At 43.4% G+C, this 257,890-nt stretch overlaps 1 protein-coding gene across 2 annotated transcripts; it reads right to left on the minus strand.

The window, feature by feature from the left end:
• Window positions 1-8,943: 8,943 nt before the first annotated feature.
• CRACD (capping protein inhibiting regulator of actin dynamics) lies at window positions 8,944-239,965 on the minus strand. 2 transcript variants are annotated; one of them, XM_077279724.1, is made up of 11 exons: window positions 239,825-239,946; window positions 157,008-157,137; window positions 76,150-76,327; window positions 49,973-50,108; window positions 48,449-48,598; window positions 42,720-42,788; window positions 35,422-35,595; window positions 28,421-31,361; window positions 19,773-19,963; window positions 17,590-17,743; window positions 8,944-11,025 (listed from the first exon to the last, which is right to left on the minus strand). In XM_077279724.1, the coding sequence occupies exons 4-11, from the start codon at window positions 50,090-50,092 to the stop codon at window positions 10,868-10,870; spliced, it is 3,957 nt and encodes a 1,318-aa protein (XP_077135839.1). In that variant the 5' UTR covers window positions 50,093-50,108; window positions 76,150-76,327; window positions 157,008-157,137; window positions 239,825-239,946; the 3' UTR covers window positions 8,944-10,867. The 2 variants fall into 2 exon arrangements, with proteins under 2 accessions (XP_077135839.1, XP_077135840.1); XM_077279725.1 differs by lacking the exon at window positions 157,008-157,137 and having other exon boundaries at window positions 239,825-239,965.
• Window positions 239,966-257,890: the final 17,925 nt, after the last annotated feature.

The following is a 257,890-nucleotide window of genomic DNA, read 5'->3' on the forward strand; positions in this document are numbered from 1 at the left end:
CCGTTGCTCACCGAGTCAAGTCTGAAAGTTACTACCGTACATCCTTGGTGGGAGGAGCCCCCATATAGCACTGCATTGAATGTGTCCAGCCAAACTTTATTCAATATGCACTGTATGACGTTAGCTGTGTAGTATCTAGCAGAGCGTACATTATTACAATTGTTACATTGTATAATTGAATTTACGAAAATGACCTCTACATAAAAAATACGAAGAAATATGAAAAGTTCATACTTTTTATTGACATTTTTTGTGGGTTTTTTATGGACCTCTTCATAACAGTCAGACAAAACTGAAATAGAAATTACACATATAAGAATTATATATATATATCTCTCTCTTTCTTGTACTTTTTCCAAAATTCCTTTTGCACAAAGTTCAGTTAAACGTAAAATTCAAAACAAATTCAAAAGTATTCATAAGGAGATATCACAGACTCTGTATATTTTTTTTTTTTTTATGTTTGCTAATAATTTAGTCCAAACTAATAATTTATAATAAGAAACAATGGTGCTTAAAAAATAAAAAACAGTAAACAAAAACTGCACAACGGTACATGGTAATAGATTTATAGGCTACTGTAATATTAACCCAAAAGGAGAATCGTCCACAGCAAATGAGGGCATTGTCCTTCTATATTACATGTGGAGTCTCAGCCATGTTTTCTCCAGTCTGTGCTATATGTGTGCAAGCTTGAGGGGGTACTTTGCAGAATTTGGATGTAGTATGCAAATACATTCTATTTTCAAAGCAGAATAAATATCCTTTAGCAATTTCTACAGAAATTTGGAAATTGTAAAAATCAATGAGGCAGATTTGCCCTTCCTGACTTTAGAAACGCTGAGTGTTCATGACTTTAGGAGAAACATTGATAATCTTATAAAACAAACCCCACCATATTGAATAATAAAAGACTTAACAGAAAAGAACAACAATGGTTTTTATATTTACTGGTGTTTTTGTTTTTTTATTTTTCTTTTAAGGAAAAATGAACTCCACCTTTTTTAAGCTAGACATTGAAGACTCGCTTAAATGTAAACGTTTAGAAGTGCACCAATCTTTACATAATCCAAGTTCATCTAAGGCTACTTTCACACTAGCGTGCCGTGCCGACGCAACGATGCTAGCGTTGAAAGCGCTGCCCCATTGTAAGGTCCGGGGAGGAGGGGGCAGAGTTCCGGCCGTGCATGCGCGGTTGGAAATGGCGGACACGTTGCACAAAAAAACGTTACATGTAGCGTTTTTTTGTGCCGACGGTCCGCCAAAACACGACGCATCCGTCGGATGTCGGATGCGACGTGTGGCAATGCGTCGCTAATGCAAGTCAATGGAGAAAAAACACATCCTGCAAGCACTTTTGCAGGATGCGTTTTTTCTCCAAAACGACGCATTGCGACGGAGGCCAAATGACGCTAGTGTGAAAGTAGCCTAAAACGGCAGAAGTATAACTGGACCTCCCACAGCACAGCGCTCCTTCAGATTAGGAGTGGCATTACAGTCTAGATTTTTTTTTGCATATTTAGTTGATAGAAATATGGCTACTCAATTAGGACACCAGCAATTATAATTACCATATGACCATAATATATGGAAACCAACACAAGATTCCACTTAGGAACTTTGTGTATTGCCTGATGGATGTTGTGCATAGTAAACAAATGGCTTCAAGTCAATATATTATCTGTTCCTAATAGGCTGCTATAATGCTCTTTATACAGGATCATTTGTAATTGCCTAATTAAATATAATAAAGTATAATACTGTGTTTTCCCCCAATAATACCAATTTTCAATTTCTGCCAAGCGCTTGTTTTCTTAGTAGCACCAAACATTTGCCACATGCTGTACTGTAGATTCACTTTTTGATTAGGTCATTTCTAATCCCATGGAAGTTTAGATCCTAAAGAAATTGATACACGTGTACAGGTTATAGATGTGACCAGACGATCATGTAAATAATTTAGAGCAATGATCTGTATATTGCCGATCACTCCTAGGAATTATTGTGCATTGCAGAGCTACAAACCTGTCAGCATTAGGAAGGTGTCTGCCCATTATATCGAAAGTGCGGCACCCGGGAAATAATGGACTTTGTTTCTCTTGGGAGCCATTGGCTTTCAGTCATCCAGTCAAACTGATGCACTTCAATGCCGGCTGTGAGAGACAGTGGTGGGGCATGATTACTTCTGCCTCTCGCAGTGCTGTGATCGGTGACTGTAGCTGCGCCAGCACACCTACATGCCTAAGAGGCGGCTGGGGCGAAACCCGCGTAGGGGCGCGTGTTGACATTCATGGAGAAAGAAAAGGGTAAGATGACAGCATGGGATTGGTTCCCTTATATTTATACTACATTGGGGTCACTGGACCATAGGGTGTATCCCTTTTACTCTGTGTAAGATTGATCCTTATGGTTGCTTAGGGACGTAGTAAGCACTGGCACTTTACTTTATCTTATAAGTATCCACTGGATCGTGTTGCCACAACTTATGCCCTTTTTCTGTATCCATGGTGCAACACTGGTTTTGGTGCACCCATTGTTCAATATTCAAATGACTCCGTATTGTACAATTCTTTGATTACAATTTGGATTTATGTTTTGTAATTTATAGTTTTTGCTATTGTGTATTAATAAACATATTTTTTAATATATTTATGAGTTGTTATACTTCATGTTCTTTGGTTCTTATATTGGGATAGGAGCTTGGAGATGGAAATACTCCTTTTAGCCTCCCTGGCCATTTTCTTAGATATTTTTCTGCTTTCGTGATAAGTTCATACAGTAAGAAAGTAATACATCTTCATGGATTACACTGACACTAGGATGCACATGCTGCTTAAGTTTCAAGAGCGTAAAAAAAGTCCTATCTATCTGGATTGAGGGTTTGGTTATGCAGAACAAGACTAATATTCTTATTGTTTTATTGCTCTTAAAGAAAATAATTCTGATTTAAGATGTCCAGTGTACTGATGTCCACTATTATCCTGCAGGACTTGTGCTCGGAAGATGTGTGGTGCGCCCGGTTCCCACAGTAGTAGTCACAATATATTCAGCCCCAACGATCCATATACTTTATGTCTGTCTGGTTGTGTTATAAATCATGCATCAAAATGAAGACATAAAGGGTGAGGCTTAAACTTTGGGATCGTTGGTGCGGGATATATCTTGGCTACGAACGATTGCCACTATTACATCTGAGATTCAGGCTCCGTGAAACCTTTTTGTATTAAAATGAGTTATGCTTAAAGGGGTTTTACTGGTCTTTTATATTGATGGCATTTCCTAAGGGCAGGCCTCCAATATTTGATCAGTAGGGGTAATGACTTGGTGTACATCCAGAAATCTGATAATTATAGAGACCCCAACACTTCATGAGGTCTGGACATTGTGTAGTGGATTCCCAACAATTGGATATTTATTACCTATTCTGTGGAGAGGTGACAAATGCCTTTCATGAGAGAGCCCCTTAGGCCGATCATACACATTAGGTGATGTCAGTAGGACCAGCCAACCACCTAAGATCAATGGGGAGGGGGACTCCCAAATTTGTAGGTGGTGGAAATGGCTTGTGCTGTTGGATTTCGACATGCCTGATTCTTTTGTTTCTGATGAACTTTTATTGCGTTTTTTTTTTTTCAGTTGTGGTTTTTGTCTCCTTTTGGTATGTCCAGTTTGAAATAAAACTACTTCGTTTTGGAAACTTTCTCTTACTTTGCTTTCAAAAAAATATTGATAAAGTCATGTGCAGATTACATGTACATTACATTGTGTTTCCACTGCGGATAAACACTAAAATGTAGCATCCAAGTCTATGTAGAACATCCGCAAATAAAATGCATATTTACCGCAAGAGAAATTGACATGTTGCGGAATTTTAAAAAATGCACCACAAGTCAATTTACACAGCGTAAAAGAAATAAAAACACCATGGGCATTAGATTTCCATAAATCCCATAAATAAACTGTGCGGGAGTTTTAGTAAGCTGTGTTTGTTTTAGCACAGCGTAAAATATACAATTGGTAAAACACACAAAATACTCATCGTTGGAAATGTATCCCTTCTCCTATATGCTCACTATGTGAGTCCTGAAACATGAGTCAACTGTCAGAGGCAGGAGAACTGCAAGTGCAGTGTGACCTGTCAGTCAGAGGGAGGCAGCAGGCAGGTAATATGGAAAGAGGCAGGAGAACTGCAAGTGCAGTGTGACCCTGTCAGTCAGAGGGAGGCAGCAGGCAGGTAATATGGATAGAGGCAGGAGAACTGCAAGTGCAGTGTGACCCTGTCAGTCAGAGGGAGGCAGCAGGCAGGTAATATGGAAAGAGGCAGGAGAACTGCAAGTGCAGTGTGACCCTGTCAGTCAGAGGGAGGCAGCAGGCAGCTAATATGGAAAGAGGCAGGAGAACTGCAAGTGCAGTGTGACCCTGTCAGTCAGAGGGAGGCAGCAGGCCGTTAATATGGAAAGAGGCAGGAGAAGTGCAAGTGCAGTGTGACCTGTCAGAGGGAGGAGTCAGGCAGTGGGTGGGGAATACGGAGAGCGGTAAGGTCAGGCCCCGCCCATGGCACCTACAACTTATTAGCATATAATAAAAACTATGGATTTCTCTAAAACAGCTTTCTACAAGCAAGGTAAGGATTTACTCCACATTAAATCACCTTTTTATACATGCTATTAAAGGTACTGTATAAACTCCTAATGACCGGTTCTCTTTAAGAAGGATGCAAAGCTGTGCCTGATTATTATTGTCAGCATGGGGATGAATAAAATAAATATTTTTATATTAAAACCAGGGTGTTGTGTTAGTTTTATTCTCCAGAACCATCTGTGCCCTTGCCCATGGGCTATGCCTGGTATTCAAGTGAATGTGTCCTAGCTGTAATATCATATATTGCCTAAGGAAAACCGTTTAATGAACATTTCTGAACTAAATGGAGCAAACTCTTTTTCACCGGGGTCCTAAAGGGGCCACTTCTACCTCCACAGCAGGAGGCATTGTGCATTATGATAAGGTATTGGACTGTAAATGGCCCATATATTGTTCTTGCACAGGGGCCTCTTCCGCCAGTGTCCGCCACATCTTATTCCCCAACGTACTGTTGCACAGATCTTAGCACTAAATGATGCAGAAAGAAGGGGAGCGAAAATGGAGGATTCCTGGGACACAATATTATTATCCTCTGGATATTTAACTGGAGACAAGATGATCAAGCAGGAAAAGCTTGGGATGGTGTTATGGTCATACTGGGTTATTTTATCTTGCCAGTGATATATATATATATATATATATATATATATATATATATATATATATATATAGCATGTATTTAGTGACTGGTCTCTGCTGTAGAACCACTTGTGATTTCTGCAGTGATTATTGTCATTAATCATAGAGACAACCCCCATTTATTATCCGTAAATATTTGGTTCCATAGAAAATGTGAATTAATGGCTGAGAGCAGTAAAGGACAATCTGAATGAAATTTCAATTCCTTTTTTTCAATCCTAGATTTGTAGGATAATACACTAAACACAATCTACGGTACAAGTAAGAATAGTGTTTAACTCCTGTGTAATATAAGTGCGGTGACCTCTTTAGGATCAAGTGTATGTGATTTTGATGATTCTTGTAGCAGAAAATGAGGTTTAAACCAGAAAACCCCTTTAAGTGTCTCTTTGCTTAACTCTGATGTTTTCAATTGGGGTGTATGTCATGCAAAATAAAATGCCACCAGCAGGCACAAAGGACTTATTAATGACAGAGACTGGGGGAGAACAATCAGACTGGTTCAAGTTGACAGTATCTTGGATATCCATGCACCTCTACATCCCTGAACATGGAATATCAAACGGCCTTGTGTCTACAGGCCAAGCTGGTGGTGGGGAAATGGTGTGTGGTGGTGCACATTAATCCCCTTAGGCTAGGACTAATACGTGACTTATGGGCACAGGATGACAAATGTTGAGCAGTCAGGTAATATACTTACTCAACTACCGCCAACTTCTCCTGTGTCCAGCGTCGCTCTGCTCCTCTTCTCAGTGACGTCACTGCTCTTCAGACTCTCTGTGTCACTGCGCTCTGCATGACCCAGACGTGGCTTTTACAGTGTAAGTGTATGAAGTGTAAGAATGAGGCTCTTACATTGTAAAAGAGACTTCCGGCTCGCACATAGTGAGCCAGGTAGGCTGAAATGCAGTGACGTCACTGAGAAGAGGAGCAGAATGGTGCTGGAGCCCAGAGTAGGTGATGGTAGGGAAGTATATGAATACGCTCACACTTCAATATATACATACATATATATATATCTTCATGAGAGGACTTCTTTAACTTTCAACTTTTCACCAGAAAACCCCCTTATAACTTGATTTATGTGTGCCCCATCACTGGGGCCTGAAACCAACTTTTCATCCCCTTTACAATGAAGCAGCAGTCCGCATGCTCGACCGGTGGGCCATTCATTCCCTGTAGGGCTATCGGGCACTACACTTGGCTTTTTCTATCAGCCCCATAGACAATGACTGGAGCTGTGGTTGGGGCTCCTGACCAGCCACACCAGTTAGTACCCAGGCTAAAAATGCCCCATCGAGGTTAAAAAAATTAAAAAAAAAAATCTCCAATCTGCCAATAGGTGATAACGTTTTTTCATTGGACAACCCATTTAAAAGATTTTTAAAAGACCAAGAACGAGATTTATCAAATAAATTTCACCAGAATTCTAGCATAAAAAGTCACCACGTTACATAGTTGCACTAAAAATGTTGGCATTTTCACGCCAGTTTCACCCAGCTGAGCCTGACTGGAGTAAGATTTGTGGTGCAGCGCACACCACTCGTTCCCAATTCATTAAAAGGCATGGGCCTCGTAATGAATTGGGAGCGTCTGACTCCAGCACGTCCCCTCATCAAGATTGGAGTGAAAATTGACGGTATTGATGAATCGGGCCCCAAGTGAAAAATCCACCCGGAGGTGACTGAACTACATACACCAAGCAGCACTATGCATGAAGAAGAAGGTGAGTATCCAGTGGTATCATCTTTAAATTCCTTGGTATGTGATAAGGTAGAGATATGATATTATTACAGTAGATGGTTAGGACAAGTTTATGGGACCTGAAACTAACCAAAAATGAGGATTGAAAAAAAATCTTATATCAAATATTGGGACACATCTTTGTATAAATTTAGGCATCTAGGAAAATGGAAATCTTATGATACATGTGAGTCTTAGCATATTCCTTATGGAGATCTGTTTTATTGATATCATGAAAGGAGTATTACTGTCTCTAAGATCCTATCCCAATATGCAGTAGGTATAATAATATTAGCAAATAATCCCAATGAGAAATACAGTATAGTTCTTCTGATTCGCTGTGTTGCTTACCCCTTGTGCACGGCATTGCAGTAGCTTAGGTATCCATGGTTACAACCACCAACAACTGTCACTATATGCGTGGTAAGCGATCCAGCGAATCCGAGGAACTATACCATATTTCTAATTTAAGGTATTAGCTAACATTATTACTACATATTGGGATAGGATCCTTTAGATGGAAATATCCCTTTAAGTTACAGGTATACATGTTATTTCTTCAAAAGGCTAATAAAGATCAAAACTAAAGCAGGTCAACACCTGGTTATTCTTTTCTTGCCTTTGTGAATCCCAGCACCATGCTCCTTAATATTTCCTATGACAAGTTCTCTCCATTTTTGTTCACTGTACAAAAAATCTATATATATAATTGTCTAAGGGTTTTTCCGTCTGTCTGTCTGTCTTTCTGTCTTTCTGTCTGTCTGTCTGTCTGTCTGTCTGTCTTTCTGTCTGTCTGTCTGTCTGTCCTGGAAATCCCGCGTCTCTGATTGGTCGAGGCCGCCAGGCCTCGACCAATCAGCGACGGGCACAGCATGGCGACGATGATGTCATAATGGAAATCCCGCCTCTCTGGTCGAGGCCTCCAGGCCTCGACCAACCAGCGACGGGCACAGTATCGACGTAGATGTCATAATGGTTGCCATGGCGACGATGATGTCCTAAAGGTTGCCTCGACCAATCAGCGACGGGCACAGTCTGCCACGAATTCTGGAATCATCATTGTCCATATACTACGGGGACATGCATATTCTAGAATACCCGATGCTTTAGAATCGGGCCACAGTCTAGTACTTTATAAATAAATAACTTTTTCCACCTAATACCTAAAGAAAAAAGGAGTAGGGCTCGCTAGTAACTGTCATTGGATCCGTCCAGTCATTCACTAAAAGGCCTGAGCGCTGACCCGTAGGCCCGCTACATGTCCGCCCCAAACAATACTATTTTCACCCTAAAGGCAGACCTTTCATACACATACAAAAAAATCATTTTATTATGGACACGATAACTTTTTGCTCTTTTATAATGGTAGTCACGCACTAAATCCAAACAGACCACATGTTCACATTTTATACTACGTTGTGCATAGGAATAGTATGATCAGCTCTCGCATATCTATTTGTTACATAGTTTTACTCCAATTTAATATATCTAGGGAAAACCCTCTAGATTATTGGAGTTACATTAGATCTTGGGCACCAAGGCCCCAATACACAATTTTTTTGGTCTTTTTGGCATTTTAAGCTGTTTTTGATTTACATCAAATTCTACTTTTAGTTTCTGCCATTTTTAATTATATTTTATATGATGCCTATTTATTATTATTATTATTATTATTATTATTATTATTATTTATATTATTATTATTTTTCTGTTTGCCATTGTAAGCATGTTTTTTGTTTTCCATGTTTTTGTTTTCCATGTTTTATGTGACTGCCTATTTTTTAAATTATTTTTCTGTTTGCCATTGTGGGCAATGTTCTTAGTTTTTTAGATGTTTGTAGATGATTCATCAATTGCGACTTTTTAAAAGGTCACAACATTTTTGCTCCTGCAGTTTTGTGTTTTGTTTTGGGTTTTTTTGTATGGCTGACATTTTTGCGCATATGGTAGAGTTGTGTGCGACATTTTAAAAGAACATGTCATTTTTTTTGCTATAAAAAGATGCCAAAAAATGTAAAGATTAAAATAAAGAGCGCTTTTTCATTTTGCGCAAAATTCATATATAATATATGCCTTTTTGAAGAATTTGACGAAAGAATGAATACCACGAGACCAAAAGAAAATGAAAAGTGACTTAAAACATGCTGCAAATGATGAATCAGACGCTAAAGCAAAGTCCCAACTATGAGTATTTGGTGCGTTATGGATGATGCAGATTTTCAGCACCATTTCTGTACCTATTGAGTAAATTATGTTCATTGTTTTTTTTTTTCATTGCATCTTTGGGTGCATTTTTTTAATGCATTTTTATCGAGGTTTTTGACTGTTTTGTTTTTTTGCCTCTTGTTGGTGTGTCATGTTTTAAATATAACTGCTTTGTTTTTGATATTTTCTAGTATTTGGATTTGAAAAAACTAGATTGACAATCATGTGCGGATTAAATCCGGTTTTAGTGCAGCAGAAACGCACTAAAAACACATATGCGTACTTTACTTGCAGATTTTCTACATCAAATGTAAGTCTAAGGCAGGGGCAACACTTGCAAGTGCAAGGCGCACGCTCCGGTCCCGAGTGCCGCTGGCAGTGCCGGGTGTTGAGGCGAGAGACTTGTGCGAGTTACTCGCATTGCACTCGCAAGTGTGACCCCGGCCTCAGGGAAAAATCTGCACAGAAAACTCAGCGTACCTGCAAGAGACATTGTCACGTTGGGGATTTCAAACACGCACCGTGGGTCAGTTTACACTGAGTAAAAAAAAACACTGTGGGCCTGAGATTTCGATAATCTCGTCCATTTTGCTGGGACTGTAAGTTTTTTGTACAGAGAAACTACGCAGTGTAAAAAAACTCATCAAAAACTCATCATGGGAACATAACCCTAAAGTTTGCTGAGTTACATCCTCCCTCCCCAAGTAACCACACATATTATGTAAAGAACATCCTCCGAATTTGCTAGTCAGCTTCCAAATCCAATGTCTGTAACAACATTCTTAGTCCGCAGCCTCTTCTCTCAGTATGTAAGTATTTACCAGGAAGAAAATTAGCATTTGTACTCCACCGAGAAACCATGTCTGCCACCTGCTGCGACAAAGTGACCATGACTGACCCTAAATCAGGCAATATATTCTAGGCCACCTGCTGCGACAAAGTGACCATGACGGACCCTACATCTGGCAATATATTCTAGGCCACCTGCCACGACAAAGTAACCTTGACGGACCCTAAATCTGGCAATATATTCTAGGCCGATTCTCATAAATCCTGTTGGGCTCCAACATTACCTGAGCCCATGTGTTTAATCCGATTTAACAGCACTGCAGTAGAGGCACATAATACTATAGTGTGCAAAATATGAGTGCATCAAAAAGAAAAAGTGCAAACTGGTATTGGCCATATTGGTCCAGAGAAGACATCATCTTGTGCAGGTTGTGACAGCCATCATTCAGCTAAGATAAAAATGTATGCTCATAGTCTATTCTTATGAAATATCAATACAGCCATATACACAAGCCATCTGACTACCTGAATACAATATTTATAGAGATCTGTGATGCCATCGGCACTGCCAGATTTGTAGCTGGGTTCCTTATCTCCTAGCCCTGTTAAAGTCGTCTTCTCCATGATCTGCCACAGACCTTCCATTACTCCAGTCTCTCGAAATGTACAAATAAAGGTCATTTGTATGATCACATCTGACCAAAATAACAATTATAGTAATGTTTCCGGAGTAAGCCCCCCAGATGCGTAAAAGTTATCACTGTAGAAGTCTATTGCAACAACCATATAGCGGTACACAGAGAGGAGGTAAGGACATCTAAGGGGAATCGAACTACTCAGGACGAGGGATCTACTTGATGATTTGTGGACAGTCGCTCCAAGCTTTTGATTTTCTCTTGGCTAATGCCAGCCATGCTGGTTCTGAGGAGGCAGGAGTGGCATCTGGAGTGGAGAACCTCTTTGGAAGATCCTTCGCATGTGGTACGGGTACAGTCTCTGTGATTTCCACTGTGGGAGAAACAAAGATACCTAATGTTATTTACAATAAATCACATGTAGCATGTATCCACTTAGCTTATTGTGATACAGTGTATTTTTATTGTTTTTATGGAGTGTTGTATATAGGAATATTAAGGCAAAACTAAGCTGTCCACCCAATAGTTCTCCTATAATTCATCCAAAAGTCCTTGTGCCATGGTTAGTGTGTCTTACTGATCATAAATCATTCTTACAGTCACCATATAACATGATAATATAATTTTTGCAAGTGTGTGTGCTCTTCAGGCTTCCTAATTAGTGATGAGTGAACATGCTGAGATTAGGTTTTATCTGAGCATGCTCTGGTGCTAACAGTGTCTTCGGTGTGCTCGAATAATATGTTACAGTCCCCGCGCCTGCATGTTTCATGGCTGTTCGACAGCCGCAACTCATGTAACTCATGTTACCTAACAAATAGGTAATCCTTGCATGTGTTGTGGCTGTCTAACAGCCACGAGACATTCAGCCACGGGGACTTGAGCATGATTGTGTAACACCTAATCCAAGCACATTCGCTAATCACTATGGCTAACTTACATTTACATTATTTTTGGACGTCTTAAACAGAAATCATGGATGAAAACGAAGAAACATCCAGCTCCCATGATCCAAGTAAAATAATAGATGGCTTTATTGAATAATCCACAAAACATATGAACAAGACACGGAGTGTAGATATGCAACACGTTTCAGATGAATTATGATCCTTTTTCATGGTTGATCTGAATGCGTTGCATATCTACTACACTCCGTGTCGTCTCCATATATATTGTGGATTATTCAATAAAGCCATCCATTATTTTACTTGGATGGTGGGTGAGAAGAAACTGGATTATATCTTAATTACCCAGACGTCTATTTTTAGGAAGCCAAGAAGAATATGCTGGTATCTATACTTTTGCTTGTGTAAGCCTGTAATAGTGACTTGTAAGCTGATATTTCATATAACATAGTGTGCACTTATCTTTGATGACTAGTGATGTTTGCTGATATGCTAATTATGCATTGTATTATGGAGCAGTTTATTGATTTCAAAAGCAGAGAGGGAAAAACTATGCAAATAGATTAAATAATCAAGTAATGCTACTTGATCTCATCACCATTGTTCCCTTTATCTTGATGCTGGACTGAAGGACACTGGTAAATCTAAAAATAGGTTATATGCCTCTGTATAAAGAGACTCAGAGATGGAGATACGGGGGAAAGAGACAGCCAGAGATCCTGCCAAGACCTATACATCCAAAGGACCAGAGACAGGACAGCAGCCATTTTACATCATGGCTCCATCATGAGGGACACGGATCTATCATTCTACAGGAAACAACCTAGGGGTTTTCGGTTCCGGTTGGAATAATACAGACCTGCTCCACTGACCATTGCTGAGCCATGGATACGTTTGGAGAAAGAGAGGATTTGGACCTGTTGATCACCTGGCTCCATGGAGATGCTCGGATAAGCCAGGTTGCGACTCTCCTGTCAACTGGCCTTGTACCTCGTATGGACTCAATGGACTGTCATCTTCCTATGCTTGTTACCTCCTCTCTGTGTACCACAGGTGGGGTAGTCGACCCTGGGAGCTCTGACGTAACATCTGCCATTATCCCGGCCGGTCAGTGGAAGGGTGAGACTCTGTAATGTGCACCATCTTGGGTATTTGCTGGGACTGTTCTGTATGCTATTGTGTGTTGGTGGTTCAATAAATTATTGTCACACTGTTTTACCCTCACCCTGTGTTATCTGAGCAGTGTTCTGCCCACGTTAAAAGGAGTGCGGGCATTCGGCGGGACGATCCCTGGTCCATGCGGTTCCAGCTAGCGGACCTGTCTCCACAGTGGAAGGTTTTTTTATTTTCCTCTCATCACACACAGGCTGTGATCCGCACACCTGGTGGTGAGTTAGCTGGAGTTTTCTTTTTCAAAAATCAAAATCACCAATGGCTCCAAATTTTTACGGAAATAAACTATTCACCTTTAACCTCTTTACTCCTGAGGGTGGTTTGCACGTTAATGACCAGGCCAATTTTTACAATTCTTACCAATGCAATATATGAGGTTATAACTTTGGATCGCTTCAACAGATCGCTGTTATTAAAATACTCACCCGCCTCCGTCGCAGCCGGGTGAGTATTTTAATAACAGCGGGCGGGCGCACAGGGGGTGGGAGGGGGGTGGGGACAGGGATCTTTATGTTAAACACCAGAAACAAAAAAAAAAAGGATTATTCATATCTTCTCTACAGCAAACGCTGCTGCAGAGAAGATATGAATGGCGGCTTCAGCACCACGTGGGGGGGACAGCGCTTATCTCTAGCGCTGTCTCCTGCATGGTGCGTGTGGTACCCAGTTGGCACACGGGCGGCACACGTGCCGCACGTGTGCCACACTGATGTGCCACAGAAACGCACGGGCACACGGACACGGATAATTCCGGTACCAATTTTTCCGGTACCGGAATTATCTGGACGTGTGAGACTGGCCTAAAGGTGCAGTGATCATATTGACACCACGGGTGTGTCACAGAATTTTATACCTTTGGGCAGTGAAGAAGAAATAACTACATTTTTACCATCAAAATTTCGTTTTATCCCCAGATTTTACATTTTCACACAAGTGGGTAAAAATGGCACCAAAATTTGTCCCACAATTTCTACTGAATGTGGCAATACCCTATTTGTGGCTGTAACAGTACTACTTAGCCACACAGAGAAATTCGGAAGGAGCGGAACACAATTTGCCTCCTGGAGAGCAGATTTTCCTAGAACAGTTTGCGGACTCAATATACAGAAGAGCAGAATCCCCCCTCTCGAGTGACCCCATTTTGGAAATTATACCCTTTGGGGAATTTATCTACAGGTGTAGTAACGATTTTGACTCCATGGGCATTTTCCAGAAATAAGCAGCAATGAATGTTGCTGAGTGAAAACTGCTAACTGCCGTTGTAGTGACCAGTACGCTGCAGTCACCAGTACATTGTGCCCAGCTCGTGCTTCTGGAAGCATGCACCGGTAAGTTAGGCGGGCTCTCATCGCTTCAGAAATGCCAAACATGTGGACACTATATGTGGTTTAGGTAGACTATGGGGCCCAGAAGGGAGGGGGCATTTGGATTTGAGAGCGCAGAATTTGCTGAATTTCTTTTGGCGGGTGAGGAGCCATTTCGCTTTTCCAGAGCCTTTGTATTACCAGTAACTTGGAAGCCCCTATATTTTTGTTAACAGATGACAGACCTGAGTAGGGACTTGCTTTTATTTGTGGATTGAGTTGAAGATTTTATTGGAAACATTTTCCATAACGTTTTGGATCACAGTTATCCACTCTACGCTGACCACTTACTTTGGGGTTTCCATCTAAATCTCCGAGTGATGTGACAGATGAAACCCGCGATGGATCCATTCACTATAATGAGGCAGCAGAGTTACTCTGGATTCCATCTGGCCTCTGTTCAACGGCGTCCTTTTTTCAGAAGTGCACAAAACTGTGGCCGACAGCACTTTTATCCTAAAAAAGACGGACACCACCAGATCACAGGTCAGACGGCATCCACAGTGCCTCCATCTGCCTGATTCTAGGGAATCTTCCGCCAGTTCAGTCTGAATCACATATTTCAGAGATTTACATGGAAACCGCGATGCAAGCGCTCAGTGCAGAGCACAGAATAAATGTGGGCTGAGCCTTACTGCGAACTTTGGGATACAGAATGAAAAAATCAACAGCAGGTGAAGAATTGGTTTTATTTATTTTTTACGCCATTCCTTGTCCGGTATAAGTGATTAGGTGACTTTATTCTTCTGTTCGGTGCGATTACAGCGTTACCATATTCATATTAGGTTTTTATGTTTGGCTGCTGTAACACGCTAAGGCCGGTTTCACACATCAGTGGCTCCGGTACATGTGGAGCCTTGGAAAAGTTCCCACGCTCGAGTTCATATGAGGACATCCAGCAGAGGGCGCATCACCGCAACTCAAGGTAAGTACAGATCATCCTGCTTTCCTTTCAGCACCCGGGGTTTACAGGCACGAGCGAGTGCTTTAGCACAGCTCCTGCCTGTAAAATGATTTAACCCCTTCTGATGGATTTACTTCGTGGGACGTGACAGTTCATGAGAAGGTATGTATATTGTTGGTTTATTATTTTGCAGAGCGAGGGTTTTCAGGTGGATTGAGAGAGCAATAAAATATTTCAACAACCTGTGTTTTTATTTCATTAAAATACTTTTTAATAATGTGTGTGTGTGTTTTATTAACCATTTCATACTATTGGATTAATAATGGATAGGTGACATAATTGACGCCTCTCCATTATTAATCTGGCTTAATGTCACCTTACAATAGCAAGGTGGCATTAACCCTTTATTACCCCATATCCCACCGCTACACGGGAGTGGGAAGAGAGTGGCCAAGTACCAGAATAGGCGCATCTTCCAGATGTGCCTTTTCTGGGGTGGCTGGGGGCAGATGTTTGTAGCCAGGGGGGGCCAATAACCATGGACCCTCTCCTGGCTATTAATATCTGCCCTCAGTCACTGGCTTTACCACTCTGGCGGAGAAAATTGCGCGGGAGTCCACGCCAATTTTTTCCGCCATTTAACCCTTTATTTTAGCAGCTACAGCGCCCAAATTTTGCACATACACACTACTAACATTAGTAGTGTGGAATATGCAAAAAAAAAGGGGATATGAGATGGTTTACTGTATGTAAACCATGTCTCATATCCTGTCGGCTTTGGGAAGGAGAAATGAAAAGCCGGCAATTGTATTACTGGCTTTTCACATATATCACGCTGAATTAAATATAAATATAGAATATATATATATGTGTCTCAATGACATATATATATATACTGTATATATGTTTTAACGAACATTTGAGCACATAAATCCATTAGATGTCGGTTTTGCAAGCCTGCGAGAAAATATCGCAGTACGGATGCCATACGGATTACATACGGAGGATGCCATGCGCAAAATACACTGACACACCCTGCCTACGGATGACATACGGACCACTATTTTGGGGACTTTTCTGCGTATTACGGCCGTAAAAAACGGACCGTATTTACATACGCTGAGTGTGACGCCGGCCTAAGACATACTGTTACTGCAGCTCTGTATGTGACTGGAGTATAAGTAATTATGTAACCGCAGAATAGTGATGGCAGCTCTGGATGTGACTGGAGTATAAGTGATGATGTACACACGTGGTCAAAATTGTTGGTACTCCTCGTTTAATGAAAGAAAAAACCCACAATGGTCAGAGAAATAACTTGAATCTGGCAAAAGTAATACATTAAAAATCAATGAAAATGAAGAATTGAAAGTCAGACATTGCTTTTCAACCATGCTTCCACAGAATTTAAAAAAAAAAAAAAAACTCATGAAATAGGCCTGGACAGAAATGATGGTACACCTGAAAATAATGTGACAAAACGGACATGTTAAATCAAGGTGTGTCCACTAACCAGCATCACAGGTGTCTACAATCTTGGAATCAGTGAGTGGCCTGTATATAGGGCCATAGGGGTGGAGCCGCATATTCATCCCTGTAATGAGCGGTACCATGTGACCGCTCACACTGGACAAGCTGCCGGCTGAGAGGAGGCATCGCCGGATATTTTTTCACGGACATACGGGACACGGCGCTACGATGTATTTTTGCGGGCTGTTTTTGCGGCCCCATAGAAATCGGGGCTGCAAAAACACGGCAAGTGTAAAATCAGCCTAAAGATGCCAATGTTGGATGTATGTTTCATCATGACCACAGGTAATGATTAAAATCAAAGCCGTTTATTATTCCATGTTAAATTTAAAGATTTAAAACATTCTTGAAAAATAGTGCAAAAAATATTAACTTTAACATTGACTTCAGTGGCCCCCTGGATTGTACTATGAATAAGAATCCCCCAATATTTTTCTCACTATTTAATTTATCTTTAATTTTCACATGGGATAATAAAGCACTTTGATTGTAATCTTTACCTGTGGACGTGATGCTGGATACAGCCGACATTTGCTCTTTTGCGCACTGAGTTTCCAGATGGCTAGTAACCTTGTGAGCTTTATGACCGCGGCCATGAATGGAAGCTGCTGGACAGAAATCTTTCCTTGCGCTGGTAAAGACCCCCAGACTGATGCTCTGGGACCAGATTGCCCTGCACTGACCTTGTAACAAATATAGAGCCCCTTTTCAAGAAAAGATAAAAGAAATGTTCCTAAAAGTTTCACCAAGCAGATGTAGGGCAGGTTCACACATCGCAGTTTTACTTGCAGTCAGATCTATACACAAACGATCACAGGTCTGCACTTTTTACCGTGATTTTAGTGTCTAGAACGGGACAGTTTTGGACTGAAAAACTAATGATGCTGGAAATTATGGCAGTATTTTTTATAAGCCCTAAATCACTTGTGGGAATCATTGCAACCTCATCATCTTGAAGACATGCATTGATTCCTTCCCTGTAACGTTGCCTTCAGTGGCCCACTGGATGACTAAATGAATGCAGCTGATGGCCCGGCCTATGGCTCTGTTCACACTTGTACCTGTGACAGATGTTGGAAGAGTGTTGGATTTCTGCAGCTGCTCCCTACGTTGGAGTCTCGTCACCACAGTCTCACATTTCTTCTCTTCCTGGGGCACAAGCTTCTGCAGGGATCCAGATCTGCTTCTGTATTCTCCTGCTTGGACACTGGATGTCTATAAAACAATATTTGGGAACATATTATAGATTTATGAATTTATCAGCAAATTACAATCTTCTTTTTTTACAATGATTTCATTATTTTTCAACAATATCTGTTACTTTCTGGATTTAAATTTATGTCTGTCCTCTAGTTCAGGTACAAATCATCTTCGTGCTGGCTATTATAAACTATGGAAACATCAAGGAACCTACATGGGTGTGTATACAGAGAACTACACCTGTCCATGTCAGGTATTGGAGCTTCAGTAAATGGGGCCGAGTATGGACGTGAGAGGTACTTCGTCTGTTAAAAAGATATGCAAATAACCTCATTAGAGCAGAAGAGGACTTGATCACTAGCGCCACCTATGGTATCTAACAGTTCTAAAAGTCAATATTGACCCTGTATCGAGCCTTGTCACGTGACTTAGGATAAAAGTCAAACCAGAAATTCCATTTAAAGAAACTTGTTTCGTGATGTTTGCCCCTCCTTAGTGCAAAACAAGAAAAATGATTTGCCTGTATGAGAGCATCTGATGGGGGAACATTTCACCTGTAGAGTGGCTACATCCAATAGGTGGCGCTAGAGATCAAGTCCTCCTCCTCTCTGAAGAGGCCATTTGCATTTTTAAATTCCCAGAGGAGCATTGCATGGCTTGTTAAAAAGTTGACATTTTAATCTCTTAAAGATCTCCTGGGCATAGAATTGACCCTTAGTGAGTATAAGGAGTTCTTTCTCAACCACTCAGTACCGTTTTTAATGTTCCCTGTGTTATACCTAAACGCTAAATGGGAGTGTTTAAAAACAATGTGAAAACTTTTCAGCTCTCCCTTGCAGGAGACTAGTCAGGGAGCAGTGCCGCATAATCGCTTCAGTGTACTGGGATCATGCCCACACCAGCGGGACTGACCACCCTAGTGTGTGCAGGGAGGAGAGATCCATTCAGAAACACTTCTATTACAAACAGAACAAAACCAGATGCAAAACGGAAGAAAAATGGCCATTTTTAAATTAATCTGTTTATATTTTATTTCTTTAAAGATTCACTTAAAAAGTTTGGTTTCCATTTGTGCTCAATTTGTAAGGGATCCATTTTAAAAAAAAAAAATTCTGGGTCCGTCACAAACGGATGACAACAGGACACATGAACAGATCCCGATCCTATTATTGCACACATGAGTGTCTTAATATATTAGTTGTTTGAAAATAAAATGTAAAATCATATTTAAAAGATGTCCAGAAAAATAAAAGGCGCAGTCTTGTAAAAAAAAATAACATTCCATACTCTACATATAAACAGAAAATACACTGACTAGCTACCTACATAGCTAATAACTTGCTAAAATCTCTTGTTTATTCACAACGCAAAAAAAATGTAAGCAATATGAACCTTTAAAAAAAAAAAAAACAATGCTATTTCTCACAAATAAAACAATTCCTAATAAGTTCTGTTAGTAAAAAAAATAGCAACGTCACTTGCGGAGGCAGTGCTAGTTCTGCATGCTGGGTATTCTTCTTACAATGCGTACTGACAGTGCACTCTCTTGCTGGTTTCTTACTTTTGATCAGAGTTGGTGAGTGAGCGCACTGTCATTGTACATATTGATAAGAATCTACTGAGCATAAGCCGGAATTGACAACCGACCCAGAGGCTAGCCCAGCCCCTGAAACGGAGGTCTTTGGTGATGCTTTATTTAAGGGAGGGGCAGAGGATGGGACAGGGACCGCAGCCACTGTTCTCTAATGACGCTTCATTTGAGTATCCCAGCATGCACTCAAGTGAAGCATCCATCTCAAGTGAAGTGTTCTCAAAAAGGAAGTGGAAAAAAAAGCAGTTAGCGTAGTGAGAATGCCGGAAACTTTTAAAGTATATTAGAACATAGATTAGATTATGACATTACATAGATAGAGATTTAGGATGAAAATTAAGTTGTGTTTCGGACCACACCTTGAAGGTGTTAATACATTAATTATTTAAATATATTACTATATATGTATTATTTGTTTAGATATTTAATTTGAGCGATAATAAATCAAATTACAATTTCTTTCCCTAGTTTGTCAGCTTGCTTGGCCTCTCTAGCTTGTCTCCTCTCCTCCCTGGATGCTTGCTGCTCTCGGAATCCTTTTTGCTTCTGTAGAGCAAGTGTGATCCAGAGGGGCTGAGCAGATTCCACCTTCTCCATCAGTCTTGTGCCATCTAATGAATGCCGGCTCTGAAGGACTGGTCTCTCTGTAAGAACAAATCACACAGCACGTCAGTCATATCATGATAGAAAGACGAGTGATCTTACCTTCCTCAACCTCCTAGACAAAAACTAGAAGAAGAGCCGTAGACCTTGACATCAACCGCAGCTTAGAACTGAAAATAGGTAAAAATACAACCAACATGGGTATAGTGGAAAAATGTACACTTAGCATTTAGGTAATTCTGGTGAGGCTACGTATCATCTTGACCGATTGGAGAATTAAGTACCAAAAAGGTGTTAGCTTTTACTGTCTATCAAGAAAACCATCATTCCAACATACTTTATTTTTCTCATAAATTATTTCTTTGTTTTGTCAATTTTATGGCATCAATTACAACATTTTCCAAATATTGAACCAATATTAAAATGTTGTCCAGCAACCCAAAAATTAAACAAATAACCTTTAAACGTTATATAACTTAGCAGGATATTTCAACTACGCTAGGTGCTGTGATCTTCTGGTGGCCCCTACAATCCTGGGTGGATCGGAGCAGTTTCCAGAGAAGGGAGTTGGCTTAAATGTTGAAATAAGCCAGTGAGCCGGTCCCCATCACACACTGTTATGGCTATGTGCCGACAAAGGAAATACCGTCATGTGTTGATCCTAGGACCGGAAACTAACCTGCCGGGACTGGAGCAGCTACAAAAGGTTCAGGGCATCGGACATAATTAAACTATTTTAGTAAGTTATAAAACTATTTTTAACTTTATCTAGTTTTTTTGTGTTTGACTACTAGACAACCCCTTTCATTTATTTCATGCCACTTAAATTCACTTTCCTTTATATTTCCTTCAAACTTAGAGTTGAACATTTGAGTTACAAAGTTATACTTTTCTCTCATCTGTCCATAGAGTTTTTACAAGAAACATTATGTAACATTGAGTTTGGGCAAATTTAAGATGGACCACAATATGTTTTTGGACAACATTGTTTTATTGTTATGTCCTTCCACTACTACCATTCGTGTTGAGTGTTTTTAGAAGACACATAACCAGAGGTGTTTGCAGTTTGCAATGTCTTCAGTAGGTCCTCTGCTGCTACCCTTGGGTACTTTGTAATCTCTAACACGAACAATATGCCCATTTCTAGGGAAAGCTTCAAAAGTTCTGAAATTTCTCCATTGGTATTTGCCTAATTGTGGATTACTGTACGCCCAATTCTTTAGGATTGGCTTTTGTAGCCTTATCTAGCTTTATGTACTTATGGAACTAGTCTTCTGATAGTTTTTGGCCTTGTGTACCTAAGCCTGATTCACAAATCCACGTTTTAATTTCCCAGTATGGATCGTGATGCACAGACAGTCTCCTAACCTGTTGAGTTTGGCCAATTTGTCCATCCCAGACCTTACTCGGACCATGAAACATAGATATGTAAATCTATCCTTAATGTAATGAACAAATCACCTGTGAAAACAACACTTCCAATTTCATCTCCTTAACTCAAACTCATTTTGACAATCAGCTCTTGGAGAAGACATTAACACAGAGCTTCTATTACTCTATCTCCTGCACTGTGGATATTTACTGAATGTGGTGAATAAAACATTTGACCTTTTCATCTGTAATGTAATTACTTTAGTTAGATTGTATACAGTAAATCTAGAATTGTGACTCATAACAATTAGACCTTAGGCATTTTCTTAGTATTTGAAGCAGAAATACAGACTGTGTATGTGAAAGATCTTGGTTGATTTTCTTATAGACTTTTTTCCAACATGTTTTCGAACAGATATAAAGGTATTTTTTCCTACAAGATAAGGAGGTCTACTTTAGTTATCAAGAGAAAAGAAAAAGATCCACAATCCAGCTAGGAAATCTGTACAGGGTGGGCCATGTATATGGATACACCTAAATAAAATGGGAATGGTTGGTGATATCAACTTCCTGTTTGTGGCACATTAGTATATGGGAGGGGGAAAACTTTTCAAGATTGGTGGTGACCATGGCGGCCATTTTGAGGTTGGCCATTTTAGATCCAACTTTATTTTTTCCAATACGGAAGAGGGTCATGTGACACACCAAACGTATTGAGAATTTCACAAGAAAAACAATTGTGTGCTTGGTTTTAATGTAACTTTATTCTTTCATGAGTTATTAACAAGTTTCTCTTTGTGTACAGCCATTGACATGTCGCAGAGGTTAACACGTGAGGAGCGGATAGAAATTGTGTTGATGTCTGGTGAACACAGTATCTGCAAATTCAGCATGCCGATCTGGCATCAGTCAAACATCCCTTCGGCAGATATTAGCTACTCACAAATGGCACCCTTACAAAATCCAGCTGCTGCAGCATCTCAAGGAGGATGGCCCAGATCGGCGCGCTGAATTTGCAGAATGGGCAAAACAAAAATTGGAACAGGACCCTCAGTTTACACAGAACATTATGTTCAGTGATGAGGCAAACTTTTTTGGGTGGGCCATTTATATGGATACACCTAAATAACGTGGGAATGGTGACAGTTTTCTTCCGAAGGGTGTCTTGCATTGAATCTGCTGTAATGACCCGGGTACTGTGGTCACCAGACATAAACACAATTTCTATCCGCTCCTCACGAGTTAACCTCTGCGGCATGTCAATGGCTGTAAACAAAGAGAAACTTGTAAATAACTCATGAAAGAATAAAGTTACGTTAAAACTAAGCACACCATTGTTTTTCTTGTGAAATTCTCAATAAGTTTGATGTGTCACATGACCCTCTTCCTATTGGAAAAAATAAAGTTGGATCCAAAAAAGCCAACTTCCAAATGGCCGCCATGTTCACCACTCATCTTGAAAAGTTTTCCCCCTCCCATATACTAATGTGCCGCAAACAGGAAGTTGATATCACCAGCTATTTCCATTTTATTTAGGTGCATCCATATACATGGCCCACTCTGTAGAATAAAAATGCTAATCTATATTTTATGAATTAAAATCCTATGTAATTCCAAGATGGACCTCACATGAAAAGAAGCAAAACAAATTACCATACCAACACCTTTCGGCAGTATGCCTTATTTGTATGAAACGCGCAGGTATGCTAGATTTTTTTTGGATGTACATTGGATTTTAATGTATGGAATAATGATTTGCATTTTTATTCTATGAACTCCCGAACTGGATCTTAGATCATTTTTCCTTTGTCTTGATGATTGTCTCAGTTGTCTCAATGCGGGAGATGTATATGCAACAGAGAACACTAATTGGCAGTAAGCTGACTCTCTTTCTTCCCATCAACTTTAGTTAGTTACGATGTTCCTAAACATAAAGTTATGAATATAACGTTATCTCAGTCCGCAAGACTCCTACTGCATTACTGATTTATTTTATTTTATGCCAACAGCTTTCATCCTATCATAATTGACACAGATCCCCAACGAGCTCTGTGTAGTTACATAACTGATTACATGGAGTTACTACTGTCAGAGGTGAACATCAATGCCAGCAACTCCAAGCGTGATAAAGAACGAAGTGACGGCCAAATGCACTAGGCAGGTGAAAGGTTAGAGGAAATGCGTCTGAAAAATAATCAGAAGAAAATAATAGTGAACTTAATTGTACCAACAATTAGGATTGTAGCAGCAATATAAATTGCTGATAAGGCATTTCTTTATATTTACTGTTCTATGGTACAGGCACAAACAAGGAAATGAAAAGCATAATTATATTGTAAGCCGTGGTGTAATTAGAGTTCTATGGACCCCAGAGTTAAAACTAAGTCCTGGGTCCTCGCAAGTATGTTGATCAGATGTATGGGCCCCTGTAATAATGTCCTCCATACTGGTCCCTATAATGTAATAATATCCCCCATCCTGTAATAATGTCCCTCATAATGCCCTCCGTAGTGGCCTCCATCCTGTAATAATATCTCCTGTCCAGTAATAATGTTCATCACCTTGGCCTCTTTCTGTTAAAATGTCTCGTTTCCTGTAATAATGCCTCTTGTCCAATAACAATGTCTCCCTCCTTGGCCTCCATCCAGTAATTCTGTCCAGCTTCTATAATAATAGCCCCATCATCTTCTCTTAAACATGAAAAAAAAAAAAGATTCCTCTCACTTGGCCTTGTTCCCATGTCACACAGCGTCTTCTTCATACTCCATAGCCGTGCATGGGAGCAGGCAACGCATGGCAGTCATGAGCCGCCATCAAGCACATGAGCATCATCTGACATCAGCTGCCGACCTCTGATTGGTTGGCGGCGTGTATAGCTATAGTGTTGCATGCAGCCGGTGGTTCTCTGCACACTAATATATCTCAGAGCTGGTATTGGCAGCCATCCTGACTCCATGGGCCTGGTCGTGTCGCACCCTCAGTGACCATGATTTCTATTTTAAGATGTGAGCTATGTACCTGATGATGGTAGAGTAAAGGCCCCAATACACATCAGACCAAAGTCAGCCACAGCTGCCAATATCAACGGGTTCAGCCCACATTCCAATGTTGAAGGACAGGGCACTGGCCGACTCATGTTCTGGTCATATGTCAATCATGCATGTCTGATGTCAGACTGCAGATTGCATTGTTCTCCATGAGAAAAGCCACTGGCTGAGATGTGGGCCGACCGCTTTCTCATGAGCGCTTCTGTGTATGGAAGTGACGGCTGAGATGGCTCTCGGTCAAAGCATAATTTGGCCAATAGCCATTTAATGTATATGGCTGGCCTAAGGATTTCCATATGGTCATAAAACAACTGCAATATTGGAACCTTCATGGTTGTCCTGAACCGAATTACCAAGTTGATGAGTACAGTTCAGCAGAGTCTTGGACGTCCAGGGTCAGACTTGCCATGTGAACAACACAGCAGACTTTTCCAATAACATAATAGGTAGCATCTTGGAGAAAACAGTGGTGAATTGTAGCTTTAAAAGAGCTCTTTCACCAGGTTAAAAGTGGCCAGTTCTTGCTCTTATTTTATTCCAGTTACTCCCCTAAGTATTCAGTTTTAGGTTTTTATACTATACAACACAATATACTGCTCCAAATACATGGGCCTTTCTATTTTGTGAAAATTTTTATGGCTTTTTCCAAGGAGACAATGCTTACAGGATCCTCTAGGGCGGGTCTTAGGCACCTCTGTATAATTACTCTGTGAGTCACCCCCCCTTGTAAAGACCATAAACATTGGTGCTAAATGAAAAGGCCTATATCTCTGGAATCGTGCATCAGATTCAGAAAAAAAAACAAAAAGTGAGGGAAGTAGTGGAAATAAAATAAGATTAAAACTGACCACTTTTGACCTGGTGACAGTTTCTCTTTAAAGGCTATGTTCCCCGTCAATGCCACATTGAGGAAACAGTGTATTTTAGCTTTATTCTTTCAAAATTGCAGTAAAACCAGAGCAGTTCTGCTGATAACTTTATGTGAACACAGCCTAAGATTGGAATAAATATCATATTTTGGATTTTCTCAACAAAGTATGTTGTTCTCGTAGAATAAAAATGTGTTGCCACCAAATAACTGATGCACATGCCTTTCACTAACATTTGAATATTGGGATTTGAACACTGATAGCGTGGAATGATGTGTTTGTTACATTTATAAGTGATATATTTATTTATATATATATTTATATGTGATAGAACTACATCTATACCCTTGGCCTGGGACAACTCATAAAGTCCCTTGGCTTCCAGTACCATCTATATGCTGATGACACTCAGATCTACCTCTCTGGCCCAGATGTCACCTCTCTGCTCTCCAGAATCCCGGACAAATCTGAACTAATTATCTTTCTTCTATCTCGCATATCTTCCCTACCTGATCTATCTATCAAAATAAATGAAATCATACTTTCCCCTGTCCCGGAAATCCACTGCCTCGGAGTAACCCTCGACTCTGCCCTGTCCTTCAAACCGCACATCCAAGCTCTCGCCACCTCCTGTCACCTCAAGCTCAAAAATATTTTCAGAATCCGTCCTTTCCTCAACCCTCACTCTACCAAAATGCTTGTGCATGCCCTAATCGTCTCCCGCCTCGACTACTGCAACATCCTCCTCTGTGGCCTACCTTCTAACACTCTTGCACCCCTCCAGTCCGTCCTTAACTCTGCTGTCCGACTAATTAATCTCTCTCCTCCCTACACTCCTGCTTCCCCTCTTTGCAAATCCCTTCACTGGCTCCCATTTTCCCAGCATATCTAGTTTAAACTATTAACACTGACCTACAAAGCCATCCATAACCTTTATCCTCCATATATTTCTGAACTAATCTCTCAATATCTTCCCTCACGTAATCTCCGGTCCTCCCAAGACCTCCTCCTCTCCTCCACACTTATTCGCTCCTCACTCAATCGCCTCCAAGGCTTCTCTTGAATATCCCCCATCCTCTGGAAATCAGTGCCCCAGCACGTCCGGTTATCCACCACATTTGGATCCTTCAAACGGAACCTGAAAACCCACCTCGTCAAAGAAGCTTACAACCTGTAATGACCACACGGCCACCTCAACAGCATCGGAGCTACTGCAACCCCCGACCTATTGTCTCCTTCCCCATAATCCTGTAGAATGTAAGCCCGCAAGGGCAGGGTCCTCTTTCCCCTCCGTACCAGTCTGTCATTGTTAGTTTTGCTTACTGTAAGTGATATTTGTATTTTGATGTAACCCCTTCTCATGTACAGCACCATGGAATCAATGGTGCTATATAAATAAATAATAATAATAATTTACCGTAATCCACGGCTTATTACACAGATGTATGTCGCCTCATGACTGCTGCACATAGACCACAGTGTTGGACACCATAAAATATTGTCATTGGGACTATGTTCACGCTTATCAATGTGGCTTTATCATATTATGTAGCAGAGAAACGATAAATATCACTAATGTCCGACAGGCTCCATTGGCTTCTTATGATGAGCTGCACAGCACCTTCCTGTGTTCCTACATGGGGATCATAATTATAAATGTCTGTAGATGGAATTAGTTACACGGTTGTGAATAACTGCACCATTTTATGGGACACTTGGCTACTGGCAAATAATATGATAATGTTGGCTTATTTTAATCAATTTACAGGTATTGTTTGGGCACATGGTATTAATGACCATGAGATAGGTCACCATTTACAAATAGGCGGCGGTCCAACACCCGGTGCCCCCACAGATCTGATGTTATTTGCCCTGGCGGTGACCAGATGTAAAGCAGCACAGCTCCATACACTGTATAGTGGCTGATGCTGGTACTGCAGGTCAGCTCTTATTTAGGAGAATATCTGCTGATCTGCAGTACCCAGCAGTAGTACACTGCACACTAAACATAGCTGTGCTGTTCAACTCTGTGTAATAACAGATCAGTGGGTGCACCGGGTGTTAGACCCCTACCGATCTGGTAATGATGACGTGTGCTAGGGTGGGTCATCATTGTCATATGCTTGAGAAACCCTTTTAAAGGGAAACGGTCTCCTTGGAAAAATGCTATTTACCTGCAGATAAATGGTTAGTCTGCAGGTAAATAACATTACAATGCTGTGTGACCACATTACTGAAAGCTGCTGGTTTTCAGTCATGGGGACGGCTACAGTCACTGCCCACAGCACCACACACGATAGATGAAGTAAGCATGCATCAGCACGGTAATTAACAGCTTGCAGTGCAGCGCATGTGTGCGGATGTCAATCACAGTGCCGGGGCGGAGTTACAGCCGCCACCCACAATACCATGTGTAGTGCTGTGAGCGAAGACTGAACCCTCTCTATGCATGCCCCATGGATGAAAGCCTGCGGCTCCTCAGAAAAAGGAGTTAATTTTCTCCCAGTAGTTGCATTTTCAGTAAGGCAGCCGAGCAGCATTGTAACATTATTTACCTGCAGAATTAAACCTATATCTGCAGGTAAATAGCATTTTACAAGGTGACTTATTCCCTTTAAAGAGAACCTGTCTGCACGATTTTGTAATGTAAAGTAAAGATATTGCCATAATGGCGCTGTATTACTGATTACATTGATACCTTTTGGTGAAAAAAATCTGTTTTGTGGTTTTTCTTTAATCACCATTTGAAGTTTTCTGCTAATTAGATTTCGGTGCACAGGGGCCGGACTGTGCACTGGGTCTTCTCCTCCTTGTCTGTGATCCACTTCCACCTGTCTCCTGTCTTTGAATGACCTGCGTCCTCTCTTTGAAATCTCAGTAGTGACCTGTCATTCCACGACTAGAGATGGGCGGAGGGGCTGGGGACTCACAGACAGGGAGGAGAAGACCCGGTGCACAGTCCGGCCCCTGTGCACTGAAATCTAATTAGCAGAAAACTTCAAACAGTGATTAAAGAAGAACCACAAAGCGGATTTCTTTACCAAAGGTATCAATGTAATCAGAATTACAGCACCATTACAGCAACATCTTTATCTCACATATCGTGCTGACAAGTTCTCTATAAGTAACATCATTGGGCAGTTTTAAATCCTTGACCTGAAAATTGCAGTACGTAAATAAAAGATACATAATTGAGATCTAATTACACTACCTCTTCCAGTTTTCTCTGATCTTTTATCCCCTTTATCTCGCCATGGGATTGATGGCAAATTTGCATTTTCTGTTTTTTCATGCTCAAGACTTTCACTGTGTTTTGAAGATGACAAAGCAGAACTCGATTTAACTTCTTCCATTACGCTTCTTTGTCTGGTTTTGTCCAACTTTTCCCCATGAGGATCATTCACTTCTATTTTACTAAGTTTTGAAAGTGGGGAAGATGGTGGGGTTGGACTAGATGGTTTAGGTGCAAGTGATGGCTTCTGGATGATAGGCGACTTAGGAGCTATCCTGTCTTTGTTAGGTGATGACAGATGGTGGCTTGTACCTGGGATCAGTGGAGAAATTGGGCTGCCATGCATGCTTTCAGGTGGGTTGTTTGAGGTATCTGTCAAGACTTTAACAGCACTGTCATTCCTTAACATTGTAAGGGACTCTGAAATTTCTTTGTCTGGTAAAGTCCTTATTTCAGTTTCATCTCCTGCAGAAAATGGAGTAGGAACACCTTCAAAGCTGTCTCCTGCACTATATCGTTTCTTCCTCTTCTGTTCATTCTGAGCATCTGAATGAAATCTCAAGGAATAATGTGTCCTTCTTAGTTTGATTCCAAATGGAGCCACCTTTTCTTCTGAAATTTGTAATAATTTATCTGTTCTCATACTGTGGGGCATTTGCACATTGGGTGAAGAAGATTGTCCTTCTAAATGACGACGAGGAGACTGAGGTGGGTTAGGAACCAAAAAGGATGGAAGATCTTTAGAAAATATACAACCTTCTGCACCACCTTCAAGCATACCTTGCTTTTTCAGATTATATTCTACCACTTCTTGAACACTCAATGCTCTTTCTGCAGGCCTTCCCTGAGCCGCATTTTCAGGTAACACTGACCCTATATGTTCCTTACTTCTAACCTCAACGTCTTTTCCAGTTTCTGGAAATTTTTGCCATGCTGGTGTTATAGAAAATTTTGCACTGGCTGACATTGTCTTTCGTAAGAGATTATGGGATTCCACTTTACCCTTTCCTGTCCAGTCATCACTAGATACGCGAGGATCACTTTTATTGTTTTCAGTCATGGCAGTATTTTCAGATTTATTGAATATTTTTGACCTAGCGGAAGCCAATTCTGCACTGATAGACTGATTTTCCAATGTCTCTGAAGTGTATTTTGTTTTACTGCTGATATACTTAGTATTGCCATTATTTCTTTCATTTTTGGTTTCAGCAATATCTAAGTTCCTCTCTTCTTTTAGTCCAAGCAATGCCTTACAAGCTGGGTCCTTAATCTGATTAAGGTTCACTGCTGTACTGCACAATTGTGCTCCTGTAACCAAAATTGCAGTATGGGGAATGCTCTGGGAGGATGGAAGAACTTGTGAACTAATATTAGTTTTAGTCTCGTTAGAGCCTGATGTATCAGGGCATGTTGTTTGTTGCGTTCTTAATGTAACTGGAGATAAATTAACTTTCTCAAATATCATCTGCTTTTCGCCTGATGTGACCTTAAATGTAAATGGTCTTTGCCTTTGGTCAAGTTCCTGCCATCGCAGTTCTTCATTAGTTAGTCTCTGTTTTAAATCCTCATCATTTCCTTTACTTCCATCCTCTGTTTTCGGCCTTTCGGTTAGCCGTTTCTCTATAATACTGCTTTTATGATCCATGGAGGAAAGCTGTGGTTCGACTACAGTCTTCTTTACATCCTCAATAATAGGATCTGATTTTTGTAATTGTTCCTTGTGTATGAATTTCTTGTCCTTCTGCCCTTCCACTTCGAGCCCTTTGTTCTCCTCAGTTGCCTTATGGGCCCTGTGTTTCTCCAATTCACACCTCTTCCCCTCCTCTGATTTTTGAAGTTCCTCTTCATGTTTCTTCTGTTCTTCAGATTTCTGGGAAGTCATCTGGAGCTCCAGTTCACTCATTTTCTGTTCTTCTACCTGTAGTTCTTTTTGTTGCTCCATTTCATGCACTCTCAGCCCTGGTGCAATTTCAAGCTCTTTCTTGTTTTCCTCTGCGATCTTAAGCACATTCTGCTGCTCCAGTTCATGGTTCCTCTTCTCTTCTGCTATTTGAATTGCTTTCCGCTGCTCCACTTCACAGCTTTTCTTTTCTTCTATGATCTGAAGAGCTTTTTGTTGCTCAGGTGTACACATTTCCACTCTTTCTTCCAATGTAAGGATTTTATGTTCTCCAAGTTTGTATTTGTTTTGCTCCCCAGCTTCCTGCAGAGCTCTTGCTTCCCCAGTTTCACATATTTTCTGGACCTCTGCTACCAATAGAGCCTTTTGCATCTCCGCTTGATGAGTTTTATGTTCCTCAGCTTCCCGCATACTTTTCTGTTGCTCTATTTTCTGCTCTCTTTCTTTCTTCTGGTCCTCAGCTTGCTGTACTGCTCTCTGTTGAGACTGCTCACAAGTTTTTTGTTCTTCTAGTTCGAGACATCTACGCTCCTCCTGTTCACGTTGTCTTTGCTCATCTTGTCTTCTTTGTTCTGCTTCTTTCAAAATTTGTTCAGCTCGCAGTTTCTTCTCTTCCTCACATCTACGCTGTTCCTTCATTTCATTTTCTTTCTGTTCTCTTATCTTATACTGTAGCCTTTCTAGCTCAATTTTCTTAATTATTTCTTGTCTTCTTTGTTCTTCTTCTGTTTTAATTTTATCAGCTTCTATCGTCTTTACTTTATCCACTTGTCTACTTTCTTCAGATTTAAAAGTGACTGGCTCCTCTTGTTTTATTTCCCAGTCTTTTTTCACTTCATGTTGTCCTCTGGCCACTGGCATATTCTCAGGAACTTGTAATCCAACGGCTTTTGGTTCAGAAATATGAGACACAATTATATCTTGGTGGGAAATATCCATTGAGTGATACATGGCTTTGTTGAGAGATAGATGAACATTCAGTCCAGGTTCATGTTCATTGTCTTCTATGTTGTAACAATCCTGAAGAGAAGGTTAAAAATGTTTTAAAAGGAGACTTGTAATAAATCATAAATTATAAGTTCATTGTCAGAAACCCTAACATAAAACTTAAGGGATAAGCTCCAAAAATCAAGTTATCCCTATCATGTTGATCACTGGGGCTTTGACCACTGGGACCCCCAATGAACTCATGAACCTCAAGAATGAGGCTCTGCAGCACATCCTTATTGGAGAGGACGTGCGCATGCTTGACTTCTTGACTTCTTCTTCTCCTCGTCTCTGGGACTGCTGAGCGCTGCATTTGGACATTTCCATCAGTCACAAAATTAGAGATTTAGTGATTTTATTAGCATTATTCAAATATAATTTGGCAGCTTAGATGGTCACTGGAATTGTATGTAAAAACCAAAGGCAAACAAATATCTGCCAAGACTGAAATAATATCAATTATTAGTTAAATATAGAACGGTGACCTTCAGCACTCAATAAGTCACAGAATGATTAAGTTTCAAATTATTTCCAATTTAATATGCAGCTGACGTAGTAGGATATGCAGACATCAATCCATTCAACGTTTCGGCATCATTGCCTTTATCAAGGGTGTCTTCCGGTGTTTAGATGCGGTGAGGTAAACCCCGGAAGCAAGCCGTCTACTGCAGCGGATGGGCTGTTCCTGCATATTGCAACTCGGCACGGTCTTCACCTTATTGCACTTAAGCTTTGGATATACACCGACATATATCCCGTACAGACACCCTTGATGAAGGCAATGATGCCGAAAAGTTGGATGGATTGAGGTCTCTATACCCTACTATGTTGGCTGCATATTAAATTGGAAATCATTTGAAACTTAATCTCTCTGTTACTTATTGAGTGCCGAAGATCACCATTCTATGTTATACAGTACTTCTTTTCCTTCGTGCACCATCCTCTTTTAAATAGAGTGCACCACCTTTGACCGTCTTGATTTAATTATGTTAAAAACATAGGATTTACTAGGCATTAAATTTTAAAATGACATATATATAGATTCTCAACAAAACAGACAAAAGGACAAATTTTTGGGTGAGCCAGTAAAGGAACCCCAATAGTAAAAAGGCACCAATCACATAATAAATATAATCAGCTTAAGACGTACATTTGTAGAGGTATATAATTATAATAAATAGAAAGTAGTACATATATATACAGTGGGGGAAATACGTATCTGATTCCTTGCTGATTTTGGCAGTTTAGCCACTGACAAAGACATGAACAAAGACATGAACAGTCTATAATTTTAAGGGTAGGTTAATTTTAACATTGCGAGATAAAAAAATATCAAACATAAAATCCAGAAAATCATATTGTATAAATTATAAGGGTAGGTTAATTTTAACATTCCGAGATAAAAAAATATCAAACATAAAATCCAGAAAATCATATTGTATAAATTATATTCATTTATTTGCATTTTGCAGTGAGAAATAAGTATTTGATCCCCTACTAACCATTAAGAGTTCTGGCTCCTACAGACCAGTTAGACGCTCCTAATCAACTCGTTACCTGCATTAAAGACAGCTGTCTTACATAGTCACCTTTATAAAAGACTCCTGTCCACAGATTCAATTAATCAGTCCGACTCTAACCTCTACAACATGGGCAAGACCAAAGAGCTTTATAAGGATGTCAGGGACAAGATCATAGACCTGCACAAAGCTGGAATGGGCTACAAAACCATAAGTAAGACGCCGGGTGAGGAGGAGACAACTGTTGGTGCAATAGTAAGAAAATGGAAGAAATACAAAATGACAATTGACATCGATCTGGGGCACCATGCAAAATCTCACCGCATGGGGTATCCTTGATCATGAGGAAGGTGAGAACTACACGGGGGGAACTTGTTAATGATCTCAAGGCAGCTGGGACCACAGTCACCAAGAAAATTATTGGTAACACATTACGCCATTTTTTAAGGTTTAAAATCCTGCAGTGCCCACAAGGTCCCCCTGCTAAAGAAGCCACACTTGCAGGCCCGTCTGAAGTTTGCCAATGAACAACTGAATGATTCTGTGAGTGATAGGGAGAAGCTGCTGTGGTCAGATGAGACAAAAATTGAGGTCTTTGGCATTAGCTCAACTCGTTGTGTTTGGAGGAAGAGAAATGCTGCCTATGACCCAAAGAACACCATCCCCACTGTCAAGCATCTAGGTGGAAACATTATGTTTTGGGGGTGTTTCTTTGCTAAGGGCACAGGTCTACTTCACTGCATCAACGGGAGAATGGATGGATGTTATGACCCCAATGGCAGAGGGTCTCAGAAATAAATACCAAGTCTGCAAACACAAAAAAACAGCTCATAGGGCAGTGGTAACTGGGCTGACCGTATATCTAATCCTCGCACCACAAATAGCAGCAGCCGGGGAACGTGCCTACGTTGGTTCTAGACGTCTCGCGCCAGCCGGAGAACTAACTAACCCTAGAAGGGAAAAGATAGACCTTTCTTGCCTCCAGAGAAAAGACCCCAAAAGTTGGATACAAGCCCCCAACAAATAATAACGGTGAGGTAAGAAGAAAAGACAAACGTAAGAATGAACTAGGTATTTAGCAAAGAGAGGCCCACTGACTAATAGCAGAATATAGTAAGATGACTTATACGGTCAGCAAAAACCCTATCAAAATTTCCACGCTGGATATTCAAGAACCCCCGAACCGTCTAACGGCCCGGGGGGAGAATACCAGCCCCCTAGAGCTTCCAGCAAAATCAGGAATCACATTTAGTACAAGCTGGACAAAAAATAAGAGCAATGCAAATAACCAAAAGACAAGGAAGCAGGACTTAGCTTAATTTTGCAAGAACCCGGACCAGCAGACAGGAGCAAACAGAAAGGACTGATTACAACGTTGCCAGGCACCAGACTGAGAATTCAGGAAGTTCATATAGCAACACCCCTGGACTAACAACCCAGGTGGGTGCCAAACTGAGGAAAGACAATCCCAGAGTCATATCACTAGTGACCACAAGAGGGAGCCAAAAAAGTCTAATTCACAACAGATGGAGCCATCAACCGTAAAATCCTGAGTGACAACCTCCTTCCCTCCGCCAGGACATTAAAAATGGGTCTTGGCTGGGTCTTCCGGCAAAACAATGACCCAAAACATACAGCCAAGGCAACAAAGGAGTGGCTCAAAAAGAAACACATTAAGGTCATGGAGTGGCCTAGCCAGTCTCCAGACCTTATTCCCATAGAAAACTTATGGAGGGAGTTGAAGCTCCGAGTTGCCAAGCGACAGCCTCAAAATCTTAATGATTTATATATGATCTGCATAGAGGAGTGGACCAAAATTCCTCCTGACATGTGCGCAAACCTCATCATCAACTACAAAAAAAGTCTGACTGTTGTGCTTACCAACAAGAGGTTTGCCACTAAGTATTAAGTCTTGTTTGCCAGAGGGATCAAATACTTATTTCTCACTGCAAAATGCAAATAAATTTATATAATGTGATTTTCTGGATTTTATTTTTGATATGCTATCAGCAAGGGATCAAATACTTATTTCCCCCACTGTATATAATATACTATATATATATATATATATATATATATATATATATATATATATATATATATATATATATATATATATATATATATATATTCAATTATTCAGATTGGAGTGCCACACAGGGTAATTCCCCAAGATGTGGAAAAAGTACACATAAGAGGCTCTCCCACCTATCACCTGGCGTGCATTTCACTAATGCTTCATCAGGGGTGAGGCTCTTACTACTATGTGTACTTTTTCCATATATCTTATTTTCTAAAACTAATATATTATTTCAGTCCTGGCATATATTTGTTTGCTTTGGTTCTTTCATTACTGTAGTGATTTTTGGACCCCTACCCTTTCCAGGGTTTCAGTTTTCTGTATCTTAGAATTTTATGTACTTTACACGAAAGAATGGTAATTTTGTATTCTAGACTGATTGCAAAACCACATTATTCCTTTCTATAGATGCATTGGAAGAGTAATGTCAGACATCTAGACTACCTTCATCTGTCTATATGCCAGCAGTATATAGCATATCTTCATACATTACCTGGGACATCCCCCTGAGTTTCTTTGACACTCTCTGATTTTTTGGCTTGACAGCAAGTTTGTGTTTAGCGGCACTATTATCTAAACAAGCAGCAGATCGAGGAACAGCATCTAAATTTATAGATTCGATTGTGCCAGATGGTCTCTTTGTTCTAGATGATTTCACTGGAGTGACCTGTAACATGGAGAGTAGTTATGGGAAAATCTTCTTTGACACATTCTCCACATTGACCATTCTCCACATTGACCATTCTCCACATTGACCATTCTCCACATTAACACATTCTCCACATTGACCATTCAACACATTGACACATTCTCCACATTGACCATTCTACATATTGACCATTCTCCACAATGACACATTCTCCACATTGACCATTCTACGCATTGACACATTCTACACATTGACACATTCTCCACATTGACACATTCTCCACATTGACACATTCTCCACATTGACACATTCTCCACATTGACACATTATACGCATTGACACATTCTACACATTGACACATTCTCCACATTGACCATTCTACACATTGACACATTCTCCACATTGACCATTCTACACATTGACACATTCTCCATATTGACACATTCTCCACATTGACACATTCTCCACATTGACCATTCTACACATTGACACATTCTCCACATTGACCATTCTACACATTGACACATTCTCCACATTGACCATTCTACACATTGACACATTCTCCACATTGACACATTCTCCACATTGACACATTCTCCACATTGACACATTCTCCACATTTACACATTCTTCACATTGACACATTCTCCACATTGACCATTCTACACATTGACGCATTCTCCACATTGACACATTCTACACATTGACCATTCTCCACATTGACCATTCTCCACATTGACCAATCTACATACTAACACAAATAGGGAAGAAAGTAGCAGCACCACACAAATCTTCCGATAAAAAAACCTTTGTCCTTTATTTCAACAACGTGCTGTGGACATGGTTTCAGAGGGCAGGATAGATGCAGAGCAAGCTGGTTAGGTTAATGGACTACGGCCGTTTCGCGTGTTACACGCTTTAACGGGTCCAGAACCTCCCTATTTGGATTTTTACATATGTTTCTTCAAGCAAGCACGCCATATTCCGTGGATTACCGACTGTTGGGGTTGTTGACTCAGCTATACCTACTGTTGTGAATTAGACTTTTTGTCTCCCTCTTGTGGTTACTAGTGATATGACTCTGGGATTGTCTTTCCTCAGTTTGGCACCCACCTGGGTCGTTAGTCCAGGGGAGTTGCTATATAAGCTTCCTGGATCCTTAGTCCAGTGCCTGGCATCGTTGTAATCAGATCCTTTCTGTTTGCTCCTGTCTGCTGGTCCGGGTTCGTGCAAAATTAAGCTAAGTCCTGCTTCTTTGTTTTTTTGGTTATTTGCTTGCTTTCATTTTTGTCCAGCTTGTACTAAATGTGATTCCTGACCTTGCTGGAAGCTCTAGGGGGCTGGTGTTCTCCCCCCGGGCCGTTAGACGGTTCCGGGGTTCTTGAATATCCAGCGTGGATATTTTGATAGGGTTTTTGCTGACCATATAAGTCATCTTACTATATTCTGCTATTAGTCAGTGGGCCTCTCTTTGCTAAATACCTAGCTCATTCTTACGTTTGTCTTTTCCTCTTACCTCACCGTTATTATTTGTTGGGGGCTTGTATCCAACTTTTGGGGTCTTTTCTCTGGAGGCAAGAAAGGTCTTTCTTTTCCCTTCTAGGGTTAGTTAGTTCTCCGGCTGGCGCGAGACGTCTAGAACCAACGTAGGCACGTTCCCCGGCTACTGCTATTTGTGGTGTTAGGATTAGATATATGGTCAGCTCAGTTACCACTGCCCTATGAGCTGGTTTTTTGTGTTTGCAGACTTAGTAATTATTTCTGAGACCCTCTGCCATTGGGGTCATAACAGTATGCCAGGCCAACATTGAATGTTTAATGCATTGCTGAAGTGGGATTATAAGAAAGGAAATTCAGAGTTTTTTTTTTTTTTTTTTCTCCTCTCTTCCTCCCCTTTACCTGAGTGGCTTGTGCTTGCTGCAGACATGAATGTCCAGACCTTGATTACAAGTGTAGACCAGCTTGCTGCTCGTGTGCAGGGCATACAAGATTTTGTTACCAGTAGTCCAATGTCTGAACCTAAAATACCTATTCCTGAACTGTTCTCTGGAGACCGATTTAAGTTTAGGAATTTCAGGAATAATTGTAAATTGTTTCTATCTCTGAGACCCCGTTCATCTGGAGATTCAGCTCAGCAAGTTAAAATTGTTATCTCTTTTTTACGGGGCGACCCTCAGGATTGGGCTTTCTCGCTAGCGCCAGGAGATCCGGCATTGGCAAATATTGATGCGTTTTTTCTGGCGCTCGGATTGCTTTACGAGGAACCCAATCTTGAAGTTCAGGCAGAAAAAGCCTTGCTGGCTATTTCTCAGGGCCAGGATGAAGCTGAAGTGTATTGCCAAAAATTTCGGAAATGGTCCGTGCTTACTCAGTGGAATGAGTGTGCTCTGGCCGCAAATTTCAGAAATGGCCTTTCTGAAGCCATTAAGAATGTGATGGTGGGTTTCCCCATTCCTACAAGTCTGAATGATTCCATGGCGCTGGCTATTCAAATTGACCGGCGTTTGCGGGAGCACAAAACCGCTAATCCTCTGGTGGTGTTGTCTGAACAAACACCTGATTTAATGCAATGTGATAGAATTCAGACTAGAAATGAGCGGAAAAATCATAGACGTCAGAATGGGTTGTGTTTTTACTGTGGTGATTCTACACATGTTATATCAGCATGCTCTAAACGCCTAACAAGGGTTGTTAGTCCTGTCGCCATTGGTAATTTGCAACCTAAATTTATTTTGTCTGTGACTTTAATTTGCTCATTGTCTTCTTACCCTGTTATGGCGTTTGTGGATTCAGGTGCTGCCCTGAGTCTTATGGATCTGTCATTTGCCAAGCGCTGTGGTTTTGTTCTTGAACCGTTGGTAAATCCTATTCCTCTTAGAGGTATTGATGCTACGCCATTGGCGGAAAATAAACCGCAGTTTTGGACGCAGGTAACCATGTGCATGACTCCTGAACATCGGGAGGTGATTCGTTTTCTTGTTCTGCATAAAATGCATGATTTGGTCGTTTTGGGTCTGCCATGGTTACAGACCCACAATCCAGTCTTGGATTGGAAGGCTATGTCTGTGTCAAGTTGGGGCTGTCAGGGAATTCATGCTGATTCCCCGCCGGTGTCTATTGCTTCCTCTACTCCTTCGGAAGTTCCTGAGTATTTGTCTGATTATCAGGATGTATTCAGCGAGTCCAGGTCCAGTGCTCTGCCTCCTCATAGGGACTGTGACTGCGCCATAAATTTGATTCCAGGTAGTAAATTTCCTAAGGGAAGACTATTTAATCTGTCTGTACCTGAGCATGCCGCAATGCGTTCATATATCAAGGAGTCTCTGGAGAAGGGGCATATCCGTCCATCCTCTTCCCCTCTTGGTGCGGGATTCTTTTTTGTGGCCAAGAAGGATGGATCTTTGAGACCTTGTATTGACTATCGGCTTCTGAATAAAATCACTGTTAAATTTCAGTATCCTTTGCCTCTGTTGTCGGACTTGTTTGCCCGGATTAAAGGTGCCAAGTGGTTCACCAAGATAGATCTTCGTGGTGCGTACAACCTTGTGCGCATTAAGCAAGGAGATGAATGGAAGACAGCATTTAATACGCCCGAAGGTCATTTTGAGTACTTGGTGATGCCTTTTGGGCTCTCTAATGCTCCCTCAGTGTTTCAGTCCTTTATGCATGATATTTTCCGGAAGTATCTGGATAAATTTATGATTGTTTATCTGGATGATATTCTGGTTTTCTCTGAAGATTGGGACTCACATGTGGAGCAGGTCAGGATGGTGTTTCAGGTTTTGCGTGAGAATGCTTTGTTTGTTAAGGGCTCAAAGTGTCTCTTTGGAGTACAGAAGGTTCCCTTTTTGGGGTTTATTTTTTCCCCTTCTGCTGTGGAGATGGACCCAGTCAAGGTCCGAGCTATTCATGATTGGACTCAACCCACGTCAGTTAAGAGTCTTCAGAAGTTCTTGGGTTTTGCTAACTTCTACCGTCATTTTATCGCTAATTTTTCTAGCGTTGTTAAACCTTTGACGGATATGACCAAGAAAGGTTCGGATGTTGCTAACTGGGCTCCTGCAGCCGTGGAGGCGTTCCAAGAGTTGAAGCGCCGGTTTACTTCGGCGCCTGTTTTGTGCCAGCCTGATGTCTCACTTCCCTTTCAGGTCGAAGTGGATGCTTCTGAGATTGGGGCAGGGGCCGTTTTGTCGCAGAGAGGCCCTGGTTGCTCGGTAATGAGACCATGTGCTTTCTTCTCTAGGAAGTTTTCGCCTGCTGAGCGGAATTATGATGTTGGCAATCGGGAGTTGCTGGCCATGAAGTGGGCATTTGAGGAGTGGCGTCATTGGCTCGAGGGTGCTAAGCATCGTGTGGTGGTCTTGACTGATCACAAAAATTTGATGTATCTCGAGTCTGCTAAACGCCTGAATCCTAGACAGGCCCGCTGGTCATTGTTTTTCTCCCGTTTTGACTTTGTGGTCTCGTATTTACCAGGTTCAAAGAATGTGAAGGCTGATGCTCTTTCAAGGAGCTTTGTGCCTGACTCTCCTGGAGTCGCAGAACCAGTTGGTATTCTTAAAGAGGGAGTTATCTTGTCGGCCATTTCTCCTGATTTGCGACGTGTGTTGCAGAGATTTCAGGCTGGTAGACCTGACTCTTGTCCACCTGACAGACTGTTTGTTCCTGATAAGTGGACCAGCAGAGTCATTTCCGAGGTTCATTCCTCGGTGTTGGCAGGGCATCCGGGAATTTTTGGCACCAGAGATCTGGTGGCTAGGTCCTTTTGGTGGCCTTCCTTGTCACGGGATGTGCGGTCATTTGTGCAGTCCTGTGGGACTTGTGCTCGAGCTAAGCCTTGCTGTTCTCGTGCCAGCGGGTTGCTCTTGCCCTTGCCTGTCCCGAAGAGGCCTTGGACACACATTTCCATGGATTTCATTTCAGATCTCCCGGTGTCTCAGGGCATGTCTGTCATCTGGGTGGTGTGTGATCGCTTTTCTAAAATGGTCCATTTGGTGCCTTTGCCTAAGCTGCCTTCCTCTTCCGATCTGGTTCCTGTGTTCTTTCAGAATGTGGTTCGTTTACATGGCATTCCTGAGAATATTGTGTCTGACAGAGGATCCCAGTTTGTTTCCAGGTTCTGGCGATCCTTTTGTGCTAGGATGGGCATTGATTTGTCGTTTTCGTCTGCCTTTCATCCTCAGACTAATGGACAAACGGAGCGAACTAATCAGACTCTGGAGGCTTATTTGAGGTGTTTTGTTTCGGCAGATCAGGATGATTGGGTGACCTTCTTGCCGTTGGCTGAGTTTGCCCTTAATAATCGGGCTAGTTCCGCTACCTTGGTTTCGCCATTTTTCTGCAACTCTGGTTTCCACCCTCGTTTTTCCTCGGGACATGTGGAGCCTTCTGACTGTCCTGGGGTAGATTCTGTGGTGGATAGGTTGCAGCAGATCTGGAATCATGTGGTGGACAACTTAAAGTTGTCACAGGAGAAGGCTCAGCGTTTTGCCAACCGCCGCCGCGGTGTGGGTCCCCGACTTCGTGTTGGGGATTTGGTATGGCTGTCTTCTCAATTTGTTCCGATGAAGGTCTCCTCTCCTAAATTTAAGCCTCGCTTCATCGGTCCTTACAAGATATTGGAAATCCTTAATCCTGTGTCCTTTCGCTTGGATCTTCCGGTGTCGTTTGCCATTCACAACGTGTTCCATAGGTCTTTGTTGCGGCGGTACGTTGTACCTGTGGTTCCTTCTGTTGAGCCTCCTGCTCCGGTGTTGGTTGAGGGCGAGTTGGAGTACGTGGTGGAGAAGATCTTGGATTCTCGTCTCTCCAGACGGAGGCTTCAGTATCTGGTCAAGTGGAAGGGCTATGGTCAGGAGGATAATTCCTGGGTGGTTGCCTCTGATGTGCATGCGGCCGATTTAGTTCGTGCCTTTCACGCTGCTCATCCTGATCGCCCTGGTGGTCTTGGTGAGGGTTCGGTGACCCCTCCTTAAGGGGGGGGTACTGTTGTGAATTAGACTTTTTGTCTCCCTCTTGTGGTTACTAGTGATATGACTCTGGGATTGTCTTTCCTCAGTTTGGCACCCACCTGGGTCGTTAGTCCAGGGGAGTTGCTATATAAGCTTCCTGGATCCTTAGTCCAGTGCCTGGCATCGTTGTAATCAGATCCTTTCTGTTTGCTCCTGTCTGCTGGTCCGGGTTCGTGCAAAATTAAGCTAAGTCCTGCTTCTTTGTTTTTTTGGTTATTTGCTTGCTTTCATTTTTGTCCAGCTTGTACTAAATGTGATTCCTGACCTTGCTGGAAGCTCTAGGGGGCTGGTGTTCTCCCCCCGGGCCGTTAGACGGTTCGGGGGTTCTTGAATATCCAGCGTGGATATTTTGATAGGGTTTTTGCTGACCATATAAGTCATCTTACTATATTCTGCTATTAGTCAGTGGGCCTCTCTTTGCTAAATACCTAGCTCATTCTTACGTTTGTCTTTTCCTCTTACCTCACCGTTATTATTTGTTGGGGGCTTGTATCCAACTTTTGGGGTCTTTTCTCTGGAGGCAAGAAAGGTCTTTCTTTTCCCTTCTAGGGTTAGTTAGTTCTCCGGCTGGCGCGAGACGTCTAGAACCAACGTAGGCACGTTCCCCGGCTACTGCTATTTGTGGTGTTAGGATTAGATATATGGTCAGCTCAGTTACCACTGCCCTATGAGCTGGTTTTTTGTGTTTGCAGACTTAGTAATTATTTCTGAGACCCTCTGCCATTGGGGTCATAACAACCTACTGGACTCTGCTAAACCCGCTCAAACAGTGACTACTCACCTGTTTCTTAGTGCCTTTCAGCTTTTTTCTTGATTTTTATGGACTACATATTAACACATTCTCCACATTGACACTCTCTCCACACTGACACATTCTACACATTGACCATTCTACACATTGACCATTTTACACATTGACACTGATACATTCTACACATTGACACATTGTACACTGACACATTCTACACATTGACAATTCTTCACATTTACACATTCTACACACTGACACATTCTCCACATTGACACCTCAAACTCTAAAATCCCAATGCACATGGGCCATTTGCAGTATCTGCAGCAATGATGGTAGCAAAATAGTATAATAATAACAATAATAATAATAAAGAGAATGACCTTCTCCTCACTCTTGTGCTCTGGCTGAGGAACATTCCTAACGCCATGAGAACTTGGAGGTGCGATAATCTGAATGAAGACAAAAATACAATGGATAATAGTTTATATATAAGCATAGCAAATAAGAGCCATATACCGTCCTGTAGGCAGGACCATGATTGGAACCAGGCACACCTGATTAGATGGGCAGCACGGTGGCTCGGTGATTAGCACTGCAGCCTTGCAGTACTGGGGTCCTGGGTTCAAATCTCACCAAGGACAACATCTGCAAGGAGTTTGTATGTTCTCCCTGTGTTTCATGGGTTTCCTCCCACACTCCAAACACATACTGATAGGGAATCTGGATTGTGAGCCCCAGTGGGGACAGTGATAATGATACAGTGGGGAAGAAAGTATTTAGTCAGCCACTAATTGTGCAAGTTCTCCCACTTAAAAAGATGAGAGAGGCCTGTAATTTACATCATAGGTAGACCACAACTATGAGAGTCAAAATGAGAAAACAAATCCAGAAAATCGCCTTGTCTGATTTGGCAAGATTTATTTTGCAAATTATTGTGGAAAATAAGTATTTGGTCACTAACATAAGTTCATCTCAATATTTTGTTATATATCATTTGTTGGCAATGGCAGAGGTCAAACATTTCTGTAAGTCTTCACAAGGTTGGCACACACTGTTAATGGTGTGTTGGCCCATTCCTCCATGCAGATCTCCTCTAGAGCCGTGATGTTTAGGGCTTGTCGCTGGGCAACACAAACTTTCAACTCCCTCTAAAGGTTTTCTATGGGGTTGAGATCTAGAGACTGGCTAGGCCACTCCAGGACCTACATATGCTTCTTACAAAGCCACTCCTTTGTTGTCCTGGTGGTGTGCTTGGGATCATTATCATGCTGGAAGACCCATCCACATTTCATCTTTAATGCCCTTGCTGATGGAAAGAGGTTTGCACTCAAAATCTCACGATACATGGCCCCATTCATTCTTTCATGTACACGGATCAGTCATCCTGGTCCCTTTGCTGAGAAACAGGCCCAAAGCATGATGTTGCCACCCCCATGTTTTACAGTAGGTATGGTGTTCTTTGGATGCAACTCAGCATTCTGTCTCCTCCAAACACGACGAGTTTTGTTTCTACCAAACAGTTCTACTTTAGTTTCATCAGACCATATAACATTCTCCCAATACTCTTCTGGATAATCCAAATGCTCTCTAGCAAACTTCAGACGGGCCGGACATGTACTGGCTTAAGCAGGGGGACATGTCTGGCACTGCAGGATCTGAGTCCCTGGAGGCGTAGTGTATTACTGATGGTAGCCTTTGTTACGGTGGTCCCAGCTCTATGCAGGACATTCACTAGTTTCCCCCGTGTGGTTCTGGGATTTTTGCTCATTGTTCTTGTGATCATTTTGACCCCACAGGGTGAGATCTTGCGTGGAGCCCCAGATCGAGGGAGATTATCAGTGGTCTTGTATGTCTTCCATTTTCTTATTATTGCTCCCACAGTTGATTTCATCACACCAAGCTGCTTGCCTATTGCAGATTCAGTCTTCCCATCCTGGTGCAGGGCTACAATTTTGTTTCTGGTGTCCTTCAACAGCTCTTTGTTTTTCACCATAGTGGAGTTTGGAGTGTGACTGTTTGAGGCTGCGGACTGGTGTCTTTTACACTGATAACAAGATCAAACAGGTGCCATTGAGTCGCCCACCTGGGCAGTGGGGTACTCGGTACCGGGTCCGGTCGCACTTAAAGGGGATGTCAAGGTGGCTACGACCCGGTCTGTGGCCCTGGGCACTCACTTAAAGGGGAAAGGTCTTTAAAGGGAATTTGGTAATAAAGTCTATTCGTGACGCCACCTGTGGTTCGCTGCTTAAAGGGGTCCTCTGGGGTGATGTTATTGCAGCAAGATGGTGACGCTTCCCACAGGTGAAGCGGGATCCCCAGGGCTCCCAAGGTGTATGGCACAGATGGTGTGTGGATGGTATAGTAAAGAACCAGGACACAGGTTTGCAGTCTTTACCTGGTTTACTGGTGGTAGCAGTTAGCCTCAGTCCAGGGTACCGGGTACAGGTGTCGCGGTGGTCCGGCTGGCCTGGAGGCAATAGATGAATCCCTTTTCCAGTTGAGATCCGTGAGCCTTTCCTGCTAACACTGGTGTGCGAGGTCCCTGCTGCCTGAAGCTTGCTGGCAAGGTACCCCTCTTTTCCCCTGTCCTGGGACAGGTACCTGAATAGCGGGCAGCTTGAGCCATTTTACAGGGTCTCTATCATGACCCGGGCCCTTCAGGTGCTGCTGCATCTTCAGGTGAGCGTCCTGGAGAGCGACATGACCTCGGGCTCCCGGTGCCCTGTTTCTGTGTTCTGGCTCTGAGGGTGCCCCGTCACAGTTGCCCTCTGAGCCCTTTATCTCTCCTCTCCTCCTTCTCTCAATAGCTCCACCACATTCAACCCCTCGGGTTCTCCTTCCTTCCTGGGGCTGCAGCTCTAATCCTGGCTGCACAGCTCCTCTGTCTGCGCTCAGATCCAGGCTTCCTCCTCTGTCCACTGTCTCTCACCAACTGCCTAACTCCTCCTCCAGACTAGAACACATCAAGCTGGGGAAGCTCCCCTGAATCCAGGTCCTGAGCTCCCTCTTCTGGATTTGGAATGTGTTGTGTATGGGTGCCTTACCTGGTAAAGGGATCCCCCTTGCCTCCAAGCATAATATTACCCTCCCCGAAAGGAAGGTAACATCACTGTAACAACCGGCCACCTGGGGTGTTACACCATTACTACAGGTAATGAGTGGAGGACAGAGGAGCCTCTTAAAGAAGAAGTTACAGGTCTGTGAGAGCCAGAAATCTTGTATGTTTTTAGGTGACCAAATGCTTATTTTCCACCATATTTTGCAAAATAAATCTTGCCAAATCAGACAAGGTGATTTTCTGGAATTGTTTTCTCATTTTGACTCTCATAGTTGTGGTCTAACTATGATGTGAATTACAGGCCTCTCTCATCTTTTTAAGGGTAGATTCACATTTACGATTGTGTCCGCAGCGTTTCTGAAGCAAACATCCGCATGCGTCTTGATTTCCTATCTTTAACATTGTAGACACAGGTGTTCGCCCGCCTTTGCTTACGCATGCGTTTTTCACGGTGTGCGGTGGGGCGCGGCTAACGCAACATGTTGGAATTTTTGAGGCTGCAAATTTCTGTCAAATATGCGCAGGCATGCGCATGTGGATGAGTGCGTTACAAAACCGGATTACTGTCTATGGGAACACATGTGTTCGATGCGCTTGCGTACTTTGGACTGTGCATGTCCAGGAACTGATTTAGACACACCCATTGAGACAGGCCCTCCTGGAAATATCAAACGCATGCGCATAAAAAGTGCAAACGCATGTAAAACCGCATACAAACGTTGCGGGTTTTTTGCCGTCATGCGTAAGCTGATGCGGATAAAAAATGCTGCGTTATCATGCGTTTGCGGTTGCGGATGATACGCTGCGGACTCAAACGCAAATGTGAAACCAGCCTAAGTGGGAGAACTTGCACAATTTTTCCCCACTGTATCTGTGTAGCGCTGTGGAATATGATGACACTACGTACCATAAGTGAATAAAATAAATAAATCATAGATAACATGACTTACTAAACATAAAGAGTATCCGCGGTTTTAATAATTTTTGTAAATCAATAGTACATGGGGAAATAAGAAAATATCCAGTGAATACAGATTTCTCCATTATTGAGACAGGAGATGGCAGATGGTGCTCATAAAGTTCTATGGAGAATTGTACCTGCCGTTTAAAAAGAACTTGCAGCGGAATGTATGTATCTGCCTCTCGCTCCGCTCCATAACATATGTATTCACTGAATACATATTTTACCCGTGAATTGAGAGGGACAGATTAATCCAGGAGGTGAAAGAAGCACATTTCTCTGATAAACTAGATTTATAAGGTAGATCCCCTTTTTTTCCTTTTTATAGGGAAAGTTTACCACCCAGCATTAGATTGCAGGCAGAATCAGAGGAACCCGACAATAAAACTCTAAGACTACGTTCACATTTGCGGTGTGCGCCGCAGCGTCGGGCGCCGCAGCGTCGCCGCATGCGTCATGCGCCCCTATATTTAACATGGGGGCGCATGGACATGCGTCGCACTTGCGTTTTGCGCCGCATGCGTCCCTGCGGCGCCCGCGTCTGGGCGCAGAGGACGCAGCAAGTTGCATTTTTGCTGCGTCAAAAATCAATGAAACGCAAATCAAATCAATGAAAATCAAAGGACGCATGCGGCGCAAAACGCAGCGTTGTGCATGCGTTTTGCTGCGTTTTTGTTTGCGTTGTGCGTTGCGGCGCCGGCGCTGCGGCGCACAACGCAAATGTGAACATAGCCTTAGGCTATGTTCACACGTGGCGTATTTGCAGTTTTTTTTATGCAAACTAAAAGCTGTTTTTTATAGCGCCAGCAAAGGCTATGAGATTTCAGAACTAGTTTTTATTCCTGAATGAATTTGAGAACTGTGGCATTTTCAAGTTCTGCAGCATGTCAATTTTTTCCACCCACAGAGAGCAATGAGAAAGTGACAAAAGACTGGAAAAAAGTTTGGAGCCTTTCTGATGAGTAAAACTAATTTTATTAAGCATCTATTGTAGATAAAGCACACAAGTAATCCACACCCAAAATGGCTGCAAAAAAACACAGACAAAAATGCTGAGAAAAATGACGTGAAAATGCTGAAAAAAGACATTTTGTATACAACATTTTTACTGTGAAAACACCAGGTTTTGACTGCAGAAAAAAATTCAGAAAAAAACTGCATGTGAACATAGTCTATTAGTGTGCAATGGTAACCTTAAAGCACCACTCCACTTATTTTACCGCTGGAGTGGTGCTTCTAATCTACCGTCCCTTACTCTGCTCTCATTCTCACACAGTCTGGAAAAGACTATGTGTGAACATACTCTAATATTTTCTGGCACTTGTGTATGCATAGCTTTAGCTTCCAGGTCCTAGAAGTCAAACCTTTTACTCCTGTCACACTGTAGTACACTGGTTTTCACAATCTTTAAAGTATGTTTAACATTTTAAGGCCACATTCACATGCTGAGTATTTTATATCAGGAGGATCTGTAAGCCAAAACCAGGAGTGGAACAATCAGAGGAAAAGTATAATAGAAACATATGCACCACTTCTGCATTTATCACCCACTCATGGCTTTGGCTCACAAATACTGATGCAGGGGCGGACACTGACAGCTTGGGCACTGTGCAAGACACCTGGACACCTGGAGCCCCGGGCTCTGAGAAATAAGGCAGATCGCCCTTAGGCTGCCATCACACTAGCAGTATTTGGTCAGTATTTTACATCAGTATAAGCCAAAACCAGGAGTGGAACAATTAGAGGAAAAGTATAATAGAAACATATGCACCACTTCTGCATTTATCACCCACTCCTGGTTTTGGCTTATACTGATGTAAAATACTGACCAAATACTGACCGTGTGACGGCAGCCTTAGTATCACCGCCTTGCAATCAGGGCCGTCCACAGCAATCACAGGATCCCATTGCAAAAGTTCTATTTGGGCCTCCACCCTCTAAAAATATATTTATTTATATTTTGTTCACTGAGATGGAGATATATATATATACTGTTGTAGTTGTGCCGGTGGTATGTCCGCCCCTGTACTGATGTAAGATACAGACTGAATGTGTGGATATGGCCTTACAGTCACAAGTGTTAATCTTACCTTACTGCCACTTGTTTCTCCTAAGCTATCCATGGTACTGTGCTGTGTTTCCTCAGTTTCTTCTTTGGTGGCTCCCAAATTTTGCATTCTCCTTAACGGACTACCGGCTGGCGGTGGTTGTCCAAACCGAATATTCTTTCCCAGTTGTTGCTAGAATTTAACATTGACTGTATGATAAATATTTGTTGAGACTAAACTTAGGACACAACAGAATAACCTGTTTTCCGCTCCTTACTGTGTGTTTGTGCTGTAGTGACTCTTATTTCATCAGATTAGGTTATCTTACATGAGATTTATAAGTAATTCGAGTTTTTATGGTATAACATAAGTAGTATCTATCAATTCCCAAAATCCAAGCCATTGTGGAGGGTTGTACCAAGTTAGCATGAAATGTGAAGTGGTGCACGGAATATATTATTATTATTATTATTATTATTATTATTATTATTATTTATTGTTATAGCGCCATTTATTCCATGGCGCTTTACATGTGAGGAGGGGTATATATATATATACAATATATCTTGATAAATATAAGGGATGTCTACATCATACACCATATTGTGTGGACTATTAGATGCACTTCTTAGCAAGAAAGATCCTGATAAAAGTGTGTGTGTCTAAGACCCCATGCACGCATTGAGCATTTGGTCAGTATTTTACCTCAGTATCTGTAAGTCAAAACCAGGAGTGGAACAGTTAGAGGAAACGTATAATAGAATCACGTCACCACTTCTGCATTTATCACCCACTCCTGGTTTGGGCAAATACGGAGGTGAAAAACTCATGAAATACTCATTGTCTGCACATGTCCAAAGGATCCGTCTGTGATTGAGTAGAACGCTGACACAGTGTCCTTCCTGATCACTGAGAAAGCTTCTCTCTCCTCCTGCCCCACACTGATCAGTCTGATCAGGGCAGGGCAGGAGAGAACGATTCCAGGACCTGGACGGATGCTGCACCTCCAGAGTAGCTGAAGGACCTTTCATGTCATGCGATAAGTCACATGCCTGTAAGGAACTTTAAACTGTGATAATGCATACTGTGTGTGCTGTAGCTGAAATGTGTGTGTCTGAGTCTTTTAGTTGAGATGTGTGTGATTTGATGATGTAGCTGAGCTGAGTGTGCTGTAGGTGAGCTGTGTGTATATGTGTAGCAGAGCTGTGTGGGTGTAGTAGAGCTGTGTGTATTTGTAGCACAGTTGTGTATGCGTCAGAGGTGTATGTGTGTGTACTTGTAGCAGAGCTGTGTGTTTGTGCTTATATAGCATAGCAGTTTGTGTGCTCAGCAGCAGGGCTGAGTGTGTCTGTACTGTACATGCAGCAGTGTGTATGTGTGCGCTGCAGAAAGTGTATATAATGTGCATCCTGTATAGCTATATGTGTATAATACACAGGCTGCAGAGAAACACTAACAATAGCTCTAATATCTCTCTATTCTGCTCCAGTGCATTAAATTCGTGGTAATCACCCCTCCACTTCTTAATAAAATATTTTATTAGTAGAAATGATTGTCTGCTCTTACCTGGAGTGACTTCACTTTCCCCACGCTCTGGTCCTGCGATGTCGCCTGAGTTTCTTGCTCTTCTGCATCTTGCCCTTCTGGTATGAAAATACTGTCATGAGAAAAGGCTCTCGTTCCCATGCTACTGACGAGGAATCTGGAAAAGATAAATGAGATATTACCATACAATACAAAAAGAACTTTCGGCATATATGAATGCATTTCGCCATACATTGTATTTTTACAGATTGAACCGTCCCTCTGTCTTCTTTGTACAAGTGGATACTTTATTTCCAAACATGATGATTAAAGATGCCATTGCTGCTTGTAAAACTGCTGATGTGTTTTGAGTAAGGACATATAAGTAAAAAGCAGTTTTACATGCCGAGATGGTGTTTTTAAAGGGAACCTGTCACCCCCAAAATCGAGGGTGAGCTAAGCCCACCGGCATCAGGGGCTTATTTACAGCATTCTGGAATGCTGTAGATAAGCCCCTGATGTATCCTAAAAGATAAGAAAAAGAGGTTAGATTATACTCACCCAGGGGCGGTCCCGGTCCGGTCCGATGGGTGTCGAGGTCCGGTCCGGCGCCTCCCATCTTCATCAGATGACATCCTCTTCTAGTCTACACGCTGCAGCTGCAGCGCAGGCGTACTTTGTCTGCCCTGTTGAGGGCAGAGCAAAGTACTGCAGTGCGCAGGTGCTGGGCCCCTCTGACCTTTCCGGCGCCTGCGCACTTCAGTACTTTGCTCTGCCCTCAGCAGGGCAGATAAAGTACGCCTGCGCCGGAGCGTGAAGACAAGAAGAGGACGTCATCCTATGAAGATGGGAGGCCCCGGACCACGACGCCCACCGGATCGGACCGCCCGCCCAGGTGAGTATAATCTAACCTCTTTTTCTCATCTTTTAGGATACATCGGGGGCTTATCTACAGCATTACAGAATGCTGTAGATAAGCCCCTGATGCCAGTGTGGGCTTAGCTCACCCTCGATTTTGGGGGTGACAGGTTCCCTTTAAAGCACCTATTTGTATAGAGAAGTCAGAGTGTGGGTTCATCTGTATGATTTTAAGCTTTTGGCTTGACAGGGAACCTGCCATGTCCTAAAATGCTATTAACCTGCAGATATGAGGTTAATCTGCAGGTTAATACAGTTATAAAGCTGTGAGGCCGCCGTTATTGCAGCCTGGCTGCTGGGAGGACATTAACTTTATTCCTCCCTGCAGCCTCAGGTTTCAGTCATAGAGGTGCGGCCAGTGTGGCTTCAGTCCCCGATCAGTGCATAGTGAGTGGCGGCTGTAACCACACCCCCCGTGTAACTATGCTGGCCACGCCTCTATAACTGAAAGCCAGAGGCTGCAGGGAGGAATAAAGTTCATCTCCTCCCAGCAGCCGGGCTCTCAGTGCTGCCGCTGCACCTCTTTAGAACGGTATTAACCTGCAGATTAACCTTATATATCCAGGTTAATAGCCCTTTATTAAATGCGAGGTTCCTTACAACTAATGCTGCCGAGCCCCAAGGAACGAAGATATCTGCAAGGGTGGTGAGCCGTCTGTAACTTTTTTTGTCTACAGGTACTTCTCAAAAATACTGTTTACAGGCTTCTGTTAATAGCAGTACTAATTTTAAAGGACTCCGTATGCCGAATGTTAATTGTTATATTCTTATAAAAGATGCTAAATATCTAAGCAGCAGCATACTCTGCTGAACAGCAATCTCATGTACTGACAAGGAAGGAGACCGCCTGCATAAGACCTTACCGTATCTGTGTACACATACATATACAGTACATACAGTACTGTGCAAAAGTATGCTGTGCATGCTTGGGAAACCCCGAGTAACGAGCATGCTCGCTCATCACTATAATCACTACAAGAAAGCAAAAATTATGCTGGGGTATGTAATCTTTTGAGCACAACTGTAGCTTTTAAGTACTCTCTCTTTATATCTTTCTTTTTATATATACCGGTACTCGTTACTTTTCGGTTAGTAGTAAGTGGGTTTAAGAAATTAATATGACAAGCAGTAGCGTAGCTACCGGGGGGGGGGGGCAGAGGGGCCCACCCGGAGCTACGCTACTGGAACTGTTACCTTCTGTGGCAAAGCAGGGAGAATCGATCTCCCTGCTCTGCTGCCGGCCGCTATGGGGGGGCCCCCGCCGTCATCGGAAGATCAGTTGTACCGGCATTTAGCCGATACAGCTGATCGCATTGATGGGAGAAGGAGCGCTACGCTCCTTCTCCCATCATCCCCGTCAGTGTCAGTGTCTGACGTTGCCGACACTGACAGCGGGTGCGATGACGTCACAAGCCAGCGCCCGCTGTCAGGAGATCAGCGGGAGCAGCGCAGGAACCAGGAAGAAGAGAGGTGAGTATTTATTTATTTTTTTTTTATGGGTGCTGCTGCCTTATTACAGGGTCTGCCTATGGGGATCTGCCGACCTAATTACAGGGTCTGCCTATGGGGGAACTGCCTTATTACAGGGTCTGATTATGGGGTCTGCCTTATTTCGGGGTCTGACTATGAGGCTGCCTTATTACAGGGTCTGACTATGGGGGCTGCCTTATTACAGGGTCTGACTATGGGGGTGCTGCCTTATTACAGGGTCTGACTATGGGGGTGCTGCCTTATTACAGGGTATGATTATGGGAGCTGCCTTATTACAGGGTCTGCCTATAGGGGTGCTGCCTTATTACAGGGTCTGCTTATGGGGGTGCTGCCTTATTACAGGGTCTGCCTATGGGGGTGCTGCCTTACTGTATACTACAGAGTCTGCCTATGGGGGTGCTGCCTTATTACAGAGTCTGCCTATGGGGGTGCTGCCTTATTACAGGGTCTGACTATGGGGGCTGCCTTATTACAGGGTCTGAATATGGGGGCTGCATTATTACAGGGTCTGACTATGGGGGATGCTTTGTGCTATAGAGTCTGCCTATGGGGAGTGCATTATACTATATTGTGGACTATTTGGTGCATTATGCTACTGTATATGGATGCTATCTAGGGGGCCATCATCCAGTATGGAGATTACAGTGTGGGGGTCATTATACATTGTTGGAGCCATCAAACAGTTTGGGGGCTACTAAGGAGTCAGTATAGTGTGTGGGTGCATTATACTGTGTATAAGAGAGCATCATGCTGTGTAAAGGGGAGCTGTACAGGGGGAGACTCGGGACATTATTAAATGTAAAGTGGGCACTTATTGTTATAGGGGAACTGTGTTACTGTGGCTATGGGGGGCACACAGGGCAATATTACGTTCTATGGGGCAAAATATGGGCACTGTTTTCTAGGGCACTTGCACCCGGTATTACTATATTATAGAGGGGGGCTTTAGAATTTAGAGGGCACCGAGAACCACACAGCAGGTGCAGTAATATTGACAAATACGGCAGCAGCGGCTCAGTATTGGGGTATGAGGTGCAGTAATAGGGACACATACGGCAGCAGCGGCTCAGTATTGGGGTATCAGGAGCAGTAATAGGGACACATACGGCAGCAACGGCTCAGTATTGGGGTATCAGGTGCAGTAATAGGGACACATACGGCAGCAGCGGCTCAGTATTGGGGTATCAGGTGCAGTAATAGGGACACATACAGCAGCAGCGGCTCAGTATTGGGGTATCAGGGGCAGTAATAGGGACACATATGACAGCAGTGGCTCACTATTGGGGTATCAGCAGGATGATGAGTTTGTGCAGGTTGGGAATAGATGGTGATGGGGCTGGAATGTGAGAAGTGAAGCGTGTCTTTGTTGTATTCTCTGCAGACGAGTTGTAGCTGGAAGAAGTTGTCATGTCGGTCTGGGCCAGATGGAAAAGACAGGAAAAATGAACGATTCCATCAGAAAGAACGTCAGCGATAAGACATTATCTATAACTGTGCTGTGATCTCTTATATGTTCTGTAGGGCTGGTATCTACCACTGACCATATGGCGGTAATATCTATGTTGGTCTTTATATAGAGATTATCTTCAGTAACAGCGCTGTCATCTGCTGAGGTTCTCCTCCACTATTCGGGTGTGTCACCGAGTTGTAATCAAGGTTACCTGGTTAGGGGCCCACTCAGAAGTTTCGCCCCCCCTGAACCAAATCCCTAGCTACGCCTCTGATGACAAGGTGTTGTTTATAAAAATAAATAGAATAAATAGATTTTTGGCCAGTGTGCTTAGTTACTGGACATAAAAGTGGTTTTCTAAAACCAAAAACTGTGAATTGATGAATTATTAGGGCTGGTTACAATACACGCAGTAGAAAGGTTTTTGAGATATGACTAATGTTCATATACAGGTATTCACACTGTGGTTTACCCCTTATTATGGTTTACTTTCCACATTCCCCCTTACATGATGTTTCGCGACTGTTATTTTGCTGTCGTTACCCTACTATCAGTCACTATTTGGTAGGGTTGCATTGTGTAAATTCATCTGTCGTTGGTCTGGAATTTTGTTCCTTGCATGCACAGTCTTTCCATAGCATGTAGGATGTGATGATGAATTTACAAGACATGGTTGATGGAGGCGAGTCCATATTAGGTGTCAAATGGCCTCTTTGTTGGCGGTTTAGGAGTCAGGTGGAAGTTGCAGACAAGTTAAGGTGGACTCATTGTAACTAATAGAGGATGTGATTGTTTTAATCCTGTGATTTAAATAAAGCCATTTTGACAGCCAAAATAATGTGTTTTGTGTATTTATTCCAGTGTTTAGGTTTACTCTAGTTATGGTTGTTTTATGGTGGAGTGGGGTCCGTCCTATATCCAAAAGTCATGTATCTAGAAGATGCAACAAAACCCAGCACTCAATTTGCGGTGAGAAACTATAGAATTTATTGATCCCAATGCGTGATTAAGACGTTTCGGTCCCTACACGGGGCCTTCATCAGTAACTGAAAGATTGCATACAGATATATACAATGTCACAACCAACATAAATAAAAAAGCATAGGGAAAAACAGGAAAAAACAAAACAAAAGTATGTACAAGCGAATACCACAAAACATTATTAGTAGTGGCTGAATTGTAGACAATGATACATTTACTATAGAAAGCTGTCACACTACAGTTTGGGAACCTACCCATGCACCTTTTAGTTGCTGTGCACACGCTTTTCTGTTACATGTATCTAGAAGATGTCACTCTCGTGATTATCTGTCACCCTACTGATTTTCTTTCTCTTTCTCCTTCTAAATACCTGACTATTGTTTCCTGTTATTCCCTCCAGTGTTCTTTTATTTATTATGAACCTTTGTTTCTCATATTTCTATAATGCGGAGACTTAGATGGGCTAAATCTGCAGGCAATTACCGGCAGCAACTATGGCAATGAGCCTTTCTGAGCCAAGGGAACACAATGTCTAAAAGTACTTGTGGAGTACAATGCACCATTCTACCTGTGCAGTAAGGAGTAATCAGCATTGGCAGGTATGTATTATTCCTTCTTATAGGACCTACTGAATGCAGCCTTTCTTGTAAGAATAAATGAATGCAGCGCAGATACAGAATAGGGAAAGGAACAGTAGCAAACAATCTGTCATTAGATTAGGAAATGGGGAATTATCGCTGGGAAACTGGCATGAATTTACAAAACTGCATCATGTTAAATGACTTTGTTTATTGGTGGAAACGTAAATCATAAATCAATCATACATAAATAGCTCCAGTCGAGAGTCGGGAGCAGGAATAGGACTGGTGACTAGCTGCTTCCTTCTGTTATTGTTGGAACTAGAGATGTCAATGCACTTTGTAAATCAGCAATTTTAATTTAAAGTCCATGTAATCTGAAATATATAGATTCCAAATATATAATAAGGGATTTTACATAACGTTTTTGTGCTAAATGGTTTTTTTTTTTGGCAAAGTTTAGGGCAAACAGGGTGACTTTAGATCTGCCCCACTCCAGCCTTCCCTAGTGTCGGGCTCCCTTTGTAGTCTTTCCTACACTGTGCGTGACAAAATTGTGTCGGGTACGTGTTTTTTGTGAACCGCAAATGAGATCTCAAACTTTTTCAGTTCTTGTAAAACCATAAATTTCAGGAAATTCGACTCGATCCTCCGCGAATCAATCTATTCATCTCTAGTGTTTAAAAATTACAAATAAGGTGTTAAAGTTTTATAAAAAGAGGCCACTGAGGACCCAGTGCTATACAGGGGGAGGAGGAGATCACACATCATAGATTCTCCTCCTGTCCTTGCAGCCTGTCTGCTTCTAGCTGCGCCTCTCGCCCCATAACTGGCTGTATCTCATGCTATAAACAGCTAGGGTTGCAATCATCTTATTTTAAAGACAAGAGTCTATGATTTCAGTCAAGAACAGACAGGAATGCCTCTCTAGATAACTTCCAAGCTGAGATAACACCTTCAGAAGACCATCAGGAATGAGAGGGCTGGATTCCAGCTAGAGATCTTTCCTGACTCCAGCCAGCTATTTCTTTGCAAGTGGTCACTGCCTTAGTCCTCTCTCTCCGGGACAACACAATCTTCTGACTGCACAGAACATGGTTGTCACGCTTACGCCCTGACTGGTGGGCATGAGCCAGGGGGGTTTGTGGCCCCACTGTGCCACGAACCAGACTACCCTGGAAGGGGCGTGACTGACAGCTGCCTTGGTTTTCACTGGAGCCTCTGATGGTGAGGTCAGGCTTGTGCGGCAGGCAGCTGCCAGGTGCTACTCCAGGGTGGTGTCTGGCTGTGGCTGCTGATCCCACTTGGAGAACAGGAACACTAGGACAGGTGCGGGCATCAGGCAGGACTAGCAGATGAGCACGGGTAAAACTCAGACGAGCGGGCTGGCAGGAACGGCAGAGACACAGGGCTGGCAGGAACGGCAGAGACACAGGGCTGGCAGGAACGGCAGAGACACAGGGCAGGTTGGTGTGGTGTATGAAGGAACAGGTAGGGACCTGTTCACACATGAGGTGCAGGTATGGATGTGAAGTATGAAGGAACAAGTTGAGACCTGTTCACACAGGAAGAGAACCGCAAGGCTGCGGATAGGAGCAGTAGAGCATCAAGAGATAGCGTAGCAACAAAACCTAAGCAGAGCGAAACCGCAAGGAATACGAAGAGGAGCTGCAGCAAGAGATTACTGCAGCAGCAGAAGCAAAGCAGAGCGGAACCACAAGGAATGCAGAGAGTAGCTGCAGCAAGAGATTTCTGCAGTAGCAGAAGCTAAGCAGAGCTGAATGCAAGGAATGTGAAGAGGAGCTGCAGCAAGAGATTCCTGCAACAGGAGCGGAGCAGAGTAGAACGGAGCAGAACCGCAGGAGTGCGGAGCAGAGGTAAAGCTGCAAGAGAACAGAGCACAGGCAAAGTCACAAAGGTACAGAGTGGGCAGAGCTGCAAGGGTGCGGAGCATAAGCAAACAGAGAGGACACAAGGAAAGACACAGCATTGAAAGAAGCCACAGACAAGGAGACAGAGGTAGGACAAAGTTCAGACAAGGTAATGGAACAAGACAAGGTACAAGCACAAAGACACAGGGACCAGGATATACTGCCTCCTGGAGGGTGGACAACAAGATCAAGGCAAGGCTAGAACAGAAACACTGAGACCAGGATATACAGCCTCCTGGAGGGCAGACAGATAAGATCAAGGCAAAGCTAGGAGTAGAACCTCCAGAGAAGGAGAAACACAGAGCAAGGCCTGGCAACTCAGAAGCTAGACTCTGAGTTTAGACATTGCACAGGCCCAGTCCACAGGGTGGAGCTGCCCTAAATACTGGAGGCCTCTGGGTAATTGGTCAGGAACAGATTAGACAGGTGCACCTGATTCCTATAAGAACCAGAGAGTTCTGGCACCGCCCCCCTATGCACACAGCCAGAAAGTATGCAGAGAGCAGAGGCACAGAATATGGAGCTGGCAACAGACAGAACACAACATGACATGGAGCAGTGAGTAAGATGGTGTGTGAAGGATGGGAGGCCGTGTAGTGATGCCAGCAGAGTTGTTACAATGGTGATGCTGCTGGCTAGCTCAGATCAGTAGCAAGAGGATTCTGTAGCTCCCTAAGAGATACATCAGGCTGCCAACTAGGGTGAGATGATCATCTCAACTCTTGGCAGATCGTGTTCTGCCGCTCCCCATTTTGCATGTTAATGCAGTTTTGAAACAGCAACTACCTATAGATCCTAAAAAAGAAGAAGAGCATAAATCATTCCTGTCGGGCATTCCTACTTCTGGAATCGAAAGTTGTAGGATATACTGATGATGGTGCACTGCTTAAATCTGTGCTTTATGACCTCTAAGGTATTGCTTCAGACTTGGAAAACAGAATTTCTATGTTTGGTGCATCTGTAGTGCGCACCCCACTTTGTTGAGGAAAATGGTGCAGTCTTGACACCATGACAGGTCTTTTCCTAATCTGAAACGTGGCAAAGAAAATAGTTTTTGCAATGTTTTCTAACACATGCACACTCATTGTGTATCTAGCAGTGCGATGGACCTCATACATTGCAATAGACAATAAGAGAAAGTATTAATGGTACTAGTTTTTGCATTTTACAAATTGCAAATTTAAGGAAATGAACGGCAAGATATGTGCACAGGGTTAACAGGAGAGGTATGATGAGAGATTTGTCAATTCTAATCACAAAAATGGCACAAAATGTGAAACAAAGCTACTCATGCGCTTCTTCATTTCGTTGGGGCAATTTCCTACGCATACTTTTCATTTACGTCTGATATATGAACGCCCAGTATTAATAAAGTTTCTTTATAACAAACATTGAGCATTTTTATTATGCAAACATTAGTTGGATACTTACTAATCACTGGATTCTAGACACTTAAAGGGGTTGCCCAGGTCTAACATACTAATGGCCGATCTTTAGAAGTGGTCATCAATATCAGAATAGTGGGCCTCTGACACCCCGCAGCCCCCCAGTGATTTGCGGTTGTGTGCTCTGACTGGATACAACAATGGGCCGCACTGGAACAGTATGACTCCTACATTGCTTAGTGGCTGATGCCAGGTACTGCACCTTATCTCGCATTCGGTTGAGTAGGGGAAGGGGTAGTACACAGCGGCCACTCAACTATGTATGCTCCTCCAGCTCCATCCACTGTTTACATCCAACCACCCTGGGCAGACAACAACTGATCAGTGGGGGGCCTGGGTATCAAACACCCACCTATCTGACACTGATAGTCCATTCTACAAATACTTATTCAATGTTAGGCTTTTCCTACACATTAAATGACTGTCTGCCGAAGGATGCTTCAACCTTATTATTCAGCTGTCAGCTATCTCAGCCGACATTCCTAGAAACATGGGTGCTTGATCAGCTGAGCGCTCCTTTATTCTCTATATCTCAGGAAGAGCAATGCAATTGGCAGTCTGAAATCAAACATGCGTGATCGACATCTCCCCCGACCATCAATCCGCCGGCGCCCCCATACACATTAGACCATGAATATCAGGGGGATCAGCTGACTTTATTCTAAAATACATGAGGGCCCTATGTCTCAGAGCTGTGGTATGATCAGACCATGTTCCTGTACGGTCAGACACAGCCATTCCACAGTACACAGCAGGGAAACATTTATAACATTATCTCAGCACAGGAAGATTATTTTTAAACACATCCAATTGTGAAAGTTATTATTATTCCAAAAAATTAATTTCTGTTCATGGAAAAAACCCTTTAATTCCTCCTGATAGCCTCTATGAAATCTATGCTATCTAGAACATGCCAAACATCTGAAAATCCTCAGAATGCCCTAACACCAATGAACAATTTTTCATGTATGAGAATTTTGGTAAATACCGTAGATATTTTGCATCCAAAAGCAAAACAAATATTTTGTATTATCCGAACCTACAAAACAGTAATGAAAATATATCTCCTTCAACACCATTATACTTGGAAAAGAGGCAATCTGTGAATACAGTAGTTTGTATCATTTCTGTCCATTTGTTATTGATTTTTGTTCAGATATATCACCTTGACCTGTATATTCTGTGTAGGTAGAGATAAAATATTGGTAGCTGCACATATGCTAAAAGTAAAAAAAAAACACCTTGTTGTCAGTATATTTTCATTTTTCCTACCTGCTCTTGTCTCCTAATTCCAGCAGTTGCTTTATGGCAATATAATGTATATTGATTTATTATTGCTAATGTGACAGAGTGTCCTTATCTATCACACCAGGGTGGAGAACATCCTCTTCTATCTCCAGACCTAGATAAACAATGTGCTCACAGATGTGGACAGAGGGTGTGACGCTATTACAGGGCCCCAGTGCTCGCGGGCTATGGGCAGGCACAGCTCACATACGACAGGAATGCTGCACTGATTCATGAGCTTGGATTTTATTAGTCGGTAATATTTGGATGCACTAGATTTATTTCTACTTTATTCTTTTATAAAAATTCACTGCTAATAATAAACAACACCATTGGCCAAGTACTGTAAGTGAACGCTGGGACCAAATGGATATCCTTCTAAAATCTGGAATATTATTTGATCATTTCTACTTGGTTTATATATGGCTAATATAAAGCATTCAAATAGAAATTCTCACTCTCAAATCCACTTCACCCCACGATTTTTTTTCTACCGTTGACTAAGACAGTCTGGTTCCTCCGCTGTTCTGTCTTTTGTGAATTGATGGCAGCTGATTAAAACTGCCCGAACCACGGGAAGCATGTTTTCTTACATAGCGCCATCATATTCCACAGCACTTTACAGATATATTGTCATCTCCGTCCCCATTGAGGCTCACAGTCTAACTTCCCTATTAGTACCTCTTTGGATCATGAATCAGAGATCAACTCTTGTATTCTAATCATTTACAGAACCAGTCCACATTTTATACACTTCTGTTCATATAATGGTTTTCTTATTCTTATTGGAATGTGAAAATGACGATACACGTATAGAAACCAGGAATAAAGAAACAATCTAGAATATGTGATAAGCCTTAAGTTCCTCAAAGCACCCCTCCTTTACTTTGATGACCGTTTTACACCTCTTGGCATTTTCTCAAGCATCTTCATCAGGAAAAATCTGGAAAGGCTTCCAAAAACAGGTATGTCTTGTCATGAGTTAATTTGTGGGATCACCAGTCAGTGTTTGCCACCATAAGATGTGTGCTACAGAGGCAGGGTTGGTTTACCGTTCTGTACAGTATTGTGCCATATTCCACAACTGTTCTAAGCCAAAATATTGCAAAAACAATTCAACTAAGTGACTATGGATCTATGTACGAACACTGACATGACACAAGATCAGTCCGATTTACGTGGACAGAGACAATGGAGAAGATGGAGAAATCAAGTTCTCCATCTTCCCCACACCCGTGCTGCTATTTTCTCATCTGAGAGAATCGGATCACAGTCAACTGACAACATTTGAGCTGAGTGTCATTAGCATAATCGGCCCAATTCTCTCCAACATGAGAATCATCACTTGTGTGACCCCAGCCTTTGACTGGACAGATGATCAGTGTTAGGCCACTTTCCGATGCCAACATTTTGGGTGAAAAATGCATACATGGTGACTAGTGATGAGCGAGTGTACTCGTTGCTCGGGTTTTCCCGAGCACGCTCGGGTGGTCTCCGAGTATTTTTTAGTGCTCGGAGATTTAGTTTTCATCGCCCTACCTGAATGATTTACAGCTACTAGCCAGGCTGAGTACATGTGGGGGTTGCCTGGTTGCTAGGGAATCCCCACATGTCTTCAAGCTGGCTAATAGCTGTAAATCATTCAGCTGGGGCTATGAAAACTAAATCTCTGAGCAGTCATAAATACTCAGAGACCACCCGAGCGTGCTCGGGAAAACCTGAGCAACGAGTACACTCGCTCATCACTAGTGGTGACATGTTTGTATTATACCTTTCCTCCGATTGTCCCTCTCCTGGTTTTTGCTTATAAATACTGATGTGAAATTCTGACAAAATACTGAATGTGTGAACAAGACTGATTCCTTTGTATGTTATCAGCTATTGAGCCTGCTGTCTACCTGTGATGTGGTTATGTTGGCATTTGTGTTTGCAAACTACGTGGTAACCTCTTCCTTTATTTGCTCACCTGAAAATAGCAGGATACCCACCCGGTTATCCTGCTATGCTAGTACAGGGGTTAGGTGTTGTTGCTTCCAGAACCCTACGTTGTCCAATGAATACAGCAAATGCCGAAACACTGCACACCCCGCTACTGGTCACACAGTATTAGGCTGCCGTCACACTAGCAGTATTTGGTCAGTATTTTACATCAGTATTTGTAAGCCAAAACCAGGAGTGGGTGATAAATGCAGAAGTGGTGCATATGTTTCTATTATACTTTTTCTCTAATTGTTTCACTCCCGGTTTTGGCTTACACATACTGATGTAAAATACTAACCAAATACTGATAGTGTGACGGCAGCCTTATGTGCACACTAATCAGCTTGTCAGGGAAACATCAAACTCTGCCAGTTGTGGACACATGCCAAGGTTGCTGACCCTCGCCATATGGATGGAGTGGCAGTGTACCGGCTTGACTTCAGCTCCTTTCAAAGACTTCCTCTCTGTGGTCATACAGGTGGTTTGTAAATGATACTGGGTTGCCCCATTCTAGAGATCAGTATAGATGACAGAAGTCCATCACCAACTGATTTAAAATTTACAATCCATTTTAAGATCAGCAATAGATGACAGATGGCACTACTAAAAAACTGAGCTTCTTCTGTCGTAGTTAGAAATTCATGAAGTCTTTGAGCATTAGCATCTATGAATAAATATTAGTGGTGCAAGATAGAAAGCAGCTGATATACTTTAGGTGTATTAAATGCAAAGACACTGGAATAAAGAAAACAATTGAGAAATATTTACATGGAACGAGCACTGACCAACGTTATAATAAGTCAATCGGCACTTTCTTAAATACAAATGAACGGGCAAACAATTATTGCCACATTTAAAAGGGTCCTTAAGGGATTATTAAAAAAGAAAACAAGTTATCCCATCCATAGGCTAGCTGGCACCCCCAGCGATTCTGACGTTGCCCTGGCCCAGTCTTAAATGTACTGGAGTTGCACATGCTCGACCTCCATTCATTCATTGAAAATGGAACTGCCGGAGAAAGCAGAGTACAGCAAGTGAAGGTCAAGCAAGCGCAACTCCTCTATTCAAGGCCGGGCTGTGGATCCCCCTTACCAAGGTTCCAGAGCTCAATCTCAGGATCTTTGGGGGTCCCAATTGTAGGACCTCTTGAGTTCAGCAAAGTATCATCTTTTCTACAGATAAGGAACAGCTTGTTTTTTTAGGGAATAACCCTTAAGATAGTGGAAGGCAATGGACTTTCCATATAAAATCTATGGGACTGGCTGATCCACTCAAAGGAAACAAGGCATGGATAAGATGACAAATTCATATTCTTGTGTTTTCCCTGGAAAAAGACAGAGGTGAATGGTAGACACTTTTAGTAAGGCAGTGTAGATATTGTGGCTGATATAGTTGTTATTAATCTATACATCCATATTAAAGACCCATGCATACTGCATATATTATGGATTTACATACAGTAGCTCCAGTTTTATCTAGAGGTGAGGTGTAGCGTAAACCATCCCATCTTTACCGGTTTAATTCTGGACCCACTTGTGCAGGTTGAGATATAAAACTGTGCTACAGTAGGGTCAATGGGACAAAAAACATATCTGGGCTTGTACATGAACAAATATTTGCGCTGCCCTGGTGTCCAGTTTAGTCTTCCATGAATGTCGGATCCAGGCGGCTTTTACTCCTGCCTGACATTCTGAGTTACTCTGACACTTACTAGGCTCCACATTGTAGTGACATTGTATGAGACTTAGTCATTAGGCGGCATGTGACAGGTTAAACCCTTGAGACACGTTAAGGGAATAATGTTTGGATTACTAGTGCTCTGTTATTTTTTCAATTTCTACAGTTTATCATTCGGATATCATGACTTACGCTGTGGAGCTTGGTAAGCGCCATAGGCACCCAGGATACCGGGCCAAGGAATCATGCCACAGAATGAAAACTTCCCTGATCCAGCCCCCAATGGAAGACTGAACATGTGTAATATGTGCCATATTTGTAAAAGGTAGTCATGAGCAAATATACTCGTTACTCGAGATTTCCCGAGCATGCTCAGGTGTCCTCCGAGTATTTTTTAGTGCTCGGAGATTTAATTTTTCTTGCCGCAGCTGAATGTTTTACATCTGTTAGCCAGCATAAGTACATGTGGGGGTTGCCTGGTTGCTAGGGAATCCCCACATGTAATCAAGCTGGCTAAGAGATGTAAATCATTCAGCTGAGGTGAGGAAAACTAAATCTCCGAGCACTAAAAAATACTCGGAGGACACCCGAGCGTGCTCGGGAAATCTTGAGTAATGAGTATATTCGCTCATCACTAGTAAAAGGTCCAAAATCCAAGGCTCCAGACGTTCTCCTCCGATGAGTCACTGTATTGATTACAACATACACAGAGCAAATAACATTCAATGTTTCAGCCACATAGGGCTTTTATCAAGCCATAAATGAATAGAGGTGTACCAAGATTGCACAGACTGTGGAGTGCTGCATGGGAGTATAGACCATTTTCAAATGTGCCGTATACAGTATGTGAAATTATGTTCTCTTCATCACACTGACCAAAAATGCTAATTGATCCTGCAGGCTAACACTATGTCTGTAGGTAAATAGTGTTTTTGGTGATGTCAAGTTTCCTTTAATATAAAAATGGGACTACAGTCTGCACCAGATTTTAGGATTCGTGAAATAAATGCCCCTCAGAATGACTATGAGAAGTGCCCACACGGCGTCTGTAGATGCCAGGTGCTGCCTTACTTTACAAAAGGTTGAAATGTAATTAAATTGTAGACCGCATTGCTCAGGAAAAGAGCGACATGATGAATTATCTACTGTCATTCTTGGTTGCCTGCCAGCAATGTCTGTAAAAAAAATCTAAACTAATACAGGGTAATTACTCAAGTAATGATAAAAGATTGATTTGTTCTAAAAATCAGGAATACGTAATTATGCTTATGCTGCAGCCTTGTTTCTATGACGATACACAAGATCGTTCTAATTAGCAATATGCCCTAATAGCGGTATCTAATGAGGAACCTGAATTTAGTATTGATGACAGATCTTGAGGCCATTAAGAACAACCAACCTGGAAGGTACTGCAAAAACAAGGTCGTGCTACGTGGGGCTTCTTGTAGAAAGGAAGTCCAATTCATGTTACTTACTGTAGATAAAATATAAGGTACCAACGTAAATATCACCTGTCCTCCATAGTATATAGTGGTCCATGCAATGGTTGTAAGGGCTCATGCATATGTTAGATCCATATTGCACCACCTATAAGAATCAGTGGGCCCATACTGTCATTTTATGGCGGGTTGTTTTCTCATATTCACATATTGATATTGCAGAGGAGAATATAATACAGTATTGAGGCATTCACCTCATTAATGAGGGCTTCCTGGTCTCCTGTACAAGACTATCATATGTGATCATTCCCACAACATAAACCAATATTTTTATTATTATTATTATTATTATTATTATTATTATTATTATTATTATTATTATTTATATAGCACCATTAATTCCATGGTGCTGTACATGAGAAAGGGGTTACATACAGAGTTATAGATATCGTTTACAGTAAACAAATTTACAATGACAGACTGGTACAGAGGGGAGAGGACCCTGTCCTTGCGGACTTATAATAATAATAATTTTATTTATATAGCACCAACATATTCTGCAGCGCTTTACAAATTATAGAGGGGATTTGTACAGACAATAGACATTACAGCATAATAGAAATCACAGTTCAAAATAGATACCAAGAGGAATGAGAGCCCTGCTCGCAAGCTTGACTTACATTCTAAGGGATAATGGGGAAGAGACAGAAGGTCGGGGGTGCGGCAGCTCTGGTGGTGGTGAGGCTGCAGCTCTGGTGGTGGTGAGGCCGCAGCTCGGGTGGTGGTGAGGCCGCAGCTCGGGTGGTGGTGAGGTGGCAGCTCAGGTGGTGGTGAGGAGGCAGCTCGGGTGGTGGTGAGGCGGCATGGTTATTGCAGGCTGTAGGCTTTCCTGAAGAGATGGGTTTTCAGGTTCCGTCTGAAGGATCTGAGGGTGGTGGATAATCGGAGGTGTTGAGATGTGGAATTCCAGAGGATGGGGGATATTCGGGAGAAATCTTGGAGGCGGTTGTGTGAGGAACGAATAAGTGTGGAGGAGGGTAAGTGGTCTTGGGAGGATCGAAGATTGCGTGAGGATTGATGAAGGAGAGGTGAAGATTACGTGATCCATTACTTAACCAAATACAGATCGCAATGTCCGGGCCAGTATCAGGTCACCTGACCGAATCTGAAAACATTATATACGTCTGGCTGGCATGTTTATGTAAGAGACTAGAAGAATGAACAGCACCCCATGAAGATCATATAGTACTTGTATTGTGTTGATGCATTTTACAACTGTTGCATTGATTTATAAGTTTACTGTAGAAACTATTGCTAGCTGCAGGAGTTTTGGGTAACAGTGGGTTAGAAATTAGTTGGAAGTTCAGGGAAGAGCTTCAGTGACATAAAGGGCTGTTGAGGCCGAGTTCATCAGAGTGCCTGTAGTTACAACACAAGTGAACATCAACCAGAGAGAAAGCAGATGCCATCAACCAGGAATCCTATAAGAAAGCGGCAGAAGCATTATCCTAGAAGTGAGTACAGCTGTAATAATTATAGGGGATAACTCAGGAGACTCTTTGAGTGGAACAAGACAACTACAGGACACAGTTTTATAGGTGGTAAAGTGTATATTATGACACGGTGATTCAAACAGGTGCAGAGCGAAGCTCAAGTCCACAACACTTGGTGTAAATATTAAACGCAGCTTAACAGTCTATAGGAAACTTCAGAGGAAAATGCAATCACGCAGAAAGTCTATGAAGCACAGTTATTCTTGAGGATACTTGACACAAATAAGTCCTTGTCTTAGTCCAGACACAGATAGATAAGCTTATAAGGCAGTTCAAATCATATCTTAGCTCAACCAGGGAGGCCTGTTTAATAGTCTCAGGTTTTTGCAGAGCAGCAACAGCTTACATGTCCAGCAAATGCAGATGGAAGTAAACACAAGCAGCAGATGAAGGAGGATTACTGGAAACTGGTGTATGCATCAGGAACTCAGAGCAGTGTTGCAGGATAATCACACAGGTTCACAGGAGCAGGTATATAGCCAGGGAGTCACCAGAGTCAGGAGCAGGATGCAAGGCAGAATACTCTAGCACAGACTGAAGGCTGGGGTGGAGTTTTATAGCAGGAAGACACAGTGCACATGAGACCAAAGACGCCATCTTGGAAAAGGGCAGTAATGCACAAAAGGTAATAAAAATGTTCAGAGTCCTGACAACAGTAAAGTGAGAAGCTGGGAGAGGCCCGGATGGGAACATAATGGAGAACCATGGTGATTCAGAGCTATTAGTAATCCTGAGACTATTGTGGGCTACACAGGGTTGCCCTGATACAGTGGTGGACCAACCTTGTGTGAAAGATTTAGAGAAGGAATTCTATTTCTTTCCTCATGGAAACATCTGGAAAAGTAGGTTCTGCAGTCAGTGTGCAGAGAGTAGTAAAGATGAATTATGCTAAAATGGATTCATTTGACTTTGAGATTGTATTTGAGAAGAAATGTAAACTACTGGTAGCCCTCCCCCGCAAGAAATAAAAACAATAGAGGGGGGTCACATGGTAACACAGACCCGAAATAATTACATTTTTTTTCATGGTTTTTTGTTATTAAAGTCTATTTGTAATGGCTGTCAGGCCAGGGTCAAATAAAGGTCAACATGTTATCTGTGGTGTGGTCCATGAGCGGTTTGAGCTGGTTTTGACTGGTTTCTTGGCGCCTTTTTTACTTAAATATGATTGGTGCAGTTGGAAAATTAACTCGCAATTTGTTCTATATAAAGCCCAAATTCAAGCTTGTTTCTCCATTCTGCGCCTTTGCTGAAGAAAAGTAGATCCCACCCTCCCTTCCCTTTGATTAAGTATTTATTTTTTTGTCGTGATGTATTACTTGTGGGAAAATCGCCCAGTTCTATGGGTGGATTGGTTGTTGGTGGTTTTTTGATGGCTATCCTGTGAATTAATTAATTTATTATATTAATTATTTAAGTTACCCTGAATAAACATCACGGCCATTTTCTTCCAATTATTGTTTTTGTGTTTTTCTTATGAGTATGGATGGGTTTTGTGTTACCATGCCATATATAATGATCTGTAAAAAAAACTCAGGTGTGAATACCATTGAATCTGATGTCCGTTATCTGTTATGCTCTTTCAAGTTCATCTACCTCAGTAAAAGATATTCTGTTGTTAACTATAATGGCCTCTCCTGCTTCCTTGTCCATCGCCTCTATTACACTACATCACAGGCCGAAGTCACCGACCCCTAAGGGAGCAGTTCCGATAGCGTGAGGGAAGAACGTTGTCACTGTATCACGTGTTTCACTGGTGTTAAGGGTTTCCAAATCACACTCGGGCAAACAAACCTTACATTTACATAAGCAATGATCAAGAATGAGTGCTCCTATGAGCGTTAATTTTACCAATAATCATGCCCTGTAAGAGGGTCACTTGTAATGTGCTGGAGGGGAGTTATGTCTCACTGAGGTTATTCACTTTATTGTTATGAACCTGGAAGTTTGCTCCAGCATGTTATGTGCTGAGAGGGGTTAACAGCCATGACAGGGTCAGGTTTTTTTGTTTAAGAGCTAAAGAGTTGGGCTGGTTGGCTGTTCATCATATCGCCACCCAAGGGTGTGGTCCAGGAGGTAAAGATGAAGCCTCTGGACATGATGGTTGTTCTGTGTGCTGTGAAGGTGAAGCTGACCTACAGAGCTATGCTCTTACTAAAGAGAGCTTCTGAGCAGGCGGATCCCTACAGTTATACGGACTGTATGGGTGCTGTTTGTCTATGCCAACAAGTCTGAATACGGCTATTCTTCTGTTGACCTGGTTTATGGGGCACGTTTTTGTAAACCAGATGAAGATTTTAGCCAAAAGCATTCCTGTGACTACCTCATTAAGCAGCTGAGTGAGCTGATCTACTACAGGGCCTTAATACCACAATGTGGATGTCTGGCCGGTGGCAGCTTCCCCAGTGATAGCCACTGACTGCCAGGTGTAAGAGAAGCCAACTCCTAAAAACGGTTATGGTAATGTTATATGAAATGAAGATAGACATATTAATACTTTAATATATAATTTAGTATTTTTATAGGTTGAAGAATTAGATTATATAATCCTCACTGCATCCAATGTTTCCAATTAAAGAGAAGATTTATTCTGAGTTTCCGCCTTCAGTATTTCTGCAGGGCCTGAGAAGAGACCGTAGGAACAGCTGGAATCTCGTCTACTTAGAAGGCATATTTAATAGGTGAATATATCTGCATAATAATACACATAATTATATAACAAACTGGATCTGGATTATCCTAGAGGCTTTCTAACTTAGACGTATTCTTTGAAATGTGATTTGTCACATTTTTATGTTAATAGAAGAAAGTATTTAGATTCCACAAGGAAGCAAAACAGCACACATGGCAAATGTGACCGCTGAGTACATGGCATGATTATGCTGGAAATAACAAGTGACATCACTTCTTCATCGTTCCATGGTATGCAGGGTGGAAGTCACAACATAGCCTGACAAACTGCTGCATATCTTAACAAGCAATAGACATTAATGGGTCATAAGCAGATGTCATATGAATTGTCTAGATTCCTAAATGCTAAGGAAGATCTGTCATTTAGTAAAAACAAAATTGAGTTAAATACCTTAGAATCATAGAATGTAAAAAGCTCCCTTGATTCTGCTGCTGTTTTCCATTTTGCACTGTGTTGCTCCATTGCAGAGAAATTCACATTTGTTTCTTGTTGAAATCTTTGCTTGTGGTGCAACTGGGTGTTTCTTCAGAGTCTTCTTTGGGTGCTGTGTGCTTTCACCTCTAACCTCTCAGACCCTTCAGTGTCTGAGACTGATAGTTACCAAGCTCCGATTGGCAGCTTCTGGGAGGGAGGAGTTACAGAAAACACCTCCAAAAAGGACTATGAGGAAATGGCCAGTTGTACTGCAAGCGGAGATTTCACATAGCGAGCCCCAGAAAACACAAATGTGAATATCTCTGCAAGGGAGTGATGCACCTCAGAACAGGAAAGAGTGTCAGAATCAGGGGAGCTCCTGGATATTTATTTATAAGGTATTTAACTCAAATTTTTGGAGCAAACGAAAGATACACCTTAAAGGGATAGTCCATGAGTTTACATTTAGACCTTAAATATTGGGAGAACAAGGGTTCTATGAAAAGCACATCCCAGTACTGCCACAGACTAATATTCAGGAGCCAGGAAATGCTGATAGTGACTGACCATTACTGTAACAAGTATTTGTGACCATATTAATTGGCAGCCATTTTTCCGAGAAACATTTATAACTTAAAATGTTTACTCTGGGATTCACATTTGCTACAATTTTTTTTATTTTTTTTGGTTTTCAAAATAGCTTGGAACGAATTTTGTTGCAGGATTTTAGACATAATATATGGTAAGTGAATGTTACATGCATGAATCAAGAATACCAATAGAATAACAATGTTACTGCAGCTTGTACCCTCAGTGAGTAACTCTAATTAACGGCTATACCCAAGCGTGAAGAGATTTGGGTTTACCATTAATCAAATGTTTTAAGTTTAGAAATAAAGCACAAGATGTACTGTAGTTTAGAGAGATAACGTTGGTTACAGTACAGTTTTAAATCACAGTACGAAAACACAGAAGAATATTTTCAGAATATATAGGGGAGTACTTAGATGTAAGGGGGTCTCTGTCTAGTTAACACTAGCAAGCCCACTAAACCTCAGGGTATGATGGTGCTTGTTTCCCAATCTGAGAGAGACCCCCTGATCTGTGTAGAGGCCCCCTGACAGCTGCATTGACTGTCCGTCCCTACGGACTTGTGCCCTCGGACTATACCCAAAACATAATGTATTATATAGGATAAAGCAAACACTGAACAGGAGATTATAAAGCGGCAGCACGGTGGTCCTGGACTGATTTTCACAATAGCATGCACATGTATCTTGTCTTTCAGTGTTTGTACATAAACATAATAGCGAATAACGGATTTTATGTAAAAGTGCGTTTATTAGAAATTAGCAAAAAAGAAGCAATGAGTTTTTATATAAAATAACTATGACGATAAAGACAGTGAATCAGATACATAGTAACATAGTTAGTAAGGCCGAAAAAAGACATTTGTCCATCCAGTTCAGCCTATATTCCATCATAATAAATCCCCAGATCTACGTCCTTCTACAGAACCTAATAATTGTATGATACAATATTGTTCTGCTCCAGGAAGACATCCAGGCCTCTCTTGAACCCCTCGACTGAGTTCTCCATCACCACCTCCTCAGGCAAGCAATTCCAGATTCTCACTGCCCTAACAGTAAAGAATCCTCTTCTATGTTGGTAATATAAAGTAATATCCAAGGTTAAAAGAAGTTATAATTTCTTCATCAGAACCGTATAAAATAATACATCGTTGGGCTTTTATGAGTATTTTAGGTATACAAAGCTTGGTATAATTTAAAAAATTTGCGTCACGTTGATAAATGTTGTCTTTTGCCTTTTCAGGTCATATAGATTTCAAGTAGGGAAGCCCCCCAATTTTTTTTTACTAGACATGGCTTCCCCATAACAAAATCAGCTGTTTGTTTGGAGCATTTGGAAAAAAAATCTACGAGTAGTTGGCGGGTCTTCATGTGCAGTGTGCGTAGACCCAGTGTAGGTGCCCTGCACCCATCGGTGATAATAGCCTATTACCTATTAATACTATTATCTATTGCACCTTGTGCAGTTTGCCAGACATATAGTATAAGTATAGACCTTAGCACTCTGTAAATTTGCACAATTATCTCCATCCACATCAGCAACGGATAGGTTGCCACCTGGCCGGTAAATCACAGGTACTACCAGGATTAACATTTGCAGGTTGTTAAAAGAAAAATATTTGTACCAACAATGGTCAGTGCAGGTTTCCCTACATAATAAAATAGTGGTGCTCCTGTGACAGGCCGGCCATTCCTGTGAACGTCAGGGCTAGGTCAGGTTGGGGATTAATCCCAGTAATGGATTATTACAGATAAGACATCAGAAAGCCAGAGACAGCCCACTGACTGCGCAGCCCTTTGTATGGAAAGCAGCATACTCATTTAGGGTGGTCTCACACAGCGTTCTGCCATGTCCGTTTGCTGTATAAACTCTTTTGGCCTGTATCAGTAATATTAATGTACTGTATATTGCTATAAATTTTTACTGTTGTATGGAATAGCACACCCTGCAGTGCTATTCCACCTGTAGAGTGTAAGCTCCTATGGTCAGTGGGGTCCACTGCCTCTCCTGTAGAGTGTAAGCTCTTAGGGTCAGCAGGATCCTCTCTCTCCTGTAGAGTGTAAGCTCTTATGGTCAGCGGGGTCCTCTCTCTCTCCTGTAGAGTGTAAACTCTCATAGTCAGCAGGGTCCTCTTTTTCCTGTAGAGTGTAAGCTCTCATGGTCAGCAGGGTCCTCTCTCCTGGAGAGTGTAAACTCTCATGGTCAACAGGGTCTTCTCTCTCTCTCCTGTGGAGTGTAAGCTCTCATGGTCAGCAGGGTCCCCTATCTCTCTCCTGTAGAGTGTAAGCTATCATGGTCAGCAGGGTCCTCTCTATCTCCTGTAGAGTGTAAACTCTCATGGTCAACAGGGTCATCTCTCTCTCCTGTAGAGTGTAAGCTATCATGGTCAGCAGGGTCCTCTCTCTCTCCTGTAGAGTGTAAGCTATCATGGTCAGCAGGGTCCTCTCTCTCTCCTGTAGAGTGTAAGCTATCATGGTCAGCAGGTTCCTCTCTCTCTCCTTTAGAGTGTAAGCTATCATGGTCAGCAGGGTCCTCTCTCTCTCTCCTTTAGAGTGTAAGCTCTTATGGTCAGCAGGGTCCTCTCTCTCTCTCCTTTAGAGTGTAAGCTCTTATGGTCAGCAGGGTCCTCTTTATCTCTCCTGTGGAATGTAAGATCTTATGGTCAGCAGGGTCCTCTCTCTCCTGTAGAGTGTAAGCTCTTATAGTCTGCAGGGTCTTCTCCTTCTCTCTCCCGTAGAGTGTAATATCTTATGGTCAGCAGGGTCCTCTCTCTCTCTCTCTCTCTCCTGTAGAGTGTAAGCTCTTATGGTCAGCAAGGTCCTCTCTCTTTTTTTTTGCTATAGAGTGTAAACTGTTACAGTTAGGCCGGTGTCACACTACTGTAGAATACGGATGAATGGTATGCGAGAAAACATCGCATAGCACTATGACCAGTGTTAATCTATGGGGCAGCTCACATCACCTTATTTTTTCTCAGGCGTATTGGACATGCGGCATGCTGCGATTGTAAGTGTATATCGTCCGAGACTCGAAAATGCAAGCCTATGGGTGCGAGAAAAACTTGGACGTCACACGAACCATCCGTCTAGCTTGCGACAAATACGTGCACATTTTCCTAATTTCAGCCCATTGAGCAATTTAATTCAATGGGGAAAATCAGTGAGAAATGTAAAGCCATACGGATGCCATACAGATACATTGGTGGGAGAAAATAGCGTAATCGCATTGCAAACGCATTACACACGGATGACCACATGGAGAACACTCGTGTAACTCTCGGCAGGAAGACTCGGATCGATTTTCAATACGTTTAGTGTGATGCCGGCCTTAGGATTCTCTCTCTCTTGCCTGAAAAGTGTTAACTCATACTCAGCAGAGTCTTAATCTCTCCTATAGTGTGTAAGCTCTTGTGGTCAGAAATGATTCTCTCTCATTCTCTTTTGCCTGTAGAGTGTTAACTCTTATGGTCAGCAGGGTCCTCGCTCTCTCCTGTAAAGTGTAAGCTCTTGTGGTCAGGAGCGTTACCGCTCTCTCTTGACTGTAGAGTGTAAACTCTTATGGTCAGCCGGTTCCTCTCTCTCTTGTATAGTGTAAGTTCTTATGGTCAGCGGAGTCCTTTCTCTCTCATCTATAGAATAGATTGTAAGTCCTTATGGTCAATGGGGTTCTTCCTCTCTCCTCTTCACCACATGTATTTTCCGAGCAATTACAAGCTATCTAGTATTCAGATTTATGAAAATCTATGACAGTTATATAAGTTGGCGAATTTGAATGTTAAAAGATCCGCTCATCTTTAGTGTCCCGTATAAAATCCTATAAACCACATTGGTGCATGGTGGGTTTATGATGGGTTTTTTTGTACAATTTGCGCAAAATCATAACAATAAAAGCACAGAAAACCAGCATGGGTATATCACACTGAATATGGGCAGTACTTTTGGGTGGAATAGGTGTCAACACAATATGTAAAGGGACTAAATTATCCTGGCAATAATGAATTCCCAGATTTAAAATCACACTTCATGCGAGGCCTACAAAACTACACCCCATTATTACACTGGACAATATTTTTAGAGTGAAAAAACCCAGCATGATCTCGTCAACTTATAGCGGGGTCCATCAGATTCTGCTTAGCACTCATCATTTTGAATTGGGGAATTGCACTCCGCAACACTATTCTTCCTATCAGATGGCATTTGCAATGGATGCTCTAACTCAGGTGTGAACACGCATAAGACAAAAGGCACTACAAAGACAAGTAAATCAATATTATAAATAAATATAAAAATATATATTATGTTCTACATTATTACACATAACTTAATTTACGGACATTTATAGTTTGATTTCTTTGCCTGTGTGGATTGGATGAGTTGTTACCGACATCTGTTGAGAATTTCATGTCACTAGCACCTTTAGAAATATATTTACTTTAAAAATTGGTGACATGTCCAATACTTATGCTGGCAAAAATCTCACTATTCATGACCCCATCCATCCTCCCTTCAATACAGTGCAGTTGTCCTGTCCCCCTTGCAGAATAGCACCCCCAGAGTATGATGTCTCAACCACCGTGCTTCATGGTTGGACGTTGTTTTTGGGGTTGTACTCATCCTTCTTCCACCAAACCAAAAAAGTGGAGATGATAAGTAAGGGGAGAATCATACTTACCTCACGAGGCGAGATCTTGCATGGAGCACCAAACTGAGGAAGATTGACAGTCATCTTGTGTTTCTTCCATGTTCTAATAATTGTGCCAGCCGTTGTTGCCTTCTGACCTAGCTGTTTGCCTATTGTCCTGTAGCCCATCCCAGCCTTGTGCAGGTCTACAATTTTGTCCCTGGTATCCTTAGACAGCTCTTTGGTCTTGGCCATGGTGGAGAGGTTGGAGTCTGATTAATTGAGTGTGTGGAGAGGAGTCTTTTATACAGGTAACGCATTCAAACAGGTGCAATTAATATATGTAATGTTAATATAAGTAATGAGTACAGAGTAGGAGGGCTTCTTAAAGAAAAACTAACAGGTCTGTGAGAGCCAGACTTGCTGGTTGGTAGGTGATCAAATACTTATTTCATGCAATAAAATGCAATTTAATTATAATTATGTAAAAATCATACAATGTGATTTTTCTGGTTCTTATTTTTAGATTCTGTCTCTCACAGTTGAAGTGTATCTGCGATAAAAATTACAGACCTCTCCATTCTTTGTAGGTGGGGAAACTTGCTAAATCGGCAGCGTTTCAAATACTTATTTTCCCCGCTGTATATATATAAAATAATATTTTATATAGTAAATATATAAAATAGTAATTGGATTGACTCAAGTGTATTGAATTTAGTAATAAAAATTATGGGGACACCACCCCCAAGATAAAATTAAAATCTGTTAGGGAGACTAGTTCTGGACTGTCGGGTATTTTGGGATGATCACATGCTGGATGACAGGAGATTCCAATATTATAAAAGAAGAAGGTATTACCTCCCCATCCTGTAGTCTTCTACATCATAATGACAGACCCACTGACTTTTAACAGCTTTGATCTTTCTAATGGGGTCTCCATCATCGGCCTGGTGTGCGAGTCAGTCAGTATGACCTTATAAAATGTTCTATCTAATCATCAGACACTTCAGTACGAGTGCTGCTGCTTCTACCTGGCACACGGACCTGTCGTACTGGTCTGACGTGAGTCATGGATTATGGATCTTTTCTCGGTATCACCTGCAGTTCATGTCACATATTTCATCAATCCAAAATGAGGAGCCCAATGTATAAAGGAATAAGCTGTTGCTAACCTCAGATCATCACATGCTTCTTCATCAGAGGGCAGGGTTGAGTCCGGGTTAATGCACACGCTCCCAATAGACCGGCTGGGCTTAAGTTTGCCTTCTTGAAAGTGAAGCGATGAAGATTTCTTTTTCTTTTTACCAAACAGCTTTCGTAGAGGTTGAAACTTTCCTGTCCTCTTCTTCTCTGTAGAGACGAAACAAGCGGTGTTATCAGAATTGCCAGCACTAAGGCATGGCCGCCGTCACTAATAATAAGATAGGACAAAGTCAAAGTGCAATAAGCAGGAATATGAGCAAACACGCGCTCGGAATGAATGTCTTGCATTACCACTGAAGCAGAACAGAGATTAGAAAGTCATGCGTTAATAAACAGATTTCCAAATCACAACACTGTCCCTCTCTGGCGGCTCAGTGAATATATCTGATCGCACTCCACTGAATATCGGCGTCAGGATCATAACCACAGACATGTCATTTCATAGAGAAAGGGAAGAAGCCGTGCATAGACAGTGGTTATAAAGTTTTATCAGGATCTGTGAAGAATCTAATATCAGAAGATTGTGAAAAAGACTATTGTCGAGTTTTCTAAGAAAAATTCTGAACACCATCCTTCTGGCACTCAGGGCGGCCAACCGTCCACAAATTCCAGGACAGTTTGTAAAAATAAGGCACTTTTTTTTGCTCTGTCGGTAAGAAAAAATCAAGGTGTCTGTGATTTTTTTGAAGCTGAAGAAACTGTTTTATGTCACAGTTTACAGTGAATGCCAATGTCTCCCATCAGAATTATTAGTTGTAGACAAGCATCACTTATAATTATAATGATTTCTTTATAGATTTATTATCCCTACAAAATATTGTCTCTGTGTGATTTTGGCTGGCAACTCTGATGTCACTTCCTGAATAGCTTAAAACTTAGCAAAACTAGAGCAAACGTTTCTTAAAGTGGTTGTCTGGAATTTTTAAACAACTGGCAATGAGATGAAAATGTGTTAAAGGGGTTTTCCAGGCTCTGAAAAATTTCTGCAATCCCTTCATGTGCCAAATTGCAAAAGTGTCAATGTCCACACTGTAAGGGTTCCTCTTTTTTCCCCCAGATTTGCATACATGCGGTCACTTTCTTACTAGACACAAGAGAATTCCACTTTAGATCTTACACATATTTACATGGAGCAAAACTAAAACGATCAGTACTCGGTATCCTGAAATTGGCCGGTTTATTAAATCCATTATCAAATAGCTTATTAAGCCTTTTTTTTAGGGGGATCCCTAAATTTAGAGCAGTTATAATGAGCATCTATCTCTCTGTGGAGGATGCAACACGTTTGTGCATTACATTGATGGACCTTATAAATGAGCAAAGTGAACAATCAGGCAAATGTTAATTCTTTGCTAATTCATCGAAAAATGGAAGACTATCTTGTAAATGCATCAACGATCGACCATCAAATACTTTACGTATGAATATATAGTACGTATTACAACCCTAGTAATACTGCCAAATTGGAGATCTATCATTGGTTCAAGAAATGAATTGTTATTTCTAAGGATGATTATCTAATGTGACTTACCTTGATAAAAGCCATGTATAAGGCTGACCTTCTGAGCTTGTGCTATCCATCTCCGAGCTTTCTGCAATTAACTACGTGGGATCAGCGAGGAGCTGGAAGTTTTTTACCCTTTTTCGTTAAAGCAATCTTTCATTATTTTATTTTAGCTAAACTATTTCCACTTATTTTATTCCCAATGGCTGTATCTAACTGCTCTGTATTTACTGCACACATACATTACATCTCTATTTTGCCTTCATAAAGGACAATTATATGAGAACATAATGCAACATCTAACACAATCTAAAAAAATGATAAAAAAAAATCTACAGGATATCAACCAAGTACAGCTACAGCGACAATTGTGCGGATGATGGTTTATTGGATTTTAAATGGAAGATAATACAAATTTTAACTGCAAAAACAAATGTAAATGAATCAGCTGGCAAATGCCTCTTCTTCCCAAAAGTCTGGGTATTGATCATGAAAGGAAGTTTATTTCCGTCCCGTTTACTGTATTATGTATTATGGTATGAAAACAGCAATCCTCTTCCGTTAACAGACGATCGCAGCTATCCTCATAGAACCTCGTGTCTGGGGGACGTAGCAGTTTATCATGGCAGATGGTCCAAGGACTTTTTGTAAATCTTGTCTTTCCTATTTTATCTGCATAAACAAATGTGAGTCTTAAGTGGCAGGCTATTCCTTTCTGTACTCTTGGCCTGAACCCTAAACTAGAGACTGAAATATATATCATATGTTCAGATATTTGCTGATAAATTCATAATATCTTAGGCTAGGTTCACATTAGCGTTTATGTGTGCAGCGTTTCATCAGCATGCGCAAACGTATGCCAAAACGCATACAAATGTATGTTTATGTTGCGCTTTTTATCCGCAAGATCTTTCGCATGACGGCAAAAAAACGCTAAGTGTGCATGCGTTTGTATGTGTTTTTGCATGCATTTGCGCTGTTTATGCGCATGCGTATGGTATTTCCCAATGGGCGTGGCTTATTGGATTTCTATATATAGACCCTGCACAGATAAAATCCTCTTCTTTTGATGCTGTATCCTGCTGCAAGATGGATCTTAGCGTGGAGAGCTTCAATCTGAATCTGGATTTATCATTGAAATTGGCTTTAGCTTTTGCTGTGGTTTGTGAGGAAGAAAGGAGAAGAGAAAGATGGAGAAGATGTCATCGTCGCTATTGCCAACACCCCATTGTTAAAGTCCGAGAGAGCCGTGGAGCCTACCACTCATTGTTCACCGAGCTTCGTCAAAACCCGCAAAAGTTTTTTGAATACATGAGGATGTCTGTACACAGCTTCGATGAATTGCTGCATCATGTGCGAGGATCCATCACCAGGCAGGACACTCAACTACGTAGAGCAATTCCTGCTGAGGAGCATCTGTTGGTGACCCTAAGGTATGTAATTTTAAAAAAGAAGCACGTGTAATTAATATTCTTGTTATAAGAGCCATGTACTGATTTTATTCCCCATTTTCTTTTCCACAGATTCCTGGCTACCGGAGAGACCTTAAGATCTCTATATTTTCAATTTCAGATTGGACTGCCAACCCTTTCTGAGATTGTTGGAGACACCTGCCGTGCATTGTGTGACGTTCTGCATGCAGAATTCCTCCCCCAACCCACAACTGAACTCTGGCTAAAAAATGAAGAAAAATTCAAGGAAATTTGTAATTTTTCCAACTGTGTCTGGGCTGCTGCACTCGGCTGTGTGGTTGAAGGGAAAGGCTGGGATGCTGCAATCGGCTGCATGGTGTAGCTGGGTAGTGTTGGAACAGTCGTAATGTCCAGCGGTGGTTGTGGTGGTGGTGGATAGTGCCACTGATGCTGACCTGGAGCTTGTTGCCCTGTAGGGAAAGAACTTGGTGCCTGCTGCTGATATCGGGACTACTGCATGGCCTCGGTGTAAGCATCCTGACAGGCCTTCATCACATAGAGCTTGAGATCAGGACTAAGGTTTTCCATCACGCCCCATTCTATAGCGGAAAAACAATGTTGTGCCGGTCTATTAAGGTTGTCTTCCAGGCGGTCAAGACATTTGTGGACGTCCTGAAAAGTGTGTTCAAGTGATAGAACCCACTATCCATTCTTTCTACAACCGCCTTCATCCCAGCCTGGAAGACCGAGCTTAAGTGAATAAACTCGGGCATGACTGACCTCTCACAGGCCCTCTGCCGCTGGCGAGCAGACCCAATTAAAATAGTGGCAGAGGGCTGGGAGAGGGGAAAACCTGATGGACCAGCTTCCTGTTCCCCAGCCTGTGAAGCCTGCATGGTTGCTCCATCGCTGGTGGATGATTAGGCCTGTTCGTTGGCTGGTCGATGAGGGGCCACTCCAACAGAGGAAGATCCAGGTTCTGTGGTGCTGCACCAGGTTCTGTGTGGAAAATAAATGAAAATCATTAGTAAACAAATAAAAAGTTTAAATAATAGTGAGACAACACAAAAGATACTCATGATCGCTGAGCAAGCGCAGGTCTCAGAAAAACAAAGCCGCTGATGGTACTTCTATTTTCGGACTTTTCGAGCAGCACCACTTCGAACCCGAATCTCCTCTCTTATGAATTCTTATGAACTCTTATGAACTTACGAACTTTTACTCTCTTCACTGTGAAGGGGAAAAAAAAAATTATTGTAAGAAGACACCAACATTTACAGCATAACCGATGCGTAAAAGACCACATTGCAATACTTACGAAAATCCTTTCTGACTTTTGGCTCTGCATAGTCCCAATCATCCTACAGCGATTTGGCCACTTTTTCCCAGATTCGTCGGATCAAGGCTGAGTTGGAATGATTCCGATCACGGGTGTCCCACACTCGCTCGCTCTTGCACAGCTTAAATAAGGACTTCATTATCAATATCCGGTTGTCCTTCCTCACGTTGTGAAACCTATAGGTGAAATACAAAAAAAATTAGCAAGTTAAACTGAAAACAAATTCAATTACAACTCTGATAAAGGCTACTTACACCCCGTCTTCGCTCCTCAGCAACTTGAGGCCGACGACCCTAGGAAGAATCATTTCCACTAGACTGCTCCTGCTCTTCTGCACTGTCAGGTACCTGTAAAGAAAATACATGATTTAACACATGTCTAGTATTGACAGTCAATACATACCAGTCAGTAAATCAAATGTGATTACATAATCTGTGTCATGTACACTTTCGGAACCTTCAGTGGGGGACATGTTGGAAGAGCAGGCAGCAGTCAAGTGAAACACTAGACAAAAAAACAAAAAGACAAATGTAAAAACTTGGTAGAAGCCAAACACAATGTGGCACAAAAAAAAATGGACACCAATACTTACATTACAGGCAGTAGTCCAACAACACAGCAGTCAGGCAGCACCAGGAAGGCAGCAGCACCCACCAGGATGGCAGCAACAGAAAGACGGCAGCAACAGGAAGGTGGCAGCACCAAGAAGACGGCAGCAGCTCCAAGACTGGAGCAGCAATCAGTCTACAAGGGACCTGAAAAAAAATAGTACAGAGTACAGATTACAAAGAGAAACAGACATTTTCAAAGAATCTATACTTACATACAGCAGCACCAGGATGGCAGCAACAGAAAGACGGCACCAACAGGAAGGTGGCAGCACCAGGAAGACAGCAGCAGCACCAGGACCGGAGCAGCAAACAGTCTACAAGGAAAAGAAAAAAATTAGTACAGAGTACACAGGACAGGCGGAACAGGACCGGAGCAGCAAAAACTACAAGGGACTTGAAAAAAAATAGTACAGAGTACAGGCTGCAAAGAGAAACAGACATTTTCAAAGCTTCTATAATTACATCCAGAGTCTTGTCCAGAGCCTTGTTCTTCCGTCCAGAGCCTTGTGCTTCCGTCCAGAGCCTTGTGCTTCCGTCCAGAGCCTTGTGCTTCTGTCCAGAGTCTTGTGCTTCCGTCGAGAGTCTTCTGCTTCCATCGAGAGACTTCTGCTTCCATCCAGAGTCTTGAGAGCAATGGACTACCTGTCCCAGACCCCCTTTTATACATCAGTGATTTTGCAGGTGGTAACATAGTTTCCTGGACATGATTAGTGTGAAGTACGCATGCGTCTTGAACACATGCGTACACATGTCCTTGCATACCAATGCGTTCCCATAGACAGTAATGCGTTTTTTTACACAATCATGCGCAATCGTCCACATGCGGATGATTGCGCAATATTTGACGCCTCAAAAAATGCGACATATTGCGTTCGCCAGACACTGCGAAATGAGACATGCATATGCATCCGCATGCAAAAACATGTCCCTGCGTACACAATGTTAAAGATATGTACGCATGACGCATGCGGATATATGGGGATCATACGCTGTGCACAGAAACGCTAATGTGAACCCAGCCTAGCGATTGAGCCATATCTTGACATTATAATGATTTATCTTTTATTTTACTCACATTATAGTGCCACCATATTCCACAGCGCTTTACAGACATCATCATCGCTGTATAAATTCCCTATCAGTATGTCTTTGGCGTGTGGGATGTAACCGGAGAACTTGGAGGAAACCCGGGGAGAACATACAAACTCCTTGCAGATGGTGTCCTTAGTGGGATTGCAACACAGGACCCCACTGCTGAGAAGCAACTGTGATAACCACTGAGCCACCGTGCTGACCTAGGCAATCTGTCATGAGGCTGAAAGTACATTGGGGGGTGTTAATGCTTAGCAAGGGCATCAATCTTCATCATTGCTTGGTACATGTGTAAGGAGGTGACGGAGACCCTCATCTGCCTCCCCTCTCTCCTTTCCGGTATGTGGTCATTTATGTGTGTTTTATTGTAATGTTTGCTATGTGTATTAATGTATGTGCTGTGTTTGCCTTGTTTTAATGTGTTACCATTGTACCATGTAATATATACACTCACTGGCCACTTTATTAGGTACACCTGTCCAACTTCTTGTTAACACTTAATTTCTAATCAGCCAATCACATGGCGGCAACTCAGTGCATTTAGGCATGTAGACATGGTCAAGACAATCTCCTGCAGTTCAAACCGAGCATCAGTATGGGGAAGAAAGGTGATTTGAGTGCCTTTGAACGTGGCATGGTTGTTGGTGCCAGAAGGGCTGGTCTGAGTATTTCAGAAACTGCTGATCTACTGGGATTTTCACGCACAACCATCTCTAGGGTTTACAGAGAATGGTCCGAAAAAGAAAAAAAATCCAGTGAGCGGCAGTTCTGTGGGCGGAAATGCCTTGTTGATGCCAGAGGTCAGAGGAGAATGGGCAGACTGGTTCGAGCTGATAGAAAGGCAACAGTGACTCAAATCGCCACCTGTTACAACCAAGGTAGGCCTAAGAGCATCTCTGAACGCACAGTGCGTCGAACTTTGAGGCAGATGGGCTACAGCAGCAGAAGACCACACCGGGTACCACTCCTTTCAGCTAAGAACAGGAAACTGAGGCTACAATTTGCACAAGCTCATCGAAATTGGACAGTAGAAGATTGGAAAAACGTTGCTTGGTCTGATGAGTCTCGATTTCTGCTGCGACATTCGGATGGTAGGGTCAGAATTTGGCGTAAACAACATGAAAGCATGGATCCATCCTGCCTTGTATGGAGCATCTTTGGGATGTGCAGCCGACAAATCTGCGGCAACTGTGTGATGCCATCATGTCAATATGGACCAAAATCTCTGAGGAATGCTTCCAGCACCTTGTTGAATCTATGCCACGAAGAATTGAGGCAGTTCTGAAGGCAAAAGGGGTCCAACCCGTTACTAGCATGGTGTACCTAATAAAGTGGCCGGTGAGTGTATGTATGTTAGCTTAGGGACTGGATGTGTGCCCCACAAGAGACTTTTGGCTCCGGAGAGCCTACTGGCTGGTATTTACTGCCTGGTCTGCTGCAGCCGTTGCTGGACATAGGGACAGCTCAGGAATTGTACCTCTTTCTCTTCATCACCTTTATTAAATATAGGTTGCCACTGTTGGGTCCTACAATGTGTGATGTGTGGTGCATCCGTTCCAGCATGGAGAGGAGCCAGATGTCTGAGGTAACCCACTGTGACCTGGGACTAGAACTGTCATATCATGTGCAAGGGGCCGGGGTGAGGACTGAATGTGCCTTAGAGGACTCGCCCATGACTACCACCCCGTGCCACCTCGTTACACCTGGTGCCAAGTTTATGGGAACCTGTCATGAAAAATAATGCTATTAACCTGCAGATATGGGGTTAATTCTTAGTGGGGTACCGGCACTAATAGCCGAGCTGCTGGGAGAAAATTAACTTTATTCCCCAAGGCAGCGTTTGGCTTCCAGTAATGGGGGTGGCGCTGGCACGTTTTCAGTCACCGCTCAGTGTACAGAGAGTGGCGTCTGTAATACCTGCACTGATTGACAACAGGGTCTAATGCTGAGCTGCTGCCAGTCACTGCCAGGGGTGCGGTTACAGCGGTGTCTGAAACTGTATCGGCTCCACCCCTATGACTGGAAGCCAAATGCTGCCGAGGAAATAAAGTTAATTTCCTCTCCGCAGCGGGGTTCTCAGTGCCAGTGCCACACAATGTCAGAACGCTATTAACATGCAGATTAACTCCATATCTGCAGGTTAAGAGCGTTATTTTACATGACAGGTTCCCAAATGTTGTTGTCAGTCCATAAATGCTCCGCTCTGAAGTGGTTTTCATTTCAATGCCTGAATCAGAGCATAAGGCCACATTCACATGTTCAGTATTTCGTCAGTATTTTACATTCGATTTGTAAGCAAAAACCAGGAGTAGAACAATCAGAGGAAAAGTATAATAGAAACATATGCTCCACTTCTGTATTTATCACCCACTCCTGGTTTTGGCTTACAAATAGTGATGTAAAATACTCAACAAGTGAATGTGGCCTAAGACATAGTTACTGTAAGCTTTCTCTGGACTGTAAGGCCATGTTCACACTTCGCGGTTTTTACCGCGGATCCGCGGCGATTTTGATGCTGCGGGTCCGCAGCAGTTTCCATAGCGTTTACATTAACATGTAAACCCTATGGAAACCGCAAACTGCAGTGCACATGCTGCGGGAAAAAACGCGCAGAAACGCAGCGGTTTACAACCCGCAGCATGTTACTTCTTTGTGCAGAATCGCTGCGATTCTGCACCCATAGGAATGCATTGAACCGCTAACTTCCCGCATGGGGCAGTGCCCACGATGCGGGAAGTAAGCGGATAATGTGCAGTTGCTACCCGGGGTGGAGGAGAGGAGACTCTCCTCCAGGCCCTGGGAAGCATAAATAGTGTACAAAAAAAATAATTAAAATAAAAAATGATGCTATACTCACCTCTCAGCGCTGCACGCGGCCGTCCGGTCTGGTTGCTGTGCGAGCAGGACCTGCGGTGACGTCGCGGTCACATGACCGTGACGACGACGCGGTCACATGACCGTGACGTCACGAAGGTCCTTCTCGGCACAGCATCTTTGGAACCGGAGCGCCGCGTGCAGCGCCGAGGAGATCCGGACATCAGAGGGTGAGTATAACCAGTTTTTATTATTTTTACCATTACTATTGATGCTGCATATTGCTGCATATGCAGCATCAATAGTATAGGAGTAAACCCGCAGCGGAAATCTCAAAACAAACCGCGATAAATCTGCAGGGATAACCGCAGCGGTTTTGCCCTGCAGATTTATCAATTCCGCTGCGGGAGAACCCACAGAGCACGCCGCAGAGGGTGCACATAGCCTAAATGTTACTTTGTGTTATGAAACGTATATAACTTAATATAACTATGCCAAAACCCTAGTTCTAACTTAACCCTAGCCCTGACCGTGGTTAGTAAAAACTGTAATAACACATGTAGTATATTATATTTAACTTTTTTCTTCTAACAAGGAACATTGTTACACTTGACAGATTTCGCAACAAGACCCCGTTTCTCCACATTTAAAAGTGAGAGGAAATTTAGGGCTCTGTGTGAGAGCACAGCCCACCTTCTTCCTATTAGCCTAAAATAAGCCTGTGAGATAAGCCTATAACAGTAGGGCATGGTGACTTTAGTGCTTGTTTATGTGCAATCTTATTCTACAGCTTTGTAAAAACACATGTCGCCTTCTTCTTCTTTGCATTTCAGTCTTCTTTAATTGCGCTATATTGTCCTTGTCCCTGTCAAGGAAAGTTGTGCCTAGCCGGGAGCAGTCAAGACTGGTGCATCCATACTAATCCAATGTTTTCTCATCCTTATTAGCATAAACTTACAGACCAGGATGGGGGGAGGGGGGGGATTAGGCTAACAGATTCCTTTTAAGTTGTAAATGTTGCCTTCTTCCATCTTTTGATCCAAAGATTTTTAGTTCTACCTGCGTGCTGCCAGGATCTCCCAGTCCCTCAATGCACATGTCCATGGCAGGCTGGACCCTTTGTCCAGGAAGCAATGCAATCAGGCTTGGACTGGCCCAAAGGGTAACAGCGGAATCCCCCGGAGAGCCCCTGTGCAGATGTGGGCCCCCAACCATACTGTATGGGCAGTACTTGTCATAATTCACTTAATTCACTCTATACAGAAAAAAGCAGCATCTCATCATTCATTAACAAAACTACCCAGTTTAGGCTACGTTCACACGTTCAGTTTTTTCATCAGTTTTTTTTCCTGTCCTGTTTTGAAAAACCGCAGCTAAAATTCAGCGCTGATTTTAGCTGCGGATTTTGATCCTTTTTCTTCTGCGGATTCCACTGCGGGTTTCCAAATGCAGTTTCCTATTGGTGCTGCTGGAAACCCGCAGCGGAATCCGGAGAAAGAATTGACATGGTACTTCTTTTTTCCGCAGGCAAATCCGCGCGGATTTTCCTGGGGAAAAAAGGATCGTCGGCACAGCGGATTTTGTTTTCCATTGGGTTACATTGTACTGTAACCTACATGGAAAACGGATGCGGATCCGCAGCTGAAATTCCGCTCCGGATCCGCACCAAAAAACGCACCGTGTGAACATAGCCTTATTTTATAGAGATATGGGTAAATTTGTGAACCGGGGTCGTGTATTATTTGTATGCAGGTGAATAGCGGGCCCTCAAAGTCAAGGTTACAGGTGGGCCCTTGGCTCCCCAGTCCGACACTGAATGCAATGATAAGTATAGTATAAATGCATAACCTAAAAGAGCTTCCATTTCCTATTGACACTTTTCTTGAAAAACAAACCACACGGTAAAGGCGTAATTCTAAGGGTATAAATATATAAAAAGGTTGTGATTTCCTTAGGAAAGAAAAAAAACTTCCTTATTAAAGTGACAATAAGACTAAAACTAATTGTAATCGTTGCAGTCCCCTTGTCTTCTGTGATAAGCTTGGCGATTGATGTTCGCCATTATATTAGTTTAATATAAGAATCTGAGATGTAAAAGCAATCGGTAGGATGAAATAATTATTGAGCACCTTCACATAATTATATGAAGAAAGCAGGAACAAAAGTCTAGGGAAATCATCCCTTGAGATGACATTCCCTATTAATGCCTAATAATGGAACAAGTCACATACGAAACTTACTGTATGAGGTTGGTTCCATATCCAGAATTATGTGTTCACAACCCAGTCTTCTCATGTCATCTTATCCCAACTCATCATCCCAAGCATAGTCCTACCCAGGTCTTTGATACGGAGGGAACCTTGTCTTATCTGTCCATGCTGTTTTCCTGAGTACCCAAATCTGATGACACAAATAACCTTACTGAATGATTCTAGATAGTACTGCTCACAGCAAAGGGCTTCATGGTGTCCACACAGTGTCAATACCTGTACCTACCCCTTGTTCATCGGCATAAAGAACTGTTGGCCAAATAGTCGAGCCTTGGAGAGAAAATTTTCCTTAAGATACTACCAGTACTCCCAATACCAATCCTTAACCTTTAACTATATCCAGGGCACCATAGAGATCCTTAAAAAAGTCCAATCTTTATTCCAAAATATTTAAATCATCACAGCAGTGAGGAGACAAAAATAGAGCAACGTTTCAGCCAAACGGCCCTTCTCAAGTCTAAAATACAGTCACAATGATTGTGTTTTAGGCTTGAGAAAGGCCATTTGGCAAAACGTGGCTCTGTTTTTATCGCCTCACTGCTGTGATGTTTTAAATATTTTGGAATAAAGATTTATATTTTTATTTGGATCTCGATGGTGCCTCAGATATCTTTGGATTTCCTGCTGTTTGTGGACCTGGTAGAAGGCCCTGCTGTGTAGCACATACTCATCAATGGAGCATGGAAATTCTGTTCCGGACTTAACTTTTAATTAGTCATGTGGGGTCCTTTTGACCCCAAGCGAGATTGTTTTTATCATATTTCCACAAGTATGGAAGATAGGTAACTGTCCGTTTCCGTAGCTTCCTAATTCGGGCACCCCTTCCTACTCATTACATCATGAGATGCGGAGTATTTTGCCGCAACTAAACAAAGGTTAAACTTACCATAACTTTCAATATGAACCGAGTGCTCAGTAAATACATCAATATCCAACCAACAAATGAATTTAGAGGTGAATGGTCAAAAAATTAAAAATACATACATTTAATTAAATCTTACTAAATCATACATGGAGGATAAACAACAAAGTAACCTCTAGAAAGATGCTAGTAAGCACATGCACTAATAGCACCAAGTAAAAGTAGCTTTTATTAGAATTAGCCACTAGTAAAAGAAATCTATACATGTTAGAAAAACCTTTACCAGTTTGAGCATGTTAAACTGGCTATATCATGGACAGGTGTCTGCAGAGCTGAGTAAACCTTAGTTTTTATTAATTTCTCCTCTCAATTGCAGAAATATTAGCTTGTAAAGTTTAGGTCATAATTTATGTTATAGTTCAACTGGGTGTTACCAGAGATTTGTCTCTGGGAGTGTGTACTTCTTCCCTCGCATTAGGTTAGCCTATCATAGGCAGGTAGCATCATGCAGGAGAGAAAAGAACATGCCCCCCTCCCCTCACTGATTTCTGCAGCTACTGTGTATTGATGGAGCAGAGCTGAGTTATGTATCATTACTAGGGATGAGGGAGTATACTCGTTGCTCGGGTTTTCCCGAGCATGCTCGGGTGATCTCCGAGTATTTGTTAGTGTTCGGAGATTTAGTTTTCGTTGCCTCAACTACATGATTTATGGGTGCTAGACAGCTTGAATACATGTGGGAATTCCCAAGCAACCAGGCAACCCCCACATGTACTCAGGCTGGCTAGCAGCCGTAAATCATGCAGTTGTGTCAACAAAAACTAAATCTCCAAGCAGTTACAAATACTCGGAGACCACCTGAGCGTGCTCGGGAAAACAACACTCGCTCATCACTAATCATTACAAACACTTCTAGATGTCATTACAAGGCAGTCAGTGTGGAAGAAGGGTGAGAGATGACAGCACCATGAGATATACGTAAGTGTTTTTTTTTTAAATTATTATTATTATTATTATTATTATTCATTTTTATGGCGCCATTTATTCCATGGTGCTTTACATGTGAAAAAAGGGGCATACATAGACAAGTACAATAAACATGAGCAATACAAGGCACACACAAGTACAGAAAGAGAGAGGACCCTGCCCACGAGGGCTCAGAGTCTACAGGGGATGGGTGAGGATACATTAGGAGAGGGTAGAGCTGGTCGTGCGGCGGTTCAGTAGACTGAGGATCATTGCAGGTTGTAGGCTTGTCGGAAGAGGTCGGTCTTCAGGTTCTTTTTGAAAGTTTCCATGGTAGGGAAAAGTCTGATGTATTGGGGTAGAGAGTTCCATAGTATGGGGGAAGCACGGGACAAGTCTTGTATGCGGTTGTGGGAAGAAGAGATAAGAGGGGAGTAGCGAAGGAGATCTTTAAGGTTGCGTGTAGGTAACTACCGGGAGACCATGTCACAGATGTATGGAGTAGAAAGGTTGTGGATGGCTTTGTATGTCATAGGGTTTTGAACTGGAGCCTCTGGACAATAGGAAGCCAGTGGAGGGCTTGGCAGAGAGGAGAGGCTGGGGAATAATGGAGAAACAGGTACATTAGTCGGGCAGCAGAGTCTAGGATGGAATAATTGGCAGTAGAAAAAACGCCACAGCACTCACCAGGCTTGCAGTTCAAGGGTTCTTTATTAGGTCGCACACAAAGGCATCTTCACGGCACGGGGGAGTAACAGAGTGCAGGAGTGCAACAGACGAGACGACGACGGCCGTTTCGCGCTAAGAAAGAGCGCTTCCTCGGGTCTATGCCTGAAGGGAAGTGACGCCGCAATAAGAAGGTAAGTTACTACGAAACTCCTCCTGCGTCAACTTCCAATCAGACACAAAAGTGCATGGTGCTACTAAAAACAGTTTAAAAACAACTATCAAAGTACATAACTCGAAGATACAGCCAAAGAGAAGGTACATTTCCAAAAAAGATGATAATCCTACAACGGAAAAGTCACAGCAAAGGTATCAGTAACAGCAAATGGCAATTATTACCTATCATATGATTGCGGTCAACATGGTTTATCACAGAGCTTGCAAAAACAGAACAATTAAAAGAACATATGCATCTATATACACGCACAGGTAACCTAATCGATACAACTAACGAAACGTAAGAGCAATACCCGAGACAAAAACATTATGACCTAAGTCTAAAGGAAAACAGACATGTCTACTCTATCATTCATACCGGCCGGACCGGTAGCTCGTGTACGCATAATCCATTTAGCCTCCTGTCGTAGTAGCATTTTATGGAGGTCACCTCCCTGTGCAGGAAGGGATATTCTCTCGATCCCTGCAAAGGTCAACACATCGGGATTCCCTCCATGGTTCTCTCTGATATGGTTGATCAGTCTTGGAACACCCTTCCCTGAAAGAATCGATTTAAAGTGCTCTCTGAACCGTATGTACAACTTACGGATAGTTTTGCCGATGTAGAATCTCTTACACGGACAGAACACCACATAGACTACATACTCCGTCTTACAGGAAATAAATTGTCGGACAATATGTGTCACAGGGCCAATATTCGACAAGAAAAGAAGAGACACTGCATATATCAAAAAAATGAATAACAACTTTATTATAAGACAAGAAAACATACAGAATGTAAAAACATTAAAAACATATCCCATAAGGATCAAACAACAGACACACCATTCTGCTGGATGTATGACAAGAGAGCCACAGCCTACAATCCTATGCGTGAATGCCTGGATGAATATGAATACAATCATATAAATATATAAAGGCCGAACGTTTATAACTTGTGCAACTGCAACACCACAGATCCCGATAACAAATGGGCGTCCCCAGAGTTATCACACCATAAGCCAAATCCCAAACATGTGAAGTAATCACTATATAAATGAAACCCTGTGACTAAGATGGACCATGCATCACAGGGGAAAATGAGGGAAAACGAAGTATATAGGCTGCATCAGCAATGGGGTACATAAAAGCAGGCCACTATGGATGTGTATAAAAAATCGCAGCTATAACAATAAAGATGCTACGAGTATGGCTAGGAAGTGAAGCAGCCAGAGACACAACCAAAGGCAGCAGACCGGCTCACAACAGAGAAGGAGGAGCCGAAATAGTAAACTGTCTTACGGCTACCATGGAGAAGACCCCAGTGCTGGCGGATCTGCGGGCAGTAAAGGAGAAGGTGTGGGAGAATCCCACGCGTATCGCCGCGCTAAGCAGCTTCGTCAGGGAGAGTGTTTTAATGTTTTTACATTCTGTATGTTTTCTTGTCTTATAATAAAGTTGTTATTCATTTTTTTGATATATAGGTTTGCACACATTTATGCAGTGTCTCTTCTTTTCTTGTCCAGTATTGCATTTTCCATGCATTGTGTAGCACCCTAGTTGATATATTCTCATATTTGTTGTGCTCCCGACATACTTTTTTATTTTGTTACAGGGCCAATATTCAACATCTGCCCTGACACATGAAAGCGGCAGTAGTGGCAATGGCCACATCGATAATTACCTTTAAGGGTAGTCCGTTCTAACCACGTGGTTCTATCTTGAGTCACCCGGTTATGTACCAACATATCTCTAATACGGGTCCCTCGTCTATTAGATATCAATGGGCCACCTGCAGTCTTTCCCACTAATTCCCTGTCTCTCTCCAGTATATGCCAGTGCTTACGAATAATTGATCTGATCTCTCGATCTAATGGACCATATTGGAAGCAAAAAGTGAATTGCTGGTCAGAAGTATCATGCATCCTTTCTCTCGGGCCCTGCGAGGTAGCCCCCACTCGGCTTACTGCGGATTCTAATAGTTCATCAGGGTAGCCTCTATCACGGAGTCTAGACAGAAGCTCCTCAGATTGCCGCTCGAAACCCTCTCGTGTACTATTAGTACGTCGGGTCCTCAATAATTTGCTATATGGCAGCAACCTTTTTGTGTGATTAGGGTGAAAACTGTTATAATGTAAAATCGAATTCACCGCAGTAGGTTTTCGAAAAACTGACGTACATAGCCTATCTTCTATCACCTCCACACAAACATCTAAGAATTCCAAACTCATACCCCCAAATTTGTGGGTGAAAGACATACCCATAGAGTTTTCACAATTAAGGTAGTCGACAAATGAGTCAAACTCTGCTTCAGTACCGTCCCACACCATAAATAAATCATCGACATACCTAACAAATAGTTTTATATGTCTCAAAAACCTGTTATTACGTGAATAGATGTAGTCTTCTTCGAAGACGGCCATGTACAGATTTGCGAACGTACATGCAGCCGGGGTTCCCATGGCAGTCCCGGTGGTCTGCCTGTACCAAATGTTGAGGAAAGTGAAGGCATTGTGCGTTAGTATAAAATCTAAGCCTCCACAAACAAAATCAATGTACCCCTGACTTTTATTGGTAGTATTCAATATACGTCTAATGGTATCCACACCCAATCTCTGGGGGATATTGGTGTACAGACTGACCACATCGATGGATGCCAGGGAGAACCCCGGCTGCCATTCAAAGCCCTGCACCTGATTCAAAAATGAATTGTGTCCTTAATATAGGACGGAACGTCAGACAGGAGGGGGCGTAGGAGCCAATCAATGTACTGGGATAAAGGCTCTGTAAGAGAGCCAATCCCAGACATGATTGGTCTTCCAGGGGGAGCAGTCATAGATTTGTGGATTTTTGGGAGATAGTACCAATGGGGTTTAGTAGGAAAGTTAGGAAGTAACCGTTCTGCCTTCCTTTGTGGAATAACCCCATTTTCTACTGCTCTTCTAAGAAAAGTGCATAACTCACCTTTAAATTTAAAGGTCGGATCACCCTGCAATCTAACATAGGTTGACGTATCTAATAACTGCCGCCTAGCTTCGGCCAAATATACTTCCTTGGGCAAAAGGACGGTTTTTCCCCCTTTGTCAGCAGGGCGGATAATAACATCAGTCCAGCTGGCTATTTCTTTTAAAGCCTTAGTCTCATCATTTGTCAAATTTGGAGCAGCTTTTTTTATATACTAAGGCTTCCATGTCTTTTAAGACCAAGGTTTCGAATAAATCGACCATATTGCCCGGGGAAGTAGGAGGCATGTACGAGGAAGGAACTCCACCCAAGAAGGGGGTACTGTCACTGGACACAGAGATATTACTGTCCAATACTGGATAGTTAAGACTAAGCAAACCTCTAGCGTCCTCGTATAAATCCGCAAGCGCTTCTTGTGTATTAGCCATGAAGCGCAGAGGTCCCACCTTACAAGGGCGTTCTCCTTCCAAGCTGGTAGGCTCTGCGGTACTGGAACGAAAAAACTTATACAGATGCATTTTTCTTGTAGCCTTAAACATATCTATTTGGAAAGAGACAAAATCAAAACTGTCAGGTACACAATAATTCAAGCCCTTAGAAAGTAAAGAAAGTTGGGCTGGGTTCAACACCCGGTGAGTTAGATTAGCCACGTAGTCATCAGGAGAATTCTTTAATACCGTTCCTGCCTCCACGAGACAAATTTCCTCTTGCGCCCATTTGGGGCTGGTGTTTCCGTTTGCCCCTCCGTGTTTTCCTCCTAAAGGGGTCGGTGCTGCGACTTGGGTCTCGAGAGAGGTCTCTCCTGGAGAGACTCTCCTAGAGTCTAGGATGGATTGGTAGGATGTTGTAATAGTCAAGGCGGGAGATGATGAGGACGTGCATGAGTGTTTTTGCAGTTTCTTGGTCAAGAAGTGTTTGTAATGATACATAACACAGCTCAACTGCCCAGTTGAACTATAACTTATAAATTATAACCTAAACTTTGCAAACTAATATCTCCGTAAAGGAGAGGAAAAATGTACAAAAAAATATATTTTACTCAGCTCTGTAGCCACTATTTCATGATGTGGACAGTTTAATATGCTCAAACTGGTGAAAGATCCTCTTTAAAGGGAGTCTGTTAGAACAAAATGACTGATCAAACACAGCAGAGTGGCTCAATACATCCTTAACATGGCCAAACAGTTCAATGCACCTTTCTACCTACTTGTTTTCCATCTATCTCTGACTCCTGTATCTCTCAATGAAGGTAGATTAGGGTAGCACTAGATGGAAACAAGAAGATAGGAAGGTGGACTGCACTTTTTGGCTAAACCAAGAGTACACAGAGCCTCTGGGCGGCTGGATAAGAGCTCAGTGAACTGCCTCCTACCAGACTGCACCTCTGGCTCTTCTTTTGAATAGCTAGCCTGGCGCAAAGTTACCGTTGTAGCAAGACACTCACAAAACATCGCACCAGGCTGACTATTCAAAGCAGGAGCCTAGGATGCCGGCAGGTAGGAGGCAATTCGTAGGGCTCCCGTTCAGTGGTCACAGAGTACTGATGTGGCTGTTGGATCAGGTCTTGTGAATTTAATAGTTTATCTCTAGGTATTTAATCTTTAAAGAGCATTGTAGGTTAATTTTCATAATCAGCAGAGGGAATAATCAGCGGGAGTGATTACCTCCTGTCAGTGTATCGCTGGCAGATGGGTAGAGCAGTCACATCTCCCGAAGTGACTGTTCTACACGTGAGATCGCCGTGGGACACTCGAGATTATGTGGACTACGGCGGACAGGTGAGTATGTGGTGGTTTATTATTTTTTTTTCTAGTAGACATGGGCATCAGGGATTTGGCATTAAGATGAGTACTGGTATATGTTGTTTTTTATTTTTATTTGAGTATGCATGTGCAGCGCCCCAGAGTCCTGGTCGTGCAGTATTGTCGCTCTGCCGCTAAGGGGAGTGATGGTACGTCTGATTGTACTAAAGGAGTTCACCTGACCAGGTATCACAGTCACACATTACACTTCACACTCCGGCCACCAGGGGGAGCAAAGGGTTCTATGTATTAGGCCACTCCTCACACTCTGGTAAAACTGGGGGTTGGATAGGAAGTTAGGGAGAAAGCTGACTGGGTTTTGCCCAGGCAACATCCAGTGAGAGAGGGTGCTGCGGGGAAAGATTCAGGGGGGTCCCTGTCAGGGATCCTGACAGAGGCCTAGCAAGAGACAGATCGTTACGGAGCCACGCCTGCACTTCATTGCGGTGGTATCTTAAGAAAGGACAAGAAGCGAAGTATATTGTGGAGAAGTGAGAAACGAGATCACAGCAACAAAGGAGATAATACCGGGAGGAGTCGTGCCCTAAGATCGTGGCAACATCCTTCTGAGGCGCGTAGCCGGTGGCCGGAACACCGAGGGAGTACTGGCTCTACGCTTTACTTCAATCGCGGCAGGGCAGTTGACTTTAGGTTGGCTGTCTCACCTTTTCACCTAAGCAGACAACGGAGGCAAATTGTGGGAGAGGGGTGGCTCTAGGGTCCCTATAAAATAGCTCCAGGCCTACCCCCGTCATACAGCTGCGTCCTATCCAAACTGGGGGACGGAGAGAGAGAACATCAGAAACAGATACAAGAGTTGTCAGGACTATCCCGTGGTGCTCAGCAGGGAGGTACTACAACACCCAGGTGCAAGTAGGAAGGCTACTGATTTCCACCTGCAAAGGGAACTCTGGATGTGCCTTCGGACCGGCCGGTCTCAGCAAACCCTGTTAGCAGTGCTCTGGATTGTGGATGCCGAAGTCTACAGTAAAAGGTAAAGAGACTGCAACCTTGTGTCCTCGTTATTTACCGCGACCTAAACCACCACCACCTACACCTTTAATTGGACGCCCCTTAGCAGGGCCACGGACCAGGTCGGGCCACCGTGACATCCCCAGAACCGAGACAGAGGGACCCGGTACTGAGTACCCCATTGCCCTGCGTCTGGGGGCGCTCCACATGTATGTACAGGTGCTTCTCACAAAATTACCATATATACTCATGTATAAGCCGAGATTTTAAGCACTTTTTTTGTGCTGAAAACACCCCCCTCGGCTTATACACGAGTCATTGTCCAGAAAGTCGGCGGGGGAGGGGGGAGTGGCGGAGCAGCGGCAGGATCCGGCGGCTGTGGCACAGTGACAGCTGCAGGCTTCCAGAAGACATCATACTCACCCTCACACTGTCGCTGCATCTCTGTCCCTGTATCTCTATCCCGGTGCTGGCAGCTCTTCCTGTGCTGAGCGGTCACGTGGTACAGCTCAATAAGGTAATGAATATGCACACGTCTCCTTACCCATAGGTGTGGAGTGTATATTCATTACTTTAATGAGCGGTATCACGTGACCGTTCAGCACAGGGGAGCTGCCGTGTCGGTACAAAGGAGATGCAGCGAAGGCGTGCAGAGGGTGAGTAGGACAGGGGAGAGTGAGCCATGCATACAACAATGGGGCGGGGGGGAACCATGCATACGACGGGAACGGGGGAGCCATGCATGCCATGCATACAACAGGGGGAGCCACACATATCAGGACAGGACGGGTCGAGCCACACATAGCAGGACAGGACGGGGGGAGCAACATACTAGGACAGGACGGGGGAGCCACATATAGCAGGACAAGGATGAGGGGACAATGCATACCCGGCTTATACTCGAGTCAATAAGCTTACCCAGCTTTCTGTGGCAAAATTTGGTGCCTCGGCTTATACTCGGGTCAGCTTATACTCGAGTATGTACGAGTAGAATATCATCAAAAAGTACATTTATTTCAGTTCTTCAATACAAAAAGTGAAATTTATATATTATATAGAGTCTTTACAAACAAAGTGATCTATTTCAAGTATTTATTTCTGTTAATGTTGATGATTCTGGCTTACACCCAATGAAAACCCAAAAGTCATTATCTCAGTAAATTAGAATACTTTATAATACCAGCTTGAAAAATTATTTAAAAATTCAAAATGTTGGCCTACTGAAATGTATGTTCAGTAAATGAACTCAATACTTGGTCAGGGCTCCTTCTGCATCAATTACTACATCAATGCGGAGTGGCATGGAGGCGATCAGCCTGTGGCACTGCTGAGTTATTATGGAAGCCCAGGTTGCTTTGATAGCAGCATTCAGCTCATCTGCATTGTTGGGTCTGGTATCTCTCATCTTCCTCTTGACACTACCGCATAGATTCTCTATGGGGTTAAGGTCAGGAGAGTTTGCTGGTCAATCAAGCACAGTGATACTGTTGTTTGTAAACCAGGTATTTGTACTTTTGGCAGTGTGGACAGGTGCCAAGTCCTGCTGGAGAATGAAACTTCCATCTCCAAAAAGATTGTCGGCAGAGGGAAGCATGAAGTGCTTTAAAATTTCCTGGTTGGCGGCTGTGCTGACTTTGGTCTTGATAAAACACAATGGACCTACACCAGCAGATAACATGGCTCCCCAAACCATCACTGATTGTGGAAACTTCACACTAGACCTTTAAGACTGTAAGACCTTGATTTCCAGATGAAAGGCAAAATTAACTTTCATCTGAAAACAACACCTTAGACCACTGAGCAACAGTCCAGTTCTTTTTCTCCTTGGCCCATGTAAGACGCTTCTGGCGTTGTCTATTGGTCATGAGTGGCTTTACACAAGGAATGCGACACTTGTAGGCCATGTCCTGGATACGTCTGTGTGTGGTGGCTCTTGAAGCAATGTTTACAGCAGCAGTGCACTCCTTGTGAATCTCCCCCAAATTTTTGAATGGCCTTTTCTTAACAGTCCTTTCAAGGTTGCTTGTGCACCTTTTTCTACCACACTTTTTCCTTCCACTCAACTTTCCATTAATATGCTTGGATACATCACTCTGTGAACAGACAGCTTCTTTAGCAATGACCTTTTGTGGCTTACCCTCCTTGTTGAGTGTGTCAATGACTGCCTTCTGGACATCTGTCAGCAGTCTTCCCCATGATTGTGGAGCCTACTGAAACAGACTAAGGGACATTTTAAAATGCTTAGAAAACCTTTGCAGGTGTTTTTTGTTAATTACTCTAATTTACTGAGATAATGACTTTTGGGTTTTCATTGCCTGTAGGCCATAATCATCAACATTAACAGAAATAAACACTTGAAATAGATCACTCTGTTTGTAATGACTCTATATAATATATGAGTTTCACTTTTTGAAAGAACAACTGAAATAAATAAATTTTTTGATAATATTCGACTTTTGTGAGAAGCACCTGTAAGTATGTAAGTGTGAGCACAGGTGCCAGCTGAAGAGAGATTATGTCTCCCATCAGTGGCTCCTGCCATCACTGTTATCAGTGACAGCAGACGTAAGCTGATGGGAGGAGTAGTCTCATCAGCTCACGCCTGCTGACCTGAGATAAGCTTTTCACCACAGGTCACAGCTACGGGGTCATGCTGACATATGACAGCATGGCCCTGCAATGCTCTGACGTTACCGCTGATAAGAGCCACAACGCCGGTGTTTCCCACGCTGTTACACAGATGACAACATGGGAAACACCATAGGAATCCAGTAAAATTGCAAAAAAAAAATCAGCAAATCCGCAAACATTTTTATACCTGCATTTTTGCTGCGGATTTGACTGACTCAATTTAAGTCAATGTGTGGAACACGCTACAAATCCGCACAAAGAATTGACATGCTTCAGAAAAAAAAGTACTGCAAATTTACTGATCATGTGCACAGCACTTCAGGGTCTTCATTGAATTAGCGTGTATAAGGCTTCCGTAGCATTTTTGGCCCATTTCCCATTTTGACCTAAAGTTACAGAGCAGAGTGGCTAAGTGCTAAAATCACCAACGCTCTACTGACACCAAACCTCCTCTGGCACAAAACTGTGCACTTCGGGAGATTCCTTAGATGGGTTACCATGGCCGAACAGCTTCATGCAAGCTTTACATCACCAAGCACAATGCTAAGCATCAGTTGGAGTGATGTAAAGCCGTGACCACTGTCCTCTCGTGCAATAGAAAGATGCTCTATGGAGTGATGAATCACACTTCTCTGTTTGGCAATCTGATGGACGAGTCTGGGTATGGCCAGGAGAAAAATACCTGACTGACTGAATGGTAAAGTTTGGAATGGGGAAGGGGGTGATAAAGCTATGGGCTGTTTTTCAGGGGTTTACCTAGACTTCATAATTCCAGTGAAAGGAAATCTTAATGCATCAAGACATTTTGGACAACAGCATGCTTCCAACTTTGTAGGAACAGTTTGGGAAAAAACTTTTCTATTCCCCATGATTCTGCACAAAGCAACTTCCATTAAGGCATGGTTGGATGAGTTTGATGTGGAAGAACATGACTGGTCAGCTGAGAGCCCTGACCACAATCCAACTGTCCACCTTTGGGATGAACTAGAATTGAGATTGTGTGCCCGGCCCTCTCATGCAATGGTGGCTGACCTCACTAATGCTCTCCTGGATGAATGGGTGAAAATTCTCCCAACTACCCTACAAAATCATGTATAAAACCCTCTCAGAAGAGTGGAAGATGTTATATCTGCCAGGGGGGGACCAACTCCATATTACTGCTTATGGATTTAGAAAGAGATGTTTCAAAAACTCCTGTATATGTAATGTGTAGGTGTTCCAATACTTCTGTCCATATAGTGTATCTTGCCTCTCTGGCAGTTCACTGCTATGAAAACCATCATGTGACATACACCCTAACACGCAGGAGCAGTAGTCATTGCCTGCGTCTCATACACCGTCTCAGCTGCTGACTAGGCGATATTGATCTTGTGATTCACCACATGCCTTCTTACAACTGGAGATGAGCGAACCCGTGGATGTCTGTATTCAGCTGGTTCGGGCAGATTTTTTTTTAATGTCCGGTTCGTCGCAAACTTGACCCCAAACCCCATATAATTCAATGGGGACCCGAACTTCAGAGCTGTAAAATGGCTATAAAATGGCCATAGTAAGGGCTAGGGGGCTGCAAAAGAAAGCAGAATGGGGGTAAGAGCAGGACAATTGACCTGCAAACAAATGTGTATAGGAAAATTTCTTAAAGGGGTTCTGTCACTATAGCAATCATGGTAAAATAGGAAGAAAATAAATAACAAGAATTTTAACGGTGCTCTTGCAGAGACTGAGTTTTACTACTGTCAGTCAAGTTAAAAAATTCACCCACAGAGCATTGGGGACAGTATCCCTACAGAAAAAGGTTGCAAACTTCCCCCCAGACTATGGGGCACAGTACTCCCACAGAAGCTGAGTCAAATGTCACTCACAGAGCTTGGGAAACAATACTGTAACACCCCAGGGTCCTGGATGTTACAGTGGCATTGCTTTCATCACAGGAGATTGATGTCACGCTTGGAAGCAAGGGAAGATCTCTTCTACCAGGTAAACACAAACATGCAACATGTTCACACTCCAGGCCAGAAGGGGGAGCTCTAAACCCGGTTTAAGGGAAACCTCCCTATTTAGATATTCTGGGTGGAGGGAAAGCAGTTAGTCTGTCAGGAGGACAAGGAAGAGGGCAGTCAGACATTGAGTGTCGGAAGGACTGAAGGGGCGTGCAGCCAGAGGTGCTGCAGCTCCTGGGGAAAGAATACAGAAGGAAAGAACAGATTGTAGAGAGCATGCAGGAGAGCGAAGCACAGGAGACTGACACCAGGGGAGGACCGCAGATTCCGGTAGCCGGAAGACCGAGGTTGTGTCGGACTCTAAGAGGCACAGCAGAAACTGGAAGGACAGCTGGACTACATGTAACCTGTCCGCCCTAACACCCAGTAGGCATAGTGGCACATAGAGCCTTAGTCGTGATAGAGATCCTGTAAAAAGGCTTGAGCCACCTGTCATACGGGTTAGTGTCCCACCTTTATGGAGGACAGAGAGAACTGTGAGGACCTTGATAGAAGCCACAGGCAGCAAGGGACTACACCACAGCGCTAGTAGGAAGGCTTTCATCTCCACCTGGTAAAGGGGACTCTGAACTTGCTTCCAAGCCGGCCGGACCCTGCCTGTACCTGTGATCTGGTGCCCTGGACTGTGGTTGCCTGAAGCCTTCAGTAAACTAGGTAAAGAGACTGCAAACCTGTGTCCTCCGTTTCTTACCGCACCACCAACCATTTTTACCTTCACACTGGGAGCCCTGGGGACCCAACTTCACCTGTGGGAAGTTATACCATCCAGCTGCCATAACATCACCCCAGAGGACCCCTTTAAGCAGCGTTGGTCCCCATTGACCGAATACCACAGGTGGCGTCACAAACACAAACTTTATTAAACCCTTTAAAGACCTTTCCCCTTTTACTTGAGTGCCCAGGGCCACGGACCGGGTCGCAGCCACCGTGACATCCCCTTTAAGTATCGGGCCCAGTACCGAGCACCCCACGGCCCTGGCGGGTGACTCAATACCCCAACAGAAGATTTTAACACATTTCAGGCTCAGAGCATGGGGAACAATACCCCCACAGACGCTGATTCAAATATTACCTCAAGAGGCAATGGGTGCCTGAAATTGTGTGCTGTAAAATGGTGGTAGTAAGGGGTAGAGTGCTGCAAAAGGAAGCAAAATAGTGGTAAGCGCAAGTCAATTACCCTGCAAACAAATGTGGGTAGGGAAATTACTTAAAGGGCTTTTGTTGTGAGGGGGGTAGATGAAGGTTCTTGCACCCCTCTAGAAATGGGTATAGGGCACTGACTTAAAGTAAAAGAAAAAGAAACCTTGAACCAGGAGGCTCAGGTCCAAGTGGAGGTGGAAGTGGATGCGGTGATGAAACTATTAAACTGTAAAGCGCTGCGGAATATGTTGGCGCTATATAAATAAAGATTATTATTATTATTATTATGTACGTGTAAGAGGCAAAGTAGGAGGTAGTTTTTTTTTTTAACTTCTAAGGGGAACTAATGGAAATAACATAGGATAAAATACAACACCAAACAATTATCTTGAACCAGCATGCCGAGGTCCAAGTGAAGGATGAAGAAGATGTTAACAGTCGTAGGAGTAAGTAGTAAGTAGGAGTTATCCAACACTGTTTTATGGGGTTATTTGTAATTTTTGGGGAATTTTTTAATTTTTAAGGAGAACTAATGAAAATAACAGAAATTAAATACAAAAAGAAAGTATTATCTTGAACCAGGAGACTAAAGTCCAAGTGGAGGATGAGAAAGAAGTGGAGGTGGGCATGACAGAGGCAGAGGAGGAAGTAGTCAGCATCTTTTTTAATTTTTTTTTGATGGGGGAGCCCCCAAAATTAAACGAATGGCAAATAGAGTCTAACCATGGCTGTGTGCGGCTGGTATGGTTGTCTAGTCAGCCAAATGTATGGACAAGTCCTTTGTGATCCATGCTTGGTTCATTTGAATGAATGTGAGCTTGTCCATGTTGGCTGGGGACAGGTGGATGCGCCTGTTTGTGATGAAGGAACTGGAGGCACTCTCAGCCATAGAATCTAACATGGCCTCCCCATGTTCCGGCCTCACCATTCGATCCGCGGTACTGGGGCCTGCTTAATAACGCCAAACGTCCTGTCACCTGCATTCACCTAAAGAAGGTGTTGCAGTTGGACCACATCCTCTTCATTTAGCAGCAAAAGCCTCTAGTTCCTGTAAATTTCTGAGCTGTCTAGCATGAACTATGTGCTTGAGATCTCCCCAGAGTGGCTCAATGATATTGAGGTCAGGAGACTGAAATGGCCACTCCAGAACCTTCACTTTGTTCTGCTGTAGCCAATGACAGGTCGACTTGGCCTTGTGTTTTGGATCGTTGTCATGTTGGAACGTCCAAGTATGTCCTATGCGCAGCTTCCGGGCTGATGATTGCAAATTTGCCTCCAGTATTTGCTGATAACGTGTTGCCTTAATTTTTCCTTCAACTTTGACCAAGTTTTCTGTGCCTTTGTAGTTCACACATCCCCAAAACATCAGTGATCCACTTCCATGCTTTACAGTAGGAATGGTGTTCCTTTCATCACAGGTCTTGTTGACCTATCCCCAAATGTAACGTTTATGGTTGTGGCCAAAAAGTTCAATCACTCCAAATTACCTTGTTCCCGAAGTTTTAAGGCTTGTCTCTGTGCTGTTTTGCGTATTGTAGCCAAGATACTTTGTAGCATTTGCACAGTAATGACTTTCTTCCGGTGACTCGAACATGCAGCCCATTTTTCTTCAAGTGCCTCCTTATTGTGCATCTTGAAACAGCCACACCTCTAGTTTTCAGAGAGTCCTGCATTTCAGCTAATGTTTTTTGTTGGTTTTTCTTTGCATCCTGAACAGTTTTCCTGGCAGTTGTGGACAAAATTTTTGTTGGTCTACCTGACCATGATTTTGTTTTTGCAGAGCCCCTGATTTTCCATTTGTTAATCGCAGTTTGAACGCTGCTGACTGGTATTATCAATTCCTTTGATATCTTTTTGTATCCTTTTCCTGTTTTATATAGTTCAACTACTGTTGACAATTCCTTTACTTTCCCCATGACACACAATTCAGAAATGTCAGTGGCTGGATGAAAGATGCAAGAGTCTGTCTAGATCCCAGAAACTCACTCAGATTTATGCACACACATTGATTACAATCAAACAGGTCAATGCGCATTTCGCTGATGCCTCTAGGAAGAAGTATCAGCAAAACGCACGCTGGAATAAGGAGGCTGGAATAAGGAGAGGCATAGTGCAGCCATCTTCCACGTGTCAGCTGTGATTTCCACAGGTAATAAGAACACTTTCAAGTTTGCAAAGTACCGTGAATATTTGCAGATTTACATATTGCAGAGAATACATGTCCCTACAGACTATGCCACTCTGTGACACTACTCCAATGGATAGCTATACACAGGGGAGAATTTTTCTATAGCACCTGCCCACATAGCTGTATACTGTATGTACCCTATGTTATGTTGGCAGCCTTTGTGCATGAACAGCTTACTATCTCCAAGCGCTAATGATTTCAGTGGTGATCAGAGACACACTGATGTCCAGTCTCACAATAAGAACAAAAAAGAGTCTGCACAACTTAAACACCTGCGGTGCTGCCGTCCATACCTCTATGTGAGCCGCAGCCGGCAAACCACCTGAAGCCTTCGGGTGCTCATCCAGAGCCACAACAGTCCTGCAATATCAAATATAGACAGACGAATGGCACTCACCAGGCTAATTTTTCAGACATGGTGTGAGCCGTTGAAACACACTTGCGCGAAACGATCGTCATCATTTCTGCACCCCTGTTCCCATTCTCCCGCAGAAGAAGCTTCAATAATGTCTGAAAAATTAGCCTGGTGAGTGCCATTTGTCTGTCTATATTTGATATTGGAACACTGATGTCCAGACATTGAAGCCAACTGACTTTAAACTTTGAGGGCTTTAAAGGGAACCTGTCACCCCCCTCAGGCGTTTGTAACTAAAAGAGCCACCTCGTGCAGCACAAATGCTGCATTCTGACAAGGTGGCTCTTTTAGTTATGATGCCTGCACACGCTGAAATAATCACTTATAAAAAGTGCCCCCTCTTACCCTGAAATCGCCAGGGAGGCGGGTCTTTCCTTTCTAATCAGACGCAGCACAGCCGTCGCTCCGGGCCTGTGCGGGTGCCGCCTCCTCTAGCTGCATTATCTTCCCCGGCGCCTGCGCATTAAGTTTTTTTTTTCGGGCGTGCGCAGTTGCGCTGTCCATTATTGCATTTTAATGCAATGTCGCGGCAACCAAAAAAACGTAATTCTGGCGTTTCAAATTTTTTTCTCGCTACGCCGTTTAGCGATCAGGTTAATCCTTTTTTGTTGATAGATCGGGCGATTCTGAATGTGGCGATACCAAATATGTGTATGTTTGATTTTTTTATTGTTTTATTTTGAATGGGGTGAAAGGGGGTTATTTAAACTTTTATATTTTTTTCATATTTTTTAAAACATTTTTTTTTTTAACTTTTGCCATGCTTCAATAGCCTCCATGGGAGGCTAGAAGCTGGCACAACTCAATCGCCTCTGCTACACAGGAGCGATGCATAGATCGTCCCTATGTAGAAGAATTACTGCATTGCTATGAGCGCCGACCACAGCGTGGCGCTCATTGCAATCCGGCATCAACAACCATAGAGGTCTTAAGGAGACCTCTGGTTGTTATGCGGATGCATCGTTGACCCCCGATCATGTGACGGGGTCAGCGATGCGCTCATTTCCAGCCCGATGGCGGGAAGCGGTAGTTAAATGCCGCTGTCAGCATTTGACAGCGGCATTTAACTAGTTAATAGCGGCGGGTGAATCGCGATTCCACCTGCTGCTATTGCGGGCACATGTCAGCTGTTCAAAACGGCTGACATGTCCCGGCTTTGATGCGGGCTCACCGCCGGAGCCCGCATCAAAGCAGGGGATCTGACCTCTGACGTACTATCTCGTCTGAGGTCAGAAAGAGGTTAATGATGATTTATGAGTTGGCATACTTATGACAAATATAACTATTTGCTGCAGCTGCCCTTCTTGTGTTTTGGCTTGAGGCACCTTTTTATCCCTTTAATGTTCTATCCTTCATGCATGATTTTAAACTGATATATAAATAAAGAATTGGATTTTATATTTCTTTGACACAAACACTTCTTGATCCCTATGCCGCTTACATGCCTCATGATAAGTATGGTTTCTTATTTTAATTTTTATTATTTTCTAAATCCACCTTTGGCTTTCAACACTGCCTGAATGCTTTTGGGCATGCTCTCGATCAGATTCAAGCACGTCTCAACCTAAATCTAATCACAGGTATCGTCTACATGTTACCAAAGTTGATGCATACTGGTCGACTCAACCCAAAAGTGTTCAATTGAGTTGAGGTTTGCACACTGTAGGGGCCAATCGAGCACCTCTACTTTATTGTCATTGAACTAATTCTTCGCCAATCTCGATGTTGTCCCGCTGGAACACTATGTTGTCCTTTTCATACCTATATTACTCGAGTATACAAAGTAACTCATCTTGTAGGATACTCACATATAGCTCAGCATTGAGACCAACATCGATCCTGGTCTAGTATTCAAAGTCTTTGGATGCGAATGAATCCCATATCATCAGGCTTCCTCCACCATACTTCACAGTTCCTTCAGTTTTTCGATCCATTAGCTCCCTTTTCCCTTGTTTCTTCCAGACCTATTTGCATCCATCAGAGCCTAGTCTATTGGCTTTAGTACTTTTTTAAAAGAAGTTGAGGCTTCTTCACCTTTTTTCATCCCACCATTCAAGAGTTGTGTAATGTGCGTCGCACGGTGCTTGCATGGACATCTGTGATCTCACTATTACGAAGCATTTGATCCACCTCCACTGCCGTGTTTGTCGTGCCAGAACTAATAGAGTTTGTGATGAGCCAACTTGTTGATGCCGATAGTTTGCCTGGACGTCCACCTCTTGGCTTTTGAATAGATGGACGGACTTCATTCTGTATTCTTCCAACTGTCATGGTGCTCACATGATGTAGTTTATAAATTTAATTGGATGAGAGACCGCTATCGATGAGCTGGATGATGCTGTTTCTCTTTTCTTGCTAAATCGTATTTATGGCTGCTCCTCGATTCTAACCAATGACCTTTCACTTGGGAATCAACCTAATAACACACTGAGCTATTAGGAAATGTGAGAACAGGTTGTGTTTTGTAGTATTCAGGAAGAAAAATGTTTTCCACCACCTTGAGCAAAACATTAACAATGCAGTGACATGAGAAGAATCTGCATCTCTAATTATATGCTAAATAGTTGCAAGTCAAATTTATGTATGAGATAACCAAGATGATTGTCTATAAAATGATTGTAGTCTCACGTTCGAAGCAGTAGTGAATGGTGAGATATGGAGCCTGAAAGTTCAAAACATTGTTACCCTTTTGCTGGTCATTGTATATCTTCTATCTGTTGCTGCATTCCAGAGAAACCTGAATTTTAATTCATAAGCAAATTAGACGTTAAGTGTTCTGGGTGTAGCACAGCATTTTCACAGTCTCTGCTTCCCTAGGTGAGTTGATAGCTCATTGTGTGACATCAGTCGCAAGACAATGAAATCAGAAAGTGAGATATTAATCAAGGTAAAGAGGGTGGTGTTGGGCAAGGAAACAACCTCAGGAGGCAAACCCTCAGGAAGTGTTCTGTCACACCCAAAGCACTTAACTCATAAAAATTAAATCAATTATTCCTTGAGAATGCAGCAACAGATAAAATATATAAAGATGTCAATAGATTTACATTTCAAAGACCTGCATGGCCATACATACAGTTTTGATGTGGTTGATCTTATTGAGAGATTCACTTTAAATGTAGAAAGCCAATGACCAGACTGTGAAATGTAGTTATCGCATCCTGTGCAAATCTCTGCCACCATCTAAAGGATATAAGAATGACAAATTGATAAGAAAAGACCACAGATATGTTGCATTGAAGACTATGTGCTTCTTTGGCATGGAGTTGGGTGAGCCCAGAATGGTTTCCAGTTGCATGATTGTTTCCGAGTATCTGAACCAGGATTGTAATGCTATCCTGCTGGAAGCGAATAGTCTCTGTAAATGCTAGACCAGCAATAATGAAGTTTCAGTCTTATAGCATAGTAATTATGAGGGTAACATAGGGATGTGACCTTGGCAGATGTAATATTAAGCTGTGTATGTGGAGGTCAAGCGATTTATCACTGTAAGAGATAAAGGTTCATTACATATAGTACAGAGGGATAAGCTCATTTTAAATGAGCAGTAAATATGAGAGTTTATAAAAGTGCTGTTTGCCTGAGCTCACTTGCGTCACTTTCTGTCTCCAATGCTCACTCGATAATTTCCTCAATTTCCAGCAAGGACCACACTAGGGCTAGTTACAGAGGATGCCAATAGGATGTGCAAGTCATGCTTAGCACCAGGATAGGGGATAACTTGCTGATCCATGGGGGTCTGACTGTCAGGAACCCAGCGATACTGAGATTAGGGCTCTGTAGCCCTTCCTAAATGTAGAAGAGCTGTACATTATCATCCTCCGCTCTATTCACGGTCATTGGGACTGCTGGAGAAAGCCAAGTACAGAGCTCAGCATTCCCTGGCAGTCCCATAGACAATGAAGGAAGCCCAAGTTGAGTATTTGCACTTCCGCTCCATTCAAGTCTGGGATGCAGAGTCTGTTCTCATGGTTCAAGATCCTCGATTTTGACATCAATATGGATCACTGAGGCTCCCAGCTTTTAGCCTTTCTGCAATCATGAAGTTATCACCAATCCTATGAATAATGAATAACTTGCTTTTGGAGGGGCACAAACCCTTTAATCCAGAACCTATTAGTTAGCTTGTCCTGATGGGGAATTTGTAATTTTTGAATCTGTCTTTACCTGAACTTCTCTGTGCTAATTTATGACTGTTCTGTCCTTCTAACAGGACAGGGGTTTGTTTCAAGCATTAAAAGGTTAACTATTATTATAGTTCTGGTTTTGTTGTGTTATAGCACCACCCAGTGGTGGATAAATTTATAACCTGTGTTTTCCATGAATAATAGAGTGTTGCATTGTGGGTTTCAGCAAAGCATCATGGGATTGGGAAATTCCCCAGCCTTTTCTCTTGTATTTCCTGTTCACTCTGTTATTCAGCTGTGTTGGAACTACTTCATTTACCTGCCACCCTGGTTAGTTTATCCGGTAAGATTGCGATCCTTGTTCTGGTAATATATTGTTCTATAGAATGTGATTACTGTATAGCAACTAGTACCCGGGAAATCTATTATCTGTGAGTTACTGTATGTAGCTGCATGTAGAAGTTGCATCATCCTGTATGCTTTCCCCGTTAGTTATAGTATCAGTTGTGTTGTTATGTGCCCAATACTTACTCAAATCATTTGTATTCTTATAGTTTTACCGCATTTCAATACCTGTTACCAATAAACAAGTTAGACTACAGAAAACAGTCTGCTTACTTTGGAAGACAGAAGTGGTTTATGCTGTATGTTGGATCACACACCGTATCAACGTGTATGAAGACAGAACAGTAAAACGGAGACTTAATACCAGCGGAGGCCAGTAAAACGGAAGCTAGGCGCCGGGATTACAGTAAAGGGAGGCTAGACGCCAGCGATAGCAAATAACTCTTACGAGCCGCTTGTACCATACCGCACTGCCTGCAGATACCGCAGCGGCCGCTATACAGTCACAAGTACCGAGAGTGCAGCCCACCAAGCATGACACGTCTCAGTCCACGCTGAAGTCATTCCTACCCGCTCTGAGACATCCTACAGCCTGCAAACGGACACAAAATGTCTGCAAGTCGAGCATCTTCACTCAGGACGAGGTCCCAAACAAGCCGCTCTAGCAAGTCTTCCTCGAAAAGGTCTGTCACCCTCGCCCGAGCAGAAGCTGAGGCGGCGAAAGTAAGATCCTCCTTCGCTGCACAAGAGATGCAGTTAAAGCTAAGACAAGCAGAGCAAGAAGCAGAAAGAGCCCGCCTGCAAGCAGAGCAAGAAGCAGAAAGAGCCCGCCTGCAAGCAGAGCTAGAAGCAGAAAGAGCCCGCCAAGAAGCAGAAAGAGCCCGCCTGCGAGCAGAGCAAGAAGCAGATAGAGCCCGCCTGCAAGCGACCTTAGAAAGGCTTTCCGCTGAAAAAGCAGCAGCCGCAATAGCCAAAGCTGAGTTTTTAGAAGCCGTGGAGTTTCCTGAATCCGAGCGAGGCAGCGACATACGCGGACCAGACCTTGATCATCAGGACCCTGCTCAACGCGTCTCAGAATATGTCCGCCAACATCCCAAAGTGGAAGACTACTCTGATCCGTTACGCCAACCAGCCTATACAGATTACCAGAGATCCTTCCTCCAAACACCGTACTGGAAGCAGGAAAGTATACTGCGAAACGACATTGATCACCACTACCGTCCTACGGAACAGAAGGTACGGCTTCCGCCCAGACTGACAGGGACACCCTTCGCCACTGAACGGGTTTATACAGACTTTCCTATGCCAGAAGCTCCTACCAGGTATGAGGATGCACCACAAACACCGCATAACAACAGCACACCAGCTCACGTCGGCACAGACTCAGCCACTATGAACTTTGCAAGGTTCTTTACCCGCCGGGAGCTGGTGACCAAGGGACTTGTAAAGTTCACTGATCGAGCTGAAAGCTACAGAGCATGGCGAGCTTCTTTTCAGAATGCCATCAGAGACTTGCATCTTTCCAGTAGTGAAGAGTTAGATCTTCTGGTTAAGTGGCTTGGGAGCGAGTCAGCTGAACACGCCAAAAGAATCAGGAACATTAACATAAAGTACCCACACACAGGACTTCGTATGGTGTGGGAGAGACTCGAAGAATGTTATGGGTCAATAGAAGCTATAGAAAATGCTTTGTATAAAAGAATTGATGATTTCCCCAAGATAGCAAATAAGGGTTATCAAAGGCTCAGGGAACTGAGCGACTTGTTAATGGAGGTACATGCTGCTCAGGCAGAAGGTGATCTACCAGGGTTGGCATTTCTGGACACTGCCAGAGGTGTCAACCCGATTGTCCAAAAGCTCCCTTACAACTTACAAGAAAAGTGGGTCAGTCACGGGTCCCATTACAAACAGGCTCATAAGGTACCATTTCCTCCCTTTGGGGTGTTTGTAGACTTTGTTGCTCAGCAGGCTAAAGTTAGAAATGACCCTAGTTTCGATTTCACTATGTCATGTACCACTGTGTTATGGTTCTCAATGGCAAGAGAACATAGCCCAGCAAACATAAGAACTAGCTCTTGGAAGGATGGAAACTAAACTGACCATGAACTAAACCTGCCGCACAACTAACAGTAGCCGGGTAGCGTTGCCTACGTTTTTTATCCCTAGACGCCCAGCGCCGGCCGGAGGACTAACTAATCCTGGCAGAGGAAAATATAGTCCTGGCTCACCTCTAGAGAAATTTCCCCGATAGGCAGACAGAGGCCCCCACATATATTGGCGGTGATTTTAGATGAAATGACAAACGTAGTATGAAAATAGGTTTAGCAAAATTGAGGTCCGCTTACTAGATAGTAGGAAGACAGAAAGCGCACTTTCATGGTCAGCTGAAAACCCTATCAAAACGCCATCCTGAAATTACTTTAAGACTCTAGTATTAACTCATAACATCAGAGTGGCAATTTCAGATCACAAGAGCTTTCCAGACACAGAAACGAAACTACAGCTGTGAACTGGAACAAAATGCAAAAACAAACGAGGACTAAAGTCCAACTTAGCTGGGAGTTGTCTAGCAGCAGGAACATGCACAGAAAGGCTTCTGATTACAATGTTGACCAGCATGGAAGTGACAGTGGAGCAAGGCTAAATAGCGACTCCCACATCCTGATGGAAACAGGTGAACAGAGGGGATGATGCACACCAGTTCAATTCCACCAGTGGCCACCGGGGGAGCCCAAAATCCAATTTCACAACAGTACCCCCCCCTCAAGGAGGGGGCACCGAACCCTCACCAGAACCACCAGGGCGATCAGGATGAGCCCTATGAAAGGCACGGACCAGATCGGAGGCATGAACATCAGAGGCAGTCACCCAAGAATTATCCTCCTGACCGTATCCCTTCCATTTGACCAGATACTGGAGTTTCCGTCTGGAAACACGGGAGTCCAAGATTTTTTCCACAACGTACTCCAACTCGCCCTCAACCAACACCGGAGCAGGAGGCTCAACGGAAGGCACAACCGGTACCTCATACCTGCGCAATAATGACCGATGAAAAACATTATGAATAGAAAAAGATGCAGGGAGGTCCAAACGGAAGGACACAGGGTTAAGAATCTCCAATATCTTGTACGGGCCGATGAACCGAGGCTTAAACTTAGGAGAAGAAACCCTCATAGGGACAAAACGAGAAGACAACCACACCAAGTCCCCAACACAAAGCCGAGGACCAACCCGACGCCGGCGGTTGGCAAAAAGCTGAGTCTTCTCCTGGGACAACTTCAAATTGTCCACTACCTGCCCCCAAATCTGATGCAACCTCTCCACCACAGCATCCACTCCAGGACAATCCGAAGATTCCACCTGACCAGAAGAAAATCGAGGATGAAACCCCGAATTACAGAAAAAAGGAGACACCAAGGTGGCAGAGCTGGCCCGATTATTGAGGGCAAACTCCGCTAAAGGCAAAAAAGCAACCCAATCATCCTGATCTGCAGACACAAAACACCTCAAATATGTCTCCAAGGTCTGATTCGTCCGCTCGGTCTGGCCATTAGTCTGAGGATGGAAAGCAGACGAGAAAGACAAATCTATGCCCATCCTAGCACAGAATGCTCGCCAAAATCTAGACACGAATTGGGTTCCTCTGTCAGAAACGATATTCTCCGGAATACCATGCAAACGGACCACATTTTGAAAAAACAGAGGAACCAACTCGGAAGAAGAAGGCAACTTAGGCAGGGGAACCAAATGGACCATCTTAGAGAAACGGTCACACACCACCCAGATGACAGACATCTTCTGAGAAACAGGAAGATCCGAAATAAAATCCATCGAGATGTGCGTCCAGGGCCTCTTCGGGATAGGCAAGGGCAACAACAATCCACTAGCCCGAGAACAACAAGGCTTGGCCCGAGCACAAACGTCACAAGACTGCACAAAGCCTCGCACATCTCGAGACAGGGAAGGCCACCAGAAGGACCTTGCCACCAAATCCCTGGTACCAAAGATTCCAGGATGACCTGTCAAAGCAGAAGAATGAACCTCAGAAATGACTTTACTGGTCCAATCATCAGGAACAAACAGTCTACCAGGTGGGCAACGATCAGGTCTATCCGCCTGAAACTCCTGCAAGGCCCGCCGCAGGTCTGGAGAAACGGCAGACAATATCACTCCATCCTTAAGGATACCTGTAGGTTCAGAGTTACCAGGGGAGTCAGGCTCAAAACTCCTAGAAAGGGCATCCGCCTTAACATTCTTAGAACCCGGCAGGTAGGACACCACAAAATTAAACCGAGAGAAAAACAACGACCAGCGCGCCTGTCTAGGATTCAGGCGTCTGGCGGACTCAAGATAAATTAGATTTTTGTGGTCAGTCAATACCACCACCTGATGTCTAGCCCCCTCAAGCCAATGACGCCACTCCTCAAAAGCCCACTTCATGGCCAAAAGCTCCCGATTCCCAACATCATAATTCCGCTCGGCGGGCGAAAATTTACGCGAGAAAAAGGCACAAGGTCTCATCACGGAACAATCGGAACTTCTCTGCGACAAAACCGCCCCAGCTCCGATTTCAGAAGCGTCGACCTCAACCTGAAAAGGAAGAGCAACATCAGGCTGACGCAACACAGGGGCGGAAGAAAAGCGGCGCTTAAGCTCCCGAAAGGCCTCCACAGCAGCAGGGGACCAATCAGCAACATCAGCACCCTTCTTAGTCAAATCAGTCAATGGTTTAACAACATCAGAAAAACCAGCAATAAATCGACGATAAAAGTTAGCAAAGCCCAAAAATTTCTGAAGACTCTTAAGAGAAGAGGGTTGCGTCCAATCACAAATAGCCTGAACCTTGACAGGATCCATCTCGATGGAAGAGGGGGAAAAAATATATCCCAAAAAGGAAATCTTTTGAACCCCAAAAACGCACTTAGAGCCCTTCACACACAAGGAATTAGACCGCAAAACCTGAAAAACCCTCCTGACCTGCTGGACATGAGAGTCCCAGTCATCCGAAAAAATCAAAATATCATCCAGATACACAATCATAAATTTATCCAAATAATCACGGAAAATGTCATGCATAAAGGACTGAAAGACTGAAGGGGCATTTGAAAGACCAAAAGGCATCACCAAATACTCAAAGTGGCCCTCGGGCGTATTAAATGCGGTCTTCCACTCATCCCCCTGCTTAATTCGCACCAAATTATACGCCCCACGGAGATCTATCTTAGAGAACCACTTGGCCCCCTTTATGCGAGCAAACAAATCAGTCAGCAGTGGCAACGGATATTGATATTTAACCGTGATCTTATTCAAAAGCCGATAATCAATGCACGGCCTCAAAGAGGCATCTTTCTTAGCCACAAAGAAAAAACCGGCTCCTAAGGGAGATGACGAAGGACGAATATGTCCCTTTTCCAAGGACTCCTTTATATATTCTCGCATAGCAGCATGTTCAGGCACAGACAGATTAAATAAACGACCCTTAGGGTATTTACTACCCGGAATCAAATCTATGGCACAATCGCACTCCCGGTGCGGAGGTAATGAACCAAGCTTAGGTTCTTCAAAAACGTCACGATATTCAGTCAAGAATTCAGGAATCTCAGAGGGAATAGATGATGAAATGGAAACCACAGGTACGTCCCCATGCGTCCCCTTACATCCCCAGCTTAACACAGACATAGCTTTCCAGTCAAGGACTGGGTTATGAGATTGCAGCCATGGCAATCCAAGCACCAACACATCATGTAGGTTATACAGCACAAGAAAGCGAATAATCTCCTGATGATCCGGATTAATCCGCATAGTTACTTGTGTCCAGTATTGTGGTTTATTACTAGCCAATGGGGTGGAGTCAATCCCCTTCAGGGGTATAGGAGTTTCAAGAGGCTCCAAATCATACCCACAGCGTTTGGCAAAGGACCAATCCATAAGACTCAAAGCGGCGCCAGAGTCGACATAGGCATCCGCGGTAATAGATGATAAAGAACAAATCAGGGTCACAGATAGAATAAACTTAGACTGTAAAGTGCCAATTGAAACAGACTTATCAAGCTTCTTAGTACGCTTAGAGCATGCTGATATAACATGAGTTGAATCACCGCAATAGAAGCACAACCCATTTTTTCGTCTAAAATTCTGCCGTTCACTTCTGGACAGAATTCTATCACATTGCATATTCTCTGGCGTCTTCTCAGTAGACACCGCCAAATGGTGCACAGGTTTGCGCTCCCGCAGACGCCTATCGATCTGGATAGCCATTGTCATGGACTCATTCAGACCCGCAGGCACAGGGAACCCCACCATAACATCCTTAATGGCATCAGAGAGACCCTCTCTGAAATTCGCCGCCAGGGCGCACTCATTCCACTGAGTAAGCACAGCCCATTTACGGAATTTCTGGCAGTATATTTCAGCTTCGTCTTGCCCCTGAGATAGGGACATCAAGGCCTTTTCCGCCTGAAGCTCTAACTGAGGTTCCTCATAAAGCAACCCCAAGGCCAGAAAAAACGCATCCACATTGAGCAACGCAGGATCCCCTGGAGCCAATGCAAAAGCCCAATCCTGAGGGTCGCCCCGGAGCAAGGAAATCACAATCCTGACCTGCTGAGCAGGATCTCCAGCAGAGCGAGATTTCAGGGACAAAAACAACTTGCAATTATTTTTGAAATTTTGAAAGCAAGATCTATTCCCCGAGAAAAATTCAGGCAAAGGAATTCTAGGTTCAGATATAGGAACATGAACAACAAAATCTTGTAAATTTTGAACTTTCGTGGTGAGATTATTCAAACCTGCAGCTAAACTCTGAATATCCATTTTAAACAGGTGAACACAGAGCCATTCCAGGATTAGAAGGAGAGAGAGAGAGAAAGGCTGCAATATAGGCAGACTTGCAAGAGATTCAATTACAAGCACACTCAGAACTGAAGGGAAAAAAAAAAAAAAAAAAACTTCAGCAGACTTCTCTTTTCTCTCCTTTCTCTGTCAATTAATTTAACCCTTTTTTGTGGCCGGTCAAACTGTTATGGTTCTCAATGGCAAGAGAACATAGCCCAGCAAACATAAGAACTAGCTCTTGGAAGGATGGAAACTAAACTGACCATGAACTAAACCTGCCGCACAACTAACAGTAGCCGGGTAGCGTTGCCTACGTTTTTTATCCCTAGACGCCCAGCGCCGGCCGGAGGACTAACTAATCCTGGCAGAGGAAAATATAGTCCTGGCTCACCTCTAGAGAAATTTCCCCGATAGGCAGACAGAGGCCCCCACATATATTGGCGGTGATTTTAGATGAAATGACAAACGTAGTATGAAAATAGGTTTAGCAAAATTGAGGTCCGCTTACTAGATAGTAGGAAGACAGAAAGCGCACTTTCATGGTCAGCTGAAAACCCTATCAAAACGACATCCTGAAATTACTTTAAGACTCTAGTATTAACTCATAACATCAGAGTGGCAATTTCAGATCACAAGAGCTTTCCAGACACAGAAACGAAACTACAGCTGTGAACTGGAACAAAATGCAAAAACAAACGAGGACTAAAGTCCAACTTAGCTGGGAGTTGTCTAGCAGCAGGAACATGCACAGAAAGGCTTCTGATTACAATGTTGACCGGCATGGAAGTGACAGAGGAGCAAGGCTAAATAGCGACTCCCACATCCTGATGGAAACAGGTGAACAGAGGGGATGATGCACACCAGTTCAATTCCACCAGTGGCCACCGGGGGAGCCCAAAATCCAATTTCACAACACCACTGCCTCTGGTGTAAAACCCAGTAAAACACCAGTGGCAGTCCACAAAACTAATGTTACCTCCACAGGTTTTCCTTACAGGGCAAGTAAGTCCTCTCCAGAAGAGGACACACCGCAGGATCTCAGCAAATACTGCCCCCTACACAAGAAACCTCATCCTCTCCTAAAATGTAGAGCCTTCAGGGAGAAGTCTCTAGAAGACCGTAAGAGTTTCCTAAAGGAAAACAAGATATGCTTCAGATGCTGCGCGACAACCTCACACTTCGCCAAGAACTGTGAAACCAGTGTGAAATGCACAGAATGTAGTAGTGTGGAGCACAACACAGCCTTACATCCTGGACCACCCTCAGGGGTATCGTCACGAGTAGAAGAGTCTGCCGAAAAACAGACGGACCCCGACGTGGACACCCCAGTGGTCACTTCTCGGTGCACAGAAATCTGCAAGGAACTCGTAGCAGGAAGATCCTGCTCAAAGATCTGTCTTGTCAGAGTATTCCCAGCGAGCCAACGGGATAAGGCGATCAAGGTATATGCAATCTTGGATGATCAGAGCAACAGGTCTCTAGCTAAATCCTTTCTCTTCGACACCTTCAACATTGCTGGTCCCGGCTCTCCGTAATCCTTGAAGACATGTGCAGGTACTGTCGAGACGGCGGGGAGGAGAGCAACTGGATTCAAAGTAGAGTCTATAGACGGTCAAACCTGCTTATCCTTGCCATCAATACTGGAGTGCAACCAGATTCCAGACAACAGGTCTGAGATACCTACACCAGAGGTAGCAGCTCATCACACCCACTTGAGATGTATAGCTCACCTGATACCAGAGCTCGACCAAGGAGCTCCTATCGTCTTACTTCTCGGAAGAGACATACTACGGGTCCACAAGGCTAGAGGACAGATCAACGGCCCACAAAACGCCCCATATGCTCAGAGACTTGACCTAGGATGGGTCATTGTGGGAGATGTCTGTTTGGGTGGAGCACACAGGCCGACATCAGTCAACAGTATGCTCACCAATACCCTTGAGAATGGACGCCCGTCTCTCTTCCAGCCATGCGAGAGTAGTTTCCTGATTAAAGAATTGCCACCCCACACCCCTCCACCTTGTCCGTTAGCTGATCCTTCCTGTGAAGACCATGCATGCGACGGTGAGCAAGATCATATAGGGTGCACAGTTTTCCACAGGAAAAGAGAAGACAACCAGGTAGCAATGTCCATAGAGGACAGACTGTTCTTGGACATCATGGAGCGAGAGATAGTAAGAGATGAATCAAAGAGTTGGGTCGCACCTTTACCATTCAAACCACAGAGGCAACGCTTACCCAACAACAGAGAACTTGCCTACAGTCGATTTGTTTCCCTTACACGCAAACTGCAGAAGGCACCAGAAACAAAACAACACTTCTTTACCTTCATGGAGAGAATATTCCAGAGTGGCCACGCGGAAATTGCACCTGTACTCCAAGATTCCGAGGAATGTTGGTACTTACCTATTTTCGGCGTGTATCATCCGAAGAAACCAGGTCAGATAAGAGTGGTATTTGACTCAAGTGCCAGATACGAAGGGGTTTCTTTAAACGACGTCTTCCTGTCTTGTCCAGACCTCAACAACAGACTTCTGGGAGTACTTCTTCGTTTCCGCAAAGATGCAGTAGCATTTATGGCCGACATACAACAGATGTTTCACTGCTTCCTTGTTAAAGAAGAACACAGAAACTACTTGAGGTTCTTCTGGTACCGCAATAATGACCCCTACAAGGACATCGTGGAATATCGTATGAAGGTTCACATCTTCGGGAACAGCCCTTCCCCTGCTGTTGCTATCTATGGCCTTAGACATTCAGCCAGAGAAGGTGAAGCGAAATATGGATCGGATGTAAGATCTTTCGTGGAAAAGGATTTCTACGTAGATGACTGCCTGAAATCCACACCCACAGAGGAGTCGGCAGTCAGTCTCCTAAAAAGGGCACAAGAAATGCTCGCTTCATCCAATTTGAGGTTGCACAAAATTGCTTCCAACAGCCAGAAACTAATGGCAGCCTTTCCCTCTCAAGATTACTCAACCGATTTAAAAGACTTGGATTTAAGCACGGACTCCCTTCCCATGCAGCGGAGCCTGGGTCTACTCTGGGATTTGAAAAAGGATGCATTCACCTTCCAGATCAGTGAAGAAGAGAAACCCTTCACGCGTAGAGGCGTCCTGTCCATTGTGAACAGCTTGTACGATCCTCTGGGATTTGTAACCCCTGTAACTATCCAAGGTAAAATGATGTTGAGAGACTTCACCCAAGAGACATCCGATTGGGATGATCCGCTTCCCAGCGATAAAAAAGAATTGTGGGAAAGATGGAAACATTCTTTAGAAGCCCTGTCAAGTCTCTACGTGGCACGACCATATGCTTCTGTGCCTTCATCAGAAATCAAGGTGCAAAGGCTTTGTATCTTTTGCGATGCTTCAACCAAGGCAATTGCAGCAGTGGCGTATTTGAAAACAACTGACATCAATGAACAATGCCACGTAAGGCTTGTTATGAGCCGGACAAAATTGGCCCCACTCCGTGAACACACAGTACCCAGACTGGAACTCTGTGCAGCTGTGCTGGCAGTAGAGTTAGCTGAGCTTATCTCGACAGAAATGGACCTGGAAATCAAAGAAGTCGAGTTTTACACCGACAGCAAGGTAGTGCTGGGGTACATCTGCAATGAAACTCGTCGCTTCTATGCCTATGTCAGCAATCGGGTGCTAAGGATCAGGAGATCCACCGAACCTAAACAGTGGCACTATGTGTCCACGCACCACAATCCGGCGGACCACGCAACCAGATCCGTTGAAGCAAGACAACTTAAGGACACAACCTGGTTCACCGGCCCTACATTCTTATACCGTTCGACGCCATATGTGGACGAGTCAAACATCTTTGAATTGGTGGATCCAGAGGCAGATGAGGAAATCCGCCCTCAGGTATCCGTTCTACGTACGGTGACTAAAGACAATCACCTCAAATCCCACCGCTTCAACAGGTTCTCAACTTGGGACTCACTTGTTCATGCCCTCGTTTGTTTAATTCATGTGGCTCAATCCTACAAGTCAACGTCACCCGCCATCCAGAAACCTTGCAAAGGTTGGCACCACTGCAAGTGTGCCTTTACCGTTCCAAGCATGGAAAATGCCAAGAACGTTATAATTCGTACCATACAACGTGAATGTTACGCCAAAGAAATAGATAACCTTAATAAAAGCCAACCCGTTTCCAGAGATAGTGTCTTGAAGAAGCTTGATCCAATCATTGACCAGGATGGGTTGTTAAGAATTGGAGGTCGTCTTCAAGAAGCTGAAGTGGAATTTGGGGAGAAGCACCCTATAATAATTCCTGGACATCATCATGTCACGACCCTGCTTGTGCAACACCACCACGTCTTGGTGAAACATCAGGGACGACTGTTTACTGAAGGAAATCTACGAACTGCTGGACTATGGATAGTCGGAGCAAAGCGATGCGTGAGTAAACTCATTTACAATTGCGTGATTTGTCGCAAACTCCGTGGTGGGACTCAAAAGCCAAAGATGGCCAATCTCCCACCAGACAGACTTAGTACAGAACCTCCCTTTACCAACGTTGGACTGGACGTATTCGGGCCATGGTCTGTGGTTGCACGGAACACTAGAAGAGTCCAGGCCAATGCCAAACGCTGGGCTGTTATGTTCACCTGTATGTCCATTAGAGCAGTCCACATTGAAGTAATTGAGTCCATGGACACTTCGGGGTTTATAAATGCACTCCGACGTTTCATTGCCATCAGAGGTCCCGTGAAGCACATACGCTCCGATAGAGGTACCAACTTTGTAGGAGCAGTGAAAGAACTTCAAATTCCTTCCAACCTAGACACCACCGGTGTGGAAAGATACCTTAGTGAGCAGGGATGTACCTGGACTTTCAATCTACCACACTCTTCTCACATGGGAGGCGCTTGGGAGAGGATGATAGGAATAGCACGCAGAATCCTTGACTCCATTTTCTTGCAAGCAGGTAGTGCAAGACTCACACATGAAAGTTTGACCACATTCCTAGCAGAAGTTTCAGCCATCATTAATGCCAGACCATTGACTTCACTTTCTAGTGACTCTGAGGATCCGACCATTCTTACTCCTGCCATGTTACTTACTCAGAAAGCCAGCGTTCTCAGCGCTCCACCTGGAGAATTTAGCAACAAGGACCTCTACAGACGACAGTGGAGACAAGTCCAAAGTCTCTCCAATACCTTCTGGGACAGATGGAGGAAGCAGTACCTCTCCACCTTACAACCAAGGAGGAAGTGGCAGACCGACAAACCAAACATCAAAACCGGTGATGTCGTTCTCATGAAAGACAGCCAGTCACACCGTAATGAGTGGCCACTAGGCCTCATCACTAAAGTATTCCCAAGCAAAGATGGGAAGATCCGTAAGGTCGAGGTCAAAGTAGGCAAGTCTGGGGAAAGCAAACTATTCCTCAGACCAATGGCGGAACTTGTCTTACTGTTTTCGCCAAAAGAACCTGTAGGTGGCATCAGTTGATGCCAAGCGGGGAGTGTTCTGTCCTTCTAACAGGACAGGGGTTTGTTTCAAGCATTAAAAGGTTAACTATTATTATAGTTCTGGTTTTGTTGTGTTATAGCACCACCCAGTGGTGGATAAATTTATAACCTGTGTTTTCCATGAATAATAGAGTGTTGCATTGTGGGTTTCAGCAAAGCATCATGGGATTGGGAAATTCCCCAGCCTTTTCTCTTGTATTTCCTGTTCACTCTGTTATTCAGCTGTGTTGGAACTACTTCATTTACCTGCCACCCTGGTTAGTTTATCCGGTAAGATTGCTATCCTTGTTTTTGTAATATATTGTTCTATAGAATGTGATTACTGTATAGCAACTAGTACCCGGGAAATCTATTATCTGTGAGTTACTGTATGTAGCTGCATGTAGAAGTTGCATCATCCTGTATGCTTTCCCCGTTAGTTATAGTATCAGTTGTGCTGTTATGTGCCCAATACTTACTCAAATCATTTGTATTCTTATAGTTTTACCGCATTTCAATACCTGTTACCAATAAACAAGTTAGACTACAGAAAACAGTCTGCTTACTTTGGAAGACAGAAGTGGTTTATGCTGTATGTTGGATCACACACCGTATCAACGTGTATGAAGACAGAACAATGACCACAGACCTTATCCAAGTTGAGCTAAACTTTGATGTGGTCATAGATCAGCTGAAAGAAGCACTGAGGAGTGAGCTGACAAATTCTCAGGAAACTTACTCTTCAGCCAGCAATGTACAGGTAAACAGAGAGACTGCAAAAGCTAAATGGTGCAACATTTCTAACAAAATCCATTGCAAAACTTTGTTTTAGCCCAAAATATGTGTATTTAAAGGGTTATTTTCATCATATTAAAGCAGTAAAATTACAAAACACAAGTAAAAACAAGAAATATTGCCATTTACTTGTTATTAAAAGTATTTTCTATTCTCTTAAACCAACAGATTTTTAATATTATTATTTACTGCTTGTAGCCACTGCTGCCGTCTATCAGTGATGGTAAAGAGCACAAGGCTTACTAGCTCTTTTCTATAGAGCTTGTAATCACTGCTGTGAAGCTGGTCGGATAACCGGATGCGGTCGGCTTCAGTGCCACTGAATCTCTGAGTCTGTATGCAGAGGAGCACTCTGATGGAAAGCTGCCTCTGCGTACATCTGTGAGCAGGTTGCAGGATGCAGTAACGGACAGGAGGCAGAGCAAGGGTTAACTATATTTTACTTGAACAGGGGGTTACTCCATACATGGAGAGGAAGGGGTAAATAGAAGTATAACAGGTGGCATAAACACAAAGGATGTGCAGGGTGAGTTAAACAACAACAATAAGTAATGAAGCAGTTCTTTAAGGGTTAATTTCGGTCCAGAGGCTTCCTGACTGTAGAGTCTTAGGCTCAAACGGTTGCGCCAACGCCATTAGCGCGTGATGAGTCCAGTGTCGTCCGGAAGGCGTTGCTGATCCGGTACCCGGCAGTGATGGTGGGTCCTGGGTCTAGGGTTCGGTGTGCGGTGTGAAGTACAATCTCCAACTCCATCGGAGCTTAACGTAGCTCGACGGAAATAAGCGGATGAGATGAGGTACAGTTCTCGGTGAGTCACCTGGTCCTTTCTAGGTGGCACGTGCGCAGAACTTACTGGCCGAAGTGTTTGGCACCTTTAGCTGAAGGAGCCATCCGGCACACGGCATGTTTCTCGTTACAGTCTCTCTGTATCTGGTTGCAGGGAGTCTATCGCGCGGGCCTGCGCTGTCACGGTGCTCAGAGGACGGAGCACCAACTGTTCCTTTCTGCACACTGCTTGTTCCCACCAGCACTGACTGCTTCCACAAGCGCTCTGACTTATTTAGCTTAGTCACGCCCCCTGCTGTCAAGTGCAAAGGTCAGTACAGGTGCTTAAGCTTTCCGCCGGACACCAGAGGAGACAGCCCCGACAGCTCCGGACCCGGCACAAGAGAGGTACCTCCGGTCCGGTCCCTCTTCTTACGCATCCTCAGAGAATGCACAGTTCAGGTCAGTGGCGCAAAGATGCTGTCTCTACAACAACAATCAGGAGCACACTGCCCCCCGGCAAGCAAGAAGCCAGGAGGCTGGGAAGCGTTGTGCTCCTGGAGAAAGACCATGGGACAAACACTTTATAAAATGCACCCATAGGAGCGTATATCCTTAAACTGAAATAAGAAATACACTGGTAACATATTATAAAATATAATCATGACAGACCAATAATACACAATGTGTTTACTGTCTTCCTGGATTTTGTGGAATCTGTTCACCATTGGGACCCATTGTGAAAAACTGTCATTTTCTTTTTGATGGCTCTTGAAAGTGCAGTTCCTTTCCTATACAGTTAAATAAAGAATATCTTGTGAATTGGGGGCCGGAAAAAGCTAATTCGGCAAGATGCACAGATGCAGCCTGTACTTGGTGTTATTGAAGGCAAATTTTGCAGCTCACAAAATCATAGCTTCACAGTTTTTTTTCTTTTTTCCACATAACCAAACAGAAAATATGTTTAACAGTTCTACCTTTTAAATCTGTTCGCAACTTCATCTAACAAGGAGGGAAAAAACGGCATAAAATTGCAGTGTGAATAAAGCCTCACAATATTCTTCAGTTGCGGCTAAGTACTGCGCAGTGCAGGCTGAGTCTCATACAAATCCACCGATTCCTAAATCACTTAAGGGCTTCTTCATCTGGATCAGTTCGGCTGCAGATTTATTTTTACAAGAGCAATGAATAGATCAAACAGTTTTGTTAGAATAACCAATGCAGCGTGTGCTCTGTGCCAAGATTTCACACTACTGATGAATTTCAATTGCAGTAAAGCTTCTACATCAGGTCGTTATCATGTCCTGTTTAAGTTTTATATCACACCAGAGCACACATTGTTCCGGGGACAGCCTAGAGAAGACAGTTTTCTGGGCAGTGTCTGGATCTGTCGTTAACAATGGATGACAAGTCATAGCCCGGCACTGAGAACTGGGAGCATGGGTGGCCTGCCATGTGTGCCTGCTGCTGTGAGCCCTCCTAACCCTGGGCATGGTGATCCTGTTACCCAGCCTTGTGGTCTTGCTACCCTTATGTCCTTTAAACATGTCCCGTAGCTATGCCCCCCAACAATTGGTTTATGGGTACTATCGCTTAAGAGGAAATACTTCAACCAATCAGTTAATATAATTGAATTTTAGCCTTTTGCTTCCCTTTTAATCAAAATCAAATGATATGTGGAACGTTTTAATGCAAAGGTAAACTCACCTCACAGTTTCTGGGAGTATAATGTAACCCCATCAAAGGAGAATGACATAGCATCAGCTGAGCGTGACTGTTTATTTCAATGGTGAAAGGAGAATAAGGCTCAGCCGGAAATCAACTTCCAACATCCCTGATCCGTCATTTCCACAATGTCTATTGCTGTGGGATATCAGGAGACCCCCATACACATTAGACTATTACATTTTACTCTACTGTTAGGCCTTGTGTCTGATTACCTGGAAAACATGATTCGGGTGTGTATCGCTGAAGGGGCCATTAACTGTAATGCAGACAGTAAGTGTGTGCTGTGTTGGACATAATTTTCAGCCGTATATGCTCCAAAACATGGATTACTAAGTATTGGAGCCTGTCTCAAATGGTCATATATGGCTGAAAATGATGTCTGACAGAGTACACTGTGTTTTTCTGCATCAATACAGTCAGTGACTATGTCAATTGTAGTGCAGCGATATCACACTCATGTAGTGATGAGGCAGAGACCCAGTAAAGTTCAAAACAAAAGTCTCTTTATTGTTTAAGTCACAGAAAAACACAGTATACGATATCCTCCAGATCATAGCCGGTAACCATATCCTCCAGTTTGCAGCCGATAAACACGCCAGTCCACCTCCGAGACCAGTTGCCGTGGCGACTGCACCACCGTGTATGCTGTGGGTGCCAGACCTCTCAGCTCCTAGTTGTTTGGATCCACTGGCTTGTGTTGCCTATCACTAGTGGAGCTCTGCAGAGCTGACTGCTCTGCACTCTGGCAAACACCAGACTGACACTGATTCTGAAACTGACACACCCAAACCCTTTACTGCAGGGCTTTTAAACAAAGAACATGGAAAACTAGGCCAGGTAGGAAATGGACTGCCCCACTACCATCCTGTAGTCTGTTTCAAAACAAAAGCCCAGCAGGTTTTCTCAAATCCGCCTTGGACAAATAACACTTTTTTTTCTGCATTGCAATCACAGCTAAGCCTGTGACTGCAATGCACTCCTATGGCTTCAAAATGCCTCTGTGCGCAACCTGGGGTGAACATACAGTGGCCCTCACATGTAACACCAGTCACTGCCTCACACAATTCATTCATCCGAATTCCATTTTTCAGACTTAAAACCCAATGGAGCCACTGACATGAGGCTGAAACGCAACATAAACATTGCCTTAGCTTGTTGGCCGGGTTCATTCAACTCATGCATATGCCAACTTAAGGCTTGAGGACACCCCTAAACTGCAATGAGTCTGAGTGCAAAGTGACTGAAGGGAAAGAGCACTGAAGAATATTCCCCAGTGTTGGCAGGTCTAATAAAATGATGCCAACAAAGTAACAAAACATTCTCGAAGTACAACCCAACAGCTACAGGAATCTCGAGCATTATCAAATGTCAGTGGTAATGGCTCCATGATAAGAAAGACAACAGACAAAAATAGGATTCAAGTCAGAAAGTGGAAAGCACTGTGTGACGGGAAGCCTAGGTGGGTAAGAGCTAATAACCCGGGCCCCTGCAATTTCCCTCAGACTAGGGAAATCCTGACTGACCCTCTCCTAGAGTTTACACTGATGGTGTGCATGTCTAGGCCTCCACCCTCACCCTATCTCCTGTTTCAACCCTAGGCTGAAACCACCACCCACCACCCAGTGAAGAGATCATACACCAATACCCACAGTTAGCACAGACAAGGATAACTGAAAATATGAACCAAGCCGCAGTCACTCAGGAATACACAATAAGTGCACAGGGCAAAACAAATACAAATATAGGAAGGAGTAAATAAGACAAAGGGAAATACACCACCAGATACGATACTCCAACTCCTAGCTCACCACTCCAGACCGAGATAACCAAGCACTAGACAGAAGCTATAATCGGCGACGCCCAAAGTTCAGAAGAACTATTTTAAGGCAGTGGGCTTGGCCCAGCTTCCAATCCGAGCAATCCTAGCTAGACAAAATCTAGCCGACGCCACTGAGCGCATAGTGGACAAAAGCGGAATTACCGCTGTCTGTCGAACGCCCTAGAATGAACAGCGTCCGACATGACATACTGTTAGCTAAAAATAATATGAATCATTGTCCTAAAAATGCAAGAAAACTAACCACCTTAGTCAGTGACCCAATATTTACAAGTCAAATCAATTATAACCAAGAATTCCAAGATGGAAAACAATAACAAAGATATATGTTGTCCTGTGATCATCAATTTAACTTTCACTAAAGTCGGAAAGCCTCCATAAGGGACAGACATTATGGTCTCTTAATAGTATCAGCTACTTTGTTCCCATAATGGTGCCAGTCATACCCCTAATAAGCTGTCCTATTAAGAATCCGAAGAATGTAAGTCTGCAAGGACAGGGTCCTCTCCCCTCTGTACCAGTCTGTCACTGTAAACTTGTTTACTGTTAACAATATCTATAACCCTGTATGTAAGCCCTTTTCACATGTACAGCACCATGGAATTAATGGTGCTATATAAATAAATAATAATAATAATAATGATACCCAGAGTGGTGCAGTGCTACCGCAGAGATGGGCTAGGAGTGTGACGAGTGATATTTCAGAAGACAGTGGTGCTAATATTTTTGAGAGCCCCATGTGAATGGCTCTTGAAAATGTTTTATTTTTCGGAGATATCAATTGCTTTATTATTTTGAGGTCTCTAATTTCATTTGACTTTTCTTTAAGAAATATAGTATTTTAGGTTCTTGGGCAACTTGAAGCGCAACAAGCAACAATGTTGGAAGCAAAGGGATTACTGCAGTAACAGCGCAATGGCGGTCTTAAAAGGGGTGGAAGACAAAGAATTGGAGCAGCTTTAAGAGGTGTGAATAGACTGCAGGTGAGCGGGGGAAAATATGTCTGGGTAGCAAATTTTCTAGTCTAATCAAGCCTGCAAGAATCATCCTAGTGGTCTGGGCTGGATGGAGAAGAAAAGAAAAGTGATTAAAATTCGATGTCACCAACTGTGAGTCACTGGATGAAATAGGTATTGGGTACTGACCTGTACAGTCTGCAGAGTGATAATAGTCTGCAGACCAGCTGTATAAAACCACTATATGGTGGTCACTGTATGGTGGTATTCTTGGTCATATTGATCTTTTCATATTAATATCACACATCGGCCCTGACTGAGTGATTAGCTGCCTCTGTGTTACACATTTCTATCTGGTATTGAAGGTAAGCAAAGAGAAATTGCCATATTTTCCCACCTCTCTACATCTGGACCTACTGTGACAAAACCCAAAACAAAAAGTTCATGCACATGCCTTAAAATGCAAAAAAAGATGGATCCAACCTAAGACGCCCTGCATGGATGAGTTGGCTAAAATTCATATCCAGCAATTCAGTAGCTCAAGATCAGTTGTAGGAACTTAGTGGTCGCCTTCATTTCTGCAAAATGTTTTATGTCAGCTACAATAGCAACAAACTCAACAATAATTGGCATACACCTGTGTTCACTGTCTGATATATTGTATATATCTCTAGGGGGTCCGACCACTGTCTCCCTGTGGATCACTTGTAGATAGCGTCCGCGGAGCTAGACGAGAGTTGCATCATTTTGCCTCCTGGCGGCTTCACTTGCCTATGTGCTCATCGCGTTATAGCACATGGCCCCCTGGAAAAAGCTGAACATATCTTGGCATAAGAATCTAAGGAGAATTATATCTATAAACCAATGTCAGCGTTACCCCCAAGCGCACAGTACGTAGGAGGAGAGCGCTGACAGGTGTCAGTCACTCGGCGGTATCTTCTGAATGCAGTGACAATTATCCAGAGCGAATATTCATTTATTTCTCCAATTGTTTCTATATTCATTACAAAGCAAAGTGCAACACCATTTACCACCGGGACGTATTACTCATGTTATGCGGCTCTCTAACACACCATGCAGGGAAGATGGTTTCATTAACCTATGGCATAACACATCTCACAATTTCGGGACCCCCGCTCCTGCTTCTTTATTAGTGGAGATCCTCTCACAATACCGCAGATATATTCTACATAGCAGCGCTCTCCGCAGGATTAAGGTCACAGCACACCGCAAACTACCATGAAATTATCCAGCTCATTTGAATAATTCATGTCTGTTCGCTGCTGCGTGAAGCACGGCACACACACACATTTCAGGCTACAGAGACAGAATCCATTTTTAGCAGATAATGATATTACAGGAGAATATTAGCTAAAATACCGTAAGGTGCATTATGATTTCATGAATTGAAGACTAAGCCTGTAGAATCCCAGCATTTTCCTATGACGCGGTGATGGGTAGATGCAATGTAAGGCTGACATGCTAAGATTTAGGGTGACGTCCCACGGGGTGGCTGCCAGTAGAGAATGCGTATATCAGTTTGTAGTAACACAACACTTGTGGGCTTGGCCTTCTAACACAATTGGCACCCACAGCGTAGAACCCGATCCTTAGACGGACCCTTGATCTCATTTCTAATAAATCATTTTTCATATCAATAGTGATCTGCCTGGAAGGAAGCATGAGGGGATCTGGCACCCAGGGAAGACAAACAAATAAAGTAGCACTCTGTAGCACTATAGCATGCAAAAATGAAACATAAGAAATTGGAATTGCATTACTGCTCTGGAAAAAACGAAGACACTTTGCACATAAATTGGCCAATTCATTCCACCCAGGAGAGGAATCACATTAGGCAGATTCCCAGCAAAGAGAATCGCCTTGTCGTGGCTGCTGGGCAGACATCAATAGGCCAATTTATGCACTAAGTATCTATTTCTAGCGCAGTAATGCAATTCCAATCTGATCTATTTCATGTTTGCATGCTATAGCGCTACAAAGTGCTATTTTATTTGTTCGTTATATATGGAAATGGCTTCACTTAGTAAGCACCTGTTCACACCTGGTCACTGTTTGGAAGTGACAGTCAGTTTTTTTATATTTGTATACCCTATAAAGACTAAGAATTAAAAACCTCTTCTTTTACCCTTTGGACTTTCTATGAAAGCCAGTCCCGGACTGACATATTGATGACAAATCCATCACGTGGCACCCGCATCACTTAGCTCCAGCCTTATGAAAATAGTAGTATATGGACCTTGAACAGTCTGCAGCGCAATGCAGCTCCCATTTACTTTGATATGAGCTGCGCTACGGTACCTGAGAACAGTCACTACACAGTGTATAGACCTGTGCTATTCCAACTCTGTATACTGCTTACATTTGACTGCTGCCAAAACTCATAACAGCTGAACAGTGGGGTTGTAGGTGTCAGATTCCCACCAATCTGATATTAATGACCTATCCGGACCCCTTTAATATGCACGTAGAGTTGTCAATTCCTTGTGATTTTTCTGCAGACCCATTAGCATCTATTCTTTGAAGGGGTTGTCCGGTCTTAAGCTTACAATTCTGCGGTCTGCTCCCAACCACATTCCGACTAGGTGGGCTCAGAAACAGTCTAGTCGGAATGTGGCCGGAAGTATGCATATTGCTTACTTGCGGTCAAATGACTGCTGCTCCCAGCACCAGCAATGGAGAATCCTCATAGCACACCGTGTGAGCGATGTGATGATTCACAAGTCTACAGTCAAGTAGAGTGACTGCAGACTTGTAGCTTAAGACCTGCAATCCCTTTAAGACTATGCAAACGTCGGACCGATTTGTTGCAGAATTTCTTCGACTGTCCCTCTCATCTAAATGGGGCTTACAAAAATCCGTGCACATGCTGCAGAAACTGCCCCAGTCATATGAAAAGAATTAATCTTTCAGTCACAGAAGGCAATACAGAAATCTACCATGTGTTGGAATATCTCAATAGTGGATGCAAAGGTGGCATGTAACTCGGTCTGTATGTGTACTCGGGCTGCACAGGCAGAATTTTTTTCAGGCAGGAAATCGGTTGCGTATTTTGGAATCAGAACTGTGATGGTGATTTTGTGAAATGTCATCCACCCATTGCCCAGAAAATCTGCCACCAGAATTGAGCTGAGTTTTTGGTTTGAAAATCTGCAGCATTTGAATATACGCCGTGGATTTTCACTATGGATATAACGCTTTGCAATGCAAATGCACAAATCTACACGATCTGCATGATTTGGTGTGGATTTTCCTGCTGTGAATTTTGCTGCAGAATTTCAGTTCCTCTTTTCAGTTCCTCTTTTGCGTGTGCACAACTCCTGGAGTCAGGAGGCCACAGAACACCGCAGTGTATACTTTGTACCAAGGACATAATTGGATCCCATCAAGAACGTGCAGATACATTTTTCTCAAGTAAAGACTTTGGGAAAGTTCCCTGCTTTGTCCTATTGGAACTCAATCCCATTATTGGCAGATAGTGTTCAGACAGAGCTGTGATACTACCATCTGAACATCCCCAAAGGGTGGAGGCTATGTCATTTTTGGTAGTGTGGAGTAGTCTATTTGAGATATATCATTAGCGGTTGTCTGAGCTATTGATAACCTCAATATTAGATCAGTGGGTGGCCGACACCTGGCACCTGCACAGATCAGCTGTTATTAGCTCCGACAGTGGCCAGATGTAAGATGTACTGAGCTGAAGAGCATTGCTCCTTCACTGGGTAGTTGGCGATGCTGAGAACTTCAGCTCAGCTTCTATTCTATTCAATAGGGGAGGTCCCAAAATCTGTTGTGATTCATTTCTTCAGACATCTTTATAGTGGTCGGAACTTTGTCTTTCAGATACAGAGCTCCAAATTCTCAGCAAAGACAGAGTTAAAAGGAATCTGTCCGCAGGATTTCATCCCCCAAAGCATTTATATGCACATGTAGCTCTTTCACAGACAAATGCAGCAATACCTTTACATGACCTGTCCATTCCTCCATTGCTCAGAAACCAGTATTTTCATTAATATGCAAATGAGGCTGAAGAACTATTTGTAAATCTGAAACCTCTGTCACTTCAGCTCTATTCCCCAGTGTGACATCAGGCAAAGGATCCATCAGTCAAGCAGGAAGAGGCGGCGCTGGGCGGGGAATAGAGCTGGAGTGACAGAGGGATCACATCTACAAATAGTCCTTCAGCCTCTTTGTATATCAATTCAAATGCTGATTTCTCAGTAACAGAGGACCAAACCGGCCAAGTAAAGGTATTGCTGGACTTGTCTTTGAAAGAGCTACATGCACATATAGTTTGGGGAGATGGAATCTTGCTGACAGGTTTCCTTTAAATAAGTTTTCCAAAATTGCAAAAAAATGCCCAAAGGGAAAAAAAACTTATAAAATAACATTTCCTTACTGTGGGCAATTTTTTTTAATCTTACATAAAACATACTGACTTCCTAAAGTGGTGGTTTCAGGTAGCCAACATATTATTTTTTCAAGTCTTGGTTGTGGAAGGTATTTAGAGCTCTTGTTTGAGAAAAAAAATAGCTGACCACTATAGGGTATGTGCTGATGATCCAGAACTGGCAGCACTTTGGATGCAACGCATGTTCGCTGCGTCCAAAGCGCTGCCATTTATGGAACACAGGTAATTCCGCATGTTCTTACTGATCCGTGCTGATTCACCGCATCCAGTATATTCTATGGGTGACATTTGTCTTGCAAAGGCTCATGTCTCCACTAGATAAATAGACATGCTGCGGTCTGGAAAGACGAGCCACATGTCCGTCTTCGCGGGTGAGCTGCGAGCGTCTGAGGACGCATAGTGGACATGGAATTTCCTAAAATCACATCCACTATGCTGTAACATCTGGATGCTGTGGATTGGACGCTGCACAATTACACAAAACAATGTCCAACCCACAACGTTTACTGACCGTGTGCACCTACCCATAAAGATCTCAGTGCATAATTTAGATGAAAAAAATTAGTGGGAATTCACTTTAAGGCCACAGCGTAAAGTTTTTATTATTGTGCACTTTGCATTAGGTTTTAGATTCAACTTTAATCAGTCTTGGATACAGATGGTTTATCTGAAGGACATAACTGTCTAGAGTAAATCATCCTGACAGCAGGTTATATACAAGATACGACTATGTCCTGCTCATAATTCAATAGGAGCAGTATATTAATGTAACCTCTATTGTTGTTTCTTGGGCATTTGCTCCTCTTTCCCCATTTCCAGCACTACTTTTGTTCACATCTAGTATACGTCCACATCAAATCTGTGACTTTCCTTGTACATGATAGAAACATATTATACACAAAAGAGAGCTCATTCTTGTTTAATACGTTGTACATTGTTCTAGAAATCTTGTATATTTTTGTATTTCTATATTTATTTAGTCTTTGTATATAATTTCGTCACTGATAAAGTAAACTGTCAGTTCGTTTAGCCATTGTGTGTGAACCTATTTTTTCTTGTAAAAGTTATATTCCCATTCTTTCTTCCCCACCTTATTTCCCACGCTTTTTACTTATTCTTGCATGTTTAAACTAAATAGTCTAGCAGTTTTCTAAGTTTATGGTTTCCAGTTCATACTATATTCCATATCCTTTCTTTAGGCCTTTTTACATGGGCCGATAATCAGCTGAATGAGATTTCATATAAACCTTCTATTCCGATCATCGGACGATGATTGATCATTTGTCGGTTGATTGCACCTATTATTTGGCCTTAAAAAATAACCACTTTTGGCAGAACAACCCCCCTCAAATATGCAAACTGTATGGGGACAAATGTATCATTAGTCTCTATAAAGTTTATATTGACCCCATTAAAAAATGCTCTAATATATAACTTTCTATATTGCTAATCTGGGCAGAAATCAACTCATGAAAAAGGGCAAATTTTAAGGGACAAGTAAATGAAACATCCTACAGACATAGACCCAGAAAGTTGGTTGAGTCATCTACAAACAGTACATAAACAGACGGGTCGGCGTCAGGATATGTATATAATGCCCGGGCCTCATCTTCTATTAAGTCTATTGCATTGTCTGCTTTGTCTGTACTCCCTACAATTAATAATCCATATACATTATAAATGTTTCAGGAGTCAGACTATAATAGCCAGGACTGCACTTTGTAGTCAGTTATGGGTGTGTATATACATATATATATATATATATATACGCATAAAGAAATAATACAATATACATGCGCCCAGCCATTTCTGTAAGGTTCGATGACTATGTTGTGAAGTGCTCTATCTATCTATTAGCTTTTATCTTTGTTACCCACTTTCTTGATTCTCTTTAGGTTGTTTGAATACATCTACACAGATTTCTCTACTCTTATACAGGGGCAGACATACCATTAGTGCAGCTGCAGAGGGGCCTAAGAGTTAAGGGGGCCACCACCTCCCATTAGGTGTAATTGTGCATTATGACGAGTTATTGGACTACAAAGGGCCTATATTCTGTTCTTGCACCGGGGCCTCGTCTGTCTGTGTCGCTCCTGCTTTTATGACTATTATCTCTACAATACCGTTGACAGCCACCTTTGCCATCTGTACAGATCATTCTCATCTACTTATATACCAGGAAGGGCATTGAGTTTGCACTGAACTAGGAATGAAGAATCACGTGTTGCAGTGCTTACTATCAGTTTTACAGGATTATTCCCTTCCTGATAGATGGATATTGTCAGATAGTGTTTGTAAAAATAAGCACTTTTGCAATTTACGCCTTTATAAAATTTTGCAACCGTTCTTGAGATGTTAACACTTTTTTGGTTTGTTTACAATCCGTTGTCTTAGACACCGACCGCCACTCCTGTCTAAAAGACAGCTCACCAGGATTTGGAGGTAACAGCACACTCCAGAGATCCTGGACAGCGTCAAAACAGAGCTTATACCCTCAATTCAAAAGAGCTTGTGAACACTCTGCATATTCAGCCGTCCAGCAGCGGTCGGTTTCCAAGGAAATGAGCTGTAAACAAAAGAAAAAAAATGATAATATCTCAAGAACAGCTGAAAATGTTAAGAATCAAAACACGACAAAATGGAGCATTAAACCACAAAAAACTATACAGTAAATGTTATTTTAGAAATCAGTTATGACACATAAAGATAAATATCACAAAGTAAGTAATTAGAACAGAACAGTTGATTAGGTTTAGGGTGCACCACAAACATGGTGTCACCCCAAAGACAAAGGCATGGAGATAGGGTTATCTCATATAACCAAAACAAGGGTCATATTCAAAAATGCATTCTAAAGTGCCAGTGCATCATATTTCATCCATAGCCCAAATGGAGTAGTCACATAAATCTCAAAGTTAGACTCTAATTATAAAGATAATTTATGTAAATCAATGTAAATCAATGGCCATGTGGAAAATATAGTCTTGATAATAAAAGAGGCATGAGACCACCCTGAGATCTTACCCATATCTGTGTCCATAGGCATACCGACGCACCCCCTACGCGCGTTTCACAACAGCTTCCTCAGGGGAAAGACAGATGTGACCACTCCATTTGGGCTATGGATGAAATATGATGCACTGGCACTTTAGATTGCATTTTTGAATATGACCCTTGTTTTGGTTATATGAGATATCTCCATGCCTTTGTCTTTGGGGGTGACACCATGTTTGTGGTGCACCCTTAACCTAATCAACTGCTATGTGCTAATTACTTACTTTGTGATATTTATCTTCATGTGTCATAACTGATTTCTAAAATAAAATTCAGTTTTATAAGACACAGTGTTTGTGGTTTAATGCTCCATTTTGTGGTGTTCTGATACTGAGATGGAGCTCCATAGGTTGGTTTCCATTGTGGTCCTGATCTTTGACCTCAGGACTAAGTGTTGTTATTATTTTATGTTATCTGTATTTGAGATATTGTGTTTGAAAATGTTTAGAAGCAGTAAATTGCAAAATTTACAAGCACTATGTGATAATACCTATCTATGAAGAGGGGAAAAAATCTTTAACTTTGTAATATTGTTAGCGTAGTCCTCCTTTTTGAGCTCCAGAAGTAGAGACGCTCTTCTTGTGACTGACAGTCCAGCTCCAGCAACAGACAGTGTGTGCTGCACTGTCTCCCCTACATCCATATCCAGCAGGGACTCTGCAGCAAAGGTCACTGATTGCAGTACCAGCATCACAGTGAGGTTTCTTCTGGCTTTGAATGCTTCTGTGTGCACAGGGCTCTGTCTGCTGCTGGTCCTGGGGCTCTAGGAGTGTGCAGCCTCAGTTTCTGTGCTTTGGCGACGCAATAAGAATTTCTGCTACACAACTAAATGGCAAAGCTATAGTAAGTTCACACTAGCATTCGGAATCCAGAATGGATCTAGTTAAAGATGCAAACAGAAGGGCTACAGACACATAAAGATCTGGTTTCATTCTATTTTGAACCTATTTATTCTTACTTAGCGTTGTCTCTGAGGATCCCTGTTTTTATATGCACAGGATGCAAGCATAATGGATTGCCATCTGTTTCGTTTCCCATAATGTAAAAAAATGGAAGTTAGTTACCACTCCCTCTGCTATCCTTATATATATATATATATATATATATATATATATATATATATATATATATATATCTACTATATAATTGTCTAAGGGTCACTTCCGTCTTTCTGTCCTTCTGTCTGTCTGTCACGGATATTCATTGGTCGCAGCCTCTGTCTGTCATGGAAATCCAAGTCGCTGATTGGTCGCGGCAAAACGGCCACGTAATCCCCTCCAGTCAGCGCTCACACAGGGTTAATGGCAGGGGTAATGGACGGCGTTATGCCGCGGTGTAACGCACTCCGTTACTGCTGCTATTAACCCTGTGTGACCAACTTTTTACTATTGATGCTGCCTATGCGGCATCAATAGTTAAAATATCTAATGTTAAAAATGATAATAATAAAAAAAAACAGTTATATACTCACCATCCGTCGGCCCCTCGGATCCAGAACCGGCCTTTCCCGCTCCTCGCAACGCTCCGTGACCGCTCCACGCATTGCGATCTCGCGAGATGATGTAGCCGTCTCGCGAGACCGCTACGTTATCATCTTGCGAGACCGCAATGCACTCTTGGGACCGGAGCGCACAAGGAGCGTCGGTAACCGCTTCGCCTGGATCCGGGGCCAACGGAAGGTGAGTATATAACTATTTTTTATTTTAATTCTTTTTTTTAACAGGGATATGATGCCCACATTGCTATATACTGCGTGGGCTGTGCAATATAATACGTGGGCTGTGCAATATAATACGTGGGCTGTGCAATATAATACGTGGGCTGTGCAATATACTACGTGGGCTGTGCAATATACTACGTGGGCTGTGCAATATACTACGTGGGCTGTGCAATATACTACGTGGGCTGTGCAATATACTACGTGGGCTGTGCAATGTACTACGTGGGCTGTGCAATGTACTATGTGGGCTGTGCAATGTACTATGTGGGCTGTGCAATGTACTACGTGGGCTGTGCAATGTACTACGTGGGCTGTGCAATATACTATGTGGGCTGTGCAATATAATACGTGGGCTGTGTAATATACTACGTGGGCTGTGCAATATACTACGTGGGCTGTGCAATGTACTACGTGAGCTGTGCAATATACTATGTGGGCTGTGCAATGTACTACGTGGGCTGTGCAATGTACTATGTGGGCTGTGCAATGTACTATGTGGGCTGTGCAATGTACTACGTGGGCTGTGCAATGTACTGCGTGGGCTGTGCAATATACTACGTGGGCTGTGCAATATACTACGTGGGCTGTGTTATACACTACGTGTCCTGTGTTATACACTACGTGGCCTGTGTTATACACTATGCGCGTGGGCTGTTATATACTACGTGGCTGTGTTATACGCTATGTGGGCTGTTATACACTCCGTGGGCTGTGCTATATACTACGTGGCTGTGCTATATACTCCGTGGGCTGTGCTATATACTCCGTGGGCTGTGCTATATACTCCGTGGCTGTGCTATATACTACGTAGCTGTGCTATATACTACGTGGCTGTGCTATATACTCCGTGGGCTGTGTTATATACTCCGTGGGCTGTGCTATATACTCTGTGGGCTGTGCTATATACTCCGTGGGCTGTGCTATATGCTACGTGGCTGTGCTATATACTACGTGGCTGTGCAATATACTACGTGGCCTGTTATATACTACATGGCCGCGAACAATTAGCGACAGGCACCGAATTGGCGCGGGATTTGAACCACCCTTCGCTAATTGGTCGCGGCCGGCTGAATCCTTTGTATTCAATGTATTTTTCTAAAATCTTCATAAATAAACTACATACATATTCTAGAATACCCGATGCGTTAGAATCGGGCTACCATCTAGTATATATATATATATATATATATATATATATATATCTACTATATAATTGTCTAAGGGTCACTTCCGTCTTTCTGTCCTTCTGTCTGTCTGTCACGGATATTCATTGGTCGCAGCCTCTGTCTGTCATGGAAATCCAAGTCGCTGATTGGTCGCGGCAAAACGGCCACGTAATCCCCTCCAGTCAGCGCTCACACAGGGTTAATGGCAGGGGTAATGGACGGCGTTATGCCGCGGTGTAATGCACTCCGTTACTGCTGCTATTAACCCTGTGTGACCAACTTTTTACTATTGATGCTGCCTATGCGGCATCAATAGTTAAAATATCTAATGTTAAAAATGATAATAATAAAAAAAAATAGTTATATACTCACCATCCGTCGGCCCCTCGGATCCAGAACCGGCCTTTCCCGCTCCTCGCAACGCTCCGTGACCGCTCCATGCATTGCGATCTCGCAAGATGATGATGTAGCCGTCTCGCGAGACCGCAATGCACTCTTGGGACCGGAGCGCACAAGGAGCGTCGGTAACCGCTTCGCCTGGATCCGGGGCCAACGGAAGGTGAGTATATAACTATTTTTTATTTTAATTCTTTTTTTTAACAGGGATATGATGCCCACATTGCTATATACTGCGTGGGCTGTGCAATATAATACGTGGGCTGTGTAATATAATACGTGGGCTGTGCAATATAATACGTGGGCTGTGCAATATACTACGTGGGCTGTGCAATATACTACGTGGGCTGTGCAATATACTACGTGGGCTGTGCAATGTACTATGTGGGCTGTGCAATGTACTACGTGGGCTGTGCAATGTACTACGTGGGCTGTGCAATGTACTACGTGGGCTGTGCAATATACTACGTGGGCTGTGCAATATAATACGTGGGCTGTGCAATATAATACATGGGCTGTGTAATATACTACGTGGGCTGTGCAATGTACTACGTGGGCTGTGTAATGTACTACGTGAGCTGTGCAATATACTATGTGGGCTGTGCAATGTACTGCGTGGGCTGTGCAATGTACTACGTGGGCTGTGCAATGTACTACGTGGGCTGTGCAATGTACTACGTGGGCTGTGCAATGTACTACGTGGGCTGTGTAATGTACTATGTGGGCTGTGCAATGTACTACGTGGGCTGTGCAATGTACTGCGTGGGCTGTGCAATGTACTGCGTGGGCTGTGCAATATACTACGTGGGCTGTGCAATATACTACGTGGGCTGTGTTATACACTACGTGTCCTGTGTTATACACTACGTGGCCTGTGTTATACACTACGTGCGTGGGCTGTTATATACTACGTGGCTGTGTTATACGCTATGTGGGCTGTTATACACTCCGTGGGCTGTGCTATATACTACGTGGCTGTGCTATATACTCCGTGGGCTGTGCCATATACTCCGTGGCTGTGCTATATACTCCGTGGCTGTGCTATATACTACGTGGCTGTGCTATATACTACATGGCTGTGCTATATACTACGTGGCTGTGCTATATACTACGTAGCTGTGCTATATACTACGTGGCTGTGCTATATACTCCGTGGGCTGTGTTATATACTCTGTGGGCTGTGCTATATACTCTGTGGGCTGTGCTATATACTCCGTGGGCTGTGCTATATGCTACGTGGCTGTGCTATATACTACGTGGCTGTGCAATATACTACGTGGCCTGTTATATACTACACGGCCGCGAACAATTAGCGACAGGCACCGAATTGGCGCGGGATTTGAACCACCCTTCGCTAATTGGTCGCGGCCGGCCGAATCCTTTGTATTCAATGTATTTTTCTAAAATCTTCATAAATAAACTACATACATATTCTATAATACCCGATGCGTTAGAATCGGGCTACCATCTAGTATATATATATATATATATATATATATATATATATACATACACACACACACACACACATACAGTAGAGACCAAAAGTTTGGACACACCTTCTCATTTAAAGATTTTTCTGTATTTTCATGACTATGAAAATTGTACATTCACACTGAAGGCTTCAAAACTGTGAATTAACACATGTGGAATTATATACTTAACAAAAAAGTGTGAAACAACTGATGGTCCCAACCCCATTTATAAGGCAAGAAATCCCACTTATTAAACCTGACAGGGCACACCTGTGAAGTGAAAACCATTCCCAGTGACTACCTCTTGAAGTTCATCAAGAGAATGCTAAGAGTGTGCAAAGCAGTCATCAAAGCAAAAGGTGGCTACTTTGAAGAACCTAGAATATAAGACATAATTTCAGTTTCACACTTTTTTGTTAAGTATATAATTCCACATGTGTTAATTCATAGTTTTGATGCCTTCAGTGTGAATGTACAATTTTCATAGTCATGAAAATACAGAAAAATCTTTAAATGAGAAGGTGTGTCCAAACGTTTGGTCTGTACTGTATATATAGTAATCTGTCAGTAGTATCCGCCCTATATGCACGTAGATTGGGGGCATATATAAGGTGGGGAGGAAGGCGGGGCATTTACCCTGAGCACAACCGTCAAGGGGACACTGTCGGTCCGCCTGATTCAGCAGCCCTTGCTTTCTCCCCAATGGTTGCATTTTGACATCCCCGTTAGTGGGAGTCGACCATTCTCTGAGCCGTCTGTCAAGCTGACAGCCAGCTCAGAGAAGGTGCAGTGCAATTGAATCCCTGACTGCTGGCACTTCCAGGTCAGGGTGACGCAAGCAGCATGATGGGGTCATGTGATCACACTGCTGACGTCCTTGGCACTGCATAGGCGGCAGAAGTTTGGTGTGGTAAGTGCTCCAATGGAGCTGAAGATTTATTGTAATTAGGGGAAAGGGAGAAGACATTTGAGTACACAATATGGGGGAAAGTATGCGGACACAGTATGGGGAGCGCGGGAGAATGAGTGCAGACACAGTATGAGAAGCAATGAGGCGAAATGGGTGTAGACACAGTATGGTGAACGAGGGGGAGAAAGTTGAGTACAGTATGGGGAGTGAGTGGGTGGTAAATTTGAGGCATGGTATGGGGAGCGAAGGGGCAGGATGGATGCGGACAAAGTATGGTGTGCAGGGGGAATGTAAGAGAACACAGTATGGGGAGCGAGGGGGGATGAGTGTGGAAACAGTATGAGGAATGGGGGTTATGTGTCAGGAGATTATTGAGGAAAATAGTGTGAGGAGACACTATGGGATAAAAAAATGTGAGGGGGCACAGACTAGAGACTGGTTAGTGTGGGAAGGCGGTATGGAGAGGGGGCAGTATGGGGGGACAGTGTGAGACCACAGAAAAAAAGGGGACTGTATGTTGAGGAGGGGGAGTGTGATGAGGGAGAACAGTATAGAGACTGGTCAGTGTAGGGGGCACAGTGTGGCACAGTGTGTGAGGACAGTGTGAAGATGGGGCCCAATATGGAAAAGGCAGCATGGAGGGCATGTGCCATAAGAGGGGCCGTGCATGGGTCATATTTTGTGCAGAGAACACAATTATTTATTCAGAGGCACCACGTAGAGAAGATATTTTTATTCAGGAGCATTATAATGACTATTTTTAAGGGTATCATGTGGGGATTTGCTGCACAAGACCGGCAGATGGATATCTGCAGAGACGAGCTGTGACTGTGAAAAGTCTGTACAAGATGAAGAAAAGAGAGAAACAACTCCAATCAGAGACACCATCATCTATAAGGTACCTGGATGTAATTCTTTGTGACACTGACTAATTCTCATCAGTACTCTGGTTCCTGTATGGTCTGCAGTCTGTTGATGACTAATAGTAACAACTCCCAGTATCTCCTTACCATTGCTAAGGACGTACTGGAAATTGTAAGATGATGCAATGCAAATGTATATGGATCTAATGGTGGTTCTGGTGCTGAATTCATATACTTATGGTGGTCTAAGTGATGTATTCATGTACTGATAGTGGTCCTGGTGATGTATTCCTGTGCTGATGGTGGTTCTTGTGAGGTAGTCTTGTACTGATGAGGATTTTGATGCTGTGTTTCTCTAGTGATGAGGGTTATGCAGATGTATTTATGTGCTACTGGTGGTTCTGATGACGAATTTCTGTACTGCTGGTTGTCCTGATGATGAATATATGCACTGCTGGTGGTTCTCATGATGCATTTTTGTACTGCTGATGCTTCTGGTGATGTATTTCTGTACTGAAGAGTTTTGTGATGCTGTGTTTCTGTACTGATGGGGGTTCTAGTGATGTATTTCTGTACTGCTGGTCGTTCTGGTGATGGATTCTTGTGTTGTTATTGATTCTGATCCTGTACACATGTAACAATCCAACTTGTCTCACACTGATAACTCCCCTTTTATTTATAATAAGCCGTGGGAACAGATTCTCATGCACATCAGTGTCCGGCCCATAGCCTGGAACAGCTCATTTACAAATAAGAAAAACATGGATTTCTCTGTAATAAGACATCAGATTGCAGATATCAAGGTATCACTTTATTAAGCTTCCTATGACCTGTATGCCCATATACTGTAGACGGCTTAGGAGAGTTGATCCTACTGACAGATTCCCTTTAAAGTTCTGAAGACCACTGTTTATTTTTTAATTCTCAAAAAAAGGGATATCAAATTGAATGGATGCAAATGTGTGACATTCTATTAAAATTACAAATTGGCTCAATTATAGGACCCATCAGATTGGGTCCTGTAACTAAGCTTTTTATTTCTGCTCTCCTGCTCTTTTGACAGATCAGAATAATGATAATAAAAAAGTTAGTGTAAACACAACCTAAAAGTTATTATACCATATTGTAGTATTAGCCCTCCTGTGGCTGCTCACCCAGCTACTTCTGTTCTGTTAGGCTACTCTCACACTAGCGTCGTACGACGCACAACGAATTGCGTCGTTGCGACGTACCGACGCAAGCAGTGAAAGCGCCGCACAACGGGGGCAGCGGATGCTGTCTTTCAACGCATCCGCTGCCCCATTGTGAGGTGCGGGGAGGTGGGGGCGGAGTTCCGGCCGCGCATGCGTGGTCGGAAAAGACGGTCACGACGCACCAAAAAACGTTACATGCAACGTTTTTTGGTGGCGACGGTCCGACGCAACCGTCACACGATGGTTGCGACGTGTGGCAATGTGTCGCACTGTGTTGCTAATGCTAGTCTATGGCGAAAAAACGCATCCTGCAAGCACTTTTGCAGGATGCGTTTTTTCTACAAAACGACGCATAGCGACGTGCAGAGGCTCAACAGGGACATTATTCAGCCACTGGAATGAACATGGGCATCTTTATGCTGCTCTATATACAAACTATAGCAGCAAGGGTCGCATAAGATGCTCCCTGATCATAACAGCCAGCTATGGTGTGGGTTCCATAATCAAGTGCACCATGAACATCCTAGATACCTGAAAGGCACCAAGGAGTCTAAGTTAAAGGGAATCTGTCACCAGAGAGAGACTCTGATTCCAGTGATTTATCACTTACTGGGCTTCTTGCTGCAGTTTTAATAAAATCACTGTTTTATTGACAGTAGATTATCATTAGAGGAGTAGTAAACCTACTGCAATGTAGTCCTCCATATTCATGAGCACTTTATAACCCCGCGCCCACCACTGATTGGCAGATTTCTGCCTATGCACAGTGTAAACAGAAAGCTGCCAATCAGTGGTGTGGGCGGGGTTATACAGAGGTCAGCATTGAGAGAACTGGTAGATCTTCAGCAGAGAAAACTGATTTTCTCAAAACTGCAGAAAGCAGCCCAAGAAGTGACACATCACTGGAATCAGGGTCTTTACTCCTACGTTATGCTGTTCTCAGATTCCCTTTAAGAGGTAATCATCATATTCGGACTTACATATAAAATAGCCGAAATGAAGACATCCAGCATAAAATTAAAATATACAATGCTTTATTGATAAATTATTATATATATATATATACAAAATAGAAAAAAGAAGGCAGCACTCCAAGTCCTTTTGAAGGTGAAAAAAGTGTGAAGTTTATTCAACCCACATCTCTGTGCGATGTTTCAGCTCCACTGAGCCTTTCTCAAGCTTGAGAAAGGCTCAGTGGAGCCGAAACGTCGCACAGAGATGTGGGTTGAATAAACTTCACACTTTTTTCACCTTCAAAAGGACTTGGAGTGCTGCCTTCTTTTTTCTATTTTGTATACATGGTGGGTAGATGAGTGGACCATTCTACCCAGGAAGCCAGGCACCCACCGGTGAGCATTGTGCTGTTCCATTTTGTCTATATATATATATAACACGCCCCCGGAAGAAGCTGGTTGCGACACGTGTGTTGGGGTGAGGTGGGACGCTGTGCTTGCTACAAGGCGGTTATTCATCCCCGACCACTGCTTCTGGTAATATATATACATATTTTATTGTGTGCATACTTAGGTGGCCAATATTGAGCCGGATAGCATGGATAGGAGATACGGAATATACCTGTTTTTGACATGGGTCTTTAAAATTGAATATTGTGACTCAGCGTCCCACCTTTAGATAGGGCGCTCTCGTATTATACTGCACTGTATTATATATATATATATATATATATATATATATATATATATATATATATATATATATATATCTTAATAATTTGTCAATAAAGCATTGTATATTTTAATTTTATTCTGGATCTCTTCATTTCAGCTATTTTATATGCAAGTCTGAATATGATGATTATGTATTGTGAAGTGCCAGTTATTCATTGTTTGGACATTTATGAGTTTCCTTTTAAGAGGTATTGCGCATTTTCCAACCTTACTAGGAAGAGATAGGAGGAAGTATGCAGGAGCAGCCATGGCATCTAGAACGTAAACTAGCTGCAAAGAAGGAAATTGCTGGAAGTTGGCAAGTATTGCATCCTAGTATTCTTTTTTTCTAACGGTAGGTGTACTTATTTAAGAGACCTGATTTTGGTATTTCACCTTTGCAGTTCAGATTTTGAGGTGATCCCAGGTTGATAGATGTAAAACTAGTGGATGGACTAGTGACTGGCAGCCATCATGGGCACCAGCCAGCTAGAGACGGGCTGCCGTTGGCACATCTGGAGTGTGCACCATGTTCTTTTGTTATAGCGGTGTGATAATGATATGTTATAGGTTATCAGCCATACATTCGATTGTGCTTTTGTACTTCAGATCGATATATATATATATATATATATATTATAGTCTTTGTATGAAGAAAGCTCTCAGCCTGGACTTCACCAAAGGTACAAATCGTTCATGACATAATGCACCTGCACGGGGGGCTAATTATCATGGATTCTGTCTCTAATTTGTAACCCAAAAGCCTTGGGAGATTTTACCTGAAATCTTAGCACTCAGCAATTCCTCCTGAATATCTTGTATTGCTTCTATTTCATCTGCCATGTTTTTCCTAAGGATTACTGAAATAAAAATGTAAAATTGCACATATATACAGTATATGGTGTAAAATACAAAATGAAACTTGACTAAAAAACAAACCTTACACAGGCGCAGATAGATACGGCCGTCACTGCGGCCCTGTTAGTGCAGGCGGTGGCAGGAGAGACGGTCCGGCCTTGTCTCCACCATCGGCCTGCTGGAAGGATCAGTATGTCTGCTGTACGACTTGCAGGGCAAAGCAAAGGGCGGTACAGTACTTGTATTCTGTCTCAAGAAGCCTGTATTTAGTCACAATTCCTACATCTGGAATATCTACAATGTTATATTAAGAGCTGAGCAGAAAACTATGGACAGAACCCAGAGGATAAGCCTGCCTACCTCAGAGCATGGCACGTAAAACCACGGAACATTGCTACATTACTTATACAGTGAATTCAATGATAAAATAGGTATCTCCTCAGGGGCGGATTAAGATAGTCGGGGCCCCAGCCAGTTTAGAAGGTGTGGACGCCCCACCCAGGTACCCGATATATCACGTGACATGTCACATGATCCCCCGATAGATCATGTGGTAGGTCATGTGAGTAACACAGGCGCTCAGGTCCACATCTGTACACGCACAACAACAGAGATAGTGGTGCGCTACGTGCGCTGCACTAATTTTTCCTACATTAAATAGCACTATACACCATAGGCCAGGGGTGGGAGATTCATTTTCCCAAGGGCCAAATGACAAACTGTGATTGTTGTGGCGGCTGAACCAGTAGGCTGAAATTAATTCTGCTTAATATTAAGATAATATAAAAATATAATTATTAATAATTGCATGCCTTAATATTGAGCAGAATTAAGTATGCCGACATCCCCTTATATACAGTATGACCCATTATGACTAATATATATATACCTTATATGGTCTGAACAGTTGTGTACTTAGCTTAATGGCATCTTCTTCCGACGCATTTCCTACTCTTTTGGTCATCCAGGGGCTTATCAGGGAGTTCCTTCAATCAGGACAAGAAAAGGAGACCATAAGCCGTACTGCAATGAGGATAACAGCTCACAGGTCCAGGCAATATGCCCCCAGATTGAATAGCAACCTAGACACAGTATGAGCACTCACATAACTCCCTCTTTACAGTTTAAGCCCCACATACCTCCCTATACACAGTATGAGCCCTATATAGCCTCCTATTTACAGTGAACCCACACATAGCTTTCTATATAGAGTATGAGCCTCCTGTACACAGTATGAGCTCCTCTATAGCCTCCTACATACATTGTGAGCCTGCACATACCCTGTTATATACAGTATGAACCCCTATATAGCCTTCTTTATAGTGTTAGCTTGTACGTAGCCTCTTATACAGTGTGAGCCCCCATATAGCCTCCTATATACAATGTGAGCCCTCACATAGCCTCTTATACACAGTGTGAGCCCCTATATAGCCTCCTATATGCAATGTGAGCCCTCACAGTCTCGTATATACAGTGTGAGCCCCCATATAGCCTCCTATATACAATGTGAGCCCTCAAATAGCCTCCTATATACAGTATGAGCCCCTATGTAGCCTTCTACATACAGTATGAGCCCCTATGTACAGTATGAGCCTGCACATAGCGTCCTATATACAATGCAGGCCCCTATATAGCATCCTATATACAGTGTGAGACTGCACATAGCCTCCTATATACAGTATGAGCCCTTGTATAGCATCCTATTTACAGTATAAGCCTGGAAATACCTCCCTGTATACAGTATGAGCCGCTATATAACCTCCTATATACAGTATGAGCCAGAAAATAGCTCCCTATATACAATATGAGGCCTCATATAGCCTCCCATCTACAGTATGAACCTGCTTATAGCCCTCCTATATATAGTATGAGCCCTCATATAGCCTACTATATACAGTGTGAGCCTGTACATAGCCTCCTATATACAGTGTGAGCCTGCACATAGACTCCTATATTCAGTGAGCCACTATACAGCCTTCTATATACAGTGCGAGCATGCACATAGCCTGCTATATACAATATGAGCCCCTATAAAAGCCTCCTATATACAGTATGAGCCGGCATATAGCCTCCAATATACAGTATGAGCCCCTATATAGCCTACTATATACAATGTGAGCATGCACATAGCCTCCTATATACAGTGTGAGACTGCACATAGCCTTCTATATACAGTGTAAGCCCTTATATAGCCTCCAATATACAGTGTAAGCCTGCACATAGCCTCCTATATACAGTATGAGGCACACATAGCCTTCTATATGCAATGTGAGCCCTCACAGTCTCGTATATACAGTGTGAGCCCCCATATAGCCTCCTATATACAATGTGAGCCCTCAAATAGCCTCCTATATACAGTATGAGCCCCTATGTAGCCTTCTACATACAGTATGAGCCCCTATGTACAGTATGAGCCTGCACATAGCGTCCTATATACAATGCAGGCCCCTATATAGCATCCTATATACAGTGTGAGACTGCACATAGCCTCCTATATACAGTATGAGCCCTTGTATAGCATCCTATTTACAGTATAAGCCTGGAAATACCTCCCTGTATACAGTATGAGCCGCTATATAACCTCCTATATACAGTATGAGCCAGAAAATAGCTCCCTATATACAATATGAGGCCTCATATAGCCTCCCATCTACAGTATGAACCTGCTTATAGCCCTCCTATATATAGTATGAGCCCTCATATAGCCTACTATATACAGTGTGAGCCTGTACATAGCCTCCTATATACAGTGTGAGCCTGCACATAGACTCCTATATTCAGTGAGCCACTATACAGCCTTCTATATACAGTGCGAGCATGCACATAGCCTGCTATATACAATATGAGCCCCTATAAAAGCCTCCTATATACAGTATGAGCCGGCATATAGCCTCCAATATACAGTATGAGCCCCTATATAGCCTACTATATACAATGTGAGCATGCACATAGCCTCCTATATACAGTGTGAGACTGCACATAGCCTTCTATATACAGTGTAAGCCCTTATATAGCCTCCAATATACAGTGTAAGCCTGCACATAGCCTCCTATATACAGTATGAGGCACACATAGCCTTCTATATGCAGTATGAGGCACACATAGCCTTCTATATGCAGTATGAGGCGCACATAGCCTCCTATTTACAGTATGAGCCTGCACATAACTCCTTACATACAGAATGAGCCCACGTATAGCCTCCTATATACAGTGTGAGCCCTCACATAGGCTCCTATACACAGTGAGAGCCCCAATATAGCCTCCAATATACAGTGTGAGCCCTCACATAGACTCCTATATACAATGTGAGCCCCTATATAGCCTCCTATATACAGTGTGGTCCCCCATATAGCCTCCTATATACAATGTGAGACCTCATATAGGTTCTTACAGTATATACAGTGTAAGCCCCAATATAACCTCCTATATACAGTATGAGCCCGCACATAGCCTCCTATATACAGTGTGAAACTGCATGCACATAGCTTCCTACATACCGTATAAGCCCCTATATAGGCCTGCACATAGCTTCCTATATACAGTGTGAGGCCTCACATAGGCTCCTATATACAGTGGGTACGGAAAGTAATCAGACCCCTTGAAATTTTTCACTCTTTGTTTCATTGCAGCCATTTGGTAAATTCAAAAAAGTTATTTTTTTTTCTCATTAATACACTCTGCACCCCATCTTGACTGAATGAAAAAAAACAGAAATGTAGAAATTTTTGCAAATTTATTAAAAAAGAAAACTGAAATATCACATGGTCATACGTATTCAGACCCTTTGCTCAGTATTGAGTAGAAGCACCCTTTTGAGCTAGTACAGCCATGAGTCTTCTTGGGAATAATGCAACGAGTTTTTCACACCTGGATTTGGGTATCCTCTGCCATTCTTCCTTGCAGATCCTCTCCAGTTCTGTCAGGTTGGATGGTGAACGTTGGTGAACAGCCATTTTCAGGTCTCTCCAGAGATGCTCAATTGGGTTTAGGTCAGGGCTCTGGCTGGGCCAGTCAAGAATGGTCACAGAGATTTCCTGAAGCCACTCCTTTGTTATTTTAGCTGTGTGCTTAGGGTCATTGTCTTGTTGGAAGGTGAACCTTCGGCCAAGTTTGAAGTCCAGAGCACTCTGGAAGAGGTTTTCATCCAGGATATCTCTGCATTTGGCCATATTCATGTTTCCTTCAATGACAACCAGTCGTCCTGTCCCTGCAGCTGAAAAACAGCCCCATATCATGATGCTGTCACCACCATGTTTCACTGTTGGGATTGTATTGGGCAGGTGATGATGAGTGCCTGTTTTTTTTCCACACATACCATTTAGAATTATCACCAAAAAGGTCTCTCTTTGTCTCATCAGACCAGAGAATCTTATTTCTCATAGCCTGGGAGTCCTTCATGTGTTTTTTAGCAAACTCTATGCAGGTTTTCATATGCCTTGCACTGAGGAGAGGCTTCCGTCGCACCATTCTGCCATAAATGCCGGACTCGTGGAAGGCTGCAGTGATAGTTGACTTTGTGGAACTTTCTCCCATCTCCCTACTGCATCTCTGGAGCTCAGCTACAGTGATATTGGGGTTCTTCTTTACCTCTCACCAAGGCTCTTCTCCCACAATTGCTCAGTTTGGCTGGACGGCCAGGTCTAGGAAGACTTCTGGTGGTCCCAAACTTCTTCCAATTAAGGATTATGGAGGTCACTGTGCTCTTAGGAACCTTGATTACTGCAGAAATTCTGTTGTAACCTTGGCCAGATCTGTGCCTTGCCACAATTTTGTCTGAGCTCCTTGGCCAGTTCCTTTGACCTCATGATTCTCATTTGGTCTGACATGCACTGTGAGCTGTGAGGTCTTATATAGACAGGTGTGTGCCTTTCCAAATCAAGTCCTATCAGTTTAATTAAACACAGCTGGACTCCAATGAAGGAGTAGAACCAACTCAAGGAGGATCACAAGGAAATGGACAGCATGTGACTTAAATATGAGTGTCTGAGCAAAGGGTCTGAATACTTACGACCATGTGATATTTCAGTTTTTCTGTTTTAATATATATGCAAAAATGTCTACATTTCTGGGGGGGAGTTTGATCAACATGGGGTGCAGAGTGTTAATGATAAAAAAATGAACTTTTTGAATTTACCAAATGGCTGCAATGAAACAAAGAGTGAAAAATTTAAAGGGGTCTGAATACTTTCCGTACCCACTGTACAGTTTCAGCCCCTATATACAGTGTGAGCATCCAAATAGCCTCCTATATACAATGTAAGCCTTCACACAGGCTCCTATATACAGTGTGAACCCCTATATAACCTCCTATATACAGTATGATCCCCATATAGCCTCCTATATACAATGTGGGCCTGCACATAGCCTCCTATATACAGTGCGATCCCCATAAAGCCTCCTATATACAGTGTGAACCCTTATATAACCTCCTATATACACTATGAGCCCCCATATAGACTCCTATATGCAGTGTGAAACTGCACATACTCTCCTATATACCATATGATCCCCTATATAGGCCTGCACATAGCTTCCTATATACAATCTGAGCCCTCACATCCCATACACATATTAATATTAAAAAAAAACACATACAGGCATACTCACCTTGTTCCTGTTCCTCTGGCGCTCTGCTTAGGTCCCCGAGGCTCCACTTCTAGTCTGCCCAGCGCGTACATGCTTGCATGATGACGTCATCGCGCCAACTACAGCTGATGACGTCATCGAGCTGCACATCACAGCAGAGGTGACGGGAGCCATTTTGCATCATCGGCAGCATAGCACCATGAAAGTTCCCTTCCGGGATATGATGAGAACAATCTGGCGATGGGCTCCCTGGAGCTTTGGGCCCCGGGTGGTAGCCCAGATTGCCCTCATTATAATCCACCTATGTAACTTCTTATATCAGAGCGAACTACACCTTCATATTTTTGTGATTTACCAATTTCTATGGGAGTGCCGCATTTCGTCTCCCTATAGCCAAAATTATTGCCATCCAACATGGCTGCAGTACTAACTACTTAATTCATTGTAAGGCAGCCCACTTACTGCCACCTGAAGCATGAATGCAGAGTGCAACACTAGAAAGTAATGATTATACTGAGCATTTTATCATCTCAGCTGCTGCCTATGCGGAGCGCAACAGCATGGCAAAGTCATCTGAACTGCTGTGCTGCTCCATGGGCAGTGATGGAGATACTGTATGCTGTTTGAGGAAAGACTAAGGGCATAATTCATCAATATGTCTGCCCCAGAATTCTGGGGTAAAATACTTGAGTGACATTTGATGTTTTTATACCAGTCCTGGGCAGCTCTTCCTAAGTGGGTGAAGATGGCTTGGGATGGGGCCTGTCAATGTTTGTGCTGACAATCCTATCAAGATTTGTACCCCCTTGGTTGCGTAAATGGCACCAGAAATGTACACCAGCCCCTCGTTGGTGTAATTTGTTGGATGTGCGCCTGTTAATGAAATTGGTGCATCTTACCCCAGCACAGCCTTAATAACGCAGGCCCTAAGAGTGCTGAATGGGGCAGCGGGCACACACAGAATTGATAGGCAGAGAAGCAATTGATTGCTGTGCATTGTATTGCAGACTGTGCATTCAGGCTGTAGAGCAAGAGGACCGAGATGATTACTAATGTGGGTAGCGAGGTGTTGGGCCGTGGAGGAGACAACATTTCGTGCTTATGTTCCTCTTAGAGGAACGGACAAATGTAATTCATCAGCATAAAGAATCCATAGCACGAAAGCACAGGGGCCCCACTGCTTATTATGGGGTCAGACTGGAATTTCTTTTGTGGCAGTTTTCAGAATGGAAAAAAAAAAGTTTTGAATTCAGAACTATTTCTTCATTTCTAAAAAACGGAACGGAAAAAGACCCCATAATAATCAATGGGGCCTCCCTTCTCACGTTTGCATAACTCATGTATAATACTTTAGCCGGTGAATTACATTTGTTTTTTTAAACAGAACAGACAAACAGAATGTAGGGAAATGTGAACACAGCCTTAACATTAATTACATTACTATTTTCCTAAAATACAATCCATGTGCTTGTGGAGTAAGAAACTCAAATGCTGGTGTAGGGGACTCAGAGTGTCACCACTCCACGGGTGAGGGGGCACAAAATGCAAGCATTTTAATATATAATGTTACATGAAGTTTTGTAGTGCGTTCCTTGATGACTTAGATAAGCGAGTCTTTTTCTAACTTTCTAATGTATGGACAGATTTTTTTGGGGGGAGGGGTGAGATTAATAGGAATATAGGATCAGTGGTTTATATAAAAGACAGGGAGATCCATATGAAAAATCATATGGGGTCACATTTTTAGTGATGAAATTTCCCATCCAGTTTTTTCCTTTAGGCCGGCGTCACACTTGCGAGTTTTACGGACGTAAGAGCGCAGAAACTACGTCCGTAAAACTCGCATTACATACGGCACAATTATTCTCAATGGGGCTGCTCCTATCAGCCGTATATTACGGATCCGTAATATACGGCTTTCTATGGCCGTACAAAATCGCAGCATGCTGCGTTTGTCAGCGTATTGCGCAAAAAAATCGCCAATGAAAGTCTATGGGGGCGAGAAAAATACGGATTCCACACGGACCAGCAGTGTGACTTGCGAGAAATACGCAGCGGTGTTAGTGAAAAGTCGGTAATTCAATTGCCGGCTTTTCATTTCTCCTGCACAAACCCGACAGGATATGAGACATGGTTTACATGCAGTAAACCATCTCATATCCCCATTTTTTTTGCATATTCCACACTACTAATTTTAGTAGTGTGTATGTGCAAAATTTCAGCGCTGTAGCTGCTAAAATAAAGGGTTAAATGGCGGAAAAAATTGGCGTGGGCTCCCGCGCAATTTTCTCCGCCAGAATGGTAAAGCCAGTGACTGAGGGCAGATATTAATAGCCAGGAGAGGGTCCATGGTTATTGGCCCCCCCGTGGCTAAAAACATCTGCCCCCAGCCACCCCAGAAAAGGCACATCTGGAAGATGCGCCTATTCTGGCACTTGGCCACTCTCTCCCCACTCCCTGTAGCGGTGGGATATGGGGTAATGAAGGGTTAATGCCACCTTGCTATTGTAAGGTGACATTAAGCCAGATTAATAATGGAGAGGCGTCAATTATGACACCTATCCATTATTAATCCAATTGTATGAAAAGGTTAGAAAACACACACACACATGATTTAAAAGTATTTTAATGAAATAAACACAGCGGTTGTTTTAATAATTTATTGCTCTCTCAATCCATCAGCAACACCCTCGCTTGGAAAAATAATAAATGCACAAGATACATACCTTCTGATGTCCTATCACGTCCAACGAGGTAATCCATCTGAAGGGGTTAACTAATATTACAGGCACGAGCTGCGATAAACCACTCGCTCGTGCCTGTAATCCCCGGGTGCTGAAAGGAAAGCAGTGATCTATACTTACATTGAGTCGCGGTGATGCGCCCCTGCTGGATGTTCTCATGAACTGCAGCCTGGGAACTTTTTCCCACGCTCCAGGTCATATGAGGACATCCACCAGGGGGCGCATCACCGCGACTGAAGGAAATGTAGGTCAATGACCTACATTTCCTTCATTCGCCGGGGATTACAGGCACGGAGCACAGCTGCATTTGCAGGGCTCCTGCCTGTAAAATATTTTAACCCCTTCAGATGGATTTACCTCGTGGGACGTGACGGTTCAGCTGAGGGTATGTATCTTGTGCGTTTATTATTTTTCCAAGCGAGGGTGTTGCTGATGGATTGAGAGAGCAATAAATTATTAAAACAACCGCTGTGTTTATTTCATTAAAATACTTTTAAATCATGTGTGTGTGTGTTTTCTAACCCTTTCATACAATTGGATTAATAATGGATAGGTGTCATAATTGACGCCTCTCCATTATTAATCTGGCTTAATGTCACCTTACAATAGCAAGGTGACATTAACCCTTCATTACCCCATATCCCACCGCTACAGGGGAGTGGGAAGAGAGTGGCCAAGTGCCAGAATAGGCGCATCTGTCAGATGTGCCTTTTCTGGGGTGGCTGATGTTTTTAGCCACGGGGGGGCCAATAACCATGGACCCTCTCCTGGCTATTAATATCTGCCCTCAGTCACTGGCTTTACCATTCTGGCGGAGAAAATTGCGCGGGAGCCCACGCCAATTTTTTCCGCGATTTAACCCTTTATTTTAGCAGCTACAGCGCTGAAATTTTGCACATACACACTACTAACATTAGTAGTGTGGAATATGCAAAAAAAAGGGGATATGAGATGGTTTACTGTATGTAAACCATGTCTCATATCCTGTCGGGTTTAGGCAGGAGAAATGAAAAGCCGGCAATTGAATTCCCGACTTTTCACAGATATCGCGCTGAATGAAATCTAAATACAGAATATATAAATATATATATGTGTCTCAATGACATATATATATATATATATATATATACTGTATATATGTTTTCCCGAACATTTGAGCACATAAATCCATTAGATGTCGGTTTTGCAAGCCTGCGCGAAAATCTCGCAGTACGGATGCCATACGGATTACATACGGAGGATGCCATGCGCAAAATACGCTGACACACCCTGACTACGGATCAATATTTTGGGAACATTTCTCCGTATTACGGCCGTAGTACGGACGTATAATACGTGGTGTATTGTCTTACGCCAAGTGTGACCCCAGCCTTAGAGATAAGAGGTTTTTTTTGTTAAGATTCTTACTACGTAAAAGTAAAGGACGTGTGTCTATAACTACCATATCCTTTAGGGCTCATTTCCACATGCGAGGCACACGTCCGTATCTCGCATGTGGAAACCCAGCTCTGGCGCCGGCACTTTGGAGCGGAGCTGTGCAGCTCCATGTGTTCCTATGCGGCCGCACGCTCCGCTCTGGAGTGCCGGCTCCACAGCTTGGTTTCCACATGCGAGATACGGACGTGTGCCTCGCATGTGGAAATGAGCCCTTCGGGAGAGGTTACTCCAGACCGTTCCCAAAGATGGGAGCCGTACCTTCAGAGCCTTTATCATTAGAAAATGTCTTCAGCTCAAATTTCCACTTGTATTATTTAATTTGGAAGCCTAAAATTTTGACCTTAAACTTAGAAAACTGGTCTTGGCGTCCAATTCTTACAAAAAAAAAAAAAATGAAGAAAAAAATATTTTTTAAATCATTTTAATATTTTATTTTTATTACATTCATTCTTGTACCTTTATTTTGTAATTCTATTTATTGCCCATTTGTCCATAACCCAAAGCTGACTTCTGATTTTCCTTTAAATTTACATTTTTTTATTTAGTAAGAAGAGACAAAGGGAAGGAGGAGCAGCAAGGAGACAGTCACTAAACAATCTGCTTAGGCTACTTTCACACTAGCGTTTTTTTGCATACGTCGCAATGCGTCGTTTTGACGAAAAAACGCATCCTGCAAAGTCGTCTGCAGGATGCATTTTTTCCCCATAGACTAACATTAGTGACGCATTGCGACGTATTGACACACGTCGCATCCGTCGTGCGACGGTTGCGTCGTGTTGTGGCGGACCGCCGGCCGCAAAAAACGTTACATGTAACTTTTTTTGTGCCGACGGTCCGCCATTTCCAACCGCGCATGCGCGGCCGGAACTCTGCCCCCACCTCCCCGCACCTCACAATGGGGCAGCGGATGCGTGGAAAAACAGCATCCACTGCCCCCGTTGTGCGGCGCTTGCACAGTATGCGTCGGTACGTCGGGCCGACGCAGCGCTACGGCCCTGTACCGACGCTAGTGTGAAAGTAGCCTTACTTTGTCACACCACCATTGCGCAGCAGAAAAAAAAAACTGCTTCCGAGATCCTAATTCTTAGATTACACCTATTCAGCACAGGCTTTTAAGGTATCTCACTGGACCAGCAAATGGAAAGTGAACAATAAAAGTTTTCTAAGGAGACGAGTTCCCAATTGTGCGACCATGTTATTACATGTAGACGCGTGCTATTCTCGTGTTACTGGAGTCACTCACCTTTCCCAGATAATGACAGAATGATGATGCAGGTAAGTGCTTATCTCTAATGTAAGTGTATAAGTCACATGAGTAGACAATTTGTACAAGAAGCCTTCAGTCATCTTCTGATTATGTAGAATAAACAGCGAGTTCCCCCTAGAAATGGATCAATAAGCCATTACAGCTATCTCCGGCTCCTCAGAGACAAATCTTACCTTATACAGCAATGCATCTTTGTCTCAGGAGTCTAAGAAAGTAGAGTTTTGGAAATAACTATGACTAAAATAGAAGTCTGGGAGAGATTTTTAGCAAAATAAAAAAGTATTTTTGAGAGGTAAGTGGGCTTTACTATATCCAGTGGTACCCCTCCGCAAGACCATCTTAAGCAGCTAAGTTCAGGATCGGGTGATGTAAAGTGGACCTGTATCTATGTCAGAAGTGACTAGTTTTTACCTCTTTTTTATTACCTCTGCTCCACTGATAAGTCTGCTTTTTCTTTTTTTTTTAAATCCAATATACGGTTCCAGAGATATGGACCTTTTTATTTGGTGATAATTTTTAGGCTCTTTTTAAGAGGGCGTGGCTTACAGGGTAATTAAGCAGCACAGCCTAATGGCACGCCCCTTAGTAAAGACAATACAAATTACTTGTAAATAAAAAAGCTCATAGCTCCTGAACCGTGTGCTGAATTTTTTTTTTAAAAGAGAAGAGCAGAATACTCAGCAGTGCAATGGGAATAAAATAAGAGTGAAAAATGGACATTTTGGACCTGGTGACGGGTCCACTTTAAGTGATCTGCAGCGAGTTTTCTGTGAGCGCTCTTTCAATCTCCCCTTTTATCGTCTAAGAACTTCATCCATGAGTTTAGAGTCACCTCGGCTACTGGGCTAATAGGTTTATCCCAAATAACAGGGTTTGACATGCTCATTTGATATGCTCTGAGCTGCAGAAAATGGAGAGGAAATTCTAAGATATCCTGAAATAAACTTGTTACCCAGCAGTTGGCATTGCTATATCTGGATCCCCAGGACCATGGATAATTCAAGCACAATGGGACAGGAGAAGTCACATATCCAAACACTGAATACGCCTCAGTGCATGGGCAAGAGCGGGGAGTGAGTGCAATTCACCAGCAAAAGTAAAGGAGATAGCAGGCCAATGATCATATAAAGGTTGGATCTGCTGCTGTGCTTTTGCTCATGTACAAAGCCTACATAAGCTCTTACTTCTTTTTATGTAGACGTAATGGACCCAATTCGTCAATAAGACCAGAGCAACAATCAACAGCTCAGTGACAGTACCAGATGGCAGGAATCCACTGATAATCGTCACATTTGTATCTGCCATTCTGCTATCCTGTAATCCCATCATAATCATTTACCTACCGCAGAATATTGGAAACTTGTCTGAAGCCTCGCAGTTTGCTCTCAATGGCCGCTGGTCAGTGATATTGCGGGACACACATATTCTGATAGTTGCATGGACCGATCCGTATCACCTCCCCTTTTAAAAGATCTAAATAAAAATAGAGGTGATTAGTCAGTGGTCCTCCTGCCGTATGATCCTCACTGTACAGTGTAGTATACAACGGAGCTGCATTAGTCATTAGATTATGTAACGAGAGTTCAATCATAAATTAATTACATTTCCTAAAAAGATTGAAAAATTATGTTTATCGAGTACAGAAACTGACTTTACATCATCTTTAAAAAAAATAACATTTTCCCATTTTGCTAGCTGTGTCAGACTTACAAATAAGATGAAGTGATTGCGCTGTATTTTGGCCAAAATTGACTTTTCAACCCATGTGTTTGGTGCACCCTCGCCATTGTTGAGCAGTTCAGTGCACCTCCCCACCTAATTTCCATCGCTCTCTAGATGGAAAACAAATAATTGGGAAGGTGCGCTGAACTGAATGACCACGCCAATCGTGCACCAGTTTGAACAGTCAGTTTAGGTTGACGGACTCCCTTAAAAGGGACTTGAGATTGAAAAAAATCTCCATTTTTTTTCCAGAAACAGTGTCACCATTATTCATGGGCTGTGTCTGGTGCTGCAGCTCTATATATACAGTACATTAAAGGACCATTATACCCCAAACTACATAAAAGAGGTAAACTGGAGAAAATCTACAAGATTTTCTACACATTTCTGTAAGATTTCTTGTAGAAATTCTGCAAAGAACACAGAGGTTTATTTTCTGGTTACATGTTCCATTTTCAGCTTGTGAATGATGGCACAATCGGCAAGGTTTAATGATCTTTGTGCCCTGCTGTAGACATGGCAAAGGGGAGAGGCTCCTGCTGCAGCCATTGTGTCTTACAGTCAGACAAAAGAGAGTGAAGAGGAGACATGGCTGATTTTTTTGGGAAACAGACACGATTTCTTTACATTTGTCTCAGTTTTCAATGCAATAGAAGACAAAATAGTATGAAAGAAAAGGAATCCATTAAGAAAGGAGGTGCTGGGGCTGGTATATTTTTTTTGATGCGTTCTTCATTCATGTAATTTCCTTTTGATAAGTTATCGGTTTGACATCAGTGGACATCCGTCACCCTGAACCCTCCCCGATCAGCTGCAGGCAGCTCTGGTGGCCAGGTGTAAACACTGGACATAGTTTCACAGCTCGGAGAACCCCTTTAAGGCCACGTTCACACTTTTGGTCTTTGATGAGTTTTTTACCTCAGCATTTGTAAGCCAAAACCAGGAGTGGAACAATCAGAAGAAAAATATAATAGAAACACGTCACCACTTCTGTATTTATCACCCACTCCTGGTTTTGGCTTACAAATATTGAGGTCAAATACTGACCAAATACTGAACGTGTGAAGTGGCCTAAGGGGCATGCTGACAATGAAAGGCCTGAGAGACCCAAGTAATTGGTTGTAAAAAAAATGTAAAACCACTGTTTGGATTATCTGTTTGATCGTCTATTAATCTTTATTGGTACATTCATGAGTAATTTCAATATATGTTATGCCATCCATTTCCTCTAAGACTGTACTCAGAGATATTTGCCTAAATTCTCACCATGTTACTAATCCATGTCCGGTGTATATGTCAGGAAAGTATCCTACAGTATGTCTGGACATGAGCAGACATTAACCCCTTAATGACCGCCAATACGTCTTTTAACTGACGTGAGATATAAGAGAATATCCTCCCCATACAGGTGACAATCCAGCAGCTGTCGGCTGTCCACTATAGCTGACAACTTGCTGTATCAGCCACGATCAGTGTTTGCACCATCCAAATCTGTTTAACCCCTTAGATGCTGCTGTCGATAGTGACTACATCATTATAAATGGTTAATAGAGTGTGGGGGCTTCCTCTTTATCCAAATTGGTGCCCTCAGATCATGTTTGTGTGGTCCTGATGTTTGCGATGGCAATTCACGACCAATTAGTGGCCTTAGAGTCTGACAGCTGTAGTAATCTGTTCAGAAGTTACTGACATTTAGGTGGTAAAAATACACATTTTCATTTCTGTTATACCACTTTGCATTAATTCCTGTAAAGCACCTGAAGGGTTAATAAACTACCTGACAGCAGTTTTCGATATGTCAGGGGGTGCTGTTTTTAAAATGGTATCACGTTTGGGGGTTTCCCAATATATAGGACCCCTAAAGTCACTTCAAACCTGGATAAGTCCCTAATGAAATAAATTTTGTAAATATCCTTGAAAAAATGAAAAATTACTGCTACCAAAATAAAACAACATGTTACAGATGGTGCTGATGTACAGCAGGCATGTGGGAAATGTTATTTATTAAAGGTTTGCTGTGGTATGACCATCTGGATTAAAGGGATAATCATTCAAATTCTAAAAATTGCTAATTTTTTAACATTTTTCTCACATTTTTGATATTTTTTATAAATAAACACAAAACATATTGACCTAACTTTACCATTATCATATAGTATAATGTGTCACGAAAAAACAATCTCAAAATCACTGGGATGTGTTGAAGCCTTGCAGAGTTATTACCACATAAAGTGCCACTGGTCAGATTTAAAAAATTTGGCTCCGTCACTAAGGGGTAAATGGCCCATGTGATTCCCTGTGCTCTTGTAGTAGCTGTACCCAGTGTAGGTTATGATCCTGTAGCCATACAGTCATATGAAAAAGTTTGGGCACCCCTATTAATCTTAAGCCTAATGTTTTATAAAAAAAAAATTTTTTTGCAACAGCTATTTCAGTTTCATATATCTAATAACTGTTGGACACAGTAATGTTTCTGCCTTGAAATGAGGAATATTGTACTAACAGAAAATGTGCAATCTGCATTCAAACAAAATTTGACAGGTGCATAAGTATGGGCACCCTTATCATTTTCTTGTTTTAAATACTCCTACCTACTTTTTACTGACTTACTAAAGCACTTTTTTTGGTTTTGTAACCTCATTGAGCTTTGAACTTCATAGCTAGGTGTATGCAATCATGAGAAAAGCTACTTAAAGTGGCCACTTGCAAGTTGTTCTCCTGTTTGAATCTCCTCCGAAGAGTGGCATCATGGGCTCCTCAAAATAACTGTCAAATGATCTGAAAACAAAGACAGTTGACACCATCTGCAGCAAGTTGATGCTGCAGCTCTCTGGAGATGGTCTGAGGATTGTCCTTGACTGATCTCACCATTCTTCTTCTCTGCCTTTCTGATGTTTTTCTTGGCCTGCCACTTCTGGCCTTAACAAGAACTGTACCTGTGTTCTTCCATTTCCTTACTATGTTCCTCACAGTGGAAATTGACAGGTTAAACCTCTGAGACAGCTTTTTGTATCCTTCCCCTGAACAACTATGTTGAATAATCTTTGTTTTCAGATCATTTGACAGTTGTTTTGAGGAGCCCATGATGCCACTCTTCAGAGGAGATTCAAACAGGAGAACAACTTGCAAGTGGCCACTTTAAGTAGCTTTTCTCATGATTGCATACACCTAGCTGTGAAGTTCAAAGCTCAATGAGGTTACAAAACAAAAAAAAAGTGCTTTAGTAAGTCAGTAAAAAGTAGGTAGGAGTATTTAAAACAAGAAAATGATAAGGGTGCCCATACTTATGCTCCTGTCAAATTTTGTTTGAATGCAGATTGCACATTTTCTGTTAGTACAATAAACCTCATTTCAAGGCAGAAACATTACTGTGTCCAACAGTTATTAGATATATAAAACTGAAATAGCTGTTGCAAAAAAAATAATTTTTATAAAACATTAAGCTCAAGATTAATAGGGGTGCCCAAACTTTTTCATATGACTATAACTGTATAAAAAGTGCCATAGACTACGCTGCTCACTAGGACGACATGCAGCCAAAAAATGTTATAATACAGATTATTTAATGTTAGGGAATGGTAGATGTAGTGTCCTACATCGGGGTTGATTTTTGGCTGCTGTAAAGAAACTTACAGAAGTTTGCGGTGCTTGGCAAGAAAAGATGCATGTGGACTATGTATGGTAAGGAAACGTTTTTGGACATTCTTTTTCAAGTATATCTGTCAGTGTGATAGATTCTTTTATTGTACTAGCACCTGCTAGTTTGTATTTTTTGTACTTCTGAAAGACACCATCATTTTACTACATAGTGTACTGGAAAATGGGAAAATAATTCCAAATGCAGTGAAATTTTGAAAGAAAATACAATTCTGGGAAAGTTTTTTGGGAATTGTTTTTACGGTGTACATTTTGTGGTAAAAATAACCATGCAATATCATTCTCCTTGTAATGCAGTGACGGACAGGAGGCAGAGCAAGGGTTAACAATTTTACTTTAACAGGGGGATACTCGACGCAGGGAGGCAAACAGTTTAAATGGGAAAATAAGCAGTTAAATGGCAGAATGAATGGTTCAATGTCTATAGGATATGCTGGGTTGAAAACCAGTAGATTCGGTAATGGCAGTTTCTTTATACACTTATCGTGTCAGAAGTTTCACCGACTGTAGATGCTGCTTGAAAGTCAGTATCGCCGACAACAGCTGGTGGGGCTTGTCCAAGAAGGTCCTGCTGGTAATGGTGGTGTCATGATTCTCAATGGCGAGAGAACATAGCCCAGCATATATGAGAACTAGCTCTTGGAAGATGGAAACTATACTGACCATGAACTAAACCTGCCGCACAACTAGAAGTGGCCGGGTAGCATGCCTACGTTTTTTTATCCCTAGATGCCCAGCGCCAGCCGGAGAACTACCTAATCCTAGCAGAGGAAAAGACAGTCCTGGCTCACCTCTAGAGAAATTTTCCCAAAAGGCAGACAGAGGCCCCCACATATATTGGCGGTGATTTAAGATGAAATGACAAACGTAGTATGAAAATAGGTTTAGCAAAATCGAGGTCCGCTTACTAGATAGCATGAAGACAGAAAGGGCACTTTCATGGTCAGCAGAAAACCCTATCAAAACACCATCCAGAAATTACTTTAAGACTCTAGCATTAACTCATAACACCAGAGTGGCAATTTCCGCTCACAAGAGCTTTCCAGACACAGTAACGAAACAGCAGCTGTGAACAGGAACAAAATGCAAAAACACACAAGGACAAAAGTCCAACTTAGCTGGGAGTTGTCTAGTAGCAGGAACATGCACAGAAAGGCTACTGATTACATTGTTGACCGGCATGAAACTGACAGAGGAGCAAGGTTATATAGCGACTCCCACATCCTGATAGGAGCAGGTGAACAGAGGGGATGATGCACACAAGTTAAATTCCACAAGTGGCCACAGGGGGAGCCCAGAATCCAATTTCACAACAGTACCCCCCCCTCAAGGAGGGGGCACCGAACCCTCACCAGAACCACCAGGGCGATCAGGATGAGCCCTATGAAAGGCACGGACAAGATCGGAGGCATGAACATCAGAGGCAGTCACCCAAGAATTATCCTCCTGACCGTATCCCTTCCATTTGACCAGATACTGGAGTTTCCGTCTGGAAACACGAGAGTCCAAGATCTTTTCCACAACGTACTCCAACTCACCCTCAACCAACACCGGAGCAGGAGGCTCAACGGAAGGCACAGCTGGTACCTCATACCTGCGCAACAATGACCGATGAAAAACATTATGAATCGAAAAGGATGCAGGGAGGTCCAAACGGAAGGACACAGGGTTAAGAATCTCCAATATCTTGTACGGGCCGATGAACCGAGGCTTAAACTTAGGAGAAGAAACCCTCATAGGGACAAAACGAGAAGACAACCACACCAAGTCCCCAACACAAAGCCGAGGACCAACACGACGACGGCGGTTGGCAAAAAGCTGAGTCTTCTCCTGGGACAACTTCAAATTGTCCACCACCTGCCCCCAAATCTGATGCAACCTCTCCACCACAGCATCCACTCCAGGACAATCCGAAGATTCCACTTGACCGGAGGAAAATCGAGGATGAAACCCCGAATTACAGAAAAACGGGGACACCAAGGTGGCAGAGCTGGCCCGATTATTGAGGGCGAACTCCGCCAAAGGCAAAAAAGCAACCCAATCATCCTGATCCGCAGACACAAAACACCTCAAATATGTCTCCAAGGTCTGATTAGTCCGCTCGGTCTGGCCATTAGTCTGAGGATGGAAAGCAGACGAAAAAGACAAATCTATGCCCATCCTAGCACAGAATGCCCGCCAAAATCTAGACACGAATTGGGTCCCTCTGTCAGAAACGATATTCTCCGGAATACCATGCAAACGAACAACATTTTGAAAAAACAGAGGAACCAACTCGGAAGAAGAAGGCAACTTAGGCAAGGGAACCAGATGGACCATCTTAGAGAAACGGTCACACACCACCCAGATGACAGACATCTTCTGAGAAACAGGCAGATCCGAAATAAAATCCATCGAGATGTGCGTCCAAGGCCTCTTCGGGATAGGCAAGGGTAACAACAATCCACTAGCCCGAGAACAACAAGGCTTGGCCCGAGCACAAACGTCACAAGACTGCACAAAGCCTCGCACATCTCGTGACAGGGAAGGCCACCAGAAGGACCTTGCCACCAAATCCCTGGTACCAAAGATTCCAGGATGACCTGCCAACGCAGAAGAATGAACCTCAGAGATGACTCTACTGGTCCAATCATCAGGAACAAACAGTCTACCAGGTGGGCAACGATCAGGTCTATCCGCCTGAAACTCCTGCAAGGCCCGCCGCAGGTCTGGAGAAACGGCAGACAATATCACTCCATCTTTAAGGATACCTGTGGGCTCAGAATTACCAGGGGAGTCAGGCTCAAAACTCCTAGAAAGGGCATCCGCCTTAACATTCTTAGAACCCGGTAGGTAAGACACCACAAAATTAAACCGAGAGAAAAACAACGACCAGCGCGCTTGTCTAGGATTCAGGCGCCTGGCAGACTCAAGGTAAATTAAATTTTTGTGGTCAGTCAATACCACCACCTGATGTCTGGCCCCCTCAAGCCAGTGACGCCACTCCTCAAAAGCCCACTTCATGGCCAAAAGCTCCCGATTCCCAATATCATAATTCCGCTCAGCGGGTGAAAATTTACGGGAAGAAAAAGCACAAGGTCTCATCACGGAGCAGTCGGAACTTCTCTGCGACAACACCGCCCCAGCTCCGATTTCAGAAGCGTCGACCTCAACCTGAAAAGGAAGAGCAACATCAGGCTGACGCAACACTGGGGCGGAAGAAAAGCGGCGCTTGAGCTCCCGAAAGGCCTCCACAGCATCAGGGGACCAATCAGCAACATCAGCACCCTTCTTAGTCAAATCAGTCAATGGTTTTACAACATCAGAAAAACCAGCAATAAATCGACGATAAAAGTTAGCAAAGCCCAAAAATTTCTGAAGACTCTTAAGAGAAGAGGGTTGCGTCCAATCACCAATAGCCTGAACCTTGACAGGATCCATCTCGATGGAAGAGGGGGAAAAAATGTATCCCAAGAAGGAAATCTTCTGAACCCCAAAAACACACTTAGAACCCTTCACACACAAGGAATTAGACCGCAAAACCTGAAAAACCCTCCTGACCTGCTGGACATGAGAGTCCCAGTCATCCGAAAAAATCAGAATATCATCCAGATACACAATCATAAATTTATCCAAATAATCGCGGAAAATGTCATGCATAAAGGACTGGAAGACTGAAGGGGCATTTGAAAGACCAAAAGGCATCACCAAATACTCAAAATGGCCCTCGGGCGTATTAAATGCGGTTTTCCACTCATCCCCCTGCTTGATTCGCACCAAATTATACGCCCCACGGAGATCAATCTTAGAGAACCACTTGGCCCCCTTTATACGAGCAAACAAATCAGTAAGCAGTGGTAACGGATATTGATATTTAACAGTGATTTTATTCAAAAGTCGATAATCAATACACGGCCTCAAAGAGCCGTCTTTTTTAGACACAAAGAAAAAACCGGCTCCTAAGGGAGATGACGAAGGACGAATATGTCCCTTTTCCAAGGACTCCTTTATATATTCTCGCATAGCAGCGTGTTCAGGCACAGACAGATTAAATAAACGACCCTTAGGGTATTTACTACCCGGGATCAAGTCTATGGCACAATCGCACTCCCGGTGCGGAGGTAGTGAACCAACCTTGGGTTCTTCAAAAACGTCACGAAAGTCAGACAAGAATTCAGGAATCTCAGAGGGAATAGATGATGAAATGGAAACCAAAGGTACGTCCCCATGAGTTCCTTTACATCCCCAGCTTAACACAGACATAGCTCTCCAGTCGAGGACTGGGTTATGAGATTGCAGCCATGGCAATCCCAGCACCAAAACATCATGTAGATTATACAGCACCAGAAAGCGAATAACCTCCTGGTGATCCGGATTAACACGCATAGTCACTTGTGTCCAGTATTGTGGTTTATTACTAGCCAATGGGGTGGAGTCAATCCCTTTCAGAGGTATCGGAGCCTCCAATGGCTCCAAATCATACCCACAGCGTTTGGCAAAGGACCAATCCATAAGACTCAAAGCAGCGCCAGAGTCGACATAGGCGTCCGCGGTAATAGATGACAAAGAACAAATCAGGGTCACAGATAGAATAAACTTAGACTGTAAAGTGCTAATTGAAACAGACTTGTCAGGCTTCTTAGTACGCTTAAAGCATGCTGATATAACATGAGTTGAATCACCACAATAGAAGCACAACCCATTTTTTCGTCTAAAATTCTGCCGCTCGCTTCTGGACAGAATTCTATCACATTGCATATTTTCTGGCGTTTTCTCAGTAGACACCGCCAAATGGTGCACAGGTTTGCGCTCCCGCAGACGCCTATCGATCTGAATAGCCATCGTCATGGACTCATTCAGACTCGCAGGCACAGGGAACCCCACCATAACATCCTTAATGGCATCAGAGAGACCTTCTCTGAAAATCGCCGCCAGGGCGCACTCATTCCACTGAGTAAGCACAGACCATTTGCGGAATTTTTGGCAGTATATTTCAGCTTCATCTTGCCCCTGAGACAAGGACATCAAGGCCTTTTCCGCCTGAAGCTCTAAATGAGGTTCCTCATAAAGCAACCCCAAGGCCAGAAAAAACGCATCCACATTGAGCAACGCAGGATCCCCTGGTGCCAATGCAAAAGCCCAGTCTTGAGGGTCGCCCCGGAGCAAGGAAATTACAATCCTGACCTGCTGTGCAGGGTCTCCGGCAGAGCGAGACTTCAGGGACAAAAACAATTTGCAATTATTTTTAAAATTTTGAAAGTGAGATCTATTCCCCGAGAAGAATTCAGGCAAAGGAATTCTAGGCTCAGACATAGGTGCATGAACAACAAAATCTTGCAAATTTTGTACCTTTGTGGCGAGATTATTCAAACCTGTAGCTACACTCTGAAGATCCATTTGAAACAGGTGAACACAGAGCCATTCAAGGATTAGAAGGAGAGGAAGAGAGGAAGGCTGCAGTATAGGCAGACTAGCAAGTGATTCAATTAAGAGCACACTCAGAACTAGAGGGGAAAAAAAAAAAAATTGTAGCAGACTTCCTTTTTCTCTCCTTTCTCAGCCAGTAATTTAACCCTTTTTTGGGCCGGTCAAACTGTCATGATTCTCAATGGCGAGAGAACATAGCCCAGCATATATGAGAACTAGCTCTTGGAAGATGGAAACTATACTGACCATGAACTAAACCTGCCGCACAACTAGAAGTGGCCGGGTAGCATGCCTACGTTTTTTTATCCCTAGATGCCCAGCGCCAGCCGGAGAACTACCTAATCCTAGCAGAGGAAAAGACAGTCCTGGCTCACCTCTAGAGAAATTTTCCCAAAAGGCAGACAGAGGCCCCCACATATATTGGCGGTGATTTAAGATGAAATGACAAACGTAGTATGAAAATAGGTTTAGCAAAATCGAGGTCCGCTTACTAGATAGCATGAAGACAGAAAGGGCACTTTCATGGTCAGCAGAAAACCCTATCAAAACACCATCCAGAAATTACTTTAAGACTCTAGCATTAACTCATAACACCAGAGTGGCAATTTCCGCTCACAAGAGCTTTCCAGACACAGTAACGAAACAGCAGCTGTGAACAGGAACAAATTGCAAAAACACACAAGGACAAAAGTCCAACTTAGCTGGGAGTTGTCTAGTAGCAGGAACATGCACAGAAAGGCTACTGATTACATTGTTGACCGGCATGAAACTGACAGAGGAGCAAGGTTATATAGCGACTCCCACATCCTGATAGGAGCAGGTGAACAGAGGGGATGATGCACACAAGTTAAATTCCACAAGTGGCCACAGGGGGAGCCCAGAATCCAATTTCACAACATGGTGGTCTGTCTTCTGGTGGCAGTGGTCAGTGTCCAGTACCTTCCACTGGGCTCCTAGTCCATAAGTGGCTGTGGCCAATGCAGGCAAGGCCGCAATACTGTCACGGTCCTGGTCAAACGGTGTGGCAACTTCTGGCAATGTAGGTAGCAACAAACAGTCATGCACACTGCCCTGGCTCGCTTAGGTGCAGCGCTCAGCTAAACAGGGCTCCTGGCTCTCTCCCTGTCACTGCGGCAGGCTCTGGCAGTGTCTTGGCTTATGGCCGACCCTGTTTCGTCTCGGCCCGGCTGCGCACCTCGCGGAGCACTCTGTGCACGCACCTTGCCCATCTAACGGCTGGCGGGAAAGATCTAGCGTGGGCCTGCGATATATTGATGCTCGAGGGCTGGAGCACTCACTTTCCCCTGCTGCGCACTGTCTTTTCCCGCCAAGTCTCTCTCTAGGCCACCGAGTCTGTCTGCTGCAGTACGTTGCAGTGCCGCCGGGTCAGGGGCGGAGTGCGCTGCCTGCCTTGCTGCTCGTACGCTGATGGCAGGGGCCTCTCTGCAGCTTCGCGCGCTGTCTACCTCAGCTTCTCGCCAGGTTCCCTCTCTAAACACGCCCCCTCTTCCTGGGTCATGGGGCCTGTCCGGTCCACTATTCCTTCCCCCAGGAAACAGGAGATGCAGCCTCAGCAGTTCTGGACCTGGCTCAATACAGGTACTTGCAGCCTGGTCTTCCTCCTTACATCCTCATCAGTATGATTATGGCAATACTCAACATGTCCAGCTTTCTTATTATTTTAGTGGTGAAAAAAGATATATCTTAGGGTTGTGTCACCACTTTAGGAGACCCATAATTGTTACATTTTTTAGCTGATGGAGCTGTGTAACGGCTTATTTTTTGGAAGGGTGAGATGATGTTTTTATTAGTGCCATTTTGGGATACATGTGGCTTTTTGATTGCTTGTTACAGCATTTTTGTGGAATTGTGGAGACCAAAAAAACGTAATTTTGTCATTCTTAAATTTTTCCGTTTTTGATGATTACCTATCGGGTTAATTGTGTTAATATTTTGATAGATCAGACATTTCTGAAGGCGGCGATACCACAGGGGGGATGGGAGTGAGATGAGTATGTTGCTTTTTTTAAAATTAGTATTTGTATGGGTCATACTGTATATAGGAGGTTATGTGGGAGCTTATACTGTATATAAGGGCTATGTGGGGGACTCATACTGTATATAGTGGTTATGCGGGGGTTTGTACTGTAAATAGGGGGATGTCAGCATACTTAATTCTGCTCAATACTAAGTCATACAATTGATATAAAAAATATTATTAAAATTGAGCAGAATTAATTTCAGCCTATTGGTTCGGCCTTCGCAATATCATGGTCTGTCATGTGGCCCCTTGGGCAAATTAATCTCCCACCCATATAGCGATATGTTATGTATAGTGCTGTACATAAGGGTAAAATTTGCATGATGTGCGCCAGAGCACTTGTGTGTTAGGCCGGGGTCACACTTGTGAGTGCAATTTGAGAAACTTGCACAAGTCTCTAGCATCAATACCCGGCACTGCCGCCGGCACTCAGGACTGAAGTGTGTGGCTGCATGTATTTCTATGCAGCTGAACGCTCTGTTCCCGAGTGCCAGCGGCAGTGCCGGGTATTGATGCGAGGTTCTCGCATTGCACTCGCAAGTGTGACACCGGCCTTACCCACATGACCTATCACATGATCTGTCAAAGGGGATCATGTGACATGTCACGTCATACATTGGGTACCTGCGGAGATTGGGGGGTTCCCTTTCTAAACTGACCAGGGCCCTGACTACTCTTAACCGCCCCTGCTGATTTGTAATATTATCACAATGGTCACATTTTCTAGTGTAAAAAGGGGGGAAATCCTGGAACCACGATAACCTCCTAGTCTGATCACGTATTCTTCCCCTCTAAAAGGCGTTTTAAGAGTAGTCATCAATTTTTTTACCCATAAATCAGTAGTTCACATGAAAGTAAGAAATGTCGTAATATATCGTATTTAGGATATCTGCTTCTTTCTCTACCTGTGCTGTCATTTCAGGAGAACTTGCAGCAGAATGTCTGTGTCTGCCTCCAGCTCTTCCCTCCTCCTCCCCTCTCCATAGAATATTCTAAGCACCAACTGTCATCTCCTATCCCAATAATGTTAATATCTGTCTTCATTGAAAACAAATTTTACCCAATAATTGAGAAGAAAAGATGAATCCAGAAGGTGAATTTCTCTGATACAATTTATATTACAAAGTTGCTTATTTTCATGTGTAACATTAATTTTTTAAATAACAATTAAAACAATGGCTACTCTGTCAAAATATTTTGAGTCCAATTTCACAACTACATATTTTTATATTTTATGTAGGCTTGTGGAGGAAAATCCCCTCATCTAAATGAGGACATACTGATTGTTGCAGGACTGGCAGATGAAATCTCCCGTGATCAGCTTTTATTTTTTGGTTGCACATTAGTGATTGCTGTGGGAAAAATGAGATATTGCATGTTGTCTATGATAATTAATGGGCAACACCATAAAACAAATGGATCGGGCGTCATCGAGAGTGGGAACTGCTGTGTGCCCCAGCTCCCTGCTGCAACTAATGGAGGGGTCTTAATCAGGGTGCCCCCTCTCAAAAAAAAATTCAAAGTGGACTTGATCTTAAGGACAATGTCGTAAAACTCTCCAGCATTTACAGAAAATAATGTGTCCAAAAATACATTTAGCTGTTGATTAAGTAGTAAATGTAAAAGCAGTCATTGTTGAGATGCAGGATCAGGGCTTTTTTTTAGTGGGCGGTAAAAGTTGAAACAATGCCATGTCTTCAGATTGTTAGATTTATTGATTTCTATATCCTGAAATAGTTGCCGAGAACCATACAATGAGTTAAATCTTTGCCGGTCTATGTATAGTTTTGCTTATAAAGAGAAATAATTGCCTGGTGGCCACACGCCGCGCATTCGGAGGAATATTCAATACGCAATCTTTCAGCATATCTCCACCCTGCTGCACGGCATTGTGATACCCGCGGCCGGCACCGCTATGTAAATGTTGCATTTATTACAATTATTGTGGTATTTAAGTAACATCTGAAGACCAAAATAGATAGAGGCACCGCCATTGTACTGATTGCAATGTAGAAAATGCCACACTGCAAATGGTTTGTCAGATCGGAAGATGAGGATATATATGACTATAAAACTGTACTCATAATGTTTGTGGGAATGATCAAAGGACAAAGAGATCCTCGGACACACTCATGGGGCCTAGTGACAACAAGCCCATAAATTCCACCCGCATTCAATGTTTTGAAGGTGACCTTGGAACAGACCTTTCTCCACTATTAGGGAGTGCGGCCAGGAGCATATGTGGAAACCATGAAGTCCTGTAGCCAAAGTCCTAATTGGGCTACTCGCACCCCACCACCCAAAAAAAAAATTGTCAGGGTCAAGGTTCATAGGCCTAGTCACAAAAGTGTGTATCTCACAAATTTAATAATAGAAAAGACATGTATTGCCACATTTTGTCCCTATTGAAGCTCCTAAGTGTTCTCACTCACTACGATACACTTTTTATTTCCCCTATTAAGTATGATGCCTGTGTATAGGCTATTGTACTGTGTGGAGAGCTGTGGGGGCCATTATATTGTATTATGAGAGTGTGGCAGCCTTCATACTGTTTTGTTGGACTGTGGGGCCTTCATACTGTGTTGAGGGCATTTTGTTGGACAGCGCTCTCCACAGCGGCTCCCCCACTCAGCCCTCCACACAGTATACCGGCCCCCACATAGCACTCCACACTGTGTAATGGCTAAGACACTGCCATCTACACAGTGTATTGGCCCCACACAGCCATCCATGCACTATAATGGCCTCCATAAAGTCTTCCAAACAGTATAATAGCCCCCACACAGAAGAATAATGACCACACACAGTATAATAGCCCCAACAATCCTACAGACATTTTAATGAACCCACACACTGTATAATGACCCTCACACAGTAGAATAGCTTTCACACAATATAATGGCCCCCACGCAATCCTCCACATAGTATAATGAACCTCACACTGCCCTCAACACAGTATATTGCCCCCCCACCACCACAGCTGATGGAGCAAGGAGCTGTCAGCTCCCTGTTCCATTATTGTTTTCAACTGTATCTGTATCCATAATGTAGATACAGTTGAAATGTGATGCCAGGTGAAGGGTGGGGCTCCATAATGATCAAGTGGTCTGCCAATGTTAGCAGTAGGCCACTGCCAGCAGTACTATATGAGTTTAATGATAAGTAATATAAGCAAAGCTCATGGACTCATTTCTTCATAACAAAACCAGTGTTGTATCAGTACTATTACTACCGTTCATATTGGGTACGCCTTGTCGTGGTGGGATGTCTTTTACGCTTTTTTTGATCAGCATAGTGACAACTAAGTCACCTATGTTATTTACATGTACTATTACTATTTCTTTACTGCAGGGGATTAACATATTATATTTTAGTTTTTGGCTTTGTCTGTTTGCCAAGGTATTCAAATGTGCGTGGGAGCCTTAGGGTGTGTGTCCACGGTCCAGATTGTCGGCGCTTTGGACGGAGCAGAAAACCCGCTCCACCCAAAGCGCCGCCCCCTTCTGTACGCGCGGTGATTCCAGATGTGTTCATTGCACACATCCGGAATCTCCGCACCCCATACATAGGACTGTGTTATTTACCTTGCGGTGACGGAGCGTTGCCGCAAGGTAAACAGGCATGCTGCGTTCTAAAAAGATGCGCTGCATGTCCGTATCGCAAGGCCGCTGGGTGCGTGTTCGCATGCATAGTGGAGACGGAATTTCATACATCTCCTCCACTATGCTGTAACATCTGGACGCTGCGGGTTGAACGCTGCGGTTGTACACAGCTTCCAATCCGCAGCTAATCCGGATGTAATCCGGCCCGTGGACACATACCCTTAAGTCACTGCCACACATGTCATATGGAACCATATCTTCCTTAACAGCAAGATGATGGGGTAAACTGCAATTCATCCTTCGGGTCCTTTATCCCAGAGGTCCCCAACCGCCGGTCCGCGGACCAGGACCGGGCCGTTGGGGTTTTTCAGCCGGTCCGCGGCGCCGCTGACAGCTAGCTCCGCGGCCCTGCGCCTGGTCAGAGCTCGCACTGTGTGGATTTATAATGTTTTCTGCCGTAGCCGTGACAGCTCGCAGCTCCCGGCAGAGAACATTATGCAGGACGGGGTGGGGCGTCGGGCGGGTCTTAGTGACGCAGCCCTCCACAGCACAGCGGGGCGGGTCTTAGTGACGCAGCCCTCCTGCGCAGCATGGTGTGTTCCTGACGGGGTGGGGCGGCAGGCTCTCCTCACTGACACGCCCCCGGCAGAACATGTTATGTGGGGCGTGCTGGGGCAGCAGACTGGCTTCAGTGACGCGGCTCCCGGTACCGGTGTTCAGTGTGTAGCGCTGCTAAGCAGCAGCGCTATATACACTGCACTCAATGTACAATGCTGCTACTTAGCAGCGCTGTACACCGAGGTCCCGCCAGCATCCTCCCCATACAGCGCTGTCTGGTGCATATAGCAGTGCTAGTAGCAGTGCTGTACACTGAAACTCAATGTACAGTGCAGCTACTCGCAGAATGTGCTCAGGCAGGAGCAGGGACAAGCAGGTCATGTGTGTCCAGCGCTCCTTCCCCTCCTGCTAGCTGTGAGTTGGAGGGGGAGGGGCCATATGACCAAAGCCCCGCCCCTGACCCACCCCCACCGGGCCATGGAAAACTGGTCTTGCTTAAAGCCGGTCCCTGGTGCAAAAAAGGTTGGGGACCTCTGCTTTATCCAACACACGAGATTGCAGGAGGAAGGACTATGAGCACCTGAACTCTTGTCTCTCCATTGCGACACTAGGTTTCATATATTTTCATTACAATGTTATCAGTGAACTATGAATGACATACAATCTTTTTGTATTACATATCGCAGCTTTATTTTATTTATGTTGTGTTTGCGTTTGCACACATTATAAATGAGGATTGACTCCTATCATTTATTTTTAGTGGTTGCAGGTGAATAAGAAGTTTGTAACCAGATCTTTTGCTTTGTTAAGCGTCCTCTAAAGAAATCTGTGTCTAATTGTGGGTGCTGAGGAATGGCATTGTCCAGCAGGTAATGTGATCGCCAGCAAACAACCAAACATGGATACCTAAAACAGTACGACATCAATAAGCTACACACTAAGGGACACATAACAATATGTACAGCAATGGCAGCCGCAATACAGGAATGCCGGCAGCATGTGCCGGTACAAAGCTGTCTGCTGGATAACTTCATATACCTAATATTGTGTGATACCACATCATAGGTGGACGGGCAGGTGGCCTCCTGTACTTACAGGGAAAAAAAACTGATTATTGCTAATTATTAGATGTTTTTTGTAGGCACCCACCCAACTGGTAACGCACCGGGAAGCAACTACAAAACGCGAAGTTACGAGTTACTCAAGAATTGTAATTTTATTGGGAACAAAAGTATTCACTAAGACAGATACAGTATATCAAGGAGCTGACGGATGAAAAAAAAAAGATACAGTAACATAATTACCCAAAAAGTGGCAATTATACAAAGCATTGATAAATTTGCTCCATTATTTCTAATCTCGCTATATTATGCTTATGATACAAGGTGAAAGCATGTATATACCATTGTACATGTCAATCAAGCAGATAAGAACTATACAAAGTAAACAACAATCAGCAGTAAGAATGCATGCAGAGTTATGAAAATAGTAAAATAAATCACATATAAATCATCCATACAGCTTGTATGGAGGCACACCAGGGGGAATGTGGCCTTGCTTTGAAAAGACGGGTATAACAATTGAATCAGCAAGAAATTGCTCTAATTAAAATGCTTGGTTTATTCATTTACAAAATGCTTTACCATTGTTATCTTCATGTACGGTACAAGTTCCCAATTTAACATTGTGATCAAATACAATCTGCTTCATAAGTCATCTACTACTGACAGCACCGACAGTGACCACAGTAGGGGCAGGGGTTACAGATGCACCCAGGCCCTGGAGCTTTTGGGGGCCCATAAAATACTTTTGGACTATATGCATTCTGCCTCCATGACTAAGCTGCAAGCATAGGGCGCTGTGAGACATCATTTCTAGGCTGTCTCTTTTAAACCCTTCTCACATGTAGTGATGTCCTCAGACAGTTTTCACTCGACTGTAGAAGCACGTATGAAGATTACAGAAGAAGGTATATTTTCCAGCTGAATTCTTGTAAATATGCACATACAACAGGTAAAAAAGACTTTTCAGAAATAGGGCTGCATACACACAAGCTTCTAAGATGGCTAAGATAGTGAATGATAGTGATGTGTCGTTCGCGAACGAGCCGAAACATAGAGCCGGCTCCCTGCTGTGAACGATGGGAGCCGGCACACCAGTGAGAGCGACTAAAATCCCTGAATGGCTCTCACTGGGCGTAAAATCCCGGACTTCGGGAGGCGTAACTCCACCCACCTGAGCAAAACCCCTCCCACTCTTCAATTTAACTGGCTCTCTAAGAAGTGGGCTGAGTTTCTGCGGTAGGTGGGCGGAGTTTCGGACGCCTGAACATATATTCAATAGGGATCTAATAGTAACATAGTAACATAGTAACATAGTTAGTAAGGCCGAAAAAAGACATTTGTCCATCCAGTTCAGCCTATATTCCATCATAATAAATCCCCAGATCTACGTCCTTCTACAGAACCTAATAATTGTATGATACAATATTGTTCTGCTCATAGTAACATAGTTAGTAAATAGTAACATAGTTACCGTAATAGGATACTAAAAGAGCCGGTTCACGAGCCGAAAGAGCCGGCTCTTTTTGGTGAGCGGGAGCCATGAGAGCCGGATCACCAAAAAGAGCCGGACTGCCCATCATTAGTGTATGAGGAAGAAGGGAGGGGTTACTGACATCAGATCTACATCAGAGAGAGACAGGGAGAGAGGAAGGACAAACTTCTAAAGAGGGCAAACCTTATTGCATAGCAATGAAACAGCTATATATAACAACGCAATGATAATGCAATACTGTCTGTATGATTCTCAAATCATGGGATATGACAATATGAGTAGACAATTTTGCATTAAGGCCCATGTAATGCAAATAACGCCAGTGAGCACCAATATCCCTCATGGAAAAATTAGGTCAAAAATAGATCAAACACATGGATGCAATATACTATGTGGTATGCATAATATGCCGTCCACCTCCAGCAAGAAACCCGCATTCAGTCACACAGCAGGACAGCCCATTGTACAGCACTCCATACAAGTTTTGGAAGAGAAGTTTAGTAGTCAGGCGGGGCCACAACAATCTACAAATGGCAGACAAGCCGCGATGACTTGTAGCCCTTCTCATGTTCGTTCTACGTTCCTCATGAGCCCATTCACCATGGTTGGTGATGTTACACACAATGAAAGTTTTGGTAACCCATTCCTCAACCTTTCTGTGTGCGCTGTGTATTTCTTTATTGGTTGGATGCCGTTAAATGCGGGCACATCGTCCCAGTAGGTTCTGACACCAATGTAAATGGAAGGATATGTCCTTCTCATTCCTCCCATATACTCCATCATATATCATCATATTATTTAAGATTAACTTTTTATATCCAAAAAGCAAAAAGTGTAATAGCTCATCAAGTATGGATCGGCTTAATCCAAGACATTGACCATGCTCCTATGTACGAAAATCCAAATTGCATCTTTAGTTTAGCCACAACGATAGATCATAACATCTTCTCTATTGAATTTTGAGTAAAAGCATGTTATAACATAGTAACATCATAAAATTAGGTACACAGCTATGCATTTTGAGTGGTTACGCCACTGTAAATTATGCCATGAAGAATCGCGTAGGCTCTGTAACTCATTTTATGATGTTACTTACTATTATTTAACGTCCTTCTTCTCAGTTTGGAGCCATGGCGACTTGATGGATGAACACTCTGCAGGAAGATTGATTTTGTGTCAGTCTAGATAGGTCCACCAGGGTCTTCTTTGGTTGGTGTCTTTATAGCATAAAGCCATCGGGTTGCTGGTCTGCCTCTTGTTCCTTCTATTCTCCCGACCATGATGTCCTTCTCCAGTGATTGCTCTCTTTGTATGATGTGTCCAAAGTAGGCAATTCATAGCTTGATGATGCTTGCTTCAAGTGACATGTCTGGCTTGCCATCTATGATATTGATAGTATCCTTCACCAGCACCACATTTCGAAGCTGTTGATAAGTCTTCTGTCTTGTTTCTTTGTGTCCTTTCGCTTTTGAATCCATATTTTACTACAGAAAAGACGGTGTGAAATGTTTATCTTTTCGAAGACCTTGTCCAGTGTTGATTTGTCCATAGATATTCTCTGTGTAGGTTGCAGTAGTCAATATCTTTGTCTTCTTTTAGTTCTATGTTCGAGCTTTCCATCTTAACATTCTGTAATAAGTCCTCCATTCCATCTACGCTTGTTGCTATCAATGTTGTAAGAATGTTGATGATTCGTCTAGCAATTTGGATTCCTTTTTTTTAGTAAGTCCTGCCTTCCTGAATTAAGCTTTTGTAAATAAATTGAAGAGAAATGGAGACAGAATGCAGCCTTATCTGACACCTCACTCTTTTTTTGAACCATGCGGTGCCATTGTAGTCCATCTGGACTGTTGCTTTTTGGTCAATGTAAGCGCTTGCTCACACAAGCATATAGAAAATCAGCCCCATTCTCATCCAGAAGAGTGAGACGATTTTCTATCACTTGTCATTCGAGTGCTGTCCGTATACAATCTGTTTTACTCAGCTGCTATTAATCTTTTACAGGACCATTTACAGTTTTTTATGCTACAGAATTGTAATGTATCCGTAAAAATCGGATGCCATACTATGGTCCATATGGCATGCGATTTATCTTTCCTCCACTGTCGGAGTGAAATCTCATCACAGCATGCTGCGATTTTTTTCTCATGCCAATTACAGCTGAGAAAAATTAAGCAAATCTGCCATCTCATTGAAAAACATTGGCTCGAGTGCGATCCCATTTTTTTCGCACTGCACTCATCCGATTTATACGAAAGTGTGATCGAATCCTAAAGGTTCCTAATGAGACTGATCAGATAGTTCGCAAACCCATATCCTTCATGGTATTCCAAAGTTCCTGGTGATCAAGACAATCGAAGGCTTTGCTGTAGTCAATGAAGCAAAAAAAGATCTTGTTGTTTTCTTTGGCCTTTTCCATTATCCATCTAATATTAGCAATCCAATCATATCTCTTGTTCCTCTGCCTTTTCTGAACACTGCTTGTTCCTCTGGCAGATCTTTGTCAAAGATATGCATAATCAAGGAGAACTCAGAGTCAAAAATGTGCCAATAAAATATCACCAAAATGTATTATTCCAATAAAAATAAATGACACACAAAAAAAAAACAAATTATATGCAAAAAAATTTTTTTGAACTAATGTTGTAATACATGAGTTTTTAATAACAAAGTGATTAAATCCACAGGTGTAACGAGTGGGCTGAAGAAAAGGACAGGGTCAACAAGTGGATAAGGTGCAAGCTGAGGAAAACAAGGGTATGTCATCTATTGTAATGGGCATAAGGATATCACAATGCTGAGGAAGTGACAATTTGAACGCGAAACGTGCGTCGGGGTACGTGGCCGAGGTGAAGGCAGGACACATCACTATCATGGGTAATTAACCCCCATTTTTTCCTACTGGTATAATTATGCATTGATACTGGGTGCAGCAGTGAGATCTAGGGATCCGTATATCGGCTACTTAGGCTAATATAGCCATACACATGTGATATCCTTATGCCCATTACAATAGATGACATGCCCTTGTTTTCCTCAGCTTACACCTTATGCACTTGTTGACCCTGTCCTTTTCTTCGGCCCACTTGTTACACCTGTGGATTTAATCACTTGTTATTAAAAACCCACATATTACATTAGTTCAAACATTTTTTTTTGCATATAATTTGTTTTTTTTTTTTGTGTATGTCATTTATTTTTATTGCATTAATAAATTTTGGTGATATTTTATTGCAACATTTTTGACTCGGAGTTCTCCTTGATTATGCATAGTTTGGAGAGTCGTCCTGTACATGGGAAATTGTTATTATATTACTGGTAACTATATGTGGATCTTTGTCAAAGATGTTATTCTGTTAGAAAATGTTTTACTCAGTATTAGATAAAGAAGATATTATGCTCTATGTGGCTGGACTAAAGATGCTTTTTGGGTTCAATTTTTATGCAAGGACTCCAATATTTACTTCCCCTCATATCTTTACTGGTACAAGTTCAGCAGGTTTCAAGATGTAAAAGTTTAACTTTTTTCTAACTAGATACCATTGTATGAAACAGTCTACTATGCTATTCATACATTATTTTGCAGTCCAATGACATATATTGGCTCGATGGAGGCCAGTAGAGCACTCTTATGGTCTTAATCGAGTGAATGAGGACTTTTTGATCATTGCAATCCATATGCCAGGTGATTTCATGTCTATGTCATATGTACATGACAACTGTAAGGTGAACAGGGCCTGGCAATAATATTCACTACCAAAAGCATATGGATATTAGTGTAGCTGTGAGATATGGGTAATATTGTTGATGTTACACACAGGTCAGGAGCACAACAAGTGAGTGCTGTCCTCCACTTTTTGCTTTAGATAGTATGTAATTAGCATATAGTGTTATTTACATATACAGTAAATGCCCATTTTCCATTCATATGTTGTTTTGTTCCTAAAGGTTGGCATTGGAGCAGTCCTATTTTGCCTATATATAAATAAGGCTGATGTTTTAGTTTCTTCTCTATCTAATGTGTCTTACTCTCTGCTTTCTCTCCTTTTTACTCCAATTTCCCACTTTTAGCTTCCAACATTCACAGATATCACTTAAAGGTACCGTCACATTAAGCGACGCTGCAGCGATAGCGACAGCGATGCCGATCGCTGCAGCGTCGCTGTTTGGTCGCTGGAGAGCTGTCACACAGACCGCTCTCCAGCGACCAACGATGCCGGGGGGGAGACACTGACTGAGCTCCGGCCCTAACAGCACAGCGGTCACCGCTGTGCTTTCACTTTCAGTTTAGGGCCGGCGCTCAGTCAGTGTCAGGAAGCAGAGGCTGGGGGACGCGCTGGTGAGTATGTGCTGTTTGTTTTTTTAACTTTTACGCTGGTAACCAGGGTAAACATCGGGTTACTAAGCGCGGCCCTGCGCTTAGTAACCCGATGTTTACCCTGGTTACCAGTGTAAAATATCGCTGGTATCCTTGCTTTTGCTGTCAAACACGGCGATACACGGCGACCTAGCGACCAAATAAAGTGCAGACCTTCTAGCAGCGACCAGCAATTTCACAGCGGGATCCAGATCGCTGCTGCGTGTCAAATACAGCGATATCGCTATCCAGGTCGCTGCAACGTTACGGATCGCTAGCGATATCGCCTAGTGTGACGGTACCTTAAGACCCCAATGCACTTTGGACTAAAAGCATCTGGGCCGGGCGGGATAGGCCAACAGTCTAATGTGTGAGAGGAGCCTCTTGACTCTCCCCCCAAGAGAAGTTGTCCGAGAGAAGGATCGTCAAGTTGGATTTCCAACATTTGATACTTTTTCTTATCTCCAGTGATAAGTCAATGCCAGAGAGAAGTAAATGTAAAGAACACAGGAACACTCGGCCAAGCAAAGCATTCCTGTGCATAGGGGATTTGTAGAGATAGATGTCGGCTGGACCATCGTTTGGCCGAATGCTAGTTAATGTGTAAGGAGGCTGTAGCTGCACCTTACCTCTATGTGGTGGTGACCTAGCTGCAGCCACTATGTCCCCTGCCCTGAAAAGGACAACTATTAAAGCTCTCTGCATCAAAAAAGAGAATATATTTAAAAAAGCACTCAGTAGATTATACAAAAAGGAGAGGACTCCATGGAACGCATCTCACATTCAATAGACAGCATTAGAAGGATCTGCATTGCCATGTTCTTCTCTCTCAAAATTAGTTTTCTTACAAGAGCTTCACATCCCATCAAAGGCAGGACATGGTGTGAGCAAGACAAAAACTTTTGTAAAACCCCATCAAAGGGTTAATGGATTGGGAGACTGTGTGACCAGCTTCAAAAATGCTCTCAAATGATGAGTCCGGTGAAGAGTTAATGAAGTTCTCTCTTTGCTGGAGCAGAGTTGTAGACGTTAAGTGAAATAAATGTGTCCAGATATTGATTCCCTCATGCAGAATAAAACTGTTCATCCTCCAAAGCATGAATCTGTTTACACGGGCAGATCCTGCAGCATTGCTGAGCCGTCCTTTTAGGTAAGGAGATGAACATGCCACTTATGGTTGAAGCTCAATTTCTCATAAAGCCTGCAAGGTCAAAGTGCTGGACTAAGTGTATGTCAGCTCAGCAAATCTTTTATTAACCTCAGTAGAGTAAGGGATACTGCACGCTACAGAAACATACATATTTATTCACTTTTAACAACATGGAAAAATGTGAAATGACAGAGCAGCATGGAGCATGAGGCCTTGGATAAAGCTAAAAAAAGAGATCAACTGATCAACTGTGTGTATAGATACATTGATGCTAAAAATCTGCAGCAGGTGCTGCGCAGTATTAGGCTCTGTTCACATCTGTGTCGGAGGCTCTTGGCACAGAGTCCGTCACATCTGACAGGTCAGTGGCAGCACCGGACTAATAGGTTCGAATCCAACCATGGACATAAGGACTGTTGGGTTTTAGGGTCTCCTGTGCTGGTTATTTCTAGTTACTCTGAATTCCTCCCACGCACCATGATCCTTTATATGTGCATAAAACTATCATACAGCTTATTATTGATATAAAAGACTCGTAGTGTGAACTGCACCATAAATTATGTAAAGCCTATAAAGAAGTCTCTCCCAATAAATGTAACACCATGCTAAGGCTAATAAAATGTGTGGCACGAAGGCCACGGAGAGATCCCAGTTTAGCAGATGGCACTTCTAGTTATTTGGAATCTGAACTTATGACAATATAGAAAGGAGAAGGCTAGATACAACAGCTATCCAGGGACTTGTTCAATGAGCGCCACAACATTCTGCTTAATAAATTACTAAATGCAATGATTATCAGGCAAATGTAAAATTAAGAGCCCTGGAGATATTTCTATTTTTTCATTTACTAAAAATAAAACAAACACTTAGTTTTCTAGTTAAAATAGGCAACGTGAAGTTACAGGTGGTGATCAGGACTCATGGCCACGGGCAGAGCACGGACTACAACGCACAGATTGGCCGTGAATCTCCCGACCAGAGTGTGACAACCTCATAGCAATATATGGAGAGTCGGGAGCCACAGGACTGGTCCATGCTCAGGACTTGTTGCATGGACGTCTGCATGAGCCCTTACAGATGTTCCAACTTTACTATCAACTTCCAGGTCCTATCTATTTCGCAATAAGGTTGGATGTTCAATACGACCACAACGCCTACTAATATCTAAATCCTAAAATTGTTAGACATGGAAGGCTACCACATTTACACCTTAGAACAGAATTGGTTTAATTGTTTATTTGCTTCCTAGATGAAAAGTTAAGCAACTTGATTAATAGACTTAATTTTTTTTCTACCATTTTGCAACATTAGTGTAAGTCCTATACGTAGCTATGCACTTTTAAAAGTAAATGTCACAAATGTGTCAGACCTCCAGTTCTTAGCTCTCATGGCTAAGTCTGCTCCACACCTCTTTTTCCCAGTGGTAGTGATAGCAAGAGGGAGGAGGAGGGGTTTGTACACAGATCTGCAGTGGAGAGGTGAGAAAGTATCTCAGGGAGGGCAGAAAATCCAGGTTGTAGACAAACTAGAGGGAAATATTTTTGAGCAGCTGTGCTGATACATGAAAGCAAGTGAAGACAGCAACCAACACTTTGGATAAGGGACGGACTGGGAGTGAAATTCAGCCCTGGCATTTGAAAGCACATAGGCCCATGTTCCTCCCCCGATGCTATGTCTCAACTGCACCCTGAGGACACTGATACTGTTAACAGCATAGCAGACAATACTGGACCAGCCCATCTGGCATTTGCCCGAATTGCCAGTCCGTCCCTGCTTTGGATATACACAGACCTCACATCCAGCCTATATTACTGGGAAGGACACTACCACAGGAGAAAAATCTGAAGCTTAAATTAGACTGTAGACTGTATATTAGGGAGTTTGACAAGGAATGAAGGGATGATGTTTGCTGACTGAGTGCAATTTTATTAACTGCAGGTAATCAGGGGCAGCACACTGGCTCAGTGGCTATCACTGCAGCCTTGCATCGCTGGGGTCCTGTGGTCAAATTCCGCAAGGACAACATCTGCAAAGAGTTTGTATGTTCTCCCCATGTTTGTATGCAAGTTTCCTCTGGGATCTCCGGTTTCCTCCCACACTCCAAAGAAGTAGGGATAGAGAATTTAGCTCGTGAGCCCCAATGGGGACAGTGATGATGTCTCTGGAATTAATGGCACTATATAAGTGAGGAAAATAAATAAAATAAATAAGTAACAAATGTAAATATTAAAGATTAACAAAAAGATTTGCTGAACCCTGGTCCAGCTTCTATGTCAGCAGTCTGTGGCCACCAGACCTGAGCCTCTGGGAACCTCCTCTTACACTCAGGCATCCCCGCCATGTCTTTGGATTAGTACGATTGTTGCAACGTCTTGTATGTGTCATTTTGCAACAATGATGTCATGCCAGGCTTACTAATCAGAAGTGGCACTTGGGATGCCGATGTGGCTACTGGACCAGGGTAATGCAAATCTTTTTGTACAACGCTACTAAAAAAAAAATTATCTATGTGCCTATATCTATTTTTTTCTGTGTCTTTGAGCTCTCACTATTGTCTATGCTGCATCTGTAGATGCTTTTCTGTGGGAGATTTGTTTAGGGTTAGCTGGATACAGGACCTGGGTTAGCTGGATACAGGACCTGGGATAGCTGGATACCGGACCTGGGTTAGCTGGACACAGGACCTGGGTTAGCTGGATACAGGACCTGGGATAGCTGGATACCGGACCTGGGTTAGCTGGATACAGGAGCTGGGTTAGCTGGATATAGGAGCTGGGTTAGCTGGATACAGGACCTGGGTTAGCTGGATACAGGACCTGGGTTAGCTGGATACAGGACCTGGGATAGCTGGATACAGGACCTGGGTTAGCTGGATACAGGAGCTGGGTTAGCTGGATACAGGACCTGGGTTAGCTGGATACAGGACCTGGGTTAGCTGGATACAGGACCTGGGTTAGCTGGATACAGGACCTGGGTTAGCTGGATACAGGAGCTGGGTTAGCTGGATACAGGACCTGGGATAGCTGGATACAGGACCTGGGTTAGCTGGATACAGGACCTGGGTTAGCTGGATACAGGACCTGGGTTAGCTGGATACAGGACCTGGGTTAGCTGGATACAGGACCTGGGATAGCTGGATACAGGACCTGGGATAGCTGGATACAGGACCTGGGTTAGCTGGATACAGGAGCTGGATTAGCTGGATACAGGACCTGGGTACATTACAGTTCGCTACTACAACATGAATTTGGCTAGTGGACAGGAAGAAGTAGATAAGCTTGGTATGGGTGGGGCAGAGAATGACCATAAATACCCAGTGAAATGCTGTGGGAATATTCCCTTTATGACGCTCTATAAGCCACCGTTATGATGCATGACCTACCAATAAAAAATAAAAATGTTGCCATTGATATAAATAAGGAGACCAGGTCAATCCTGTGGACTCTGTTTGCATTTTTCTTTCTTTGGGCTATAATATTTAGTCATCTTGTTGGGAGCACCATTTCCTATCCAGGTGAAGCCAGAATAGTGGTGCCAACCCACTATATGCATCTTTGTTGATCACGGGAAGCGAGGGATGAATGGAGCAACATTTTTAATTCCTCTCCTTGATGAACACTTTTTATAGAACTGTAAATAATTCACATTACTAAAATCCCTCCATACCCAATGTTGTGTAAAAAGTGAGTTTCTGCTTTGAAGATTACAGATGTTCATAACCTACTTGTCTCACGTGTTTGTTGTAAACAACAGCAGCCTCATAATCTCTGGGTTTTATGTCGTTACACCAATTTTATAGCTATCAAGGCAATTTGTATGCCCTTGAAATCAGCTAATTATTTCCCATATCCGTCAGTTAGCATCAGTATGAGCAGCAGGACGTGTTGACAACCCAAGTGATGTTCGGCATTACCATGGTGATTATCAGTTCCTGGTCTTCACTATCTCAAAGGGCAAGTGAATGAAAACTGAAAGACCTTTGTGCAGCTGACACCGGCACGGTGTCCTCCGACACTACAAGCGTCATTTCATCAGTCTTATGTCAAGCTCAACAATAAACCCGGATTTATATGTCTGACGGAACAACAGATGGCAGTAACCTGATGGACTGTAGAGAGTCAGTAAAATCTACGTAGATATACACGGATGGAGAGATGTAGTCCATATGGTACAATATGGCATGTTATAATGTTCACTCGGAAGCCTATACGTAATAAAACACAAAAGAGTCATATATTAGGACACTGCAAACCTAGTTCATTAGCAGAGCAGCTCCCTTTATAATTAGTAGTGATCTGATATTAAAGGGTTAAATCGTCTTCAGCTCTGATAGCATATCCCATCACTGTATGATAGGTGGGACACCCTCCAAGGTAGCACAAGATCCAAACATTCTAATAGCTAAAATAAATACTCAATACACAGAAATATGGCTTAAGAATAGGCCGTGATGTGTTTTATTAAGAGTTACCATAAATAAATAATTTAATAAATATTAATATAAATTATTACACATCTATACATCATCATAAAAGATCCACTAACAAAAATCTCCAACAACCAACTCCACCCAGCAAGAGCTGGGCGATTATCCCTCTAATAAAACATCACGACAGTCACATGAAGAAAAAAACTGAAAAGTGGGGTGGGTGAGAGGCTGTCTTCCATCTTGATCTGACGATGACTGACAACAACTGCTCAAAGGATTCTTCTTTAAATAGTAATGGAGTATTCCTGCTCTTTTACCAGCTGCCACTCAGATCCTTCAAAAGAACAGGAAAAATCCCAACTGCCAGAACCAGTCCAAACCTGCTCATGCAAATGCACAACGTACCCATCTGAGCTTTTGACCCGATTATATGATTAGAAACCCCGTTAATAACAAAACGTCTCCTCATAGAAACAATACCATAAAACCAAAGTATTATTTATTTTAAAGACTGTGCGACCATGTACCCCCAGCCTAACACTGGGGGGTCTCTTGTCATGCCTTTATACAAATGCATGTAATCAGTTTTGCTATGCTTTGCATTGAACTGTGGTGTATTGTGATAATTTATCCAACAGCGCCATCTATTAACAATGTTCTCATTACAGTTTACTTTCTGTTTCATTGCTTCATTGCAATTCAATCTTTAAGGCCGGGGTCACACTAGACCGTAATACGGACGAGTGCTATGCGATAAAAAATCGCATAGCACTCGGCCCAATGTTAATCTATGGTTCAGCTCCCATCATCCGATATTTTCTCCACCGTATTTCGGATCCGAGGGAACTCGCAGCAGGCTGCGATTGTCAGCGTATCTCGGCCGAGACTCGCCAATGCAAGTCTATGGGTGCGAGAAAAAATCGGATTACACACGGACCATGCGTGTGCATTGCAAGAAATACGCAGCGGTGTTCTATAGAAAAGCCGGTAATTCAATTGCCGGCTTTGCATTTCTCCTTCACAAACCCGACAGGATATGAGACATGGTTTACATACAGTAAACCATCTCATATCCCCCTTTTTTTTGCATATTCCACACTACTAATGTTAGTAGTGTGTATGTGCAAAATTTGGCCGCTGTAGCTGCTAAAATAAAGGGTTAAATCGCGGAAAAAATTGGCGTGGGCTCCCGCGCAATTTTCTCCGCCAGAATGGTAAAGCCAGTGACTGAGGGCAGATATTAATAGCCAGGAGAGGGTCCATGGTTATTGGCCCCCCCGTGGCTAAAAACATCTGCCCCCAGCCACCCCAGAAAAGGCACATCTGGAAGATGCGCCTATTCTGGCACTTGGCCACTCTCTTCCCACTCCCTGTAGCGGTGGGCTATGGGGTAATGAAGGGTTAATGCCACCTTGCTATTGGAAGGTGACATTAAGCCAGATTAATAATGGAGAGGCGTCAATTATGTCACCTATCCATTATTAATCCAATTGTTTGAAAGGGTTAAAAAACACACACACACATGATTTTAAAGTATTTTAATGAAATAAACACAGCGGTTGTTTTAATAATTTATTGCTCTCTCAATCCATCAGGAAACCCTCGCTTGGCAAAATAATAAACGCACAAGATACATACCTTCTGATGTCCGATCACGTCCCACTAAGTAATCCATCTGAAGGGGTTAACTAATATTACAGGCACGAGCTGCGATAAACCACTCGCTCGTACCTGTAATCCCCGGGTGCAGAAAGGAAAGCAGTGATCTATACTTACATTCAGTCGCGGTGATGCGCCCCTGCTGGATGTTCTCATGAACTGCAGCCTGGGAACTTTTTCCCACGCTCCAGGTCATATGAGGACATCCACCAGGGGGCGTATCACCGCGACTGAATGAAATGTAGGTCATTGACGCTACTGTAACTGCATCTGCGTGCGCAGCGTGCCGATACAGTTACATTCTGCGGCAGAGCAGGGAGACTCAATCTCCCTGCTTTGTCGCTATGGGCCCCCTGAGCAGGTGGGGGGCCCGGTGCCAGCAGTGGGCCCCCCCGCCATCATTGCAAGGTCAGCTGTATTGGCATCAAGCCGATACAGCTCACCGCGGTGATGAGGGAAGGAGCGCTGTGCTGCGCTCCTTCTCCCATCATCCTCCACATCGTCTGACAGCGGGCGCGATGATGTCACTGCCTGGCGCCCGCTGTCAGGAGATGAGCGGGAGCAGGGAGCGCTGCTGGAACAAGGAGGAAGAGTGGTGAGTATTTATTGTGGGTTTTTTTATGGGGGTACTGTCTTATATACTGGATCTGCCTATCAGGGTGTGCTGCCTTACATACAGGATCTGCCTATGGGGGGTGTGCTGCCTTACATACAGGATCTGCCTATGTGGGGTGCTGCTGCCATACATACAGGATCTGCCTATGGGGGTGCTGCCTTACATACAGGATCTGCCTATGGGGGGTGTGCTGCCTTATATACAGGATCTGCCTATGGGGGGGAGTGCTGCCTTATATACAGGATCTGCCTATTGGGGGGGTGCTGCCTTGCATACAGGATCTGCCTATGGGGGGTGCTGCCTTATATACAGGGTCTGCCTATGGGGGGGTGCTGGCTTATATACAGGGTCTGCCTATGGGGGTGCTGCCTTATATACAGGGTCTGCCTATGGGGTGTGCTGCCTTATATACAGAATCTGCCTATGGGGGGTGCTGCCTTATATACAGGGTCTGCCTATGGGGGGTGCTGCCTTATATACAGAATCTGCCTATGGGGGGTGCTGCCTTATACAGGGTCTGCCTATGGGGGGTATTCTGCTTTACATACAGGATCTGCCTATGGGAGGGGGTGCTGTGTTATGGACCTGGTGGTTAGGAGCACCCGGAATGACCTGATGAGTAAACTAGTAATCAGAACAAGCTCTGGGAAAGTGGGAACTCTGCTGACCGCAAATCCTACTCCTATCACACACACTAGAAATAGCTGTGGAGCGTACCTAACTCTCTTCACAGCCTAAGAGCTAACTACCCCTAAAGATAGAAATGAAGCCTAACCTTGCCTCAGAGAAATTCCCCAAAGGTAAAGTCAGCCCCCACATATATTGACTGTGAGTTAAGAGGAAAGTCACAAACACAGGAATTAAACAGGTTTTAGCATAGGAGGCCAGACTACACTAAATAGTCAGAGGATAGCAAAGGGAACTATGCGGTCAGCACAAAAAGACTACAAAAAACCACGCAGAGTAAGCAAAAAGACTCCCCACACCGACTCACGGTGTGGAGGTGCCACTCTGCACCCCAGAGCTTCCAGCTAGCAAGGAAATATCATGATAGCAAGCTGGACTAAAAATTAGCAGTACTAAGAAATATATTCAGGAAGCAGTAACAACAAATGAACTAGCAAAGACTTAGCTTCTGCTGGAGTAGACAGGTCCTCAGAGAAGTCCAAGAGAGATCTGAACCAATACTGAAACATTGACAGCTGGCATCAAGTAACGATCTGAGTGGAGTTAAATAGGGAAGCCAGCAGCAATAAACGAGAGCAGCTGACAAAGCCAACCTCAGTGACTAGCAGTTCTGCTCAAAGCCACCAGAGGGAGTCCAAGAGCAGAACTAACCAAAGTACCATTCATGACCACAGGAGGGAGTCCGAGAACGGAATTCACAACAGTACCCCCCCCTTGAGGAGGGGTCACCGAACCCTCACCAGGGCCCCCAGGCCGATCAGGACGAGCCAAATGAAAGGCACAAACTAAATCGGCAGCGTGGACATCGGTGGCAACAACCCAGGAATTATCGTCCTGACCATAGCCCTTCCACTTAACCAGGTACTGAAGCTTCCGTCTCGAAATACGAGAATCCAAAATTTTTTCCACCACATACTCCAACTCCCCCTCAACCAACACCGGAGCAGGAGGATCAACGGAGGGAACCATAGGCGCCACGTACCTCCGCAACAACGACCTATGGAACACATTATGGATGGCAAACTGGAAGCTGGAAGGACCAAATGAAATGACACAGGGTTGAGAATTTCACAAATCTTATAAGGACCAATGAAACGAGGCTTAAACTTAGGAGAAGAAACCTTCATAGGAACATAACGAGAAGACAACCAAACCAAATCCCCAACACGAAGTCGGGGACCAACACAACGACGGCGGTTAGCGAAACGTTGAGCCTTCTCCTGGGACAACGTCAGATTGTCCACTACGTGAGTCCAAATTTGCTGCAACCTGTCCACCACAGAATCCACACCAGGACAGTCAGAAGGCTCAACCTGCCCCAAAGAAAAACGAGGATGAAAACCAGAATTGCAAAAAAAAGGCGAAACCAAAGTAGCCGAACTAGCCCGATTATTAAGGGCGAACTCAGCCAATGGCAAGAAGGTCACCCAATCATCCTGATCAGCAGAAACAAAGCATCTCAGATAGGTTTCCAAAGTCTGGTTGGTTCGTTCGGTTTGGCCATTTGTTTGAGGATGGAAAGCCGAAGAAAAAGACAAATCAATGCCCATCTTAGCACAAAAGGACCGCCAAAACCTAGAGACAAACTGGGAACCTCTGTCCGACACAATGTTCTCCGGAGTGCCATGCAAACGAACCACATGTTGAAAAAATAATGGCACCAAATCAGAGGAGGAAGGTAATTTAAGCAAGGGTACCAAATGGACCATCTTAGAAAAGCGATCACAAACCACCCAGATGACAGACATCCTTTGAGAGACAGGAAGATCTGAAATAAAATCCATGGAAACATGCGTCCAAGGCCTTTTCGGGACTGGCAAGGGCAAAAGCAACCCACTGGCACGAGAACAGCAGGGCTTAGCCCGAGCACAAGTCCCACAGGACTGCACAAAAGAACGCACATCCCGTGACAAGGAAGGCCACCAAAAGGACCTAGCCACCAAATCTCTGGTCCCAAAAATCCCAGGATGACCAGCCAACACTGAGCAATGAACCTCATAAATAACTCTGCTAGTCCATCTATCAGGGACAAATAGTTTCTCCGCTGGACAACGGTCAGGTCTATCAGCCTGAAACTCCTGCAGCACCCGCCGCAAATCAGGGGAGATGGGAGACAGAATTACCCCCTCTTTGAGAATACCAGCCGGCTCAGGGACTCCCGGAGAATCAGGCACAAAACTCCTAGAAAGGGCATCCACCTTCACATTCTTAGAACCTGGAAGGTATGAGACCACAAAATCGAAACGGGAGAAAAACAGCGACCATCGAGCCTGTCTAGGATTCAACCGCTTGGCAGACTCGAGATAAGTCAGATTTTTGTGATCCGTCAAGACCACCACGCGGTGCTTGGCTCCCTCAAGCCAATGTCGCCACTCCTCGAAAGCCCACTTCATAGCTAGCAGCTCCCGATTGCCAACATCATAATTACGCTCAGCAGGCGAAAACTTTCTAGAAAAGAAGGCACATGGCTTCATCACAGAGCCATCAGAACTTCTTTGAGACAAAACAGCCCCTGCTCCAATCTCAGAAGCATCAACCTCGACCTGAAAAGGGAGCGAAACATCTGGCTGACGCAACACAGGGGCCGAAGAAAAACGACGTTTCAGCTCCTGAAAAGCCTCAACGGCCGCAGAGGACCAATTCACCACATCAGCACCTTTCTTTGTCAAATCAGTCAAAGGTTTAACCACACTAGAAAAATTAGCGATGAAGCGATGGTAAAAATTAGCAAAGCCCAGGAATTTCTGGAGGCTCTTCACAGATGTAGGTTGAGTCCAATCATGAATGGCCTGAACTTTAACAGGGTCCATCTCGATAGTAGAAGGGGAAAAAAAATGAACCCCAAAAAGGAAACCTTCTGAACTCCGAAGAGACATTTAGACCCCTTCACAAACAATGCATTAGCACGAAGGACCTGGAACACCATCCTGACCTGCCTCACATGAGACTCCCAATCATCCGAAAAGACCAAAATATCATCCAAATATACAATCATGAATCTATCCAGATACTTTCAGAAGATGTCATGCATAAAGGACTGAAACACAGATGGAGCATTTGAAAGCCCGAATGGCATTACCAGGTACTCAAAATGGCCCTCGGGCGTATTAAATGCTGTTTTCCATTCATCGCCCTGTTTAATACGCAAAAGGTTATACGCCCCTCGAAGATCTATCTTGGTGAACCAACTAGCCCCCTTAATCCGAGCAAACAAATCAGACAGCAGAGGCAAAGGGTACTGAAATTTGACCGTGATTTTATTGAGAAGGCGGTAATCTATACAGGGTCTCAGAGAACCATCCTTCTTGGCCACAAAAAAGAACCCTGCTCCCAACGGTGATGAAGACGGGCGAATATGTCCTTTCTCCAAGGACTCCTTTATATAACTCCGCATAGCGGCGTGCTCTGGCACAGATAAATTGAAAAGTCGGCTCTTAGGAAACTTACTACCAGGAATCAAATTTATAGCACAATCACAATCCCTATGAGGGGGTAGGACACTGGATTTGGGCTCATCAAATACATCCTGGTAATCCGACAGAAACTCAGGGACTTCAGAAGGAGTGGAAGCAGAAATTGACACCAACGGAACATCGCCATGTACCCCTTGACAACCCCAACTAGACACAGACATTGATTTCCAATCCAATACTGGATTATGAACCTGTAGCCAAGGCAAACCCAACACGACCACATCATGCAAATGATGCAACACCAAAAAGTGAATATCTTCCTGATGTGCAGGAGCCATGCACATGGTCAACTTAGTCCAGTACTGAGGTTTATTCTTGGCCAACGGCGTGGCATCAATTCCCCTTAATGGAATAGGATACTGCAAAGGCTCCAAGAAAAAACCACAGCGCCTGGCAAACTCCAAGTCCATCAAATTCAGGGCAGCGCCTGAATCCACAAATGCCATAACCGAGTAGGATGACAAAGAGCAAATCAGAGTAACAGACAAAAGAAATTTAGGCTGTACAGTACCAATGGTGACAGACCTAGCGAACCGCTTAGTGCGCTTAGGACAATCAGAGATAGCATGAGTGGGGTCACCACAGTAAAAACACAGCCTATTCTGACGTCTGTGTTCTTGCCGTTCAGTTCTGGTCAAAGTTCTATCACATTGCATAAGCTCAGGCCTCTGCTCAGAGGACACCGCCAAATGGTGCACAATTTTGCGCTCACGCAAACGCCGATCAATTTGGATGGCCAAGGACATTGATTCATTCAGACCAGCAGGCGTGGGAAATCCCACCATCATATCCTTAAGGGCTTCAGAAAGACCCTTTCTAAAAATTGCTGCCAGGGCACACTCATTCCATTGAGTAAGCACAGACCATTTTCTAAACTTCTGACAATATATCTCCGCTTCATCCTGACCCTGACACAAAGCTAGCAAGATTTTCTCTGCCTGATCCACTGAATTCGGTTCATCATAAAGCAATCCAAGCGCCAGAAAAAACGCATCTACATTAAGCAATGCAGGATCTCCTGGCGCAAGGGAGAATGCCCAGTCTTGAGGGTCGCCACGCAACAAAGAAATAATAATTTTTACTTGCTGAATGGGGTCACCAGAGGAGCGGGGTCTCAAAGCAAGAAACAGTTTACAATTATTTTTGAAATTCAGAAACTTAGATCTATCCCCAGAAAACAAATCAGGAATTGGAATTCTAGGCTCTAACATCGGATTCTGAACTACATAATCTTGAATGCTTTGTACTCTTGCAGTGAGATGATCCACACAAGAGGACAGACCTTGAATATCCATATCTACACCTGAGTCCTGAACCACCCAGAGATTAAGGGGAAAAGAGCGACAAAACACACTGCAAAGAAAAAAAAATGGGTTCAGAACTTCTCTTATCCCTCTTTTGAGATGCATTAACACTTTGTCGGCCAGCTGTACTGTTATCGACCTGGTGGTTAGGAGCACCCGGAATGACCTGATGAGTAAACTAGTAATCAGAACAAGCTCTGGGAAAGTGGGAACTCTGCTGACCGCAAATCCTACTCCTATCACACACACTAGAAATAGCTGTGGAGCGTACCTAACTCTCCCTAGACGCCTCTTCACAGCCTAAGAGCTAACTACCCCTAAAGATAGAAATGAAGCCTAACCTTGCCTCAGAGAAATTCCCCAAAGGTAAAGTCAGCCCCCACATATATTGACTGTGAGTTAAGAGGAAAGTCACAAACACAGGAATGAAACAGGTTTTAGCATAGGAGGCCAGACTACACTAAATAGTCAGAGGATAGCAAAGGGAACTATGCGGTCAGCACAAAACTACAAAGAACCACGCAGAGTAAGCAAAAAGACTCCCCACACCGACTCACGGTGTGGAGGTGCCACTCTGCACCCCAGAGCTTCCAGCTAGCAAGGAAATATCATGATAGCAAGCTGGACTAAAAATTAGCAGTACTAAGAAATATATTCAGGAAGCAGTAACAACAAATGAACTAGCAAAGACTTAGCTTCTGCTGGAGTAAAGAGGTCCTCAGAGAAGTCCAAGAGAGATCTGAACCAATACTGAAACATTGACAGCTGGCATCAAGTAACGATCTGAGTGGAGTTAAATAGGGAAGCCAGCAGCAATAAACGAGAGCAGCTGACAAAGCCAACCTCAGTGACCAGCAGTTCCGCTCAAAGCCACCAGAGGGAGTCCAAGAGCAGAACTAACCAAAGTACCATTCATGACCACAGGAGGGAGTCCGAGAATGGAATTCACAACAGTGCTGCCTTATATACAGGGTCTGCCTATGGGGGGTGTGCTGCCTTACCTACAGGATCTGCCTATGGGGGGTGTGCTGCCTTACATACAGGATCTGCCTATGGGGGTGCTGCTGCCATACATACAGGATCTGCCTATGGGGGTGCTGCCTTACATACAGGATCTGCCTATGGGGGGTGTGCTGCCTTATATACAGGATCTGCCTATGGGGGTGTGCTGCCTTATATACAGGATCTGCCTATGGGGGGGAGTGCTGCCTTATATACAGGATCTGCCTATTGGGGGGTGCTGCCTTATATTCAGGGTCTTCCTATGGGGGGGTGCTGGCTTATATACAGGGTCTGCCTATGGGGGGTGCTGCCTTATATACAGGGTCTGCCTATGGGGGGGTGCTGCCTTATATACAGGGTCTGCCTATGGGGTGTGCTGCCTTATATACAGAATCTGCCTATGGGGGGTGCTGCCTTATATACAGGGTCTGCCTATGGGGGGTGCTGCCTTATATACAGAATCTGCCTATGGGGGGTGCTGCCTTATACAGGGTCTGCCTATGGGGGTATGCTGCCTTACATACAGGATCTGCCTATGGGAGGGGGTGCTGCCTTATATACAGGGTCTGCCTATGGGGGGGTGTGCTGCCTTACATACAGGATCTGCCTATGGGGGGTGCTGCCTTACATACAGGATCTGCCTATGGGGTGTGTGCTGCCTTATATACAGGATCTGCCTATGGGGGGAGTGCTGCCTTATATACAGGATCTGCCTATTGGGGGGTGCTGCCTTACATACAGGATCTGCCTATGGGGGGTGCTGCCTTATATACAGGGTCTGCCTATGGGGGGGTGCTGCCTTATATACAGGATCTGCCTATGGGGGGAGTGCTGCCTTATATACAGGATCTGCCTATGGGGGGTGCTGCCTTACATACAGGATCTGCCTATGGGGGGCTGCCTTATATACAGGGTCTGCCTATGGGGGGTGCTTCCTTATATACAGGGTCTGCCTATGGGGGGGTGCTGCCTTATATACAGGGTCTGCCTATGGGGTGTGCTGCCTTATATACAGAATCTGCCTATGGGGGGTGCTGCCTTATATACAGAATCTGCCTATGGGGGGTGATGCCTTATACAGGGTCTGCCTATGGGGGGTAAGCTGCCTTACATACAGGATCTGCCTATGGGGGGTGCTTCCTTATATACAGGGTCTGCCTATGGGGGTGCTGCTTTATATACAGGGTCTGCCTATGGGGGGTGCTGCCTTATAGACAGGGTCTGCCTATGGGGGTGCTGCCTTATATACAGAATCTGCCTATGGGGGGTGCTGCCTTATACAGGGTCTGCCTATGGGGGGTATGCTGCCTTACATACAGGATCTGCCTATGGGAGGGGGGTGCTGCTTTATATACAGTGTCTGCCTATGGGGGTGTGCTGCCTTACATACAGGATCTGCCTATGGGAGGGGGGTGCTGCCTTACATACAGGATCTGCCTATGGGAGGGGGGTGCTGCCTTACATACAGGATCTGCTTATGGGAGGGGGTGCTGCCTTACATACAGGATCTGCCTATGGGAGGGGGTGCTGCCTTACATACAGGATCTGCCTATGGGGGGTGCTGCCTTATATACAGGATCTGCCTATGGGGGTGTGCTGCCTTACATACAGGATCTGCCTATAGGAGGGGGGTGCTGCCTTACATACAGGATCTGCCTATGGGGGTGCTGCCTTATATACAGGATCTGCCTATGGGGGGTGCTGCCTTATATATAGGATCTGCCTTTGGGGGTGCTGCCTTACATACAGGATCTGCCTATGGGGGGTGCTGCCTTATATACAGGATCTGCCTATGGGAGTGTTGCCTTATATACAGGATCTGCCTATGGGGGAGTGCTGCCTTATATACAGGATCTGCCTATGGGGGGTGCTCCTTATGCTACAGGATCTGCCTATGGGGTGGGGTGCTGCCTTATACAGGATCTGCCTAGGGGGGTGCTCCTTATGCTACAGGATCTGCCTATGGGGTGGGGTGCTGCCTTATACTACAGGATCTGCCTATGGGGGTGCTCCTTATGCTACAGGATCTGCCTATGGGGTGGGGTGCTGCCTTATACTTCATGATCTGCCTATCCTAATGGGGGTACTGTCTTACACTACAGGGTCTGCCTATGGGGGTGCTGCGTTGTATTATATTCAGGACTGTCTGGCACATTATACTATATGGAGGCCATCTAGTGGTCCATCATACAGTGTGGAGATTACAGTGAAGGGGCCATTATACTGTGTTGGAGCCATCAAACAGTTTGGAGGCTACTAAGTGGTCAGTATAATGTGTGGGTGGTACTATACAGTGAGGGGCATTATACTGTGTATAAGAGAGCATCATGCTGTGTAGGGGAGCTGCATAGGGGGGAGACTCTGGACATTATTAAATGTAAAGTGGGCACTTATTGTTATAGGGGAACTCAGGTTACTGTGACTATCAAAGGGGCACACAGGACAATATTACTTTCTAGGGGGCAAAATGTGGACTCTGTTTTCTAGGGCACTTGCACCTGGCATTACTATATTGTAGAGAGTTGCTTTAGAATTTAGAGGGCACAGAGAACCACACAACAGGTGCAGCAATAGGGTCACATATGGCAGCAGAGGCTCAGTATCGCGGTATCAGGTGCAGTAATAAGGACACATGGCAGCAGCGGCTCAGTATTGGGGTATCAGGGGCAGTAATAGGGACACATATGGCAGCAGCGGCTCAGTATTGGGGTATCAGGTGCAGTTATAGGGGACACATACGGCAGCAGTGGCTCAGTATTGGGGTATCAGGGGCAGTAATAGGGACACATATGGCAGCAGCGGCTCAGTATTGGGGTATCAGGTGCAGTTATAGGGGACACATACGGCAGCAGTGGCTCAGTATTGGGGTATCAGGGGCAGTAATAGGGACACATATGGCAGCAGCGGCTCAGTATTGGGGTATCAGGTGCAGTAATAGGGACATGTACGGCAGCAGCGGCTCAGTATTGGGGTATCAGGTGCAGTTATAGGGGTCACATAGGGCAGCAGCGGCTCAGTATTGGGGTATCAGGTGCAGTAATAGGGACACATATGGCAGCAGCGGCTCAGTATTGGGGTATCAGGGGCAGTAATAGGGACACATATGGCAGCAGCGGCTCAGTATTGGGATATCAGGGGCAGTAATAGGGACACATATGGCAGCAGCGGCTCAGTATTGGGGTATCAGGTGCAGTAATAGGGACATGTACGGCAGCAGCGGCTCAGTATTGGGGTATCAGGTGCAGTAATAGGGACACATATGGCAGCAGCGGCTCAGTATTGGGGTATCAGGTGTAGTAATAGGGACACATACGGCAGCAGCGGCTCAGTATTGGGGTATCAGATGTAGTAATAAGGACACATACGGCAGCAGCGGCTCAGTACTGGGGTATCAGCAGGATGAGGAGTTTGTACAGGTTGGGAATAGATGGTGATGGGGCTGGAATATGAGAAGTGAAATGTGTCTTTGTTGTATTCTCTGCAGACGAGTTGTAGCTGGAAGAAGTTGTCATGTCGGTCTGGGCCAGATGGAAAAGACGGGAAAAGTGAACGATTCCATCAGAAAGGACGTCAGCGGTAAGACATTATCTGTAACTGTGCTGTGATCTCTTACATGTTCTGTAGGGCTGGTATCTACCACTGACCATATGGCAGTAATATGTGTTGGTCTTTATATAGAGATTTTTTTCAGTAATAGCGCGGTCATCTGCTGATGTTCTCCTCCACTATTAGGGTGCGTCACCCAGTTGTTATCAAGGTTACCTGGTTAGGGGCCCACTCAGAAGTTTCGCTCCCCCCCCCCCCCCCCCGAACCAAAACCCTAGCTACGCCTCTGACTGAGTACTTTCATTTTTTCTTATAGTTTTACACTATCCTATTAATAAAAGTTGTGAAGTACCCCCTGCGTCTACCTCAATGCATCGATAGGTAAGAGTTTACCTGTCTGTTAACTCGCTTTTCATAAGCACAAAGTTGAGGGTGCCAGAACACCCCTCAGTCTTGAATATAAAGGGGACAAAGCACTGATAAAGTTACAATGACCTCCAGCTCTACACCAGTCCACACTCCACTCATTCTCAGGAATGGTGGCAGTCCAGAGCTAAGACTTTCCACAGTCATAAAGTGGTGGCACAGCTTAGCAATATGCCATCACTTTAGATGGCAACACCTCTTAAGGCTATGTGCACACGATCCGGAAGTAGCAGCACTTTGGACGCAGCGCATGTTCATCCAAAACGCTGTCCTGAAAGACGCGCCGCATGTCAGTGTCCGCGGGTGATCGGCAAGTGAACATAGCCGCATAGTGGACCTCGGATTTCAAGAAGTCCCATCCACTATGCTGTAACATCTGGCTGCTGCAGTTTTGACGCTTAAAACTGCAGCAATTCTTGAACACGGGAATGTACCCCAAGGGTATGTTCACCTTATACGTACGTTCACGATGCATTTTTTTGTAACTACACAATTTTACCAAATCAGGGTAAATTTGTCAAATTTTTACCTCATATTTGGAAAATCACAGCAGAAAATACAACATGAACGCATCGCATCACTGAAGAGGCAATTTGCATATTATATTTCCCAGAGGAGCATTGCACGGTGAATAAGCCTCCTTAGCTTGACAAGCCAGAGCTGGTATGTCACTCTCCATAAGGAGAAACGTTACCCCTTAGACCCCACTCCAGAGCCTCTCACCTAGCCAAATCAGTTCTCATGCTTCACACTGACGAGGGCCAACAGCCCGAAACACCGTGTCTGCGAATTGAGATACTGATTTGGCTTTTATCCTAAGTCATATTGCACAACTCGTTAAAGGGAACCTGTCACCTGAATTTGGCGGGACCAATTTTGGGTCATATGGGCGGGGATTTCGGGTGTTTGATTCACCCTTTCCTTACCGGCTGGCTGCATGCTGGCCGCAATATTGGATTGAAGTTCATTCTCTGTCCTCCGGAGTACACGCCTGCACAAGGCAATATTGCCTTGCGCTGGCGTGTACTCCGGAGGACAGAGAATGAACTTCAATCCAATATTGCGGCCAGCATGCAGCCAGCGGGTAAGGAAAGGGTGAATCAAACACCCGAAAACCCCGCCCATATGACCCAAAACTGGTCCCGCCAAATTCAGGTGACAGGTTCCCTTTAAAGGGTTGATTGTGACTTGTAGGATCGCTACTTCCAACAGGTGGCGCTATAGAGTTTAAGTCCTCTTTTTCTCTGAAGAAGGCAATTTGCATATTACACATCCTTATAGTAAATTTGATACCTTGTGAAGTTAGTGAAATTACTTTTAAAATTTATGACAGCATGTTTATAGAATTTTTTTTTTCAAATTCTGCCTGATATTAAATGGGCATTTTATGAGATTAGGGTGTTGTAAGTTAAATAAAGTGAGTAAGATATTAGAACCACACACAGTGGGTACGGAAAGTATTCAGACCCCTTTAACTTTTTCACTCTTTGTTTCATTGCAGCCATTTGGTAAATTCAAAAAAGTTCATTTTTTTTCTCATTAATGTACACTCTACACCCCATCTCAAACAAATCTGAAACATCTGAAACAAAAACAAACAGAAATGTCGATTTTTTTGCAAATTTATTGAAATATCACATGGTCATAAGTATTGAGACCCTTTGCTCAGTATTAGGTAGAAGCACCCTTTTGAGCTAGTACAGCCATGAGTCTTCTTGGGAATGATGCAACAAGTTTTTCACACCTGGATTTAAGGATCCTCTGCCAATCTTCCTTGCAGATCCTCTCCAGTTCCGCCAGGTTGGATGGTGAACGTTGATGGACAGCCATTTAAAGGTCTCTCCAGAGATGCTCAAATGGTTTTAAGTCAGGGCTCTGGCTGGGCGAGGCAAAAGTGGTCACAGAGTTGTTCTGAAGCCACTCCTATGTTATTTTAGCTGTGTGCTTAGGGTCATTCTCTTGTTGGTAGGTGAACCTTTGGCCAAGTCTGAGGTCCAGAGCACTTTGGAAGAGGTTTTCATCTAGGATATCTCTGTACTTGGCTGCATTCATGTTTCCTTCAATGGCAACCAGTCGTCCGATCCCTGTAACTGAAAAACACCCCCATAGCATGATGCTGCCACCACCATGTTTCACTGTTGGGATTGTATTGGGCAGGTGATGAGCAGTGCCTGGATTTCACATACCGCTTAGAATTATCACCAAAAAGGTCTATCTTTGTCTCATCAGACCAGAGAATCTTATTTCTCATAATCTGGGAGTCTTTCATGTGTTTTTTTTTAGCAAACTCTATGAGGACTTTTATATGTCTTGCACGGAGGAGAGGCTTCCGTCGGGCCACTCTGTCATAAATGTGGAACTTTCTCCCATCTCCCTACTGCATCTCTGGAGCTCAGCCACAGTGATCTTGGAATGGTTCTTTACCTCTCACCAAGGCTCTTCTCCCACGGTTGCTCAGTTTGGCTGGACAGCCAGGTCTAGGAAGACTTCTGGTGGTCCCAAATTTCTTCCATTGATCCCCCGTTCTGCCATCTGATGTACTATCCTGTCGAGGTGACCTGGGACTTAAAATACCAGGGACGGGATAGTACATCATGTGCGATCAGCCGCACTCACGGGGGGGAGCGCGGCCGGGTGTCAGCTGACTATTACAGCTGACATCTGGCACTATGTGCACATTAACCCCCGGAACACTGCAATCAAACATGATCGCAGCGTTCCAGCAGCATAGGGAAGCATCGCGCAGGGAGGGGCTCCCTGCGTGCTTCCCTGAGACCCTCGGAACAACGCGATGTGATCGCGTTGTTCCGAGAGTCTCCTCCGTCCTCCCTGCAGGCCCCAGATCCAAGATGGCTGTGGGGGTCCTTCCGGGTCCTGCAGGGAGGTGGCTTACCAGCGCCTGCTGAGAGCTGGCGCCGGCAAGCCTCCTGCACTGCCTGTCAGATTGCTGATCTGACACAGTGCTTTGCACTATACAATGATGTGCCACCCTGGGACAAAGTAAAAAAGTTAAAAAAAAAATATTAACATGTGTAAAAAAAAAAAAAAAAAAAATCCTAAATAAAGAAGAAAAAAAATGTTCCAATAAATAAATTTCTCTATGTAAATAAAAACAAAAATAATAAATGTACACATATTTGGTATCGCCATGTCTGTAACGATCCGACCTATAAAACTGTCACACTACTTAACCCCTTCAGTGAACACCGTAAAAAATAAATAAGAAACGAGGCAAAAAACAACGCTTTAGCATCATACCGCCGAACCATAAGTGGAATAACACGCAATCAAAAAGACGGATATAAATAACCATGGTACCGCTGAAAATGTCATCTTGTCCCGCAAAAAATCGAGCTGCCATACAGCGTCATCAGCAGAAAATAAAAAAGTTATAGCCCTCAGAATAAAGCGATGCAAAAATAATTATTCTTTCTATACAATCGTTTTTATTGTAGAAAAGTGCCAAAACATAAAAAAAAAAAAAAATGAGGTATCGCTGTAATGGTATTGACCCGCAGAATAAAACTGTTTTATCAATTTTACCAAACACGGGACAGTATAAACGCCCCCCCCCCCCAAAAAAAAAAGAAGAAATTTATGAATTGCTGGTTTTTGCTCATTCTGCCTAACAAAAATCGAAATAAAAAGCGATCCAAAAAATGTCATGTGCCCAAAAATGGTACCAATAAAATAGTCAACTCATCCCGCAAAAAACAAGACCTCACACGACTCTGTGGACCAAAATATGGAAAAATTATAGCTCTCAAAATATGGTAACGTAAAAACAATTTTTTGCAATAAAAAGTGTCTTTTAGTGTGTGACAGCTGCCAAACATAAAAACCCGCTATAAAAACCAGCTATAAATAGTAAATCAAACCCCTCTTTATCACCCCCTTAGTTAGGGAAAAATAATAAAATAAAAAAATGTATTTATTTCTATTTTCCCATTAGGGTTAGGGCTAAAGTTAGGTTGGGGCTAAAGTTAGGGTTAGGGTTGGGGCTAAAGTTAGGGTTTGGATTACATTTATAGTTGGGATTAGGGGTGTGTCAGAGTTAGGGGTGTGGTTACGGTTATGGTTGGGATTAGGGTTAGGGGTGTATTGGAGTTAGGGGTGTGATTAGGGTTGGGATTAGGGTTAGGGGTGTGTTGGGGTTAGGGGTGTGGATAGGGTTGGGATAAGGGTTAGGCGTGTGTTCGGGGTGTGGTTAGGGTTATGGTTAGGGTTGGGATTAGGGGTGTGTTTGGATTAGGGTATGAGTTAGAATTGGGGGGTTTCCACTATTTAGGCACATCAGGGGCTCTCCAAATGCAAGATGGCGTCCGATCTCAATTCCAGCCAATTCTGAGTTGAAAAAGTAAAATGGTGCTCCTTCCCTTCCGAGCTCTGCCGTACACCCAAACAGAGGTTTACCCCAATATATGGGGTATCAGTGTAATCAGGACAAATTGGACAACTTTTGTGGTCCAATTTCTCTTGTTACCCTTGGGAAAATAAAAATTTGGGGGCTAAAAAATCATTTTTGTGGAAAAAAAGATTTTTTATTTTCACGGCTCTGCGTTATAAACTGTAGTGAAACACTTGGGGGCTCAAAGTTCTCACAACACATCTAGTTAAGTTCCTTGGGGAATCTAGTTTCCAATATGGGGTCACTTGTGGCGGGTTTCTACTGTTTAGGTACATCAGGGGCTCTGCAAACGCAACATGACGTGATGCCCGCAGACCAATCCATCTAAGTCGGCATTCCAAATGGTGCTCCTTCCCTTCCGAGCTCTGCCGTGCGCCGAAACAGTGGTTATCCCCCACATATAGGGTATCAGCGTACTCAGGACACGTTGGACAACAACGTTTGGGGTCCAATTTCTCCTATTACCCTTGGGAAAATACAAAACTGGAGGCTAAAAAATAATTTTTGTGGAAAAAAAAGGATTTTTTATTTTCACGGCTATGTGTTATAAACTGTAATGAAACACTTGGGGGTACAAATTTCTTACAACACATCTCGATAAGTTCCTTAGGGGGTCTACTTTCCAAAATGGTGTCACTTGTGGGGGGGTTTCCACTGTTTAGGCACATCAGGGGCTTTCCAAACGCGACATGGCTTCCTATCTCAATTCCAGTCAATTTTGCATTGGAACGTCAAAGGGCGCTCCTTCCCTTCCGAGCTCTGCCATGAGCCCAAACAGTCTTTTACCCCCACATATGGGGTATCGGCATACTCAGGACAAATTGCATAACAACTTTTGGGGTCCAATTTCTTCTGTTACTCTTGGGAAAATAAATAATTGGGGGCGAAAATATAATTTTTGTGAAAAAATATGATTTTTTATTTTTTCGGCTCTACATTATAAACTTCTGTGAAGCACTTAGAGGGTCAAAGTGCTCACCACCACACATCTAGATAAGTTCCGTAGGGGTCTACTTTCCAAAATGGTGTCACTTGTAGGGGGTTTCTACTGTTTAGGCACATCAGGGGCTCTCCAAAAGCGACATGGCGTCCTATCTCAATTCTAGCCAATTTTGCATTGGAAAGTCAAATGGCGCTCCTTCCCTTCCGAGCTCTGCCATGTGTCCAAACAGTGGTCCCCCCCACCTATAGGGTATCTGCGTACTCAGGACAAATTGTACAACAACTTTTGTGGTCCAATTTCTCCTGTTACCCTTGGTAAAATAAAACAAATTGTGTCTGAAGTAAATTTTTTGTGACAAAAAGTTAAATGTTCAATTTTTTTTTAAAACATTCCAAAACTTCCTGTGAAACACCTGAAGTGTTAATAAACTTCTTAAATGTGATTTTGAGCACCTTGAGGGGTACAGTTTTTAGAATGGTGTCACACTTGGGTATTTTCTATCATATAGACCCCTCAAAGTGACTTCAAATGTGATGTGGCCCCTAAAAAAAATGGTTTTGCTCCTAAACATGAGAAATTGCTGGTCAACTTTTAACCCTTATAACTCCCTAACAAAAAAAAAATGGTTCCAAAATTGTGCTGATGTAAAGTAGACATGTGGGAAATGTTACTTATTAAGTATTTCGTGTAACATATCTCTGTGATTTATGGGCATGAAAATTCAAAGTTGGAAAATTACGAAATTTTCAAAATTTTTGCCAAATTTCCATTTTTTTCACAAATAAACGCAAGTAATGTCAAGGAAATTTTACCACTAACATGAAGTACAATATGTCACGAGAAAACAATGTCAGAATCACCAGGATCCATGCAAGCGTTCCAGAGTTATAACCTCATAAAGGGACAGTGGTCAGAATTGTAAAAATTGGCCTGGTCATTAGCATGCAAACCACGCTTGGGGGTTAAGGATTCTGGAAGCCACTGTGCTCTTAGGAACCTTGAGTACTGCAGAAATTCTTTTGTAACCTTGGCCAGATCTGTGCCTTGCCACAATTCTGTCTCTGAGCTCCTTGGCCAGTTCCTTTGACCTCATGATTCTCATTTGGTCTGACATGCACTGTGAGCTGTGGGTGTTATATAGACAGGTGTGTGCCTTTCCAAATCAAGTCCTATCAGTTTAATTAAACACAGCAATAAAGTAATAGAACCATCTGAAGGAGGATCACAAGGAAATGGCAGCATGTGACTTAAATATGAGTGTCTGAGCAAAAGGTCTGAATTATGACCATGTGATATCAGTTTTTCTTTTTTAAGAAGTTAGCAAAAATGTCTACATTTTCTTTTTTTTTCCAGTGAAGATGGGGTGCAGAGTGCAAATCAAATTTCCTGAGAAAATTCAGCAAAGCTGGTGAATTTTAATTACAAAAGATTTTCTCGTCTCTAGACAGATCCTGTCCTTTTACATGACGTCTTCCGTCCAAGTACTGAACAGCTGCTAATAAAAAATTTCTCTCAATCGTCCACAGCTATATGTCGAATTCCAGCTCCCATCATGGCACTGGTACAACTTTCGGTACATTTATAGCTAGCAAGTTTCCCAATCTAAGAAAATAGCAAACACAAACCTGGAAATGTACAAAATACATGAGCTCACATGAAGCACACTGCGCTTGAAATGGTGGACTCTTTCAAGACCATCATCACAACTGACATGTAGGTCTCTGAAGTTGCATCAAGAAAATAATCGTCACATCTGTGGTCAATGTAATTGCTACGGAATCCACATTTAGGGGTATATTTCAAACAGATAACCCCATATCAGAACTCAAGTGACTGCTGTGGCAGGAAACGTGGCACTGTATCGCACCCTATTTTGAATGGATTGTAGAGGGTAGAAGGCAGGACATGGGGGGGACATGTTCTCTATGATGGAGGTTTGGCTAAAGTAGTTGCGTTATCAGACACAACCACTTTTAAACTGTGCTTTACCCTCCCCAGGATGAGTCTGAATCTCCACCTCTGCTCCCTGTATCTGTTATTGTCTGCAGCACTGACGTCTCATCGATTGCTGCATTCAATCAGTGGCTTGTCCTGTCTTCTCGACCAAAGCCACCGAGCTCACTTGTTGACTGCAGCTCTGTAGACTTGACATCAGTGCTGCAGACACCAGGAGCAGCGACGGAGACTCAGAGATGGACCTTGGGACGGTGAGTAAAGCAGGTTTGTTGCTTTACAACAAATTGCAGCTGGGCGACAGAGGTTTTCTGAAACTGGAAAACCCCTTTAAGAGTTTTTTTTTTTGCATCAACATAATCATCTCTTAAAAGTTTGGATAAGAAAAATGACACAAGCAGAAGTTAGAAAGTAATGTATGAGCATATTCCACTAGATAAGTATATATGCCCAGCAAACCACTTAATAATTGTGCGTCACCAAAGCTTGTAAGTCACTCACACGTGTATTGCACTCCTCATTGTCTACATCACGCTGCCTCTCCTCTGGTCAAAGTCTCCACACACTGTAGAACAATCTGACATGTTGACATTAGAGCTTATATTTCTGAAGTTATCATGTAAATTGCTGCTGTAGCACCTCTTTGTGATATAAAGGCAATAGCCAGTGATACAATGTGAGTGTCCAGATATTGCAATGCAGAAGGTTACACTTCAGACACTTTGTAACTTCATAGTGACAACTTCAGCCAACATATTGGTCTAGGAGCCTGCTAGCATTCATAATTAGTGTTGAGCATTCCGATACCGCAAGTATCGGGTATCGGCCGATACTTGCGGGTATCGGAATTCCGATACCGAGATCCGATACTTTTGTGGTATCGGGTATCGGTATCGAAACAACATTAATGTAATAATGTGTAAAAGAGAGAATTAAAATAAAAAATATTGCTATACTCACATCTCCGACGCAGCCTGGACCTCACCGAGGGAACCGGCAGCGTTGTTTGCTTAAAATTCGCGCGTTTACTTCCTTACGTGAAGTCCCGGCTTGTGATTGGTCGCGTGCCGCCCATGTGGCCGCGACGCGACCAATCACAAGCCAGAACGTAATTTTAAAATCCTGAAGGACCTGAAATTACGTCATGGCTTGCTGTGATTGGTCGCGTCGCGGCCACATGGGCGGCACGCGACCAATCACAAGCCGGGACTTCACGTAAGGAAGTAAACGCGCAAATTTTAAGCAAACAACGCTGCCGGTTCCCTCGGTGAGGTCCAGGCTGCGTCGGAGAGGTGAGTATAGCAATATTTTTTATTTTAATTCTTTCTTTTACACATTAATATGGATCCCAGGGCCTGAAGGAGAGTTTCCTCTCCTTCAGACCCTGGGAACCATCAGGGATACCGTCCGATACTTGAGTCCCATTGACTTGTATTGGTATCGGGTATCGGTATCGGATTGGATCCGATACTTTGCCGGTATCGGCCGATACTTTCCGATACCGATACTTTCAAGTATCGGACGGTATCGCTCAACACTATTCATAATACATGTGGTAAAAATGTAGTCAATATCTGCAGAGATAACAGATCACAAAGAATAGTAACATTTTTTTTAACCTTCAGATCCAGCAGCGGAATGGAGAAAAATATACAGCAGTACTGAGCAGTGCAGCTGTGAATCCAGTAATGGGGTGAGATAGAAAGCAAGTTAACCTAGCATCAGCAGTATCTTCATCTCTGTTGTTCCAGTATTTACCTTCCTCTCCCTGCTTTGAAGAATTCTAATCTCAGTACAGAGGCATGCAGGATGCAGGACAGATCTGTTTTTTTTTTTGGCTAGACAGCACTCACTAGGAGATATCTAGTGCCACTGATAAGCTGATATAGGCACAGAAATCATGGATTACTCTCACACTACTGTAGCACTTAAGATACCTTCACACTAAGCGACGCTGCAGCGATACAGACGATGCCGATCGCTGCAGCGTTGCTGTTTAGTCGTTGTGTGGTCGCTGGGGAGCTGTCACACAGACAGCTCTCCAGCGACCAACGATGCCGAAGTCCCCGGGTAACCAGGGTAAACATCGGGTTACTAAGCGCAGGGCCGCGCTTAGTAACCCGATGTTTACCCTGGTTACCATTGTAAAAGTAAAAAAAAAAAACCATACTCACATTCCGGTGCCCGGCGTCCGCTTCCCTGCACTCCTCCTGCATCCTGTGTCAGCGCCAAACATCTCCGGCATCTCCCACAGAGCAGAGCGGTGACGTCACTGCTCTGCTTTACGGCCGGCACTTACACAGGATGCAGGAGGAGTGCAGGGAAGCGGACGCCGGGCACCGGAATGTGAGTATGTGTTTTTTTTTTTTTACATTTACAATGGTAACCAGGGTAAATATCGGGTTACTAAGCGCGGCCCTGCACTTAGTAACCCGATGTTTACCCTGGTTACCAGTCAAGACATCGCTGGATCGGTGTCACAGCGGGATCCTGATCGCTGCTGCGTGTCAAACACAACGATATCGCTATCCAGGACGCTGCAACGTCACGGATCGCTATCGTTATCGTTGTAAAGTCGCTTAGTGTGAAGGTACCTTTAGTCATCCCTTATAGGGAAGATCTGCGGTAATCAAAAAAATTAAATATTGTTTAATTGTATTTTTTTCTTTAAATATATGTATTTTTAAATGTTTGGCAACTTTTTTTTACCCATGTCTCAATCTGTATGAAAAAGAATAAAATAGAAATCTTGCAAATTTCACACTGACCACGCGGCATTAGCAGAAATGAACAGACTCTGGCCCTTTTTTTATTGAAGTATTTAATTAGTCTGTGCATAGGCCATTGTGATTGGAGGAAGAACAGGCTGAGGTGTGACATCACCTATTGTGATTGGTGGATCCTGTGTTATCAGCTGTGCATAGAGATGTTATCAGTCATTGAAATCCTGACTCTGCTGATAAGGAGCCTGCTGAAAACTGTTTATGAGTCCAAAAAAGCTGCAAGATTCCAAATTTAGGAGTTTTTTAAAATAAAAATTATGATATGAAAAAAAATATTGCCAGAAATGTAAATATAAAAACAAACCTGATTTAAGTAAAACACCATTTACTGATGACAGCATTCCCCTCCTGCCAAGAGCCATAACATTTTTATTTTGTCATCTGTATAGGTGGATGAGGGCTTGTTTTCTGCAAGATGAGTTGTAATTTTGAATGTCTCCATTCATTTTACCAAATAATGTACTCGAAAACATGGTAAAGAATCCAAGTGAGATGAAATGGTGACTAAAATACAGTTGTGACATTGCTTTTTTTTGGAGATTTTCTTTAGTGTTCATTAAGTGGTAAAAATGACCTGGCAGCATGATTCTCCAGGTCAGTACGATTACGACAATACCAAACTGATAGTTTTTTTTAAATTATTTTAGTGGCTTAGAAAAATGTCAGAAGCCTATATAAAAAATGTTTTGTGTTTATGTCACTATTTTCCCAGACCTAACGGACCTGTGGGAGGTCTTGTTTTTTGAATGCTCAGCTGTTGGTACAATTTTGGGGTTTATACAATGTTTTGATTGCTTTTTATTGTATTTTTTTTTTGGGGGGGGGAGGTGCATTGCCCAAAAATAGATCTTCTGGCATTTCACATTTTTTTCTTTATAGGTTTTATATTGTGGGTTACATAATGTTATTATTTCCTGGATCAGACTTTTATGGATGCAGTGATACATGACGATTTTTTTTTACTTATTTACTTATATTTTTTATAAACTTTTGTTTTACCTTTGTACTTCATTTTTTAGTCCCCATAAAAGACAAGCATATATATATAGTCCAAATTGTAGTCTCCTATGCAGTCCAGCCTGTAGGAGGACATCACAGAAGCACGAAGATGGCGGCAAAGGGTGTCTTCAGCAGTATGGCATCCCATCAGCCCTCTGAGATCGAGTTGGGTGGGTCCGGATGAACATTGGCAAGACGCCCCACCAAGATCACTCAACTTAAATGCTGCTGTCAATTTTGACAGCGGTATTTAAGTGGTTGAATAAAAGGATTCAGCCATGGAAAAATTAGTGGCGCTGTTCGGACATAGCATAAAAATACTAAAAGTAGCTCCAAAATGTTACATTTCAAGCAGTTTTATGCCATCATTCTGGTGCAGCTGTGTGATGAATATGTGCCTATGTGTCTGAGGTTGGGTAGCAAGAAAAAAATTAACGAGAAGATATTTTTCTTGGGTCTTTTGCATTGATCAGATAACGGTGATCATTTATCTTATAGGTTGTCATCTATAGGATTACTTTATAAATTAATACATAATTGGTAATTAATTAATTAGTGCTATTTATATATTTAATTTTATCTATAAGGATTTTTATAAAATAATTATTTAGCAAATTTGAAATTTTCTATTTAAGCAAAAACTGCGCCTTTCCATCCTCAGCATTTATGCCTCAATGTTAATCACAGTTATTGTGCATGACCCAGTTTTGGCGGAGCTATAACATACGGATGGATAGTCTGGCATTCTATCTATGGAAAGCAAAATTTTAGTTCTCCCGGAAAAAGCTGCCAAAAACGTCACACATACATCACGACTGTTAGTTCTAGACTATAAGATAAAGGAGACTTGTATGAAATAAAGATCTTTACTGCACATAAAAGCTGTGAAAAGCGTTATAGGACATCTCACTTCTGTGCTTAGATATGATTGCCTGACGTTACTCGTCCACGGAATGAGAAGAGATTCAGATGAAGAACGTAACTCTAGAAGAAATCAGCGCGCATAGGGTCTTATCCGATGGACAAAATAAGAGATCTATTAAAATTGCACTAACCTGATAGATCTAATGTAATGACATATAGATCTCTTTGAGAATATCAGCTGCAGCAGATCCACGGGTCCGTAGGCGACCATATCATTTTATCGTCAGCGCAGATTACATCCACAAACCTTCTACCTCTTCACAAGAGATTCAGATCACAACATTTTCTGCTCCTATTTCGGTGTGTGTTGTCGTGGCCTCATGTGGATATAATTTATCAAGTGCATGGATAAGCCCACATGCACAATCCACAGAGAATCCGCAGTGTGTTACATGCAGATTTTGCTGCAATTTTATTGTGGATTTCAACTACGGTAATTCATCAAAATGCGACATATATATTGAATATCCGCAGCTTTCCTGAAAGACAGTGATTGTGCCGGGAATTTACAAATCCACTCTTTGCACATTTTCGGCCTATATTTTCCCTCTGGGTTTTGAACTGACTTTTTTCTGAACATTATTATAGATTTGTGTTGTGACAAAGCAATTCCACGGTGTCTAAGGCTGGCCACCCTACTGTCAGTTCTCTGCTGACTCCCTCATACACATGAGCGTTCGGTTTGGCTGCATGCTCTCTGTGATAGTGTCTCTGCTAGACTCCACTGGTGGCGTCTTATATCCCCGCTGAATAAAAGGATTGGGCCTTGAAATTCCAATATTCTGGATCCTTCTGTCCTGTGACATCATCTTTTAAGGGGAGAGTAAGGAGGCCATTTTAGATTGTTGGCCAATCCCATCTAAATACTTGTCCTTTGTAGATAAAAATTCTAAATTAGCATATACTTACAGGTGCATCTCACAAAATTAGAATATCATCAAAAAGTTAAATTATTTCAGTTCTTCAATACAAAAAGTGAAACTCATACATTAGATAGTCATTACAGACAGAGTGATGTATTTGAAGTGTATATTTCTGTTAATGTTGATGATTATGGCTTACAGCCAATGAAAACCCAGAAGTCATTATCTCAGTCAATTAGAATACTTTATAACACCAGCTTGGAAAAATGATTTTAAAATCTGAAATGTTGGCCTACTGAAATGTATGTTCAGTAAATGCACTCAATACTTGGTCAGGGCTCCTTTTGCATCAATTACATCAATGCGGCGTGGCATTAGCAAGATCAAAGTGGCATCATCAAGACCAAAGTCAGCGCAGCCGTCTACCAGGAAATGTTAGAGCACTTCATGCTTCCCTCTGCCGACAATCTTTTTGGAGATGGAAATTTAATTCTCCAGCAGGACTTGGCACCAGTCCACACTGCCAAAAGTACCAATACCTGGTTTACAAACAACAGTGTCACTGTGCTTGATTGGCAGCAAACTCGCCTGACCTTAACCCCATAGAGAATCTATGAGGTATTGTAAAGAGGAAGATGAGAGACAACAGACTCAACAATGCAGACGTGCTGAAGGCTGCTATCAAAGCAACCTGGGCTTCCATAACACCTCAGCAGTGCCACAGGCTGATCGCCTCCATGCCACGCTGCATTGACGCAGTAATTGATACCAAAGGAGCCCTGACCAAGTATTGAGTGCATTTACTGAACATACATTTCCGTAGGCCAACATTTAGCAAATTAAAATAATTTTTTCAAGCTGGTGTTATCAAGTATTCTAATTTACTGAGATAATGACTTTTGGGTTTTCATTGGCTGTAAGCCATAATCATCAACATTAACAGAAATAAACGCTTGAAATAGATCTCTCTGTAATGACTCAATCAAATATATGTTTAACTTTTTGTATTGAAGAACTGAAATAAATTAACTTTTTGATGATATCCTAACTTTGTGAGATGCACCTGTATATTACCATGACTCCTTTAGTTTCTTGTTACCCCCTGTAAACTTTGGGATTTTGCATTGGACAGCTAATCATTGTAACCAGAGCAATGTAGACTGGACATATATTAGCTAAAGCAATGATCATACTGCAGACTTATTTTTTGACTTTCAGAAATCTCGTTAAAGAGCACTCCAAGAAGCTTAAAGCGCCCACAGACCTTGTGACGCATTTATACTGAAAGATAATTGTAAACGAGCGGTCCTAATTATTTCCTAGTAATCTTGCAGTGCTAACGGGCGGCCGATCAAAATCCTTGTTCATTGGGTGAAGTAATTTTTAAGCTTCATTAAAAATGATCATTCTCGGCAGCACATCATCGTGTGTAAACAGAGCTTGCACTGCTGAGAACAATGGCAGCTGAACGATCGAATAAAGATGGTTCAGTGAGCATCATTTAGCGCTGTTTGCCTTTGTAAATAGGGTTAGTAGAGTGCACAAGTGGTTTCTCCACCCCTGTCCATGTCCATTCGGATGATTGGGAGATAATACATGTGTTCTGAATAGGGATAATGAATAACTCGTTCACATTCGTTGATGTGCGGCACTTTATGACCGCCATCAGCAACTTGTTTTCTTATCGGCGGTCATTTAAATGAATGTTTACACAGGCGGATGACACTCCTGATGTGCACTAAACCATCTGTAATAGACACTCACTAGTGCGAGTCCTGTTTACATAGGATGCACCGCTGAGTTTAATGATTTTTCAAGCTTGGTAAAAAATCATTTCACCTGACGAACATATGTTTTGCTCATTCTTTGGATGGTCAACAGCCTAGGAACACTCGTTCACGATCATCTTTCAGTGTGAATCACATTAAGTCACTGCCGAACACCTCTGGCGGCAGCTTATCGCCTGGGAAAACAAAAGGATCGAGCATTGTAAATCAATTAACTTTTCTTCCCTGACATCATCTCTTTGTGAAGAGTCGGAACGCCTTGATACACATTAGATAGTTGTCTGGTCCCACAGAAATCAGCAGATTTGGCTGACTACAATGTGAATAGGGACCTTTAGAGCTACCCCTGAAATGGCTACTTATAAGTATCAATGGATCGCATACAACTGCACGGAAATTGGAAGTAATAAGGACTACTGCATGTGATTTCCATGAAATGCTTCTTCCCTGGCACTAAATTGTCATATCCTGTGAAGTGATACTAAAGAATCTTTCTCAATAATTGCCTACTAAACTTGGATCAAGCCAAACGCTCCTCTGTTTATTTTTTTGGAAAAAAAAACAAACTTGTAAGTAATCAGTAGATAATTATAAGATTTGTGTCAGGGCAGCAAAAATCTTGTTGTATAAAAGAAGCAGCAGAAAAGAATCTCAAGGGAGCTTTCATCAGCTCCATCTCTGACACTTGTATCGCAGGGGACCGTAAAAGTATCAAGCAAGTATCATAAACAAATTAAACTGTTTCTGTTCAGACCCAAGAACAATCCATGATTCTAATTGTTTCTCATGCTTGCAGGCCACCATATCACCAGGATATGTCACCTGTGTGACATGTATGTAGTGTGACAACATGGGGGACCATCAGTTCTCCGGACTACCGACTTCCCTCTAACACAAAGCGATTTAGACCACAACCAGCCTTTAATCGTTCTACAAGGCAAATCAAGCACATGACAGCGTGAAGGAACCTCCTAGACTGTCTACCTACGAACTAAACATCACATATTGTTTCCATCTCTATCTTATCGAGCCTTCCACCCCTCAAGGTGTCACACAGTCCTTACCATTGCTCATGGTGATGGCGCCACTCACAAGACTTGGCACAGCCCGCCATTGTATACACGGAATACAGCCATGGACTGGTTTTCTATAGAGTGGGGTCTTCTTTGCTCTTCCACCCCGGTAAAGAGAGATGACAGATGACATGACATAGTAGCCACGTTAACACAGTGGGTATAACCACTTTGTCACCTATTCATGAGAATACGGGGAAGGTCTCAGTTCCCGATATCACACCGAATACAAAAGTGACCTAGAATTCAATTGCTTTACCCTGGAAAAAAAGTTTCATCAGCTCTGCTGCCCAATGCCAAGATATAGCATTACTTCTTGAAAAAAAAAATAGTGTTACAATTCAGGGCTGTTACCTACTACCTGCATATTCTGTCGGTAAACACGAAGGTCGGAAAATATTCCTAGTCACCATTTACCTGTTAAATACTTCCAATTAAGATGTTAAAATAAAAGGAACTTGTGCTAAGTAAAGATGCTTATAGCATGGTGTATATGTGGGGATACACATGTGAACAAACAGTTCTAGAAATGTGGTTTTAACATTTGCAGAATTGACTTGCTGCCCAAATTTCTATGGCAAATAGCATCGTACATTGTATGTTTGCTCAAACATTTGTTAAAATTCGCATAGGGGAACTCAGGGATTGCCCAAGCCAACCCTGGTGGTGGAGGATGGAGCCCCATTCTGCAGATTGAAGGAGGCTCCTGATGAATGTCCATCAGTCAGACATTCATATTGTGTCTTTTGGATATGCCGTAAGTGTCAGAGACATATTCTGATGCCGGAGGGTTGAGATCTTCCTGATCAGCTGTTGGCAGTTTCCCTCTTGTTGGGAAACAAAACACATGAAAATGACCATCGTAATCTAGAATTCATTGACACTTGTTAATTACAATGGATACCGCCTTGCCGGGCTCCTGTGTTGAAAGCTACTCTGATCAGTGTTTGCTGAGAAGAAAGTCCTGAAAAGTAACAATTCCCACTACTATAAAAACAAGCCACAAACGGGCATTTATAAAGTCATTGCCAAAAAGCTGAAAATCCATTTAATATAAAAACAAATGAAGCCGGATGTACATATTCAGGACGTGTAATTCCCCAGTTTCTGGAGAAGTTTCACTATTGGGAAATTCTAGTTCCAGGAAATAAGGCCGAGACGTGTGACTCCTCCAAACATATTAGACTTTTGGTCAATCCTACTGATATTGGCGGGTTCAGGCGACTCTAGTCTAATTATTTTGCGGTCCTTTGCACACAACTTTAGCCCCTTAGATTTTAATGAGAGCTGTCTACAATTGGGTTGCTTGCCTTACCATCCAATTTTTTTTTTTATAGCTTCAATGCATTTCAGTGAGCAATGTAACAACCTTTCCGCACAGAATCTGCATCTCTTGGCAGAAAACGTAGGCCAAAATGCTTGTGGATTTAATGCGGAATTGATGCGGATTTGTTGCAGATTGTCATGCGTTTTTTGATGTGCGGATTTTCCTTACTCAATGTATAGTCAATGGGTTCAGAAACGCTGCGTTTCCGCACAAAGAACTGACATGCTGCGGAAAAAAAAACGCAACGAATCCGCGCGGATTTTTCTGCAGCATGTGCACAGCTCAAATTCCCATTGACTATCATTGTTACTGTACTACACTGCGGATTTGATGCAATTCTGCACGACCAAAAATGCTGCGGAAATGTATCAAAATCCGCAACGTGTGCACATAGCCTAAGACTGCGAGGATTGTTTGTTTCCATGATAGCAGACTACACGGTCCGGATACAGACCTACATAGTGGCTATAGGCACAAAACAATTAGGATATGTGCAGACGATTCGGAACTGGCAGCGCTTTGGATGCAGAACACGAACGCAGGTGAATCCGTGTGTTTTGACTGAACTGTGCAGATTCACTGCGTGCAATACTTATAATTAATCCCCTGCGATGTCTGTGATCAGTCTCCCTGCTGCTCCTCCCTCCTGATCACACCTGGCCTATTTCATGTGCACTTAGCTTGTTATAAATTCAGAGACACAGGTCTGTCTGGACTGTGGTCTGTCATAAGAATGGCTCTAAAATGATAACAGCAGAAATATGCCAGAAAAGAGCCAAAAGTGAACAGAAGGTACGACTAACCACTGTTAATAAATGTACTAAATTTCTATCCCTTTCCACCACACTTACTCTCATCATGCTGACATATGCTCTAACAGTTTTTGCTCCATTACTCCTCACTCTCCTTTGCTATCCCAAAACCCCAGCACCCTCTAACCAAGTAATAATCTCTCATTCCCTCCTGCCTCCCGACCTGACCTCCTCCGCTGACCTGCTCATCAACCTCAGATCTCTCCTAATAAAACACAAAATAAGCCAGCCACTCTCCTTCTCCCACCTGCTCTGTCTCTCTCTGCTTCTCTTCACTGCTGGCGACATATCTCCCAATCCTGGACCCCCACATCTCATACCTCCCATTACTACCCCCTCCTATCGCTCTCAACCCAATATAAACACCTGAAATCTTGCCCACCCCAAATCCGTGCCCATGACGCCCACCCCCCTGCACCCTCTCTCTGGATCACTCTGGAATGTCTGCAATTAACTCCACATGATTCACGACCTCTTTACCTCTCGTAATCTTTCCTTTCTGGGCATCACCGGAACATGGCTGACACCATCTGACACAGCCTCCCCTGCTGCACTATGTTATGGTGGTCTCCACTTCACCCACACTATTCGCCCTGGCAACAAACATGGTGTAGGAGTGGACCTTCACCTTTCTCCCAACTGTACCTTTAACCCAATCCCACCTCTGCCCTTCCTCTTCCTCCCCTCTTTTGAAGTCCACTCTGTCCACATCTGCTCCCCCTACAACCTCCAAATGGCCGTCATATACCAACCTCCGAGCCAGACCACTGCCTTTATTGACCAATTCTCCACCTGGCTCTTTCACTTTCTGTCTGCTGACATTCCCACCATCATCATGGGTGACTTCAACATTCCCATTGACACCCACCAGTCAGCAGCCTCCAAACTCCTGTCCCTTACTTCATCTTTTGGACTTACTCAGTGGTCCTCCACAGCCACCCACACAGATGGACATACATTAGACCTGGTCTTCACCCATCTCTGCTCCCTCTCTAACTTCACGACCTCTTCTTTCCCTCTATCTGACTACCATCTTATTCACTTTCTCTTCACTATCCTCCTCACCTGTCACCCATGTCCAGCAACATGCACACCCCCGCAGAAACCTTGCACACCTTGACACCCACATGCTCTCTGACTCTATCCTACCACTAGCTTCCATATCCTCACTCTACGACACAGTCACTGCCACTAGTTTCTACAATGCCACTCATGCATCAGCCATCGACTCGGTCGCCCCTGTCATGCATAGCAGAGTGCGACAAATCAATAGACAACCCTGGCACAATAACATCACTAAAAAGCTACGGCAAGTATCCAGAATTGCAGAATGGCGTTGGAAGAAAACGCATTCGCAAGATGATTTCACTGCACTCAAACAAGCAACACTTGCATTCAAATCAGCTCTCACCTCTGCTAAACAGGCCTATTTTACATCCCTCGTATCTTCTTTATCCCACAACCCCACAGCCTATCACTAACTTCTGGTACCTTCCACCTTTCAAACATGCCACAATCACAACTATCCTCAAAAAGCCATCCCTTGACCCGAGCGCTATGTCCAGCTATCGCCCCATACCTTTGCTCCCATTTGCTTCCAAACTCCTTGAGCAGCACATCCATGCTGAACTTTCCTCTCACTTTGCATCTAACTCTTTCTTCAACATCCTACTATCTGGCTTCCGTCCCCACCATTCCACTGAGACTGCCCTAACTAAAATTACAAACGACTTAAGGTACCTTCACACGAAGCGACGCTGCAGAGATAGCGACAACGATGCCGATCGCTGCAGCGTCGCTGTTTGATCGCTGGAGAGCTGTCACACAGACCGCTCTCCAGCGACCAACGATGCCGAGGCCCCCGGGTAACCAGGGTAAACATCGGGTTGCTAAGCGCAGGGCCGCGCTTAGTAACCCGATGTTTACCCTGGTTACCAGCGTAAAAGTAAAAAAAACAAACAGTACATGCTCACCTGCGCGTCCCCCAGCGTCTGCTTCCTGACACTGACTGAGCTCCGGCCCTAACAGCAGAGCGGTGACGTCACCGCTGTGCTTTCACTTTCACTTTAGGGCCGGCGCTCAGTAAGTGTCAGGAAGCAGAGGCTGGGGGACGCGCAGGTGAGCATGTACTGTTTGTTTTTTTTACTTTTACGCTGGTAACCAGGGTAAACATCGGGTTACTAAGCACGGCCCTGCGCTTGGTAACCCGATGTTTACCCTGGTTACCAGTGTAAAACATCGCTGGTATCGTTGCTTTTGCTTTCAAACACAACGATACACAGCGATCGGACGACCAAATAAAGTTCTGGACTTTATTCAGCAACCAGCGACATCACAGCAGGATCCTGATCGCTGCTGCGTGTCAAACGAAACGATATCGCTAGCGAGGACGCTGCAACGTCACGGATCGCTAGCGATGTCGTTTCGTGTGAAGGTACCTTTACTTACAGCCAATGCTAACAGACAATTCTCTATACTCCTCCTTCTAGACCTGTCCTCTGCCTTTGACACAGTTGACCACTGCCTCCTACTACAGATCCTCTATTCCTTTGGTGTCAAAGACCTTGCCCTATCTTGGAACTCCTCATACCTTACCAATCGCACATTTAGCGTTTCCTACTCCCATACTACCTCTTCATCTCACCCCTCTCTGTTGGTGTCCCTCAAGGCTCTGTCCTAGGACCCTTACTCTTCTCAATCTATTCACTCGGCATGGGACAACTCATAAGGTCCTATGGCTTCCAGTACCATCTATATGCTAGGAACCGCATTAATTACATTTCACCAATCAGACCCTTAGCACATTAATCACGCTGCAACTTCAAATACCCTTTGCGAGTCACGTCAATCAGGAACACTGGGTATTTTTCTATAGGGGGTGGCACAGCAGTGGCTATATAAGAGGAGGGCTCTATGAGGAACTCCAGCCCTGACGAAGAAGGATCGCATCCTTCGAAACACATTGGATTGGTTAATTCACATACGCGCCCGCCCACTAGCTGTGACGTCACACTGCTTACCACGCCCCTTCCCAACGCCGCCACCGCTTCTGCGTTGCTTCCGGCCGGGGCACGCCAGAAGTTAGCGGCTTCCACCTGATTCCTGCGTCCTTCCAGCAGACCTGACTCGCGCGGAGTGAGTCGAGCTCCCCTGATCCCACCACCTTGCAGCAGTGAACCGGACTCCCAGCATTAGGAGGATCCGCAGTTACACCATCCTACTGGCACCTAGTAAGTACACGAGTACAACTATTGCAAGCCATCTATCTGCCTATTGTCGCGCTCTAGCACAACCCTCAGGGGAACTGCAGCCCCCACATACAAGCGCAGGTGATATACTATTGTTTTCCTCTTCCTAGCTTACAGGGTACGCACAGACCCCGTTTCCATCACCAGCAGCTATTTTCTCTCCCCCGCCCTTCCCCCTCACTTTCCACTCTCCGAGCGCCAGTGTATTCCTGTTTCTTTTTTTACCATCTATATGCTGATGACACTCAAATCTACCTCTCTGGCCCAGATATCACCTCTCTGCTCTCCAGAATCCCAGACTGTCTATCAGCTATATCCTCCTCCTTCTTCTCCTCTCGCTTCCTCAAGCTCAATGTGGACAAATCTGAACTAATTATCTTTCCTCCATCTCGCATATCTTCCCTACCTGATCTAAAATAAATTAAATCACACTTTCCCCTATCCCCAAAATCCGCCGCCTCGGAGTAACCCTTGACTCTGCCCTGTCCTTCAAAACCGCACATCCAAGCTCTCGCCACCTCCTGTCGCCTCCAGCTCAAAAATATTTCCAGAATCCATCCTTTCCTCAACCCTCACTCTACCAAAATGCTTGTGCATGCCCTAATCATCTCCCGAGTCGACTACGGCAACATCATCCTTTGTGGCCTACCTTCTAACATTCTTGCACCCCTCCAGTCCGTCTTTAACTCTGATGCCCGACTAATTAATCTCTCTCCTCGCTACACTCCTGCTTCCCCTCTTTGCAAATCCCTTCACTGGCTCCCAATTTCCCAGCGTATCCAGTTTAAACTACTAAGGCCATGTTCACACTTTGCGGTTTTTACCGTGGAACCGCCGCGATTTTGCAGCTGCGGGTCCGCTGCAGTTTCCATTGCGTTTACATTTACATGTAAACCTATGGAAACCGCAAACCGCAGTGCACATGCTGCGGGAAAAACCGCGCAGAAACGCAGCGGTTTACATTCCGCAGCATGTCACTTCTTTGTCCGATTCTGCACCCATAGGAATGCATTGAACCGCTTACTTCCCGCATGGGGCTGCGCCCACGTTGCGGGAAGTAAGCGGATAATGTGCGGGTGGTACCCGGGGTGGAGGAGAGGAGACTCTCCTCCAGGCCCTGGGAACCATATTTGTGTGTAAAAAACAGAATTAAAATAAAAAATCATGTTATACTCACCTCTCAGCGCTGCACGCGGCCGGCCTGTCAGAGTTGCTGTGCGAACAGGACCTGCGGTGACGTCGCGGTCACATGACCGTGACGTCACGAAGGGTCCTTCTCGCACATCATCTTTGGAACCGGACCGCCGGGTGCAGCGCCGAGGAGATCGGGACGTCAGAGGGTGAGTATATAAACTTTTTTTTTTATTTTAACATTACTATTGATGCTGCATATTGCTGCATATGCAGCATCAATAGTATAGGCGGAAACCCGCAGCGGAAACCGCTGAACAAACCGCGATAAATCTGCAGGGATAACCGCAGCGGTTTTGCCCTGCAGATTTATCAAATCCGCTGCGGGAGAACCCGCAGAGGTCACCCGCAAAGTGTGCACATAGCCTAACACTGACCTACAAAGCCATCCATAACCTTTCTCCTTCGTATATTTCCAAACTAATCTCTCAATATCTTCCCTCACGTAATCTCCGGTACTCCAAAGACCTCCTCCTCTCCTCCACGCTTATTCGCTCCTCACCCAATTGCCTCCGAGACTTCTCCCGAATATCCCCCATCTTCTGGAATTCTGTGCCCCAACACGTCCGGTTATCCACCACATTTGGATCCTTCAAAAGAAACCTGAAAACTCATCTCTTCAAGAAAGCTTACAACCAGTAATGACCACACGGCCACCTCAACACCATTGGAGCTACTGCAACCTCCGACCTACTGTCTCCTTCCCCATAATCCTGTAGAATGTAAGCCCGCAAGGGCAGCGTCCTCGCCCCTCTGTATGAGTCTGTCATTGTTAGTTTGTTTACTGTAAGTGATATTTGTATTTTGATGTAACCCCTCCTCATGTACAGCACCATGGAATTAATGGTGCTATATAAATAAATAATAATAGTATGGATAAGATTTATATTGCAGAGGCTTGCGTCTCCACAATATAAATAGACATGCTGCGGTCCACATGTCCGTCTCCGCAGGTATACCGTGGGGGTCTCTGAATGCACAGTGGGCATGGGATTTCTTGAAGTCCCATCCACTATACTGCAACATCTGGACGCTGTGGGTTGGACACTGCACAAGTAAACAGCGTCCAACCCACAGCGTTTACTGATCGTCTGCACATACCCTTAGGAAACATCAAATCTAAATATTAGAAAACTTGCCTCATTTTTTTAAAGCTTGCAAAGCTGAACCTTCTTTATTGAGAACTTAAGGCTACATTCCCACAATGAGTACTTGGTGAGTTTTTGATGTTGCAGATTTTCTGCATCTACTATGTAAATTAGGTTACTTGCCTTTTGGTATGGTGTTTTTACTACATTTTTTTGTGCTAAAATTTTTCTCTTTTTGGTTTTTCATATTTTAAATAAAGCTGCTTTGTCTTTGATACTTCCTGGTATTTGGCATTGATAAAACTTTATTAATACAATCATGTGCAGAATACATGTGTTTTCTGCAGCATTTCTGCAGCAGGAGCGCACTAAAAACGCATGTGCATTTTTTACCTGTGGATTTTCTGAATCCAGTGTAATTCTGTGTGGAAAATCTGTACGTAAAACTCAGTTTTCCAGCAAGAGACATTTACATATTGTGGATTTCAATCGCAGGTCAGTTTATGCCACATATAAAAAAGAGATCATGAGATTTCTATAAATCTCATCCACTTTGCTGGAACTGTATGACACTGCGGCAAAAACTAACCAAAAACTCATTCTTGGTTGCATAATTGTTCCCCTGGAGCATAGGGAGAAATCCAAGGATTTCAAGCACAGAGCACTATTGATGTCTTCAGGTCCTCCAAAACCAAAGGGATCCATTTCTCTATGCTTCTCAGGCTCTGATGTACTCATCAATGCTTCTTCACTAATTATCAGCCCATCTAAAAGAATCTTTATGGATATTTCTAACCTGTCATCCATTGCCTCCCACCACAGGGAGACTACACAATATAACGTGAGTCTTCCCCTCATCACTCTGTTCTTCCCAGCTGTGAGACTCCATCATGCCGACTATGCCAAATATAAAGTGGCGAGGGGCGGTTGTGCAGCGCCCCAGAGTCCTGGTCGTTGCAGTATTGTCGCTCCTCCACCAGGGGGAGTGATGGTACGTCTGATGGCACTAAAGGAGTTCACCTGACCAGGTATCACAGTCACACACTACACTTCACACTCCGGCCACCAGGGGGAGCAAAAGGTTCTATGTATTAGGCCACTCCTCACACTGTGGTAAAACTGGGAGTCGGACAGGAAGTTAGGGAGAAGCTGACTGGGTTTTGCCCAGGTAACATCTAGTGAGAGAGAAAGCAGCCTGGGAGAGTTCCAGGGAGGACCTGTCAGGTGTGGGATCCCGACAGTGGCCTAGCATGAGACAGATTGTTACGGAGCTGCGCCTGCACTGCATAGCGGCAGTCTCCTAAGGAAGGACAAGAAGCGAAGTAGATTGTGGAGAGTGAGTATTGAAGTCACGGCGCAAGGAGACAACACCAGAAGGAGTCCTGCCATAAGATCGGTAACATCCTTCTGAGGCGCGTAGCCGGTGGCCGGAACACCGAGGAAGTAATAGGCTCCACGCATTACTTTGAACTACGGCAGGGCAGTTAACTCTAGGTTGGCTGTCTCACCTTTACACCTAGTGAAGACAACGGAGGCAACTGTGGGAGAGGGGCGTCTCTAGGGTGCCTATAAAATAACTCCAGGCCTACCCCGTCATACGGGTGCGTCCTATCCATACCATCTGGGGGACGGAGAGAGAGAACAGAAACATACACGACAGTTGTGAGGACTATCCCGTGGTGCTCAGCAGGAAAGTACTCGTGGTTCCGAGTCTTGTTTTCCCTCAAGGAAACTATATTGCCAGTATAGCCGGTACTTAACTTCTCTGTCGCTGATACCTTGGAACTCCCGCCTGAGGCACACTCTTCATCTCACGTATTCTGTCCAGTCTTGGTCCGTGACCTCTCGTCGTTATAAACTCTAGGCCTTACAGCTAGGCGTTCTTCCCCTGGACCTGTCTCCGATTGATCACTCTGTCCTCCTGTCAGTTTTCTTTTTCTCTTTACTCCAATTCACGCTAACCACTGTCCTGGTCTCTCCTCACTTCAGGACATCCACATCTTGCAACATTGGCAGCTACTCAGACCTTAGGTCTGTTTCTCAAGCAAACTGGGCCCTACCTGTGGTCCTGACAGGAAACTGTCTCTGTCCCTTCATCTTACCCCCTCCCACTCAGGGCTAGTTCCAATTCTTAACTCTAAGGCTGGAGTCACACTTGGCGTAAGACAATACGCCACGTATTATACGTCTGTACTATGGCCGTAATACGGAGAAATGTTCCCAAAATATTGATCCGCAGTCAGGGTGTGTCAGCGTATTTTGCGCATGGCATCCTCCGTATGTAATCTGTATGGCATCCGTACTGCGAGATTTTCGCGCAGGCTTGCAAAACCGACATCTAATGGATTTATGTGCTCAAATGTTAGGGAAAACATATATACAGTATATATATATATATATATATATATATATATATATATATATATATATGTCATTGAGACACATATACAGTGGGGCAAAAAAGTATTTAGTCATTCAGCAATAGTGCAAGTTCCACCACTTAAAAAGATGAGAGGCGTCTGTAATTTACATCATAGGTAGACCTCAACTATGGGAGACAAACTGAGAAATAAAAATCCAGAAAATCACATTGTCTGTTTTTTTATCATTTTATTTGCATATTATGGTGGAAAATAAGTATTTGGTCAGAAACAAACAATCAAGATTTCTGGCTCTCACAGACCTGTAACTTCTTCTTTAAGAGTCTCCTCTTTCCTCCACTCATTACCTGTAGTAATGGCACCTGTTTAAACTTGTTATCAGTATAAAAAGACACCTGTGCACACCCTCAAACAGTCTGACTCCAAACTCCACTATGGTGAAGACCAAAGAGCCGTCAAAGGACACCAGAAACAAAATTGTAGCCCTGCACCAGGCTGGGAAGACTGAATCTGCAATAGCCAACCAGCTTGGAGTGAAGAAATCAACAGTGGGCGCAATAATTAGAAAATGGAAGACATTCAAGACCACTGATAATCTCCCTCGATCTGGGGCTCCACGCAAAATCCCACCCCGTGGGGTCAGAATGATCACAAGAACGGTGAGCAAAAATCCCAGAACCACGCGGGGGGACCTAGTGAATGAACTGCAGAGAGCTGGGACCAATGTAACAAGGCCTACCATAAGTAACACACTACGCCACCATGGACTCAGATCCTGCAGTGCCAGACGTGTCCCACTGCTTAAGCCAGTACATGTCCGGGCCCGTCTGAAGTTTGCTAGAGAGCATTTGGATGATCCAGAGGAGTTTTGGGAGAATGTCCTATGGTCTGATGAAACCAAACTGGAACTGTTTGGTAGAAACAAAACTTGTCGTGTTTGGAGGAAAAAGAATACTGAGTTGCATCCATCAAACACCATACCTACTGTAAAGCATGGTGGTGGAAACATCATGCTTTGGGGCTGTTTCTCTGCAAAGGGGCCAGGACGACTGATCCGGGTACATGAAAGAATGAATGGGGCCATGTATCGTGAGATTTTGAGTGCAAACCTCCTTCCATCAGCAAGGGCATTGAAGATGAAACGTGGCTGGGTCTTTCAACATGACAATGATCCAAAGCACACCGCCAGGGCAACGAAGGAGTGGCTTCGTAAGAAGCATTTCAAGGTCCTGGAGTGGCCTAGCCAGTCTCCAGATCTCAACCCTATAGAAAACCTTTGGAGGGAGTTGAAAGTCCATGTTGCCAAGCGAAAAGCCAAAAACATCACTGCTCTAGAGGAGATCTGCATGGAGGAATGGGCCAACATACCAACAACAGTGTGTGGCAACCTTGTGAAGACTTACAGAAAACGTTTGACCTCTGTCATTGCCAACAAAGGATATATTACAAAGTATTGAGATGAAATTTTGTTTCTGACCAAATACTTATTTTCCACCATAATATGCAAATAAAATGATAAAAAAACAGACAATGTGATTTTCTGGATTTTTTTTTCTCAGTTTGTCTCCCATAGTTGAGGTCTACCTATGATGTAAATTACAGACGCCTCTCATCTTTTTAAGTGGTGGAACTTGCACTATTGCTGAATGACTAAATACTTTTTTGCCCCACTGTATATATATTCTGTATTTAGATTTCATTCAGCGCGATATCTGTGAAAAGCGGGTAATTCAATTGCCGGCTTTTCATTTCTCCTTCCCATACCCGACATGATATGAGACATGATTACATACAGTAAACCATCTCATATCCCCTTTTTTTTTTTGCATATTCCACACTACTAATGTTAGTAGTGTGTATGTGCAAAATTTCAGCGCTGTAGCTGCTGAAATAAAGGGTTAAATGGCGGAAAAAATTGGCGTGGGCTCCCGCGCAATTTTCTCCGCCAGAATGGTAAAGCCAGTGACTGAGGGCAGATATTAATAGCCAGGAGAGGGTCCATGGTTATTGGCCCCCCCGTGGCTAAAAACATCTGCCCCCAGCCACCCCAGAAAAGGCACATCTGGAAGATGCGCCTATTCTGGCACTTGGCCACTCTCTTCCCACTCCCGTGTATCACACATGATACTAACATTAGTAGTGTGGAATATGCAAAAAAAAAAAAGGGGATATGAGATGGTTTACTGTATGTAAACCATGTCTCATATCCTGTCGGGTTTGTGCAGGAGAAATGAAAAGCCGGCAATTGAATTACCGACTTTTCACTAACACCGGTGCGTATTTCTCGCAAGTCACACTGCTGGTCCGTGTGGAATCCGTATTTTTCTCGCCCCCATAGACTTTCATTGGCGATTTTTTTGCGCAATACGCTGACAAACGCAGCATGCTGCAATTTTGTACGGCCGTAGAAAGCCGTATAATACTGAACCGTAATATACGGCTAATAGGAGCAGCCCCATTGAGAATAATTGTGCCGTATGTTATGCGAGTTTTACGGACGTAGTTTCTGCGCTCTTACGTCCGTAAAACTCGCATGTGTGACCCCGACCTAACTCTCCATACCATGGAGCAACACACAGTTGGAGTACATGGAGTACACAATATTAACGCATCACAGTTCACTTTACACAATACAACATTACCCTTTTTCTTGAAGGGAAAACATGGGTAATATGTCCATCTCCTTACAAGTGAGATAACACACAACTGACATGTCTAATGGGGTGAGGTCCCTCTGATGTGGGTACGGAAGCTTGGTGATGTAGGTGCAACCTTAGTAGCTGCCACTTTATGTACTAAAATCTCGCATGGCTTTCATAAGGAGATCACGTGCTGGCCAGGAAGTATTGATCATACACTGATGTAAAGGTTATGCCCAGTTACAGAGTCAGCATGGCTTCGCTTTACACAGCAGTGTGTTTGCTGAATTTGGTAATAGTATAGAAAACCTTTTAACCCTCTGTGGGTCAGTCAGGATTATTTTTTGCACTTCATGAATGTCTTCCTTTGTATTTCTGCAATTGAGTGGCCCTTTTTTGCCATAAAAAATATCTTTTGGTCAGCCTCAAATTTTATGTCTAAAGAATAAATCAGGATGCATTCACACGTCCGTTGTTCTAGTATGAGTGCTATCCACATTCCTGTGATAATCTATGAGGCCATGCCCATCTGATTTTTCTGTCCACGCAAAATTGAGGAGACATGTCTAATTTTTATCCGAGTGTCGGATCAAAATTGGCAATGCAAGTCTATGGGTCGGTGAAAAAATCAAACTGAACTCTGATGACATCAAGCGTGGTCCGATTTCGAGGACAGTCAGGATAAGGTGGAGAAACTATTTTTTTATCTTTTCCACGTGTGAAAAAAACTCAAACAAACTCTGATAAAAAGTGATATTTTCTGCTAGATTTACTACAGTTAGGCGTCAATAGTAATATTTAATTTGTGTATGTTGGTGCTCGTCTTCGTACTGTCATCTCCTAAAGTCACTGGTTGTGGCAGATCAACCGCACCTCCATAGTAGGGATTAGATAACGAAATGCTGGCAGCGATGACGATGATGTTTGGCTGCATAATCCTTAATGACTAATAGGAATGAAGAATAACAATATAGTGGTAGTTTACTGCTGGCTTCGAATATCCTAGCACACCTTTTTGTAATGGAAATTAAAGCACCCATACGTGCCAAATTGGCGATAATCCATAATCATATGTAATTATACAACAGGCCCCTGTGTGGCAACATAGAAATTAGTGATGAGTGAGCATACTCAGATTAGGGGTTAATTGTGCCGTGTAACTTCCCTAGAAAAATAGAGTGGTACTCAAAGACTTTTCGAGAATCAACAGTGGAGACAGGAAACAACTTCGGCGCTGCGTATACTCTGTGTATATCATCCCTATCAGAAAAAATGCATTAGACAGGATGTAATGAGTACAAGGTGGATTTTATCAAAGTGAAAAAAAGCCTACACGTTTCAGCAGAGAACCAGGGTCTTCTTCAGGCCATTCTCTGTTTTGATGCTGATGATGTGTGTTGTATAATACAGTCCTGTAATGTGAACGGTATCAGCTGAAGTCCACATAATTGTGTGCAGAGCCCCTAAATGAATTGACTGATATTACTGTATCAGGAAACATTATTAGTAGATCTCAGACAGTATTACACCCAGGAGAAAAACACGGGAATATAGTAGAACACCATATATAGCTTATATAACTGGCAATTTCCCACTTCTCCTATACATTTACAATCAAGCAATTCCTTTGAAGTCCACATAGCTGGAGCAGAATGAAAATGAAATGCTTCTATAGCAGCCACACTACCGACTCTGGGGCCCAGAAACTATATGATGAGGCAGTCATCTCCGACTCTTCGCCAGTCCTAAAAGATAGAGAGATGGACCTGACCTCCCACTGACTATTGAGCTAAGAGTTTTAGACTTGGATTTTTAAGCGAATCCTGTATAGAATTAAAATCAATGAGTTTTCAAGGAGAATTTAAATTGTTTTAGGAGCCGGATTTAGAACTAGATCTGCTTCAAAATCCACAAAAAAAACCTCTATATGAACATATCCAACAGATTTAGGTGCCCGGCTGGTTAGACCACGTTGAGGTCTCCAATATTTCAAGATGCTGAGTGGTGGAGGCTGTTATGATCTGGTGACCTTGGAGCCGCATGAAAACTTTCTCTGGAGTCGGTGGAACCTGTACTGACCGCAAATCCTGAACTAACACCGCAACTAGAAGTAGCCGTGGGGTGTGCCTAACAAACCCTAGACACCTCGACACAGCCGGAGGACTAAATTCCCCTATAGATGGAAATAGGAATGCTATCTTGCCTCAGAGCAGACCCCCAAAGGATAGGCAGCCCCCCACGAATAATGACTGTGAGTAGGAGAAGAATAGACACACGCAGGTAGAAAACAGGATTTAGCAAAAGAGGCCACTCTAGCTAAATAGGAAAGGATAGGACAGATTACTAGGTGGTCAGTATTAAAACCCTTCCAAAAATATCCACAACAGGTAACACAAAAAGTTCCACAATCTAACTAAAGACATGGAATGTATATCTGCCACTCCAGAGAATCCAACAAGACTGAGAAAATACTGACACAGTCTAAGCTGGACAAGAAAACACAAAGAATAGCACTGAATTGTGAAGCACACAGCATGTGAGTCACAAGGAAAAAAAAAACCAGACACTTATCTTTGCTGATTTGGCAGAAAGGCAGGAGGAACCAGACAGAGTCCCATAACCTCCCAACAACAATTGACAACTGGCAAGGACTAATGAATCCTGCACACCTAAATACCCCAGTCAGAACTGCAATCAGCAGACACACCTGACCAGGACTGCAACCCAGGGACAACTGCATTACCACCTACTACCACCGGAGGGAACCCAAAAGCAGAATTCACAACAGTACCCTCCCCTTGAGGAGGGGTCACCGAACCCTCACCAGCGCCCCCAGGCCGATCAGGACGAGCCAGATAAAAGGCACGGACCAGATCAGCAGCATGGACATCAGAAGCAAAAACCCAAGAATTATCCTCCTGGCCATAACCCTTCCATTTGACAAGGTACTGAAGCCTCCGCCTCGAAAAACGAGAATCCAAAATCTTCTCAACCACATACTCCAACTCCCCATCAACCAAAACAGAGGCCGGAGGATCAACAGAGGGAACAACGGGCACCACATATTTCCGCAATAAAGATCTATGGATGACATTATGGATAGCAAAAGAGGCCGGAAGCGCCAATCGAAAAGACACCGGATTAATAATCTCAGAAATCCTATAAGGACCAATAAACCGAGGCTTAACCTTAGGGGAAGAGACCTTCATAGGAACATGACGGGAAGACAACCAAACCAAATCCCCAACCCGAAGCCGGGAACCAACACACCGACGACGGTTAGCAAAACGTTGAGCCTCCTCCTGAGACAACACCAAATTGTCCACCACATGAGCCCAAATCTGCTGCAACCTGTCAACCACAGAATCCACACCAGGACAGTCAGAAGGCTCAACCTGCCCAGAAGAAAAACGAGGATGAAAACCAAAATTACAAAAAAAGGCAAAACCAAAGTAGCCGAACTAGCCCAATTATTAAGGGCAAACTCGGCCAATGGCAAAAAGGCCACCCAATCATCCTGATCGGCAGACACAAAGCATCTCAAATAAGTCTCCAAAGTCTGATTAGTTCGCTCGGTCTGGCCATTTGTCTGAGGATGAAATGCAGAAGAAAAAGACAAATCATTGCCCAGCCTAGCACAAAAGGCCCACCAAAACCTAGAAACAAACTGGGAACCTCTGTCGGACACAATATTCTCCGGAATACCATGCAAACGAACCACATGCTGAAAAAACAACGGAACCAACTCTGAAGAGGAAGGCAATGGCACCAAATGAACCATCTTAGAAAACCGGTCACAAACAACCCAGATAACAGACATCCTCTGGGAAACCGGAAGATCAGAAATAAAATCCATAGAAATATGCGTCCAGGGCCTCTCAGGGACCGGCAATGGCAAAAGTAACCCACTAGCACGGGAACAACAAGGCTTGGCCCGCGCACAAGTCCCACAGGACTGCACAAAAGAACGCACATCACATGACAACGAAGGCCACCAAAAGGACCTACCAACCAAATCTCTGGTACCAAAAATACCAGGATGACCAGCCAACATAGAACAGTGAACCTCAGAAATCACTCTACTAGTCCATCTGTCAGGAACAAACAATTTCCCCACAGGACAGCGGTCAGGTCTATCAGCCTGAAATTCCTGAAGAACCCGCCGTAAATCAGGGGAAATGGCAGAAAGGACCACCCCTTCATTCAGAATGCCGACCAATTCAAGGACCTCAGGAGAATCAGGCAAAAAACTCCTAGAAAGGGCATCAGCCTTAATATTTTTAGAACCCGGAAGATGCGAAACCACGAAATCAAAACGGGAAAAAAACAAGGACCATCGAGCCTGTCTAGGACTCAGCCGTTTGGCAGACTCGAGGTAAATCAAATTCTTATGATCGGTCAGGACCACAATACGGTGCTTAGCTCCCTCAAGCCAATGTCGCCACTCCTCAAACGCCCACTTCATAGCCAACAACTCCCGATTGCCGACATCATAATTGCGTTCAGCAGGCGAAAACTTGCGGGAGAAGAAGGCACACGGTTTCATCAAAGAACCAACAGAATCCCTCTGAGACAAAACGGCCCCTGCCCCAATCTCAGAAGCATCAATCTCAACCTGAAACGGAAGAGAAACATCTGGTTGGCGCCACACCGGAGCAGAAGTAAATCGGCGTTTAAGCTCCTGAAAGGCAGAGACAGCCGCAGAGGACCAATTCGCCACATCAGCGCCTTTTTTCGTCAAATCAGTCTAGGGTTTAACCACGCTGGAGAAGTTAGCAATGAACCGGCGATAAAAATTTGCAAAACCCCAACATTTCTGAAGGCTCTTCACGGATGTGGGTTGAATCCAATCATGAATGGCCTGAACCTAAACCGGATCCATCTCCATAGATGAGGGAGAAAAAATAAAGCCCAAAAAAGAAACCTTCTGCACCCCAAAGAGACACTTAGACCCCTTCACAAACAAAGCATTGTCACGAAGGATCTGAAATACCATCCTGACCTATTCCACATGAGACTTCCAATCATCGGAAAAAATCTAAATATCGTCCAAATATACAATCAAGAATTTATCAATATAAGTCCGGAAGATATCATGCATGAAGGATTAAAAACAGATGGAGCGTTAGTGAGCCCGAATGGCATCACAAGGTATTCAAAATGGCCTTCGGACGTATTAAACGCAGTTTTCCATTCATCACCCTGCTTAATACGAACAAGATTATATGCCCCCCGAAGGTCAATCTTCGTAAACCAACTAGCCCCCTTAATCCTAGCAAACAAATCGGAAAGCAAAGGTAAAGGGTATTGAAACTTGACCGTGATCTTATTCAAGAGGCGATAATCAATACAAGGTCTCAAGGAGCCATCCTTCTTAGCAACAAAAAAAAACCCTGCTCCCAACGGTGAAGAAGATGGCCGAATATGCCCTTTCTCCAAAGACTCCTTAACATAACTCCGCATGGCGGTATGTTCAGGCACAGACAGGTTGAAAAGTCGGCCCTTGGGAAACTTACTGCCTGGAATCAAGTCAATCGCACAATCACAGTCCCTGTGCGGTGGAAGGGAACTGGACTTGGGCTCATCGAATACATCCTGAAAATCAGACAAAAACTCTGGAATTTCAGAAGAGGAAGAAGAGGAGATTGACATCAAAGGAACATCATTATGAACCCCCTGACAACCCCAACTAGTCACAGACATAGATTTCCAATCCAACACAGGATTATGTACCTTCAACCACGGGAAACCCAGCACGATAACATCATGCAAATTATGCAACACCAGAAATTGACAATCTTCCTGATGGGCTGGCGCCATGTGCATGGTCACCTGTGTCCAAAACTGGGGCTTATTTTTAGCCAAAGGTGTAGCATCAATCCCTCTTAAAGGAATAGGGTTCTGCAAAGGCTGCAAGGGAAAACCACAACGCCTGGCAAACTCAAAATCCATTAAGTTCAAGGCGGCGCCTGAATCCACAAACGCCATGACAGAAAATGATGACAATGAGCAGATCAAGGACACCGATAACAGAAATTTAGGTTGTACAGTACTGATAGTAAATGAACTAGCGATCCTTTTTGTCCGCTTAGGGCAGACTGAAATGACATGAGAAGCGTCGCCACAATAATAACACAACCCATTCTGACATCTGAATCCTTGTCGTTCCGTTCTAGACAAAATCCTATCACACTGCATTGGCTCAGGACTTTGCTCTAAAGACGACGCCACAGCGTGCACAGTTTAACGCTCCCGCAAGCGCCGATCAATCTGAATGGCCAGAGACATAGAATCACTCAGACCGGAAGGCGTGGGAAACCCCACCATAACATCTTTAACGGATTCAGAAAGACCCTTTCTGAAAATTGCCGCCAAAGCATCATTATTCCATTTAGTCAACACAGACCATTTTCTAAATTTCTGACAATACAATTCTGCCGCCTCTTGACCCTGAGACAGGGCCAACAAGGTTTTCTCCGCTTGATCCACAGAATTCGGTTCATCATATAATAATCCTAAAGCCTGAAAAAAGGAATCTACATTAAGCAAGGCCGGATTCCCAGATTCCAGGGAAAATGCCCAATCCTGTGGATCGCCACGCAGCAGGGAGATGACAATTTTAACCTGCTGAATGGAAGCACCGGAGGATCGCGGTCTCAGAGCAAAAAACAGTTTACAATTGTTTTTAAAACCCCAAAATTTGGACCTATCGCCAAAAAACAAATCAGGAGTAGGAATCTTCGGCTCTAAAGCAGGAGTCTGAACAATATAATCAGAAATACCCTGCACCCTAGCAGCAAGCTGGTCTACACGAGAAGCTAATTCCTGAACATCCATGCTGGCACAAGACTCCTCAGCCACCCATAAATAAAGAGGGAAGAAAAGACAAAACAGACTACAGAAAAAAAAATGGCTCAACACCTTTCTTCCCTTCTTCTGAGATGCATTTAACTCATTATGGGCTAGTTGTACTGTTATGATCTGGTGACCTTGAAGCCGCATGAAAACTTTCTCTGGAGTCGGTGGAACCTGTACTGACCGCAAATCCTGAACTAACACCGCAACTAGAAGTAGCCGTGGGGTGTGCCTAACAAACCCTAGACACCTCGACACAGCCGGAGGACTAAATACCCCTATAGATGGAAATAGGAATGCTATCTTGCCTCAGAGCAGACCCCCAAAGGATAGGCAGCCCCCCACGAATAATGACTGTGAGTAGGAGAAGAATAGACACACGCAGGTAGAAAACAGGATTTAGAAAAAGAGGCCACTCTAGCTAAATAGGAAAGGATAGGACAGATTACTAGGCGGTCAGTATTAAAACCCTTCCAAAAATATCCACAACAGATAATACAAAAAGTTCCACAATCTAACTAAAGACATGGAATGTATATTTGCCACTCCAGAGAATCCAACAAGACTGAGAAAATACTGACACAGTCTAAGCTGGACAAGAAAACACAAAGAATAGCACTGAATTGTGAAGCACACAGCATGTGAGTCACAGAGAAAAAAAACCCAGACACTTATCTTTGCTGATTTGGCAGAAAGGCAGGAGGAGCCAGACAGAGGTCCATAACCTCCCAACAACAATTGACAACTGGCAAGGACTAATGAATCCTGCACACCTAAATACCCCAGTCAGAACTGCAATCAGCAGACACACCTGACCAGGACTGCAACCCAGGGACAACTGCATTACCACCTACTACCACTGGAGGGAACCCAAAAGCAGAATTCACAACAGGAGGCACCAGACACTGAAACATCCAGTAAGTCATTGGACCACTAGTGACAACATGTAGGCCTGTCAGGGGTGTGAAGCTATAGAGCAGGGGTACCGGGGGCCACATGTAGCCTGCAATGCCATTCTGTGTGGCCTACAGCCATATGGACAGGGAAATGGGTGTCTGAGAGGTTAACTATATGTGGCAAGCACAGACAGAATAGCAGTGGCAGCGGCTGAAGAGCAGGGACTGTGTTGATATCTCTGGAGGCCTCATACATCAGGAGAATGGGGTCTCTTAACCTGTGTGGAACTACAAAAGGAGTATGTGAATTAGGCAGGTGGATTCCAGGTCTTTGGCTCGCTCCACTCAATTTTGGGGAGTTCTGAATCATTAGGCAGTAAACAAAAACACCAGAGAGCCAAGTGTCATATGACCTGTTCCTCTTTAGGGGCCTATTCACACGGTTTGGTTTTTTTTTTTACGAGGATTTAGAAGCAGATTTTACTGCAAATCCACATCAAAAATGTTTCATATATTCTAAATAAGCTTCCTATTATTTTTTTTGACATACCAAACAAAACACCCTCACATAAAGGCCAAATGATAGAAAATATAAACTTTTATTGATCTAAAAAACAGCGTATATAACATATAAAATAGTAAGGGGTAGTGACCACCAGTGCAGGAGCAATGGTGGGTCACACACAGGAATCAACCTCAATAAACGCAAAAGTGAGGCAGCAGAGAGTACTTATTGATGGAACACATATGGCAACAAATATATAGCAGGTATAAAAAATCCATCCGCATAGAGCATAATAGGTACATACATATGGCATATAACGGGATGTCCAAACATAGAGTCAGTCAGCTAAGGTAGCTTGGCAAAAGTACAAACATACTGCATGAGAATAACATAAATATAAATATAAATATAGTTACCAGGAGGAAGAACCCGGGGACCCACCACACCCGACGCGCGTTTCGCACCGGTGCGAAACGCGCGTCGGGTGTGGTGGGTCCCCGGGTTCTTCCTCCTGGTAACTATATTTATATTTATATTTATGTTATTCTCATGCAGTATGTTTGTACTTTTGCCAAGCTACCTTAGCTGACTGACCCTATGTTTGGACATCGCGTTATATGCCATATGTATGTACCTATTATGCTCTATGCGGATGGATTTTTTATACCTGCTATATATTTGTTGCCATATGTGTTCCATCAATAAGTACTCTCTGCTGCCTCACTTTTGCGTTTATTGAGGTTGATTCCTGTGTGTGACCCACCATTGCTCCTGCACTGGTGGTCACTACCCCTTACTATTTTATATGTTATATACGCTGTTTTTTAGATCAATAAAAGTTTATATTTTCTATCATTTGGCCTTTATGTGAGGGTGTTTTGTTTGGTATGTCATTATGGTTGTACCTTCACGGCCTAATTAGGGATATCTGTTTGGTGTTTCTATTATTTTTTTTGCGAAATGTCCAAAATAATGTAGAAAAACAAAACAAAACCTGTACTTTGTGCACTAAAAGAACTTTTCCCAATAAAATGAGTAGGAAACTTATTTAAAGAATATTTGACGCAGTTTTTGATGTGGAATAGCCGAATCATCTCTCTAAGACTGCGTTCACACTATCAGTATTTGATCAGTATTTTACATCAGTATTTGTAAGTCAGAACCATCAGTGGAACAGTCAGAGGAAAAGTATAATAGAAACACGTGACCACTTTCTGTATTTATCACCCACTCCTGGTTTTGGCTTACAAATACTGATAGTGTGACCATAGCCTAAATCCTTGGAAAAAAAACAACCTGTGTGGGAACGTACCATAAAGCTATGTTCACACGTTGCGTTTTTGATGCATTTTTTTTTCCCCACAGGCAAAATGTGTTCTCTTGGCAATAAGAAACTTGCTTCAAAAAAGCAGGCTTTGATTAGTTTTTGTTGCTTTTTTTCTGGTTACATTTGTCTCTTGTGCATGCTGATAAAGTTCAGCTAGTTATGGTATATACTTTTGATATGTCACAAATGGTAATACGTTGGTTCAAGATGACAATGTGGCCCTTGGACCACCAAAGGCCCCCTCTCCTATACAGGATACAGACAAGGAAATCTGACTCAGGCACTTGAGCCTGAGAGGGATTTAAATGACTGTTTGCCATAAAAGAGCCCAAATGTATATATTTTACCCACTTATATAGCGCCATTAATTCCACAGCGCTTTACAGACATTATCATCACTGTCCCCATTGGGGCTCACAATATAATTTCCCTATCAGTACACCTTTGGAGTGTGCGAGGAAACCAGAGAACCTGGAGGAAACCCACGCAAACATGGGGAGAACATACAAACTCCTTGCAGATGTTGTCCTTGGTGGTATTTGAAGGCTTCAGACGGTGCTAACCACTGAGCCACCGTGCTGCCCTATGAGTGGTTTTACAGGGACGCTTAGAAATTTCCCATTATGACTGGGAACCCCGATCTCTGACAGCCTATCCCTGCTGTTATTTTTCATTATTATGTATACATACCTACGAGGGGGTCCATGAAGAGGAAAGAGCCTCACAATGTATTTTCCCCCGCTGACAGATGGCGTGATTGTGCTGCTGTCAGATCCACACATAACTGCCATTATGTCAGCTTTCTGCAGCTTCCGATAGAATAATAGTGATTGATACCTATAACAAATGTGCAGGATCTGCAGCACTGATGACGCTTTCTAATGAACGGCAAGGTGCACAAGGCAACGAGCCGCACATAGTGGCACAGTCACCCCCTATTTATTGCCATTTATGGGGGCACAGATCAGGCTGACAGGTTAATGAATTGATAATTAGCTGAGGAATATTTACTAGCCGCCTGGCAGCCATAACAGCACTTACCCTTTCTATAATCTGCCCTTCCCCCGTCAGCACTCCCACTTGCAGATCAGTTTCCTAACCATTATTGAGGAGGCATTAAATTTTCACAAAGCGAGGAGGCTGATACTAGGTTTCTTTTAACTCTTTGCATGGGCACTGATCTAAAACTCATCTTCATGGTACAAGACAGCTCAGGGATGAAGGTAATATCCCAATTTTCTGGGATGGAGGCCTCTTTAATGAGAAAGAGTAAAATATACACTCTTCCTGTTCTGTAGAGAATATGGAAAGGCTTAATAGAAGAGGATCAGTCATTTCCTAAAATGCGGCCCCCGAGTGCTGATCTTAGGGAACGGTGTAGTAGAAGGGACGTTGTGGGTTTACATGTTGTAGGTCCATACATCCCAGCGGTGCCCGCACATGCCCCATAACGAGCGATGATCGCCATCGTCGTCCGCAGGCTGATGGGCAATGGCGAGGACAGGACGGTCACTAATCGTCTTGTCCCTATACAGTATTATGCTATTAGCAGCACATCACTCGTTTACAAGGAGATTTTTGCCGCCATGAGCGATCTGATCACCGTTTTGCTCATTTGTTGCTCAGCGGCATGGTTTCACTAGCGGATAACCAGGAACGGGCTTTCCTGTGAATACTCATATGCCAATGATCTACTCATCTAAATGCACCACTAGTCCACAAAGCTACAACGAAGCATTATGGTGATTCTTACGTAAAAATGTATTATTTACTTCATTCAGTTATATAGCACAAACCTATTCTCCAGCGCGGTACAGAGATCACGTACATGAATCCAAGCCCCATTCAGGCTCACAATACAAAATGCAAATTGACTTGTCTGTATGTTTTGGAAGAGCCTATGTGAACACAGGATGGCTATACAGACTCCAAGCAGATATCTGGTCAGAGCTGTAAGCCACGGTACCAACCACAGAGCCACTGTGCTGCCAAAGCCATGGCCTCGACCTCTTGTGGTCCCCAGGATCAAGAAACCAAACATTGTATGGCTTATAGAGGAAAGTTTGTACACATCTATAGATTCTTCCATTCACCCCCATTTTTTTTTCTTTTAGTGATGAGCACCCCTTTAGGAAGCAATTAATATTTTAAAAAATAGTAAAAATTAAATAAAGCAGGATGGCAATGGTGTGGATGAGGATAACCTACATAGTGTACTGTGAATGGCCGTGGATGAGGATAAAGTACAGTCTGCTGTGAATGGCCATGGATGAGGATAATCTACATAGTCTGCTGTGAATGGCCGTGGATAAGGAAAATGTACAAAGTCTACTGTGAATGGCCATGGATGAGGATACCCAACAGTTTGCTGTGAATGGACGTGGATGATGATAACCTACATAGTCTACTGTGAATGGCTGTGGAGGAGGATAACCAACACAGTCTGCTGTGAATGGCCATGGATGAGGATAACCTACACAGTCTGCTGTGAATGGCCATGGATGAGATAAACCTGCAGTCTGCTGTGAATGGCCATGGATGAGGATACCCAACAGTCTGCTGTGAATGGCCGTGGATGAGGATACCCAACAGTCTGCTGTGAATGGCCGTGGATGAGGATACCCAACAGTCTGCTGTGAATGGCCGTGGATGAGGATATCCTACACAGTCTTCTGTGAATGGCCATGGATGAGGATAACCTACAGTCTACTGTGAATGGCCATGGATGAGGAAAACCTGCACAGTCTGCTGTGAATGGCTATGGATGAGGATACCCAACAGTCTGCTGTGAATGGCCATGGATGAGGATACCCAACACAGTCCATCGTGAATGGCCGTGGATGAGGATAACCTACAGTCTGCTGTGAATGGCCATGGATGAGGATATCCTACACAGTCTGCTGTGAATGGCCATGGATGAGGATAACCTACAGTCTACTGTGAATGGCCATGGATGAGGATATCCTACACAGTCTGCTGTGAATGGCCGTGGATGAGGATATCCTACACAGTCTGCTGTGAATGGCCGTGGATGAGGATATCCTACACAGTCTGCTGTGAATGGCCATGGATGAGGATAACCTACAGTCTGCTGTGAATGGCCATGGATGAGGATAACCTACAGTCTGCTGTGAATGGATTATATCCTTGGCCAGTCAGCCGTCACGAGGAAGAAACCTTATGTCACGGAATGTATTTTGGGTAATAGTGAACAGCACCTAACATCTGGCCTAATGACATGCACCAAATACTAGATATGACACCTACTGGTGGAGGTACAGGTAAGAAGTAGGGATAGAAAATGGAAATATCAGGCAAAATTTACAGCTGAGGGCTACAAGATTGAGAATTTTCTGATATGCATCTAGAAATGTCCACCCAAGCATAAATGATGAGAAATGGCTGCTGTAGGCACATTTAGAGGACAAGTGCCGTGTCTCCCCAGTCTAAGGACAAAGGCAGAAGGATCCAGTCCTGATAATGCAGGAATATTGCTGAGGAAGAGCAATTAGCCCGAAGCAGCCAGGGGGTAATAGAGCTGGGGGGATAATAGAGCTGGGGGGGGGGGGTGTAACAGAGCTAGGGGGGATAACAGAGCTGGGGGGTAATAGAGCTGGGGGGATAACAGAGCTGGGGGGCTACAAGCCAGCGACAGACACAAAGGAGCGCGGCGGCAGCCAAGGTGAGCAGAGCCCTCTGATGGGTAAGGGGTCACTCACACAGGCACAGCTGGATGTGCAATGCTCACCCCAAAGATTGCACAAAAAGCCCGATATCATTCACCCACATGAAATATGAGAGCCCTGCGGTACGTGCACGGCTATATACTGCACAATACAAAGCACCAGGAAAGGCTGCGTTATTAATGGGAGCCATGGACCAGCTGCAGAGCAATACTGCAAGATCAATGGTATGACAGCATCCCTCATCCAGGGGCAGACAATGCCGACACAACAAAGCAGCCTACCTTGTGGCCGTGCAGGAGATGTCTGCTCCCAGCAGCAGCAGTGTGGATGTCTGTCAGGCCGCCTCCATGGCTGATGCTTGCTGCCACACCATGGCAATGTGAGAGGAGCAGTCACATGCTGCACACACTGCCTGCCTACCAGGGAGCGCCACTCACTGTGCTCCCATGTGTCCTCCTGGGGGCAGTGAGGTGGTGTGCCCACCCTGCGCCCTCACACACCAGGGTGAGAAGTGCTTATCACATATATATATATAATCAGTATTGTCCTCCCATGAGTCCTCCTGGGGGCGGTGAGGTAATGTGCCCACCCTGCGCCCTCACACACCAGGGTGAGAAGTGCTTATAACATTATATATATACAGGTCCTTCTCAAAAAATTAGCATATAGTGTTAAATTTCATTATTTACCATAATGTAATGATTACAATTAAACTTTCATATATTATAGATTCATTATCCACCAACTGAAATTTGTCAGGTCTTTTATTGTTTTAATACTGATGATTTTGGCATACAACTCCTGAAAACCCAAAAAACCTGTCTCAATAAATTAGCATATTTCACCCGTCCAATCAAATAAAAGTGTTTTTTAATAACAAACAAAAAAACCATCAAATAATAATGTTCAGTTATGCACTCAATACTTGGTCGGGAATCCTTTGGCAGAAATGACTGCTTCAATGCGGCGTGGCATGGAGGCAATCAGCCTGTGACACTGCTGAGATGTTATGGAGGCCCAGGATGCTTCAATAGCGGCCTTAAGCTCATCCAGAGTGTTGGGTCTTGCGTCTCTCAACTTTCTCTTCACAATATCCCACAGATTCTCTATGGGGTTCAGGTCAGGAGAGTTGGCAGGCCAATTGAGCACAGTAATACCATGGTCAGTAAACCATTTACCAGTGGTTTTGGCACTGTGAACAGGTGCCAGGTCGTGCTGGAAAATGAAATCTTCATCTCCATAAAGCATTTCAGCCGATGGAAGCATGAAGTGCTCCAAAATCTCCTGATAGCTAGCTGCATTGACCCTGCCCTTGATGAAACACAGTGGACCAACACCAGCAGCTGACATGGCACCCCACACCATCACTGACTGTGGGTACTTGACACTGGACTTCAGGCATTTTGGCATTTCCTTCTCCCCAGTCTTCCTCCAGACTCTGGCACCTTGATTTCCAAATGACATGCAAAATTTGCTTTCATCAGAAAAAAGTACTTGGGACCATTTAGCAACAGTCCAGTGCTGCTTCTCTGTAGCCCAGGTCAGGCGCTTCTGCCGCTGTTTATGGTTCAAAAGTGGCTTTACCTGGGGAATGCGGCACCTGTAGCCCATTTCCTGCACACGCCTGTGCACGGTGGCTCTGGATGTTTCCACACCAGACTCAGTCCACTGCTTCCTCAGGTTCCCCAAGGTCTGGAATCGGTCCTTCTCCACAATCTTCCTCAGGGTCCGGTCACCTCTTCTCGTTGTACAGCGTTTTCTGCCACATTGTTTCCTTCCAACAGACTTACCATTGAGGTGCCTTGATACAGCACTCTGGGAACAGCCTATTTGTTGAGAAATTTCTTTCTGGGTCTTACCCTCTTGCTTGAGGGTGTCAATGATGGCCTTCTTGACATCTGTCAGGTCGCTAGTCTTACCCATGATGGGGGTTTTGAGTAATGAACCAGGCAGGGAGTTTTTAAAAGCCTCAGGTATCTTTTGCATGTGTTTAGAGTTAATTAGTTGATTCAGAAGATTAGGGTAATAGGTCGTTTAGAGAACCTTTTCTTGATATGCTAATTTATTGAGACAGGTTTTTTGGGTTTTCAGGAGTTGTATGCCAAAATCATCAGTATTAAAACAATAAAAGACCTGACAAATTTCAGTTGGTGGATAATGAATCTATAATATATGAAAGTTTAATTGTAATCATTACCTTATGGTAAATAATGAAATTTAACACTATATGCTAATTTTTTGAGAAGGACCTGTATAATCAGTATTGTCCTCCCATGAGTCCTCCTGGGGGCGGTGAGGTAATGTGCCCACCCTGCACCCTCACACACCAGGGTGAGAAGTGCTTATAACATTATATATATATATATATATATATATATATATATATATATATATATATAATCAGTATTGTCCTCCCGGGGGCAGTGAGGTGATGTGCCCACCCTGCGCCCTCACACGCCAGGGTGAGAAGTGCTTTATATATATATATATATCTCAGTATGTAGCAGGAGGGATCTACGCCTAGAGCCATAGAACACGCAGTGCTGGCACCTTGGAATATAGAGCGCTTTATACGTCGCTCCTCGGTTTTCTTTTATTTCACCTGTTTTCAGGTAAAGATGATATTTCTACATCACAGTAACTAACATCTTGTGGTTTTCATTGCTGCCACCAGGTGGCGTGGTAATAATAAAACAGTTGGCTCCTCCCACACAGGCTATACCCAGACTACAGGCACCAAGCTGAAGTGTTTGTACACCAGAAGTGTAGATAAAGGGTTGTCCCACTACTACGCTGTCCATATCAAATCAGTGAGGGTCCGACACCTATCACCCCCATCTCAGCTGCTTTCATTGGAATAGGAGCCAGCTGCAGTACCGGGCAGTGGCCACTACATTGTTGATGGTGCCCTCCTATTCAATTCCTATCTGTATTTTCTTGTGAAAAAAAATAAATATGTCTGAGATTTCGAAATCTTTGCATCCTTGTTTTCTTTACATTTTATACAGTGACCCAACTCTTATTTTGTATTGTAAACCATGCCCCATGTATTCTGGTTCCACTTATGTTAGACATGATCCAGTCAATCAATTCTCAGACGAGCCTAGGGCACTGAAATTCTGGGACCAGCTAACTATCTGGAGCCAACTTGTGAACGTGGGAAATTAAAGGGAATCTGTCAGTAGGATCAGCCCTCCTAAGTCTTTTATATGAGGATGTAGGTCATAGAAAGCTGAATAATAGGATACACTGATACCTGCGATTTGATGTCTTATTCCAGAAAAATCCACATTTTTCTTATATGTAAATGAGCTGTTAAGATCTATGGGCCAGACATAGATCTCCGTGACAATCTGCCTTCAAAGCTCATTTTAAATAAAAGGGGGCGTTACTGGTGTGAGACATGTAATGACTGACAGTCTGCTCTACGGTGAGATCAGAGCACAGTACAGCAGAAGTGAACTTTGACTCATTGTCAGTGCAAACAGCTGCACCAGCACTTGTCCTCTCATAGTGCTGTAAGCTCAGCTGTGCTGCCTGATTATAACTAACAGTACAGCAGAGTTGAACCTTGTCTCATTGAAAACACACTTGCAGTGCTATCAGCTCTGCTGTACTGCCCGAGAGATGGAAACTGAAGCACTATGAGAGGACACCTGCAGTGTAAATGTGCTAGCACAACAGAAGTGACCTTTGTGTCATGGCAGTGTTAGCTCTGCTGTACTGGTATAGTTCTGATCTCACTCTAGAGCGGCGTGACTATGAGAAGACTATCAATTATTACTTGGTTCATACTGGTAACGCCCTGAGGGAAGTCTGTGTCCCACCCATACAACTTTTTAGCTTATTTTCTTATAAAACATGGATTTCTCTGGAATAAGACAACGGATCGTAGATAGAAAATTATAATTTTATTCAGCTTTCTGTGCCCTACGTGCTCATATAGACGGCCTAGGAGGGTTCATCCTACTGACAGATTCCCTGTAGGTGACGTGTGGGGTCCCTATCGTGTACTTTCTGGAGAAACACAGGAACTCGATCATTATAACAAAAAGACAATAACAGTAGATCAGGTTTTTGCTTAGAAGCAAATTGCTTCTCCATTAGGTATGCGGTCACATTGCGCGGTTTCGTTTCCGTAGAAAATACATCAACCCATTAATATATAAGAAATGATTTTTATAAGCCAGCTATGCACGGGTCATTACGAATGCATTTGTTGTTATGGTGTCTTAGTATTTTTAATAAGATGAATTATTTTATGCACTGTATTAAAAAGATAAGCCACAATGTGCCTGAGAAAAAGCCAAGTATTAAAGCAGCACTGGCAATTTTTTTCACATATAATGGTCTCATGAGCAATATTCTGGCAGTTTATGGAGCTATGCCTTTTCTTTATAGCTGCTGCTAGAGTGTGATTTATAGAGCAGAGTGTCAGTGTATGGGTGCCTAGTGCACACCATTCTTTCTCCATTTATTAGTTATCTTGGTTGTTGCACAGGGTGCCCAAATGTCAACCGACACCTTTGCCTACGACATAGCTACTAGTTCAAATATATTATCTCAAGTCACGAGTTCTGCTGAGTTCCTTAAGATACCAGCAACCGATTTGAGGACTAGGGACTATGAGAAAACCAAACGCAAACTAATCTCATACGACCTGCATTGTACCACCCTAGCGGAATATCACCGCCAAAGCAAAATCCCTAGGGGACTGAGGAGTCATTTACGACCCACTCTTTTTGCGGACAATCAAGAGTATTGTGACAAGTATCAAAAAATACTTAACAAGTGCTCATTGGACATTATTATTCTTACTGTGGAGTACCTCCAGAAAGAAATATCTGACCTTAGAAAAAATATCCAGGCCATCGAAAGCCAACTAGCAGCTACCCTCTCTACCCCTGAGTGGACTGCCTTGAAGGAGAAAACAGACAAAATCATCACTGAACACCAGAAGAACCTCCAGGACCGGAAGAGGCAGAAGTTCCAAAGAGACAACGACGACTATCTGACCAACCGTGTCTACAGATGGAGCGATTCCACCACGTATACGCCCTGGCGACGACGCCCCATGCAAAGAAGATTCGACTCACACAGCTCTGGCAGCGACTCATCTGTAGGCTCAACCAGACCACCTTTTTTAGCGAAAGGACGCAGGGGAGGGTACCAACATGGAGACCAACCCGACGGGCGCGGAGAAAGAATGGCAACACGCAGCCAGGTAAGCCATCGAACCTGGTGATGAACATTTCAAGCTACAACCTGTCCCCTGCTGAATTATCAGTGCTACAAAAAGGATTATCCTTTTGCCCCACCCCACATTGGGACTCGTTCCAATTGGAAAAGGACCTAAATAGGTTCTACAGATCCATTAGACTCAGAACTCACTTTGGCACTGGGGCCGCTGCGAGTTCAGGCACCTCAGCCTCTGCTGAGAATGTTACGGATCTATCCATTAGTTCTCTGGGTCTACGGAATGTTAGCACCTTCTCACCCCCCCACTCCTATCACGCAGCTGAAACTGTAATTTCACTTATTGATCGTGATATTAAATCGCTCACTCACCAACAAAAACTTGGGTTCTTTCCCACTCACACGAACCTTTCCCTTGATGAGAAGCATGCACTTACAGCATTACGATCAAATAAGAGCATAATCATTAAGCCAGCGGATAAGGGGGGAGCCACTGTCGTTATGGACCGCTCCCAATACCATACGGAAATACTCCGACAATTATCAGACACTGAGACCTATAAGGTTATTCCCAGAGACCCCACTCCTAAGATTACTAAACTGATACAGGATCTCCTTACTTCCTACCTGGATAGTAAAACGATAGATACTAAGACAGCAACCTATCTCAAAAACCCTCACCCAATAATTCCCGTTTTTTACGTTCTACCAAAAATTCATAAGTCCCTCAGCAATCCTCCGGGGAGGCCCATTGTGGCCTCCACCGACTCTATCTTCTCACCTCTCTCAATTTTCTTAGAAAAAATCTTGACACCCCTAGTCAAGGGGACAAGATCTTTTCTTCTAGACACAAGCCAATTTTTGGGTATAATCAAGAATATTCAACAAGTACCAGAGTCCAGTATACTGGTCACTCTAGATGTACAGAGCCTATATACCTCCATTTCGCACGATAGGGGCATTCTAGCAACAAGGAGTCTGCTTGATAAGTCGGACATGTCTCATAACTCCATTAATTTCTGCCTTGACCTACTAAGGGTAGTACTGTATGAAAATTACTTCCTCTATGAGGATACTTACTACGTCCAGGCACGCGGGACTGCCATGGGCTCAAATGTAGCCCCGGCATACGCTAATGCCTATATGCACTTTTTTGAGGAACATTTTGTCTATGATAATGAGTTTTTTCTACAGTACGCGATTGAATACCACCGCTATATAGACGATATTTTCATGATCTGGACAGGTACCCCAGATACACTCGATAACTTCCACAGATACCTGAATTCCATTTTTCAAGAACTACAGTTCACGATGAACTTTAGTACCACACAGATCGCCTTTCTTGACACCCTGGTCCTAAAGGACCATCAGGGGGTTCTGAGCACGGATCTTCACACGAAACCCACAGACTGTAACAGCCTACTACTATACTCAAGCTGTCACCCCAGGTCCACCAAGGACAGCCTCCCCCGTTCCCAGTTTAAAAGAGTGTCCAGAATAGTATCCGACCCGGAAATACGTCATACCAGACTTGACCTTATGTCACAGAAGTTCAAAGATAGGGAATACCCATCCGCACTTTTAGAACAGGAACTGGTACTCTCTTACACCCCTGACGAAGACAAACTACCTAGATTACAACAAGAGCGCATGCCATTTGTACATACTCACCATCCTTTCATGCCAAAAGTCCACTCAGCAATCAGAAGACACTGGCCTCTGTTGGGTAAGGCTTATCCCAATATCCCCTCATTCCAGACACCGGTACTGATGAGCACGAGACGGCCCCCAAACATAAAGGATCAGATTGTGAGGGCCGATGTGGGCAGTGCACGCAGGGAACTTACTCAACAACTCCTTAGCACACGCCGTCACGGCACGTTCCCCTGTTTGAATTGCGCTGCTTGCTCCAACGTTATCAGATCAGACAATATCACACACCCAAGGACTGGTAAATCCTTTCCCATACGAGGCTTCTTTACCTGCGAATCCAATTTCGTAGTGTATTTAATCAAATGCCCGTGTGGCCTTCTGTACGTTGGTGAGACGGTACAACATGTGAGAGACCGGGTGGCCAGTCATAAATCCACGATAAGGTGTGGTAAAACATGGCTCCCCCTACCTGCCCATTTTGCTGCAGCTAGACATACAATAGCGCAACTCAAATTTCAAGTAATAGAGCAGGTACCTAGGCCTAGACGGGGGGGGCGACCACATCAAACTGCTCAGGTCAAGAGAGACGTATTGGATCTATACACTTGATACACTAGCACCAAAGGGCCTGAACAGGGAAATTGACTGGTTGCCTTGATCATGATATTAATATGTCTTTTTTCTCTCCCTCTCCATAGACCCGCTGATCATGGTGGTGAGTCTATCCATAATCCGGTATGACTAACTCCTCCTCCCCTAGGTTGACTTTGTGTCACCTCTTATTATTTATTATTTTTTACTTTTTAATTTTGAGTTACATTTTTTATTTTTAATTTCCTTTTTTATTTTTTACTTTTATTTTCCATTTGTTTAGCTGTATCCTTATTATTATTTTCTCATTATTAATTTTTCATTGCCCCCTTTATTATTTTTTTATTACTATTTTTTTATTTATTTATTTCTTCATTTTTCATTGCTCTATTCTATTTCCCCCCCCCCCCCTTTTTTTGTTCCTTTGGGGCCTTGAAACATTTTCGATAATAAATTTCACTTTCATTTTAAAGTTCATTTTCCACTTTTTATCTTTATTCTTCTTTTCATTTTCATCATTATTTTTTATTTTCTATTTTTTATTTTTATTTTTTGGTCATGACTTAAATAGAACGGGTAACCTGTAAGGTTTACTAGTAGGTTCCCCCTTTATAGCCATATTCAAGAGTTAATGGCTCATCTGTCAAGGATACCTATGGGACACACACACTCCACAATGGAAAACCATTAGTTCACCCATTAGCGCTGACACCATTTTTTCTGTAGTGTACAGCGTTCACTCTGTTAGTGCCCATACATGCGCACTAAACCACTTATACCAAACAGCGGGCTTCTCAGTTACCGCACAGCGCAGGCGCCACTATCGCTGTGAATCCACAGCGTTCCATCTCCCTGATGACGCCCGCGCATGCGCACCATACTTTACACAACAGCGGCGGGACTTCCGGTACCGGATGACGCACTTCCGGTACCGCGGGTCCCGCCGTGTTTAAATAGCAGGGCCGGGACGCCATACACACCACGTGCCAGGAAGCAGGGCGCAGGAGCGCCGCTCATACCCCACTACCACCAGGTAAATACCCTGATCCACCACTGCGGATGCAGCCACTTGGCTTGCATCATCTACACCCCTGGCTGAGAGAGCCAGATGACAGAGTGGATAACACATATTATCCCCTTGCAGAGATCTCCCGCATACGGCCTTGTTACAACAAATGCTAGCTGCACACCATCATTGCCAGGTAACAGTCTAGTACTGCTGTTTCTTCCCCCCCCCCCCCTTTTACTACCCCTACACACTGTAACCATATATCTCTATACCAGACTTTTCCTGTGACACTACAGGACCGGGTTATGCTGGCAGCATAACTTACAAGGCTAACGTCCTTGGTGCTTACAAACATTGCCAGGTAACATTGCATGGCACTACCTAATATGTCTTTCTACCTGTGCCCTTCCCTGTACACACTTTAACCCTATGCATTATAATTAGGTTCCATTTGCAGCTTAACAGGATAAATTTAGGCCTGCGTTACTAGCACACTGCATAAGAATCGATCATTCTCTTGCCCACCAGCATTGCCAGGTAACTTCACATACCATTACCTATAAGCACCTCTTATTTTGTGTGTCCTACCATAGTATTGATCCCCCCCATTATTTTCCTTGCCATGTGTATCCTCAACAGATTACTTTTGCGACACAATAAGCCAAAGACCACCTACATATTATTATCATTATAGTCTATGAGGTAAACCTTTTCTATTACTAAGACTATAGTTGTTTCCTATATACGGTCCCTACTAACATTTTCTATCCTTTATAGATACTCTATGAGCCACAAGGATACCATTCATGCTATCCCTTTATTCACCTTGCTAAGGTAATCTTCGGTTTGGTACTTTCTTGGGTCCCTCGTCCTCCAATCTGCATGAGTCCATCTTCGGCTTACACAGAACCATGATCCTACTCACTAAGGAATTATCTTTCTTTCACCCGGGACAAGATATAATACCTGTATTATGCTATGTTCTGTATATATGTATATATATGTATATTTTTCTTCCCTACTTTGGGCTTGGTGTACCACACTATGGAATGTAACGTCTATTGTATATGCTTTCTGTACAGTTGTTTATATATGTTTTGTTCTTTTCAGCGACCTTTGATAAAGACTCGGGAAGAGTCGAAACGTTGTCAGTTTTGACTTCTGGTCGCCTTCCGCATTGTTGAATAATAAACTTATGGCACTTCAATTAATTCTGAGTTTGTCACAGATTATACCCCTAGAGTGTGCGGTGTATTAAATTTATCCTTAGTGTATGGGTGCCAACAGACTGCTGTATAACACGGACGACGATTGCATCGCAATGCACGGACTGGCTGGCGGTTATCCCGACCCCAAAGTGACAGCTGTATAAAAATACAGGCTGTCATGATCGGTTAAGAGCGGCTGGTCAGTCAGAGCATTGTGATGTGATCATCCATGTTATAGGGCAATCTGTCTGCACCCTATCTTATGTAATGCAGCTAAAGCCTATTTCCCTGCCTCCTGCTTGTAAGAACTAGCATGAAAAAACTTATCACACGCAGGAGACAGGGGACACAAACTGTAGCTGAACTGCATAAGATACCATGAAACAATGCAGAATGAATACAGGACTAGCATTTTTTTTTTACACTGATCTATAATTGACAGTACTCAGAACAGATCAAATTAAATGTAACACCCTGCCCTCCTTGCAAAACCAAAAGCATAATGCAATATCTTCAGGTAAGCTTCACACATCTGACATTCATGGCCTATTATGGACGATTTTTAGGTCCTTTACTAAAACGCAACCGCCTCATTGGCATATATAAGGGCTGTCGAGTTTGGATCAGGAGATTCAGACAGTCCATACACCTCAGTCTGAACCTGGACTGTGAAGGTCAGATGTGTTAAATTGGCTTTAGTGAAACCATTAGAGAAGAAACCTAGATATCAGACAATCCAGAAATGGCCTCACAGCAAAAACAGATTTTCACAAGAGCTTCTACTTAATTATCTACTCATTGCCTATGCTGCACTAGATCTTCAAAATAATTGCTGCTTTAATATCATAAAGCTCACAGAAAGAAAAAGATATGTAGACAATAACTGAATTAATATAAATATACCTTTATTAGTACGCCTTAAAATCAGGCAAATATATGGAACACTGCAATACACACACACACATATACACTGCTCAGAAAAATAAAGGGAACACTAAAATCCCACATCCTAGATATCACTGAATGAAATATTCCAGTTGTAAATTTTTATTCATTACATAGTGGAATGTGTTGAGAACAATAAAACCTAAAAATGATCAACGTAAATCACAACTAATATCCCACGGAGGTCTGGTGTGGGAATGATGCTCAAAATCTAAGTGGAAAATGAAGTTACAGGCTGATCCAACTTCAGTGGAAATGCCTCGACAAGGAAATAATGCTCAGTAGTGTGTGTGGGCTCCACGGGCCTGTATGACCTCCCTACAACGCCTGGGCATGCTCCTGATGAGGCTGCGGATGGTCTCCTGAGGGACCTCCTCCCAGACCTGGACTAAAGCATCCGCCAACTCCTGGACAGTCTGTGGTGCAACGCGACGTTGGTGGATGGCGCGAGACATGATGACCCAGATGTGTTCAATCTGCCAAACCGGTCATGCTGAAGGATGTTGCAGGCAGCAGATCGCTCTCCACGGTGTCTCTAGACTGTCACGTGCTCAGTGTAAACCTTCTTTCATCTGTGAAGAGCACAGGGCGCCAGTGGCGAATTTGCCAATCCTGGTGGTCTGTGGCAAATGCCAAGCGTTCTGCACGGTGTTGGGCTATGAGAACAACCTCCATCTGTGGACGATGGGCACTCAGGCCATCCTCATGGAGTCAGTTTCTAACCATTTGTGCAGACACATGCACATTTGTGGCCTGCCCGAGGTCATTTTGCAGGGCTCTGGCAGTGCTCCTCCGGTTCCTCCTTGCACAAAGGCTGAGGTAGCCGTCCTGCTGCCGGGTTGTTGCCCTCCTACGGCCCACTCCACGTCTCCTGGTGTACCGGCCTGTCTCCTGGTAGCACCTCCAGCCTCTGGACACTACGCTGACAGACACAGCAAACCTTCTTGCCACAGCTCGCATTGATGTGCCATCCTGGATGAGCTGCACTACCTGAGCCACTTGTGTGAGTTGTAGAGTCCGTCTCATGCTACCACGAGTGTCAAAGCACACCCAGCATTCAAAAGTGGCCAAAACATCAGCAAGAAAGCATTGGTACTGATATGCGGTCTGTGGTCCCCACCTGCAGAACCACTCCTTTATTGAGTGTGTCTTGATAATTTCCATCTGTTGTCTATTCCATTTGCACAACAGCATGTGAAATTGATTGTCAAACAGTGTTGCTTCCTAAGTGGACAGTTTGATTTCACAGAAGTTTGATTTACTTGGAGTGATATTGTGTTGTTTAAGTGTTCTCTTTATTTTTTTTGAGCAGTGTGTGTGTATATATATTATGTATATATACACACTGCTCAAAAAAAAAAAAATATACGTATGTAAATCAGGTGATGCAAATCGATCAGGTACAACGGCCACATCAGTAATTTGTGGTGACTAGCTGAGAGCCCTGAGAACGACCTCTTACCTCCTGGCATCTTTTGATTAACCAACACGGTGCGACATCATCGTTGTGGTGTGACGCACATGTGAGGTCGCAGATGCTGGGAGATAGGAAGCAGTTCTCAGGGCTCTTGTCCAGTGGCAAACATTACCAACGTGGCAAATAGCCGGGTCAAATGAATAGATTTGCACTAACTTTAATTATATACGCATATAATAAAGATTCAAATCAATAAATGTAGTTGGATTTTGCACCACTCCCAAGGTAGTTCCCCGTCAATTTACTCTGGTCTAGTTTTCTTTGTAGGTGTAATATCTGCCTATGTATTTACCCTAAGGCCGGCGTCACACTGGCATATTGCATCCGATGCGAGAGCATCGGATGCGATATGCTAATGACACTCGGCTCCTGCTCGCAGCAGAGCAGGAGCCGAGTGTCATGCGTCTGTGCTCCGATTCTCTCGCACAGGGAGGATCGGAGCACAGCTGCGGAGGAGGCGGAGAAATGAATTTCTCCATCTCCTCCATTGCTGGGGTCCGCTTATAACGCACAGCACTCGGATGATATCTGAGTGATGTGCGCTGTCTCACTCGCACCCATAGGCTTATATGGGTGCGAGTGAACCCAGAGTTTTCCTCGGCCCGAGACAATCGCAGCATGCTGCGATTGTCTCGGACCGAGGAAAACGGCCGACAAAAAGTTGGCTGGTAGGAGCTGCCCCATAGCTGAACATTGGTCCGAGTGCAATGCGATTTTTTATCGCATTGCACTCGGCCGTTTAAAACGCCAGTGTGACGCCGGCCTAAGGCTGGGATCACACATAGGCGAGATACGGGCGAGTCTCGCAGTTGAAAACCCAGCTCTGGCACCGGCACTCCGGAGCGGAGTGTGCGGCCGCATAGCAATACATGGAGCCGCACGCTCCGCTCCCAAGTACCGGCGCCAGAGCTGGGTTTTCACCTGCGACACTCGGCCATATCTCGCCTATGTGTGATCCCGACCTAAGGAGTTTTTTTTCGGCTTTCATCTCCCTTTTTAGTGGCCCTAATTGGCAGGCTTACTTTGCAAGGCCAATTATATTTATTGAATTGGACCTTTGCCTGCCATTTCCGGGCCTCATATATACCGTTGTATCCCTTATATATACGTGATACAGTTATATACATATGTATTGATATTAGGTGATGCACTTCTGGTCTTATACTGCCCTCGAGTTGCGGACATTTGGATTGCAGGGTTACAAGCACAACCAGGAGGTTTCCCATCTGTTATTCCGATTCTTTGTGATCCAATGTTCCGGTGATATTAACCATACAGTTACCTGATTTTCAGATATATTAATAAAGTTGCATTTTAATTCAGTTATCTGCATTCACATCTTTTTCTATTTGTGTTCTATCTTAATGGGGCAGCAGGTGGTCACATATAAGGTTCAGGTATTTTGTTTTCTATATCCTCAATTTATGAGCTTTTTATGCGTTTTCTACTTAGAATGTAAAATAATCCATATATAAAATGAGAAGCAATAAAATTGACTAATGTGTTTGTTTTACTTGAATATATTGTCGTTTTTCAGATTTGGTCCGGTGGTCAGTTTTGCAGAGTTAACAATAGGAAGAGCAGACATTGCAACCTGACAATTAGTTTTTCAAAACTGACAATCAACGTTCGTTATGTTCCATCAGAGACCAGGTGAAGAGTGTGATCAGTTACTGAGATGCTTAGGGACAATTCTTCACATTTCTGTTAAGGTTTTCTATTGGGAGGTCAGTTTTATTTACTTTTGAAAGCAAGAATAGTGTATTATGCAGCACCGCTGCAGCCAATCAGTGAACTCAGTGGATTGCGCCGTCTACAGCTGAAGTCAGTGTTTGGCTGCAGCGGTGATGTCACTGCTGCAGCCAAGATCAAAGCAAGGTGGGGACCCAGGAAGACTGAGTACTACATGTGTGTGTTGTTTTACAGTTATACAATCATTTGGGCAGTTTTGTAAAAATGGAAAACCCTTGTAAAAGATATAAATATTCAAAATTGCGTCAGAATGAAATAGCTTGTGTTCTAACGCATTATAGATCCCCGACAGTCTCTGTACTTTCAGCTTCGGCTGGACACATGACCGCTGCGGTCAATCACTAGCTATAAGGAGTGACATTTTGGTACAGACAGATCAGGAAGTACAGGTGGGTGACCCAAAAAGTGCTAGCAGGGGATTGGTCTTACCTTTTCTCTTTGCACCCTTAAAAGTAGCCTGTAAAAATAAATATGTAAGTGGTCGAACAACCCCTTTGGATCGTACCAGGAATGTGAGCTGGACAAATAAGACAAGAAATCTTCTATTGTATATAGAGCATAAATGTATGTTACCACATGCTTCATAACTCCATAGAACCTGTTCAAATTTTGTGCTGGTAATCAAATTGTGTATTTATTATATATTCATATGAGTGATGAAAAAATATACCCGACCCTTAAAAGCCAGACTGACCCTGACCGGCTGCTTCAGAGTTAACTGGACTATCTATACAATAGACTAAACCGAAATGTAAAAGTAAAAAAAAAAAAAAAAAATCAAACAAAAAAGCGTCATTTAAGCAGTAACTTGTGATAACCACCATGCAGTTATACAGCAGATCTGTTCAGGTTTATGAATGGTAGTACATGGTAATGCGCGTCCTACACTGATTTAGCATAGTGACAAAGGGCCAGTATTCACTTATATTACGTGGGCATTTAAACAAGTGACTTACAGAAGAATTCACTTAAGACCTCCATTGTGCTGCTCGCAGAATAATACGAGGTTTAATAGATTCTATACATTCCAGATGAATGGAGCCACCTCCTTCCATGCATTCTTAGAGAATGTGAGATACAGAAATTGTTTTTTTCAGGACCAGTATTATCTGAATGCAAGTTCATTTCTACTATGATGTAACAGATGTGTAGACATTATATATACACAGGATGGGCCATAAACATCACTATGTACACAGCTGGAATTTCATATTCAACACATTACACCCACAATCCCTGTATCTGTGACCGTACACCAAGCTCGGAGTTTTGGATCATGAAGTGGCTTTTGGTGCAGCTTGTCTGAATTTACTGTGTCAGTACTTGAAATTTGCTAATTGATTTGCGGGACCCTGGTCCAGTTGCCAGAGTTTTAGTGTGAGACTACCGGATAGAAACCCTGCACGGATCGCCTCCTACCTACTGGCATCCCTGGTGTTCTGTGAATTTGCAGCGGTTGTCCGGGACTTAAATATTGATGGCCTGTCCTTAGGACAGGTCCATCAATGTCTGATCGGTGAGAGTGCGACACCCCTAACGTTGAGCTGTTCCTGGTGTCGGCCGGAACTGCTCAGTTGCGGAGCTGCATAGTTCAGTTCCATTGACTATATAGTAGCCGAGGCCATGTACTGCTCATGCACCCCCTATTTAAATCAGTAGGGGCGGATGTGCAGTACCTAGCCACTATTCCGTCGTTGGAGATGTGCAGCTCCGCTACTGAACATTTCTGGCTTCTGACACTGTGCCCTGGTGATCGGCGGGGGTGGGGAGTGTCAGACCTCCACCGATCAGACATTGATGACCTATCCGATAGGTCATCAAATTTAAAGTCCCAGATAACCCCTTTAACCCCAAGGTAGTTTGCACATTAATGACCAGGCCAATTTTGTCCAGTGTCACTTTATGAGAACTCTGTTTTTTCATGACACATTGTAATATTGTACTTCATAATATTGGTAACATTTCTTCGATATGACTTGCATTTATTTGTGAAAAAAAAAATTGAAATTTGTCGAAAAGTTGGAAAATGTTGCAGTTTTCAAACCTTGAATTCTTACGTCCATAAAGCAGAGAGATGTCACACAATATAGTTAATAAATAACATTTCCCACATGTCTATTAACATCAGCACAATTTTTGAAATACATTTTTTTTCATTAAGAAGTTATAAGTGTTAAAAGTTGACCAGCGATCTCTCCTTTTCCAACAAAATTTACAAAACCATTTTTTAGGGACCACATCACATTTGAAATGACTTTGAGGGGGTCTATATGACAGAAAATACCCAAAAGTGACACCATTCTAAAAACTACACCCCTCAAGGTGCTCAAAACCACATTCAAGAAGTTTATTAACCTTTCAGGTGGTTCACAGGAATTTTTGGAATGTGGAAAAAAATATTTTTTTTCACAATTTACTTCAAATCTAAATGGTTTTATTTTTACAAGGGTAACAGGAAAAATGGACCCCAAAATGTGTTGTGCAATTTCTTCTCAGCATGCCGATATCCCATGAGGGAGAAAACCCCTGTTTGGGCGCACGGCACAGCTCGGAAGGGAACGAGCGCCATTTGACTATTTGAATGCAACAAAACAATTGGCGGACGCCATGTCGCGTTTGGAGAACCTCTGATGTGCCTAAACGGTGAAAATCTCTCACAAGTAACACCATTTTGGAAACTAGACCCCTCAGGGAACTGATCTACAGCTATGGTGAGCCCACTGAACCCTCAGGTGCTTTACAGAAGTTTATAACATTGAGCTGTGAAAATAAAATCACATTTTCCTCACAAAAAATGTTATTTTAGCCCCAAATATTGCATTTTCATAAGGGTGACCGGAGAAATTGCAACATATAATTTGTAGTGGGCACACGGCAGTGCTCAGAAGGGAAGGAGCATCATTTGACTTTTTGTATGTAATATTTCCTGGAATCATTAGCAGACGCCATGTACCGTGTATGGAAGAAGAAGAAAGAGTACAACCCTAGGAACACCATTTCAAAAGTGAAGCATGGTGGGGGAAACATCATCCTTTGGGATGCTTTTACGTAAAGGCGATAGTCTGACTGCATTGTATTGAAAGAAGGATGGATGGGGTCATGTATAGTGAGATTTTGGCCATTGAAAATGGGTTGTGGCTGATAATGACCTGAAACAGACAGCCAGGGCAACTATGGAGTAGCTCCATAAGAAGCATTTCAAGGTCCTGGAGTGGCCTAGCCAGTCTCCAGACCTGAACACAATAGAAAATCTTTGGAGGGAACTGAAGCAATGTTACAGCCCTGAAACCTGAAAGATCTGGTGAAGATCTGTATGGAGGAGAGGGACAAAATTGCTGCTGCAACGTGTGCAAACTTGGTCAAGAACTACAGAAAACGTCTGACCTCTGTAATTACAAAGGTTTCGGTACCAAATCAAAAGTTGTGTTTTTCTATTGTATCAGCAACAGCTCAGGATAATTATTTTCAAATCATACAATGTGATTGTTTCTGTAAAAAATGTCAACAAATCTAAGCCAAAAAAAAAAAAAAAAAGAAAAGTGACTTTTAAAAAACTGAAAATGATGAATGAGGCCCCAGTCCATCGGTTCCTGGCTGCACATTCAAAATCTGCACTGACGAGCCCTTTGGAACAGTTAAGAAAAATGTTTAAAAAAAATGGAGTTCCAGAGTCTGCCGCTTCCTTTTCTCTGCAGTGCTGTAAGAATTAGGAAGCCGTGCTCACCAAGGTTCCTGCTGTGGAAGAAAAGGGGGTTTGAGACCCTCAGCACTTGGGATTGATGCTGGCTCCCACCGAAAATACAGATATCCTCCATCCGGTGGATAGGTGATAAATATGTATAGTGGTGTAGCCCCTTTACATTTACTAAAAGTGGAAGCATGAAATAAAAAAATGACAAATTTATTTAGTTATAAATAGTAATTGATATAAAAATAAATACACAAGGACACGATGTCAGGAGTATGTTACAAAGCAGTAAAAATTACAACATTACATTTAAACATTTTAAATTATTCACATTTACAAACAGTGAAATGAAGTGAAAAATAAGAAGTAAAATATCATCTAACCAAAATGTAAAATATATAAATGTTTTATATGCGAGTTGTTTAAGCCATCAATCAAGATATAACAAGGTTTTTCATATATAAAATGTAATATACATCTGGAAGTCAGCAACCCTCCATGCCCGCTTTACTGACCTCTTTGGGGCAACCTGTATATATGCCGGTACACTTTTTGCGAACTTATGCACAAAAGGCTTTAGTTTAAAGGGAATCTGTCACCAGGTTTTTGCTATCCCATCTGACAGCAGCATAATATAGGGGCAAAGACCCTGATTCCAGGGATGTATCACTTACTGGGATGCATGCTGTCATTTTGATAAAATCTTTGTTTTCTCTGCTCCAGATCTACCAGCTCTTTGAGTGCTGAGATTTGCATAACCCCACCCACACCACTGATTGGCAGCTTTCTGTGTACACTATGCATAGGCAGAAAGATGCTAGTCAG

The sequence above is a fragment of the Ranitomeya variabilis genome, chromosome 1 (assembly GCF_051348905.1).
Source record: "Ranitomeya variabilis isolate aRanVar5 chromosome 1, aRanVar5.hap1, whole genome shotgun sequence".
NCBI lineage: Eukaryota > Metazoa > Chordata > Amphibia > Anura > Dendrobatidae > Ranitomeya > Ranitomeya variabilis.

Coding starts and splice junctions, on each gene's coding strand:
- CRACD (XM_077279725.1), bottom strand. CDS start 50,092: ATGGGAACGAGAGCCTTTTCTCATGACAGTATTTTCATACCAGAAGGG. Junction 42,789..48,448: donor GAGAAACAAGTGGCAGTAAG/GTAAGATTAACA, acceptor GTCTTCATTCAG/ATTATCGCACCTCCAAGTTC. Junction 35,596..42,719: donor AGCACAAGAGTGAGGAGAAG/GTCATTCTCTTT, acceptor TCCATGTTACAG/GTCACTCCAGTGAAATCATC.